This window comes from Macaca fascicularis, chromosome 6 (genome assembly GCF_037993035.2).
Source record: "Macaca fascicularis isolate 582-1 chromosome 6, T2T-MFA8v1.1".
In the NCBI taxonomy this organism is placed as follows: domain Eukaryota; kingdom Metazoa; phylum Chordata; class Mammalia; order Primates; family Cercopithecidae; genus Macaca; species Macaca fascicularis.
In genome coordinates, this window is record NC_088380.1 from 100,550,640 (window position 1) to 100,794,432 (window position 243,793).

The 243,793-nt window shown below is 39.3% G+C and overlaps 2 protein-coding genes and 3 long non-coding RNA genes across 25 annotated transcripts; 4 read left to right on the forward strand and 1 right to left on the reverse strand.

Moving 5' to 3' along the window:
• The first annotated feature begins 32,594 nt into the window (after nt 1–32,594).
• Nucleotides 32,595–37,195, forward strand: LOC135971125 (uncharacterized). The gene is made up of 3 exons (XR_010587204.2): nt 32,595–32,693; nt 34,298–34,420; nt 35,370–37,195. It is a non-coding gene; the product is annotated as an uncharacterized lncRNA (long non-coding RNA).
• Nucleotides 37,196–89,659: 52,464 nt separating this feature from the next.
• Nucleotides 89,660–201,934, forward strand: CAST (calpastatin). 16 transcript variants are annotated; one of them, XM_005557415.4, is made up of 33 exons: nt 89,660–89,770; nt 89,953–90,098; nt 103,298–103,360; nt 123,395–123,466; nt 149,760–149,819; nt 154,201–154,266; nt 154,891–154,932; nt 156,605–156,661; nt 157,059–157,172; nt 158,232–158,312; nt 162,208–162,276; nt 163,850–163,948; nt 166,050–166,130; nt 166,759–166,797; nt 167,310–167,402; nt 167,537–167,623; nt 168,707–168,808; nt 172,243–172,326; nt 173,246–173,293; nt 174,582–174,677; nt 176,632–176,727; nt 180,678–180,779; nt 181,273–181,356; nt 184,007–184,057; nt 184,146–184,217; nt 188,850–188,948; nt 191,817–191,921; nt 192,641–192,733; nt 194,017–194,061; nt 194,479–194,571; nt 197,095–197,166; nt 198,605–198,663; nt 199,900–201,934. In XM_005557415.4, the coding sequence occupies exons 2-32, from the start codon at nt 90,024–90,026 to the stop codon at nt 198,653–198,655; spliced, it is 2,391 nt and encodes a 796-aa protein (XP_005557472.3). In that variant the 5' UTR covers nt 89,660–89,770; nt 89,953–90,023; the 3' UTR covers nt 198,656–198,663; nt 199,900–201,934. The 16 variants fall into 16 exon arrangements, with proteins under 16 accessions (XP_005557472.3, XP_073849996.1, XP_045250793.2 ...); XM_073993895.1 differs by lacking the exon at nt 154,201–154,266; XM_045394858.2 differs by lacking the exon at nt 89,953–90,098.
• ERAP1 (endoplasmic reticulum aminopeptidase 1) lies at nt 201,736–235,434 on the reverse strand. Of its 5 annotated transcripts, none has more exons than XM_045394844.2 (19): nt 235,367–235,434; nt 230,434–230,974; nt 227,859–227,997; nt 224,360–224,494; nt 221,911–222,031; nt 220,649–220,803; nt 220,183–220,296; nt 218,840–218,971; nt 217,301–217,432; nt 217,085–217,156; nt 215,316–215,470; nt 213,345–213,424; nt 212,664–212,847; nt 210,774–210,930; nt 209,922–210,106; nt 208,865–209,026; nt 208,242–208,382; nt 207,612–207,693; nt 201,736–203,765 (listed from the first exon to the last, which is right to left on the reverse strand). In XM_045394844.2, the coding sequence occupies exons 2-19, from the start codon at nt 230,955–230,957 to the stop codon at nt 203,610–203,612; spliced, it is 2,826 nt and encodes a 941-aa protein (XP_045250779.2). In that variant the 5' UTR covers nt 230,958–230,974; nt 235,367–235,434; the 3' UTR covers nt 201,736–203,609. The 5 variants fall into 5 exon arrangements, with proteins under 5 accessions (XP_045250779.2, XP_005557484.3, XP_065402574.1 ...); XM_005557427.4 differs by having other exon boundaries at nt 235,343–235,434; XM_073993894.1 differs by lacking the exon at nt 201,736–203,765 and adding an exon at nt 204,556–205,228.
• On the forward strand, nt 204,084–213,979 carry LOC141407024 (uncharacterized). 2 transcript variants are annotated; one of them, XR_012413942.1, is made up of 4 exons: nt 204,084–204,168; nt 211,443–211,552; nt 211,876–211,938; nt 212,596–213,979. It is a non-coding gene; the product is annotated as an uncharacterized lncRNA (long non-coding RNA). The 2 variants fall into 2 exon arrangements; XR_012413943.1 differs by lacking the exon at nt 204,084–204,168 and adding an exon at nt 210,010–210,147.
• A 3,907-nt stretch (nt 235,435–239,341) lies between the features above and the next one.
• LOC141407025 (uncharacterized) lies at nt 239,342–243,453 on the forward strand. Its single transcript, XR_012413944.1, has 2 exons — nt 239,342–239,528; nt 242,119–243,453. It is a non-coding gene; the product is annotated as an uncharacterized lncRNA (long non-coding RNA).
• Nucleotides 243,454–243,793: the final 340 nt, after the last annotated feature.

Consider the following 243,793-nt stretch of genomic DNA (forward strand, 5'->3'; position numbering starts at 1 on the left):
GGATTTCCCAGCCTCTAGTACTGTGAGAAATAAATTCATGTTGTTTATAAGCTACCCAGTTTATATTTTTTACAGCAGCCTAAAGGGCTAAGACAGAAACTAAGTTTTAACGGTAACAGTAGAAAGGTCAACCCTTAATTAACTAAGAATTCTTTCAAATTTATAATATAACCATCCAAAGAAAAAGAGGCCAACAAGTTAACCAGAAAGAAAAAGAAATCACAGAAGACCAAACACAGATAACAAACGAACATATGAAGAGATGTTTGACCTCAGCAGTGATCATGGCATGCAAATTAAAATAATAAAGGGATATTTTTCCAGTCAGTGCATAGGCAAAAGTTTGATAAAATCCAGTGGAAAAATAGTCACCGTCATACATGGTTGGGATATGAATTGCCATAACCTTTTTGAAAAGTCATATAGCATTATCTATTTTTTAAAAATCTTAAATGCACACATATACTTTGGTTTGTCAATTCTACTTACAGGAGTCTTCTTTAATGAAATAAAGTTAGAATTACATATATACATACAAATATGTTTACTGCAAAGGCTTAAAAATAACGTGAATACTCATCAACTAATAATTGACTAAACTGTAGCACATGCAATACGAGAGAACTTCCTAATAAATTCCTGTCTTCCAAGGGTGGGATGAAGAATTAGGAAACTCTTTGCACTAGAATGTTCAATCTGAGGTCATAAGAAATACTGTTTGGGAAATTCTTGCAAGACACCAGCCTGCCTTATTTCTAAGTTTTCTTCTGACTCTAATGTGTAAGTCTACAAATTAGGCAGAGTGACCTTCTTATAGTAAAGAAAAAGAAAAAGAAGAGAGGCAAATTTTTCAGTTTATTTACATCTGCTCTCCTCATTTTAGAATTGAGACTTTGGGAGCAGGTTTAAGAGGTAGAATATTTTCATTAGTATGTATAGAGGCCACAGACTGAAGCTATTTCATTTAGTTACAGAATAAATTTGGAAAAATGGTTATTAGTTTCTCTATCTCTAATTGTTCAAACAAGATCCATATTTCAGAAAATGCCTCCTTCATATTCACAGTCACTAGTTGAAAGTGACTAATTTATGACTGGGCAGGGACACAGCGTCAAACACCCTGAGCATATGGATAAGTGACTCTCTGTGTGTCTAAGATCGATGGAGCCTGACGCCTGCTCCCTTGCCAGGAGCGTGGGCCAGCATAAATGTACTCAGGAAGGGGAGAATGGCATCTCATTATGTACTGGGATGGAGTGAGCAGTGAGCGGCTGGAAGCCTGCATTTCCCTTCATTAGCGGTTTCCAAACTGTAACACTCCCTCAGAGCTGTTTCTGGGGCTCAGCAAGATTTATGACAAGTGTTTGAAATATGTTTAAATAATTATTTTTAAAAAATGAATTAAAAACCAGAAAACACATTCAACGGAATATATGCCAAATTTTAACACACTAGAAACCATCAAAATATTAATATATATTCTTATTGATAGGCTGTTTAGAAAAGATTATGAATGTCAATGCATAACTTTGTATAGAAAATACTGTTTTACCTATTTTGTGACTCATGATTTCATAATTTGTGATTTCATTTGGAAAAAGAAAATTATGTTAGAATTTTTATAGACCCTTCCCAAAATCACAAGTTAGGGAAAGACAGAAAAGTAAGGGTGAAATGAACAGAGCCTGAGAAATCACTGTTAGAATGATTCATGCATATATTGCCCAAACCTTTAACGGTTTTTATGGCTGTCCTTCTGAATGCTCCACCTTAAAAAAGCTCTTTATTAAATTTACAGCATTTAAGTGTATTTTATTCTTTTCAGAATAGGATAATTTTCTTCTCTCATTGTTATCTTTTTACTGTATTTTTTTTGGCTGGGAGGGGGTTGATGCTAGGAGTTGTATTTGAATTGAATTTTTGGTGATACTTTTTAATATAATTACCTGCTTGATAATTTCTGTTCAAAGGAGGGGGCTCTTCTCAACACACTCAATTCTTTTTCTATTATAAACATATTTTGAGACATTAAATGAACTGGGAAACTTTCCAGGACAAGGTCTGGAGTTTAAGCACATAGGTTCAAATTCTAGGTCCACTGTCCTCAAAGTAAAGCTTAACATGGGCACAATTTCAAAGTTCTGGCTCAGTTTCCCTTTTTACACGATGGAGATAATAATAATATTGACACTATCAGGTTCTGGTAAGGACCAATGGACTCAATATATGTAAAATGTTTAGCATGGTGTCTAGCACATAAGCATTCCACAAATGTTAGTATCATTATTATTTTTACACAACTTTTTGCCCAAATTTACTATGAGAACTGTAAGTATCAAACAGAAAAATAAAGAGGGAGACTAAAAGAAAAAGGAGATACCGTGTGCATCCATTTATGTCATATACTCATCAAAAAGACATTTGTATTATTTGTTGATTTTTCAATAAATCCTGTGAGCTATGCACTAATAAGAACCAAGGCACTGAGAAGTTAAGACGCCAAACAGCAAGTGGTAGTGGTAGAGGGGTTAGACAGAAACAAGGGCTTTTGACTCCAAGTCCAGTACCCTTTCTTCCATGGTGTTCCTTCTGTCATACATGCCAAGATTTATTAATGTTAACCATGGGTGGCCAAATTTTTATTCTCTTCATTATTTTTGATAGGTATGTAATTCCGATGGCCCCTAGATCAGGAGTCTCCAACCTTTTTGGGATCAGGGACCAGTTTTGTGGAAGACAATTTAAGGGGAGGGAGGAGATGGTTTGGAGATGAAACTGTTCCGCCTTGGATGATCAGGCATTAGTTAAGTTCTCATAGTGAGTCCACAACCTAGATCCTTGGTATGCCCCATTCCCAATAGGACTGGTGCTCCTATGAGAAGCTAATGCCAATGCTGATCTGACAGGAGACAGAGCTCAGGTAGTAATGCTCCCTCCCCACTCACCTCGTGCTGCATGGCCCTGGTCCTAACAGGCCAGGGATCAGTATCTGTCCGTGGTCAGGGGGTGGGGACCACCGCCCTAGATGGTAACCACTCATTCATTCACTCCTCTAATATTTGTTTTGTGTAAATACATATGACAATGGGCAACACCTAAACTGGGTGGAACAAAGTAGGAAAGAATTTGGCAAAGATGTTGTATCAGGAGAACAAAACAAAATCACTCCCATTATTTTAACAGACAAAACGTCATATAGGAAATTGGTGTTAGAGGACTGAAAAGGCAAATAGGAACATGGACATAATATGGAGAGAGTGAGTGCAGGCTTCATCTCTAGGGATGGGAGAAACACAGGGAAGAAACTGGGGTCATTAGCATCCAGAAGTTTAGAGTAGGAGTCCTTTTAAGCTGAACTCAAACTTCCCAGGAGAAGGCGGCTGATTGGCTGGTGAGTGTATGAGGAGGAGGCTTCTGCAGGGAGAAAAACAACTGGAAACTGGAACAACGCAGGCTGCCAGGGCGAAAATGCACCGCGGGTGATGCTGCAGGAACAGGAAGCAAACAGGAAGGACTCGATCACTTCCCTTTTCTCGAGTTCCGCTCTCCCTCTAGCGCCCTTTGGCAGAGTCTAGCATGGCACCATCAGGCCAAGCTGAAATGTGGTTTGCAGAGAGCCAGCCCCAGCATCACAGGTGAGTTTGGAACTGAGACAACAGATTAACAACCAGCAGATATACGCACATACTGTTGTGATTAATTTATATTAATATGTAAGTTGTGCTACAGAGGAAGAAACTATTTTTTTTTTTTAACTAGGAAACTCCTAGATTCCATTATATCTAATTGGACTTTATGTCCTAATTTACTGTTTATCTTATATATTATCTCAACTTTTTCAGCCCTTCTCCATTCTCACTCATAATGCTCCAGACTAAACCCGTATCATGTCTTAGTGGGCTTATTCCAGTTGATTTCCCCACCTCCAGTTTTACTGCCTCCAGCCCATCCTACCTGCCAACAAAACAATTCCTATTACTCCACTCTTAAGGCCCTTAATTAACCTTCTGTAACCTACAGAATAATATCTAAACTTGTTCATAGAATACAGACTGCCTCTCCTTCCAACCTGCCCACCTCCTACCTCAGATCTCATCTGTACTAAAACTACTCAAAACCTTTGCTTTAATATTATACCATAGCAAAGTTGAGAGGTAGGCTGAGGAGCTAAGGAAAAGCAATATGTGTTTAGAATGAAAGAATTACCACAATCGAGCACATCTATGATTAACGGCACCCAGCATTTTTTTTTTGCTGGCAAAAGCATTAGAAGCTAACAGAAAGAAGGACATTGAGAGAGTTGCCCAGTCACCCAACGACTCATAAAAATCTGCCAAGGACTAGAAACCATATAAAAACAAACACACATACTTTAAAACTTTTGTATGTTTAATATTTCAAAAATATAAATAATAGCCAAGCAATGGTTTTTGAAAAAATATAGAGACGTGAAGGACAAATTTTCTCATCTTGCTGTCAGAGGATTGTGTTGTTAACAACTTTCTTAGACATGAGTTGGAGAAACAGGTGGCGTTTCTATTAACCAGTTTTAAAACTATTGTAATATCTTACCAATAATGAAATATCTTTTCAAAAGTAAAAACTAATAGCTAAGATATACTGAAAACTTTTATGTATCAGGCACTATTCTAGGTACTTACATATATTGTCTCATTTATTTTTCACCAGCTCATTTATTTTTCACCAGCTCCCTATAAAGTAGATACTTTTATTATCCCATTTTACAGATAAGGAAGCTGAGGCTCTATGAAGTTAATTATCTTGCCCAAGGTCACACTGCTACTAGGTGGTGGTACCACTAGCTCTTTGAGGGTCAATAAGGTGAAAAGTTAGTAACTACTTGTGAATTGCTTTTATTCCCCCTGTGGCTAGAAAAAAAATTTTGTATTTGGTTTAAAACTTCATTTTATTTAAATGGGGTTTTAAAGGTACAGGGAAATAATTTTTTCAATGGGCTATATCATATCATAATTTAACATTGGCAGATGACTTTTTAATTTAGTGGTTGATAGATACTATTATATAAATGATCTCAATTGTGCCTTGATTAAACAAGACTAGTTACAGTCACAAGACAGAAGAGAAGCCACATTTCCTATCCTGGGAGTTCAATGTAGGTTAGAATCCGGAGGCTTAGCTGAATCAGAGACAGATCTTGCTGAAGCAACAATATGATGAGAAAGTTAGCTCATCAAAATAAGTTGGAAATCTAGTAACTATTTGGCAGAAGACTGCAATTCATAAAAGCAACTATTTCCAAAGGTAGCCACATCGGTGATAGATTTGACCCTACGACCAACACCAAAGTAAAGAACTGCTGATACAAAGTAAAAGTTCCAGTATAAATTACATACCTACCATGAGTTAACCACAGATTAATTCAGAAAGAGTTGAGAAGACAACTCATAATCTTACTGTTTATCAGGCATATACTAGGTGTTAGCCAGTCATTCTGTTAAGCCCTCTATATATGTTATCCCATTCTAACCTCAGATAAACCACATGGAGCATTTTTATCTCCGTATTACAGATGAGGATATAGAAATAAATTAAAATAAGTAACATACTCAAGATAATCGAGGTAGGAAAACCACCTTCACACCTAGATTTATTCAAGTTTAAAGCCTCTGCTCTTTCTACTGCCTCACACTACCTCAGCTATTATTGAACACAGAGTCTTATTTATTTCTATAATAGCTCTGATTATTTAAGCAATAGAATTTTGTATTCAGAAAATAGAACCCCTCATTTTCAGTTCACCACATCAGCTAGAAAGATTTGTACAGCACTTTTTTTGTCATGAAAAGAGCAACCCATTACAGCCGCTCAGGCCGTTGTCCTTCTGGCTCAGAAGTTCTATAGCATGTGCCTAGAGTTTGCAAATCCTACACACCAATAGAATAATGCACTCCATCATTCAAGAGTAACACGCTAGGATTGAAGGTGGTTAGTTGGGAAGAATGGATGATTTCCTGACTAATTCAGGATAGTCATGCTGGTAAATATACAGAGAGGACTGGTATGGTGTTTTGGTTGGTTGCTACTTAAGTAGGCAAATGTTTTGAATATCATCTTTGTGATGAGAGGGTTGTTGGGACACAGAAGGTAAATGATTGTTTCTTTAATTTGTAAAAGCTATTTGTTTTGTAAGCAGAAAGACCAGTAGGAAACGGGCAACTAATAAGAATACTGAACATACTTAATCATGAAAAATGGTGAAGCTATTGTCAATTTCAGCTCTGTGGACACATTCTAGAAGGTTTTAACTGCAAGAAATGCTTAGTTATATTCAAATCAGGAGGAAATGCTGATTGAGAAACATTGAAGATCAACAAATTCCTCATACTATTTAGGCAATAGTATTCTTTATTTTTGTTCCAATTATGCATGATATTAAATAAGGAATATTCTGGAAGCTCTGCTTAACTGTTTCAGAGAACTTCTATTTTTATTAACTGTGGTCCTTCTTAAAAATAATTCTCTCTATGAGATCATATGTGCAAAGTGCCTATACTAGTGCCAGCTCGCTGAGACAGCTCATGTAGCTCAGCTTTCTTTTCCTTACTGGAACTCTAGCTGTACAGAGTTCTGTTCCATGATCCAGTCATCACCTGGATGTAATTAGCTCAACTGTAGTCACTTCAAAAGGAAAAATAGTTTCTAGGGTGTTATTTTTTTCATAAACAAAACCAATGCAATTAATGTGGATGTTATAAGCCATGTTAAATTCATATTTTATTTTATTTTTATTTATTTATTTATTTTGAGATAGAGTCTCACTCTGTTGCCAGGCTGGAATGCAATGGCACAATCTCAGCTCACTGCAACCTACGCCTCCCAGGTTCAAGCAATTCTTCTGCCTCAGCCTCCTTGAGTCGCTGGGACTACAGGCACGCGCCACCACGCCCAGCTAATTTTTGTATTTTTAGTAGAGATGGGGTTTCACCATGTTGGCCAGGATGGCCTTGATCTCTTGACCTCATGATCTGCCTGCTTCCGCCTCCCAAAGTGCTGGGATTACAGGTGTGAGCTACCACGCCCAGCCTAAATTCATATTTTCTCCATACAAACATAAGTTTACTGGGCTTTTTTATCTGATAACTATAGTGGTCTAAATCTAATTCTTCGAATACACTTTTTTTAAAGCTGCTTTTTACCAATTGGATGAAATTACAGTAAGATGGCCAGAAAAACGATTTATGAGCAGACCCCAAGAGAGTAATCAATTTACACTTTGAAGCATGAAATCTGACTGCCCTTTTCTCTAACGTAACACACCATATACTACAATTTATTGGCCATAAAACTACTCATTCATAGTCATTCACTTTGTCCCATGATTTCTCTATGCAATCTTCAAAGAAAGGATTGATATGAAATTGGTTAACTATTTATTTCATATAGAAAAAGCTCCACCTATGTTTTTTAGTTCTGCTTAGGAAGAAGGCTGCCATACATTGGTAATGGAATTCTGCAGTTAACGTTCACAATATATTTTATTCAATTGACTATTAATGTTTAGGCCTCAAGAATTATTATTATTATTATTTATTTTATTTTATTTTATTTATTTATTTTGAGACGGAGACTCGCTCTGTCACCCAGGCTGGAGTGCAGTGGCGCAATCTCGGCTCACTGCAAGCTCCGCCTCCCAGGTTCAAGCCATTCTCCTGCCTCAGCCTCCTGAGTAGCTGGGACTACAGGCGCCCACCACCACGCCTGGCTAATTTTTTTGTATTTTTAGTAGAAATGGGGTTTCACCATGTTAGCCAGGATGCTCTTGATATCCTGACCTCGTCATCTGCCCACCTCAGCCTCCCAAAGTGCTGGGATTACAGACGTGAGCTACCTCGCCCAGCAAGAATTATTCATTTGTCTTCCCACATACTTTTTTTCTTCCTCAGGTTATAAAGTTAGACAACATTTTCTTTTCCAGCTTTTCAAATTTACTACGGCAACTACCCTTCCTTCCCAAAACATTTCATTCAGAAAATAAAATGATTTAATTTACATTACTTTGAAGATAACAGATTTCTAAGTAATGTCAAACTCATTCCCCACTATTCAATTTATGTTCAAAGGTCCAACTGATGCTCATATTACAAAGATTGATAGAGTAAATTGTCAAATGTTCAGTAAACGTTTCAAGGACATTCAAGAAAGACGCTTGGATCTTTTGTAAACATGTATTTTGGCAAAAATTCCCAAAATTTCTAAAATTTGAATATGAATAGAGGTATATTTCATTTTCAATATCATATTATGTCAATCCTTTCTCTTCTTTAAAAACTGGTGTGTATTAAAAATGGAAAGTTTACATTTTTATTTTCAAAATGTTTTGAATCTTGGGAACTCTGTCCCTCTTTTAAAGACATTAAAATAACACTTTTCACTTATCTTAAAGTCATTTTTACGCTTGCTTTTAAATTTATTTCCATTTGGAGATGGAACATATCACCTATCGTCTCTGAATCTGCATTCATTGACAGAGAAACAATAATTCCTAGAGCAAAAAGTTTTAGTTACAATTTGAGGAGAAAGGATATTTTGTTAAAGTTGAGTGATTCCTTTAATAGTATAACTTCTCTATATCAAGGACTAGGAGAATATAATAACTTAATGTAATTATGTTTTTCTTTCAGTATGTTCAATCTAGCACAAAAGCCTTGCTAAATAATCAACTATCACCTCTCATTCATAAGGGTCTTTCTTTGATTATAAGAAAAAGAAATTTAGCAGGCATTCTCTGCCCTCCAGGCAACTGTTCCTTATACAAGGAACTGCCCATTAAAATCACTTTAAAATAGGCATTAGAGGGTAATCAAGAACACTTGTGAAGTTTCTCAGCTATTCGATATATGAAACTGAACCCAAGGCAGATTTAGTCAAATGAGAGTATTAGAGCACTTACAATTGAAACAGCCTATTTTATACTGTTTCTGATGCTCTGATAACTAATTTTAAAAGTGAGGAAATTTCTTATGACTTGAATTCTTCTATAATTTTTCCAGAGCAAGTTGTATTACTGAATCATCTAGTTCCTTATTACAAAAAGTGCAGTCTGTGAACCACACTGGCATCATCTGGGAACTTGTTAGAAATGCAGCATCTCAGACCTACTGAATCAGAATATGCATTTTTAGTGAGATACCCAGATGATACATAAGGATATAAAGATTTAAGAAACATTGATCTAGTTAACATTGATACTTGGAAGGGCTAAAGATTCTTTATTACAGAATTTTCCAATCTATGTGCTAGGACAGGCTGTTATGCTGCAAATGGTTTGCAGGTAAAGACGCACCTAAGGACTCCCTCAACACTTGGAGCAGATGGGTGGAACTGACTCAGCCAGAACCCCCAAGGGCATCTCCTGCCACCTGCAAGTGGCCTTGTCCCTTAACCCCAGTGTGCCATACAGACACCATGTCCTAAATGTGCCACTACATGGAAAACGTAGCAAAGCACTGCTCTGACAAATTATGTTTAATCAGGGAATAATTTGATGGGACGAACCAGAGGGGAAAAGTAAATAGAAGTGGGAAGTCAAAGTTCTTGGGCACAGACAAATCAACAGTGAGGAAGTCAGGATGAGACTGGAAATTGGTTCCTATTCTCCATCTCCTTGCAAAGTTAAATAAGTAAGATCTGCACAACAACTAAACTATGTTGGAAGAATAGTTCTTGGCTGGCAGAGTTAAGCTCTTGCTTTAAAAATGATTTGTCAATTAAAAATAATATTAATAAATATTAACTAGTTAATTAATTAAAAAGATAAAGCAGCATAGCCAGCAGCATGCATAGAATTGTTCGACAGTTAAACCTTTAGCAATGGCAACAGAAGAACTGCTTACAGTGTTACATGAATATTGCACAATCCCTGTTCTGCATAGTGAGAAAACTTCCAGTTTTCCCTCAGTATGGGCAGGTCCATTTCACAGAAAAACAGAAGCATAAAGTGCTCCTCTCTTCCCCTACTAAAAGTACTGGCGCATACATTGACACCAATCCCACAGTTCTCGGAGAACAGGAAAAGAGAAGAGAAGCAGAGCAAGTAGCACTTATGAAACAGATGTCAGCCTAAATAACCAAAAGAGTCAGAATCTAGTTTAAAGAGAGTTTTTTCCAGCACAAAGTTTGAAGATGGCTGCCTGAAAAATACAGATTACGATGAGTGGAAATCAGTGCTCTGAAGTGTAGAAGTTTGGGGTTATTTTAGATAAAGCTTAGGGAAGCTGAACAGAATTTCAACATCTTTCCATATAAGGCTTGATGTATAGTTACAATGAACTGATTGGTCGAGGTGGTCTTTTTCTTTCGAGAAGGCATGTTTAACATTCAACATTACAGATGTAACAGTCATGGGGTCTTTTTTGTCATCTGGTCTGAGTTAGGTACAGGACAATAAAGGAGGCAATTAATCTATAACAGAGATCAGTGACTGGAAGGCGAATAGGTCTGGCCTCTGGTTGTTTACAGAACAAGAACAATGAGGAAGAGAGCTAATTTATAATCTAAGAAGCAGAAGTTGCAAATATTCTACGTGACTTAGTCTCCAGGGCTTAAATTCTTCCTTGGTATAATAAATTTAGAGGGTCCTGCAATTTTATGTTCTTTTACACAGAAAAGCCTCGAAGTAATAAATAAGTCATTGGTGGAAGACATTTAGCAAAGCACATTGGAGAAAAGCAGTACTGTTTATAAGGATTCTGTGCTTACCAAAGACTGAACTTTGGAAAAATTATCTAACAAGACTGGGTGGTCACTTTAGTTTGTATTGTAGGTCATAATAAATAAGTCAATAGTTCAGTACAGGTGGGTGTATGAGAAAAACAGTAGAAAATTCAGAAGAGGATCAGCAAGCCCAAATATCAAGAGAATAATAGAATATAGAGCAAATTAGAATAGACATTTCTCTTAGCCATATTTGTCAAAGTGTTTGACCACTGCTTTGAAGGAATGGCTTAGAAGCTGATATAAGAACCCAGCTACGGCCGGGTGCAGTGGCTCACGCCTGTGGTCCCGGCACTTTGGGGGGCCGACGTGGGTGGATCATTTGGAGTCAGGGGTTCAAGACCAGCCTGATCTCTAGCAGAGTTCACCCTGTCTCTGCTAGAAATACAGAGGGATTGGCCAGGTGTGGTGGTCTGCGTCTTTGGTCCTAGCTGCCTGGGAGGCTGAGGCACAACGGTTTGAGCCTGGGAGGCAGAGGTTGCAGTGAGCCAAGATCACGCCACTGCACTCCAGCCTAGGTGACAGAGCTACACTTTGTCTCAAAAAAAAAAAAAAAAATGTGGGGGGTGGAGGGAGAACCCAGCTATAGCAATTGTCATTGCTGTATGTGGCATTATGCTTTAGTTAATTTTTCAGCTAAATTTTATTTCATTCAGTAATATGGTTCTTTCTCAATTAACTTTTTTTAAAGAGAAAAAAACTAAAGAATCTAGGTTTTAGCTTCTCTCTTATAGCATAGCAATGACTTTAAGTTGGTTTCTCTTACTATAGTTTTTTTTCCAAATCTTTCTTCCACATAATTATTAAAGAAACTCTTTGAGAACAAATTATTTTATGTCACCTTCCTGCTTCTGTTGTTCCAATGACATCTCATAGCTTCCTGGATTGTTTAAATTCTTTCATTTGGCACTTACATTTCTTGAGGATTTCTTAAATCTCAACTTCTTTTGCTGCCTCATACCCATCTGTATCCAATTCCATCAAACTGCTGTCATTCCCCAAACACACAATGCTTTAGTGTGCTTTGTGCCTTTGCACCTGCTGTCACCCTATGAACATGCTCTTCTCCTTTGTGCACTTGCAAAATCTTTCTCATCCTTGAAGCTTCAGCTCCAGTGTCACCTCCTGTAGAAAGTCCTTCTCTCTTCTCTCCATCTGGTGACGTGTTCTCTAACCCTAAGCATGTCTTGATCATGGAATTTTTTACAGGGTATTGCCATCAGGACCTGTTTCATGGCTGTGTGACCTATGCAGTATCATTGAGCCTTGCACTCTGAAGGGCCCCGCACTTTATTTAATGCTCTGTTGTCATCATCTTGAAATTCTTAATAATTTTAGCTTTGATATGTGTTTTGTAGGTGAAGTCCAATGGGACAATTAAGTATGCACATGAACAGAAGAGATATATGCAATATGTGTGCAATGGACTGAATGAGCAGAAGAGATACGTGTGATATGCATGTAAAATGTATATATGAAATCCTAGCCCTCAGTGTGATGATGTTAGGAGATGTTAGGAAATTAGTCATGAGAGTGAATGCTTCATGAATAGGATTAGTGCCTTATTAAAGGGACCTCAGAGAGAGCTCTCTTGCCCTCTTTCTGCCATGTGGGAATCCAGGAAGACAGCCGTTTGCCACCCAGGAGCAGGCCCGCATCAGAACCTGACCACACTGACACCCTGATCTTGGACTTCCAGCCTCCAGAAGTGTGAGAAATAGATTTCTGTTGTTTTTAAGCCACACTGTCTATGGCATTTTATTATAGCAGCTGAACTAAGCCAATGCATGTCACCCATTTCTTACTGCCCCATTCACATAAACCATTTGCAATGCCAAAGACCATAGAATTCCAGTGCACCCACAATGCATGAGAGTTCAGCAAGACTCAAAATTATAGTACAAGATAAGCATGTTACATGTACTATTGAGGAAGCAGTGGCACTTGCAATTCCAAGAGGTCATGCCTTACCTTCCAAATAGAACTTTCTTTGAATGCATTAAAGAAAACAATGATGTTGTAAGAAACATGAATGAGCACGGAACTCTATCATTTTTTCCACCTCTTATTACTTCCCTATATTAGCCAACCACTCCTGCAGAAAATAATATAGAAGAAAGGGAAAGATAGGGCAACCCATAGTTCCTTTGCTTGCAGTTCATTACTCATTAGCAAACTAAAAGTAGAGTGTTGATAGAATGCGTGAATGTCAAGATGTAAACAAAAAAACAGTCGAGTTAGCCTTGTGGAGCATTTCTACTGTTCTACCAAAAACAAAATGCTACAATTATGTAATTTCAATGATTCTTCATGAGTTTAATGTTGTCATATTTGAATTTAAAACCAGCATTGTACAATATAAAGATGGATGACAAAATTCATGCTAATAATTTAAATTTTAATTTTTTCTTTACTTAGAATGATATTAAATACCACATTAAAAAATACCATGCCAAGTCAAGATAACCTAGAGAAAAAAAAAGAATTTTCAAATTTTAGTACTGCTTATGTCACCTTTTATCTGCTTTTTCAACAAGAGGTTTCACATTTTTATTTTGCGGTAAATCCTACAAATTTTATCGCTGGCTATGATATGATAGTAAATTCAGTTTTTGTTTTCAATGTACCACAATAACTTAGGAGTTACTTAAAGATGGGAGGATTGTGGTAAGTTTTTATTTCCTCTTATTATTCCTGGTGTTTACATATAGCAAACTCTCAAAAAATGGATTTCAGATGGAAATTGCAGTTAAGTTTAATGTTTCAAGAAAGCCAAGACCAAGGAAGCAGTTCTTTTTCCAGATGCATCTCAAGTATATTTTGTCCTGAGTGTGTCAAATATGGAATCTACAGAGTAAAATCAATTCCCTGGTCAATTGGCCCTGGATTTGAACACTGGCTAGGTCTATGTTAGGCACTGTAGGAGATTCACATTGTATCTTGGAATCATTCATGAAGCCTGTCTGCTTACTCACAGAAACATGGGATAACAAGTGCAGAGGATCGGAGCTGGCAATGGACATGCACATGCAGGCATAAAATGGGCTGGGAAATTTGCCTCAGATACTAAACTGGATGTCTATCTAGGTAGATAGAAGCATGATTCCTCCATTGGCAACTCCAGTGGCTCAAGATGAGGTAAAAGGGCTCCAACATATGGACAAGGACCAGCAACAAGTGTGGTCAGTGGCCTGGGTCCCCAGATTGTTATCAAACAGGCATTATGTGGAGAATTTATGTGAAACAACTTGGGAGTTGGTCACTAGGAAAGCTGGGAATCAGCAGCAGAACTCCAGGCCTCAAGGAAGTACAACCGGAAGGGAAGACAGGGCCCCAGTCATGGAGGGCAGTGGAATCAGGAAAGGTTCCCAGAACAAGACCTTGAAAGGACCAGAGCAGGAGCCTGACCCATAACTAACGCCAAGGGTGGGATGGGGAGCAAAGAAGCAGAGACAGTGATGGGCTAAGGCACTCAGTTGGGTAATGACAAAGAACCTGAAATGGATAGGGAGAATAAAGGAGAAGGCCACCTAGAGGCCAAAGAAAGTATTTCAGGGGAACGAGGAAGAAGAACACAGAGCAAACATGCAGAACTTAGATAAAAAACATATAGCTTGGTTAGAGAAAAAAGACATATATATGTGAAACAAAATAGAGTTGAAATTCAGTATAACATATTAGACCCAAATAATGGAATTCTTATTTAAGTGCTATGAGAAGTCAAAATGAGTTGGAGAAGGGAGAGAAAGCTTCCTGGAGAAGGTGGCATAAGATCTGGTTTAAGGAAAAAATATTCAGTCCACTCAGGAGGGATATACTGAGCCTGCAGAGAGCTGCATATGGGGGTGGTCTCTATAAGGGGTTTGTGCTTAGGAGTGTGAGGTGTAGGGAAGAATAGTATGGTAGGCTGAATCATGCCTCTTCCAAAGAAGTCCATGTCCTCATCCCCCAGAGCCTGTGAATATTGCCTAATATGGCAAAAGGAACTGTGCAGATGAGATCAAGGGATTGAGATGAGTAGATTGTCCTGGATTAGCCAGGTAGGCCCAATACAATCACAGTGGTCCTTATGAGAGGGACACAAGAGGAGTCAGAGTTAGAGAAGAAGACTGATTCTTGATGATGGAACCAGAGACTGGAGTTATGTGCTTTGGAGAAGGAGGAAGTAACTACAAGCCAAAGAACACAGTCAGCCACTAAAACCTGAAAAAAGCAAGGAGGCAGATTCTCCCCTCAGAACCTCCAGAAGGAACAACCCCACCAACCTCTTGATATTTGCTCAAACTGATTTTTTGCTTTTGCCTCCAAAATGGTAAGAGAATATATTTGTGTTGTTTGAGCCACTAAGTGTGTTGTAATTTGTTTCAGCAACAATAGGAAACTAAAACGAGCAATAGGAAACATGGACTAAGCTATAGAGCTCTTTGTGGTCACTACAGCCATGCTTATGAAAAACAAATGTAGCCAAGCATATGAGAGAACTTGCTGTGAGATGCTTTCTTCTGTGTTCATGATGGATCACAGCAGCCCACCTCGAGATAAGCCCTGGACAGTGGAGGCTCCAGTGAACTCAACCTACAGCACCATGTTGAGAATCCTCAGCTGCCAACAGGTTTTTTTCTCACAGTCTGGAGGCTGGAAGTCTGAGACGAAGGTGCCAGCAGGTTAGTTTCTAATGAGGGCTCTCTTTCCAACTTGTAGATGGCCATTTTCTCACTGTGTCCTCACATGGCCTTTTCCCTGAGCATGTGAGGAGAGAGAGATCTCTGTTGTCTCTTCCTCTTTTTATATGGACACTAGGTCTATTGGATTAGGGTCCAACCTCTATGACCTCATTTAACCTTATTACCTCATTAAAGGCTCTATTTCCTAATACAGTCATATTGGGCATGAGGGCTTTAACATGTGAATTTTGTGGGGGAAACAATTTAGTCCATAACAGGTGATAATGATCAAGATGGCATCATCCTGTACTTTTAGGATCCACGACCTCATATATATCATTGTTGGGAAGACCATATCAGAAAGCAAAATGAAAAATACTTCCAGACCACCTTTTAATTTTCATGCATTCTCAAGGCTTTCCTAATGTCGCAGTCTGTCAAGGAATTCATCTATGTGCCCTAAAAAAGAAAAGGATACCAGGTGGGATACTGTGGCCTTTTCCCCCACTCACCTATGTGAAATACTAATTATAGAAAGTACAATGGAGAAAATATTTTGTGTAAAACCTTGCAGCTGGGACCCTGCTGTCTGGATGTAATTATACAAACTGGAATTGATTTCAGGCAGGACATGAAGGCTACCATTCCAGCTACATGAAGTGCCTAGGGAGCTCCTCTAATTACCACTAACTAGAGATTTAGTCTTATATCTCTTTCAAATAACGTCAGCAGCAGCAGAGACAGCCTGCACCTTCCAACATCACACTCTTTCATTAGTTTGCTCTGACTCACCCTCCTCTCATCCTACCCGTGATGAACTTTCCATTGAGTGATTTATTTTTCCATCTACTGAGCCACTGCCTTCTTTTCACCTTCTTTCTTTCCTACCAAATAATTATTGTGTCTCCTCTATGCAAGGACATTCATATATGCTATTTTATTCAGGCCTCATTATAACCCCGTTAAGTAAATATCATCCCTCTAGATGGGCAAAGTGGGGGTCAGGGTGGTTTTGTGGCTTGACAACAGCATTGAGTCACCCCAGTGAGGATCTGGAGGGATAGAAGGAGAAAAGAACAGGGAGAGAAAAATGGAAAAAGAAGGGGAGACGGGGAGAGGCCAACACTACCAGGGGGCTGGCAGTAGTGAAGTCTGCAAGGCTCTATCTCTACCTCCCTACAGGGTCAAGATGACTCTACACACTCCCGAAGGTCCTGTGCTCAGAGACTAATTTCATGAAAATTCATTGTAATCAGAGTTTGTACAACCTGCTTGATGAGAATTCACTGGACTTGCTGCCCATATATAAAAAAATGGTAGTGCTTCTCTATAAATAAGCTCTGGCTCTTCTGCCTAATGAGAGCTTACACTCAGCCTACAGGAAAACATGCTCTGTCTTTGCCATCAATTTCCTTTCATGCCCAGTGCATGAAAATAACTGTTTTTTTTTTTTTTTTTTTTTTTTTTGCCTTTCTTTCATAGATTTCTCTCCAGCCAAGTTAGAACATGACCCCCGAATCTGCCCAAAGGCCAGCTAGTTCCCTGGGTCGGCCTCAGATATGAGCAGAGCCAAGTAGAACCAGTCCTGTCATGTCCCACGCATCCAAGCACTGGGGAAAACTGGCTCCCCTCTCAGCTGCCCTGTCTCTAGGGCTACAGCTTTTATTTCTTTGGGAAGATTTGCAATGGCCTGGTTCTACTTTTGTTCTTTCTCTCTGTGGCCTCTGAGTTGGGTGACATGGGCTGGATCCCACAGGACAAATCAGTAAACATTGTCCTACCTCTGTTTTTCTATGAGGAAAATTGAAAATAATCACTGAGGTGGTTAATTTTATATGTCAATTTGACTGGGCCATGGGGTGCCCAGGTATTTGGTCACACATTATTCTGGGTGTGTTTGTGAGGGTGTTTCTGGGTGAGATTAACATTTGAATCAGTAGACTGAGTAAAGCACATTCCCGCCCCAGTGTGGGTGGCCCAATCAGATGTAGGCCTGAATAGAACAAAAACACTGACCCTCCCTCTAGTATGAGAGGACTCCTCCTGTCTGACTGCTTTGGCCTGGGACATTGTTTGTTGTTGTTTTGCCTGCCTTTGGACTCAAACTGAAACATTGGCTCTTCCTGGATCTTGACTCTGCCAGCTTTCAGCCTGACACTGCACCATGGGCTCTTCTGGTTCCTACATCTTCAGACCCAGACTGGAGGTCCCCAGCTTCTCACCACGGATCTCTCAGACTCCATAATCACGTGAACCAATTCCTTAGCATGGATATATACTCATTCTGTGTCGCTGAAGAACCCTGACTAATACAATCACTGATAGACAACTTTCGTGAGACTTTTGGAGTGTGGTTATGTTTACAAAAATGCACAATGTCAGACAAATGCACGATGTAAAAACCACAATTTGACCAAGGCCTATCTTAATTTAGGGGGTGGAAGAGAAGGGGAAACTGATGATTAGTGTTCCAATCTGCCCTCAGACTGATCTCATTCACTGTTGGTCCCCAGTGCTGAAATCAGTGTGGATGGTATAATTTCTAGTCTCTAAATTCAGGAATTAGAAAATATCCATTTCTTTATTTTCTCTAAATCAAATGGAATATAAATGTATCTATCTAAGCAAGCTGTAATGTTAGAAATTCATCTAATGTAATATTGGGCTGATTCCTATTCAAATCTAATAAGATCCTGGAAGTCTTTAATTGTGCTTAGAAAATACCACTATCCTTCAGTTGCTTTGGGGGTCTTCATTCTTCAGGCCATCATGAATGCTACTACGTCTACATTGCCTAAGTACCAGGTCCCTCACACTCTGGTAACTTTAAGTCAGGTCATCTTATGGCAGATATGAAAATGTTTGCAGAGAATGGAAATCCACCCCCTTCCATAGGCACCCTACTACCAACTCTGATGTGTTGCCAAACATTTGGGGCACAGAATTAAGCTGCAGCAAATTTGAAGATAAGTTATTTTCTTTCAATTAGTAATTGGGTCCAGGTATACCCACAGCCCATATACTCTTCTCCTCACAAGAGGGAAGTCTTTTTCCCTTCTCTCCTTTTCCTCAAAGAGTTTATTTAATTACCACATTTCCCCTTTTCATTTATCCAAAATATCCTGTATTATTGCTTCATTAGGCAAAAAATAAAAAATAAAACAAAAAACAAAAACAAAAAAACTCAAGCTCTGTTGATTTCAGACTGCAAGTTTGAGGTGTTTTATATCACTTCTTCTGAAGGTAGTGGCTAGACAACTTTCAGGAGGGAAGTGTACTGGTAGTGGTTTGCTTCGGTTGTATGGGCATTATTAAACCTTTGTGTCTAAGAAGAAAAGGTACAGTTTGCCTTTAATGGGCATGAGGTAGAGTATATTGTTCTTGCCAACCAAGACCAACCAAGATGCCTTTTAGTTTTATTCTCTCCCTTTCTAGATTCCTGGCAAACACACAGTCTAATATAGAAAGGTTTCATATATGCATTGCACCACATGGTCCTCCTTGTTTAATCAGATTTGTTTGAACTATGGTGGGCACCTAACCCAAGAGTAGCCAGTCTCTGACACAGCCTCAAGTAAGTGCTCTGCCCAGTAAGTGCACATTATATGGATGATGATGGACCAAGTATGGACCCTTCATATTAGGAAGTTTGAATTCAGAGACAAAAAATCATTGATAACAGGAGAAGTCACAGACACAGAGAAAGAGAAGTGATGGGAATGAAGAACCAAAGAAAGAAAAACAGTCCCCTGGTGCTAACCTAGTGACAAGACACCTAGTGATTAGAACTATGTTATCACCTAAGAGGTCCTCCAACTCCTCTTTTTCTGAAAAGCCCAGCTCTGTGTGTCCCTGTTGTCCTTCCTTACCTGCATATTCTTTCTGCGTATCCTAATCCTCTCCACGAACCTGAGCCTCTCTGTGTTTCTTGCAACCTGAAGGAAGCTCGCTCACATTTATTTCAAGAAAAGCTTATAAGGCTTAAGTGTTAGAGTAAAGAGCAATAAATAATTTACTGATTATTTAAGATTCAAATTACAGATTATTTTATTCTAAAGTTTGAAGATTAAGAAGTCCTAGAGAAATAGCCACCAATGAAAATGTCTCAAAACATACTAACCTCTGCCCCTGATCCTTCTCTGGATTTTGGTCTCCCTCTGTTCTCCTTCTGCTTTTCTTCTGGTTTACGAACCTACCTCCCAACTACCCCTCTACGATCTATCTTTCTCTGATGTGACTCCTTTTGTTTCCCTTTGGTCTCCTTGTTGTGTGACTGTCTCTCTCCCTGTCTCCTTCAACATCTCCTTCCCTTACTCTTCCTTTCACACTCTCTTCCTTTGCTAGGTGCCTCTACGACAATTTACCTCCTATTACTTTCCTTATTGCCACCCTTTAAAGACCACAAAATGGAAAGGAAATTTCTTTATTAGAATTTATTGTGTCTATCACATTTTGTGTCCTATTTTCTTTATTGAATAGCAGGTGACTTGAGCATTTAATTTTTCGCCTAACAGAAGGAAATACCTAAACAATCTGCTTTTGCATGTGCTGCCTGATTGACTATTTTACCCAGAATCTGTGACCTTGGCAGAAAATAAAGGCTCATCCAGGACTCTACATAGAGGGTTACTAGGGAAACAATGGATTCTTTGATCTGCTTATATTTGAAAGGATTTTTTAAATCCTTCTGGAGATTCAAGCTGAAAAGAGAAAGATGCAATAAATTATTTACTAAATTAGATTATTAATCCAAAAGGCACAAAGCCGTTATTGCAGTGAAAGTACCGATTTCAGTTTTATTATATAAAGATATCTCTCCTGGTGATACCCTGGAGCTGACATTAATCTTTCTACTAGATTGGTTTTTAATGTTCCCACTTTGTACATTTCCTTTGTGAATCTGAAAATAAAGTTTCAGAATACATCTTACCCTCCATAGACCAAAACTAAAGCTACCACCTTTATCATAATTCTTTTCATCCTGTCAAATGATTAAATTTTTTGTACATTTAATGTCAGCAGGGAAAGTTATCCGGCATTTGACAAGCACTGTAATGCTAATTACTCCTGGTGTATCCAAGAGCATAGTCACCTGCCACCTAGTGTCTTAACCAAAAACTGCAGCAAAGGATCCACTCAGCTAAGGTCTTCCGGCTCCCTCTGGCCCTCCTCTTTGGACTCTTGGGGTTTATCGTCAGACTCTCTTGAGTGGCAGGCAACTCTCTCTGTGAGAGGTGACTAGACCTGACTCACCCACTCTAAACAGCAGAATCCTGCCTGTCACAGTAGAGTAGGGTCCCTCTGGTCTATATATGAGAATACTCAAAGGAGTGCTCTGACTCAAGACGCCATGGGAGAGCAAAGGATGGTCGAGGATGGCTGAAACAGTAGTATGACATGACAAGTGTACATAGCTAATCTTATACTGCTATCTCAACAATAATTCCATGCAGTGATTGCAATGACATTTCAATTTAACATTTCACTAACTTTTCTGTTTCTACTATGTGCTGGTGACTGTCCCAGGCCCTGGAATGAAGCAGCATCAGATAAGAGTCCTGCCCTCGTAAAGCTTACATTCTATGGAGGAACACAGCAAATAAACATGAATCTGTATTAGGATAAATATTATAAAGGAACTAAACAGGGTCATGAGGCCAGGCACAGTGGTTCACACCTGTAATCCCAGTATTTTGGGATGCTGAGGCAGGCAGATCACCTGAGGTCAGGAGTTTGAGACCAACCTGGTCACATGGTGAAACCCGATCTCTACTAAAAGTACAAAATTATCTAGGTGTGGTGGCACATGCCTGTAATCCCAGCTACTCGGGAGGCTAAGGCAGGAGACTCGCTTGAACCTGGGAGGTGGAGGTTGTAGTGAGCCAAGATCACGCCATTGCACTCTAGCCTGGGCAACAAGAGTGAAACAGTGTCTCAAAAATAAATAAATAACAGGGTCATGATAAACTTATGGGAGAAGACGATTTTGTTTAAGGTGGTAAAGGAAAGCCTTTCTGAGAAAGAGGCATTTGGGTGAGACTCAAATATGGAGAATATTCCAAATATAAACATAGCTAGAACAAGTCATTCCAGGAGGAGGGATCAGCAAATGCAAAGACCTGGAAGGAGAAAGGGGCCTCTGTGTTCAAGGACCAGGAAGAAGGAAAATACAGCTGAAGTATGATAAGTGGCAGATAGAATGGTGTTTGTTTTCTAAGCATTGCTGATATAGGATGTGAAAAAAAGAATTGCCTTCCAAGGTTTAAATTTTGAAATCAATGCATAATGGATCATATATTTATTGAAACGCCTTTTGGTTTGTCAACCTAAGTAAGGAACAGAGGATCTCTAAAAGAAAATGAGGCCGGGCGCGGTGGCTCAAGCCTGTAATCCCAGCACTTTGGGAGGCCGAGGCGGTTGGATCACGAGGTCAGGAGATCGAGACTATCCTGGCTAACATGGTGAAACCCCGTCTCTACTAAAAATACAAAAAACTAGCCGGGCGTGGTGGCGGGCGCCTGTAGTCTCAGCTACTTGGGAGGCTGAGGCGGGAGAATGGCGTGAACCCGGGAGGCGGAGCTTGCAGTGAGCCGAGATCACGCCACTGCACTCCAGCCTGGGAGACACAGCGAGACTCCATCTCAAAAAAAAAAAAAAAAAAAAAAAAAGAAAATGATATTTATTTAAGAATAGGGTATTGGAATGGGAATATGGGAATATCCATGCCATAGTAAACTACGTGTGTATTCAGGGAGGTAAAAGAGGACTAAGGTTTCTAAAGGTTCTTTTGTGATAACACTTAGCTTAAAAAGCAAAAGGATTGTTCAGCTGTACAAAAATGTTTTCTTTCTTTATAATAGTATCATAAGTTTTTTTCTATTTTTAAATTTTAATTTTTTTTAACCTTTTAAAACCTTTATGTTAAAAACTAAGACACCAACACACACATTAGCCTAGGCCTACACAGGGCCAGGATCATCAATATCACTGTCTTCTACCACCACATCTTGTCCCACTGGAAGCTCTTCAGGGGCAATAACACCCATGGAGTTGTCATCTCCTGTGATAACAATGCCTTCTTCAGGAATACCTCTTGAAGGACCTGACTGGGGCTGTTTTACAGTTAACTTTTTTTTAATAACTAGAAAGGGTACACTCTAAAATAACAATTAAAACTATAATATAGCAAATACATAAACCTGTTACACAGTTCATTATCAAGTATTATGTACTGTACATAATGTGCTGTACTGTACGTACTGTATGTGCTGTACATTTTTTTTTTTTTGAGATGGGGGATTGCTCTGTCACCCAGACTGGAGTGCAGTGGCATGATCATGGCTCACTGCAGCTCAACTTCCAGGGCTCAAACAATCCTTCTGCCTTGGCGTCCAGAGTAGCTAGGACTACAGGTGTGTGCCACCATGCCAGGCTAATTTTATTTAGTTTTTGTAGAAACGTGTTCTCCCTACATTACCCAGTCTGGACTCGAACTCCTGTGCTCAAGCAGTCTTCCCTGCTCAGCTTCCCAAAGTGCTGGGATTACAGGCGTGAGCCACCCCACCCAGCCCCTTGTGCTATACATTTATACTACTGGTAAGGCAGCATGTACAGTAGCATCACCACATGAGTAGTGCACTGTGCTACATTGTTATCATGGCTACAATATGGCTAAGCATTAGGAATTTTTCAGCTCCATTATAATCTTATGAGCCCACCTTCCTATATGCAGTCCTTGGTTGACCAAAACATCGTTATGTAACACATGAACATACTCAGGATGGTCACTATCTACCATAATCAATTGACTTGATTGTCAATAATATCTGGGTTCCATCATGTCTGGAATAAGGGTGATGAATAAATTGGTTCCTATATTCAAGACCTTAGAAATTTGAGATTAGAGTAGATAATAAACATGTGAACACATAATCATGTCCAGCACTGTATGGCAATTTTTAAACAATATGGCAGAGGTATGTCAGGAGAAAGGAATTCATTCTTACTAGAAATATGTAGGAAGAGGTCAGTGAGAATATCATAATGGAACTGACTTTTGCAGGACTTGAGTAAATAAAGGAGGAAAAGTAATTGCAGGTACGGGGATAGGGCACATGAAAGGAGTGAACAAAATGCTAAAGGATTCATTAAAGGAATGTGGAATGATTTTGTAAGACTAAATTCTAGAATCCACTGGGATGATGGTACAACAGAAATTTGGGGCTGATGCAAAAATTAGGCCAAAAGTCATAGAAGCCAAAACGTAGACTGCTTAATGTCCAGGCATGAGATTTAGGTTTTGCTTTGTAGCAATGGCAGTTCATCAAAGGATGTGTGATGTGTAAAATTCCTTTGTCAGCAGCTCAGAAGAATGGGCTCAGTAGGCAAAAGGCAGAAAAGAATAGAGGTAGGAGTATCCCTTCAGTGCTGCCTTGCCACTTGTCCAGGCAAAAGAGATGAAAACTTGATTTATGTTGGTCTGTAGAGGCAGAGGGGAAGAGGTGGTTTTAAGAGACCCGGGACATAGAGAACCAACAACACCCTGTGATAGGGAGAGGGAAGGAGATGGGACATTGAGGTTGACTGCAAGGTCTCTCACTACCTAGGGGGTCAAATGGTGATGATGCCACATACTGAGATAGCAAACTGAGGAGAAGGACACATTTAGGTTTCCAACACATTGAGTATGAAACTCTAGGGGAACATTCATGTAGAGCTGTCCCACCTTTAATTGAAAGTCTAAGCCCCTTCTCCAACCCCATCACTTTATTTCATATACTTATAGCTGCTTTTCACAGACTGCATACTGTATACTGCCTGCTAAGCTTCATGACAAGTGATCTAGGCAGATGTCAACAGCCACACATTGCAAAGAAGAAAAATGAGCACTCAGAGATGTTAAACTTGTGCAAGATCACACAGCTGATAATGTGCAAAGCCAGATTTGAATCCAGTTTTGCCTAATTCTAAAGCCTTTATGTCTTCCAACATATTTTGCCTTCTCCTGATCTTGTAACATTTTCCCCTTTTACCCTACGAGACAATTCAGCCTACCTGTTTTAATTAGATGTATAAAATCATTCTTAGCCTGAAAAAAAATGGATTACTCACTTCATTCTTAGCCAGGGTAGAAGAAGAAATAATAAAAATACTTGCTCTGAGGCATATAGCTGAATTCTTCTGGAGTGTGGTAAGTCCAAACAAACAAATGAGAGTCTTGTGAGTTGAGCCCTAGAAACATAACTATCTTATTTCATAAGGTAAAATGTATATTTCATTAATAAGAAATCATTATTTATAAAACATTAATAAGTTACCATCACCAATTCTTTGTTAAACAGTGGACTATAGAGAGAGTTTGGGCTCTACTTTTGCTAAAGTAAATCTAGTTACTGTGTTGTGAAAATTCAGTATTTCAAGATTTCCCCACCTGTTAACATAGCTGTGACAACTGTATTTTCAAGAAGCTTTTAGAAGTCTCAGACAAAGCTACTGCTGGTGGTAAGATTTAAAATTTTCCCTCAAATATCAAACATGGAGTTCACTCTCCCATTCCTTTGGGTCAATCTCAGAGAGAAAGGGATAATCCTTCCTCTAGTCTTCTCTGCCTTTTGCCTACTGAGCCCATTCTTCTGAGCTGCTGACAAAGGAATTTTACACATCACACATCCTTTGATGGATTACCATTGCTACAAATTTTCTTAAATCTGTGATGGAGTCACACAGGTTACCCACAAAGTCGTGGCTCTCAACCCTGACAGCACATTTAAATCACCTGAAGAACAACAACAGCAACAAAAAGACTGCCCAAGGCAGGGTGGGGTCCAGGCATCAGCTAATGCCAGGCATCAGGGCAGGGTGGGGCCCAGGCATCAACCACTGCCCCAAGGTGGGCAGAACAGAGTAATGGGAAAGAGGTTTGGATTTCAGAATTACAGCTATGCAGTTAATCCTTAATACATATTAAGCATTAGTACACAAAATAAGAGAAGAGTATAATGAGGCTGGGCACGGTGGTGCACGCCTGTAATCCCAGCACTTTGGGAGGCCGAGGCGGGTGGATCACGAGGTCAGGAGACCGAGACCATCCTGGCTAACACGGTGAAATTCCATCTCTACTAAAAATAATACAAAAAAACTAGCCGGGCGTGGTGGCGGGCACCTGTAGTCCCAGCTACTCGGGAGGCTGAGGCAGGACAATGGCATGAACCCGGGAGGCGGAGCTTGCAGTGAGCCGATATTACACCACTGCACTGCAGTCTGGGGGACAGAGCGAGACTCCGTCTCAAAAAAAAAAAAAAAGAACCACTGTATTAGGGTGTTATAGTAAGTTCTCTCAGCAATAAAAATGGTTAGCAATAAGTAAAAGCCACAGCACTTTTCACTTCATTCACTGCTGTGTCATGTCAAATTCCTAATTCTTGTATTCTTGCCTCAATATATTTAATAAAGGAGGGAATATCAAAATAATTGAATTATTCTTCAGAAGGAAATCAAATATCATCCCTTAGACTTCACTTGATAAAGCTCCAAGACATTTAAAATTACCTTTTTACAGATTAATGTATCTACCTGTACATGAATGTATGTTCTTTCATATGTTTAAACGTGTATTTGTGCTTTTCGAGGGTGTCCTTTCATCATCACTTTTCCAGATGTCTCAGTTTACTCAGCTGCTCTTTACAATTAAGTTTGTTCTTTAAGTCAGTTGGTCTGGCCACGATGCTCTTCACAGCACAAGGAGAGACTGCCAGTACAGAAGGTAAGGGTCTGGTACCAGCCCAGCATAGGTGGGTCTTATTTCTTTTTTAATAAGTTTTATTTGTTTGTAATTGACAAATAATGATTGAACATGTGGGGTGCAATGTGATGGCTCAGTATACATTCTGTAATGATCAAACCAGAGTAATTATCATATTCATCACCTCAAACATTTATCATTTCTTTGTGGTGAGAACGTACAAAATCCTCTCTTCCAGCTATTTTGAAATATATAGTACATTGCTATTAACTGTAGTCCCTCTACTGTGTAATAGGACACCAGAACTTATTGCTCCTGTCTGTCTGAAATTGTGTACCCTTTGATCAACATCTCCCCTTTCCGTATCCACACACTTCCCCAGTCTAGTTTAGTCTCTAAATCTACAAGTTCAATTTTTTAGATTCCACATATGAGTGAGATCATACAATATTTGTCGCTCTGTGCCTGGTTTATTTCACTTAACATAATGTCCTCCAGGTTCATCAATGTTGTACCAAATGATAGAATGTCCTAGGCTTAATCTCATCCCTGCTACTAACTAGCTGTGTCCTTAGGCAAATGGCAAATGGCTTAATCTCTGAAAGCTTGTTTCCTTATCTATGGAAATGAGGTTAACAGTAGTACCACCCCACAAGGGGTGGTACTCACAAGGTTTTTGTGGACTACGTTTAGTATTCAGTAAATACTACCTGTTGATATTATGACTTTGTGAAAGTTGTCAAAATTAAAATTGAATTGCTTACATTAAAAAAAAAAAAAAAAAAAAAAAACCTTGACAAATCCAGCCAGGGAAGCCTATGAAGAGAAAGTTCTCATGCATGGATATATGATAACAAAAGCTGTCACAAAAGATTGCAAAAACGGCAATCTTATATAAAGACCATTAAAGGATATTAGTCCATTCTTGCACTGTTATAAAGAACTACCTGAGACTGGGTAATTAATAAAGAAAAGAGGTTTAATTGGCTCAGGATTCTCTAGGCTGTACAGGAAGCATGACTGGGGAGGCCTCAGGAAACTTACAATTATGGAGGAATGTGAAGAGAAAGGAGGCAAGTCTTCCAAGGCCAGAGCAGGCAGAAGAAAGAGCGGGAGGAGGTGCTACACATTTTAAACAACCAGATCTCATGAGAACTTACTATCACGAGAACAGGAAAGGGAAAATCCACCCCCATGATCTAATCACCTCCCACCAAGCCTCTCCTCCAACATTGGAGATTACAATTCAACATGAGATTTGAGCAGGGACACAAATCCAAACCATATTACACACCTTACACAAAAATACTTCTGCAAGGACATCTACCCAGAAACAGCCTGTCCAACCTCAGACAGACATCACCCTTTTTACTGATCCTTGTAAACAAAAATAATTATCTCAAAATAATTATGTAATCTTCATCATTTTTCCTTTAAAAGCCTTTACCTCCTTGAGTAGTCACGTAGTTTACTATGGTACATGTATTCCCATTGCAATACCCTATTCTGAATAAATATCATTTTCTTTTAGAGAGCCTCTCTCTGTTATATAGGTTGACAACTTCCAGAAGCATCTTTGCTTTTAATGAAGATATAAAATGCTTGCAAATTTTTGAAGAAGATATGAAGTAGAAACATAGAATTTTTGTGGACTTTGAGATAAACCATTTAAAGCAGTGCTTTCCAAACCTTAACATGTACACAAATCACTAATAATCTTGTTAAAATCCAAATATTGATCCAGTATGTCTGAGGTGGGGTCCAAGATTCTGCAGTTCCAACAGGCTCTGTCAGTGCCAATGCTGCTTGTCCTGGGTTGACATCACTGAGCTCATGTCCTGGAATATGTGAATTACCCAGTAAACATTAGCTATTGGTACTGTGACTTCCAGAAACCTCTTTGATTTTAAGTAAAATTTTAAATATTTTTAGGTTCTTGAAGTAGGTAACATTAAGTGGATCTTTCAAAACCAGAGGATGATTATAAGATGTAACTATTCTTAATTATTTTGTTTTGGTATAAAAAGGAGGAAGGAGTGTCTTTTATTTCTATCCTTTTAATAAGCTGCTTTTTCCTCTCTTACTCAGGGGGGTATTTTTTACATGCCTTAATTCAAAAGTCCAAGTCAATGCTGGAATGAGCTAAGACTTTGGGGGACTGTGGGGAAGGCACGATTGGTTTTGAAATGTGAGGACATGAGATTTGGGAGGGGCCAGAGGTGAAATGATATGGTTTAGCTGTGTCTCCACCCAAATCTCTTCTTGAATTCTGGCTCCTATACTCCCCACGTGTCCTGGGAGGGACACAGTGGGAGGTAATTTAATCATTGGGGGCAGATTTTCCCCATGTTTTTATCATGACAGTGAATAAGTCCAATGGTTTGAAAAAGGGCCATTCCCATGCACATGCTCTTGCCTGCCACCATGTAAGATGTGCCTTTGCTCTTCCTTTACCTTCTACCATGATTGTGAGTCCTCCACAGACTGCTGAACTGTGAGTCAATTAAACCTCTTTCCTTTATAAATTACCCAGTCTCAGGTATGTCTTTATTAGCAGCGTAAGAATGAACTAATACAGTCTAAATCTAAAGTTTATTTTGTTTTACACCTCCTGTTTTTGGAGTTTTACTTGCTTCCAACACAAGGAAGGCAACTTTTCCTGCTTCCGTGATGACAGAAGGCAGGTAACTCCTTTATGGAGTTTCAGCTTTTTCCCAACAAAGAAGATGAGTTTGAGTTTTTTCCTGCTTCGAAAATAGTAGAGAGCAGTCTTCAGCCTGAGACCTATCCCTAAGTAAGTAACTGAATTGGGGTTTGTATTGGCTAGATTAAAATTAACAACCAGCTGGTCTTAATTTCTCCTTACCATTAGAGTGCTAAGTAATTGTATAAGTTGTTCAATCATTTGTTTGTTTCACTTAATTGTTTTTTGTTGTTGTTTGTTAGTGTTTTTGTTATTGTTTCTGTCTTTTTCCCATTGGGTTTGACCAACTCTATCTGACTTGATCATATCCAAAGGAAAGTTCCAAACTGTGGGGAACAACGTCTTTGAAGTAACTAAATTCACACACACACATACACACACACACACACACACACACACACACACACACACACACGGTGTGTTGCGGGGGAAAAGTGGCCAGCAAAAGGGAAAAAAGGAAAGTTTTTTTATTTTCACTACTTAAGGGGCTTTATTTACATAACAATTCCACCTTTTTGCTAACCAGGCCAAACTGAAAGCAATGGCTGTTGCTCCACACTGCCATTCCATAGCTAAGGTTCTGCCTTCTGTTTTTCACCATGACAGCCTGGGTTTGGTTCCTAAATCAAGCCCTTTCTACTTTGATATGCAGTACTTCTGAAATAGCTGCAATTTTCCCTAGCTGAAATATGATAGAGATTTAAAATGATTTTTTAAAGGAGCTCAATAGTTAAAAGTCTTCTTAATTAAAAGCTAACATCCAAGATGTGTGTGTGAATGTATATGTGTGTTTGTATTTAAGAGGCTTTTACGTTTTTGGGGGTTTTTTTCTCTCCTAGGACTTTGTGTGTGTGTGTGTGTGTGTGTGTTCTTCTTTTTTTTTTTTTTTTTTTTGAGTGAAAGGTTTTTTTCTTGTCAGTTGACTGAATTCTGTTTTCTTCATTTACTTCTGCTGTCTCTCCTTTCTCTTGCACCCTCTGCTGCATGGGGGAGCTAAAATAGTTTATAATAGCCTGGGGTTCCTTAAAGAAAATGGAGAAGGCATCAGACTCCCTTTTGGGGAGAAACCTCTGTTTTTTGTTATAGAACCCTAAGAGTGTAAGCAGACAACTTCATCTCAGCTCTTAAACTGCTTGCTTTTGTATTGTGTTACCCGATTTTTAACTAAAATAGTTATCACAACGGAGGATACTCTAGGTTTTTAGGAAGAGTGTGGTTTAGACACTTAGAAATGTCTTTGTTTAAAGAAAAAAAATTAAGTGCACTGCAAAAGCATCATGTTGCTAGCCTCATAATAACTCTCCTTTTACGGAGACCCAGGATTCATTCAGTGTGGGCTCTGCCAAGAGCTCAGAGACCCAGTTAAAAAATAGGTAGTCCCTACCTAAATAAAACTGGTCTTCTTATACAATCCTATGCTAGATTGCTATAATTTTATGTTTGATTTGGCATCCATCTTTAGTCTTCCTCTAGCACCACCAGACTTTTTCTCTCTGTACCTTGAAAGGTAAATTTTGCTCTCTGAGTTTTCACCTAAGAGTTGTTTCCTTCAATATGCAGATTGTCTGACAACTGCCAGGGCAATGAAACAGGTTATCAAAAGTTTGCAAGTCTAAGACAGGGGAAAAAAAAGGAGGTCTTATGAGTCTATAAGATGTACTTCTATCAGGATGCCTAATACATCTATGTATTTATGTGTTCAATACTGAAAAATATATAAAAGAGCTCTAATTAATTGGCTTAAAGAAAAATAAAAGCATTTAAATCCTTTATCAGAAAAAAAAGACTAGTCAAATGTTTTTTCACCTTTATGTGACTTAAGTAAAATCTTTAATAAATAAGCTAGCTTTAAAATTATTGGTAAAGTAATACTAGAAATGTCTTAAGAATTGCCAGCATACATTTTTGTTTGCATTTATTAATCAAGCAATTTCATACAAATACTGCCAAGCCCTATAAGGTGTCAAAATTTGGCATAGGGGTCACAAAACTCTAAACCCAACCCCAAACAAAATGGTCTTGTTTCTGTAATTTTTAATAAATAAGTCATTGATATTGGTTTAATGAAAATAGCTACATCTTGAATTATTTAGTAAAATTACCATAACTTCTAACCTGTAGCAGTAAGCAGTCTAGTCCACAGACAGGAAAGAGGTTTGTTTTGGGAAAGGGCTGTTATCATCTGTTTCAAAGCTAAATCATAAACTAAGTTCCAAAAGTTAGTTAAGCCTACACCCAGGAATGAACAAGGACAACTTGGAGCTTAGAAGCAAGATGGAGTCAGTTAGGTCAGATCTTTTTCACTGTCTCAGTTATAGTTTTGCAATGGCAGTTTTATAACTTTAAATAATGATTATCATAGTTTTCATAACTAATCTAGGTAAGTGATTAAAATAAAACATTTAGGTAAATGTAATGAGATAAATACTTGTAGACAAACTTGGCATAATTTAGAATCTAAAGTTATATTAAATTAAATAATAAATATTACATTTCTTGAGTATCTTCCAATAAAACTATATTGTAGGAAAACATTCTTCAAAAAAAAAAAAAAAAAAGTATGTCCTTTTTAAAAGAAAGGTGAACAAGTTTTGTCTAATTCAAAGCTTTTTTTTTTTTTTTTTTTTGAGATGGAGTCTTGCTCTGTCACCCAGGCTGGAGTGCAGTGGCATGATCACAGCTCACTACAATCTCCGCCTCCTGGGTTCAAGCAATTCTCCTGCCTCAGCCTTCTGAGTAGCTGGGATTACAGGCACCCACTGCCATGCCTGGCTAATTTTTGTATTTTCAGTAGAGACAAGTTTCACCATGTTGGCCAGGCTGGTCTCAAACTCCTGACCTCAGGTGATCCACCTGCCTCAGCCTCCCAAAGTGCTGGGATTACAGGCGTGAGCCACCATGCCTGGCCCTAATTCAGAGCTTATTTAAAGGTTAGGAATATAATGAGGTAATATGGTTTGTCTGTGTCCCCACCCAAATCTCATCTTGAATTCCCAGGTGTTGTGGGAGGGACCTGATGGGAGGTAATTGAATTGTGGGGGCAGGTCTTTCCTGTGCTGTTCTTGTGATAGTAAGAAAGTCTCATAAGATCTGAAGGTTATTATAAGGGGGAGCTTTCCTGCACAAGCTCTCTCTTTGCCTGCTGCCATCCGTGTAAGATGTGACTTGCTCCTCCTTGCTTTCTGCCATGATTGTGAAGCTTCCCCAGACAGGTGGAGCTGTAAGTCCAATTAAACCTCTTTCTTTTGTAAATTGCCCAGTCTCTGCTATGTCTTTATCAGCAGTGTGAAAACAGACTAATATACAAGGTAAAAGGAACCAGGAAATAAGAGAGACATAAAGGAAGTTATAGAAATAAAGGAGTATTTTTTGGTAAGAAAGCTTAAACAGAAATAATTTTATATGAGAAAGAATCTTGTATGGTAAATTTAGTCCTAGAATAAAATGATTGGTTGTTTAAGAAAGAGGGATGTTCAGGGCAAACCAGAAAGTCCAAGCATGTGATGAATGGTCTGTGTAAGTCCCAATAATAGTATTTAAAAAACCAAAAACTTTTATATGATCAAGTTGCCTATAATTAAAGGGTAATTATAATGGTATTTCCAGAGATTGGGTTTGGTGGGGAAAAAACCACTTATACACTAAAGAATTGGTTAGAACAATGAAGTTTTCTTAAGGGATTGATTTACTCTTAATAAATTATAAGAGATTCTAATTTTTTAAATCCGAAGTTCAACTTTTATTGCATCTCACCTTTTTTTGGTTTTCTCTCCCCCTTTTAAAGGACGTGAAATATGTAACACTCTTCTTCAACTCATTTTCAGCTCATGTAAGTTTTTTTCCTCAGGTTCTGTTTGTTGTGGTCTGATGCTAACAATGTTTTCTTAAAGGTCTAAAGGAAATGTTTTCTTTCAACATAATATTCTGTGCACTGCAGAAGGCCTTTTCTTTTGCCTTTTGGCAACTGGCCTAACAGATTTTACATTTTATCAAAATAAGTCCTATGCCATTATTATTAAGTTTTGGTTTGCTTAGAAAAAAATTGAGATGAAAATATTTTTTAATTAAAGTTATTACATCTGTGTATCTTTCTGTATGTGCTTTTAAAGTCCTTGTGACATTGAGTTACAGGGCTTTAAATCCTGGGTCTAAAAAGGAGACCAAGTCCTGCTAAATCTTAAACGCTGACAGCAATTAAAGCGTCATCTTCAGGTCTAGTAGAATATGCCAATCAAAATAAACTGCGTTCCTGAGACACAGGGCTGAAATTAAAGCTATTCAACTCCTTAAGTCCTAGGGACAATGATGAAAGAGATGGGATTGTGAGATTGTAATGGCCAATTTTGAAAGATAAAATAAGTTCAGTTTCTCTATAAATTAACCATTAATGTCAAAGGCACACTGATGAAAGATCAGTATATGGGCTCCTATGTCAGATTAACAAGGTTTTCTTGAAACATTAACCAGCTCCTTAATACAGTTTTATTTAATAAAGGTTATATTAAATAAATAAAGGTTATAAAAGGCTTATGGAAGTTACATCCTATAATCAAGATTAAAATTCTATAGATTATTTATAAAATTTTGTAAAAAAAATTTAATTGGCTTCATGCTGTTTTCATTAGGGCTTATTGTTCAGAAAAATAAGTCACCTCTCTCAAAGAATGAAAGGTTTTGCCTTTTATTGAAATCCTTGAGTTATCATTTTGGTTAAATGAATTACATATTTGACAATGATCTGTGATTTTATTTTGTGATATCAAGTGTTTTAAACCTTTGATATTTGACAAACATTCAAAAATCAAATAATAAATTATGTCTTTTTCTAACCTAATTAATTGTTAAGATATTAAATTCCCTAAAGTCCAAAAATGACATATTTGGTTTATTTGGTATAAAAATTATACAGGAAGCATTGTCAAATATGAAATGGTGTCTGGCTTTCTTTGGGCTGTATTTGTATAAATACGTTACTGGTATGTGTTCCAAAATTATAGGAAACTCCTATAATTCTGATATGACTTAGTGTATGTTATCCTACACTAAGTGTATAATAGTGTATAATTATTATGTTAAATTATTGTGTGTCACATAGGTAACAAATTTTCTTGTCCATAGTGTCTTTGACTATGGCTGCTCTAAAACTTTTTGGCATCCATGGACAACTGTTGTCTTGTTTTGGTCCTCTTTAGAAGGTGGTTTTATAATCAGCTATAAAACTCTAACAAGTGCTCTTGAGGGCAGGTTTCTGATAACTCTGGAGATTGTCACATCAGAATTGAGGAAAAACTTTTAGGACTCATGGAGAGCCGAAATGTTCATGAATATCAAGCAGAACAGGAATTAACTGCATAGGCTGAACTGGAAGAAGACAGAAGTAATCTTTTTGATGCTTTGCTTAAAACAGTGCTGATCCTTTGTTTTGTTTTTCAGAGTCAAGGAAACTTTTCTTTTGGGCTATTGACAGCTTCTAACAATAAGTATTGTTTCTGGGAACAAAATCTGGAATATATTTGTTTCTCTCTACCTGATTTCTCCAGAATATGAAAACTATTTGTGAGTATTCTTAACTTATGGCTATATAGTTATTTGCATAAGTGCAATTAGAGTCTGTTTTTATTTGTAACAGGACACAATTGGAGAAACTGGTTATTTTACCAAAGCTTTGGAATGGTGTGCTTTCTTTTAAGAATCAAACTTGAATTTTAGAGCCAATAAAAGCCCCTTGGGAAAACTGGCCTCATACTTTGTCTACACAGTCCCTGTACAGGGTTTCTGACCTGTGGTAGGTAAAGAATGTCACTTTCTGAGAGGCCCAGGAACCCTAAGTAATCTTGGGACCTCAAGAGGAGAGTAACTCCCCCAACTCATAGGTATTTGATGGTACAAATCCATGGTTGGGCTGGGCTTTTAAAAAGTCTTATCTGAAATTCTGTCTCTGGAACAAAGTTCCATCAAAGCCAATTTTAAAACCTATGTGAAAAATAATTATTCTTGCTGTACTTTATACAAATAATCTGGGCAAGTATGATAAAGCAAATTGGTCCTACCATGATTTGTCTTTAGTAAAAATGGGAAACTGGAGAGAGTAAAATTATGTTTCAAAAACACCAGAACACCTGTTGTTAGATTCTAGTCTTGCCTAATATTTTTCAATTTTTATTATTTTCTACAGTTTGGACTGAATTTTAATTTTTCCTGGCTACATGTCTCCAAAATAAAGTTTTCAAATTTTTCTTCTTTCTTTTCCTTTTTCTCCCTCACTTTTCCTAATTTGAAATCACTGAAAACTAACCTATGCTTTCTTAAAACCCTGCAAACTGAAGCTAGACAATTTAAACTTCAGAAGAATATAATAGCAACCTATTTATATACATAATCTACTTTCATACGTGCTTAACGTATGTATAGACTTCAGAGTAATGTGGTCTATATCGATTTTCCAAGATTGTTCTTTCGTTTGTTATTGTTTTTCTCCCTTCATCCCGCTATTTTCTCTTCATAGGATATGAGACTTCACAACCTGCTAAAATGAGCTTTCCTAATAACTCAGGATCTACCTGTCTAGGAATAAACCATCCTAACCATGAGAGATCAGATGAAACCTGAGACCAGAGATTCATTTTCTTCTAAAATGCTTTCTCCAAAAGACTTTAAAAAAGAAAAGGTGGGAAATGTGAAAGGAAAATAAATATTGGTGCCCCAAAATTACTAAGCTAAAGGGAAGAATCAAGCTGGGAACCGCTTAGGGCAAACCTGCCTCCCATTCTATTCAAAGTTATCCTTCTGCTCACTGAGATAAATACATATCTGATTTTCTCCTTTGGAAAGGCTAATACTCAAAAGAATGCAATCATTTCTCTCTCACCTACCTGTGACCTGGAAGCCCCCTCCCTGCTCAAGTTGTCCCACCTTTTTGGATGGAACCAATGTACATCTTACATATATTGATTGATGTCTCATGTCTCCCTAAAATATATAAAACCAAGCTGTGCCCCAACCACCTTGGGAACATGCTGTCAGGACCCTCTGAGGCTGTGTCATGGGCGCACATCCTAACCTTGGAAAAATAAACTTTCTAAGTTAAGTGAGACCTATCTCAGATATTTGGAGTTCATAGACATTCCAAACTTTCCCTCATCTTCCTGTCTTCTTCTGAGCCCTCCACACTCTTCCAACCTCTACCCATTACCCAGTTCCAACATTGCTTCTGCATTTTCAGGTATCTTTATAGCAATGCCCTACTCGTCAGTACTAATTTTGAGTATTAGTCCATTATATCAGACTGCTATAAAGAACTACCTGAGACTGGGTAATTTATAAAGAAAAGAGGTTTAATTGACTCATGATTCTGCAGGCTATACAGGAAGCATAATGATTTTTTCTCAGCTTCTGTGGGGGTGCCTCAGGAAACTTACAGTCATGGCAGAAGTCAAAGGGGAAGCAGGCATGTCTTACATGGCCAGAGTAGGAGGAGAAGAGAGGTGGGGAGGTGCTATATACTTCTAAATGACCAGATCTCATGGAAACTCACTCACTCAGTATTACAAGAACAGCACCAGGAGATGGTGCTATACCATTTACGAAGGACCACCTCCATGATCCAATCATGTCTCACCTGGCACCACCTCCAATATTGGGAATTACAATTTTGACATGAGATTTTGGTGGGAACACAGATCCACACCATATTATCTTTAGTACTGTTTATATTTTTTTAATTTTTATGAGTGTACAGTAGGTGTATTTATTTATGGAGTATAGGAGATATTTTGATACAGGCATACAGTGCATAATCATCACATCAGGGTTAGTAGGGTATTCATCACCTCAAGCATTTATCATTTCTTTGTGTTAGAAAGATTCCAGTTATACTCTTTTAGTTATTTTTAAGTGTACACTAAATTATTGCTGACTGTGGTCATGCTATTGTGCTATCCAATACTCTTATTCTATCTAACTATATTTTTTTAACCAATAAGCATACCTACCTTTCCCTCACCTCCATACTACGCTTCCCAGCCTCTGGTAACCATCATTCTACTCTCTATCTTCATGACTTCAACTGTTTTAATTTTTAGCACCCATAAATGAGTAGGAACATGCAAAGTTCGTCTTTCTGTGCCTGGCTGGCTTATTTCACTTAACATAAAGTCTTCCCTTTCCATATATGTTGTTGCAAATGACAGGATCTCATTCTTTTCCATGGCTGAGTAGTACTCCATTGTATTTATGTACCATATTTTCTTTATCCATTTGTCTGTTGGTGGAAACATAGGTGACTTCCAAATCTTGACTACTGTAAATAGTGCTGCAATAAACATGGATGCAGATATTTCTTTGACACTCATTTTTCTTTTAGGTATATGCCTGGCAATGGGACTGCAGAATCATATGCTAGTTCTATTTTTAGGTTTTTAGAAACCTCCATACTGCTCTCCATAGTGGTTGTACTAATTTACACTCCTACCAACAGTGTGCATAGGTTTCCTTTTCTCCACTTTCTTTCCAGCATTACTATTGCCTGTCTTTGGATAAGAGCTGCATCAACTAATGGGCAAAATAACCAGCTACCATCATAATGATAGAATCAAATTCACACATAACAATATTAACCTTAAATGTAAATGGGCTAAATGCCTCAATTAAAAGACACAGACTGGTAAATTGGATAAAGAGTCAAGACCCATCGGTGTGCTGTATTCAGGAAACCCATCTCATGTGCAAAGACACGCATGGGCTTAAAATAAAGGGATGGAGGAACATTTACCAAGCAAATGGAAAGCAACAAAAAAGCAGGGGTTGCAATCCTAGTCTCTGATACAACATATTTTAAACCAACAAAGATTGAAAAAGACAAAAAAGAATATTACATAATGGTAAAGGGATCAATGCAACATGAAGAGCTAACTATCCTAAATGTATATGCACCTGATACAGGAGCACCCAGATTCATAAAGCAAGTTCTTAGAGACCTAGAAAGAGACTTAGACTCCCACACAATAATAGTGGGAGACTTTAACACCCCACTGTCAGTATTAGACAGATCAATGAGACAGAAAATGAACAAGGGTATTCAGGACTTGAACTCAGCTCTGGACCAAGTGGACCTAATAGACATCTACAGAACTCTCCACCCTAAATCAACAGAATATGTATTATTCTCAGCACCATATCACACTTCTTCTAAAACACTCCTCAGCAAATGCAAAAGAACTGAAATCATAACAAACAGTCTCTCAGACCACAGTGCAATCAAATTAGAACTCAGGATTAAGAAACTCACTCAAAACCGCACAGCCACATGGAAACTGAACAACCTGCTCCTGAATGACTACTCGGTAAATAACAAAATTAAGACAGAAATAAATAAGTTCTTTGAAACCAATAAGAACAAAGACACAATGTACCAGAATCTCTGGGACACAGCCAAAGCAGTGTTTAGAGGGAAATTTATAGCACTAAATGCCCACAGGAGAAAGCAGGAAAGATCTCTAAAAATTTTTATAAATTAGCCAGGTGTGGTGACACACATCTGTAGTCCCAGCTACTTGGGAGGCTGAGGTGAGAGAATTGCTTGGGCCAGGAGGTTCAAGGCTACAGTGAGCTGTGATCATACCACTGCACTCCAGCCTGGGTGAGAGAGAAATGATTGCATTCTTTTGAGTATTAGCCTTTTCAAAGGAGAAAATCAGATATGTATTTATCTCAGTGAGCAGAAGGATAACTTTGAATAGAATGGGAGGCAGGTTTGCCCTAAGCAGTTTCTAGCTTATTTTTCCCTTTAGCTTAGTGAGAGTGAGATTCTGTTTTAAAATAAAATAAAAGGAAAGGAAATATTATTGAATCAGTATTTTGAAACTTGCCAACCAAAAATAGCCCTGGATCAGATAATTCACAGCCAAATTCTACCAGACATACAAAGAAGAGCTGGTACAAATCCTACTGAAACTATCCCCAAAAAATCAAGGAATACCAATCCTACTGAAACTATCCCAAAAAATAAAAATTCCTAACTCATTCTATGAAAAAAGTATCATCCTGGTATGAAAATCTGGCAAGGATACACACACACACACACACACACACACACACGGATGCCAGTATCCTTGATGAACACAGATGCAAAAAATCCTCAACAAAATACTAGCAAATTAAATACAGCAATACATCAAAAAGATAATTCACCACAATCAATCAAGTGGGCTTGATTCCTGGGATTCAGGGATGGTTCAACATATGTAATATAATTTGGATCTGTGTCCCCACCCAAATTTCATGTGGAATTGTAATCCCCAGTATTGGAGGTGGGGCCTGGTGGGAGGTGATTGGATTATGGGGGCATGTTTCTCATGAACAGTTTAGTACCATCCGTTTGGTGCTGTTCCCATGATAGTGAGTGAGTTCTGACAAGATCTGGTTGTTAAAAAGTGTGTGGCACCTTCTCCCTCCCTCTCTTCCTCCTGATCCGGCCATGTAGGATGTGCCTGCTTCTTTTTCACCTTCTGCCATGACTGTAAGTTTCCTGAGGCCTCCCCAGAAGCCATCATGCTTCCTGTACAGCCAGTGGAATCGTAAGCCAATTAAACCTCTTTTCTTTATAAAGTATCCAATCTCAGGTATGTCTTCATAGCAGTGCAAGAACAGACTAATACAATATGCAAATCAATAAATGTGGTTCACCACACAAACAGAATTAAAAACAATAACCATATGATTAACTTAATTGATACGAAAAGGCATTCAATAAAATCCAACACGCTTTCATGGCAAAAATCCTCAAGAAAGTAGGCATCAAAGGAACATACCTCAAAATAACAACAGTCATTTTCAACAAACCCACAATGAACATCATACTGAATGAACCAAAGTTGAAAACATTTCCCTCAAGAGCTAGAACAAGATAAGGATATCCACTCTTACCACTCCTATTCAATACAGTACTGGAAGTCCTAGCCAGAGCAATCAGGCAAAAGAAAGAAAGAAAAGGCACCCAAACAGTAAAAGAGGAAGTCAAATTATTTATGTTAATTGACAATATGATTCTACACCTAGAAAACCCTAAAAATTCCTACAAAAGAATCCTAGACCTGGCAGAAAACTTCAGTAAAGTTTCAGGGAACCAAATCAATGTACAAAAATCAGTAGCATTTATATATTCCAGAATATTCAAGCTGAGAACCAAATTAAGAACATAATCCCATTTACAACAGCCACACACACACACACATACACACACACACACACACACACACACACACGGTTAGGAATGCATCTAACCATGGAGGGGAAAGATGTCTACAAAGAGCACTACAAAACAGTGACGAAAGAAATCATAGATGACACAAACATAGGAAAACATTCCATGCTGTAAATGTCCATACTGCCCAAAGCAATTAACAGATTTAACACAATTCTTATCAAATTACCAACATTATTTTTTATGGAATTAGGAAAAACAATCTTAAAATTCATATAGAACCAAAAAAGAGCCATAATAACCAAGGTAATCCTAAACAAATAGAACAAAGATGGAGCCATCAATTACCCAACTTCAAACAGTACTGCAAGACTACAGTAACCAAAACAGCATGGTACTGCTGCAAAACTAGACACATAGACCCACGTAACAGAATGGAGAACCCAGAAACAGAGCCACTCATCTACAAAAACTGATCTTTAACAAAGGTGACAAAAATAAACAATGGAGAAAGGACACCCTGTTCAACAAATGTTGCTGGGAAAAATGGTTAGCCATGTGCAGAAGAATAAAACTGAACCCCTACCTCTCACCATATACAAAAATTAACTCAAAATGGATTAAAGGCTTAAATGTAAGACCTCAAACTGTTAAAATAGTACAAGAACCCCTAGGAAAAAACTCTTCTGGACATTGGCCTAGGGAAAGAATTTATGCTTAAGACCTCAAAAGCAAATGTAATAAAATTAAAAATTGAAATCTAATTAAACCAAATACTTTCTGCACAGCAAAAGAAACTATCAACAGAGTAACAAGACAGCCTATGAAATGGGAGAAGATATTTACAAACTATACATCTGACAAAGGACTAATATTCAGGATCTATAATTAACTTAAATCAACAAGAACAAACCCATTAAAAATTGGGCGTGGGATATGAACAGATACTTCTCAAGAAAAGATATGCAAGCAGCCAACAAGCATATGGAAAAATACTTGACAACACTAATAATCAGGGAAATGCAAATCAATACCACATGAGATACCATCTCACACCAATCACATAGCTATTGTTAAAAAGTCAAAAAATAACATGTTGGTGAGGATGCGGAGAAAAGGGAACACCTATACACTGTGGATGGAAATGTAAATTTGTGCACCCACTGTGAAGAGCAGTTGAGTTTCCTCAAATAACTAAAAATAGCACTACAGTTTGACCCAGGAATTCCATTGCCATGTATCTATCCAAAGGAAAAGAAATAGTTCTACTAAAACTATACTTGTATGTTCATGGCAGCAGTATTCACAATAGCAAAGTCATGGTGCCCACTAAAGGTGGCTTAGATAAAGAATATGAGATACTTAGACACCATGGAATACCATTCAGCCTTAAAAAGGAGTGAAATCATGTCATTTACAGCAACATGGAAGCAGCAGGAGGACATTATCCCAAGTGAATTAACACAGAAACAGAAAGTAAGATATCATATATTCTCAATTATAAGTGACAGCTAAACATTGCATGCATGTGGGCATAAGATGGGAACAATAACACTTGGGACCCCAAAATGGGGAGGGAGGGAAGAGAGCAAGAGTTGAAAAACTACTTACTGGGTACTATGTTCACTATTTGGGTGATGGGTTCAAAGAAGCCCAAACCTCAGCATTTCACAATATATCCACATAGCAAACCTGCACACATACCCCCTGAATCTAAAATTTGAAAAAAAAAAAAAAAAAAAAAAAAAAAAAACAGAGAAATCTGCACTTGTACTCCTCAAATATTAAAAATACAGGTTTAAAGAAATAAGTAAGTTTTAATCTAATCAAATATATCAAAATATTTTACTTTATAATTTTGGTTTACTGGATTTTGTTAATAAGCTCTTCCTTACTCTGAGATTATGCAAAAATTCTTCTGCATTTTCCTCAAAATTCTTTTAGTTTTGCTTTAGACGTTTAGATCTGTTATCAACCTGGTAACAATTTATCTTTGTGTATGATATAAACAAGAGATCTAAATATATATGTGCACATATATACATACATGCACACATATATATGTATGTAAATACACAGTACATGTAATTTTTCTCTATGGGTAACCAATTAATGCTTATCAGTTAGCCCATGCATTTTCTATTGATTTGTAATGCCACTGCTTCATGTATCAAATTTCCAGATATGTATGGGTCTCTTTCTGAACTCTCCATTCTGTTCCACTGGTAAGTCATCCATCACTGTGCCAATAGCACACTGCCTGAACTACTATAGTTTTATAGTAAGTCTTGATATCTGGTAGAGTGACCCTCCCTATCTTCTTCTCTTTCAGAATTGTCTATTCTTAGCTCTTTTCTTCCATTCAAATTTTGAAATAAGCTTGTTAAGTTCAGCAGTAAAAACCTGGTTGAGGTTATAATTTGAATTGCATTAGAATAGATGGATTTGAAGATGATTGACAGTTTTCTTCCTATCCTTGAACATGGTTTCATCTCTCCTTTCATTTAGGTATTCTCAAATGTCTTTCAATGAAATTTCATACTTTTTTCGTATTTGCACATCCTTTGTTAGATTTAATACTAGGTACTTTAGATTTTGTAATACTACTATTTATTCTACCTATATTTTCTGTTTAAGTCTTCACAACCCTATGAGTTAGATATTTTTGTGTTCATTTTCTAGCTAAGGAAACTAAGGACCAGAAAGATTAAGTAACACCACATTATCAATAGTAAGTGATGGGGACAGGATGCAAAACAAGTTCTATCTGACCCCAAATTCTGTGTTCTTAACCTCCAATCCATACCCTGTCTTGTGATGATTGTCTTTAATAACACCATTTTTAAATGAAAAAACTTAAGGGTATTCAAAGTCACAAAAAAAAAAAAAAAAACAATAGTAACTACCTATCTCCCTGGAGAAAATGTTAAGTACTTCAAACTTTATTCTCTATACAAATAACCTGGGACTTCCATTACACTGTATATCTTAATCCTGTAGGTCTGGGGTGGAGCCTGCAAATATTTAGGTATTCCCAAATGTGTTGCAATGAAATTTTATACTTTTTAAAATAATTGCACGTCTTTTGTTAGATTTAATACTGGATGCCTATAACTGTTTTTTAAATTGTTGTTCATTTATCTACATTGTGAGGTTGGGTATCCTCACAGCCCTATGAGTTAGATATCTTATGTCTATTTTGCAATGAAGGAATCTAAGGTATAAAGTAACTAACAACATATCATCAGCAGTAAGTGACCAGATAATACCAATTCTGCCGGTCCAAGGACCTCCCTTTCAGAACCACCACTGCTCTACAGTATTTCCTGGCGAGCAACCCTTTAATTCACATGATTAAAGGTGAGAACTCCACCAGATGGCAGCAGAAGCTCATCATTTTGTCTCAAATGCGTCCGTTTCCCTCTGGAGTGTTAGCTGTTGGTAAATGCCTGACTTGTTAAGTTATTGAGGGAAAGTGAATCAGAATCAGGGCCTTTCACTCCTGCTGCTGTGTGCAATCTTACCCACTACAGCGCCTCAGTGTTGAGAAGGGATTTTCAGCAGAAGCGTCCAGCTGGGACATGCCCACGAGCTTCTCCCAAAAACCTTATGGCAGGTGACTTATAAATGAGAATGAAAACTGTTTTTCATGGGTTGCTTTTTCATCATAGTGAGTTCAATTTAGGCACTTAACCAAGAAAAGGAGACATGATTTGAAATGTTTGGCAGGGGATTAGAAGAGGAAGTGAATCATTCACTGTGGGGAACAGGAAGCTATTCAGGCAGATAAACCTGAAACAGAGTCCACAGATTCTGGGAAAATCCAACAATAATGCTGGGGATCCACTTCATCCAAAGCCTAGGCCCACCCTGTCCCCAGGGGTGCCAGATTACCCCTCTTCCTCAGTGCTTTTGTGTTTCTTTTTAAAAACTGAATATATATACATATTTCTTTTTGAATTATGAAAAGGAATCCATCATCTCTTACTGCTCCCACCCTAAGCTTGGTAAAGTGAGGGACCCGTCACTAAGAAGGCTAATGAGTTCGTTATATTCTCTTGCCTTTTAGTTACTTAAAAGCAATAACTTGGGCATTGGGGAGGCCTCAGCATTGCCTTCAGTGAGCTCTGAGTAGGCTAAAGTATAAGCAGCCCCCAACTGTCAATAGTTTGACTTAAGATTTTTGAACTTTACGATGGTGTAGAACTGATATGCATTCAGTAGAAGCTGTAGTTGGAGTACCCATACAGCAATTCAATTCTGTTTTTCAATTTCACTACAATATTCAGTAAATTACATGAGATATTCAGCCCTTTATTATAAAACAGGCTTTGTGTTAGATGATTTGCCCAGCCATAGGCTAATGTAACTGTTTGAGCATATTTAAGGTAGACTAGGCTAAACTATGATGTTCAGCAGCTTTGGTGTATTAAGTGCATTTATGATTTACAATATTTTCTATATCCAGTAAGTTTATCAGAATATAATCCTATTGTAAGTCAAAGAGCAGCTGTACAGGATGGCATTTGGCAGTCCCTGGGCAGGTCTCTCTTCCTCCTCTCCCCTTACTGTGCCATAACCATCTCTCCCATTGACTCAGTCAGCACTGTCTGTGCTGCTGCACAGGGCTGTCTCCCAGAGTGTGCTAACATAGTCCAGTCTATCAGATTGCTTTGCTAATGTACCAATGGCAACAGGGAGAATGACACAGACAAGGATCGTGTGGGCTGTTCATGGCTGAGACTCACAGTGATGGAGAATTTAACCTGCTCCACCACTCCAGGCCCCAGGCAAGCAGGCCAAGGAGACTAAGAAGGGTCAGGTGGAGGAGTGTGGTAGTAAGTAGGGAATCAGGAGATTATCAGCGGTTCTATTATTTAATGGTTCTTGCTTCAAGCATTTGCTGGGAAAGAGGGGGCCTGAGAACAGGTCCATGCCACTGAGACTCAGTGACTCCTACTAGGGCAAGTGTAAATGCTCTTGTATTAGGGTTCTCTTGAGAGCCAGAACTAATAGGATAAATATATATTAGAGTTTATTAAGGAGTATTAACTCATATGATCACAAGGTCCTACAATAGGCCGCCTGCAAGCTGAGGAGCAAGGAACCAGTCTGAGTCCCCAAACTGAAGAACTGGGAGTCCGATGTTCGAGGGCAAGAAGCATCCAGCACAGGAGAAAGATGTAGGCTGGGAGGCCAGGCCAGTCTAGTCTTTTAACGTTTTTCTACCTGTTTTATATTCTGGTCATGCTGGCAGCTGATTAGATGGTGTTCACCCAGATTAAGGGTGGGTCTGTTTTTCCCAGCCCACTGACTCAAATGTTAATCTTCTTTGGCAACACCCTCACAGATACACCCAGGATCAATGCTCTGCATCCTTCAATCCAATCAAGTTGACACTCAGTATTAACCATCACAGTTTACATCTCAGGCTCCAAATGTTAAATCCTCAACCACAGCTCTAGAAGATGTTCATCTAAGCATGGAAGTGATGCTCTGTAGGGCAGTGTCCTAAGGGAGCCCCTCCCTCAACCCTTCTCCAGCCTGTGAGGTCCTACTGAAGAGTCAGAGATGGAAAGCAACCAAGTAGGTTCCTCCTGACAGGAAGTTTCTAGAAGTCAGAAATTCCAGCCTCATGTATGGCCACCATCCACTTTAGTGCCTGGGACATTGATGCAGCACAGACTGTGTTGCTAATTAACTTGCATGTATCATCACATTCCATCCTCACCAAGATTCTCTGAGGTAGGCACTGGTACCACCTTCACGTTACAGGGAAGAGAACAGCAGCTTAGCAGGTCAAGCTACTTCTCCAAAATCATGTGGCTACAGGATGTGGAGTTGGGGCATGAACTTAAAACTGAGGTCCAGGGTCCAATGTGTGGGCTCTTAGACACCAAGCTATATATATACATACATACATACACACACACACACACACACACACATATATACACACACACACACGCACATACATATACATATACATATACACCAGAAATAAGAAACCAAGCACCTTTGCCACTGGCCAAAATTATCAGAAAAGTTTTTGGCAGTGGGTTTTGGACCCCAGAACTCTTAGTTCTCTGAGTCTGAAGCCTCTGGTTCTCTCATGGCAGGGCAGGGCATAGTGCCCTGGAGCTTTGAGCCGCACTTCCCTATTGCTGCCTTGACCACACCTTTCTTATGGCTCTGTCTGAATCCGTTGACACATCAAGGCCATGGCTTGAATCACAGGCTAACACACTGGGACAGGTTGCTACTGTGAATCACTTTATAAAACAAAGACACCTTTTATTAAAAAAAAATTCCTAAGTTGATTTTTTGTTAATTCTACACCAGTGATTTTCAAGTATCTCTAAATCACTGACTGCTCTGAGAATGTAGTAAAAGCTACAGACTCTTGCCCTATAAAAGAGCACACACATACACAACAGGGCACACAACTTTAGGCAGGGTTCATTTATCCCCCAGAGTGCTATCTAGAAACCTCAGTCTGGGAACTCCCAACAGAAATGGCGATTATTTGGGTATATTCAAATTGCAAAACACCTACAAAATGCCATTGTCATCATTTACTAAAGGACAAGCTAAAAAAAGAAAGGGACAGAGCTTGGACATTATTCATCTGAAGTTTATACCTTTTAATCTTTATGCAGGCATCAATAATACTGCTTTTAAAACTCTTAGGAGGCCAGGAGCGATGGCTCACGCCTGTAATCCCAGCACTTTGGGAGGCCGAGGAGGGCGGATCACGAGGTCAGGAGATAGAGACCATCCTGGCTAACACGGGTGAAACCCCGTCTCTACTAAAAATACAAAACAATTAGCCGGGCGACGTGGCGGGCGCCTGTAGTCCCAGCTACTCGGGAGACTGAGGCAGGAGAATGACGTGAACCCGGGAGGCGGAGCTTGCAGTGAGCAGAGATTGTGCCACTGCACTCCAGCCTGGGCGACAGAGCGAGACTCCGTCTCAAAAAAAAAAAAAAAAAAAAAATCTTAGGAAAAAGGATTTTACTAGGAACATGTAGAGGTTATTCTAATTGTTTAAGCAGTTCTATCTGGTGTCTTAAGGAGGGAGGAGGATTTGGAGATTACTTCAGCTGTAAGGAATAGCGTTTGCATAGCTGGACAGGAACCAGAGGTCTGCCCCACATAGGACAAGGCTCTCCTCCCCACACAGGACAAGGCTCTGCTCCCCACACAGGACAAGGCTCTCCTCCCCACACAGGACAAGGATCTTCTAGGTGTGTTAACTGAGGGGGTCCAGCGGCAGGAGCTTGGCTTAGAATGGGAAGACAGAGCAGAGACTTTAGCTCCATCCACGCAGTACTACAGGGCTAACTCCAGGGCCCACCTGTAGAGAGGAGAACAGATTTTCAGTCAGAAGGTAAATGTTGAGCATCTTAGGATAATCTTAAGAGTCCTTTGCCCTCCTGGGAGATCTATCTGAGTTCTGTGCTTCTTGGCTTAAAGATAATGTAACAGAGCTTTGCAGTCAGGCTAGGGTGAATAGTCATCCTGATTTGCCTGGTATTCTCCTGGTCTTAGCACTAGAAGTCCTGCATCTGAAGAAACCCCTCAGTCCTGGGCAAACCAGTACAGCGGGTTACCTGACTTGAACTGGGTTCTGTACCTCACTAACCATGTGACATTAGGCAAAATGTTAAATCTGTCAGAGCTTCGGTTTCCACTTCTGTAAAATAAAGACAATACCCATATGTTTCAGGGCTTCCAGGAAGATTACATTAGAGACAATGCATGTTAAATGACAATGCATGTTAATTTGACAGGCAGGCAGTAAGGAGAACTGCAATCTGTTACTGCTGTTCTTATGACTGGATGGCTGGCTCTGGCAGTTGTTCAGTGCTACTGAAATTCCGCAATTCTCTCCTCCCTTGTCCTCTAGAGCCTCTAGGGCAACAATCATATGCCCCAAATCCAAAATTAGTCATCAGGAATAGGAGGACAGTCTCATGGTAAAAAGGTGATGCAGGCAAAGCCGGTTTGTGTGTGTGTGTGTGTGTGTGTGTGTGTGTGTGTGTGTCTCAATTGACTTACAATTTATTGGCTTTGTGATGGTATAAAAGTGATACACATTCAGTCGAAACTGTAGTTAAAATTTTGAATTTTGATCTTTTCTGGGGCTAGCAGTATGCTTCAAGATCTTCTTTCTTGTGATGCTGGGCAGCAGCAGTGAGTTGCAGCTCCGAGTCAGCCATGATATCGCAAGGGTAAATAACCAGTACTCTACAGTGTACTCTGTGCCAGATGATTTTGTCCAACTGTAGGCTAATGTAAGTTCTGAACACCATTAAGTTATGCTAGGTTAAGCTAGGATGTTCGGTACTTTAGGTAAATACATTTTTGACTTATGATATTTATCAAGACATAACCCCATTGTAAGTTGAGCAGCATTAAAAAAAAGAAAAAAAAATTCACCATTTTACTATCTTGGACAGTGAACAAGAGAGCTACTACTTAGGAAAAATTTTAAGCCCAAATGCTTTAATGTATTGGCATAACTTTTGGGGGGATTGCGTTGCAATTATTTTAAATGCTCTTCTTTCTTCAAAGAAAAAGAAAAAACAGTGTTTATAAAGCATGTTGCCATTCAATAAAGCTCCTTCCTCAAAGAAATTAGGTGATTTCAGTCACCATATGTGGTTTGAGTCCATCTAAGTATAAACTTAACATTTCTAGTAAATTAGTACCCTTGTTTTGTAAAAAGTGCAAGGCAAAGCCGGTTCTTAACTCTCCTCTTTTGAATCTTTCTTCTTTCTCCTACCCCTCCTTCAACCTCCCCACAGATGCCTCAAGCTCCCAGTCTTCCACCTCAAAATTTGCCCTGAGGAAAGGGGTTAAGCGTCCTTTGTACTTGAAGTGATTTAAAAGAGACTCCTATAAGTGTCTGCGTTTTAAGTCTCTTGTCTTGTAGAAGAAAGGTTTTGTCTTTCATTAAAGGAAATTCACACACCACAGAGGTTGACCCTTTGATGGCTGTTTCACTTCAGCTAGGTTCAGCTGCCCATGTGAGAAAACATAAAATCCTAGCAATTTAATCAAGTTGGAGGTTTCTTTCTGTCTCATATAAGGGCAGGTATATTAGTCCATTCTCACACTGCTATAAAGAAATACTCGAGACTGGATAATTTATAAAGGAGAGAGGTTTAATTGACTCACAGTTCTGCATGGCTGAGGAGGCCTCAGGAAACTTACAATCATGGTGGAAGGGGAAGCAGGCACATCTTATATGGCGGCAGGAGAGAGAGTGTGTGTGAAGGCAAAACTGTCAAATACTTACAAAACCATCAGATTTTATAAGAACTCACTCAGTATCATGAGAAGAGTATGAAAGAAACTGCTCCCATGAGCCAACCACCTCCCACCTGATCTCTCCCTTCACACATGGGGATTATGAGGATTACAATTCAAGATGAGATTTGGGTGGGGACACAGAGCCAAACCATATCAGCAGGTGTGGCAGTTTCACAGCCATCACCGCTGATATGGACCATTGCATCTTTGGTCTCTCTCTCCTTCTATCTTACTGTTGGCATCCTTCTGGAAGGTCACTTCCTGTTCCGAGAAGACTGCTAAAGCTGCAATCATGATAGATCATTTAAGACCATAAGAAAGGGAAACTGAAAGGGGGCAGAGGAATACCTGCTGACTGGCTGACTGAGTTAGAGTTAGCATTCTTTTTTTTTTTTTTTTTTTTTTGAGATGGAGTCTCGCTCTTTTGCCCAGGCTGGAGTGCAGTGGTGCAATCTCAGCTCACTGTAACCTCTGCCTCCCGGGTTCTAGCAATTCTTCTGCCTCAGCCTCCTAAGTAGCTGGGATTATAGGTGTCCACCACCACACCTGGCTAATTTTTGTATTTTTAGTAGAGACAGGATTTCACCATGTTGGCCAGGATGGTCTCGAACTCCTGACCTTGTGATCCACCCACCTCGGCCTCCCAAAGTGCTGGGATTACAGGTGTGAACCACTGTGCCTGGCCTGAGTTAGCATTCTTTAAGCAGCCTTTCCCAAAGCCCATGAAACACTTAGGTTTGTGTGGCGTTGGCCAGAGCTTAATGACATGGTCACCACTAGCTGCCAATGCTTTTGAGAAATATGCTCTCCTCTGGGAGAATTTCAGTCTTACATAAAATCTGGCTCCAGACACTAAGGAAGAAAGACAGAATGCATGTAGAAAATACACCAAATGGTTAGCTGTCACTGGTGAAAGCTTCTGTTTCCTTGGATTTTGGTTGATAAGTGACATGAGGCCAGGATCACTATAGCTGAAGATCTTTCTGTCCCTCAATGCTGGTGAGCAGCCCCAAATTGAAGCACTCCTCAGGGACTAATAAATAATGAAGAGAGTTATGCTAATATTGGAGAAGTTTGGGTTCAATTATTAGCCAATGGGTCTGATGTCCAAAGGATGTTCTGTCTCAAGATTTAAAAACTTTATGTAGTCTTTTTACATATCAGAGGGTTTAAGAATTTGTATATTTTCTTAAGATTCTATTTACAGTTTCTTACGTGCTATTCAACTACATAATGAAATTAACTTCTTAAGAAGTTAAGGACTTATGGGACTCTTAAGAACAGAGGTTATTTCCGTTCCAACATTTATTGATCATGACTCACATGAGAAATATGAAATGACCAATAAACCTTCAGCTCATGATTTAGAATTAGTAATATAGTGGTGGCTGAATGCTGAGTGAAAAATAAACCTTATGGGACAATTTCTAGCATGTCCAACAAAGAGTAAATCATTTCAGCTTAGTTGCAAAGTACAAACAGGAGCTAGAATTTCTCAGCTAACTTTGCATGGTGTGGGTACAGTCCATACAATACTGAACCTGGTCCCAAATATGATCTTCTGATTCTTCTTCCATGGATACATGATTCTCTCTAACATCGAGGTTTCATCTAGAAGTACAGGCAGCAAACTAAAACATCCTTGCGGCTAAAAATAGCAATGAGAAGTAAGTGCCAGAGTTGGCTCCACAAGTACAACAACTCTGACCCATGATTAAAGCACCACTAGATATTTCAGTCTGATTGACCGGAAAGAGAGTAGGAAACCTTAAGTGCCCTCAAGAGCATCGACTTATTAAAGGAAAACACTGAAAACAAACCAAACCATTGGGTATGTTCATTTTAGACTGAAAAACAGGAATGGACAGGCCTTTTTCTCAAGGGAGAAAAGAGAATTTTGAAATATACAAGCAGTTGCCATTTCTTGGCCCATCCTTTGTGAAGTCCTCTAGAAAGAGACAGTATGTGGGCAGCAGCAACAATAGTGGTTACAATACATTATGTTGATGGAGAAGGAGTGCTTAGTGCTGGCTGCCTTCTGGCTCAAAGCAGTCTTGTCCACTTGTGTCTTTTAGCAGAATGCCTCATGATACAAGGAACAGAAATAATTTTCCCTCCTCAAATCGATTGTATGTCTTGCATTTCATAAATTACATTAGACTCAATGTACCTCAATAACTTTTTTTTTTTTTTTGAGACAGAGTCTTGCTCTGTCACCCAGGCTGGAGTACAATGGCACAATCTCGGCTCACTGCAACTTCCGCTTCCCGGGTTCAAGCTGTTCTTCTGCCTCAGCCTCCCAAGTAGCTGAGAAGGAATTATAGCAGAATTATAACAATGGTTACCACTGAATGATAGGAATATTTTTCTTTCTCCTTTTGACTTCCTTCTAAATGTGCTAAAATAAATGAGTACTGCTAATATAATGCCCCACAAAAATAATATTTTTAATGGGCATGAAAATTCTCAAAACAAAGAATGGGTGGCTGGAGGTAATGTTGTGTGTCATGAGGCTTCTTAGCATTGCACCCATCCCTTGTTTATGAATGTGGTCATCAATAATAAAGAGGTATCTCTTTGCCAATTTTTCATTAGCTGGAAAGATAAACTGGTCTCAATAAAATAATAAGGCCAACAGGTTTCCCATAGGGTATTACTATGAACCAGCACCGTTTAATAAGCAAATATTCTCATTCTCTTTGTGTAGCTTTGTGTTTGTGTTTCCTTTGTGCAAAGATTGTTACTAGAGATAAGAAATCATGGCATCATTTTGGTTATCTATTTCCATGGCAACACATGGATTCGAGCAAGTGTCCTTGGCATTGTTGCTACTTGTTGTGTGCAATTTTTACAGACATATGACTCTTCTAAGTAAGAAAGGTTAATTCCCTGTGATGATGCCTTACTTTGGTGTAAACATTTGAGGCAGAAGTGAGGTGCATTTTCGGCTCTTTGAACTCACATTAATATCCATAATTCTGTGGGCAGCAATAAAGAGTGACAGTACACTGCAAATATCATCTTTCTTCATGACAATTTTCTCTCAAAGGGTCACAAAACAAACATCTTTTTAGGACTACTAGTTAGTATAGAGTGTGACAATAATGATGTTTTTTGTTAAATGTTATTCTCTTTCTCCCTCTGTCTGTCTGTCTCTCTCTCTCTCTCATACGCACACTTAGAAAGTAGAATATGAATTTCCTCTTTATCTTTACTGAACTGGGATACACCAACATTGTGTCCAAAATGTTTTCTTATAATGTTTTCCAGATGAGTACTTGAAACTAGCAGTGAAATTGTATAGAAAGCTAGGAGGCAGAATTCTGTTCCCAATTTTGTCACCATATCTTGAGTCTTGGGCATTTCCCCTATCCTCTCTGTGCTTCCAATTTCTCATCAGTGAAATGACCTAAGGTAATAAAAGGGAAACCAATTTTAAAGAAGAGTGAAAAACTGTAACATTCCTCAGCAAAGGTCGCTATTGTATGCAAAATATACTAGAAATAAAAGTGACATAATCCAAAACTGCATTTTGTTTTTATTTCTTTTTAGTCCCTTTTGGGTGCATAATTGAGAATCTGTCTTGGGAAGGGCAGATGGCTGACAGTCTCAGCTGCAGCTTCTTTGGATGCACTGCAGTTTTCGTGCTGAGGTCATACTTGTCATACTTTTCCTGTCTGCTGCCTGTCACCGGCTGAGTATGGTGAAGGTAGCAGTGTAGGCCTATTCCTGCCACTTGCAAGACACTTCCAATGGAACTCATTCCTCCTGAACTCCCCATCAACCGAGCTGAGACGTCCAGAACTGCCTGTAGTCTGAGACCCCTGCCCAGTCTCCCTCCCATTTCCCTCAGGACTCACGCCTGCATTGTAGTCTGAAGGCCCTGTCCACTTCCTCCTCCCTCTTCCCCTTTATCCTCCACAGACACTTTCCCCTAATAAATCTCTGGCATATCTAATCCCATCCTGGCATCTGCTTCTCCAATAAGGATTGATGGACTGAGGAAGAGAACCTACATGAGAACCTGAGCTCACACTAGTGCGAGGGGCCTGTAGCCTCTGGAGGCCAGATCAGAGATCAAGCTGTCCTCCTTCCTGTGCTACCACCAATGGCCACGGCACCATCATTGTCCACCATGATGACCTGATTCCTCTGCTGCCTATCTTACTCCCTAGGGTGATTAAAACAAAGCATTAAATTAGGTAAGGTCCTCTCTCATCTACAGTTTCCCTTTACTCTTGAAACATAATATGAATGCACCATAACTGACACCATAACTGACAAGGCCTCTTGGTCTGGATGCTGCTCCACCCTCCATCCTCATTCCTCCTGCCCTCACTCTTCCTCACTTGGGCCTGCTTTGCCTTCAAATGCATGGATGCACTCCCTCCTGGCAGTGTCAGCATCCTGTTTTCTGATTTCTCTGATGAAGCCCCACCTCCTCCCATCTTCTCAGGACTCAGAGCCCAGATCCAACATCCCTGCCAGGGAGGGTCTCCCTAACCATTTTCTACAAAACCCCTTGCTTCCAGCCACTCTTACCATGTTACCATTTAATTTTCTTCATGACAGTTTTTCTCCAATGCTATCTAGATTGCTGTTCTCCACTAAAATTAAACAAAACAGAAGCTGTATGTTATCAGGAGCCCTGTCCTTCCATCACTGAGGCCTGGGACCGCACCCGTGCACAATGAGAACTCCATCAACATTTGTTAAATAAATGAGTGTCTGGCAGGGTTTGACAACAGGTTTATGATATAAGCTCTATCCTTTATCTTTGCTACATAATTTTCGGTAAATTCTACATTGCTTTCTAATACTTTTACCATGAATATTTTGTTTGGGAGAATACAAATAAGTATACAGACGTCATTCTAAAGTCAGCTCACAGGGAAATAAAGAATATGTGGGAACAGCTACAAATCAAGGTTAAACATGCATGAGAAACGGGGAAACAATTGAAATAGCATTCCAGGAGGCAGTACTGCAGAATGAGGAAGATAGGAGTCCAATGGCCCCATTCAAATTTGAGGTTCACCGCAACATAGTTGTGATTTTAAACTAGTTACTTTGTACCTCTTAGCACACATTTCTTAACAGGCAAGATGAGAACAATATATGCCTTGCCTACTCTAGAGGGTGATTATGAAAGTTTTTGAGGAAGTTTTTACAACTCTGCAGAAGGCGAAAATTTAGGACAGTAGAGTTTTCCGAGTCAATTTTGGGCTATTTAAAAGACCTTTTAGGTAAAATGACCCCCTTGACCATGATCATGACCTTTTTTTTTTTTCATAAATAATAGTGATGTTACATATAACTTTTTCTCTCTCAAATACCATTATTTGGCAGAATACAAAGTCAGACATTTTTTTGATAATTTTACCAGTCTGTGAAACCTAAAAATTTGCGATCCACCTTGTGAAAAATCTTAGAAAGCTACAAAAATGTAAAAAATTGCGTTGTTCCAATTTTCTTAAGAGGAGAATACTTCCTTAACAAACTCCTGTTTACGGGAAGAAAGGTTTGCTCAGTGCACAGAAATATAAATGTCTTTACACTCTCCTGGACTTGTGTGATTTATGAGGAGGAAGATGAGAGAAGGAGAGGGATCTAGGTAGGTAATTTATGCTTCATGTCCCTTGGAAACCACTGGAAGGCATTAGAAAATTTTCAAGTCCCATCCCTTAGAAGCCCGGAGTTTCATAGTCACGAAGTAAATCCTCCAGGTGAAACCTGCCTTTATTTGCCATGCTTTCATTTTCATTTCACTAGTCATGTGCCTTACCCTAGAAACTGAAGAGAGAATATTTGTTGCTCCATTGATTGACATTTATGATTCTGTTGTGGAAATAGAATGTTTGTTGAATGTGGAAATAAATGCCACCCTTTCTTATACAAACATTTAGAAAGGAAATACAGTAAATCCTTTTAAATATTGTTTTTTAAGCATCCTTTTAAAGTGCTGTTTCAGTGAAGGAAAACTTTACTTAATCATCTGCTTATCATTCACCACACAAAGGCCTCTTTTGTAATGGTATGCATGAAAAAGTTTGATAACTTATTAAAAATGTCCTATGGAGGAAAAAAGATTAATAAGTATATAACTTTAGCAGGTCAGACACTGCCCTATGGCTAAAATGTTTGGTATTCAAAAGAAAATGCCAGCATCTTGCTACTCAGACTTCTGAGCAAGAATGGCAATAATGAGTTCAACTCTTCTATAAATACACAGCATTCACATTATGTAGATGAACTGAGCAAAGTTTACTTTTATAATGAATACATGAAAATAAACCTAAGGTCCTTGAAACATGCCCTAATAACACACGCAACATTAAAAATCGGAGAAAATGTAAAAAATATCTAACCAACCTCCTTGTTTTAAGAATCTGAGAGACTGAGTGATGTAGTTAAAATATCTGGGCTTAGAGCCAGCCAGACAGATCTGCCCCAAGCTTGCCTCTGCCATTTGCCAGCTATAAGGTCCTTAAGTGACATTCATCACTTACCCACCCACCCCTACCTCCTCATCAGTGAAGCGAGGATAATAATAGTCTGAGACCATCTAAGTCACCGACATGTGGCTTTTGCAAAGTTACCCAAGTAGTTTAACCTTCAGAGCCCAAATTAGGAAGCAAGTATGGATGTTGTTTCCCTGCACGATTAGCACATAATCAATGAGCAAATATCTTGTGCATATGGCTACCGAATAGAGGGCATGAGGGTTGGGAGGTCATAAAGGCCCAGCCATTTTGCAGGATGTGTGGCAACTCTGATGCACATACTTGCTATGATTTGAAGGTATCCCCCAAAGGTTCATGTGATGGAAACAGCTCCCCTCTGGGTAGGTCAAGGCTTTGCCAAGCCTCCATTTTGGTTCAGTTTCTCCCACAGCTGAATCCTGCTTCCATTCACAAGTATTAATTCCTTGTAAATGCCTTAAACCCCAATACAACAGTGTTTGGAGGTGGAGCCTAATACAAGATAATCGGGTCACGAGGGCAGAGCTTGCATGAATGGATCAATGTTGCTATCCTGGGACTGGGTTGATATAAAGCGAGTCCAGCCTCTGGTACCTCTCTCTATTGTGAGTGTTCGCTTCTAGCTTCCACCTTTTAGCCATGAGATGGCTCACCAGGCGCTAGTGCCTTGCTCTTGGGCTTCCTATTCTCCAGAACCATGCGCTGAGTAAACTTCTCTTCCATATAAATTTCCCAGCCGGTGTTCTTCTGTTACAGCCACAGAAAATAGGCTAAGACAGTATTCTTCCCAGCGCTCCCCTCTGGGTGGGCCAAGACTTTGCCAAGCCTCCATTTCAGTTCAGTTTCTCCCACAGCTGAATCCTGCTTCCATTCACAGGTATTAATTCCTTATAAATATCTTGTACCACAAACTCTGTCTCAGCATCTTCTTGCTAAAAAGTGTGGGTTGGCACTTTGCCTCAGTTTCTCTCAGACAGTGAACATAGTGCTAAACAGGAGGGTCTTAGGCCAACCAACCTGAATTCAAACTGTAACTTATATCTCAATCTTTCCTTCCATTCTCATTCTTTAACCCTCCCTATCAACCACCTTTAATACCACTGCTCTGCTGTCTGGGAGAAATGTTCTCTTCATCACTCTCTGCCTAAACTTGATTAATCAGGCTAAGCATCATACCACAGCACTTATTTAGTGTTGGTTTTGGCAGAGACAAATTTCTTCTTCTATGAAGTACTATGAATTTGCAAACACAGATTTAAACCACAGCCAAGCCCTAAACCAGCTAAGCCTGGAGTACTGTGGACTAGACTCAACAGGATTACAGAACAAGACAATTTCAGGCCACTTCTGAACCTGCCTGTAACCTGAGAAGGCTTGAGATATCTGTCACAGCTTCCTGCCTTCTCAATTAGTCATTCATTCAAATAATATTTATGGAGCACTGTCCTAAGCACTAGGGATGTATCATTGAACAAAACAATCATGTTCTTTGTCCTCTGAGCTTACAGTCTATGATTAGAGACAAAAATCCAACAAAGAAGCAATTAACCATAATTGCCTATGCAGGACACTAACAGAATGCAGTGACGGAAAAATAAAGGTGATAAGTGGAAATCTATTAATACTTAGCTATCAGAGAAGGCTTCTCTAGAAAAAGACTGTTAGGCCTGAAAGATAAGAAGACATAAGCCATGGGAGAGTCAGGAAAGAGCATTCGAGGCAGAGAGACTACATAAAATCATCCTTTGTTTATTGAACAAATAAGTCACTTCTAAGCTAAGCATTAAAACACAGGAGGGAAGAAAACTAACTTCTAAACAAGAGAATAAAGTATCATACTCCCTTGAGGCCGGGTGCAGTGGCTCATACCTGTAATCCCAGTCTGAGGCGGGTGGATCACCTGAGGTCAGGAGTTCGAGACCAGCCAAGCCAATATGGTGAAACTTCGTCTCTACTATTCCCATGCCCTGGCAACCTCTAATCTACTTTCTATCTCTATAAATTTGGCTATTTTGGACATTTAATATAAATGTAATCATAAAATATGTGTCCTTTTTTGTCTGACTTCTTTAATTTAGTGTAATGTTTTCGAGTTTTATTCAGGTCGTAGCATGTATCAGTACTTCACTCCTTTTATAATTAAATAACATCCCATTGCATGGATTTCATTAGCTGATGGACATTTAGGTTACTTTCACTTTTGGCTATTGTGAATAATGCTGCTGTGAACATTTGTGTGAAAGTTTTTCTGTGAATGCTTGTTTTGTTTTTGCTTTTTGTTGTTGTTGTTGTTGTTGCTGTTGTTGTTTTTAACAAGGAGTCTTGCTCTGTCTCCCAGGCTGGAGTGCAGTGGCACAGGCTGGAGTGCAGTGGCGTGATATTGACTCCCTGAATAGCTGGACTACAGGCGCCAGCCACCGTGCCCAGCTAATTTTTTGTATTTTTAGCAGAGACGGGGTTTCACCCTGTTAGCCAGGATGGTCTCGATCTCCTGAGCTCGTGATCTGCCCACCTCTACCTCCCAAAGTGCTGGGATTACAGGCGTGAGCCACCGCGCCTGGCTGCTTGTTCTTAATTCTCTTGGGTATATATTTAGGAGTGGAATTGCCAGGTCATATGGTAATTATGTTTAACTTTTTGAGGAATTGCCAAGCTGTTTTTCACACAGGCTGTACCATTTTACAGTCCTACCTGCAATGTATGGATATTCCAATTTGTCCACATCCTCACCAACACTTGTTATTGTCCTTTTAAAAATAATTATTATTATTATTATAGCTATCCTAGTGGGTATGAACTGATGTAGCATCATGATTTTGATTTGCATTTCCCTAATGACTAATTATGTTGATCACCTTTCATGTACTTGTTGGCCATTTGTATAGTATATATTCTTTGGAGAAATGTCCATTTAAGTCCTTTGTTGATTTTAATTGGGTTGTCTTTGTTTTTGAGTTAGAAGAGTCGTTTATGTATTCTGGATACTATACTCTTATGAGATTTATAATTTGCAAATACTTTTTCCCATTATATGAGTTGTCTTCTCACTTTCTTGACAGTGTCCTTTGACACACAAAATTTTTTAATTTTGATGAAGCCCAATTTTTATACATAAAAATTTATATATAAAAATTAGGCTTTGTCAATTTTATACATAAATATACTAAAATAAATAAATATAAAGAAATATATTTTATACACACATATTTTTAATTGCTTGTGTGTTAGGTATCTTATCTAAAAAACCATATGCTAATCCCAGGTCTTAAAGATTTCCATTTATATATCTTCTAAGAGTTTTATAGCTTTTGCTCTTATGAGTCTTTGATCTTTTGAGTTTTATACACAGGGTGAGAAAGGAGTGCTAATTTATTTTTTTGCATGTGAATATTCAGTGGTCTCAGCGCTATTTGTCAAAAAGACTATTTCTTCCTCTTCATTAAATTGTTTCAGCATCCTTGTCAAAATCAATTGACCATAAACATGTGGTTTATGTGTGGACTCTCAATTCTATTCCATTGGTCTATATTTCTATCTGTATGACAGTAGCATGCTGTATTGATAGTAAGTTTTAAATTGGGAAGTGTGAGTTTTCCAACTTCGCTCTTATTTTCAAAATTGTTTTGCTATTTTGTGTCCCTTGCTGTTGGAAATTTGATAGGGATTGCACTTATTCCATTTTTGTTTATGTTTTTGTTTTGTTTTGTTCTGTTTTTGAGACAAAATTTTGCTCTTGTTGCCTAGGCTGGAGTGCAGTGGCCCAATCTCAGCTCACTGAAACCTCCGCCTCCTGGGTTCAAGCGATTCTCCTGCCTCAGCCTCCCAAGTAGCTGGGATTACAGGTGCCCGCCACCATGCCCAGCTAATTTTTTGTATTTTTAATAGAGATGGGATTTCATCATGTTGGTTGGGTTGGTCTCGAACTCCTGACTGACCTCAGGTGATCCACCTGCCTCAGCCTCCCAAAGTGCAGGGATTACAGGCATGAGCCACTGCTCTTGGCCATTCTATAGATCAATTTAAGTAGTATTGCCATGTTAACAATAGCAACCCAATCCATGAACACAGTATATTTTTCCGTTCATTTAGGTCTTCTTTAATTTCTTTCAATAATGTTTTGTAGTTTTCAGTGTATAAGCCTTGCAGTTCTTTGGTTAAATTTTTTTTCTAAGGTTATTTTTTAATTATTTTGATGCCATTTAAATTGAATGTTTTCTTAATTGGACTTTCAGATTAGTATCTTCTCTCAGGTAAAACTCCCTGACCTTTAGTTCCCCTAAGTGAGAATTGATAACTCCATTCAATGTCATGTTTGTACTTGGCATATACCTGTATTATAACCTATTACAATATTCCAAATGCCAATTTATTAAGGCCCAATTTATTTATGCCAATTTTCCTTTCTTGTGGGCAAAGACCATCATGTTCTGTTCCCTTTTTTCACCCAGGACAAAGTGTGAACAGAAATAGCAAAGCCTAGGAATGAAGCTAGCTAGAGGGAAAATACGAGTTTGATGGTTTCTTGATAATCCTAGTGAAAGGCTCAGCTTCACCCAGAAACACACTCTACATCAGTCATTCTGAGAGATGGTGTTTCAGGTCTTCCTTTGTTAAAAAATCTATCCTCTCCTTTTACTCACAGCCAGTGTATATCTCTTCTCTAATTTTCCAACCAATTAGAACTACTCATGACTCATCCTGACTCCCCAAAACTGTTTTGCAAATGGAGAGAAGTGATTTTTTTATTTCCTCAATATGTCTCTGGGTTCAGTCTAGCCTAGTATAAATTCTTTGAGGAAAATTGAATTTTATACTGTGTCTATTATGGCTGTGCTGACTGACAATATAACGCATTTACTAATCTTCTGTAAGTATACAAAACAGTGCTTTGATTTCAGAAGAATGTGTAGATTTCTTTTGCAGAGAGTGTATATTTCATTTTGTTTTCAGTATGTTTATCAGTTGGTTCAACCTTTATCATAGGGATCAACAAGAGTAAAAGGGCTTCAACTCCTTCTTCTACTCATTGATTGTGCACATCATCTAATCTTCATGACATTCAGGATTCTACAATGCAAGATTGTTGTAAGATTCTATGAAATTATGTATATAAAGCTCCTGGCAAATACATATTCACACATGTTAGTTTTTCTTCTCTTCCTTCTTTTTCAGTATACAACATTCTTTCTACACTTAAACTTCAGATAAACTGATTGCAGTAGAATGGACTCTTATCTTGACATAGGAGACCAGAGAATTGGAGCTTCAGAGGACAGGAGCAGCCTCATTTCCTGAATCTTTCCTGGATGCCTACATGAAAATGTCAAGGGCATCTGCATTCCAAATCCTTTCGGTAAAAAGCATCAGATAGTGTTCCCTCTGCAATGAGATAATGTTGTGCCCAACATAGTTTGCAGTTTGTCTAATTCCTAATATATTCTACAAGGACATAATAATCCCTGCCTAACCCCTGTGCATTTTTATCTTTTTTTTTTTTATTATTTTTAAGCTCATGAAAACTCAAGACTGAAAATAAGTTCTCAAAACTATTTGTGACTAAAAACAACAACCACAAAATCCTTACATTTTGACTGTGCAATTTGGGGGATTCAGAAGAGCATTGGGTAAGCTTTCTTAAAGAACTCACAATCTGGTTGGAAAGATGGATATTGTATAATGCCAAAGAATCACAAACAATGTAATTTGGCAATAAACTGTGATATAGACTTACAGTATCAGAGAAATTCTGAGAAGAGTATGACTAAAGGCTCTATGATTAGAGCGAGACCTTGAACACTGAGTAGAACATGACACAGTAGGTGGGTGGATTTCCTAAGAGAAAGAGTATCCCTGGCAAGGGAGAGCAATGTGAGCAGAGACATTGCACCTAGATAAGGGTTTTGATGTTCTACAGGATGAAGAGATTTGAAACGTCTTTACCTGAGAGAGGCATTTTTGCTGGGGCATTACAAGAAGATAGTAGGAAATGGGACCAAATTACATAGACTTTGCTATTCTCTTTGTTTCTAGAGTCAACCTCTCTCTTTCTAAGGGGAGAGGATAACAAAGCCTACAAAGAACAAGTGTTGTTATGCACACATTGAAGGAAAGTCTAGATACTCCTCTCCTAATTGATTGGGAATTCAGGATGTTTCAGGTTGGATGTTACAGGTTGGATGAGGATGTTACAGGATGTTACAGGTTGGATGAGATCTTGAATGGCTGGACTCCATCTCTCTGAGTTGAGGCAGGATAAGATGCAAGCCATCCAATACTGGTTTAAAGCTGTATTTTAAAGTTTCTAGATATATAGATGCAATCTCTCTGGTAACTTTTCAATTCCACAGCAACCTTCACATCAGAAAATCTTGCTACTAGTGTACTGAAGTATCTTTCACTGTGACCTACCTAAGCCCTGTGCATTTGTTCTGTCCTAGTGGAAATCAGAAACAGTCAATGTTCATAGTCAATTCCACTAGCTCCTCCAAAACTGAGCTATTGCCATTCAGTTGTCTTTTTGAAATATTAAATGACTCTCATCTGTACTTACTTAGAAAATTGCTTCTGCTTCAGGTTAAAGATTCTTCAATGTGGCTCACAATAGATAAATTTAGAAGGCTTCTTTCTATTTTTCCCTATCATCAATTCTTCTTGCCTACTGCTTCCTAGAACGCCGGCTTCTCTCAATAACTAGTGTTTAATCTTGGAAATGTCAATTTCCTTTTCATTTAGGTATACAGTCATGTGGAAGAAGCAAGAGTTGAGAGATAAACAAGCTTAGAATTCCAACTTGATCCCTCTATGACTCTACTTCCTTATCTGCAAAAATTAATAATAATAGTAACAACCTCATAAGTTTGCTGTGTGGGAATTACAAAAAGTACTCCCCACTGAGTTTGCTCCATAGTGAGCACTCTATAGAAGTTAGTGTTCACTTTTTAAAGCCTCATGCCATTAAATGCTAGCTGTGGCTTGACCTTTGTAAGCCGGTTTCCTCATCCGATAATGAGTATAATAAGATCTGTCTAATACATTGTTAAGCTCCTGACACACAGCAGCACTCAAGGGATGGACTCATTACTAGTGAGAAAAATTTGGTATTCACAATGGCATGTCCACCCTTACTTTATACTAAAGGAAATGACTCCAATTTTAGGGTTAAACATCTATTTAAATACAGGCATTTCCCATCTATGTCCAAAGCTTTCTCTGATTCCTTAAGATGTCCCATAAATGTTCTATAGCTATCGTAGTGGTGCTGATGGCTTAGGATTATGGACTACCATTTTATTTGCAAAAAATAAAAGATAAAATACTTCAGATACCCTAAGATTCGTGCTGCTGATCCCCTAATATTAAAATACTTTGTTGTATTTGGGAAAAATATAAACAACACAAAAAAGTAAAATAAAAATGTTGAAATGCTAAATGAATGAAAGGTTGAGTAGCATTTGGAATCACTTTCAAATGTACATTCAGAAGGAAAAGTGGTCAGTGGTGACTGTGGCTGGTCAGGGAAAGGGCTCAAATGTGGCTGCTGGAATTCCCTTAAGACATCTGCACAAGTGTGAGAGGGATGACAAGTTCTTCTGCTCCACTCTAGAGCTGCTGAACCTGAGTAGCCACATCTAATATCGTGTCACTCCTGGGGAGCAGAGGGATAAGAGTTGGGGGTTGAGATGTGGTGTAGGGGGAGGTGGAGGTGCAGCTTCAGCAGATCCTGGCAGGGAGTAAGAGCTGGAATAGATCACAGTCCGCCTCTGGGGTTTCCTAACTCTCTGCCTCTCCATGTGTTCAAGACCATTATTGTGACTATGAAAGAGTTGCAGGTCAGCATTAGGAGCAGCGTCAGGGCAGAATAGGGTGCTTTGAGGCTTGGCCAATTACGTCTTAGGTCAGCTCAATATTAGTTGTTCTGTTGCTAATGTAATTTTATTACTATATTTACTATGTGTCAGATGCAAGCCTAAACACTTTACATTTATTTTCTCAGCTAATTTTTGTAGCAACCATATAAGGGGTAGTTCCATTTCACAAACAAGAAACTAAAGCACAGGGAGGCCAGGTAGCTTGCTCAAGTTGACTCAGCTAGTATGTTCACAAGGCAACTCAGAGGTTTAGCCCCAGAGCACCCTATGTAACCACGGATTTATACTACCTTTCTGGCATGTGGCTTTCCAACATTCCAGTGTTCCATTTTCAATAATTTTAGTCTGTGAGTGGATAAATGAATTCAGCTTCTTAGGACACATTTTGCAAATAACTTCCCATGATGAACTGTTGTATGGCCAGTAATCAAGGAAATTCAAGCCCCCAGAAGTGACATTAAACAGATGTCCTTTCCTTTAGAAATTACATTGCTGCCATGTTACCAACTCTTGAGAGTTAGGGTAAAGATATCTTCCCAGAACAATAACATAAAACTAAAATCCATAAAAGCTAAATAGCTTATTTTTGCTTCTAAATACTGATTTTTCTTTTTTATTAATCACTAGTTGCATTTTTTGGACCAAACAATATCTTACCAAATAAGTAAATTTTACTATTTAAGAAAAATATGGTAATGTAAGAAACATACAATATTTTGTCTATCTAAATAAATTCAAAGATTTAAAGAGTGGCCTTAGATACAGTGTTTATAGTACGAGAAGAAGTGTGACTGGGCTTTGGAAAGAGATGGCTGGATCCCTGGGCTACCACTATCTTTTGGAAAGCCTGAGTACAAATTTTGAAGAAACTTCTCCCCTGAGTAGACTATCTGGGAAAAGTCACTTTCTCTGACTGAGTGAAGTCTTAGGCAGGGCATGCAGCTTGGCAAGTAGGAGGTTGTGCCCTTCATCCTGGTGTTTTTATGCACTAAACAAAATGCCCATTTGGGCCTGGTGTGGTGGCTCATGCCTGTAATCCCAGTACTTTGGGAGGCCGAGGCGGGCAGATCACTCAAGGTCAAGAGTTCAAGGCCAGCCTAGCCAACATGGTGAAACCCTGTCTCTATTTTAAAAAATTACTAATAATACAAAAATTAGCCAGCTATGGTGGTACATACCTGTAATCCTAGCTACTAGTGAGGCTGAGGCAGGAGAACCTCTTTAACCCGGGAGGTGGAGGTTGCAGTGAGCCAAGATCATACCACTGCACTCCAGCCTGGGCGACAGAGCAAGACTCCATCTCAAAGAAAACAAAACAAAATTAAAAAAACAAAATGCACATCTGTAAGCAATGGCCTTACTGGGCCCTTCATCCAAATTGCTTCTCTTCCATTGGAAAAGCCTTTGACATTCTTCTGAGGATCCTCTATACCTCCCCCAAACACCTTGGTGATTTTTGTGCCAGTGCATGCGAGATTAGGGTTACCAAGGCAGCTGAAGTTTTCTCCTTCCCTTATCTTCTGGTACATGGGCTTGAACGACTTTGTTCTGATACACCAGTAAGAACACCATAAGCAGTTCAACCCTCAAAGTCCCTCTCAGCGAACATATTCATGCCTGTTGTCAACACTAAGGAAACTTTCTCCTCCCGTGGGCCTCTTAAGTTTATGGGTCTCAATATTTTGTATCAGTTCCATCTAATTCCAAGGATTCCTTTCTGAATCAAGCATAAATAAGTTGCTGAACAATCTTTTACCACTGCAGAACTTCCCTATCCCTTCTGAGTGCCATCTCCTTTCCTCTACCACAGCATCTAGGGACATTGTTCTCAAAGAGGGACAGCCTGCCTCAGAGGACTTCATCCATTCTTTAGACACACTAGTCCTCAGAGGTGGCCTCCTATCTTCTTGGGATCTTTTCCATCTTTTGATATTCAGCCCATGTCTTGGCCTTTGGTCCTGTTTCTTATTCCTGTTGATCTACTGTATATGACAATAGATCATATACCAACATTGTATAACTCCTATTTCTAGACTTATTTATCCCGTTCATCCAAAAAAGATGAAAATCACCCTAATCCAGTGAGGTCATGCAAACAGAGAAGGATCTACCTTGAAGCCTGAACTACAGGGCCCCCCATACTGTGACCAACGTAGAGTGTATAATCACAGCCACGTGATCCTAGGAAGAGGGCAGAGGCAGGCAGAGGTATTTGGAGAGCGCTGAAGGATTCCAAGACAGGCTTCTCATTGAGCCTGACTGAGGGGTGGGCTGGCTGGAGAGATAGGAGAGCTTAGGGGCTCCTTCCTCCCATGTTTGGCCTGAGTGAGCTGACACCCCATCCTAAGTAATCTGCACGTTTTCTCTCCTCTTCTTCATCCCCACTGCTTCTGCACTTGTTCAGAAACTCATCACTTCTCCCCAGGAAATGTATAAAATGAGAAAAACAAAGGCAGAATTAAGTCCAGAGAGGGAGAAGCCAATGGCGCCTGAGCAGGATCTGCGGAGGCACAAGGGAGCTTGTAGACAAGTGGCACCGGGCCCCGGGAGGAGGGCGCTCTCAAAGGCAAGCATGGGCCATGCAGGGACTGTATCAACATAAAAAGTCACCCAAAGGTTGTCAGACAATTTGTAATGAGTATCCATTTGATCTGACAGCTGAGAGTTTTTTAGTAACTCAGTGGGTAAAACTGAGAAAGAGACAGAGTTTTGTTTTGTTTTGTTTTGTGTGAGGTGTGCACAGTTTGGGCAGTTCCCTCCACTTTGGATGGCATTTATTTCTACATCATTGCACACTCCTGGAAGAGAAGCCACTCCAGGAAGCCTGGACCTTCTAATTGACAACCAGTTGCCTACAATGCCACTAAATCTTACCTGTCCTATTTGCCATCTCCTCTCAATCAAGTTCATTCCATAATGATGTTTTCTTGGCTAAACCAGAAAAAAAAAGAATCCTTATAAATAGGCGAAGATTAATTAGTAAACCAGGCAAAGGCTCTCAGAGCCTTTTTTGCCATGTAACGTGCATGGATCTGAATAGGAACTTCTTGCTTCTGGCTGTTGAATTATCCAAAAGGATGGCTTTAGTGGTGAATTTTGTGCATAAAGGAAAAGAAGGCATGTTAGCCAGTGGAGAATACATTTAGGCCACAGGGACTTTGTGGTGCTTCTTGGATTACACTGGGATTTATGCATGGATAGCAGATGAGGCTAGGGGAGGAAACACTCTAGAGATGGAAGGATGGATGGACAAAGGAAGAAGAGAAGAAAGAGAGAATAAATAGCATGTGAAATATGTTGAATTTGCACTGCTAGCAAGCAAGAACTTAAGTCACACACATACCCAGAGCTAGGCCCTCAGGAGATATTTCTCAACGTTTCTGTTTTACTCTCCTCCAGACAGTAAAACACCTACAAAATACCTTCCGGCCTTGTTCTTCAGCATGACAAAATGTCCTGCTTCTTGCCTCTGTGAACAAGGGGGACTGAGATTGTATCTCCTTTCCACAAGAACCCTTGTGATAAACACCTATGGAAGGGAAGGGAGGAATGGACAAAAGGGGAGCTGAGCTGGGATGCAGATCTGCTAGATGCCTCAGACAACCCTGCAGGGAGTTATGGGATGGAATGCCCTTTAGAATTGTCCAGAGTTCAGGAGACAGGAGAGGCCTTTTTATGCCTGCATCACCTAGTCACTGGATATGCTTGATGGGGAAGAATCATGACTTTAGGAGAGGGAGGTGACTCTCTGAAGATGTAGCAATCCCCAAAGGGGGCAGACCTTTGCAGATGAGGGCTTTCTTCTGGCAGCACTCCCAGAAACTAAGGTAAAGTCTCCGTTATTCCTGAGGGGGACCCGGATGGCTTATCATGTTCAGTACACTCCACAATGCTGTATCATACTATAAAACTTTGTGAATAGAATGAAGGAGAAAATAAATATTGCAAAAGCGTACTGTCAAATTGCTACATAACAGAATATTAGATTTGAAAATATTACCCATTTAATTAAATTTCTCCTCCTTTTACAATGATGTTTGCCTTTAAAGGGGTCACCAAAGAATAATTTGTTTCACAGAGCAGCAATGCGATTAATACTACTGTTTAGAGATATAGAAACAACTTTGCAACTGTGAATTGCTGAGAATAAAGGGAAAATAAAATTTTCTTTTATAATTTTGTCTAGTGATAATAATAAAAATTACCTCTCTAGGTCTGGCACTAGGCAAGAAGGTATAAAATACCCCTGCTTGCTAGAAGGCTATGGAAACTTTCCAGCCATCTTCTGGTTCCTTGGTAATTTTCTTGAAGTTCGCAGCTTTCCATTCTTGAGGGTGGGATGTGGGGTCAGTATGGGGTAATGAAAAAAACTCACTCCACTCTCAAGAGTCAGGCTTTTTGCTGGGGCAACAACTAACTAGCACCACGTGAATCATCCCTTTTCGTTGTTTACAGTCCTTGATGGTTTCCCAATACCAAGAGGATGGAGTTTAGACCCTTACGACCTCGCAGCCTCATCTGCAACCTCATCTACAGCCTTCTGCCTTCTGGCTAATGTGTTTCAGGCATGCCCTCCTACTTTTGGATTCTGGAACATGCCTGGCTCTCCCCAGTTCCTGCCTCTGCTCATTTACCCTCTCCTGGAATATCTTTCCCCATTGCAACCCCTTCATCCTCCAAGTGCCAGTTTAGGTGTCTCTTGCTTCTTTTAGGATCTTCTAAGCTCAAGTCCACTTTTCTGCATGCTCACAAAGCTCCCTCTAACTTTCCCCAGCATTGTATGATACTGTAACAGGCTAGAACATATATAAAGCCCAGGATCCTCACAACTCCATCCTAAATGCAGTCTATATTTAAAGAAACAGTGGTCAAATGTTCACAAAGTAATTAAGTGTTTTAATATTTACTGAAGTCTCTTTACTGCAATTGAAAATGCTTGAGAGGGTGCACCATCTAAACTTTCAGCAAAACATCTCAGAAATGCTTCCTCTCTTTATCTTACTTCCATTATCTCCCCATGCACTGAAACTTCTATAAGCTCTCCAAAAACCAACTAGATGTTATCTTGCCTGATTGCTCTTTGTTTCCTTATGCAATGATACAATTCTTCTCTTTACTACATTCTTTGATCCCTGTCATAACTGTTTACCTGTTTCTACCACTAAACTCCATGATGAAAAGGATCATTTCAATCTTATTCACAGAACTTGAGATAATGCATGGTACATAATATGTCCTCAATAAATATTTGTTAAATGGATAAGGACACATTATTGGGTCTTTCCAGGCTAAACTTTCTTCTTCCAAGGATGAGAAGAATAGACTGGGGAATTTAGAAAGGCACTTCTAGTTGAAATGGTTTGCTACAGAATAGGACCAGGGGGTCATGAGGAGAACAATTTAAACACTTCGTGCCACTATTCACAATGAATGGCTCTCATAGTTGATAATGATAGCACATATAGTTCTTTTTTTTTTTTTTTTTTTTTGAGACAAGATTTCACTCCTGTTGCCCAGGCTGGAGTGCAGTAGGCTGATCTCTGCTCAGTGCAACCTCTGCCTCCTGGGCTCAAGCAATTCTCATGCTTCAGCCTCCCAGGTAGCTGGGATTACAGGCACACAGCACCCATCCGGCTAATTTTTGTATTTGTATTAGAGACAGGAGACAGGGTTTCACCATGTTGGCCAGGCTGGTCTCAAACTCCTAACTTCAAGTGATCCACCCACCTAGGCCTTCCAAAGTGCTGGGATTACAGGTGTGCGCCACCATGCCCAGCCAAGTACATATAGTTCTTAATATGTACTACGGACTGTTTCAAAGGCTTTGCATCTATTTGCTCATTTTATCCTTCTAACACCCTTATGAGGTAGGAACTATTATTTTCCCAATGTTTCAGGTAAGGAAATTAAGGACCGGAGACCAGAGAGGTTGAGTAATTTGCCCTAGGTTACACAGCTGCTAAGGGACAGCATTAGCATTTAAATCAAGTGGTCTGCCCCTCTTGGCTGTGCTCTTAACCACTACTTTATATTTATTCTTTTGCTACATACAAACCAAGGTTTATAATGGAATGTGGAGTGGCATGTTTGCATGCAGATGGGATGCAAGGCCCCTTGGGAGTAGGGCATTGAGATTATATTTCAAAATGATACAATATCTGTATCCCTAAAAGTGCATTTTTCTAAGTTACTTTTGCTATCTGTTCTTCAAAGTCTATCTGGAGAATACAAAATAATATTCAAACAAATCACAAAAGATCACTTATTATACAATTCCATTTATGAGATGCTCAGAATAGTTAAATCTATAAAGGCAGAAAAGTCAGTAGTTGTTTATGACTGGTGGGGGGATGGATGTGAGGATAGGAAGGTGATAGCTAAAGAGTTTGGAGTTTCTGGCCAGGCGCGGTGACTCACACCTGTAATCCCAACACTTTGGGAGGCCGAGGCAGGTGGATCATGAGGTCAGGAGATGGAGACCACCCTGGCCAACATGGTGAAGCACCATCTCTACTAAAAATATAAAGGTTAGCTGAGTGTGGTGGTGCACACCTGTAATCCCAGCTTCTCAGGAGGCTGAAGCAAGAGAATCGCTTGAACCTGGGAGGCGTAGATTCCAGTGAGCCGAGATCGTGCCACTGCACTCCAGCCTGGTGACAGAGTGATACTCCATCTAAAAATAATAATAATAACAATAATACAAAAAATTAGCTGGGTATGGTAGTGTGCACCTGTAATCCCAGCTACTCAGAAGACTGAGGCAGAATTGCTTGAACCCGGGCCACGAAGTTTGCAGTAAGCAAAGATCACGCCACTGCATTCCAGCCTGGGCGACAGAGTGAAGTTTTGTCTCAAAAGAAAAAAAAAATTGGGGGTTTCTTTTTGAGGTGATGAAAATGTTCTAAAATTGATTAATCATTCACATGTCTGTGAATATACTAAAAACCATGGAATTGTATACTTCACATGGGTGAATTGTATGGTATGGTGATTATATTTGAATAAAACCGTTATTTAAAAAGATACTTCACTACAAATTTGTCTTTAACTGATGACTTAGTTTCAAGAAAATGCTTTAAGATTCTTGAAGGGATGGCCTGCCCTTCTGCACCTGTGGGTATACCTCGTCGGGTGGGACGAGAGACTGAGAAAAGAAATGAGACACAAAGTATAGAGAAACAACAGTGGGCCCAGGAGACCGGCACTCAGCATACCAAGGACCCGCACCAGCACCGGTCTCTGAGTTCCCTCAGTTTTTATTGATTATTATTTTCATTATCTCAGCAAGAGGAATGCGGTAGGAGAGCAGGGTGATAATAGGGAGAAGGTCAGCAAGAAAACGTGAGCAAAAGCATCTATGCCATAATTAAGTTCAAGGGGAGGTACTATGCCTGGATGTGCACGTAGGCCAGATTTATGTTTCTCTCTGCCCAAACATCTCAGTGGAGTAAAGAATAACAAGGTAGCATTGCTGCCAACATGTCTCGCCTCCCGCCATGGGGCGGTTTTTCTCCTATCTCAGAATTGAACAAATGTACAATCAGGTTTTATACCGAGACATTCAGTTCCCAGGGGCAGGCAGGAGACAGTGGCCTTCCTCTATCTCAACTGCAAGAGGCTTTCCTCTTTTATTAATCCACCTCAGCACAGACCCCTTACGGGTATTGGGCTGGGGGACAGTCAGGTCTTTCTCATCCCACGAGGCCATATTTCAGACTGTCACATGGGGAGAAACCTTGGACAATACCTGGCTTTCCAAGTCAGAGGTCCCTGCGGCTTTTCGCAGTGCATTGTGCCCCCAGCTTACTGAGACTAGAGAATGGCGATGACTTTTACCAAGCATACTGCTTATATAAATACTGCTTATTAACAAGGCACTTCCTGCACAGCCCTAGATCCCTTCAACCTTGATTCCATACAACACATGTCTGTGTGAGCACAAGGATGGGGCAAAGTGGCTGGGGCAAAGTTACAAATTAACAGCATCTCAGCAAAGCAATTTTTCAAGGTACAGGTCAAAATGGAATTTCTTATGTCTTCCCTTTCTACATAGACACAGCAACTGTCAGATCTCTCTTTCTTTTTCCCACAATTCTTGTACAGTGAAAGTCTGTCACTTAAATTTCTCTTTACTGATTTTATATTTTCTGCTTCTCCAAGGATAAGGCATTCACAGCAGAAGCAGGTTAGTTACTTAGTGGCTTCATATGGTGTGTTGGTCAGCTACAGCCAGCAACTGCTGGAAAATTATCTTTAACCTTTAAAAATTAGTATTACAAATAAAAATTTACTACAAACATGTTGGGGTGTCTATTCCCAGAAAATTCTTGTTAAACATAAAATTGTTTTTCTCATAACATTTTATTTTGGAATAATCTTAGATTGACGTAAAAGTTGTGCAGGTAGTACGGAGAATCCACCTATACCCTTACTCAGTTTCAATTTCCCCTGATGTTAATATCTTCAATTATGGTGACACATTTGTCAAAATCAGGAAACCAACATCAGTATATTACTATTAACAAAACTCCAGGCCAGGTGCAGTGGCTCAGGCCTGTAATCCCAGCACTTTGGGAGGCTGAGGCAGGTGAATCATTTGAGGTCAGGAGTTGGAGACCACCCTGGCCAACATGGTGAAACCCCGTCTCTACTAAAACAAAAATTAACAAGGCAGTAGTGGCACATGCCTGTAATTCCAGCTACTCAGGTGGCTGAGGCAGGAGAATCGCTTGAGCCTGGGACACGGAGGTTGTGGTGAGCCGAGATCAGGCCACTGTACCCTAGCCTAGGCGACAGAGTGAGACCCTGTCTCAAAAACAAAACAAAACAAATAAAAAACAAAACTCCAGACTTCATTTGGATATATTATTCCACTAATTCCCTTTTATTGTTGGAGGTCCCAATCCAATATTACATACTCACTATATTTAGTCATCATGTCCCCTTTAACTCTGTGTAGTCTGTGACAGTTTTTAAGACTTTTCTTATTTTTCATGTCCTTGACAGTTTGAGTACATCTAGTATTTTGTAGAATATCTCTCCATTTGAGCTTATCTGATGTATTTCTCATGAGTAGGCTGGAGTTATGAGTTTGGGGAAGATTATCATAGTGCTAAAGCAGCCTTCTTGTCACGTTCTACCAGTCTGCATGAGATCCACATGACTCATCACTGGTGCCGTCAACATTCATCACTCGGTGAAGGTGGTGTCTTTCAGGTTTCTCCACTTCAATGTTATTATTTCACCCTTTCTATAATATTTGGAAGCAAGTCACTAAGTCCAGTCCATGCTCAAATAATTTTTAAATGTGAAAATTATTCCTATTTTGTTTCAAACATAACATCCATTTGTAAGATTTTCTAAGCTTATTAAAATTAATTGGGATTCTCTTTTCCTTTAGTCTGTAATACTGAAAACATTTGGATTCTAATGCTTTGGAAAAATATACATTTTAAATTATAAGATAATGTGACTGCTGCTTTTCAAGAGGTAAAATGTAAATTTAAACAATTACCTTTTTTATTTAAAAATATCAATTAGTGGGAAAATGCTGTGAAAGTATATCAAACTTTACTAATACCAAAGGAAAATAAAGGAGAGTATTTCTTATATTCTTGGAGTGGAAAGATCTCCAAAGGTCTAGACACAAAATATAGAAACTTGAAAGGTAAAGATGAATAAATTTGACTAAATAAAAATTTTAAAATTCTGCATAATATTTTAAAATAAAAATTTAAAAATCTATAAAGACAAAAAATAACTATAAGCCAATAATACAACCAACCATTCAATAGAAACATGGCAAAGGTCACAAATATAGAATTCACAGAAAAAGAAATATACTTTATGACCATGTGAAAAGATGCTCTAACCTGATTCAAAATAAGACAAATACATATCAAAACCACAGGGAGATAACGTTTTTGTCCTATTACATTACAAAGATTTAAAGAAGTTTGATAAAACACCCCACTGTCAATACTGAAGAGAAGGAGGTACTATCCCACATCGTTGAACTTGTGCAAAAATTTTGGTTGGTAATTTGGCAAATATCTGTCCAAAACATTGTAATTATGCATCTTTTGACTAGGGATTCCACTTTTAGAAATTTTTTAACAAATATATTTGCGTATGCACAGGCACAAAGATACCTGCAACACTGTTCATTACAGCATTGTTTTTAATAGTGAAAAACTGAAACCAGCTAAGTGACTACCACTAGGAAACAGTTAAATGTAGTATGAAGCAATTACATAAGATGTTATACAGTCGTTTAAAAGGTAGATTTCTATAAGGGGATGTGGACTGTCTTGCAAGATGTATTGTTAAATGGAAAAGGCAGTGTGAAAAACGGTGTAGATAGTATTCTAGTATGTCTGTAAAAACAGAAACACACTTTATATAAATTTTCTTCATAACCACATATAAATTGCTCTATTGACTGTTTCTGGAATTAAAATATTAAAAAATTATAAATAGTGGTTGCCTCTGGGGAGGTGTTGTGGGGTTGCACATGTAAACAGGGAATATTTGCCTTTCATCATCCACTGGTTTTTATTATTCAACTTGTTTGTTTTAAACCACACATAGCATTTCTTTGTCTATCATAAATTTAGATATCCAATAAAAAATAAATATTATAAATCAAATGCATGTATAATGTGTAGGTTAAAGCTTATCAGTTGTAATCTCCAGAATTTCCAACTCTGTTTGGCTGAAGTAACTTGTACTTCTAGAAATCACTTAGCCAAACGATAGGAGGTGAAGGTGAAACAGCAATGATGCCCAACCTCTCTGTTGCGGAGTCCCAAATGAAAAGTTGTAACGATCATACCATCTCCCATTTCACCATCTTCTTGAATCATTTTGAGACTTGGATTTTTTTATTGCTATAAGTGGCTAGACTTTTCCGCTGGGAACCACTGGCATGTTTGTGATGGAGTTGGGGGCACTGGCTTGTTGGGTGGTTTGTTGCTGCTTAGTGACATACACAGACTGCAGGAAAAAAAAACACCAACTCTCCCACAGCTCCATTTTCCACACCTGCAGTCTCAACAGGAGTCCTTAGGTTTCAGTATATTGTTTTTGTTAATTACATCCCATCCAGGCTCCAAAGGCATTGGTTGTACAAGATGATGTGCAAGATGAGGATGACTTTTTATTCAAATTAACACATAGTACAGTTCTGTGGTAAAAATAGCCTTCTTGCAAAGAAGTTTCTTTGCTTTGTAAAAGCAAAAAAAAAAAAAAGTTTTCGATTTAATAGGATTTTTACTTATACGAACCTTGGATTATACCACCTTGTGCTGTTCTAGCCAGTATCACTTTTTGTGATTAGATCGTTTTCCTTTTTCTAAGTGTTATGAGTTGAAATGTGTCCCCGCAAAATGAATAAGTTGAAGTCCTAACCCCATACGACCTTATTTGGAGACAGGGTTTTTATAAAGGTAATCAAGTTAAAATGAGGTCATTAAGGTGGGTCGTAATCCAATATGACAGATTTCCTTGTTAAAAATAAATAATAAGTAAATACATAAAATAAACTGGAGCACACACCGGGAGAACACCGTGTGAGAGTGGAATTATGCTGCCACAAGCCTGCAGGAAGCTAGGACAGATCCTTCCCGAGCCCCTTCAGAAAGAGCATGGCCCTGCGTGCACCCTCATTTTGGACTCGTAACCTCCAGAGCTGTGAGATAATATATTCCTGTTGTTCTAAGCCACCTAGTTTGCAGCTCTTTGTTATATCAGCCTAAGGACTCAGGATGGGAAATAACTGGACAAAAGTAAAATAGACCCCAGTTCAAAATGAGCTGTGACTTTCTCCAGTGCTTTACTAGCAAATACCCCTTGTGAATCTGAATTCTGTTTTTGGTAATTTAGTCTGGAAAGAATAACTGCTTTTTCGACTTAGGTTGTATTTCCCCAGTATTTCTAGGAAGAAACACTACAACATCACTTCTCTCTGTGTGAACTCATCTATCCTTTAGGTTATATTTTCCACTAGGTTTTGGATGTTTTTACTCAAGTTGTTTCTTCTGCCTAGAATGACTTACCACCCTCTTTTTGCTAAACTGTGTGCCTTCCCCTCTTTCAAAACTCGCTTTCAGAACTTGTCTGCAGATTCACTTCCTTATTGGTCTTTCTAGATTAAGTCTTTCAGTATACAGTCACTCAGCAAGACTGTGAATGCTTCATATTGCCAAGTTTACACTCCTCTCCTCATAAACTATTTATTTCTCTCTGTATATTTCATATTTAAGTTTATATTTAAGATTCAGCACTGGAATTAGTATATCTGTGTATTATTTTTCTTTAAGTGGCAACATCTTTGAAGGAAAAGCTTTTTCAACCAGCAAGTAATAATAAACATAATAGTTACAACTGCTGCATTTATGAGTACTTAGTACCTCAGCATTGTGAAACTGGGAGAAGTTTTACATATATATATATGCGCACGCACACACGCGTGTGTGTTGTAGTAAGACGCTTGTTCATAGTCACACAGCTAGGTAGTGGCAGAGCCAGGAATTCATTCCAGGCTGAATTGATTCTGAAGCCCTAGCTCTGAGATGCCTACTCAGTAAAGATGGGCCATTCACCTGACTCCAGCTAATAGGTCAAGAACTTCATCTTGCTCACTGACCTACCCCCAGGGCCTGGAATACTGTCTGGCACATGGTGGATACAGGATTCATGTTTTTGTTGCATAAACAGTCTGTAGCTCTGTAGACATATGGCTTTTTTAGAGGTACTCATAGGGCAAGACATGTCTATTTTAAAATGTTAGCTCAAGTCACATAAAATTGCCTATATTCAAAGTTTTAACCTACAGAGATGGCAGTTTCATGCTGTTCAGTCTTATACAATTGCCAAAAGAATTTAAAATTAATAAAAGGTTCAGTCTTTTGCTATTAGATTAGTTTTAAAAAAACTTTTTTCACATCAGTGAGCCTCAGACTCCCATTGCAGCCCTTGGTTTCTGACAGGGACAATAAGTTACTGTGTTTCTGTCATTATACAGTCAACACAAACATGTATTCCTGACCCTGGCATCTGTCTGACATTGCCGATGTTTTCTTTTAGTAAGCAGGGTTAAAGTTCTTCTCCCATGAAAGAATTTTGTTATTCACAGAAGTCGAATAATGAGAAAGCATTGGGAATGTAACCTCTCCCAGGATCCATTGTTTATCATCTTCCCGTAAATATTTGAAGTCAGCGGGCCCGATTTCTAACTCTCTTTCATTGATCTGCTCTCTGGCCCTCTGCCACCTTGGATCAAGCCACCTTTGCCACCTTGGTTTCCCCATTGATCAGTCATTCTGGGGCTAATGGATAAGTCTGTTGAAAGAGTAATAGAACTGGATTCTGGTTTTCCACCAGAACTAGGGATGTAACTTTGACCCAATTGAGCAGTCTCTGAACTGTTTCCTAAATAATAAAATGAAAATTATGTTCATCTTGCATCATCACAGGTTTATTGTCGGCATTCAAACTGTAAAATACCACTCAAATGTAACATGTTCCTCTTAGAACTGCATTTAAATTTCAAGTCACAGAGGCAGTAAAGATTAGTCAATCCTTGGTGCATATAGTGAGTTAGGTAATACTGTAATGATGGTAATACGACAGCTAACAGTCATAAAAGTTTCTCTCTGACAGACACTGTTCTAAAAGTTTTACTTGGATATTCTCACGTAATCCTTATAGCAACCTCATAAGTTAGATATTATTCTGTCTCTATTTTATGCAGTTGAAGAATCTGAGTCAGAGAGATTGAATAAATTACACAGTGAGGAAGTGGCAGAACCAGCCCTTTGCAGCCAAGCTTTCAACCTGTGGTAGAGATATTTAATGCTCCCCAAATACCCATGTGTTCCCTTTAATTTTCTGGACTCCCTTGTAATTAAACTGGGGCCTTGGAACTAGTTCTGACCAATGGACTGGAAGTACTGGGGATGAGGGCCACTTCCAGTTTGAAGCATAGAAGAATAATTAGGATTCTTCACACATTTTCCTTTTCCCTGTTAGAGGCCTCGGGTTGAAATGATGATGTTAACGATGAAAGCGTGGGTCACTTGGAAGCAAGCTGCTTTGGGGAGCTGCTGGGCCTGCAGCGGACCTTGCATGAAAAAGGAATGTGCTTTCACGTGACCAACCACTTAGGTTTCAGGTTTTTTGGTTATTGAAGTATAGCCTATCTTATCCTGATGATTATCCTACTTGTTGAAGTAAATATATTCATTTCTGAATCTAGAAATTATACATTGTAACTTGGAATTTGAAATCCAATATTAACAATCAGACAATTGTCCTCTAACGTGCTTCCTCCTAAAAATCTTCCTTTCAGAATTATTTTATGTAATTTGCAGCTCTCCCCTTCACTTTCTCTATCCATCAGCCTAAGATGTACTTTCCATATATGTAATTTGTCTCCCTACCTCTTACCCACTTAATTGTGTGTGTAGTATGTGTGTGCATTCGTGGGAGGATAGGTGGGAGAAAAGAAGAAAAGATTATTTAAAACAGTCTTTACTGCTTTCCAGATGTATACCATCCTTTTAAAGATGGAGATAGAGAAGGTTTAGGAAAGATTTTTTTCAACAGACTAGCGCAAAACAGATATTTAGAATTGTGTTTGGAAATTTGTTTTCCAATCTTGACACTGAAGCATTCATTGGCTGATGTATTGTGATCCGTCTTTCTGCTGTGCTGTCTCACAGTTGAACTTGGATAACAGTGTGGGTAGATATTTTCTTTCCAAGGACATTCTGGAGAAAAAATTGAACTAATAATACAATAGATCCAAGCAGTACTAGAAATGATGCTGCTGATGCCAGCCTCCCCATCTCAATTATCTAAATCAGACAAAAATCTACCGTGCCCTGGGCTCCTCAGCAACAAAGCACTGTCTAGTTAGGAAGCAGAACAGCAACTTGTACTGGGACAAGAACTTCGGTTTCTCCACAACACTGCAGAGGATGTCCCTTTAGCCTCTGAGACATTCTAATGTGGGACAGAGCACAAGTGATGTGCCTAGGGAAGTGTGTGTGTGTGTGTGTGTGTGTGTGTGTGTGTGTGTGTGTGTGTACTAATATCAGTCAATGCTGATTTTTAAAGACATCATTACTTGGTTGTATTTTCTCTGCTTTCTCTGCTGTCCTTTCAGAAATCCTACTGGATAGATGTTGTATGTCTTGAGTTGATATATAATTTTCTTATCCTGTCTCTACTGTTCTTTTCTTTGTAAGCTTCCCATCTCACCTGAGGTTGGGAAGGGGTAGTTGCCTTGAAGTGTGAAGTGGGAGAAAGAGACTAAGGTTCTAACTGCAATCTGTAAAGATTTTCACCCATCTCTCTCTTTTCAGCCCATGCCCCACCTCCAAACCCTGAGCTTTCAAACTGGCATTAGACCTTGCTCATTTCTGTCCGTATCTCCCCAGCAGACTCTCAGGCTGTAGCTTTCTCCATTCTGTAAAATTTGGTTTCTACTACACATTTTACAAAAATGTGTTGATATATCATGTTTGTAATTGTCTCCTGTTCTATGCCCTTTATCCTGTGGGTTTAGAGCTTTCCTATTTGTTTTAATTTCATTTACTCTCTATGAAGTTTCAGGGGAGAGAAGGAATAAAGACACACATATTTAATCTGTGTATTAAATCAGAATCTCCCTGTGACATGTTTTTAAAAGTAACAGCCCTGCAAGGTATATATTAGTAGGCTCATCTTACAAAGATACTGAGTCTCAGAGAGCTTCGGTAAACTTCCTAAGAGCTCACTGTTAAGGACCAGAGCTAGGATTCAAATCCATATGCAATTGAATCCAAAACCCCTGCTCTTCACCAGATGCAGCGGCCAGTGGCCACTAGGGCAGCGTCAGAGGACCTCCTGGGGATGGTTCTAAGAAGACAGTTCGTGGCAAACGAGGACCAGACCAACCCTTAAGTCTCCTCCAACCCAGGTTGTAATAATTGGCTTTGCTTTGTTTGATAATTACAAATGATTTCCTACTTGGAGTCTATAATTAGAATATTCATGGTGTAAAAATAACACACATTAGGGAAAAATGTAGAATTGATGGGTCACAGGGATTTTTTTAAAACAAAGATAATTGGTGTAATACCATTTTAGCCTAAGTACTAAATAGTGCTCAATTAAAACTCTAGAGGAGGGACATAAACAGAAAAACTAGCTGAGTAACCCACAGTACCTAATTATGCATTTAGCCACTCATCCAATCAGCTCATGGCACACCCACAAAGAGGAAACCCTATGTTTAGGTGACTCCTCTGTGAAACCTCCACTTAAATGCTCTGTGTCACAGAGCCTCCTGACACACAGCATGTGGCCTAACCCACTCAGGGAGTGAGGTATGTGCCATTTGTTCATTTTAAGATTTCCCTTGGATGTGTTATTTGCACATGAGATCATCTTGCCTATGTTAAAATGACACAATGCAAAATATAAGATGTGATATCTGATGTATCCCAGGAAAAACAGAGCTCGTGACAGAAATTGGTGGTCACAGGGACTCCAACAGTCAGAGGTTGACTACTGCATGCTTCAGAAGGGGCACAGACTGCATGGGAACCATAATCCCTTTCTGCAGGACAACAGATTTGGGAGAGGTAGCTAGGCACCAGCTGAGACCACACCCTCTTACCCACCTGCTGTGAGGAACTGGCTTGGTTTGAGCACAGTGCTTGAAGGATGTCTCCTAATCCTTGAGACCCATCAGGGTCCCTGTTGAGCCTGAGTTTCCCACAGCCATTATCTCCCAAATTAATGGCAGTGTTTCCACAGTTTAGTGATTGCCTTGATATATTCTCACAGGCTCCAGGGACATATCTACTCTGTGTCACAGTTATCCTATATCTCCAGGGTGGGGTCAGACCTCACAGGGAGTCTCTGGGTCTGAGTAGGCAAACCAGTCCAGATTCATTGCTTTGGGGTAGGGCTAGGCCCAACCTGGTATTGAAGTTATGCCAGACAGGTGTTTTTAATCACATTTTTTTCCTCAAAGTCAACCGCATACTAAATTCATAATAAACAAATGTTGTCTCATCTAGAGAGTTCTGGGAGACCTAGAAAAACAGATGATTAAAAAAGAACAATTGAGTTGTTGCTCCAGAAAGGGCAACAATTTGGAGAGGAACTGTAGTTAGCAGACCTGGCTTTGGAATCTGGCTCTGCCACCTCCCGGCTGTGGATGAAGTCTTACCTTTTTAAAACATCCATCTCCTTCTCTGTAAAATAAGGGTACAAATAAAACTTCATAACATTGCTGTGAGGTTTTACAAAATGCATATATAGTCCTAGATTAGATTAAGCAAAAAGTAAATCATAGATGAAATAAAAATTATTTAAAAGTTCTTTTCTCTTTCCTCTTTTCTCTCAGATCTTTATCTTGTATCTTAATCCGGTATTTAGAAAACTAAGGAATATTTCATTTTGACTTCTTTAGGAAGAAAAGAAAAAAGAATTTGGGGGCCAAAATAATTATCTTCAAATATTTGAAAGACTGAAAAGCAATAAACAAATAAATAAATAAACAAGTAAATAACTGTGAGTCTTATTTTGTATTTTTCTAGTGGTAGTTTTAGTCTAAGATTTGTTGTTTCCCCTTAAAAATACTGCTTCATATCCCCTTTTTCATTCCTGTTGCTTAATTATCGTTTTTTCCTTTTTCTTCTTCTTCCTGTCTCCCTTTTCTCTTCCCTTGTATCTCTCCTTTCTCTTTATCTTTTTTTTTTTCTTTCTTTTTTTTTTCGAGACAGAGTCTCACTCTGTTGCCGGGCTGGAGTTCAGTGGTGCGATCTCAGCTCACTGCAACCTGCGCCTCCCGGGTTCAAGTAGTTCTCCTGCCTCAGCCTCCCGAGTAGCTGGGATTACAGGCATGGGCCACCACGCTCGGCTAATTTTGTTGTACTTTTAGTAGAGACAGGATTTCACCATATTGGCCAGACTGGTCTCGAACTCCTGACCTTTTGATCTGCCTGCCTCGGCCTCCCAAAGTGCTGGGATTACAGATGTGAGCCACCGCACCTGGCCCATTTTCTTTTTTCGTTCTCTTTCTTATCTTTCTTTCGCTTTCACTGCTTTCCTCATTTTCCTTCCTATATCTTTTTCTTAAGAAAACCAAACTGTAGATTACATAATGTAAGCAAAAAAACCTCACATGTATAGTGTGCATAGCTACTGTATGTTATCAGTTTCAAAAATAAAGCACTCTCTTTTTCTCTGATGTTGTGTTTTAATCTGAGAAGCAATATTTGCAGAGTTTTCAGTGGTTTGAAGGAAGTAAAATATAACACAAATATCTTCTAGACATACACAGTATAAGCTTTTACTTGACTACACTCAGATGTTATCAAGAGTAAGTTCATTAATAACTTGCTGTTACATCAAAATTGGAAAATGAAAAGTAAGAAAAACCAAAAAAGGGGCATCTGGATTTTCAAGAATATTGCAATACATTTGGAAGTGGAAGCTGAGCACATGAGAAGAGAAAATAAAGACCATGTATATTTGTGTTAAATATGGGGAGGGCTCAAATGATAAAAGACCTTCATAGCTAGCTCAAAAGCTACGACTTCCCTTTTATTATTTTTATTGTATACTATGTGCTTATTGCAAGAACCATTAAGAAATATAAGAAACATTAAGAAAACATAAACTGGGAAAATAAAACCAAAATAGAATTACCCAAATGCTCACATCTAGTTAATTTCTTGATGTATAGTTCTATCTTTATCTTTAGCTCTACAATGTTCATGCTATTTTATAAATACATTGTTTTTCTAACAGGATAATGAATAGTTTTCTGTATCAATAAATATGGAATAGAAACCTTTCAAGATATATGAGTGATCAGAAAAGGACAAAAAAGATATGGAGCAGAGTGAGGAGCAAGATCTGATGGTGGGTAAACACATCCTGCTACTTGAAGGATGTGCAAGGTTTAGATAACCAGATAGGAGATGTCTCTCGGAAGAACAGCAACATGGAAAACTGCAGGAAAGGGAAAGTGCATGCATGGATCATGCATGGTCCAGTAGGGAGACCAGTGTGGCTGGGAAGCTGGCTTCCTGTGGATAAGCGGGGGAAGGCAAGGAGAAGGGTAGACCCAGGCAAAGAGAAGCTTTAGAGTACCTATTCTTTATCTTCTCTGAAAACTGGACAAGAAGAAATGGATTTGAATGGCAGTCCGCAGTCAAATACAAGTGACTCTCCACATAAAGAGAACTGTTACAAATGATCTGCAGTAGTGAATGAAAAACTGGGATTCCCCTCTAGAGAGCTTTAGAAAAGACAGCTGTCTGAGCTCAAGTAAGGATCTACTGTAGATACTTGCGATGCATTTGCCTTATCTTAGATCATCTTAGTAGCAGGCAATTTAACAATATATTCTGGCTTACTGTTTTTCAAACTGTGGGCACAAGGGTCGATTATGACATTTAGTGAGTCATCATCAACAGTTTAAAAAATAAATTTGAATAAAGTAGAACAGAAGTTAAATATCAGAATATGCTGCCACTGTTAACATTCTCAAGAGCCGATATGTGTAAATTGGGATTTTCCATCTTGAGCCAATTAAAACATCAACAACAAAAAAACCTGGCTCAACAGTGCACCAGAAATGCAGGTATCATTATCTTCATGTGTCCCAGACTGTAATAAACATGAACAGGCAAACATAGCTGCAGCATTAAATAAAATATTGCCTAATTTTTAATTTTTATTGTTTTTTTTGGATTTGTTTCCACTTTGTGTTTACAGATTAATAAAACATAGTTCACATTATTCTTTTGTTTTACCTGATCATAGGTAATAAAGATCAGAACTGTTTCATGAAACTTCATGTTCTAATTATGTGCATTTATATGTACTAGTTGCAACGTAAAATGTGTTTTTTACTGAGGACCATGGGGAAAAAAGTTTAGAAAAATTACTGAGAACTTTACTTAAAAACAATTTGTATGCTCCATGAATATTCTGCTTATTTTCTGAATTGGTTGAGACTCTCTTGGTTAATAAATAATAGAAAAAAACAACTTGTACTGTTAAAACAAAAATAAGGGGAGATTACTTTGAAGGCTATAGCTTACCTCCCAGAACCAAAGCCTTTGAATGCAACTGGGCCTCACTAGAGAGTGGAGCTCATAAGTGGAAGGTTGTAAGGAAGCTTAGCCCTTTTTTGTCTCCTCCCATCTCTGCTTTCCTGGCAGACTTGTTCTTTCTTCCTGTGCAGGCTGGCTTTCTGGGTCCTCAGTTTCCACAGTGAAGCCCAGGTCTACATGCTTCATGTTACGGTTTTTAGCACCCAGAAAGTTTTTTTCCTCTGTCTTCATCTTAATTTCATTACTCAGTCCCCATCTCCCAATGAGGAAAGAAAACCTGCCTGTTTGGGTCAGTTCAAGTCAGGTCTACCGCTGGTCCAGTCAACTGTGGGCTGTGGAGAAAAGGGATAGAGCAATGGGGAGCCCTGATGGGATCTGGAATTCTACTCCAAAGAAGGAGGAACAGGGGTGAGCTGGGCAGATATTCCAAATGGCCCCTGGTGCATGCTCTTAACTCTTCTTTCTAGAAACTAGTGAATTCTTATATATCGAGTCAAAGAAATCAATATTCTGCATGTGTCCCAAATGACTTTGAGTATTAAATCCAGAGACATTTTTTCTCAATTAAGAAAACATTGTGGCTTGCAGGCAATTGAAGAACCTCTTAGATATGGCACATTTCTTTATACAATAATCTGAGCTGGAAACAGAAATGCAGGGAAAGAAACAAAAGTGGAAACAAACCTGACACCAATAAATATGTAATGTGAAGTGATCTGCAACAAGAAGGATCAATACTATTTTACAATCAAACACCAGAGAGGTGACCTTAGGCATACCTTGGAACATAAAAATCTTGCTTTGCAGGAATGGCTTTATTTTCTGCATTAAATCTAACCAAAGAGTTTGCACTATTGTGTGGTTTGGGTGTGGTGGTAGAAGCCTGGGGTGAGTCACCATGATGACCAATTGTGGTTTCTTTTTCTCTATAGTAACGAAATGTGGCTTGCTCAGCATATCATCCCAGTCTACATGCCTTCTGGATAGACTACAAGAAATACCTATTAATGGACAAAAGACAGGCTGAGGGAGGAAATGAAGACTAGGCCTGGGAAAATTTAGGTGACAATTTTTTAAGTGGGAGTGAGTAGGTTAGGATATATAGAAAGGATAAGATAATTGATTCAAAATCTTCTCTATGACAGGAATATGAGAATTCTTATAATAAAAATTGATTCCTATGAGTAACTTTGTCTAGATACATTCCAGACAGAAATAGCACATTAAAAAATTAATCTAGCTTTGGTAAGTATTTGAAGCAAGCAGTTGGCTGTAGAGATATTTGGGCTGCTAAAATTTCTATATAGAAAATTAATTCCATAAGATGGTGTTTGTGAGTGGGAGGAAAATGAAAGTTAGTGGAAAGTGACAATATTTCAAAAATATAATTCGATTTCCAGAGATATACTTGCTAGTCTGAAAATGTAATTTTGTAGGCTGGGCGCGGTGGCTCGCACCTGTAATCCCAGCACTTTGGGAGGCCGAGGCGGGTGGATCACATGAGGTCAGGAGTTCACAATCAGCCTGGCCAACATGGCTAAACTTCATCTCTACTAAAAATACAAAATTAGCCAGGCATAGTGGTGTGCACCTGTAATCCCAGCTACTCAGGAGGCCGAGGCAGAAGAATCACTTGAACCCGGGAGGCGGAAGTTGTGGTGAGCCAAGATTGTGCCACTGCACTCCAGCCTGGACAACAGAGCGAGACTCCATCTCAAAAAAAAAAAAAAAAAATGTAATTCTGTGACTCTGTTTTCTGTGTTGCCTCCAGGTCTGAGGGGCCACGATTAACTTGCACCTATCCCAGGACAGGAGCACGGCAGTACTTTGGGTTCATTCCCATGCACACATCATCTCAAATTTGGTTTCTTGTGGCCTAACAAATGTTAAAGTTACTTCAAATAACCAGCCAGTCTATCAGCACATACACAAAAGAAGCAAACCAAAAAGAAAAAAAGAAAAAAAAAAGGAAATGGAAAAATGGAAAAAGCACCCATTATTGGGAATGAGCACATCACCGTGAATTCTGGCTGCCAGCTCAGGTATGTGGGTCTGGATTAGAGCTTTCCTAGGGTACTGCTCAGCTATGGCTCATTTTACGGTCTAGAGGATGTCTGGAATGTTGGTTGAATGGAAACAGATCTATGGTTGGAAATGGAAACAGATCTATAACATTCATTGATTGGACAGGAGGTTGCTTCTAACTGGGGATCCAACCAAAAATGCTTTGCCCCTCTCCAAAGAACATTCAGGGGTTTTGAAATTTTAACTATTAATAATAAATGCAATTTAATAACTGCAACCAGCATGTACTGCACAATTATCACACGAGGCACTGTGCCAAGGGCTTCAATACACTGCCTTATTGCATCATTAGAATAACCCTAGGATGTAGGTATTCAGCTTTATCATCCACAGGTAACAGATTAGGGAACTGACATTCAAAGCGATTAAGTAATTTGCTTGAGCTTTGCAGTCCATAAGAGGCAGAACTGGGATTTAAACATAGTTGTGTGGATCTAAAATTCTTACGCTTTACCCACTATGATGTATTGCCAAAATATGGCCATCTCCAGCAAATGGGATGTGATATCTACCTGGGTGTTTATTTGGCTCTGTTTTTTATTTCTTTATAGGAATACAGTTTCAAGTGTATATGTATATGCAAATCGATTCCTAGGTAGAACAGCCAATTGGTGAGGCAGTCAGAACACACACAACATTTATCGATTAAATTCTCTGTCTTCTACGGGTGCAGTATGTGGCGCCCCAAAATAATTACAGTAACAACATCAAAGATTTCTGATCAGAGATCACATAACAGATGTAATGAAAAAGGTTAAAGTGTTGCAAGAATCACCAAAATGTGGCACAGAGACATGAGGTGAACATATGCTGTTGGAAAAATGGTGCTGATAGACATGCTTATGGCTCGGTTGCCACAAGCCTTCATTTTGTAAAAAACACAGTATCTGTGAAGTGCAATAAAGCAAAGAGCAATAAAACGAGGTATGCCTGTATTTACTTGTCTGTCTCTTCTAATTGTAACGTCCTTTAGTGTAAGAGGTCTACAGTACCTCCCTTTATTTGCTCTGTTACTGAGCAAATAAAGGAATAAATGATTACCTATGTGCAGACAATAATGTAGCAAAAGCCAAGTATTTATTTATATTGAATTTTTTTTTTTTTCTTGAAACAGAGTCTCACTCTGTCACCCAGGCTGGAGTGCAGTGAGATGATCTTGGCTCACTGCAACCTCCGCCTCCCCCGTTCAGGCGATTCTCATGCCTCAGCCTCCTGAGTAGCTGGGATTACAGGCGCACGCCACCACACCCAACTAAGTTTTTTGTATTTTTAGTAGAGACAGAGTTTCATCATGTTGCCCAGGCTGGTTGCGAACTCTTGAACTCAGGCACTCTGCCCACCTCAGCTTCCCAAAGTGCTAGGATTACAGGCATGAGCCACCACGCCTGGCCCCAAAGCCATCTATATTTAAAAGGAGCTTCCCTAAATTAGTAAACGCTGGTCCACGATATCAAAGTTCCAATAATTTTTCATCTGGCTACAAGGGAAAGTGAAACATCAGGGTCTTCAACTTCTTTGAAATTCTTCTTTACTCATAGTCATGAATGCATTGTTTAGCAATTGTTCTGCTTATGTGAGTTCTGACTTTTAAGCTAAGCCTGAAGGTTAGGGTTCTTATCTCTTATAGATTTTGATATCTAATATATCCTGTATTACAGTGTAGCTACACATAAGCAGAACAATGAGCTGGTGAATAGATCGATTACTTACTCCTGAACATAGATCCTCAGCCCCAGCCAGGTGAGTGGGTTCCTCTTCATCTCCTCAGGTGCCCCCACCTGTTCTCCTTCTGTTCACACCTCACCAGCCAGCCGGCCTGCTCATGCCTCCTTCCTCCTTTCCCTCCTATTGTTGATACAACCCCTGTGGAACCCCAAACTCCCAAAACACCTTTGTACTTATTCACACACTGTTATGTCTTTCAATATCCCTAAAAAACCATGTGTTACAAATGCCATATGACTTCAGCTAAACTGTCAGTCCCTGGAGGGCAGGCAATGTATCTTTTTAATCTCTGTATCTCTCCTTCTACTAGTCCTTTCACAATGCTTTACATACAATACTCTCAAGAAATATATAACCGGGTTAAACTCAATTTTTAAATACTGTTGGAAAATAACCTCAAACTTTAATGCCACCAAGTCAGTGGAAACTATTCCAGAGTTTGAATAAAGTACTCCAGGGATCTAAAACCTTGAATCTGGGACATGTAGGCTCCCCAGTAAGAAAATCATTCTTGTTCCTGGGGTGGAGGCCAGGAAGGAGGAGCTGCCTGTCACCTCACCCCTACAGCTTTTGTGTTTTTTAAAATTACTGTAGTGGTGTGGTCACAATCATAAGAAGATCTTGTTTTCAGACTTATGGCATACTTTCCCTCCTTTCTGAATGTAACCGATGCCAACAAACATTTGTTTTTCCTGAGTGAACATAGTCCCAATATCTAAGTTGCTTCATTTTTATGTATAAATTCCTGCAGTGCTACCTGTTTGTTGAAATGCTAGATACACAGGCAGTAAGTAGAATCCTTTAAGAGGAAATGCATTTAAATCCTCTTCTCCCCCCATCCCCTCCCTCAAAATTAAGAATGCTGCTATCCTATCCTTTAAGGAAGAAGTCAGAATTTCTAAAATGAGGAGGTAGAAAGGAAACCAGAATTCTGTTCTGTCAGGCTCCACACAGCATGACAAATCTCTCCTTAAAATCTGCCTTCTGGCCGGGTGCAGTGACTCACGCCTGTAATTCCAGCACTTTGGGAGGCCACAGTGGGTGGATAACTTGAGGTCAGGTGTTCGAGACCACTCTGACCAACATGGTGAAACCTCGTCTCTACAAAATAAATAAATAAATAAATAAATAAATAATAAAAAATAAAAAATTAGCTGAGTGTGGCGACGCGCCTGTAGTCCCAACTACTTAGGAGACTGAGGCAGGAGAATCACTTGAACCCGGGAGGCAGAGATTGCAGTAAGCAGAGATCGCGCCACTGCACTCCAAACTGGGCGACAGAGCCAGGCTGGGTCTCAAAAAAAAAAAAAAAAAAAAAAAAAAAAAAAATCTGCCTTCTCTCTCTTCAACTGTCTAAATCCCAACACTGCAGACAGCGGTGACCCCAAGTCCCAAAATGACGATGCTATTGCAGGGTAACAAACAGGTTTTCTGTCAGGCCTGATGGTGAACCAGCAGCGACTGCAGGCTGACAGTCTCTCACATAAGCATGTCCTAGTAGGGCTTGTTAAATTTCACTTCTAGCCCCAAACCAGGAAGTGCTGTTTAAGATGAGCCCAAGACAAAAGCAATCTAGCTTCAGAAACAAAACTCGCCAGACTCTAGAAAGACCATAAGAGTTTAATAAGGGTTTAAATTTGGGACTGTTCTCCGCTTGGCATTGGAACCTATGGTCTCCTCCCCATAAAAGTTTATTAAAATTCGAAACTGCCAAAAAACAAAGTAAAATCATATACGACCTATACAGGCGCGTGCACGCACTTACACACACACACACACACGAACACACACACACACACACACACACACACACAGACTAATTTGTTTTTATGATCCGCTTCCTTATCTAGACTGTCCAGGCTTGGGCCAGATTTGAGTTGGTAAACTCTCACAGCTAAAGCAGAGAAGAATGTAGAAAGAGTATCTACTTCTCCGGATTATTGGGAGGAGGGTCGAAGCGTAGACTGGCCACGCCCGGGTCCCGCTCTCTCGTTGCACAACTGCTAGATAGATCTGGGCATCGAAGGAGGAACGATGTAACCTCCAACCCCTTCTTTCTGACCAACCGGAACCCGAGCAGTGCTGGGACCGGGGAGGGTCACCGGGTGAGGACCGGGGCGGTGGGTGTTAAGTTACAGGGCAGGAGCCCGGGTCCCTCCACGGGCAGGAAGGGGAGGGCCCATCGGGGCTAGGGGAACCCCGGCGCAGACCTGGGGTGGGGTCGGAAAAGCTGCCTCACCGCGCGCTCCCGGGCCCTCCGCTTCCTCCCTCCCTCCCTCCCTGGCAGGACTCCCCGCCCGGCCTCCCCGCCACTCTCCGCGGCGCATTCCCGGAGGCAGCGCCCGCAGCGGCCTCGCCATGTCCCAGCCCGGCCAGAAGCCCGCCGCCTCCCCGCGTCCCCGGCGCGCAGCCGCCGCCCGCCGCACCCAGGAGGTGAGTGGCGCTCCTGTCGGCGCCGCGGGGCTGGGCGACGGGGGACCGGGTCCCGGAGCTGTGGCCGCCCTCCCTGGGCGTTGCCAGCCTGGCCGGTCTGCCGCCCCCGGCGCCCCTGCGGGGCAGGGAGAGGGCTCGGGGCTCGGCCGCTGTGCGGCAGGTGGCTGGAGGTGTCTGCGGTTCCCCGGCCGGGTCCAGTGCGCTGGGCGTGGCGTTGGCCGGGTAGAGTGTAGTGGGGGCGCGTGGAGAAAAGTTGGCTGGTGAGACGTGGGTGAACGGGGAATGAGGTTCACTCAGGACCCCCGAGTGAGTGCCTTGGTTTCACTGGACAGCGGGATCTAGTTTTCCGCGCTAAGGCCGGGCCGCAGGGCGTGGCTGCCTGGAGACGCAGAGCCTCTTCCCTAACCAGGCAGGAGCCAAATCGGGCGGGCGGGGAGGGGCGGGGTCTGCGCCGGGCTCCACCCCCAGGGTTCTGCCCACCTGGCAGCCGCGGGATGTGCCGAGTTCAGTGCCAGCCAGGTCCCGGCCAGGCAGAGTGCGAGCCCGGCGCCTCCAACACAGCACCCCGCGCCCTCGCTGGGTCCCCCGCCGTGCGGATCGGAGTTAGCCGGTTGTTGCCATGGCATTCGCCAGCTGGTGGTACAAGACGGTAAATAGGAGCGGTTGTGCCTGGGCAAGACTGGGAAGGGAGTGTGTTGGAAGGGAATGTGTTTGCTTTGCCCTTCTGGGCGTGCGGATGAAGCGTTGTCCGGGGTTTGGCGTGGAAGGGGTGCGGCCCGGGTGCGAACCGGATGCGACCTCCTCACAGACCTTCAGGTTAGGCTCCGGGAGAGGCTGGGGACTCACCCTCTTGTGGTATGTGTGAGCGCGCTCGAGCGTGAGCAGCGCATGCACCTTTCTCGCCCCTGTGTCAAGCACTGTGCTCTGCTGGCGCTCACAAGTGGGATGGAACTGGAATTGTTGCTGGAGGAATTCTGTCTAGAAGGTGGATTCCTGAATGAACTCGGACGCAGCTCGCAAGAGCTTAGATCTAGGGTTCGTTTTTAACCCTTAAGCAAAGGAAAGGTAGATGCAATGTGAGGCAGGGAGAAAATCCCAAACACCAAGGGTTAGAAGCAACTGAGATCTAAGACCAAGACCCTTGGAGAGAGCGGTGGAGGGGTTGGGGAGAGAAAGCGAGAAAGAGAGAGGGAGGGAGGGAGAGAGAGCGCGCACAAATGCGAACTGCTCTGCACTTTATTACTTTGGATGAGGGACAAGAACGTTCCATTTGTTTGGTGCATTGAATGTCTGTCCTACCAATTAGGTGTGATATCCAGTCTAGCTGGCACTTCTAGTGTTTTGGAACCAGGAAGCATGATTTAACATTAGACTGCTTTCCAAAAACAACAAAAACCAAAAAACAAAACCACACACAGTTTTGTTGACAGTGAGAGCCAAAATGTTTATGTCTCATGGATTTATGGTGAGAATTAAAAAATTAGTTAGGTATGTCTTTTTCTTAGCATGTGGTATTGGAAAAAGCAAAGATGTTGGAAACAGACACACTTTAGAGCTAGAAACCCTGTATAAGAATCAAGAAAGAAACTGTTACTTATCAGACAATGGACATTTATTGATCATCTACTATGTGCCAGGCAGAATTATATCCCAAAAGTAGTGGTTTTTTTAGATTATTTTTTACTCTCCCTTTCTATATATATAGTATATATGTATAGTGTGTGTATGTGTGTATATTTATAGGATATATATATATATATATGCACACACACACACACACACTGTACAGGGTCTCTCTCACTATGTTGCCCAGGCTGGTCTAAAACTCCTGGTCTCAAGCAATCCTCCCACCTCAGCCTCCCAAAATGCTGGGATTACAGACATGAGCCACTGCACCAGGCCTACAATTTCTTTTTAAAGCCTCCATGTACACTGTGGAGAACAAAGAGTTTTTCTTAAATGAAAATAAGTCAACCTTTTCCATCTGCTTTCACATCTGTAAAATAGAAATCATATGCACTACATAAGTATTGGTGAGGACTAATTAGATTCAAAAATCAAGATACAATATACATATACTTTTAAGAATTGGGAATTCCAATTTCCCTTGAGATATTTCTTCTTGAGTGTTTTCCAGTACATTTTCTGGACTTTTACATGTAGCATTTTATTGATGTGGTAAGAGCAAACGTTTACTTTGAGTCATTATTGGCCTAAGGTTCTTATCAAAATGCACCATGTACATTATCTGCAAATATGGATAGGGATAGTTCAGAGTTGACATCAGACTTCTCCTTCCAGACTCATGATTCTCTAAAGGAAACTCTGCTGGATTACTTGGATGAAAGTAGTTTAAATCTATGTTTTTAACCCTGTTTTGTTTAGTCATGGTCTGATGTTTTTGCTAAAACCTCTCTTAGAATCCAATTTTGGTACTATCATGAAAACCTTTTGCTAGCCCTCCTAGAACCAGCTACATGCCTGTGATCAAGCTATAACTTTTCCCAAACCAGTGCTATTCAATGGAAATATAATATGAACCACATCTGCAATTTCAGATTTCCAAGGAGCCACTTTAACAACAACAACATCGCAACAAAAAGCAGGTGAAATTTGTGCTAATCGATATATTTTACTTAACCTATTATATCCCACATATTATTATTTCATCATGTAATCAATGTATAAGCCATTGAGATATGTTACATTCTTTTTTATGTTAATTCTTCAAAATCCAGTGTATATTTACACTAACATATCTCAATTCACACTTGCCACATTTCAAGAGTGTTCAGTAGCCACAAGTGGCCAGGGGCTATAGTAATGGACAGTATAGCGCTAGACCATGGACTCCTAAACTTTCTTTTTTTCCTTTGGTGATAGGTGGGTGGTCACAGACAATTTTGAGAATCAAATGGCATTTATGGACTGCTTTCCCTTGCAACAAAATACGTACAAACGTACACAAAATGCAGTTTCCAATATAGCTTCAGGGAGTTCAGAGATTTCCAAAAGACCACCCATAAATCCCCCAAAGGTCCATGGAGCCAGTTTATAACATATATTTATATATACACACACATATATGCATACACACATACACACAAGCATATGCAATCCAATGTACATATATGTGCATACTTATATATAATACACACATGCATGTATAATACATATATAGATAACTAGATTTATGTGTGTATATATCTACAGATATAAATACAGATATCTGTATATACACATGCATGTATAATACATATATAGACAGATTTATATGTGTATGTATCTACAGATATAAACACAAAAGTCTGTATATACACAGATATCTCATAATACTTCAGATAAATCCTATAATTAAAATATCTTTGTGGAATCCTTAAATACTGAAAAGGTTGTAAATGATCTAACTTTCAAGATTTTGGCAGAATAAAATGAAATAATTAAAAGAATGTCTAAGATGCATTTGTTTAACAGCATGCCACCTATAAAACTAGTCAGTGAAACATTACAATGTGTATTTCCACACTGAATGCCATCAATTCTATTGACTTTATCTTCTGAAGAATTATGTGGTTGTAGTAAACACACACACACACAACTTTGAAAAGCTAAATTTGAAGAACATCTTATGAGCCATGTAACGATCAAGCATGAACGAAGGTTAATTTGGCCCACACCAGTAATCACATTCCTGAATCATAAGTTGATTCTATTAGGCTATGTTAATTAAAGGTGTTTCTTAGCCTAATTAGATCCATAGACCTAGTGACAGCATGATCAAGGAGCCCAGTCATTTGGGAGGCCCCGTCATTGCAACCAGCCTGGGAAGGGTGTTGCAAGCCTCCCATGGCAGGACAGATCACTTGCTCACAGTGAATTTTAGAACTAAGGAAGGCAAATAACAGGGCCTGCAAAAAGGGCTCAGACTTTAGGGTAATGGAAGCACAGAGGTCAAATACAGCCTTTCTCTTTCAGCTGACAGTCTTTGAATTAGTTTGCTCCCCATTTTGTATACGCCTTTAAAACTAAGAGTAGCATCTGATAATATTTTTCTTTAAAATCAGTTTTGGCACTTCCCAGAAAGTTAATTATATTCTACAAGTGCCTTTTAAAGAATGCTATAGCCTTCTGGGGGTGGGAACAGTGGCTGGTCATGTGAGATTCCACATGGATAGGTGGGTAATTAGTTCTGACCAGATTGTCTCAGCAGATACAAGACTACTCTAAGTAGTCCATCATTTTTCCCCCTTGAGGTATTTTAAAGATGAAAATCATATTAACAGATACTAAAGTTCTGTTCTTTAAGTTGTCTCATTTTCCTTTCATGAAAACATACCCAGAAAGCTTTACAGCCGCCATAAAGGGGGAAAAAGTATATCAGATGTCTTCCAGTTAAGAAAAATGCAAGAACAGCTCCATCCAATAAACACTGTTTATGTAAGTTATCTCCTCAAATGGACAAGTCAGTTAACTCAGGAAGAAAAAGGTCTAAAGTTATAGTTTTCTAAAAATGTATGGAATTTGTTTTGATTGTAAAAAACTCATAGAACATAAGAATAAATTTGGTAAAGCTCAAAGATGTTCACAGTTGTTTATTGTCCACCTGCTGTGTGTCAGTTTTGTGCAGAGTGCAGTGGACACACAAAAAAATCGTGCAGTGCTCTGTGCCTGGCCTCCCCTTGCATGTCTCATAGATAAAACTACAAGTTCATTCTCATGACGACTGCTGTGGCAACAAAGTAACTATTTAAGTTCTCATGATACCCCCTTTGACTTAGGGAAAACTCATCAAGCCTTACTTCAGGTGAATCCCAGGAGCTAATCTATGACAGGCAGTAGATGCCACCTCTGAAAACTGGACACATAGGGCCTGTACCTTTATGGTGGCATCTTGTCATGTCCGCTAAAATCTTAAAATGTTAGGAAAAAAACGAACACTTGGGGTTCAATGAAACATAGGGATTTCAGAATTATAGCTATGCAGTTAATCCTTAATACATATTAAGCATTAGTACACAAAATAAGAGAAGAGTATAATGAGGCCAGGGGCGGTGGCTCACGCCTGTAATCCCAGCACTTTGGGAGGCTGAGGCGGGTGGATCGCAAGGCCAGTAGTTCAAGACCAGCCTGACCAAGATGATGAAACCCCATCCCTACTAAAAATATAAAAAATTAGCCGGGTGTGGTGGCAGGCACCTGTAATCCCAGCGACTTGGGAGGCTGAGGCAGAAGAATGGCGTGAACCTGGGAGGCGGAGTTTACAGTGAGCCCAGATCGCGCCACTGCACTCCAGCCTGGGTGACAGAGCAAGACTTCATCTCAAAAAATAAATAAATAAATAAATAAATAAATAAATAAATAAATAAATACAAGAGTATAATGACCTCTTCGTATACCAATCATTGGTGTCAATAATTGTCAACATTGTGCCAATCTTGTTTTATCTGTTAACTGTCACAGCTGCCAGCACAAGCACACACACACACACACTTTTTCAACATATTTTAAAGTATGGGAATTGCAAATACAAGTTTCATCCTTGTAACCAAATTGCTGTAGTTTGTTGGGAAAGTGAATTCTTTAACCCCCATGTAGTTTATCTCCTTGAGTGTAATATGAAGATGTGAGAATAATATATAATACACAGTCATGAGATAGACAAAGTACTAAACAAAAGCTTTATCAGATGAACCTGATAAGGTTCCTTTGTACTTTAGGGAAAGTAAAATACTAAATTCTTCTGTTCTAATGTTTACAGCCTTAGGAAATGAAATCCTCAAACCTTTAGTCACTGGCTTCTAATTCACCACAGTTAGATTGCTGCCAGGGAAAAAGAAGGGAGTGGAATAATTTTAACTGTATTCTTAAAATTAACAAGGCAATGAGCCAGGCTCCTCACTAATGTCAACTCTTTTCATAAATTTGCCAGCCCCTGGGATAGATACTATTAGCCCTATGTTACAAGAAGAAACTGAAAAATTAAATTATCTGCCCAAGGTCATGGTCACATAGCCTTACAAATCTGTGCTCTTTCTGCCCTATTAGAGTCTATTGCAGTCAACTAACAGAGGGCAATGACTCTGAGTATTTAAAACAAAGGGAATGAAACATAGGGGAATTGCTTACCTAGGCAACAAAAAAGGCTGGGAAGCCATCAAGGGAGGGTGAGGCAACCCAGAGATTAGAAATTGCAGGAAGCTGCTACCACCCCTAGTCTAGAGGGACACAGGGAGGACAAGGGTTACCTTGTGGAAGCTGGAACCACAGCTGACCCATCCTGCAGGAGGTGCTACCAGAGGAGGGGGTGGAGCAAAGGGAATACCACCCACCCACCACCTCTAGTCTCCTGGCAGTGCCTGCTGTTGGCTAAACCCAACTTGAGGCCATCCATCAGGAGAATTGCAGCCAGCAAAGTTCCACTGCAATTTGAACACAGCAGAAGTGGAACAAGGAATCCACCTGGGGGACACTCCTAGGATCTGCACCCAGGGAGACGGTTATGAAGCAAAACCAGCTTTACAGAAGCTTTGGTCCTTCTGCTTGTTTGCTGAATAATTTTGCTTTGGCAAGTAGAATACATATACAAATATATCGTAAGGTATTTTTGTGGGAAATACCAATTTGCACATCATCTCTTAATTTTTCAAGCTACCTTCTTGGCCTCTTTCTCTTTTGTCTAGTTTACTGATCTGAAAAGAGCAAAAGTACTTCTCAGGGAATGTTTATGGGCTTGTGGAAACATGGTCTTTCAATCAAGAATTATTTGTTATGGTCCTACCACACATCTAGGAACAAAAGGATGTAATTTACCCTGTGATTAGGAAGGCAAGATGTATGGGTTTATAAAGTAATCAGTAAGCAATAGAGTGTACAATAGAGTGCTAATTTGTTTGCTTTACTGAGAAAATAGAGATTAATATGCAAATATGAAAACACAATGCTCCATTAATAGGGCAAAGCTCAGAATTAGACAGGAAACACTGGTGTGAACATAGGGCACTGTGCAACTTCACTGAGCAATCCGAGTTTACCCAGGAGGAGCCCAGAGCCGCCCCAGTCTGCCTGACCCTAGGAACCTCCCCATGGGTGCCGACTCAGTGGGATGGTTTGAGGAGCAGAAACTTCCACTTCCTATCATGGTGCCCACAAATCTTCCCCTAAAACCAGTGGTTCTCAATCCTGATTGTATATTGGAATCAGCTGGGGAACTTTAGAAAAATGTACCCATGGCCAGGCCGCATTCTATTCAAACTAAATCTAAATCCCTATGCCCTGACACAAATGTTTCTAAAAGCTTCCCAGGTGCCTGTGACAGGCACTGAAGGATGGGACCTACTGCTAACCTGAAGGCTTTGTGATCCTCGGGAGCCCCTGGTACAAGCCTTTCTCCATGTGTGTGACGGTAGAGAGCTGAGTTCCATGAGCTTCGAGAGTCCAGAGGCACCAAGATAACCTTTTATTGCTCCATGAGTTTTCCACAGCTGTCCCTGGACATGCAAATACTATTGCAATGAAATTCTCACCAAATCGAAGAAGGAAAATTTTTAAGTTTTCAAATAAGTCACCCACCAAGGCATATGATACAATATGTTTTAGTATATTCACAGGGTGGTCACAACCATCAGCACAATTTTACTTCAGAATGTTTTCCTTTCCTCCTAAAAGAAGCCTCATACTTTTAAAAAAAACTAATAATAAAGCAAAGGCATTTCAGAAGCACACTAGCATTTCATAGTCTTTTCACAGCTGGACTTAATGCTGGCAAGGGCTGCTTTTCTGTCCTCTTGCTTCTTTTATATGTGAAGAAGTTTCTTTGATTTTTTTTTTTTCCTTTTTTTGTGATGGAGTTTTGCTCTTGTTACCCAGGCTGGAGTGCAATGGTGCGATCTCAGCTCACTGCAACCTCCACCTCCTGGGTTCAAGTAATTCTCCTGCCTCAGTCTCTCGAGTAGCTGGGACTACAGGTGCGCACCATCATGCCCCTTAATTTAATTTTTGTATTTTTAGTAGACATGGGATTTCACCATATTGGCCAGGCTGGTCTCGGACTCCTGATTTCCTGATCTGCCCACCTTGGCCTTCCAAAGTGTTGGGATTACAGGCGTGAGTCACTGCGCCTGGCCTACTTTCTTTGATTTTTATCTTATTTTGTGTGACATGTTCCCTCGGCTGTCTGTGTCTCTGTGTGTATCTGGGTAATAACAGGGCAGGTGCCTAAATGCGGCAGAGTTGAACCTCGCCCTGGCAGAAGCCCTTAGCTGGGTGAGAGCTCAGGCTCTGAGCCTTATTGCAGTTAGCTCTTATTGACTTTTTTCAGATTTATGGGTTTGCAATGGCAGATTTTAAATGTATAGAAGCTGTCACCTAGAATGAGGACAAACGACAGTTGTACTTGCCAACTACGTGATAAAAATGAGGATGAAAACAGTTTGAAAAATTATTCCTTCTTGAGTTAAGACAGCAAAGCCCTAGATCTGATTTTTTTTCCCTGGCTCTGAGCTTCTGGAGCACATACCCCCTTCATCTTAGCCCCCATCTAGTCTCCTGTCTTCTAGGGCCTTGTCCTTCCAATGAAATTCTTTTCTACGGCATCCTGTCCTGCTCCTCCTATCTTTGGCCTCCTCTCTAGCTGCCAATACAGGACAGAATTCATAAGTATTGTGTGTTCTGTTCATTTATAAAACAAATTTTAGAATAGGAAGGTTTTGTGTTTTGTTATTTTTCGCGCCTTTTGTTTTGTTCTCATTTCAGATCACTGGCATGCTCTAAAGACTTTTTTGATGAAAATCCTAAGATCCTAGTTAGCTTTCAACTAGATCCAAAGTAGCCTAGTCTCTGGCCCACGTAATCCTGAGTGGTATCACCATGGAGAACATTGCTGTTCAGATCTTCAGTTTCTTTATTCATGAACCAAGGCGACAGTGGCTACTCCCTAGAGCTGCTGTGGGGAGCAAAGGAGACCACATAGGAGATGCCTGGCACTGGGCCTAGCACAGAGTAGATGCTTAGGAGGTGTTAGTTTCTATTGTCTAATTAGTTTTGTGGTTCAGTTCTCTTTCCCCAGCTGTCACTCCTTCCCTGTTCCCTGCTCATCTCACTCTCCTCAACCCAGCAGTTACATGTAGTAGTGGTCAGCAGAGTTTTCTCTCTTCGCTGTTTAGACTCCTGCAGATTCCTGAGCCGGATCAAATTCGACATATGTCATTCCCAAATATTTCATTCCGTCTTCTCAGTTATGTGAAAAGTACTCAATTATTTCATGAATCTCTCTCAGAGAAAAGATACAATTGACTTTACATCATTAACAGACTGCTGAATATTGAATAATATTCAAGAAATGATCAGGGCAGTGGTTAATTGATAAACTTGTTATTTACTGGAAATTCTTGTTAATTGTCTTAGGGTGATAATAGTATTGGGTATATACCAATACCGTTTGGGAAAATGTTCTCAAATTTAAGGAGATGCGTGGTGAAAAGTTTAGGGTTAAAAGTTCAGGATCTCTGTAATTTACTTTCCAATACAGGTATATAAAAACATGTAGCGCCCTCTTGTTCCCTCTCTCTCTCTCTCTCTCTCTCTCTCTGTGTGTGTGTGTGTGTGTGTGTGTGTGTGTGTCTGTATGTATGCCTGTGTGTGTATGCAAACAGCAAAATGTGGCAACAATGTTAATCGTTGTTGAAATCTGAATGGGGGGAATATGTGCATTCATTGTATTATTCTTTCAACTTTTCTGTCTGTTGGAAATTTTTCATGATAAATAGCTGGGCTTAAAATAGGAACTGGGCCAGGAGCGGTGGCTCACACCTGTAATCCCAACACTTTGGGAGGCCGAGGCAGGTGAATCACCTGACGTCAGGAGTTCGAGACCAGCCTGACCAACAGAGATGGGCGAAACCCCATCTCTACTAAAAATATAAAAATTAGCCAGATATGGTGGTGCATGCCTGTAATCCCAGCTACTTGGGAGGTTGAGGCACGAGAATAGCTCGAGCTCAGAAGGTGGATGTTGCAGTGGGCCGAGATCGCACCACTGCTCTCCAGCCTGGGTAACAGAGTGAGACTCAGTCTCAAAAAAGAAAAGAAAAGAAAAGAAAAAAAAACTGGAAAAATATAATTCATGAAGTTCTAAAAAAATTGGCCTTTTATTATAAGTGATTTTTATTTATGTCATTATACTTTTGTGTATTTTAAAATAGCTTTCTATTGTGAGCAACTTTTTCTTTTGAAGTCAAAAAATAACAATGCTTATAGTACATAATTTTAAAGTTGTTATTTTAAGTTACTATTTTAAGGGAGAAAAGGCTGTACATGCATTTACTGTGGGGTAATAAATTATGATATATATTTGCCACATGAGCAGAAAGCAGAGTGAGATCCTGCGGAGAGCATGGAACCTTGTACCAGACAAGAGCAAGTCACCTTTTAAAGTTTTTTCGTTTGTAAAATCTCTTGACAAGTAAATGAGGCACTCAAAATAGTAAACACCCAATAAAACAGTGGCTATTATTGTTATTACTTATATTATGTAATCTGAAAAAATATGAATTACAGATTATGAATGTGGTATCATGGTTCTAAAATTGCCAGTTCTGGAGGGAGACAGATTTAGTAATCTCTGTCTTTGTAGAATGAGTTTTTTAGAGATGTTTAAAGAAAACTTTTAGGCAAATTTAACAGAGCTTATTTGAGCAAAGGATGATTTATGAATTGGGCAGTACTGAAAATGAAAAGTGGTTCAGAGAGCTCAGTACACTCCAGCAGCAAGAGCAGCAAGCTTTTATAGCTGCATGTGGAAGCAAAGCGAAGAAATTACTTGATTGGCTACAACTAGGCATTTGCCTTATTTAGGTATGGCCTGATGAGAGGTTTGTAGTTATACAACCAGTCAGCTGGTTGGCTGGTTATGATTGGCTGAGGCTCATTTTTGTTTTGTTTTAAGCCATTTACAAGAAATGCCTTCAAGTTAAGTTTCAGTGTGCTTAGTAAGGTATCTGAGGACAGAGACTACCTCAGGCTAATGGCCCCCTTATTTACTTTAACAGAGATAAGTAATATTTCCCCCTCAAGTCTGGCTTTTACAAATTTTTTCTCACCAATTATTCTAATATTTATCAATTGCCATATAGCCATGATATCTAAGTGGGCTTTAAAATGGTTCATTTTTAAAAGATTCATTTAATTATTCAAGACTGATTGCCCTCAGCTATGTATAAACAAACCCTTGACTAGGATGTATAGGAAAAAGAAGCCCTGTAGAGGGTTTCACCAAGCTATTGCACCCTGGCTGCTTTTCAGTGGGATTCCAATCACTAATCTATGAGAGTGTTTCTTCTGGGTAAGAATTGTACATTCATGAATGTGCCTTATGGCCAGTTGTTCATACAAAACACTATTAAGAAAGGAGTTCAGCCACAGGTTCTGGTATTCCTTGGCAATTTTTAGTAGCATATCTGTTGATATGATTAAAGAAAACATTATCTCACTCATAGGTGGCAACTGAACAATGAGATCACTTGGACTCGGGAAGGGGAACATCACACACCGGGGCCTATCATGGGGAGTGGGGAGGGGGGAGGGATTGCATTGGGAGTTATACCTGATGTAAATGACGAGTTGATGGGTGCTGACGAGTTGATGGGTGCAGCACACCAACATGGCACAAGTATACATATGTAACAAACTTGCACGTTGTGCACATGTACCCTAGAACTTAAAGTATAATAATAATAAATTAAAAAAAAAAAGAAAACATTATCTAATTCCATTTAGCATGTTCTAATGGCAAACAACAGATTTTAGTCAGAAAGGCTGTTTTGTGACCTTTTCCCATTTACCAGTTATGTTTCCATGTAAACACCATCAAATCACTATTATTCTTAGTTTTCTCATTTATAAAACAACATGAGCTTCTTTTTTTGTATCAAATAAGACTATATGGAAGTGCCTTGTATATAATAATATACATTGTTATTATTATCATTCTTCTTAATTCAAATAATTTCACTGACCTACATATCCAGGTTATTATTCTGCTTTAGGGAACATAATAGCATCTTATATTTTGATTCAATTGAGGGTGATTAGGATTGAATCCAATGGTAAGCTTTTGTTTTTTCATATTTGGCTCCCTTTTCCCACTTTCTTGAACATCCCACAGTGTGACAGAAATGAAATAATTGTTTGTAACCCCTATTCAGGAACATATAACTATTTTTTCATTTCTCAAACAATTTCAGTGAAGTTTGGCTTATTTTACCTTATCGCCAAAACAAATGAATATGTAAGCTACTTGAAGCTTTTATGCCCCACGTAAAAATATTTTCATTAGGGAGAGTTTGATCAATGGGTATAAAGACAGTTAGTTACGAGGAATAAGATCTGTTGTTCTATTGCACAGTAGGGTGACTATAGTTAACAGTAATGTATTATATGCTTCAAAATAACTAGGATTTTGAATGCCTCACCACAAAGAAATGATGAATATTTGAGGTGATAGATTTAGTAATTACCCTGATTTGATCATTACCCAATGTACATTCAAAACATCACCTTGTACCCCATAAATATGTACCATTGTTATGTGTTAATTAAAAATAAAATAACACTTTTAAAAATTGCATTTATCCTCGGTGTCCTAGTAAGAAAAATAATTCTGTTTATAGACATAACGAAATCTTAAAGCCATAATACATAGAAGAAGTTGCAGGTATGGTCTTTGTCCTTCAGGTTTTATCTTTCTGCATTGGTGAATATGCGGAAGAACTCTAGGGAATTCCCTTGGAGGACTCCTGAGTCCCTGCTGAACTGAGCCTTAAGTATGGCTTCAGATGAAACATGGTTCTTAGAGATCTCATCTCCTTGATGAATGAGATGTCTACCATGCTGAAAACTTGAGCTTAAAATTCGTGAGGCATTTTTTAGGAGATAAGATGCCGCCTTGGCATCATAATCAGCTCTGCATCTAGTTAATTACAGACTGACCTTCTGGATCCCAAATGAATGTCTGTAGCATCCCTTGATTTTTGAAAGCCACCTACATTGGTGTGAATTACCAGCATTCTCAGAGGAAGATTAAAGTGGTCTTTTTGTTAAAAAAAAAAAAAAAAAAAAGGGTATGCATTTAGCCTTTGGGGATTAAAGTTACTATCACCTGTGTCATCTTCCTTTATTAAGCATTATTTTTTACTTTTTTATAGCATGTCAGTGAAAAAACCAGTGAATCGCCTTCCAAACCAGGAGAAAAGAAAGGATCAGATGAGGTAATTTCCACAATACTGGGCTTTCATTTTCTCTTGCTTTTAAACTGTGAAATATGCCTTGAAATATTAAATAATGATGTAGTGAAGAGCTTCTGCTTTGCTTAATATTGGGAAATTTTGATTTAACCAAGTTTTGATTCAAGAATATAGAGAGAAATCACTAAAAATCAATTAAAAAAGTTGTTCCTGGGAATAGAGCTTGTATGAATACTTTCCTTTTAGTAATAGAACTATTACTAAAGGTACTATTGCTTAGGGTGTTTTCCCTATAGGAATTGGTGAATCCAAATTGTTTTGTTGATGAACATGTCAAGTGTAGAAGGGAAAACACATGCTGTAGTAGAAAGAAAAATCTTTTTTTTTTTTTTGTAACATAAGCCATGCAAGGAGGACAGGGAAAGCCAGATTAACCAGTCCTTCAGATTCATAAACAAAAGGAAGAGATAACTATTTAATTTGCATAGATTCTATGGAAAACTAGTAAAACCAAATCTCCCCACTTTGAGATGGGTTTTCTTTGAGGCTGTTTCCTCTTTCACTGAATGACATACCATTCTTTGCACTGTTAAGAATGACCTACTTCTCTACGGAAGAGTCATGTGAAATTTCTGCCCTTCCAAAGGGTACAAGATTTGCCTTCCTTTACCTGCTTTTTGTGTGTTAAATCTTAATATAACTGGATAATATATTCATCTTTATCGAGTAGAAATTGAGTCGTTTCTAACTTGTAAACGTCATATAGCCAGGTTCTAAAAGGTATATGGAAATCTAGAAAACATCAAGTGATCATTTGATTTTTCTCTATATTATCAACTTTAATCAGGTGTTTTTCTGAAATTTAGTTCTTCTTTCTGCTTATTTTCTGCAGTTTCAAAATAGTCAATATGTAAGGAGGCTGTTATGGCTAGAACCTGCTATGCATTCTGTACTAAAGTTTATGCCTACATTTTCTACCATTGTTTTCATTACCAGTACCCATGAAAATGTAATTTAGATTGTTTCTTACCAAACAAGTTTTTAGTGAATTTTTTATAGCCATGAAAGGCAAATGATTCTTTAAAAATAGAAAGTAGAAGTAAACATATTAAGATTTCATCCTGTTTCCTGGTTAAATTAATAAAAGATACATTTCCATTTAAAAAAAAAAAACATACAATTTTTTCCTTTTCCCAGCATGTAAATCTACCACCTAGTGTCAGACGGGTGGGGTGGCTCACACCTGTAATCCCAGCACTTTGGGAGGCCGAGGTGGGCAGATCATGAGGTCAGGAGTTCAAGACCAGTCTGGCCAACATAGTGAAACCCCGTCTTTACTAAAAATACGGAAAATTAGCCGGGCGTGGTGGTGTGCGCCTGTAATTCCAGCTACTCGGGAGGCTGAGGCAGGAGAATCGCGTGAACCTGGGAGGCAGAGGTTGCAGTGAGCCGAAATCGCGCCACTGCACTCCGGCTGGGTGATAGAACGAGACTCCGTCTAAAAAAAAAAAAAGAGGAAAAGAAAAGAAAAGAAAAGAAAATCTACCTAGTGTCATTTAACTCATTTATCAACCCTACCCTTTAAATATATTTTCTGATAGGTTATCTATCAAATTAATATTGAGCAAATATTGAACACTTCCTGATTGAAAACCATAGTGTTCCTTTATTCTCCAGACCAGTAAATAATGTTTTTGGATGTTACTCTCTATTAATGTTAATCAAGGTTATTTGCCCAAAAAGGAAGTTTTCTTTTCCAATATGGCCAAGTGGATACAAAGCCAATACTAATTTGGTCATTCTTGCCAATTGTAACTTGGAAACTTAATATTACAGCTTGGATATACAGGATGTACCGGCATTATTGGTATGTAACAAGTGATGGCACATAGTTAACTCTTTAATGTCTGGATTATACTGTCTGTCATCTCCATATTTATAAAAGGTTTAGAAAGGAAAACACTGTTAAGAAGCCCAGTTATAAGAGGTAGACTTGACTTTGATTTAAAACATTGAAAGGCTGAACTTCCACTTTAATGAAGGAACAGGGAATTTTTCTTCTCCTTATTGGCATAGCAATTCTGACATTGTTTTATTATACTTCTGGTAAATTCACATTCATGACTCCTGCCCTTGTGCCAGAGCCTGGACATAATCAGTGTTTTGACTCTGTCCCAACCAGCAGAAGCAAAAAGGGGATAGAGACTTTGCTCTGTCCCCATAGCTTAAATCATGACTTTAGACAAAATAAATTTAACAGAATTTGTTAGAGCAAAGAATGATTTGTGAATTGGGCAGCGCTCAAAACTGGAAGAGGTTCCTAGAGCTCTTCTCTCTCCTTAAATTCTGCCCGTATGTATTTGTTAAGGTGGCCAAGCATGAGGGTGGGTATACTTGGTAGTCAGGGTATGTTTCCAAAATGGTCTGCCTCAAAGGTCCTCATTCTTTATGTTATGCGCAAATAAGTCATTGATGAGATACTGTGTCCTGGAGACAGTTCGAGGAAACTGTCCCACTTTAGGCATTATGTTAGCCTTGATGTTCACAACTATAAAACCATGAGCAATCTGAATTTGTTATCTGTCCTGCCTACCATCCACAGTTTATTGCCATCCCCTTTTCTTCTCAAAATTACCAGAGAAAGACTTCCTGAAACTAATTATTTCTTCCAAATATTTTCTTACCTACTGCTCTGTTGACCAAAACGTGAGATTAAGAAGCTTAGTTTGGATTTTAGTAATCCATTTTCAAACTGGCATGTACCTGACATGTTAAATAACTTACCGTCCCCAAGCATATGCAAATATACTGCCTAGTCCTCTGAGGACAAATCAGGGTCTTTGAAACAAAATCAGTTTGAAAATTTGCTTTCTATGTTAGGGGTACTTCTTCACAGTTTTTTCTTCTCTTTTTATTATTCTGCTGCATTTCAATTAGAGATGCCAGAAAAGGGCACAGAGGAGGACTTTGGGAGGATATAACCAGAAGAAAAAATTGATGAGGGTTAGGTGAGAACCACCACTATATTGCAGTATGTAAAAATACATGGAGGGCCAGGTGCATTGGCTCGCGCCTGTAATCCCAGCACTTTGGGATGCTGAGGCGGGCGGATCACAAGGTCAGGGAATCGAGACCATCCTTGCTAACCTGGTAAAACCCTGTCTCTACTAAAAACACCAAAAAAAAAAAATTTTGCCAGGCATGGTGGCATGCACCCATAGTCCCCGCTACTTGGGAGGCTGAGGCAGGAGAATCGCTTGAACCTGGGAGGTTGAGGTTACAGTGAGCCGAGATTGTGTCACTACACTCCAGCCTGGGCGACAGAGCAAGACTGTCTCAAACAAACAAACAAACAAAACAAAACAGACATGGAGATGAATGTAGCCATGTGAATTTCAGAGCTCTTTCTCCCTTGCTATTTGTCAATAGTTGTTTTTCTTCGGAATATTACCCCAACACAACCTTTAAGTGATCCTAAGATACCTGCAGCAATTTTATTTTTATTTTTATTTTTTTGAGATGGGGTCTTACTCTGTCGCCCATGCTGGAGTGCAGTAGCGTGATCATGGCTCCCTGCAGCTTCGACCTCCCCGGGCTCAAGTAATCTTCCCACCTCCCAAAGTGCTAGGATTACAGGTGTGAGCCACCACGCCCAGCTACCTACAGCAATTTTAATAGAAGGTTGAAACTAGTATATCATTTGTCATGCTGCATTTGAAGTACAAATACTTGAGGACAGGGTAAGGTAAGTGTCTGAGAATTTATTTATGTTTGCTTGTTTATACCAATTGTTACGAAGTTTTCAATTTTTTCTCAGATGGAGATGAATTATAGGGCCAAAAGTTGAATGGACTAACAAACCAAAGATAAAGTAACCAGAGAGGAGGAAAAAGGAAAATGAAAACACTTACCATCAGCAACTTTAAATACAGTAGAACAAATAAGTCTTTCCAAACCTGCAATCAAATCTATTTAAAGGATGTAACTGACACATCTGGCCACACTGGGGGATTGTGAATCTTTTGGCAACATATTTCAGTAAAGTCCTGGGGAATGGAATTTAAAGTATAAAACGGGCATGATCTCAGAGAGCCAATTTTAAAAGCTTCAAATTTAACAATGGATTTATTTTTATGAGTAAAGGAAAGAAGACACGAAAGAGAATGCAAATTCTGCCTTGAAGGAAAAGATGTTTGTTACATTTTCCTTACTCTAATGGCATTGGTGGCCTGCTTTTCCTCAATATTTACCTTTCTTCCTTCTAAAATGCACGAATTCAATGTTGAATGACTCAAACATTTTTTAAACTTTTTTCTTTTAATAAAGTTAGACTTTTTTTCATCACAAAAGTAATACATACTTGTGAAAAACAATATTACCCTGAGTCTTACCACTTAGTTAACTAACTACTGCTCTAAAATTGTGTGTATATTCTTAAATTATCATGATGTCATGTATTTATAATTATTATATATGCCAATTTTAGTACTTTTTAATGATTGCGCAGCTAAAATATAATTATTGAAAAACATTTAGAAAGTACCAGAGAATTTAAAGAAAATAAACACCCTTGGCCAGGTGTGGTGGCTCACGCCTGTAATCCCAGCACTTTGGGAGGCTGAGGCAGGCAGATCAGCAGGTCAGGAGTTCGAAACCAGCCTGGCCAATATGGTGAAACCCTGACTCTACTAAAAATGCAAAAATTAGCCGCGCATGGTGGTGGGCACCTGTAGTCCCAGCTATTTGGGAGGCTAAGGCAGGAGAATTGCTTGAACCTGGGAGGCAGAGGTTGCAGTGAGCTGAGATTGCACCACTGCACTCCAGCCTGGGCAACAGAGCGAGACTCTGTGTCAAAAAAAAAGAAAAATAGAAAATAAACACCCTCATCTAGGATTCCAGCACCTAAAGAGATGGGCACGATATACATCTTGGTGTATTTTCCTGCATCTTTTTTCTGTGTATGCATATTTTGTTTAGTGAAATGCTGCATATCTTGATTTTTAAGCAGAAATAGCAAAGGAACATCATTATAGTCTGAAAATGGTAAATCATGTGCTTTGTGATGGATAAATCTTTTCCAATTAAAAAAAGACCCACCAGTGTGTGTGGCATTTAAGTATATAGAAAACCATTATTCAAGTACCTTGGCATTCAATATGGCATTTAATAGTAATTGTTTTGTGCTCTGTTTTTGAAAGGGGGAGAAATTTACTTCTTATTCAAGAAGTAATTTGTGACAGTGTTCCCACAAGTGATTTAGCTGTCATTAGCAAGTTCTAGAAGAGTACTGCAGCAAACATTATTTTAACATCATTTTATGTGTCATGACAAGAGAGTTCATATTAATTGCAGGGAGTTGATTGTGGCTGCACAAGCTCATGTCTTAGTGCCAAGAAAAGCTAAGCTGAAAAGCTTCACCGAGGCAGTCATGCCTGGCTCACCAGGAGATCCAGCCCCAAGTGGCCACCAGAGGCTCGCACTGGGTGTCTGACTTGGGAGGCTAAACTGACTCTGGGAAGTTACAAGTTTCTTTTCAACTGTGGTTTCCCCGTTTTTTCATTTGAAATTTTCATTTATTGTTTCATTGATTATTTTCTAAGATCATTTTTTCAGGGAGGGAGCACAATGATGATTTTCTGAGTGTGCGTGAATGTAAGCATGTTTTCTCGTTGGCGACACACAAGGAAGTCAATCAATACAAAATTGTACAACATTCTCGGGTCACAGTTTCGTTCCTCAAAATTCTGTATCTATTGCTTCATGGTTTTCTGGCTTTTTGTGCTACAGAGATGTCTGAGGCAGCCTACTTTTGACTTACTTTTTAGGAAGCTTATTTTTCTCACCTTGGTGCAAGATTTTTTTTCTTTTGTTTTTACAATTTAAAAATACTGCCAGGATGTGCCTGTATATTAATATGTGTTTTTCTATATGAATTTGTCTTGGAATGTCTGTTATTTAGTTATTTCTTTAATTATTGCTCTTATTTCAGTTTCCCTTGTTTCTTCTTAAACATACATATTCAATAGTTCCTCTTTATCAACTGTTTCACTTTTCATGATTTCAGTTATCCACGGTATAATACAATGAGATATTTTGAGAGAGAGAGAGAGAGACCCCATCTACATAACTTTTATTACAGTATATTGCTATAGTTGTTATATTTTAGTATTAGTTATTGTTATTAATCTCTTACTGTGCCTATTTTAGAAATTAAACTTTATTATAGGTATATATGTATAGGAAAAACCATAGTGAGTACAGGGCTCAGTACTATTTGCAGTCTCAGGCATCCACTGGGGAATCTTTGAATATATCCCCTGCAGATAAGAGAGACTACTGTAATTCTGACATTAACATTCACTGATCATCTGCCTCACAATTTTCTTTTGTTGACATCTACCTTTGCACTCTGGAAGAGTTTCTGAAGTTTGCCCGCCACATATTTTATTTCTAAATTCTGCTCTTTGAAACTTCTAATACAGATTTAAATTTTGGTTTTGGGTTTTGGTTTCTTTGTGCCCCCTTCTTATCCTCTTTTATCTCTTTGTCTCACTCCATTATCTTTCCATCTCAATCTGTAGCTCTTTACTCCATTTCATGAAGGTAATACCATCTTGTTTCCTATCAAGGATGCACACTTGTGTCTGAATTTTCTTCTTAACCTGTATCATCTTATGAGATCTGTCTTTTTCAGTCTTCAGGGTAATGGTGCCCTCTGCCTTTCTCTCTGATGGTTTTGAGAGGCAAAATTTATTTCTGGTGACTCATTTTTTTTTTTGACTTATTTTTAAGGAGAGCTTGACCTACTCCTAGAGTTTGTCCGCTGTGATGAGCACGTTGTTCTTAGCCCTGCTTTCTGTTCATGTCCATGCTAACTAAATCTCCTCAGGTCTATAGCTGTTGGGCAGGTGAATATGCACAATGCTGGTAAAATCCCCACTACCTAGTGGACTTTCATTCATTACAGAACATCCACTGTATGAAATGAGATGCAGGGAAGAACTCCATTCTCCATTAGCATGGACTGCTAATGGGGCTCTTTTTACCTCCATCCCCAAGAAGGCCACTTTGTACTTAGGACAACTACTCCCCCAGGTACAGCATTCCTACTGCCACACCCTGCGCACAACCCATCCTCCCACGCCCTGCCCACTCTACTGAACCCACCAGATTTCTAGTTAGTTGGTTTCCATAATTTGGAACCTTTGACTTGGGTTAGAAAGAGAGGCACTAATGGGGAATAAAGATAGGTTGCCTCATGAGGAGGACTCCTACCAAAGAGGTTTGACTGCTAGGTTTTCTAGATGTCTACATTTGTGTGAAGTCTGAGCATTCAGGAGAGAAGGGGGTCTTTCAGGGATGTAAGCTTGCTCGTTTCAGATGCATGACACAAGTGGTTCACCCATTGTGTTTTTCAATATAATTCCATTGGCTTGATTAGGATGGAGATTCTGCCTAGATTTTTGGCATTTGGTGGGCTTCCTTTAGTGTTTAGTTAAGTTCTGCTCTCTTCTATGAGAAAATGAAAAAACAGAAACTTCTAGAGAGAATATTTTATACTAGGAATTCTTGGAATTGGCTCATAATGACAGTGTTCAGCTTTTTGAATCAAGCTCCTCTATTCTAGTTTGCTTTGAGTGCAACCTGTGAAATGGCTTCTCACTTTAAACTCTGTTCTGCGTATCATTCAGCCCCTCAGGAGTTTTAACAGAGGGGCAGGAGGATTATTAGTAAGAGATGATTAATCATCACAGGGCATTTGCATCACCTCTTTTGTGGGATTTCTCTGTGTGGTCCTGGTACATTTGTCTTTCTCTGTAAGTCATCATGAAATAATGTTTGTCACTGCTTGTTTTCCTATGAGCAAAACTTACTTACATAGATATTAGAATTATTTTCCTATGTGGAATGTGTCAGATAGGTTTTCATGAGCACTGGGTGAATTTAAGTTCAAAGCTACAATTAAAACTCCAGGCATTATATAGACATTAAAGCAATCTGTTTATCCTAAGATACAAATTCAGTTTGAATTCTGAGAGAAATTTAGAAAATTTACAAAATTCAGGACAAAAACTCTGTGCCATTCTGAGACCACAGTGAGAGCATCTTCTTTCTCATCTGCTGTGAAAGCTTTGAAGAGCCACACTCACAGCTCAGTTAACCTGCTATTGATCTGTGGTTTCTGTGGAAGCAGCATATGATACTTTCTGAGTGTAGGGTTTAGAGTCCAGTGCCTGGATTTAATTCCCAGCTTTGCTAATTCCTAGCCCTGTGTCTTTAGGCAGGTTACTTTGCCTCACTAAGGGCACATTCCTTATCTATAAAATGAGGATAATAATAGTTTTTACATAAGAGTCAATGTGAAGAACAATGAGACCATCCATGTGTAGTGTCTAGAACAGTTCCTGGGACATAGGAGGTGCTCTTTAAATCTTAGCTCCTGTTATTGTTATTATTATTATTGGCATTACTTTATTATTATTATTATTATTAGGTCAGTAAAGAGAACTTGTTTGGCAATAAAGGTGAGTCTCGTCTTGATGTCTACCTAGGGGATGGGGCAGGGCTCAAATTCTTTGGTTGATTATATATCACAGCACCTTCCCATTGAAAAATGAGGGAAGTTTGATAGTTTATTAACTTCAGTAGCACTTTTGTTATAAAACCAACTACATGCAACAGGAAGAAACATATGCCAATAGCTAGAACTAAAGACCTCTGCATCACTATCTTTTTTTTTTTCAGATAGAGTCTCACTTTATAGCCCAGGCTGGAGTGCAGTGACGCAATCTTGGCTCACTGCAAACTCTGCCTCCTGGGTTCAAGCAATTCTCCTGCCTTACCCTCCCAAGTAGCTGGGACTATAGGTGCATGCCACCATGCCCAGCTAATTTTTTAAAAAATATTTTTAGTAGAGACAAGGTTTCGCCATGTTACCCAGGATAGTCCTGAACTCCTGACCTCAGGTGATCTGTCCGCCTCAGACTCCCAAAGTGCTGGGATTACAGGTGTAAGCCACCATGCGAGACCCTATGCATCACTATTCAATGAGCTGTTTTATCAGAACCTAAGGATGTATTTTTTAAAAAGAATATGAAAATAATGTGCCTTTAAATTAAGAATCTGTGATATATAAAATGTATCATTGGATAGTAAATGGTATTAAAAAAAAACTGAGCACTTTGCCTCTATGAGAGAATATATAAATATACCAACATTATAGCATACAACAATAATATACCCTTCATTATCTTATTTCAGATTTATGAGCTGAACCTATCTAAGATCTTAGGTCCCATCAAATTGTCTCTGAAAAGATTATACTTTATTGCATTTGGAATCAGAATAAAATACTAACAAAATATTGACGGAATTGAATGGATATTCAAGTTCACTTCAGCACATCATAAGCACTGGAAACCTCATGGACAGATGGATTAAATATTATTCCAGAAATATCATGTTTACAGTTAATTTTTTTATTCTTTAGACTTTCTTAGCTTCTCAAAAATATTGGGATGACTGGTTCAAAAGGGACAATAACCTGAAATTATACCCATAGCAAGATACCTGTCTTATCTAAGGACTGAATATGTATGATTCTTATTGTAATATCAATATTATTTTTCCATATGACACAATACATAATGGCTTGTGCATTAAAAAATAGTTCATTTGTGAAAGCAAAACCTCATGGCAAATTGACCTCACAAAGTCTTTTATTTTCAAGTATCATCATTACAGAATGCTTAGTAAATGTGTAGAACATTGTATTAGTACCAGAACAAATTTAAAACTCTCTGTTTCTCATTTTTCAGGATATGACATGAGATAATGCAGTGATTATCAACTTTTTATGTGCCTAAGAATCACCTGGGGATGGTATGAGAAATTCGGACTCCTAGGCTCCATCTCCAGAGACTGATATAGATCTAAGGTGTGACCAAGGAATCAGTATTTTTGCCAGTCACTCCACGTGATTCTTCTCTTATGCCAGTGGTGTTTTGAGCACATTTTGAGTAACACTGAAATAATTCTTGTGGAGTGCATAGCATGGTGCCTAGCACACATAAATATTTCTTTCTTTATTTCTTTTTTTTTTTCTTTTTTCTTTTTTTTTTCTTTTTAAAATGACCCCTCTTTTTCCCCCGACCAACTCACTCTGCCATGTTGTGGGAATACAGTAGAGCACACTAAGAGAGTTGCAGTCTCAGAGTTGGTGGACCGTGTGGGAGGCTTTGGTTGGAGGGACCAGTTATTGATCCTATTTCTTCCCACTTCTCCCAGGATCTTGTCCTTTAGAGCTTTTGATTGTTCTTTTTAATTTTTTACTGTTTATTTCACGGCTTCTCTTTAGACTACATATTAGCTCAGTCTTCATCATAAACTGTTTTAAAGCAATTCCCTTGAAATTGCTCAAGCTCCCATTCCATCTCTGTCTCTAAATTTCACTACCAAAATTCCTGGTTGAAATTATTGAAGAAAAGAGTGTAGAGAGAGAAGAGAGAGAAACTAAAATCAAGTGTTGATAAATGCCTACATGTAGGGAGTGGGAAGGATAACTCAAGTTGAAGCAGCGAGCAAAGGGGTAGAGGAAGCTGGGTGCTCCCTCTGTCAGTGTGGGGGGTGCAGGAAGAAGTGGAGGGTCAGCAGGGCTGAAATGCTGGTATTTCCAGAGGGACGGGGGCTGAGATAAGGTCCTGATTGGGGACTGGGATAATATCAGTTCTCTCCCAAGCTGTTTTTGTGGAGTAACAGAAGGTTTCCATTGTACTATGATTACGATTGAGAGGGTGCTGAGTATGTGGAGATTTTGCATAGAAGACTCTTCTTCCAGTGTATGTAGATTTATGTAAAGAACAGCAGATAAATAAATGAAAAATGAAGTTGAAGTCAGTGTTTACTTACACAAAAAGAGGTAAGTTTTGTAATATTCCTGATACTTGTTAAACAATAGTAAGGCAGACTTCATTCCAGACCATTGCTATAGGTGTAGGGACCACTGCAAGGGAATTTTGTATTAAGGAAGGAGAGATTATAGGAGTGGCTGGTTTTTCCAAGAGGGTTTTTGTAAACATTGACTCCATAGCCACCCTTAATTTTAAAAATCTAATTCTATGCACATCATTCTCAAATAGTGCATTCTATTATAGTTTTTCAAAGCTTTGGTAATATTTAACTCCAAATATAATGAAGAAAAGTAGGGATTTGTAGCCAGGAGTAGGGTCGGGGATTGGTGGATGGAAAATTAAGAGGAAACATCAGGGATAAGGCGGATTCTGGGAAAAGTGACCTATAGGATTCTTGCTTAAGGCAAGTGGGTGATCAGTGGTGGAGGGTGAGAGGACTTTATTGGATATCAAGAATGGAGGATTCTAACTAAAGTAACATAGCAGTATTCTTGGTAAGAGTGGATAGTGCAGAGATGAACATGGAAGTCCAACAATGAGGCCTAATTGAAAAAGAGCTCAGAGGAGCCTGATTAGAGTTTAGTCAAGGAGAGAATCTTTGTCAGTATGACTGAGACGCTTCACATGTTATAGATGTCTCAGATTGTTCAGTACTGTTCTCTGCCAGTTGTTTATTGGTAAATGAATTCATTTATTAATTAGGAAACATCAAATAAGAAAGATGTTGTTTGGAAAGAACTAACAAGTGAATTCTAAAAATTTATTTATCTTAATCATTACGATTCTAGACCTCGTACTTTGTTATTCACATTAAAGTTGGCATTTCTGGGCTCTCTCTTTTGCACATCAAGCCTCTCATTCCTAAAGGATCTAATTCGAGCTTAAGCACCAGAATTTTTGGACTTTAGTAACATTCTAGAAATATATCACTCTAAAATCTGAAATCTACAATTTTGAAGAAAACTATTTATAGGAAACTGAAAGCTAAAACAATCTTATAATCACATTCCATTTTTGGTTTCACTTAGTACTTGGGATAAAAATTGATTCTCTGAATATAATTTTGTCACTTTTTTTCCTGTTTACTTTCTTACTACAGCAAGTAGACTCAGTAAAGTCTGATACAATATACTTATTTCACTAGTGAAATTGAAAGCTGAATGACTAGTGAATTTAAAAGACGGTGAGGATTCTTACTACCAGCTGCCAGTAAGAAAGGTTAGACATTTGTTAAGATGTGGTACAGTGCTATCTGCCTGAGTGTTAACCTTATAGTTCAGGAGACACCCAGTGGTTAAAAGTAGGTAATTCCTTGCTGTGGTACAGTGTTAAAAAATTATTGAAAAATATATTTCTTGGCTCAGCAGTGATCACACATTGTTAACTTTTTCTTTCTCAGTGAGTATATGTTAGGGTGTTTGTGTGTTTTGATAAAATGTTTGGTCTTGACTTTATATATAAATTTTCTTTGAATAATAAAATACTTACCAATAATTTTGAAAATGTTAGAAATATGATTACACTTTTCCTTTAGTTAAAACAAATTATATTTAGAAATGTGGAACAAGTGACTGCATCATAAATAAAAGCCTTTTTGACCCAGAAATTCCAATTCTAGGAATGTATTCAAAGTATATAATCAGAGGTGTACATGATGACTTACTTACTTATATTCATGGATATTTATCATAGCTTTATTTATAATAACAAACTAAGAAGGAAACACCTGTACGGAAGTAAAGTAAAATCATGGCACTGATGTACTGACAATGGCATTTTTAATACTATGTTTTGAAAAACATTTAATGACAGGCGAAATGCTTACGTTAGGTAAAAATCTTTCTAAATGTAAGATTACAATTCCATTCATATACTTATAATATGTTATCTTGTGCATATTTTTGTATTTGTATAAAAATAGGAAAAAACTGAAGTTAGTTGTCTTAGATGACAGGATTTTAAGTAATTATTATTTCTTCTTCCTACTTTTTCTTTATCTTAAATGTATTTTTTAAACCAGAAGAAAAAGAACAGTAAGCAGCATAAGTAATAAAAGAGTAAGATAAGAGTGTTTTAGCAATGACCAGAAAAGTACCCATGCATGTGTCTGCTTAGACCTTAAAGAGAGAAGTGTTGTGTATTTGAGTTTTTTTACTTTGGGGCCCCTAAGAGATACTTTCAGAGCAAGGCTACTGCTGCTATATGTGTGTGTGTACATGTGTGTATGTTTTGTGTGCTTGTGTGTGAGGGTGGGGGCACAACACGTGTTTGAGTAGAAAAGCACCTCTTAAATATAGACAGAAAATAATGGCTTAAGAACAAAAACAACTTGAAGGGCAAGAATACTGAAATATTTTTAGTTCATGTTCTCTTTGGAATCTGATGAAACTGTGATCTTTTCTCTGAAAGCTACACACATATACAAATACAAAAAATATCCTCCAAAATGTTACATACAATTTAAAGAGTTTTATATGCACACGCCATCCCCACACTTGCAGGGACAATCTTATCAAGTAGGTATATTTAGGAGACACTATGTAATAGTATTTTCCTAGATGGCTTATTGATGTCTGAAATTCTACCATTAACAATTTCCTTAATCTTTCATTGCCTTTTTCTGCATCTTGTTTTAAACTGTAGGTATTTCTAGTTAATATATTCATTATTAATATCCTTGAGAGAACTAGTTTGGCAGGAAAGGAAGAGAATAATGTAAGCATTTTTTTCTGTAGATTTTCTGTAAAGGTAGTAGAGAACTAGAGATCATTTGATGAAAATAGCTAACACTTACATAGGCATTATATACACATGCAAATACCTGTGTGCACACATGGGCACACACATGCCCCTTATGGCAACCCCATTCTCCTGATAAGGAAACTGAGGCACAGCTTGATTAAATAACCCATCTAAGGCCACACAGTTTTTTAATAATAGAACTCAGAATTGAAATCACTTTCCAGAGTCTGTGCTTTTAACTAGTATCTGATACTCATAAAATTACCTATATTATGAAGTCTGCCTTATAAGATGGAGGCCAACTCCATAGACTTTCTTACTTCTGTTGTCATTTTTTTGTTGTTGTTATTCCTTTCTCTGCTTCTTCATTTCCCTCTTTCTTCCTTGTGTGATGCCCTCTTTTCATTCAAGAAGATTCTATAGCAAGTTCAGTCATTCCAATTCCCATGATGTAGGTATAGCTATTGGCCCTTTGTAGGTAGGAGATGAGGCTCTGAGGGAAGCAGAGGCAAGGCAGAGGCAGAGCCCTAGAAGAGTAGTGTTTTCCTGACTCCTGGTCAGTGCAGCAACCTCAGGACTAAAAAGACTTGAGCTGGACTACCTTGAGGGGTTGCACTTGAGATGACGCACGGAAACTGAGTAATCAGAAAACAACAACAACAACAACAACAACAACGAAAAACTCACTGGAGTGTGCTCACCAAAGTGGGTGTTATTATGGCCCTAGAACATGGGACATTTCATTCAGTATCTGAATGTATTTATTTATTTATTTGAGATGGAGTCTTGCTCCATCACCCAGGCTGGAATACAATGGCGCAATGTTGGCTCACTGCAACCTCCATCTCCCAGGTTCAAGCGATTCTCCTACCTCAGCCTCCCGAGTAGCTGGGATTACAGGCATGCACCACGCCCAGCTAATTTTTATTTTTAGTAGAGATGGGGTTTCACCATGTTGGCCAGGCTGGTCTCAAACTCCTGACCTCAGGTGATCCACCTGCCTCGGCCTCCCAAAGTGCTAGAATTACAGGCATAAGCCACTGCACCTGGCCTCAGTATGTGAGTTTCTATGTAATGTTAAGAGTTAATGATAAGGCTTATTCATTATGACTTAGTTAGTGTTTTTTTTGGAGCCAGCATATCATATTTACTGCTTTGCACTTGCAGTAGCACACATTTATACTTCTTTTGGTAATAAAAGCAATTTGTACTTATTTGGTCACCACTTAAGCTATGGTATTAAAAGAACATTTGTAAATAAGAGTCACAGTTTTATAGTTGCTAGTGTTGGAGAATCTGCCTACACTTTTGAAAGACAATCTTTTTCTAGACACTATTTTCAAGTAAAGCATGTCTTTTCATGTAGAAACACAATACTTCTTGCCATTTTATAGGAAAACTACTAAGTTATGGAGTAGATTCTTAACAAATATGTCAAAACTTACATATCTTAATGAGCGTTTTTATCCTGAAAAATACATTTCATGGAGTCTAAGAAATGTGTCATTATACAATTTTATCATTGTGGAAATGCCAGAGTGTACTTACACAAACCTAGATGGTAGATACAGCTTTATTTAGATATAGTTTTTCATATGGAAAACGAAATGTCTCAGCATCATGACAGAATATTAGTCATTTCCCCTACTTGACCTACAATGCCAATATCATGTGCCATATATCGAGTTTCTGTATATGCTCCATTATAATCTTATGGGACCACTGTTCCATATACAGAAAATGCAGTCTGTTGTTGAGTGAAATGCCCTTGTTCAGCACGTGACTATATATGTTTCTTATTATATCATAATATCGCATACTCTAAAGACTGATCTGGTCCAAGCTAACAAAGCTTAAAAGCAAATCTCAAAAAAATCAAACTGTTTCCAAGTAATATAACAGTATCCCATTATTAGAATCATGAACTAGTTCTAAGGAAAAAATTATATTTTTCTATCCCATAAGAAGTTATTATTTTTATAACTGAAAATATAGTAAAACTCATAGAAAATTTTCAGCAGCCACTAAGTCTTCTCATGCGTAAAAACCAGACCCACTGGAGTTGTCCTGCAGAGGTCAGTCTGTTCCATTGCTACCTGGGCAAGGACTTTGGGTCTCTTCCTTTAGAGCCAGGATTTTCAACCTGTGGGTCACAGACCTCAGGATATGTTGTAACTCATTTAACCCTCAAAATCATCTTCTGTGGTATGAGCAGAGTTATTCACCCTACTCAGAAAACTGTTGCTGAGAAATATTCAGAAACTTGCCTAAGATCTCATAGCTGGCATTTGGTAGAACAGGACTCTTGCTATATAAATCATAAGGTAGGACCATTGTCCTAGAGAATGTGATGCCTTTCTTCACAGAGTCATGAAGTCTCAAGGTAAAACATGTGGCTTCACTCAGGGAGCCCTTTCTGAGATTTTAGGTGACAATGACACAGCAACTCTTTGCCTGGCTCTTGGAACTTCATTGTTATTTTGAAAAATTTAAAGACTCGAGTTCTGATTGATTCAGTAAAATTGTTTTTTCTCTGAACTACAATAGATATACCAAAAAGTATGCAACTAATTCTTTTCATGCCTTCTTGCAGGAGATGATGCAATATCATGTATAAATGAGCTTGTTTTGAGAGTTTCTACTTACTGTGAGTAGATGAATTCTGTCCTGAGGGGTGGATCCAGCCCTATCACTAGTTAGTGAATATGCAGATCTAGCAAGCTGAGAGATCTGTCCAGGGCAGGGTAGAATTTCTAAGGACTGATGCTGATGTTAAGGAGTATGAGTGTGAAGAAAAACTTAGCACAAGGAAAGCGAAGCATAAGGTGACATGAAGCCAGAGGACGTGGAGAACCTTGCACCTGGAAGCAAGGGAGGACTCATGGGGGTCAGACGGTAACCTGAGAAGACCAGGAAACAAACCAGATCCTGGAAGAAACTGATGATCCCAAACTCATGTGACTATAGGGCTATTCCGAATCCACGTCACTTCAGAATAAATATCTTGATCCTGCATTTTGTTTCATCTCATACCATACATGCCTGTACTCAGCATGCTTTGGCTGCACTGGCTTCTTTCTGCTACTCCTGCTTACCAAGCCCATTCTTACCTCAGGGCCCTTGCACGTGCTGCCCTGTCTACCTAGAATGCCTCTCTCCCTCATCCCATACTTACATGGTTGGTTTCCACACAGCAGTCAGGTGTTAGTCAAATGTCACTTCTTCATCCATCCTGTCTGAAGCAATCCTGAGCCAATCACTCTCTGTTACCTCATCCTGTTTCACAGTCTGTTCAGGACTCACCACTCTCTGAAGTCATCTTGTTTTTTTGTTGACTTATTTAAAGACTGAGTCTTTCTACTGGAATGTAAGTGCCATGAGAGCAGGAGCTTTTTCTGTTTAATTGGTCATTATATCCCCATTGCCTAGAATAGGACCAGGCTCACAGTTTTCCCAATGAATAAATGAACAAATGAATATGTGAAGTCAGATGCAAATGAAGAAAGGGGGCCAGGTCTTGTACATCAGCCAAAACAACATGTAATTAAACTCCGATTACCATTCTGAAAGTAAAGAGTCTGCTCTGTATATGGGTGCATTTCTAGGCTTTTGCATTGTATTTTCAGTGCCAGATGTCAACAAAGGGCTTAATAAATACTTGTTAGATAAACATTTAATGAAAGATCATTTTACATATTCCACTCTCACTTCAGCTGAACTACATTGGTCCTTTGTGGACTAAGTAATCCAGGCAGCTGAGAGCAAGCCAGTCTTTAGGGGAACAGATCATACCCATAAGAAAGTTGAGGGACCCTCTGTTAAGTTAAAAAACATTTCATTTATTAGTAAGTCATTTTCAGCATGTATATTAAGTTTAAACAGTTATTATTTTTAACTTAATAGTTTCATCACAGCCAAAATATGAGTTTTTAAATTCTCATTGGCAGATCCTATTTGGCATATTGTAAGTAGTGGAATCAATTTATAGACTTTACAGGTGAGCTTTACTTTACTGAGGTCCAGTATGTGGGCTTTGATGTAGCGAATGGAATCTGTAATTAGCCCAGGATTGGAACATGGCCTTCCTCAATTGTAGTTAAGATCAAAAGCTAATAGCTGGAGTTTGGGACAGCTATGTCACATTGAAAACTGACCTAGCCTCCTTCAGTTTCCTCGTTGGAAAATGAGAGATTGAGATAGGTAATGAAGTTGAAATGGATAATGCTACTGCTGTATTCTTGTCTTTATTTCTTATGTCTGGTCTTTTACACAGAATCCATTTGTACATTAAGGTTGTCAGAAGCTATTTGTTATTATTTGTGATAATTTTAAAAAGACTTGCAATCTGGATAAAATGTAGGTTATCCCCTCCTTTTACCATCTCACATATCACACCTGCATCACTAGCTTCTTAGCAGCCTCTTGTGTTTTTATCCCACCTATCTATTTTTTTTCTTTCCTTGGTTGATGGCAGTAAGTGTATGCTTGGGAGAGACTATTTATTTATTCTACAGATGATGCCTGGGAGCCTGAACTCCTGCAAATGCCTGTGAGGCCCCTAGAGTGGCTGATGAGTGGACACATAGAGATGGTGCTTTGAGGACAGCAAGCTAAGTTTTGAGTTTGGGGCATGCTAAGGCAAAATTTACCCAGAAGGGAAAGAAGACTTCAGTTCAAACTTCCATGGCATGCATTTTCAATAAATCAGAAAATATAAATTTGGCTAAATATTTCTTCTAAATATTAAAGAATGAAACCAAATTATTCTCAATTATACATATAAAATATTTATTGCATAGATATAGAACACTTTAATGTGTTATATGCTGGCTAACTTATGTATTATCTTACCTTATGTATTCAATATTTACAGTACATTATTCACACTGTATAGACCTTGGAGCGTATCCCCATTTTACATTATAAAGCTTTATAGTTGGCCGGGCACAGGGCTCACGCCTGTAATCCCAGCACTTTGGGAGGCCAAGGCAGGCAGATCACAAGATCCGGAGATCGAGACCATTCTGGCTGACACGGTGAAACCCTGTTTGTACTAAATATACAAAAAATTAGGTGGGTGTGGTGGCACGTGCCTGTAATCCCAGCTACTCAGGAGGCTGAGGCAGGAGAATCGCTTGAACCCAGGAGGCAGAGGTTGCAGTGAGCCGAGATCGCACCACTGCACTCTAGCCTGGGCGGCAGAGCAAGACTCGGTCTCAAAAAAAAAAAAAAGAAAAAAAGAAACGAAAAACTTTATATGCTTGCTTCTTTAGAATATAGATATTCATAAGAAAGAGATACAGGATATGAAGGTCTTGTTGAGAAAGCAACTGTGTATTTTACTTTTCCTTTTTCCCCCATTTATTTTCTTTATCTCAATTAAAATAGTTACATAAGAAAACACAAAAAAGCCCAGGAAGGATTTTTTAAAAATTACTCTTCACACCATCAGAAAATAACCACATATGACCTTAAAGGATCATACGATACATACTATTTTATAATTTGACTTTTCTTTCTATAAAATATGAATAATTTGTTTTTAATGAAGTGTTCTTCTAAGACATGATTTTTAATAACCAGATGATATTTCATCCTATGGCTGTCCTATAACATAACCCTCTATTATGGGAGGCAGTATAGGTAGGTGAGAGATTAGAGTCTGGAGCAGATATCCTGCCTTTTACTAACTGTGACTATGGCCAAGTAATTTATTCCTTCTGTTCCTTAGTCCCCTCACCCATAAAATAGAGATAACAATAGTATTGGGTTTATATTGGTTTATGTTGTTATGCATGGTATTTAAAACACTGAGAGTACATAAATAATGTTCTAAGAGGCTTTATTCTTGGAGCATTTTATCCTATTATTATCTATTATTTTATTATTCTGATAGAATAATTACCTGGCAAACCATAGTACTCAATAAACATTATTATATTGTTTTCAGCTTTTTTAGGTTATAGTACTGTGACGAATATCTTTGAAGAAAAATACTTTTTCTCTTATTTCCCTAAGACACATTTTTGCAAGTAGAATAGCATCTTTGATACATATTTCTAAATCACCCTGCATAGACATTGTAACCTTGTATACTCTCTATGGCACTGTAAGGGTGAGTGATGTTTTTGGAAGTACATAAGAACTGCCTCAGTGACTTTTGCAGTTCTCCAAAATCACTGAATATTGAACAACTGAGACTTATTCAACTTACTCTTCATTTCGATATTTATATCATCTCCAGGCAAAGTTATGAAAAATTCAAAGCATATGTTTATTTTGGGTATGTTTCAAATATTAATCTGATTGTTACTTGAGAAAATATTTGTATTGATGTGTAAGTTTGCATTTGACTATGTTGGTAAGGTGTTTTCCCCCATTGAAACTAATATTTTCTATTTTCAAGAAAAAAGCAGCAAGTCTTGGCAGCAGTCAATCTTCCAGAACCTATGCTGGTGGAACAGCCTCAGCCACCAAGGTCAGTGATTTCCTGAACACGAAAAGTCCCCTACTGTGTTCTACAGGGATATTGTTAGTGGGTGTGGCCTGTAGGAATGGCAAACAGTGTCCGGGGATCACTGAAGGTTTTTGAACAAAGTATCATTTCTGTGCTGGAAGAGAGAATATAATTTCTTAATAATGATGTGAATGATTTAAAACCTAGTAAAACCATTTGTTGTATAAATCTTCTTGGCATATAATAATAAGCATTAAATAAATATTAATTATTATCATGACTATCTGTAGATAATATTAAACTTTTGCACATACTGTGAGTGAAAACATAGTCCTCCCACTTTAGAAAATAATCCAAATCCTTCTCATGGGCATTAACCACAGCAGGCGTGCTGCTAAGTGCTTTATGTAATTATATCATGTAATCCCCTCACAATCTTCTTCTTATTCCTCTATACCTGAGGAAACCAGAGCTCAACGAGGTTAAATAACCTTGACAAGCTCACAACACCAGTAAGATGGAGATAGGGCTTGAACCCAGGTTTCCTGTCAAGAGGTCTTTGACAATGCTGGGTCTTATAAGCTCCATCTAAGCAATTTTTGGTAACATAACCCTTCAAAGTTTTGCAACTTATAAAAATCACTGAAACCTCACCTTTCAACACAAGAAAATGGCCAGGCACAGTGGCTCATGCCTGTAATCCCAGCACTTTGGGAGGCTGAGGCAGGAGGATCACTTGAGCCCAGGAGTTCGTGACCAGCTTGAGCAGCATAGTAAGACCCTGTCTCTACAAAATAAAATAAAATAACATAAAATAAAATTAAATTAAATTAAAAATTAGCCAGGCGTGGTGGTGCGTGCCTGTAGTCCCAGCTACTCAGATGGCAGAGGTGGGAGGATCGCTTGAGTCTGGGAGGTCAAGGCTGCAGTGAACTATGACAGTGCCACTGCACTCCACCCTGGGCAACAGAACAAGACTTTGTCTCAAAAATAAAAAGAAAGTATAATTTTATAATATAAGCTAGTAGTTTTTGATAAATAAAATTATTTTGGGAGGCCAAGGAGGCCACGAGGTCAGAAGTTTAAGACCAGCCTGGCCAAGATGGTGAAACTCCATCTCTACTAAAAATACAAAAATTAGCTGGGTGTGGTGCGTGGTGGCATGCACCTTTAGTCCCAGCTACTTGGGAGGCTGAGGCAGGAGAATGGCTTGAACCCTGGAGGTGGAGGTTGCAGTGAGCTGAGATCATGCCACTGCACTCCAGCTTTGTAACAAAGCAAGACTCTGTCTCAAAAAAAAAGAAAAAAAAAGTTGTTATATTCAGCCCATTTCAACTTTGTGGTCTTTTAGTATGTCCAAGATTATCTAAAACCTCAACCTATGTTTCAGGATTATCTATACAACTATTTAACATAAGCTTTTTTTTTTCTTTAAAACTGGTGGCTATCTTAAGAAAGTCAGACTTTCTCATAGATGTCACTTGCTCAATGAAGAGATAGTATTTTAGTGTCACTCAGAGTTCTGACTGTTCTCCAAGCCCCTGATGGTGCCCAAACCAATAATGAGCTGAGAAGTGAGAAGAGGCCAGTCCCTCTAATGCTAAATACCATGCCACTTTAAGACCCCTGCCTTTTAAAGACCTTTTCAAAGCTCTGTTCTACCAGTCAATAAAAATATAAAAATCATTGAAAGACCATGAATTGTAAATACCGGGAGTTAGTTAACATTTGGAACCAACATAAATTCAAAACTGAGGTCTGCTCTCTTTTAGCCATTTTTTTTTTATACTTTAATTTCTAGGGTACATGTGCGCAACGTGCAGGTTTGTTACATATGTATACTTGTGCCATGTTGGTGTGCTGCACCCATCAACTCGTCAGCACCCATCAACTCGTCATTTACATCAGGTATAACTCCCAATGCCATCCCTCCCCCTTCCCCCGTCCCCATAATAGGTCCCGGTGTGTGATGTTCCCCTTCCAGAGTCCAAGTGATCTCGTTGTTCAATTCCCACCTATGAGTGGGAACATGCAGTGTTTGGTTTTCTGTTCTTGCGATAGTTTGCTGAGAATGATGGTTTCCAGCTGCATCCATGTCCCTACAAAGGACACAAACTCATCCTTTTTTATGGCTGCATAGTATTCCATGGTGTATATGTGCCACATTTTCTTAATCTAGTCTGTCACTGATGGACATTTGTGTTGATTCCAAGTCTTTGCTATTGTGAATAGTGCCGCAATAAACATACGTGTGCATGTGTCTTTATAGCAGCATGATTTATAATCCTTTGGGTATATACCCGGTAATGGGATGGCTGGGTCATATGGTATTTCTAGTTCTAGATCCTTGAGGAATCGCCATACTGTTTTCCACAATGGTTGAACCAGTTTACAATCCCACCAACAGTGTAAAAGTGTTCCTATTTCTCCACATCCTCTCCAGCACTTGTTGTTTCCTGACTTTTTAATGATCGCCATTCTAACTGGTGTGAGATGGTATCTCATTGTGGTTTTGATTTGCATTTCTCTGATGGCCAGTGATGACGAGCATTTTTTCACATGCCTGTTGGCTGTATGCATGTCTTCTTTTGAGAAATGTCTATTCATATCCGTTGCCCACTTTTTGATGAGGTTGTTTGTTTTTTTCTTGTAAATTTGTTTGAGTTCTTTGTAGGTTCTGGATATTATAGCCCTTTGTCAGATGAGTAGATTGCAAAAATTTTCTCCCATTCTGTAGGTTGCCTGTTCACTCTGATGGTAGTTTCTTTTGCTGTGCAGAAGCTCTTTAGTTTAATTGGATCCCATTTGTCAATTATGGCTTTTGTTGCCATTGTTTTTGGTGTTTTAGACATGAAGTCCTTGCCCATGCCTATGTCCTAAATGGTATTACCTAGGTTTTCTTCTAGGGTTTTTATGGTTTTAGGTCTAACATTTAAGTCTCTAATCCATTCAGCAAAGTCTCAGGATAAAAAATCAATGTGCAAAAATCACAAGCATTCTCATACACCAGTAACAAACAAACAGAGAGCCAAATCATGAATGAACTTCCATTCACAGTTGCTTCAAAGAGAATAAAATACCTAGGAATCTAACTTACAAGGGATGTAAAGGACCTCTTCAAGGAGAACTACAAACCACTGCTCAGTGAAATAAACAAGGACACAAACAAATGGAAGAACATTCCATGCTCATGGATAGGAAGAATCAATATCGTGAAAATGGCCATACTGCCCAAGGTAATCTATAGATTCAATGCCATCCCCATTAAGCTACCAATGACTTTCTTCACAGAATTGGAAAAAACTGCTTTAAAGTTCATATGGAACCAAAAAAGAGCCCGCATTGCCAAGACAATCCTAAGTCAAAAGAACAAAGCTGGAGGCATTACGCTACCTGACTTCAAACTGTACTACAAGGCTACAGTAACCAAAACAGCATGGTACTGGTACCAAAACAGATATATAGACCAATGGAACAGAACATAGCCCTCAGAAATAATACCACACATCTACAGCCATCTGATCTTTGACAAACCTGAGAAAAACAAGAAATGGGGAAAGGATTCCCTATTTAATAAATGGTGCTGGGAAAATTGGCTAGCCATAAGTAGAAAGCTGAAACTGGATCCTTTCCTTACTCCTTATATGAAAATTAATTAGCCATTCTTTACTGCTGCTGGAGACACCACTGCATTCATCGATGGTCACTGAGTGAGAGACAGTTGCTTACACAAACAAATACGAGTTTGGATTTCCTCTTTGCCACTATTATTTGTCCAGCCCCACTGAGCTTCAGTTTCTTCATCTGTAAAATGAGGGTTGGACTTCTCTTGTCAGAGCTGTTGAGAGGCTTAAATGAAAGAAAATAAATACTAACACTTAGGCCTGGCCCTGGCATTTAGTAGTTGCTGGGGGAATGGACCTCTCCTATGATTGATCTTGTTAGTCTTCATATTCTGTTGTTTCCAGGTCTCCAAATAAGAGATTCTCTAACTAAAAAAGATTAACTTTTACTGTTATTAGGACTTGTATTTTGCATTCACTTAATTATGCCTCCAAAAATGATACACCTCATTAGCAAAACACCCACCCAAAGAGATTTAGTGAGTTATTTGTAAATGTTCCCAGACTTGCTATTATCTAAACTTCTGAAGGTTTAGTACATTGTGGAAAACCACACCCAGTTTTTTCTTGAACATAATCATAAGAATCAGACCCTTTCTTTTTTCTTTTTTTTTTTAAGGTAGAAGTTAACGCTATTTTTCTGAGATGGGATAGTTATAAAGAATTTGAACATCTCCCCACAAACCCTGTTCTGTCTTAAGAGCTGGGAGGGGCAGAGCATAACTGGGAAGTAGAGATAATTTAGCCACATGTTTATTGCTTTAGTATTTAACAGCAAATTGAAATTCTTTGCTTTGCTTTAAAAACACCATCCTCTCCCATTTCCATTCTTATGTCTCCTGTTTCTCTTTCTCACGATGCTTTTCTGACTCACTTTCCTTTGCCAGTTTTCTGAATGTGAGTTCTCCAGGGTTTGATTCTTCACCCCTTTCATTCTCATATTTTTTGCTTTTATAAAGTTTTGAAGAAATGTAATTGCTTATTTCTTCTTTTGATGCCAGATTGGAATGGTTGTAACTCATAGCATTATCCCTTAAGAAATTACATACCCATGCATCATTTAGAAAAGCTGGGGGTAATAGCATAACTTGAAGCCTTTTATTACACAGTTATCATGGCACACACAGGCAGAATAATATTCTCCCAACACATTCTGAAAAGGCGTGACAGAATAGATAGAATTGGGAGTGAGAACTAGTGCTAGTTTTCTTCATTCTGGAAATAGTTAATTTGAAATTTAAAATAAGTGATAATTTTACAATTATTAATCAAACTTTAAAGTCTTAAAAAGTTAGTACTTAATTTGAAGCATATGTGTAAGCTATGCATTAGAGAATGGTTTCTGTATATTGTAGAACTGTTTTATGAGAATTCTTACAAAATGAGGATTTGTGCCCTCAAATAATATCCCTTGTGCTATGCAGTTTTGGGTTTCAAAGATCTAATGCTCTTAAGTGATGTAAATATTTCTAATTCAAAATAATTATTATAAAATATTTAGTTCATAAAATTTAGTTTTTGGTAAGTCAGTAGTGAAGATGAGGCTGCAGAAATTATACAGACCCTTACTAAAGCCTATATGAAAATAGTTGTGATCCATAAGCAGTCATGCAATTTTATTTCTGGAAGACTTGTCAGACAACTTCTGTTTCACCAACCTGACTGTGCAGGTGAGGAAACCGAGGTTCAAATTGCATTAGGAATGTTTCTGTAGAAGACCATGCTATTAAGCAGATGTACTGGTTAAAGTTGTTAGTTCCAATTAGAACCCACTCTGACTAAGCCAAAAAGGAATTTCTTAAGGAACAGGGGGTAGCTGGTAGAGAAATCCAGGAGAGTACAGCAGAAGAAATCTAAAGCTTTATAGTGGGAACAATGCACAGTAACAGTATCAGGCTTTCTCCTGCTGCCACCACAGCTCAGCTCCTGTCACATGGAGGACTGGGTGCCAGAACTCTGCCACTAACAATGCAGAAGACTCAAAATCCCTATTATAACATGGATTTCCTGGTGGGCAACAGCCTGCACACGTTGCTCACCTCCAAGCTCATTCTTGTTTGGCACATCTGATTGGCCAGTGTAAATCACATGCCTTCACCCTACTCCAAGGGAATCTAGGGGTGTGAGTTTTCTGGATCCTGCTTTGGGACGGCATGGACTGATGAGGTGGGAAATTATCAATATGTGGTGAGGGTTTTCAAATGTGTGGCCTCCTGCTGAATGACAGCTATCCATGACAGAAAGGAAAACAGGAGAATTACCTAATAGAATAGGAGGAAAACTATAGATGATAGGTTATTCAGCAACACTAGGCCTTTCAAACAGAAGAAAGTACAAACAACTTTCCTCCCAGCCTAGACAGGAGGAGATCTATGAAGGAATAAGCACCTATCAGAGAAATACTTTTGTGATTTGGGTCCTGGGTCTGCCATAAATAGCTGTGCTAACTTTGGCAACACAGCTCTCTTCCCAGGTTCTTACTTTCTCATCCATAATAGGAGTGAGGGTTTGGGTTAACTCTTCAGGTACTGTGGAGGGTATGCTGACATTCAGGGCCAGCATCAGCCCACAGTACTCTCTTACCATGTGTGGTTTGTGAGATGACTGTGTATTAGACAAGAAAGCATTTTTCTTTTAATAATTATGCTTATATTTTAATGTGCTATAAAAAGTAAACTAGCACATCAACTCCTAATCCCATGGCTATTTTCATTTATGGTGAGACTGAATTTAAGGTTAAAGTAAATCTATTTCTTTTAAATTAAGTAAACATTATATAACTATGGCAGGTTAAAAAATACTATCTAAGTAATGTGCAAATAATAACCAGGGCTTGAGAAATAAGATCCAGAGCAGTAATTTTCACCTTTTAATGTACATAATGAGTCAGTGTGGGTTTTATTAAAATGAAGATTCTCTGTGGTCCCAGCACTTTGGGAGGCCGGACGGGTGGATCACGAGGTCAGGACATCGAGACCATCCTGGCTAACACGGTGAAACCCCGTCTCTACTAAAAAAATACAGAAAACTAGCCGGGCGAGGTGGCGGGCGCCTGTAGTCCCAGCTACTCGGGAGGCTGAGGCAGGAGAATGGCCTGAGCCCGCTAGGCGGAGCTTGCAGTGAGCTGAGATCCGGCCACTGCACTCCAGTCTGGGCGACAGAGCGAGACTCCATCTCAAAAAAAATAAAAATAAAAATAAAAATAAAATGAAGATTCTGATTTAGGAAGTCCGGGATGAGGATGAGATTCTGCTTTTCTAACAAGCTTCCAGTTGATGTGCTGCCGCTGCTTTGGCAACCACATTTTGAGTAGCCAGGAGACTGAATAGTGCTGAATGTGGGTAGTTTAGGTTACCCATAACCTAAACATCAATTGGAGAATCTGGTTAAAATGCAGATTCTCAGGTTCCAAGCCAAGAAATTCTGATTCACCAGGGTGGGGAAGAGCCCAGGATTTCATATATTTAATAGGCATTCCCAGGAGTTTCAGATGCAGATGATTTGAGAACCACACTGGCAGGAAGGACACCCTCAGGGATTGTGATGGCCACAGCACAGCAGTGGAACAACATTGTTTCCCTTCACTCTAAGGAAAGGAGCCCCTTGCCACCTGACTTACAGCGGAAGAATGTTCCGAATTTCTTTCTTTCTTTCTTTCTTTCTTTCTTTTGAGACAGGGTCTCACTGTTGCCCAGGGAGGAGTGCAGTGGTGTGATCTCAGCTCACTGCAACCTCCACCTTCTGGGTTCAAGCGATAATCCTGCCTGAAGCCACCCGAGTAGCTGGAATTACAGGCACACACCATCACACACAGCTAATTTTAGTATTTTTAGTAGAGACAGGGTTTCACCATGTTGCCCAGGCTGGTCTCGAACTCCTGAGCTCAGTTGATCCACCCGCCTCGACCTCCCAAAGTGCTGGGATTACAGGAGTGAGCTACCATGCCCTGCCAGAAAATTTGTTTTATAACCATGTGATTACTCATCTGTACTCTTCAGGAGCACAGAAATACATTCAGAGATAGGCATCATTGAGCTGCCTAACTCTGAAAGCTGTGGGGCCCAGGGCCCATCCCTATGGGGTGTGGCCCAAATTAGTCACCCTGTGCTGTTTTTGTCACAGGAGAAATTAATGTCAGTGAAACCTAGATGAGCTGAGTTTTAGTTTATTTTTAAAAAGGAATAACAATACTAATGATCAACAACAACAACAAAAAGGGATATATAAGCTATACTTCCATCAAGAAGAATTCTAAGTCCGGGCGTGGTGGCTCATGCCTGTAATCCCAGCACTTTGGGAGGCTGAGGTGGGCAGATCACTTCAGGTCAGGAGTTCGAGACCAGCCTGGCCAACATGGTGAAACCCTGTCTCTACTAAAAATACAAAAATTAGCCAGGTGTGGTGGTGCGCCTCTGTAATCCCAGCTACTCAGGAGGCTGAGGCAGAAGTATTGCTTGAACCCAGGAGACGGAGTTTGCAGTGAGCTGAGATCACGTGACTGCACTCCAGTCTGGGCCACAGAGCAAGACTCCCATCTCAAAAAAAAAAAAAAAATTATAAGGATGGGGTGTTCTGCTCTGGAAATGTTAGAATCTTAAAGTTGGAAGGGCTGTTATTTCACTACATTTTTGACAGAAATAAAAGAAAAAAAATAAGGTGGCTGTGAGGAGTACCCTGAAGGGGACATCAGAGGGCCCTACTTGCCTTGGCTGCCTGGTGGGGTACAAAGCTGTGTGGATGAGTTCACCTTTTTCATGCCACTGGCCATCACTTGTCATGACTCAACACAGCACTGTCCAGCCTGTCCTGAGGTCTCTGTTCCTCAAACAGTGACCACCACCATCTCCTTCACTCACACCCCAAGTTTAGGGTTCAGAGCCTATAATGTGGTTGGTGTACGGCTTTTCATTTATTTTTTAAATTTTTATAATTATTTTCTCCGACTCTATCATTCATTCAATATTTATTAGTTGACCTTCTATATGAAAGAGTGGCTTAACTCCTCTATTTATTTATTCATTCATTTATTTACATCAGTATAGACTCATGAATTAATATTGTATTCAATGGCTTCAAATCTATTGTTATTAATTTTGAAGTTTGTAATATAATATAAAGTAATCCGGTAGAATTCGCACTGTTAAACTACTCTTTAAAGAAATCCATTACACAGTTTTAACTACATTTGCAAATCCCTGGTTGTAGTCATTATTAATCCACTTTATAGTTTCAAAAGAGGTCTTCGGGGGAGCGTATTTGCGAAGTGCACCCACCATCGTTCCCTTATTCTGGTAGTCACAGGGTGACAGCCGAGGGAGCGGTAACCTGTCATCAGCCGGCGGTGCGCAGCCCACACAGCACGTGGTCCGCATCACAGGCTGCGTTATTGAGTGAGCCAGTCCCCAGATGCCAGGCGCATGACGAGTCCACAGAACGGTACCTCCCTCCCCACGCATCCCGGGCTCCTGGGGCGGGGCCGCCGGGCAGGGGGGGCGGGGAGCATCCTGCGTCGCCTTCCCGGGACCGCCCCGCGCGGTCTCACTCAGAGAGCTGGGCTGGGGCTCCAAGCAGAAACCGCGGGAGCCGAGCCCAGCCAGGAATGCAGACCTCTTGAAAACCAAGCCGAGGTTTCCAGGGTCTTGAGTCCACGCAGAGTGAGTACTGTCTTCCGCCGCTTTGCTCCAGGCCGCGCGTACTCCCGGGTCGAGCGGTTTGTGTCCCCCAGCGTCCGGCCCTGCGTGTCTGGGGCCTGGACCCTGCCGCGGACTCCCCAGGCTCTGGACATGCGCTCTTCCTACTATCGCGACCCAGGCAATACTGTGCGTTCGGAGTTTAACTGTGTTTCTTGGCGGCTCCTCCTCTCTGTCGGTAACACTGTTACTGCCCCTTCCTCCGGGAATGTATCTGGTGACCGGACGCGTAGGGTTACAAAACGGGATTTGTGTGGCCTGGGACAAGTGCCGAAAGAAGGAAAGCAGTAGCTATGTCAATTTGGTTTGGCACCTTTATCTCTAGGGTTGGAGATAGCCCTCCTCCTCCCCAGCCCTGCCGCCACCCTGTGATGACCTCCGTTTTAGAGCGTGAGCTCACTCTGACCTTTCTGCGTACCTGATACATGCTGGGTGTGGCGTGGCAAGTGTTGTAACCTGTTTTGGTTCCATTTCCTTTACACAACCTGAGACTGTTGTAGTATAACATCACTGAGGGTTACTTTGTGTCTATGTTTTAAGAATACGAAGTGTTTTCACAGAGATTTAACTATCTCTTCTGTATGGTTAGGGACCCGGCATTCTCCACGCACACACAAACGGGGCAAGTTCTTTATTCCCATTGTACAGCTTCAGAAAACGAGGCAGAGAGTTTAGGCAGCTTTCCTAAGGATCGGGACTTTGGGGCCTCTTTAATTTTCTAGGAAACCACCTATGCATCAGAATGACAGAAATGCTTAATCAGCAGCTCTGGAAAGTTCCTGCTGTTTCACATGTTTTTCAGAGGTAAAAACCTCTGCATTGCAGGGAAGCTCAACAAGGAGTGGCATCTACTGTTCAAAAGGGGAAAGTCTATTTCCTAATCAGTAATAGAGTTTATATTAATATAGATTGCTTCTTTCTGATTAATGAATTCGACTTTTGCGCACTGGTTTTTCAGTATCTAAAAGGAATATCGAGTTGCTGGGAATATGGTGGGGAGGGTGTGCTGCTTGGGTTCTAGGAGGCAGCATAGGATTAAAATGAAGTAGTGAAATTTAGCAAAATCTTGCTGAACAAGGAAGGGCCACATCTGTAGACTGATGGAGAAGGAATAAGCCACCTATAGCAATGGGGCTGACTAGGGATCCCGTGTGTGTGTAGCAAGGACTCCTGGTGTCTATTACAAATCAGCATGCTTTGTAGACTGTGAAACAGTGTTTATGAAGTAGCACATTCAAGTATACATATTGGCTGTGGTTCAGTTCAGATGCTTTGAAAGAAGAGTCCCAGTGCATGAGAATAGTTGATTATATAGAATTAGTGGGGAGTTTTGGTTCCTTGATTATTCTCTGGTAGAATTGACTGAGTATAACATCTCTCCTGCAATGAAAACATAAAAGATAGTACGTAAAATAACAGTTTGAAAGAGTGAAACCAAAAAGAAAAAGAAAACATTTTCTTTTCATTTGGATAACTTCTTAAAATCAGCTGAGTATTTATGTTTTTATTCATTGTTTATAATCACAGTTGACTTTAAGTGATCACTGCTTCTTAGGTGGAAACATGTTACTTTTTCTCAAAATATGAACTATCTTAATCAGTCCTATTCAAATAAAAACTCCATAACCCAACCCATGTTCTCCTTTGTTCATATATATCTTTGTATCTCCTCTTTCATTATACTTTATAATTCCCTCAATTTGGAGATCATACGAATCTGAGATATCTGTTTTAGCACAGGTGTGTCTAACCTCATAAGAACATACTGCGTAGTGTTTCTGATACATTGAATTAGCAATCTGCATACTAGAAAATTACAGGAGGTTTTCACAAACATTGCATTTTATTTTTTCTCTGTGGATGCTCTTGACTTAAAAATGTCATCTTAATGTTTCTCAAAAAGCATACTGTTGGCATTTTGGGTGACAATTCTGAATTAGATAGAGCTCTTTGCTCCCACTGAATGTCAGAGTGTGACCGAAAGCACTTTCATGCATTTAAATTGGTTGGGTACTACCTCCAATTTTTTTTAATTGGGTAAAAGATATTAAAAATGGCTAGGCATGGTGGCTAATGCCTGTAATCCCAGCACTTTGGAAGGCCGAGGAGGGAGGATCACTTGAGGCCAGGAGTTTGAGACCAGCCTGAGCAACATAACAAGACCCTGTCTCTACAAAAAATTTAAAAATTAGACAGGCATGGTGGCATGCACCTATGTGGCCCCAGCTACTTGGAAGGCTAAGGTGGGAGGATCAATTGAGCCTGGGAGGTTGAAATTATAGTGAGCTGTGATTGTGCTGCTGCACTCCAGCCTGAAACAGCGATGAGACCCTGTGTCAAAAAAAAAAAAAAAAGAAAAGAAAAGAAAGAAAAGAATTGAGCCATACCATTTTGATGGAAAACCATAAAAATAATTACCCAGTCACATGATTTCCAATTTTTAAGGCCACTTTACATCTCCTAAGACTTGATGGCTTCTGAGTAAATCTGTTTATTTGAACATTGCGATGTGGGCAGAAACTGTGTGTAATCATACTATTAGCAAGGTGATATTGTTGGACCCATGTGCTATAGTACTCTATTGTCTACCCTAAGCAATAATAATAGATTATTAAAAGGCGACTGTAATAGGTTCTAGTAAAAGAATAGATTAGTATAATCTGTATTAGAAAAGAGTATTAATAGCTCTAATATTAATATTTGTATTAATAGTTCTAATGTGGCTGTAACACATTAATAGTAACAGCTACGTTTACTGAAAACACTATATTCTAAGCACATACGGAGCCCTTATGTGCTGTGATGATAATGTAACTATGAGGTAGATGCTCCTATTATGCTCATTTTACAGATTAAGAAAACAAGAACTACCACTCTGTATTGTTTTTCAGGACATATTGAACAGCTTGCCATGAACACTTTTCAAAGAATGAGCTTCAGTGCATGAAAAGTTATCACACACTAAATTCTCATTTTGCTACAGTGATTTCCTCTCTCAGAATGCAAACTTTTACTATACCATGAGCCCCTTAAAGACAGACTCCCCTATAACATCTACTTCGTGTCTTCCACATAGTAATTGCTCCATATTTATTGGATTGAAAAAAAGATTAGTTTTATCTTAATATGAATAGAGCCCTAAGATGCTGTTACATTAATATAGATTATTCCTGGTTATGTAGAAATGATAAAATAATACTCATTTTTATTCTCTAGGATCTACAAGTAGAGTGTTTGAAGTTTAATATCTATTTGTGCTTTGTCTAAAAATTATAGAGTGGATAATCAAAAAAAAATATGAGCAAGGAACCCTTTTTTCTTTCTTTCTTTTTTTTTTTTCTGGAGTTTCTGCAATCAGCTGTACATGATGCTAGGCATACAGAGGTATGGCACACATAACAAATATAAAGGGCAATGTGAAAAGTGTTAAATGGCCCTGCTATCACGATGCTGTAAAAGCGGAGTGAAAGGTTAAAGGAAGAGGGTTGAGGTTGTTTGGGAGCCTGTTTTTCTGGGAATATACAGTAGAAATATGATTTCCTTAAAGGAAACCTGCAACCAGGAGGCAAGGCTAAAGCAGAAAATGCCAACAGCTGCAGATCCTAGTGACTGAGATGTTATTCTGGTGGGGCACAGTCAGTTAAGGCAGGACTGCTCGTAAGTGTGAAATACTTCCAGCTCCCAGTCAGTCTCTTCTTCCTGTGCTTTCCCCTGAGACACTCCCATTTCTGTTGCACACCTTTGCATGTGCTTTTTTGTGGGATTGAGAGTTCTGGTTAATTCTAGGACATTCTGATGAGATGTTTTTGCTACTCTTCCCTTGTAAACAGACTGGATTTCCATCAGGTGTCAGTAACACCTGCGATTTTCATTTTGTCCTGGGGCTCTACACAGTTTAACTGGAGCTGCCACAACTGATTGGGTGTGTGTTGTCAGTCCTCCAGGCAAGCTCTGAGGGTTATGCGTTTCTGCTGCTCATATTTCTGTCTCTTTCTTCACCACTCACCCCGAGGTGCAAAAGTACAAAGACAGGTTCATCAACAATCAGAATAACCTGCCCCTGAATTCTTTCTAATGACTCATTTTTCTCAATCTAGTTTCCAATTTTCTATTTGGCAGCTGCCGCCTGGTAAATACATCTCCTTAGCTAGAGGAGAAAAACTTCACACACAGTTTACTCATCTTTTGTCATTTTCCCTGGTTCCTCTCACAGGAATGGTTAGCACACCTTGGTTTCAAAGTTGTTGTTTAGTCTGTTTTGTTGCCATTCGTTTTCCTACAGATGCCTTTACAACACTCTGTTTTTTTTAAAAAAAACTAACATTTAACTTTATTTGGGGAAGATATGTTATATGTTAGAAAAAAGGATTTTGAGTCTGCTTTTATTGAGTGTGTTAACTTTGGTTAACTTCTTTTTTTTTTTTTTTTTTTTGAGACAGTCTCACTGTGTCACCTGGGCTGGAGTGCAGTGGCACAATCTCGGCTCACTGCAGCCTCCACCTCCTGGGTTCAAGCAATTCTCCTGCCTGAGCTTCCTGAATAGCCAGGACTGCAGGCACGCACCACCACTTCTGGCTAAATATTGTGTTTTTAGCAGAGACGGGATTTCACCATGTTGGTCAGGATGGTCTCGATCTCTTGACCTCATGATCCAATAAATCTTCACAGAGAAGGTCTTTCATGAACTAAACCAACTGATGTTCATGGTCCACGTTTGGAGCCTGAGCAAGGTCATAGACCACTCACATTTCAATCAAAGTTGCCATAACAGATTGAAGCGCTCAGTATGCAAGCATACTCCCTGAACTCTGTAATGGGCTGAGGTTCCCCACACAAGTGACTTAAGAGTCAAAGACCGAGGCCACACCTCAGGGCCTCCAGAGTTGCCTAGGATAGAGTTGTTGGGGAAACTGTGAGCTGTGAGTGCTGTTCCCACCAAGAAATCGGGAGCTCAGCCTCCTGCACATACTGTTTCCTTATTAACTACACTAACAGAGTGGCCAGGGAAGGTAGCAGGGAATAGAATCACTTACACATTTTTCAGTTACGTATGCTTTTTCCTTATTGTGAATGTAGAAAATTCTGTTTGTATCCAGTAGGGAAAATGAAACCCTTTTACAGGACTCCATTACTATGGCTAATAATCATCAGAGTCCCTGAATGTAAGTATTCTCATGCTAACAATATGTTTAAAACAGTGCCTCCTGCTTGTAGACATGCATCATTTTATAGTGTTTTATTTTAAAAGATATGTCAGGTTTAGAGAGCTGAGTCTGCATCAGGGAACTGAAACTGGTAACCAGCATTTTTGTTTCTCAGGATTCTTATCTTTCATATGTCCCATCTCTTTATTTTTCTGTGCTATATTCTGAGTAAAGGCCTCAGATCTATCTTCCAGTCACTTAAGTTTCTATGCAGTTACGTGTAGTTTGTATTTTCACCTATTTTTGATTTGGGTTTTTTATTTTTTTTGTGTCTTTTATTTTTTAAATTTGTTAAAAGTCTCCTTCACATTTTTCTATTGTTTTAGTTATTTTTTTCTTTGAGACAGGATCTTGGCCTGTCACTCAGGCTGGAGTGCAGTGGCATGATCACAGCTCACTGAAGCCTTGATCTCCTGGGATCAGGTGATCTTCCTACCTCTCAGCCTCCCAAGTAGCTAGGACCACAGGTGAGAGCCACCATGCCTGGCTCATTTTTGTATTTTTGGTAGAGACCAGGTTTTATCATGTTTCCCAGGCTGGTCTTGAATTCCTGGGCTCAACTGATTCACCTGCCTCGGCCTCCTTCTTCACCTCTGTTTCTTTCTTCACTACTCAACCCAAGGTGCAAAAGAGGATAGACAAGTTCTGGGATTACAGGTGTGAACCGCTGCACCCAGCCTGTCTTTAATTCTTGAAGTAAAATTTCTCCCATATTTGTAACACTGACTCTCTCGCATGCTATTTTACTTCCTGATTAGGTTTTAAAAATGTGACTTGAAATTCATCTTCAATGAAGACTGTTTTCCATGAGGGTCCTTTTTCTCCTATGTTGTAGATCTGCCTCTACCAAGTGGTTTTTAGTATGTTGCTGCCTGCGGTCATTCAGATTTCAACGGCATTAATATCTTGGCTTGGTGCTTCTACTCTACAGGAATAAATTTGGTCCTTGAGTGCCCAATGTCACAGGTTTGAAATTTATTTTTCTCAGGCGTTGTACATTTTTACACTCATGGCTCCAGCCAGAAAGAAAACTTCCTTGCTATTGTTCTGGACAGGTGGGCAGTTGTCAAGGCTTATGTTTGTGGATGATCAGTTCTGAGTAGCTCCTGGCTTTAAGCTAGTAACTCAACACAGGGCCTGTAGCCAGGATTCCTTTCTCATTTAGAGAATTCAATTCCTAGTTCCCAGCTGTTATATCTGTTTCTGATATCCCCGTGAGTCATTCTCTCTCAGCCTTGCTCACCAGAGGACTTCGAGTTCCCTCCCCTTTAGGTTACTTGGGAATTTCTCTTCTTTAAAGCTTACCTATGTATTTTATTTTTTATGTTAAATTTTATTCAGTATTTTCATGTCTGGAACAAAAGGGGGTTCTTTTATTAGAACACAGACTAATTTTGTTAGACCTGAACTACGTGTTTAAAATGTTTGAAAGCCTTTAAGTTGGGGAGTACATGTACTAGCTTGTCACATGCTTATCTTATCGTCATACTGGCCTTATGATATTCATACTGGCCTGATCTTCATAATGGTCTGATAGTATTCACATCACCCTATACATGTTTTCATTTGCTTTTTAGACTCCTGATCTACAGAAATAGACATATATTATTTTCTGAATATTTAATTACTTGACCCTTTGAAAATGGCATCCTGTTTTTAAAAATACCCTAGCAGCCGGGCTGTATACTGGGTGTATAATGTGTGCAACATTAGGGGTTCCCCTAATATTAGTTCCAGAATATCTGCCTATAAAATGATAGCAATATTGGGATTGATAATGTCTACAACATATTACTATTTCCTTGTGGTGCAAGAAAGGACGCGGGCTACAGAGAAACAGAAAGTCACAAGTATCAGTGTTCCTGGGGTTTAGGGACATAAGACTAAAGAGGACAAGTATTCTTGAGGTGCTTCAGGACAAGCAGGTATGCTTTTGTCCCAGTCTTTTTAGGGAACATTTAGGTTCTTCAGTAACCTGGGATAGCAATATTAGCATCAAAAATCTTATTTTAAGCTGGCTGGAACGTAATTTTGAAGAGTCATTTTGCAAATTTATCCTAATATCTTATGCGATCCTTTCTTTTAACCAAATGTAAGTGTGAAGAGACAGAGATTGTCACCAGGAGTAAAGCACTAATGTACAACAATAGACTGTAGAAAATGGTGGTCCTTTCACAGAGCCACTACAAAAACTGCTCTCTGTTTGGTTTACACCTAAGGAATGAATATCCTATGGAAGGAAGTAGAAAGGCTTCTGGGATAATTGTTCAGCAGAGCTCAGAATTTCTCATTCTTTTTTTTTTTTTTGAGAAGGAGTCTCACTCTGTCACCCAGCTGGAGTGCAGTGGCGCGATCTTGACTCACTGCAACCTCTGCCTCCTGGGTTCAAGTGGTTCTCCTGCCTCAGCCTCCCGAGTAACTGGGACTACAGGTGCATTTTGTATTTTTAGTAGAGACGGGGTTTCACTGTGTTAGCCAGGAAGGTCACCATCTCCTGACCTGATGATCCACCCACCCGCCTCGGCCTCCCAGAGTGCTGGGATTACAGGTGTAAGCCACCGTGCCTGGCCAGAATTTCTCGTTCTTATACCATAATCATATCATCAATAACCATATATGCTTTAGATAAGCTCTTAATCTGTCAGGGTTGTTACAAGTATGTGCTCTTGCTGCCAAGATTCCTCTTTATTTGACTGGAACATGGACCTAAACCAACCATGCATTTGAATCCAAAGAAAATGCCACAATGTAAAATAATGTTGTGCAGGTTCTTTTTTTTGAGGAAGATAAGCAAGATTAATATGATATGTGTAACTTCTCAAACTAGTGCTCAGGCTGGGCATGGTGGCTCACACCTGTAAATCCCAGCACTTTGGGAGGCTGAGGCAGGTGGATCACCTGAGGTCGGGAGTTTGAGACCAGCCTGACCAATATGATAAAACCCCATCTCTACTAAAAATACAAAAATTAGCTGGGTGTGGTGGGGTGCACCTGTAGTCCCAGCTACTCGGGAGGCTGAGACAGGAGAATTGCGTGAACCCAGGTGGTGGAGGTTGCAGTGAGCCGAGATCATGCCACTGCACTCCAGCTGGATAACAGAGCAAGATTCTGTTCAAAACACACACACACACACACACACACACACACACACACACACACACACACACAGTGGTCAGCACAGAATTCAGAATTACTCTGTCATTCTGAGTCCAAGCAAAGATTCTTTCGAAGCTGTTGGCATTCATAAAATAATAAAAATCACTGCTGTCTGTTGATGTACCATGTGCCAGGCACCAAACCATGCACCTATACACATACCTTCATTTAATCCTCACTGCTATCTTACGAAGTTGTTATCATTTTTTTATAGCCATTAAATGAATCTAAAAATGTCACATTTTAGAAGGATTAAGCAGCCTGCCTGTAGTTGTGCAACCAGAATTAGGTCTCAGGTCTATGGGACTCCAGAGCCCATGCTCTTAAACCCTGTGTTTCCCAACTGAACATCTGTCCTTAAGCACATTATTTAATGCCCTTCACTAAAGAATAGCATATAATATTAGAATTGCAGAACTAAAGGATTCTCAAGGCCAACAGATTTTACAAATAAAGAAAAGGAGTGCAAGAAAGGTTAAGAGCTCCAAGTCACATGGCTAGTCAAGTACAGTCTTCCTCATGGCTCCTGTAGTGCCTGTTAACAGAAATTGCTTGATTCACAGGCTTATGTAAATCCTCACCTGTCAAACCTTCTCTAGGGGAGGGACAAGAAGCAGAAAGTAGGCTGCATTTTCTGGACCTGACTCCCCTGTTTTGCTTTATCTTGGGCAGCCAGAGATTAGACATAGATGGAATTATTTCATGTGTCAAAAGAAGCAACTGGAACCCCTAGAGACAGGAATACAACTTCAGGAAAAAAATCTGCTTTTCTATTCTTTGGTGACTGACCTAGGCTGTGTGGCTTGCTCTTCTCCTTACTTACAAAATTATTATCCCATAAAAAAGCACTGGAAAACTAGAGTTTAGAAAGCAATGAAAATGAAGCAGTTGCCTTGTAGAACTGGAAGCTCAACTTCATGCCTTATGTGGATTTTTTTCTAAGTTCTTGGGGTGGTCTGGTATCAGAGCTCATAATCAGACACTCAGAGAATATGGCTAGGTGTCCTTTTAGATTGGATTTAGATCACAGATCAGCTGTGACTATTGTCGCAATTGCTAGGGAACGTTTGTATGTTTATTTTGAGGTCTGCCCACTTGTTGCATTAGAGTGCTCTCCACTCCCCAGAACAAGTAGAGCTCTTTATTTTTAACTAAACTGTTTCCTTGTAATATGTTTTATGAATGTACAGCCTGCTTTGCCAAGCTATAGTTATCTTCAGTTTCTCCCTAATAGTCCAAAATCTCTAGTTTTTTGCATTCAACTTCATGTAACCGGTTGCATTCTAGACTGAATATCTCTGGTACTTTCCTACCCCTAAATCTTGCACAAGCTGTTTTGCTCACTTGGAATGCCTGCCTGATCCAGCCTCTATCTACACATTTTGTAAAATCAAAATATTTTGTTTTAATATTTGAAATGAGGGCAGTCAACTTGTTACAGCAAAAAGTTCATAGGCATTGTTGTCATATCTGTGTTCAAATTCGGGCTCTGCCCCTTCTTAACTGTGTAGTCTTAGATAAGTTATTTAACTTTTCTAAGCATTAGTTTTCTCATTGATAAAATGCAGATAATAATGTTTACCTATCAAGATTTTATGAAGATATATTGAAGTCAGATACGTAGAGCACCTGTCACAGTTCCTGGTATTTGGAAGATTCTGTAAGTCCCCGCCTCCCTGTAGATGACACTGCAATAAGCATCCAATAAATGGTCCCTGCCTTGTCTATGAAGCCTTTCCTAACCATCTTCCAAACCGGCACCTCAGAAATAGTCTCCCTCTTCTGACCGCCTGTAGCATTGTATTGTACCTAAGATCTTACCACAATCAAACTTGTCAAATACTATGTTCTGAGATATAAGTTGGCACTGTAACTAGATCTGCTAGCACAATGCCATATTCTCCCCAAAAGAGACAGCTGAACTTCATTCATAGATGATCCATTGTTTATCTCTCATCAGAATCACACTTTCTGTTATCATAAACACTGTACCTTGTTAGATGACTCTATTGCAGGTCTCTTTAAAAGCGCCATTATTATACTTCATAATTAAAGGGATTGTAAGAATGTATGTCATGGTGTGACAGCATGGCAAACAACAGACGTCTGAATATTCATTTCCTGAAGTGAATAATCCATCATTACAGAAAAATGGAAGCCTGTATTCAATAGACCTATAAAAGGTGTTTAAAGAATGTCCATGTCTTCCTTAGAAAACCCCTCATGAGTAGCCTTGTTTTGTTGCAGGTGTCTTACAGGAAGCAGCTCAGGAATTTGCGTATATGTGTTTTTTTTTTTAACTTGTACAACTCCTAGTTGATGACAATAATAATGTAAATGACCTAATGTTTAAATTGTGTTATTCTAATCAGTTTTCTGACCTGTGCTATCAACAGAATTTCTGATGATCAAATAATAAAACTCAGACAATGTTGCTTTTGTGCCATCAAGTAATACTTTTGTGTTTATTCATGCACAAATTCATACATTTATCTCAGATACTTGTTAAGCAACTACTATGTTGAGGCTCTGGGGATGGGGATGGGGATGGGTGGTAACTCAAACAGGCCTGGACTCTGCCCTCATGGAGTTCACATTTGGCTGTTTTATAAATGTTGTGAGGAAAGGATTTTTTTTCAGCCATGATTGTCTTTATTTCAATATTTGAGATGTGTTATTACATAAGAATCTGATCATGACTCGGGACAAATTATTTGTTTTTTTCTTGTACATCTAGCAGAGCTATTTGTAAAAGTTAAAAATTAGTTATTGATTTGTCAGATTTTTTAATTTAGAAAATGTTTTGTATTTGTTTTGTGGTTTGCCTAAATTGCTGTAACATTTGGTATCTAATTTGACTCTCACAATAACCCTGTAGGGTGCATGGTATTCCCATGATAAGAAACTAGATGCTCAGCAGGCCTAATTGACCTCCCATGGAGTCCTGGCTACTTAGCAGCCATCCGGATGGAAACTTAAGTCTTCTGATTTATTAAGTATGTTCTTGATTCCAGCTTAAAAAAAAAAAAACTTAAAATATTAAAACTGTATTTTATTCTCGTTTAAATTAGACTTTAATTGACAGCTGGAAAATGGAAACAAAAATGTGAATCAACGGTGATTTTTGAGCCCCTCTCTGCTACTGTATAGGCACTGTGAGGAGTAGAAATGACCTCTGCCTCTTGATGAATTTATAGCTTCGTTGATAAGACATAATGTACACTTAGAAAGGAACTCAGTAACCCTCCAACTCAGAATACATGGTTCAGTGTTAAAGTGAGAAATACCAACACAAGAGTTGAGAAGATAAGAAGAGCTAAAGCAGATGCAAATAGTGTATCTTGAGCTAAATCTTCAAGGGTAGGGAAGATAGGACTTGGGCAGGGAAGACGCTTCTAGGCAGGGGGAATGGCAAGTTGCAAGGCTCAGAAGTGGAAGGGAATATGATGGTGATGATGATAACAATAACTGCCATTTGCCCAGCACTTATCACTTGCCAAGCAGTTATTGGTTCACAGGCATTAACTTATCCATAAAACAGTTATCAAAACAATTGAACCAGATAAGAATTGTTACTATTTCAGTTTTACATATGAGGAAACTGAGGCACAGAGAGGTTAAGCAACTTGCTCAAGGCTGCATGTGCATTAAATGTCAGCTGGATTCCACCATGTTCTTGAGACTAGAATCCACTCTATCTCTTTTAACCTGTGTGTTATGCTGCCTGATGTGATGCTGGTGAAATGGTAAGGACACCTTCATGGCTAGAGGGGAGACTCGATGTGCAGCCATGGTGAGAGAGGTCAAATAATGGAGAATCTAAAAATCAGGCAGAAGGCATTAGACTTTGTCTGGACTTACTGATATTTCATCAGTGTGGAAACATGGCAGACATTTATTTTAGAAAGATTAGTCAGCCATAGAAAGAAAGGATTGAGAGACAAATAAGGGTACGAATGGCAACTATTAGATGGAAACTATTAGAAGGGGGTTTCTATCCAGGTATGGGTGATAGGTGATTAGACCTGGAGTAGGGTAGCAGTAGAAAGGATGTAATGGTGATAAGGACTGGAACTGCACTAAATTAATGGGTGAGTCAAGGCCAGGTGATTTCCTGAGAGCAGCTTCATGGTTTTACCCCCATTTTACAGATGAGGAAATACAGAGGCTCCAAGAAGTTAGTTAATTTGTGCTAATAAGCATTGGAGCGGGAATTTGGGCCTATATCTATCTTTCTTGGCTTCCTCTCTTTAAGGCAAAATAATGCAGTCTGGTCGTAAAGTGAAGTTGCTGATAAGGTTTGAAGAATTGCTCCCCAAATAAGAGATACTTAAAGTCATGGGGAGAAATCAACATTCAGGGGGAGCAACAATATCAGAGAAAAGGCAGAGACTGAATATTAAAGAACACTGGAGGGAGGGAGGAGGGTAAGGATTAAAAAACTGCCTATCAGGTACTGTGCTTATCTCCTGGGCAATGAAATCATCTGTCCACCAAACCCCCATGACACGTGGTTTACCTGTTTAACAAGCTTACACGTACACCCCTCAGCCTGAAAGTTAAAAAAAAAGAGTACAGAGAAGAATGGAGCACGTGGAAGAGGCTTCCAGAAGAAAACAAGTCAGAGGTATAGGGAGGGAACCTGGGGCCCCTGAGGCCACAGCAGCCAACAAGGAGAGAACAGTCAGTGACTCAAAGTGAAACTGCCAATGGATTGTCAAGTGGAGGAGGAGGGAACATGCACGCAGCATGATGTTCTTAGTAACCCTCAACAAACAAAGGCAGATTCAGGTGTGAAGGGCAAGTAGTGTTGCAGGTGGGAGGATATGGGAGTGCTGCCAGTGATGGGGTGGAGAAGGGAAGGAAGGTCTGGCATGAGGAGAAAGAATTCTGACGCATCCGATGCCCCACTCTGTGCAAGTTCTGAGCCAAGCCAGCTGGGGTCAAGGGGAGAGACCACGGGGAGGCTGAATGGCTGGAGGGGAGGCAGAGAGGATTCCTGTAATCCAGTGGGAGGTGCCTGGCAGGAGGCCAGGAAGACGTGAAGGGACTCTAATGTGTGGTAGACAAAGAAGTAAGGAGCTGAGGGAATGATTGTTCCATCAGCTACATGTAGTGGCACAATGGACAAGCCCGCATTCTAGGAGTCCCCCCTCCTCCAGCTTCTACAGAAGCCCTTACCCTCCATCCTGGCCCACTTGCCAGGACCTGCTGGGAAGCTCAAAACCCTCCCTACTCCCATCCAATCTCATAAGACAGTTAAGTGAGCCTCTCACCTTAGCCTCCCAAGTAGCTGGGACTACAGGCACATGCCACCACCCTCAGCTAATTTTTAATTTTTTTGTAGAGACACAGTCTCACAATATTGCCCAGGCTGGTCTCCAACTTCTGGACTCAAGCAGTCCTCCCATCTCAGCCTCCCAAAGTGTTGGGATTACAGGTGTGAGCGACTGCACCCATCTGTACATTGCTTTTTAAATAACAATTGTTGAATAGGTGGGTAAGTGGAGAGTGGTTTCTATTAAGGAACTTTTCTCTGCTTCTTGTCACTCTGATTTGTGCCTTAATTCAAGTTTATAAATGAGTACCAATATTCAGGATATTAAGATAGGTACATGGGTCATTTGGGAGGGGTAGTATTTTGATAGCAGCACCTTATACTCTGATTTACAGTGTTAATTCTTTAGAGCTATTTTGGTGTATATGAGCACTGATGGTTGTGCTTTAAAATTGGCAGCCCATTGATATTAGGAGGACCAGCCAAGAGGCAGGCACTGCAGTAGAGGGACCCTGGGTTAGAAGTCAGATGGCCAAGCTCCCAGGCCTGGCGTACACAGTTTGGAGGGTCCTCGTGCAGAGAGTGCTCCTTTCCAGCCTGAGCGATCCCTCCTTATCCTCCTGTCACCGCACAACTGGTCACGTTCTCAGAACTGCCTGTCTCAACTAACTCCTGAACTAGCTATGGTTCCCTCATCTATATTCTCATGGAACCCTGTGACTTTCCTTTGTAGCAAGTAATTATTGGAGTGATTATTTTACTAATGCCATCTTTGACTAGGCTATAGCTTTCCTAAGGGCAGGGACATGCCTACTGGTTTTACCTCTGTGTCCCCAGCACCTGACACAGCACCTGGCACAGACTATATTCTGGGTAAACACTTGGGGAGCCAATGACCTCTGGTAAAATCTTGGACATGAGATTCCATTTTTCTCATCTGTTTAAAGCCTGTATATTAAAGCTTGTATTAAACCTTGTCACTAAGGTGCTTTCTCTTTGAAGAGCTATGGATTAACCCTTCACAATTTTTATTTTAAACGTTATCCACATCAATGATATGAAATTCAAACAATGCAGAAGAATATACCATGAAAGTGTATTCAGTCCTTCACCAGAGATTACAAATATTGAAAGTTGCTTGTCTTTACAGAGAGAATAAAAATTGAACAAGCTGTAGCCAGAATCGAATGGGTTAATAATCGAAAGGGCATATTCCGTACTTCCAGCTCCCATGAAGCAGCTTTCATATTTCAGTTTTAAAATGGTTAGTGCCTTAGTGAGGGAAGAAAACTTTCATGCAGGAATCTGTGCTGCCAACAGGGGCCAAGGCCCTCAGCTGAATTCCCACTATACCCTGCGCCATTGCTGATTTTCAGCTATTCTGTATAGAGATTTTCTGTTCATGGGGGCCCTCTGAAAGTTTTCTCCTTTCTGGAATTTGAGGATCACTTTATTGTTTAATAAAGTAACAAGGCAGGCTGGACAATTCAGGGCAATGTGATTTTAGGAATGATTTAATACATTTGGATGTGTGGAAAATAAGTTTATGTCTACCTAAAGATTTTCAGCTTCAGAAGCACTTTCATGTAGAGTGTTTGGTTTCTGTGTTGGTGTTGCATGGTTGAGGGGAATCATTAAAGGAATGGAGTGCAGCTAAATGGAATTTCTTGAGTTTGAATAGAAGTTTGTACAACCAATTCCAATTGTGGAAGGATAGAATTATATAAACACAGGGACATTAATCCCCATAACATTTTAAAAATATTTTCAAGGAAAAATACAGATATTCATATATTTATCCATTAATTTGATAGAGGGAAAATCTACCTTGGTACATCTTCCAGTTTTCAACACCAAAAAGAATGTGAGAGGGGCCCTTCCATGCCCTGCTACAATGACTGGGGCTTGTGTGTGTGTGTGTGTGTGTGTGTGTGTATTTTGGTTGAAGGGGGTGTCCGGTTGGTGCCTAAGGGTTCTCAGGAATAGTTATGTTTATATGATTATTTTTGAAAAATAAGTATACTAAAGCTTTGTATTTCTATCTGTAAATTATCATAGTTTAACTACAAGCATCAGCGTGTTCTACATTAACTGAGGTTTGTGGGGAAGGTGATTTTATTCATGGGCCATAGGCTATAGTGGGTTTCATACAGTCACCTTCAATGGTAGTGTATTGGGGGTGGGGGAAGGTGAGGGAGAAGCAGGGATGGGGTCATGCTGCCCTGTGACTCAGCCTCTGAAGTGGCTTTGGGCCAGGCATCAGAGACAGAGTGAGGTTCATCCTATAGGCTTCCCTGGGTGGTGTTGGCAGTGTAGCAGCTGTTTACTGACAGTCAGTTACTTCAGAAGGCAGCTCATGCCAGATGGAATCCCTGGGTTCTAAAACCTAACGGGCTTAAATGTTAAGGAAGTTTAAATGAGTCTGGGTAGGAGTTTGCAAAGATGATAATTATCTGTTTAATATTAACCAGTATAATACAAGTTAAGTACTAGAATAGTACTCCAAGCCATACAAGTATCCACACGCACGTCCCAGTACTTAGGTGACTGGATCACAGAGGCCGATTGCACCACTGCAAGCATCTCGAGGAAGGGTGTTTCTTGAATAGTTACTATTCATCACCTCTTGCCTTCTAAGGAAGAGCCTAGATGAGACAGATAACGCAGCAGAATTCCTCCTGCAACCTTGTCTCCACCTTCTCTTTCTTACGTGACACTGAAAGGACAGTTCGCATCCCCCCAAGTCTATTTCTGGGAGTTTTGTCCTTCTATCTTACGTATTAGGAATAACACACTGGCAATTTAATGAGCACCTACAATTTGCCAGACGTTTTGCCACACTATTTCAAATACAACCCTGCAAATAGATGTTACTGGCCTTTATATGTAAGTGGACCTGGAAAACTAAAGCTCAGGAGTCACAGAGCTTATAATTGACAGAGCTGGGGCTTGAACAAAATTTTGTTTAGTTGCAAAGTCCATGTTTTTCCTGAAAATAACATAAACAGTAATTATAATAATATTTACTGAGCAGTCATTATGTGCCAGGGAGTCATTCTTATAATAAACTTACAAGGTAGTTGTTAACTACTAAAGAAAATTGAAGTTGGGAAACTGGAGATTATAAAATTTAAGTATTTTATCCGAGATTGTTTAGTAAATAGCAGATCCAAATTTTGAACCTATTTGATCTAGTTACAAAGGCTTTCACTACTGGACACCACCTCCTACTAGATTTTTGTGCTCTAAACTGGGTAAAACCAAGGTAAAGGGCCAAGGCAGTGTGGTTAAGAGGAGCTGAAGGACCATGTAGACTGTAGGTTAAATAGAATCAAACTTTCTCTTTCTTTCTTTCCTTTCTAGGTATCAGCTTCCTCTGGTGTGACCAGCAAGTCTTCCAGTATGAATCCCACAGAAACCAAGGTATGAAGAATGCTAATTGAGTGAGTGCTAATTTAAGTTGATTGTGCTGCAAAGCAAAACAAATGTAGACTAATTGTTGACGATGAGTTATATATGCTAAGAAGTTTTAATTATGGAAGTAAACATTTTCTTCCTAATTTATGGGGGTCTTTGAAAACTCAGCCTTCCTTCCAATATTTACCTTACACATCATCTACATGGTTTTAGATTATCTAGAAAAGTGGAGTCACCTAGAGTTGTTTTGTTTTGTTTTGCTTTGTTTTGAGACAGGATCTTGCTCTGTCACCCAGGCTGGAGTATAGTGGTGTGATTACGCTCACTGCAGCCTCAACCTCCTGGACTCAAGCGATGCTCCCATCTCGGCCTCTTGAGTAGCTGGGGCTACAGAGGCACACCACCATGCCCAGCTAATTGTTGTTTTGTTTTGATTTTGTAGAGACAGGGTCTCACTGTGTTGCCCAAGCTGGTCTCAAATTCCTGGGCTGAAGCAATCCTTCCACCTGGGCCTCCCAAAGTGCTGGGATTATAGGAATGTGCCACCATGCCCGTGGCCAGTTTTGTTTTTGTTTTTGATCCTATATTGATTGAGTTTTTTAATTGAAAATATTTCTCTAAGTACATTTCTCTACATTGAAATGAGAATATAAATTATTAATTTCTTGCTAAACTGGTCTTACTGTTCTGGTCATTTAAAAATAAATATAAAAATGAAAGATTATACTAAATGAACATAAAAACATACTGGTTATTTCGGATGCTTTCTCAAGTTTTTTTTGTGTGTGTGAAATTTGAGTCTTGTGGGGTACCATTTTATTGACAAACCTTTCTTGAGCTCTATTTGGGATTTATTCTTCAAATTATTTTTCTGAATTTCAGAATTAAAAATAAAATAATTTCCTCTAGTGGGATTGTCCAGTTTGTTCCGAAGAGCTGGCAGCAGCTGCCTTGTAAACCCTCTCCCTAAAGTTACTCTATCTCAAGCTCTGTCTCTTGAGAATATTTCAGGGGAGGGAATTAAAAAGGGAACATTTTCAAAATTCTCTCCACTAATGTTTGTGTGCCAATATTCTTTTTTTTTTTTTTCTTGAGACAGAGTCTCACTCTGTTGCCGAGGCTGGAGTACAGTGGCACAATCTCGGCTCACTGCAAGCTCCGCCTCCCAGGTTCACGCCATTCTCCTGCCTCAGCCTCCTGAGTAGCTGGGACTACAGGTGCCCGCCACCACACTCAGCTAATTTTTTGTATTTTTAGTAGAGATGGGGTTTCACCGTGTTAGCCAGGATGGTCTCAATCTCCTGACCTTGTGATCCACCCGCCTCGGCCTCCCAAAGTGCTGGGATTACAGGTGTGAGCCACTGCACCCAGCCATTAATATTCTTTAATACCTTGAAGAGCTACCCCAACTCCATTATTATTAAATTGCCCTTGTTTAAAATTACCAACCTACTTTTGTATTCTGTCTTTCGTATTACTGTGCTATCCCTGTAGTTTCCTATCCCAGGTGATGTGTCACTATAACTTAGTACTATCAAAGGATTATATGACCTCATCTTGAATCATCTTCAGAGAACATTACAAATATCTAGAAATACACTATCCACACCTAAGTTCTTACAAATGTCATTTAGCATTCATTTAAAATTTTAATCTAAAATTATCATTTTTAAAATTTAGTATTTAAATTTACATTGACTTATAAATTGCTTTCAAAATATACATTACATAATCTATAATTAATGTTAGCTGTCTCTATTATGTCAAGCTTAATCTTAAAAAATTAAAAATCTTTTATTTTTTTTTCTTTTGAGGCAGGGTCTCGCTCTGTCTTCCAGCCTGGAGTGTAGTGGCATGATCACAGCTTGCTGCAACCTTAACCTCCTGGGTGCAAGTGATCCTCCCACCTCAGTCTCCTGAGTAGCTGGAACTATAGGGGCACACCACCATGCCTGGCTATTATTTTTGTTTTTCTGTAGAGACATGATCTTGCTATGTTACCCAGGCTGGTCTCAAACTCCTGGCCTCAAGCAGTCCTCCCATCTCAGCCTCCCAAAGTTCTGGGATTACAGGCATGAGCCACTGTATGCAGCCTAAAATTAAAAAATCCTAATTTTAAAAAATATTCCAGAAGCATCTACAAAATAAAAGTTCTTATTAAGGCCAGGCTCAGTGGCTCACACCTATAATCCCAGCATTTTAAGAGGTCAAGGCAGGAGGATGGCTTGAGCCCAGGAGTTGGGGACCAGCCTGGCCAACATAGCAAGATCCCGTGTCTATAAAAAATTAGCCAGGTGTGGTGGTGTACTCCTGTAGTCTCAGCTACTCGGGAGGCTGAAGCAGGAGGATGGCTTGAGCCCAGGAGATCAAGGCTGCAGCAAGCTCTGATTGCACCACTGCACTCCAGCCCAGATGACAGAGCAAAAATAAATAAATAAATAATCTCATTGAATTTAGAGATCATGAAAACCATAGAAAAGTGATAGGAAGGAGAGCCAGAAATATAGGATTTCCTTTTTATTCTTTTGATTCTTTTTCATCCTGTTGCCTGATTCTAATCCCTTGTGCCTCAGCTCAATGATCAATGTTTATTTCAAGCGTGGCCTGTTACCTAGAACAAATGTCAGCAAACTCTTCACCCTTCTCTAAGCATTAATCATGAGGATTCTTGGCAGTCCTGTGAAACTGGAGGAAAGTAGGAGAGAGAAGAGAGGGAGAAACAAAAATAAGATGCACGTGATGAAGTGTCCCCAGTGGCTGAGTAGGGACCATTTTTGGCCTCAAGTCTCTTTCCCTGGAACTTGGTTCCACATCAGCTGTGATATTGGACAATCCCTTTTTGCTTTGGTTTCCTTATCTGTCCAGTTTGGAGGAAGGTGATAATAGTACCTGCCTCACAAGACTGTGTAAGGAAACATAATGTATATTGGACAATTCCTGTCCTAAGCAAGTGTCCAGATTGGATTGTCTGTTGGCCAGTACTGGGCAAAGAGTGCAGTGCAGTAACTAGAACATACACAACCTCAGGTCCACCATGGATGTCTTTAGGGAGTTATTTAACTGCTCTAAACTCAATTTCTCATCTGTGAAATGGATATAATATACTTATCTCATAGGATTATTATGAAGATAAAGTGAGTTGACACATGAGAGGTGATTGATACACATTTGTTATTACGGTCATCATTATTATATTCAGCACAACCACTACAAAAATAAATTTAGCAGTTACTGATTTAAATATACACTGCATTATAAGCTGCTTGTGTCTGTGAACATACATTCTTAATTGTAGTGTAGAGTTCTCCCATGCAAAATCTTGATTGCCAAATTGCAAGATATTAATAGATTCAAACCACTATACTACCAGCTGGCTTATTTTCTTTTTTAATCATTTAATAAGTGATATTTGCATAAACTGAAAGGATAGTACCATAAATAGAAACTCATTAATGAGAGTGTAGTGTGAAAGGATCCAAAATTTAAAATTTCTTTAAAAATATTTCAATCATAAGCTTTGTTTCCTTCCAAAAATAGTGTGTTGGCATAGGAAGGGGCCATTATTTGAGGAAAGTGTGTGTCTTCATTACTGAAGTAGAAGACATGACAAATTAAGAGGACATTTGACTTTAGCCTCTTCAAATTAAAAAATAAATAAATAAAAACCACTAGTTTGTGCTGATACCACCAAGCAGATAAAAAGGAAAGAAACGGCAGGAAGCACTGGACCCTAGTTTGTAATCTCTGACTGAAAAGTTCATGAAATGTTTAATCAAGTTTTAGTCATGATTTTATATCTTGCCTATATTGAGAATGCATGCATGTACTTGTTTTTACACAAATAATGTTTAGTTGGATAAAACTGTAAAATACCATACCAAAGATGCTAAATTACAACCAGTTCTTTAGAAGCATTTCTAGAACTTTAAATTAATCCTTACATACAGGACTATGATGTGCACAATAAAAATCCATGCACTAAATATTTACAATTTTGGGGGGATTATGTTGACAGAATTTCATAAAACTTTCAGTAATATCTATGACTATTTGATCATAACTAAACATTGGATACATAGGAAAAAATACTATTCATGTAGTCTCTACACAGGGAAGGGAAAGGAATGAGAAATTAATTTTATTAATGGAAACCTTCGCTAAAAAAACCTTCACTGAAAAAATGTAAACACAAACTGAAACATTTGCTTAGGACCTTAGAATGTAAGTGTGCCTACTACTTCTTGGAGTCATACATACATGCATCGAGTAGATGCAATAGATGAATAGAATGAATCTTGATATAATCATTTTAACCCTTTTTGTACATGTTACTTATTTGACTGACAGATAAAATAAAATTATACCTGGGGCTGTGCTCTTATATTAGGCCATTCCAGTCAGCCAACAGATGGAAGGACCACATCTTCCTAACAAGAAAAAACACAAAAAACAGGTGATGTTGTTCATTGTACTAGGGCATCTCTGTTTACTAATGGTTACATCACCCGCTCAGCATGTGCTAATAGCTGCAATTCACAGTCTTCTGTTAACAGAGATCCCATCATGGATTTTCTGTAGGCTTAGCTGCCCATCAGCCACATTCTGGCACTAAAAATAATTTTCACTGCTTTCTGTGCCCTCAATTCTGTCACCAACCCATTGTTTTACACTGTCAGCCAAAACCCGTGATGAGTATTTCACTGATAAAAACACCTTGTTAGTGGCATGGAAACACAGTGCCCTTGGCTTTGTGATGAGGGTTTTTATTTTCTGTACCACATGTATTTGTTACAATGTAAATAGTAATAAATCTTTATGTATCTTTGATATACCTAGCAAGAAGATATAAATTGCTCCCTGAATAGTAAGAGCAGAATATTAACTAGTATACATAATTGTTTATCTAAAGAGTTGCAATTTCAAGCAAAGTGTGACAAACTTAACTGATACTGTTTATAATTACATTAAAAATCATCTCTTTTGAGTTTCCTCAGTTGAAGAAAATCTATGATAATCTTTGTAAACTATGTCTATCTTTCTTTTCTTTCTTCCTTTTTGTTTCTTTTTCTGAATTTAGGCTGTAAAAACAGAACCTGAGAAGAAGTCACAATCAACCAAGGTAAACAGTTTAAGTCTGCTAGTGAGATATTTGGATTCTTTTTAATAATAATGAATAATCAACTTCCTACCTTGGCACTGCTGTGAATGGTAAAGGGGGTTGCTGGCTAATTTAATTAATTTTTGGACTACCCTTTTGAATGACTGTGTACATGTAGGATATATAAAATATTCATAACATTAAGTCCATATATTGTTAAAAAGAATATACAATAATTTATAGATGAAAACTCTATTTCAGAAGTATTTTGTTCAAATCTGGTTTTTTGTTATATGTATAGTGATTGTTTTAAAAAAGAAAAAAGCAAGAGGAACAAAGGAAAAAAGGCAAAGAGTAGTGAATATCCAATTCCAATTCCAGTGAGACATCAAGAATAAGGCGTCTGCTGAACTCAGCACCTAGATGACTTACAGATGAGAACCTTTCCTAAGAGGCTGGCTGGGTTTATCGTGACAGTCTTATCTCAGTTGGTGGAACTGGTTAACAGTTACACAGAAGGCTAGCTTCTGTTGCTTTCCTGACCCATGACTGTCCAGAATGAATGCCATTCTGCCTGTGTGTGGAGGTGAACACCAGGGTGTGTACGGCAACACAAATGTTTCTCTTCAATAAGGTGCTGCGTTTTATTTTGTCAAGCACTTAAAGCAAGTACTAAGATAAGACCACAAGATTTCCTGTGGAAAAGCATAGATATTTGAGCTCAGGTACTTCAAGCACAGGTGAGGGTGAAAGGTGAGGCTTGTCTGATTTTGTAGAAGGCCTCCTGGTGGCCCTGGCGATGGTAGAACATAGGGTACTCCAGAGTGAAGAATTTGCAGCTAAGTAGAAGTTGTCTTCTATTCCACTTTAAATACTTTTGATTATCTACTGAATCTCAAGAAAATTGGGTTTCTGGTGATGAGATCTTCTCTACTAACAAAGAAAAAAAAAACTCTGTAAATCCTATGAAGGGAGATTTAAAAAGAGATATATATATATATTTGTTGTTGTTGTTGTTTGTTTGTTTTGTTTTGTTTCGGTCTTTTTCTTTTTTGAGATGGAATCTTGCTCTGTCGCCCAGGCTGGAGTGCAGTGGCGCGATCTCGGCTCACTGCAAGCTCCACCTCCCGGGTTTACGCCATTCTCCTGCCTCAGCCTCCTGAGTAGCTGGGACTACAGGCGCCCGCCACCACATCCGGCTCATTTTTTTTTTGCATTTTTAGTAGAGACGGGGTTTCACCATGTTAGCCAGGATGGTCTCGATCTCCTGACCTCATGATCCGCCTGCCTTGGCCTCCCAACAGGTGTGAGCCACCTTGCCCGGCCTAAAATATATTTTCTAGAGTGGGATCAGCTCTCAACAAACTCAGTAGTCACATGGCTCATGTGTTATCTGTGTATGTTTGTGAAAAACAACCAGTAATTTAGAGATATACATGTATTTGAAAATATTATTCAGATGAAATACTAAATTTTTCATTATTCTGATAATCACCATTCTCAGAGACTGCTGACAGGGTTACTATTAACCTGATAACACATGTCTACTTCTGCGACCTTAAAGAGTGGGCCTAAGTGTTCTTTTCCTGAAAAAAGGCAGAATGTTTTAGTTGGAATTTTGTTCTTGTTCTTGTCTGAAAGTATTACAAGTTGGATTGCAATGTAATCAAGTTTAATCTTTTGAAATTGACAGCTGTCTGTGGTTCATGAGAAAAAATCCCAAGAAGGAAAGCCAAAAGAACACACAGAGGTAAATGATTATCATCAGGGCTTAATTATAAGGCAAGATCTTTTGGTGGGATATAATTAAAATCTTTCATCAATTCAAAACTAATCCCTACAATGAATAGTTGGATATTAGTTTCTTCAGCTAAAATGGTGCCATCATGTGGCAATAGCAGTGTTTACAATTTGTGTGATTCTTGCTGAATTTTGGGGGAAGGATTTGCACTATTTCAGATTTTGTACCTAAAGTGAAATTGTCACATGTACATCACACTAATTCAAATTCACATACTTTAGAACCACAGACAGCACAACTGTTATGAACAATTTTTATTCTATAAAGTATCAGTATTATGTTTAAGACTACCATCTTGTTAACGATGTCTTTATATGTGTGTGGGCACCTGTGTATGTACTTTCAGCAAAAAAGCCTACCCAAGCAGGCATCAGATACAGGAAGTAAGGATGCTCACAATAAAAAAGCAGTTTCCAGATCAGCTGAACAGCAGCCATCAGAGAAATCAACAGAACCAAAGGTAAATGAAGCAGATTGATAGGAAAACCTTAACATCAACTGGGTAATAAGATGCGGTTCCCCTGTTAACACTGAGGTGTGTAGTTAAATCTGTGGGGCTGTGCTGAATATATTTTGTATTGTAGTGATTTGGTATTATTATTTTGTTGGTTTTTCAAATAGACTTATAGAAACTTGGATGTATGGATGGCCTGAGAAGGGCATCAGATTGGCCTGAGGGATGCTCTCTCCATCCTTCTCCCACTGCCCAGCAATAACCAGCTGTGACTGCAGGGCAGCAGGCTCTGCTGTCTCCCAGACAGGCAGCTTTGGATTGAGGCTGCCTCCCGGACCCCCCCACACCTGGACTGGGGAACATATGTGCCCTGAATTATCTGGTTCTTTAAATGGAAATCCTAAAGCATTTTTAGGGTCGTGTTGTAGAAGAGTTGAACTTACAGAGCCAAAAATTAGAAATTGCTTCCATAATTATGTGGTTAATAGCAGCCAGCTTTTAGAAGAATTAACATCTACAAGAAATACTTTTTCATGGAGAGCACTTGGAAGATAATAACGGGGCTTGCTTCACAATATATTTTATATCAGAGATCACAGATTTGTGATCTACCACTTAAAAGGCACATATGTATTTTGTTTGGCTTACAATGTTGTTAAAAAATTATTTTTAATTAATTGCCAGCAATCAAAGTCAGGGTATTTCACATAACATCCCAAATTGTAACTTCTCTTGAAAAATCGGACTGTCTAGCAACAGTGAGCTCACATTGGCAACGATTGACTACAGCCATTACACCAGGTATGTGTACTCCAGTTTACCACAGTCACTACCTAGCCTGATTGACCTACTCATGTTACCTGCATGAACGTTTTAGGCTCTTGAGTTCAGCTTTACGTGGTGCCTAGCACTGCACCATGTACAATAGAAGTGAGTAAACATTGCCTTATCATGGTGTCCATGTGGGTGAACTGGCAGATGTTAGTGACATTTGAAACTCATAATCTTGATAATAACCATACAGAGATACTTAGCTCTGTCAACCTTTTATCCTCACTGTCTTAGACTAAACCACAAGACACGGTTTCTGCTGGTGGAGAGAGTGTTGCTGGTGTCGCTGCAACATCTGGCAAGCCGGGTGACAAGGTGAGCACACACAAGCAGATGGCAACGTGGGCCTCTGTGCTTCTCAAGTTTCTAAGAAACGTATGCTCAAATAACCTATCATTTGGGAAAATGAACATTGTTTATATATAAAATTTTATGAAGAGCATGCATTTAAGGGATAGAGAGTGAACAAGATACCAAGAATAATTTTTAAATTTATATATTCAATAAATGCTTACTGAGTACATGCCATATATAAGGTACTGATATCAATACCAAGTACATTAAAATGTGAGTTGACTCAGACTCTGCATTCCAAATTTATAGGTATGAAATAAAGCAAATAAAATTTCCATGAGCATTTGAATAGACTTTTTCAGCTTTCAATGTTGATGTCAGCTGTCTTGATGCTAGTGTATCACAACCATGACATCAACATGAATGGATATGAGAAGTTTCCAAAGGAAATATTTCAAGCCCTCTCTGGATGAAGTAGATGTGTTGAGCTGGGTGATTGTGGGCATAGCTTTCTTAGATTTTTTGAAGAGCTGCTTCCGATCCCTGCCCAGGAATATAAGATGAGAAGTTATCTACGTTTTCTACCCATAGCAATATAGAATTAGTAATCAGTTTGGAGAGCATGTAATCAATCTGAAGCCACAAGTAATCAAGTGAAGGAAGAATGAGAAGATGGGAATGAAAAATTTAAAACTAATATAGATTTATCTATACTTTTGCTTCTGTAAATGGGACAGATATCCTGCTACAGGTTAAATGGTAAAGAAAGTCATAGGGTAAATGATTTTTAGGGTAAAAATATGGCACATCTCCCTGAAACATCATTTTTTTCCCCTGGGATTTTGGGAGAAAAGGCACATTATTTTATCCAAATTAATACAGGTCTCCTATGGAGCAAAGGCAACATTTACAAAAACTTTTAAATGAAAATATCAAACTTAAAATTGTTTTTTTCTTGCAATAGATCACTTGTATACTACCTTGAGACTCATAGCCTCACCCCAGGCAGACACAGCACGCTCTTGTGCCAATGAGGAATGCTTAGATGAAATCATTTGAAAATGGATACATTTCAGGCAGAAGATTAGATACGTTAAAATAGATTTTTAAATGTTATCAATGTTTTCAGTTTGAAAATGGATAGATTTAAGGCAGAGCGTTAGGCCCGCTAAAATAGATTTTTAAATGTAATCAAAATTTTCAGTTTTGAGCTAGATATAAATTAACCAGTGTTATAAGTGAAAACTAAACAATAAAATTAAGAGAGGCTTATGTGGAATTCTGTGCATTGACTTGTGCTGGAACTTGAGGCAATTCATTTTACTTTACGTTGCCTCTGATTCTTCTCCCATTAAATAGAATTTAATGACTTGCCTTCTTATTTTAGTACATAGCATGTTTAAAGTACCATAAGGCAGGTGGATCACCTGAGGTTGGGAGCTCAAGACCAGCCTGACCAACATGGAGAAACCCCGTCTCTACTAAAAATACAAAATTAGCCAGGTGTGGTGGCGCAGGCCTGTAATCCCAGCTACTTGGGAAGCTGAGGCAGGAGAATTGCTTGAACCCGGGAAGCAGAGGTTGTGGTGAGCCAAGATTGCACTATTGCACTCCAGCCTAGCCAACAAGAGCAAAACACTGTCTCAAAAAAATAAAATAACTAAATAAAGTACCATAGTTGGTTCTGCAGGATGCATTAGCTGTAGGCTGGCCTGTCTTAAGGGTTGGGGAAAAGACAATATACCTGGGACTGTATTTCAATCAGATTAAGAAAGGCCCCCACAGGGTGTTATTTGGTGGGGAATGAAGGGATTCTATCTAATTCAGGGAATCCACAAGGGCTTTGAGAGAGTAGATCCAAGTTCAGTTAGGCATGGAAGGATAGCTGGGATTGCAGGCTTGCAAATGCATCAAGGTGTTGAAAAGTGTAAGATGTGTTCTGGTCACAAAGTACATTCCAACGTGGGTGAAGCACAGAGGAAGTGAGTGGTGGGGCTGTAAGACCAGAAAGACAGGTTGAGCACTGCAGTGGAGAATGCTAAGGTGAGTTTGTACATGTAGTGATTCAGCTGACAGCAGGTAGCCATTGAGAACCCGAGAGAACAGATGGGGTTATGCAATTGAATCCGAGCTGCAGAAGGATTAAGGGACTGCAGTAGGTGGATAGCATAGAGATAGGAAGATGGAAGGTTGGTCAGGGATATTTTAGCCTAAATTACAGCTGTGATAGAATAAGAAAGTGGGGAGTTATCCAAGACGAATTGCAGAGCAAAAATCTTCAGGTTTTAGGAAATGATTGACTAAAGTGGGCAAAGACAAAGTAAAATCTAAGATAACCTGGTGCTTCTGAGTCTGATTGCACGAGGTTGGTAGCCACACGGTAAGGGAAAGGAGGCCCCTAGGAGCTCTTTGTCAGGTTTGTGCAAGTGCAGAGTTGGCACCTGAGAATGAGTGCCTTTGTGAGCTGGGCACGTTGCAGTCCAGTCCCTAAGTTCCCTGGGTACCATTGACAAGAGTACAGATGTCAGAGGAATTGAGGAGGAAAGGGATGTATCTGATTTTGGACGGGCTGAATTTAAGTGTTTGAAATGTCCAAAGAAATATGTGTAGCAAGACAATTAAAATACTGTTTTCTAATAGAAAAGAATGAAATAAGAGGAAAGGGAGAGGAAGAGAAAGAGTGGATGGAATAGACAGATAGTGGGGAGAGAAGGAGGGGAAGAGAGACATTGAGAAGGAAGAGGAAGGTGCGGGAGAGAACATGAGTGAATATCTGCATGAGGTAGTGGCTGAATCATGGAAGTGGTTTCAATTATCCAGACTCAGGCTCACACCCTAGTGGCCCCCACAGTGTTTCTAGCATTGCAATCGTAACCGTCACTTATTTAGCACTTACAATTACATAGCAAGTACTTACATAGTGGCGAGCATGTGCCAAACAATAGTTTTCATACTTCGTATAGATTCACTTATCCAACATCTCCAAGGAGAAGTGACTTGCTAAAGCCTCAGGCAGCCATGCGTGTCTCAACTGTCATGCAAACCTTGGCAATCAGAGCCTGTGCTCTTCCTGTGCTTTGTTGCCTGAATTTGGATACCTTCAAATGGGATATGGTCCCCTTTTTCCTTAACCCAACAACTTCACCCATTTAGTTTCTGCCAGTCTCTGAAAGCATTTGCCCTTGACCATAGAGAATGATTTTGGATAAGACCACCAGCACAGGGCAGAAATGTGCAGTGTATACAGTGGGGACCAAAGTAAAAGAGATGCCAGAGGTAATGGAGAACAAAGGGCATAGATGCCACAATAGGATCAGAATGGTGCTGAAAGATGGCAGCTGGGAGGGAGAGATGCTCCAAGGGTCACATTTCAGAGATTGTATCTGGATAAAAGCATGGAAACTGCAGATGGAAAAGTTATTTGCAATCTTTGATAGAGCATTGGAAGCAATGATGAGTGATAAACTCGTTTTAAGGAAAGAGAAGGTAATGAGATGCCAAAGTGAGAAATATGGAGGTCTTGATGTGTGGGGGCGAAGACCCAGAGAGGAAAGCCAAAAGTGGCAGCCTACAGCAAGAATTCATGGATGTTGCAAAGACTGGCTGTGGGTCCTGGAGAAGAACAGCGAAGAAAGAAACAGTCTTAGATTCAAATCTGCATTCTGTCCCTTACTGTGTAACCTGAGGAAAGTGTCCTAATCTGAGCTTTGCTTTGCCCATCACTAAATGAGACTAATAGAATTGAAGCCCTTCTGAAAAAGGATATAAAACATACAAGCACAGTGTCTGCTGTAGAGCAGATGTTCGGTGTATGATCAATGCTATTAATATAATGAATTTATTTTAAAATTTGTAATAGTATTGAGTTTTATTAAGGTATGTAAGAATGAGTTTTTAATTTCTCAATTCTCACCAGAAAAAAGAAAAGAAATCATTAGCCCCAGCTCTGCCAGTTGAATCTAAACCGGATAAACCATCGGGAAAGGTACGAAGACAGCAGTGTCCTTCTACATGAGATAGTTACTCATATGCTCTCTATTTAACAAATCTGATTTCTTGTGGGCAAATAATATGAGGGGGTAATTTAAAGGACCATTTTAATGAATTATTGTTTCAAGCTAATATTGAAAGTGTGGGTTGGAAGTACGATTTTCACACTCATATTTGTAATACTTGATATTATAATCCTTAAAAAAAAACAAACAAAACTCCAGTTTCATCTCATGCAGTTTACATTCCAGTTTCTCTCCTGCAAATACACTTTATTTAACCAGAGGTATTACTAAAGAAGTCAGGTACTTCTTTATTCTGAAATTCCTAAAAGAATCAGTCTAAACCTTCAAATCGTATTCCACATATCCATGATCAGGAGAGTCCTAAAATTGTCAGGGGAATATGGTAGTTGCAAAAAAAAAAAAGACAATTTAAATAATTATTTTTCATCTAAATCAAATAATACAAGGTACTTTCCTAGACTGTTGTTTTCTCCTTTTCAATGCAGGTTATTGTTCATAACGAATCATCCTTAACATAAAAAATAGAGGCACTCTTATTTATTATTGTATTAGTCCGTTTTGACACTATTATAAATAACTGGGTAATTATAAAGAAAAGAGGTTTAATTGACTCATAGTTCTGTGTGGCTGCGGAGGCCTCAGGAAGCTTACAGTCATGCTGGAAGGGGAAGCAGGCACCTTCTTCACAAGGCAGCAGGAGAGAGAGCGTGTGAAGGAGGAACTGTCAAACACTTATAAAAGCATCAGATCTCATGAGAACTCACTCACTATCATCAGAACAGCATGAAAATCACCCCATGATCCAGTCACCACCTTTCCTCGACACATGGAGATTATAGGTTCCTCCCTCGACACATGGGGATTACAATTCGAGATGAGACTTGGGTGGAGACACGAGTTAAACCACATCAATTATACTGACTTAAGCCCATATTGACAGAGTAAACTTGTGAGTTCTTGTAAGTTTAATGTCTCAGGTAATTTCTGTTTTGTAAACCTCTTCAGGCAAGCAAGTGAACAACAACAACAACAAAAACGTGAATGAAATAATACAGAGTGATTTCACTCATGAAATAGATTATATTTGGAAGAGGTACCATATAGAGATTTTTAGGGGCTCTTTCTTTGAAACTCTGTAAAAGTAATGATAAGCAATAAATACCAAGCGTTTCCCTTACCACTTAGAGCAACATGGTTATAATTCCCTGTATTTTGTTTTGCTTTTCCTTTTTTAACTATCAGTGCATTGGACTGGCAGCTTTAATGAACTTATACATTTGTTCATGTATGTAATGCCCGTAGACTTGTTGAAACTGTGCTTATTGCCTGAATGTGGCTTTTTATCTTTCCCACCCAGAATTTGTACTTTGAGACTTAAATAGTAAAGTCTGTTAGAGACCAGATTTTAACTATTTTGGGGAACTAGTTGAAAAACTTTTGGTGTTTGGTGGTTTTTCTACACAGAATGGCTTTTTTGTAGTTAAACTAAAAGTGAAATATGTGTAACAAATAACATTTAAATATCTGTTCTTCCTTTTCCAGTCAGGCATGGATGCTGCTTTGGATGACTTAATAGATACTTTAGGAGGACCTGAAGAAACTGAAGAAGAAAATACAACGTATACTGGACCAGAAGTTTCAGTATGTGATCTTGATATCTGTAAAAATTCATACTTAGTAGGTAGGAGAGCAAAGAAGGCCATGGTCATGAAATACAAAAGAATACCTAGTGAGGCCGGCGCGGTGGCTCACACCTGTAATCCCAGCACTTTGGGAGACTGAGGCAGGCAGATTACTTGAGGTCAGGCATTCAAGACCAACTTGGCCAACATGGTGAAACCCTGTCCCTACTAAAAATACAAAAATTAGCTGGGCATGGTAGTACACGCCTGTAATCCCAGCTATTTGGGAAGCTGAGGCAGGAGAGAATCACTTGAACCCAGGAGGCAGAGGTTGCAGCGAGCTGAATTCGCACCACTGTACTCCAGTTTGGGTGACAGAGAGAGACTCCATCTCAAAAAAAAAAAAAAAAAGAATGTCTAGTGTTCTGTCATTTGCATAGAAACAGGATGATGTCAGTATCAAGACAGCAACTAGAAATTAGTGTTGGGGATGGAAATGGTTTGTCTTTTAGCAGCTGCATTATAACATTGAGTTAGCAAACATTTGTTGTTGTGCTAAGATTGACACTGGGACATGGTCCACTGGGTCACACACTTATTTTCCATCCTCAAGATTTAAGTATAATGGACTAGAACTTGTTTTGATTTCTCAATATTTTCCACCCTCAGTTTATCCCTATTCCTAATTCCTAAAATTGTATTTTCCTTGGTATGATAAAAAAGATATGCTGGCCCGGCATGGTGGCTCACACCTGTAATCCCAGCACTTTGGGAGGCCAAGGTGGGCAGATCACCTGAAGTCAGGAGTTCGAGACCAGCCTGACCAACATGGTGAAACCCCGTATCTACTAAAAATACAAAAAAAAATTAGCTAGGCATGTTGGTGCATGGCTGTAATCCCAGCTACTCAGGAGGCTGAGGCAGGAGAACTGCTTGAACCCGGGAGGTGGGGGTTGCAGTGAGCTGGGATCGTGCCATTGCACTCCAGCCTAGGCAACAAGAAGGAGACTCCATCTCAAAAAAAAAAAAAAAAAAAAAAAAGCCATAGACTAGACAAAAATATTTGCAACAGACATAACAAAGGATTTGTTTCTAGAATTTGTAAAGAATAAAAACAGAAAAAGACAACCCAATAGAAAATTGAGAGAAAACTTGACTGACGAATAAGCAAGTAAAATGAAACTCTCCTTAGTAATTAGGAGAATGATATTAAAACACAGAAGAAACACTGCCTTGCATTTATCTGATCAGCAAAAGCGTGCAAGTCTGACAATTCCTATAGTCTTCCTATAGTTGGTGGGTGTTCATGATGAACATTCCCTTCAACCAGGAAGTCCACCTCTAGAGAGATTCCCAGGAGGGGGCCTTGCCCATGTGTGCAAGGAGTTATAAGAACTGGTGAAATGTTTGGAAACAATTTTGTTCAATAGAGGACAGGATAATAAAATTCAGTGCTTTATAGTGGTTAAAATGGCTTATTCATGTATCAGCATGGATACATTACAAAAACATAATTTTGAATAAAAAATGCAGAATGATATGTAGAATATGATACCATTTATGTAACATTGGAAAATAAGCAAAGTAATGCTGGACATTGTTTATGGATACCTACATATGTAAAAAATGTTCTAAAATAACTTTAAATTGATATGCTAAAGTTAGGAATGGTGGCTGTTTCTGATTAACAGGGAAAGGGAATTCGGTTTGAGAATGCTAAACAGGAGACATCCACTCTATGATTTTGTTTTCTTAGAAATGACAAAGCTAATAGAGTTGGGTATTGGGTTATACAGAAACTCATTATCTTATTAACTGTTCTTTTATATTGGTTATAAACCTTAGATAATGAAAACATTTGAAAACAAAATGTATTTAGAAGTCAACTTTAGTATTTTGAATATTTTCTAGCATTACATATGAGTTAAGCCAATTAAATATGGGTATTTGTGTAAACTTAGAAATGTAGTTGTATAAATTGTTGGCTTCTTAATGATTTATCATTCATCTCAGTACTTCCATAAATTAATAATGGAATCATGCTTTAGTTTCAGAATATGCATATAGCATTCTCAGCTAATTAATTATATAATATCCCTATGTGTATGATTTTGTTCCAGGATCCAATGAGTTCCACCTACATAGAGGAATTGGGTAAAAGAGAAGTCACAATTCCTCCAAAATACAGGGAACTATTGGCTGTAAGTTAAATAATCATTTACTTTTATTTCACTGTTTCCTCTTTAGAATATAATTTCATGTCATTATTTTTACAATGTTTAAAAGTTAGAAAACATAATGTGCATGTGAAATTGTCATTACTCTGAAGCTCACTGCATTGGTTGGATGGTGCTGCTGTAAGAAAGTACCACAGATCAGGGGCATAAACAAGAGATTGATTGTCTCACAGTTCTGGAGGCTGGAAGTCTAGAATCAAGGTGTCAGCAGGGCTGGTTCCTGCTGAGGCTGTGAGGGAAAGGTATCTTTGAAGCCTATTCTTGGCTTATAGATGGCCGTCTTCTCCCCACGTCTCTTCACACCATCTTCCTTCTGTGCTTCTATGCATATCTCTGGGTCCAAATTTCCCCGTTTTGTAAGGACACGCATCATATTGGAGTAGGGCCCACCCTAATGACCTCACCTTTACTTGATTACTTCTATAAGGAACCTATCTCAAAATCAGGTCTCGTTTTGAGGTACTGGGGTTAAGACTTCAACATATAGATCTGGGGTGGGAGGCACAATTCAACCCACAATGGGCCATACATTTTGCCCATCTTAAGGATTAATTCTGCCTTCTCAACATCATCAAATTAATATTTGTTTCAGAAAACGGAAGGGATCACAGGGCCTCCTCCAGACTCTTTGGTGAGTTTACATACATGTCTTCTGATCTAAATTAATATGTTTTATATTTTTGGTTGGGGGAACAGGGCTATCAATTCTATATTTGAGGATTATGATTTAACTCATCTCCAAATCAAATGGAGTTTCTGTGTGTTCAGAGAAAGGGCTTGGTGTGAGGGTTGTTTCAGTGCTCCTGAGTCCCATAAGTAGGGTTTCTGAGGGGAAGGAGAATGAAGGCAAGAAAGTATTAGGATAAACTGCATGTTCATAATAATAGAATGAGAATATTCTAACATGTAACTCCTTTAGAAACGGGGAAGTGGAAAATAATACTTAGTGAGTATTCACTAAACCTACTTAGTGAGTAGCCGCTCGCTTCAAAACATACAGTTTGATCTAAGTTGTTTTATTAACACATCTCATTTGGTTGCAAAGGAATTAGAAAAATGCATTCTTCATTTGCTAGCTTTATTACCCATTCTTCCACTTCAGCGGTTCCCATAAGTTACCCATCACTGTGCCTGTTTCTTTAGAAACCCATGGGGCCAGATGATGCTATAGATGCCTTGTCATCTGACTTCACCTGTGGGTCGCCTACAGCTGCTGGAAAGAAAACTGAAAAAGAGGTATTGTTTTTAGTGTTGTTAAGGGAAACTTGTTAGGAACTATTTTGAACTTTAAAAGAATAACTTTTTAGTTCAGGCTATTCCAGTTAAAGTTTCCTCATCCGTAAATCTCATCTTTAGTATTTTATTTTCAGGAATCTACAGAAGTTTTAAAAGCTCAATCAGCAGGGACAGTCAGAAGTGCTGCTCCACCCCAAGAGAAGAAAAGAAAGGTGGAGAAGGTATAATCACAGTCTACCTGACAGCAGTTGCTTTCCAGAGCCTGATCTAGCTCATTCAGGAAGCTGCCAGTAGCGCATTACCCATGAGGAGAAGCCATGATTTTTTCCCTCTCAGGTCTATCCGGAATAGGGAAGCCAATGAGGGTTATATTAATCATCTCCAGGCAAGCCTTGTGTGTTTCTGTAACTGCCTGGGAATGATTTTAGCACAGTTGTCTTGGTTGTCACCTAAGACCATCTCACCATTATGATACACAGAAGGGCAGAAACCAGAGAAATTGCACTCTTGGAACATAAAACCTTCAAGTTTGATTTTCTAAAGGACTTTGAGCACTGAGGATCACTAGAGGGACACCATGTCGCTGGTACTGCCCCCCACTCTCAGCTGTATTTCACTATGACATAATTCTCACAAATCGCAAAGGCAATCCTGCAGCTCTGTGCTGGCTGGGAACACATGTCTCCTCTGCAAACAGTCAAGATAATGCCCAGGAACAGTTTCTATCGGAGCTGCTTGTGCCTCTCCCCTCCTGGAGTGGACAGTTTATTTTTATCTGGCAGGCTGGGGAACAGTGGTGAGCACCACACCCCTGAGAGTGGGAGTTCCTCCAGCGATCAGCCATTGTGCCTTCAGAGAAGAAGGCAGCGGGGGCCACTTCAAGCTTCCCTGCTTTCAGCTTAGCAGGTTTGCTAAAGGTTATCGGAAGCCTTTTTAGAGACACAGTTTTAGAAAAAGAAAAACAGGGTGGTAACAGTTTACTACTTGCTTCTTTTTTGTGGTTGTTAAGAGTATTTTATAATAATATTACTATAGCTTTATGTCTAGCTTACCAAATAAGGGGTGAAGTGTGCCCCAGAGAACGCTGTTACTATAGAAACGTGTCTTAGCCCCAATTTCCACTCATTGGTAAGTTCTTTTTCCTTTCTCTCTTTTGCAAGGTTTCAAATAAACTTGCCTTTCTAGAGCACTTCCCCAATCCACATTCAGTTTATAATCTAAAATGTATTTCACAAAGAAGTAAATGGATTGTTCAGGCTCCAGAGATGTCTTTTTTCATGCACAGAATTTTTTACTTTTAACAGGATACAATGAGCGATCAAGCACTGGAGGCTCTGTCGGCTTCACTGGGCACCCGGCAAGCAGAACCTGAGCTCGACCTCAGCTCGATTAAGGAAGTCGATGAGGTACTGACCTTAGAGTTGATTTACAAAGCGTGTTAGTCTGCACATTACAAAACTGGATGCATTCTGCATGTTTAGAATTCTTGCACAACTTTTGCTGGAGAGTAAAAGTGAACATTCTTCATTGTGCCTTATTTATTGCTGAGTCGTTAGCAACTAAGAGGGATAGTTAAGTGATTGCTTGTGAAACAGCTAGAATTTTAACATTTGAAATGAGCGTGAATCTTCCTTGCTAGAGCTTCAATGACACCTGACTAAACAAGGTAACAAGGAGGCAGTGCCTGGCGGGAAATAGTGAAGTTTGGCAATTGGAAATTTGTATTTTCAGAAGGGTTCTGGGTGCTTCTCTTTATAAGAGAGGGAGATGTCTATACAAGGAGTGGGAAGATCCTTCATTTATCACTATGGGGAAAGATGTTGAAAATTTTGTCTCAAATTAAAATCAAGCAACGATTACTCCGTAACTAGAGCTCCTGCATATTTAGAGAATAATGCTGATAAGTGTTTATCCCACCACACTCCAAGATCTTAACAAGCCTCTGAACCAAAACAAGCTTATATCTGGTATAGGAAAGTTTTAATATTAAATTATAATTTTTGTAGAATTTTTCAACTTGGTCCTTTTGGGGGAAAGAGGAAGGAAAAGAGAGAGTTGCCCGTTCCTGACAAGGTGGTGTTGTGGGGAGATGGAAAGGCAGCCTGGGATCCACAGGAGCTCACCCTGCCTCCATCAGCTCAGGCTGGGGGAGCTGGTAGGCACTGCTGTCACAATGCCCCATCTCTGCTGTCACTTCCTGTTCTGAGTCATCAGGGAAGGGGAGTCTCCCTGACTACCAGCAACTATCCTTGAGTCTAGGACTACCCTGGCCTAAGATGGGCCAGTTTCTATCTTCGACTTTCTTGGAGGGCTCACCGGCCACAGTGTGGCATGATAAGCTTTGTGATGGTGAACGCAGGGGAGCAAGAGAAGCAGTTCCTATCTTCCAGGACCAAGTAATGTACTGGGAAGAAGGGAAACTTAATTACAACACAATGTGAGATATACATTACTTAGAGCAGCCGACAGAAGCAGTGTCATCTTGAGGAAAGGGTGGTGTTGGCAGAACCCTGGGGGGAGTCAGGAGGCCAAGCTGAGTTGTGGCTTTACCACCTGAGGGTGACGGGGCCACAAGTATATTGCACTTTTGTCTCAGGCTTTTTGCAGACCCTTAAGGAGAGATAATAAATGTGGGAAGGGAGGGTATAAACATGTTATAAACCCCAGGATCAAAGGAGTCTTAAGAGTGACTAAAAGCAGATAAGCAGATGTTTAAAAAAAAGTGACATAAAATAAGCATGTGGGTAACTAGTTTGGGAATGCGTATGAATGTATTAAGTTTCCTCTAGAAAATTTCAGAGTAGCAGCAAACTAATATTCCAGCAAAAAGAACTCTTCTTTTCCATTCTTATGACATAATAGTTGTATTATTCTGTTCTCATGCTGCTAATAAAGACATACCGGAGACTGGGTAATGTATAAAGGAAAGAAGTTTAATTGACTCACAGTTCCACATGGCTGGGAAGTCCTCATAATTATGGTGGAAAGTGAATGAGGAGCAAAGTCACGTCTTACATGGTGGAAGGGGGAACTCCCCTTTATAAAACCGTCAGACCTAGTGAGAATTATTCACTATCATGAGAACAGCACAGGAGAGCTCTGCCCCCATGATTCAATTACCTCCCACCGGGTCCCTCCCATGACACGTGGGAATTATGGGAGCTACAATTCAAGATGAGATTTGGGTGGGGACACAGCCAAACCATATCACTAGTTTTCCTTTTTAATCATATACAAAGTACAAATGTTTCTAAAGAGAATCTGTCAGTCCTCCAGATTCTTAACCTGAATTCTTAGTACCAGACTTAGTGGGTCCTTTACATCCTAGATAGTCTGATGTGATGAGAAGGCTCAGGAAGGTCGCTATCAGCCTGTAGGAGTGTCCATTGCCACCCCAGCACACCCCAGCACACCCCAGAATAGAGAGCTGTCTGTGGAAAACCACACAGTACTCCAGAGAGGAAACCCATGCCTACTTAGTATTCCTGTCATCTACCATAACATAAAATAAAAGTTTTTTATTCTATAATGATACCCCATTATAAGTCTCCCACATTTTTAGGTGTGGCTGCCTAGTCTAGTGCCATTTCAATTCAGTAGACTCTTTTTTTTCGATGCCTACTGTATGCAAACCACAGAGTAGGCATTTCAAGAATATAAAGATCAAAGAGGAAAATAAAAGCTCTGGCTGCATGTGTCATTCTCACTGTCCACAGCCTGAGATTAGTGGGGAGGACCATCTTAATACAGGTGACCCTGGATGTTCCTGAAGGCTGCTGTACCCTGACCTGGGGAGTGCTGCTGCATGATAGGATTTCTCCAGATGCCCAAATAGAGCATGACTGGAAATGTTTAAAAGGAAACCATGACTTCATCCTTTAATGAGAGTTTCTGTAAAACAGTAAAACTAAACGCAAGCATAGAACAGTGCCTGTTCCATTAAAAGTGCTCAATAAGTAGTAATTAATCAACTAACCAATCAGTAAAGAACCACACTCTTAGGCTAAGATGCAGATGGAGGCCGTGGGTTGGGTTGGAATATGCCAAGTGAACCTCCTACCTTGATTTGTAAATTAAATCCACGCCTTGATACAGGTACTCCTTACATATTATGGGACTCACATTACCCACCAGCAGGTTAAATTGCAAGTGTTGTGTCGTAGCAGTCAGTGATCTACTATAGAACTACACTTTTATTGGTAATGCAGCTAGTTGTTCATGGTTTAGTAAGCTAGAGACGTCCTGGCATTATTGAAGGGAGCCCTTTTAAAAGAGGTAAAACAAGTTATACATGGATCAGCCAAGATTTGTGATGGGCTGCTTCTGCCATTTCTGAACTGGGTTTAATGTGAAAATTAGTCGTATTTCCTCTCCCTTCCTTAGACAGCTGCCTCGTTGAGTAAGACAGATGAAAGCCATTAAAATAATTGCAACTAACTGCTGCACTGTGCTTACTGTCTTCAAAGAATCTTTTTATTTACTTTTCTCTGGTGATCTTCACAAGTTAGTGAGCTAGATAAGGGTTATTAGTAGCCACATTTTACAGCTGAAGAGACTGGACCAAAGAAAGGCTAAGTGGCTTCTCAAGGTCACAGCAGCTGGAAGCAGAACAGGGTAGCTCCCCGGGATCCCTGGCTGGGCTGCTTTTGCTCAGTCACCCACTGCTACCTTTCTCACAGCTGCCCACCATGGTCTTGTGCTTTGTAGTTTACAAAGTTCTTCCAGATGCGTTTACCAGATTTGGTCTTCTCTATAACACTCAGGAAGTACACAGAGGAAGTGATATCATCTCATTATGTGCATTATCCAACTACTTTTTTTTCCCCTCCATTTTCATCAGGCAAAAGCTAAAGAAGAAAAACTAGAGAAGTGTGGTGAGGATGATGAAACAATCCCATCTGAGTACAGATTAAAACCAGCCACGGTAAATTTTTAGCCACAGTGCATGACAACAGCATCTTGCCTTTGCATCTTGTTTTATTGCATCTGTACCCTTGACACTGTCAAAGGACATACCTGTCCCCCATTCAGATATTAACTCTGAAAACCCTGAACCTTTTTTTCTCTGCTCCCTACAGTTAGACCCCTTGAGGGATGGTTTGTCCCTGCCTGGCTTCCTAAGTAGTGACCCTGTGGTCATTAAAATTCCCACAAATTTAAATGTTTTATTTATTAACAATTCTTACAAAAGATCCTTAAACTCAGAAGGAACAATCTGGGGATAGTTTTTTTTTCTTAATGCTATATGGATAAAAGCACCATAGGTCTTCTGAGGGGTAGATATGAATGTACGAGGCTTTACCAATATGCTAAGTTAAGGTGGTTTTGTTGCTATTGTTTTTGATTATGGTGAGGATGGTAGACTAACTCCTGTCATTACATTTTTGTCATTTACTTTTGAAATCATGCATATAAACACATGTTGGAAAATGGTTACAATTCTAAATTATGAAACCTCATATCCAAAAAAACTAAATAGTGTTATAGGAATGATATCCACCTCTTCACTCTAGGTTGGAGAACTGGGATTTTTTAAAAGCTTTCATAAACATACATCTTTATTGCCAAAGAATTTTTTTTCCTATTACTCTATCCAACAGATGAAAAACATTTTTTAATAACTTAAAGTAAATGTGCGTTCTATTTGGTAACATCTTGATTTTTACAGCTCAGCTGCTTTTTAAATACTTTATAAAAAGTAAATTTGAAACACAAACTCATGTGAATCTAAGAAAAAAAATTAGTTGACATCTCTTATCCTGGAATTCCCAGAAACAAACTTGATGGGACATGAAAGCAAAATTTTCTATTTCATTTCCAATGAGTTTTAATTTTATTTACAGGATAAAGATGGAAAACCACTATTGCCAGAGCCTGAAGAAAAACCCAAGGTTAGGAAATACATTTTTTTCTGATACTTAAAGAACAATAGACATGTAAAGTATGAATTAAGATAATTTTGACAGTCCGGAGTTCACTGTGCAGACTTGCATGCTAACCGAGTGCAGAGGAGATGGTAACACTTGGCTGATACCTGTGGCTCCTTTCCTTATATTTTAAAGATGATCTTATTTTATTGTATTTTTTCATTATATACTTTCTTTTTTTTAATAAAATAAAATAAATTTGCTAAAAAAAGATGATCTTCCTCAAAAATCATTACTGGACTATAAATTTCTAGTAAAATTTATTACACACTAGAAACTGATGTCAAGAGGGCCCTTAAGTCAGATTAAGCTAGCACTTTTTTTTGATGCCTACTGTATACAAACCACAGTGCAGGCATTTCAAGAATATAAAGATCAAAAAGGAAAAGAAAAGCTCTGGCTGTGTGTGTAACTCTCACTGTCCATCCTGATCAAATTCTCTGATGATTCTGTTTTGCCTTAAGTTGGTAGTGACCTGTCACATATAATCAGCAACATTTATTAATCACTTGCTATGTACCTGGCACTGCACCAAATGCTTTTTGGATATTATCTTTGTGAGCCCTCAGTGAATGAGGACGGTACTGTTGTTATTCCCATTTTACAGTGAGGAAATTGAGACACAGAGGGCCTATGTAAATAGCCCAAGGTCAAGGTGCTAGAAAATAGCAAGCCAAGCCCAGGACTTAGAATTCAGGCTGTCCAGTCTGAGTCCCAGCGTCTGAGTCACATGCCCTTCTATCATGTTACTGTTGTTAGTGACAGTCTCCACATGCCCTAAACTAATACCACTCCCCTGAAAGAACAAGGGGTAGCAGAACTTTCCTGCCAAAATCCCACATAATCATATGAACAGAGTATATGATCCATGTTTTCACTTATTCAGAAGAGAAGTCATGAGGAAATAGGAAAATAATCACATTTTAAAAAATTATACAGATCTTCATTGCAGAGAACAGGCAATTTTATTTGAACAAAATTCTTCTGAAACTAAAATATCAAGGAAACATTTGACCAAATAAACCATTAATATTTTTGCGGTACTGAAGTGTTTTGTAAGTATTTCTTATTTGTTTCATGAAAATTTTATCTTAACGTTGATAAATGAAAAAATACGCCCTTTATAAATTAGCTTTGGGTGTTAAGTATGGCCTCATTGTGTTAATCAGGGAAAATAATTGTTCCATGAAAACTTTTTTTTGCAAAATAAAAAAGAGTCCCCTTGTAATATACAGAACTTCTTATATTACAGGCTCGGAGTGAATCAGAGCTCATTGATGAACTTTCAGAAGATTTTGACCCGTCTAAATATAAAGAAAAACCATCTAAGCCAACTGAAAAGACAGAAGTACGTTTCTAAACATATTAATCTCTAGTTTTGAGGTTTGTGATCTTAAAAAAAAAAAAAAGTGAGACAAACTGTTTTAGCATGAAGCAGTCTATTAGAAAGCCTAATATGCCATCGTTTTTCCATGTCATTTTTGTCTTCCTTTTTGGATGTGCTTTCTGCCCCAACCTAACCCTGATATTCTTGCAACTGAAGTCCTGCAATGACTCCTTCAGGAAAGCTCTGGAAGCCATGCCTTCCTTCTTGTCCCAGCTTCTGTAACTGACCTGGTTGAGCTGTCATCACCCCTCCCCTCTGGGTTGCAGTGGCCTTTCTGCAGTCTCCTTCATGTCCATTGGACTCATTCTTTCTCAAGTATGTCTGTCGTCATGTCTTTCCCATCCCTACAAAAAAAAGTGCCCATTGCCATATTCTTGACCCTGTTTTCTTTCCTACCAAACTGTGTCCCTGTGTCAATAAACTGAACAATAAGTATGTGTGCGTCCCTGGCTTTTCTCACTTGGCTTCTCTGTCTTGATTGACCTTTCTTTCTAATTCTAGATCAGCTAAAGTCTTACTCATCCTTTCAAGCCTCTGCTAAGATATGGCTTTCTTTATCTCCTGCTTTTCCCTCCCTAAACTGGATCCATCCAACCTTTATTAAGCAGAACACAACATGGCAGAGGATCTGTAGTTCTTTTTTTATATATCACTATTCAAGCCTTTGTTACAAAGAAGAGTTTAGCTGTTTTAGTCCCTCTTTAACGCTAACATTTATGCCAAGTTTAAATGGGTAGTAAGCTCCTTGAACGAAGAGATCATATCCTATTGATGACCATCTGCTGAGCACCTTGCCTATAGGATAGGCTTCCATAAATGTCTAGATTTAAAACAATTTGTTTAAAGGTTTGCTTCTGTTTTTTGTTTGTTTTGTTTTGTTTTTTTTCTTGAGACAGGGTCTCACTCTGTCTCCCAGCTGGGAGTGTAGTGGCACAGTCTTGGCTCACTCCAGCCTCAATCTCCAGGCCCAAGCAATTCTCCAACCTCAGCCTCCTGAGTAGCTGAGACTACAGGTGCATGTCACCATGCCTGGCTAATTTTTGTATTTTCTGCACAGCTGGGCTTTGGCCATGTTGCCCAGCCTGATTCAAACTCCTGGACTCAAGTGATCCACCCTCCTCGGCCTCCCAAAGGGAGGATTACAGGCATTACAGGCATGAGCCACCACACCCAGCCTTGAAACTTCATTCTTGTGATAAAATAAGATGGGACAGTGGTTCTCAAACCTTAGCATGCATCAGGATCATCTGGAGAGTTTTTTTAAGCACAGACTGCTAGACTCTACCCCCAAAGTTTCTGACTTAGTACATGGGGTGGGGGTCTAAGAATCTGCATTTCTAGGTGCTCTTATGGTGCTGAGGCTGTTCAGGGATTACACTTCGAGAACTTGTGGTTTATTATTACTACCTTCCATTCCTACATAGCGGTATATAAAGTGCTCTTAGATTTATATAAATACAGTATTTTACATAATGCTATGTTACATAATAGGCATATTTGTTATACATAATGACAACTAACTAATAGAAATAATAGCAATAATTGCTCAAATGTATTGAGCTTACTGTGTTCCCAGGTACTATGCATAGCACTTTGCCTGCATTGTCTCATATAGGCCCCTTACGAACCCTTCAGCTGTGGATACTTTCATTGTTCTCTTTTTACGTATGTGGAAACTCAGTTTCGCGAGTTTCAGTAACCTGCCTAAGGTGAGAAGTAAAACCAAGTTGGAAAAAATGGCAACTGAAGAGTCTTAGCATGCTTTGACTTATTTACTATTCAGCAATCCTTAGGTATTCAAGAGAATCATGTTCACACCATATAATATAGCAGAGTGTCTTGTTGGTCTACCATTGCTCAGTCTTATTAACCAAATGTTTCTAAAGTTGTTGAGAGTACTTGCATCTTTCCTCAGGAATCTAAGGCCGCTGCTCCAGCTCCCGTGGCGGAGGCTGTGTCTCGGACCTCCATGTGTAGTATACAGTCAGCACCACCTGAGCCAGCTACCTTGGTGAGTGACTCCCTGGGCATTTGAGCAGTGGCTTGAGAAGGTGCTCTTCCTCCTCCCATCGCTCTCTACCATCATTTTATCTATTCTGACAAATTAAAAATAAAATCTGATATAATTATAGTATCTGTTGTTTCTTTGGGCTTCAGAGATGTTGTAGAAATTCAGACTAAGATTTAAATTTTTAATTAAATTACTCCCAACTGTATTTTTCTCTACTCTTCTGAAATTCTAGTTCCTCAGCTATTGTGGATAATCCTGCTTTTTCACTTTTCTGCATCTTTTAAGCCTATTTGGATTTCCACCGAAAGCCCAAAGTTACTTTTTACTGACTTTCCTGGTAGAATAACATGCACTAAAATCATTATGATTCCTCCCCACTCTCCCAACTACAGAAGGTGAGACTGACTCAATTTCTTTCTCTTTCCTTCTTCTTTTCGTGCGTCTCTCTCACTTTCTAATTTTCATATGAAGTATAATATATAACAAGCTGAATCTTTGTTTTCTTTTGATTTTAGAGTTCCCCCGCCCCCAATTAGTTAATGATATAATTTGACTCAGGGAATAACATCTGAGGGAATTATATTTCATTACTGCAGAATTAGTACCTCTTCCCTCTGAACATCTAACTTTCATCATCTACTGTGCCATTGTTCTAAATGCTTTGCAGTGTCTTCCCATTAAATTTTCACAAGGACACTATGAAGTCTGTCCTGATCATCCTCCTATAATAGATGAGAGAAATGAGGCTTTGAGTTGACCTTGATCCACTTGATGTTTCAGAGCCTCAGCTGAGATGAAAGATATGGCCCCTGCTCTCAGCTGTCTTCAAGCCTAGTGTGGATATGAGACCTCCCCAATTTTGGGGGGTTTCCGGGTACTCTTCAGGTACTTTTTACAACATGGGTGCCCGGCCACAGTGGTAAAGAACAGGAGAGGAGGGGGGACTCTAGAAGGACTCTGGTAAAGAAAGCAGGCACAGAGGCCGTGATTGGAGTCAAAACAACAGTAGCCAGCATTCCCCAGGATAACTCTTGTAACCAAAACCTGCACCTGCACCACCTACCTCATCTGCCAAGTGTGACTGCCAGGGCCTTAGAGGGCTCAATTCCTTCTCAACTTTACCCTGACTGTAGAGCTGAGCATTGGATTGTTCGACAGCAAACAAAACAAAACAAAAAAAGCTCTTGTTTTCCCCTTCCTCATCCTCCTTTCCAGGGCCTCAACTCCACCAACTCTGGCCATGGTTGCCAAGGTTACTGTCACTGAGGCAGTTGGCATTTCTGGGATTGTGACACCCTCGAAAGCCAGAAAGAATAGCTGTAGAGTGTAATAAAGGTCAGAGGACTCAAGAAAGGCATGCAGATTAGAGAGCTGAAGGAAGACAGACCAGAGGAAGGAGATGAATGCGTTCCCTGGGTGGTTCTTGTGTGTATAAAAAGAAAATTTGTTAAGGAAACCCAGAGACCTGAGTTGTAGTTGTTGAATTTGATAATGTCAAATATTACAGAAATAGAAATTTTAGTCCTTACTCCTGTTTCCAGATTCCTTCGTTCTTAAGTCTGCTTCTTCTCCTAGGTTTTCTTTAACTGTTTCAGTAATTTATTAAGCAAGAGGTTGGCAAAGGGCACAGGTCTGGGGAAGCAGTGGTTTCCAAGGATTTTGTAGCATAGAGTATGAGAAAACAGAATTGTAGTGTGAGCAGGTGTCTTAAATCATGTAGCAACTCACATTGCTTGGATAAGACTTGGGTACCAGTGCAACTCTTGATGTCCTTGATTAGAGTATTGCAGCTGTTACTACTTAATGCTTAATTTAGGTATAATCCCAAACAGGTTCGAAGCCTCAGGGATTTTTTTTTTTTTTTTTTTTTTTTTTTTTTTGTAGCTCTTGGGAATAAAACGCATACAGTGTTCAGCCACTAGGTGGTGCTAAATCACTTTCCTAGGCTCCCTCTCTTTGGTCCTCTTTCCTTTTGCAGCGCAGTTTATCAGAAAAAAAGCTTTACTTGGCCGGGCGCGGTGGCTCAAGCCTGTAATCCCAGCACTTTGGGAGGCCGAGACGGGCGGATCACGAGGTCGGGAGATCGAGACCATCCTGGCTAACACGGTGAAACCCCGTCTCTACTAAAAAAATACAAAAAACTAGCTGGGCGAGGTGGTGGGCGCCTGTAGTCCCAGCTACTCGGGAGGCTGAGGCAGGAGAATGGCGTGAACCCGGGAGGCGGAGCTTGCAGTGAGCTGAGATCCGGCCACTGCACTCCAGCCTGGGCGACAGAGCGAGACTCCGTCTCAAAAAAAAAAAAAAAAAGAAATATAAAACAGAAACATACTTTTTTACCCTAAAATTTTAATAGGTGCTCATTGTGAGGTCAGAGATTTTAATAACAAGATTAAACTCTGAGATTGTTTAACCCAAGGACTTTTACACTTTTGTTTGACCAAGAAAACAGTGGGAAATTCATTGATATTGCATTCCCATCCCTATACACTGGAAGCAGCAGTTTAAAGAATAGTACTGGCTGGGCGCGGTGGCTCAAGCCTGTAATCCCAGCACTTTGGGAGGCCGAGGCGGGTGGATCACGAGGTCAGGAGATCGAGACCATCCTGGCTAACACGGTGAAACCCCGTCTCTACTAAAAATACAAAAAAAACTAGCCGGGCGTGGTGGCGGGCGCCTGTAGTCCCAGCTACTCGGAGGCTGAGGCAGTAGAATGGCGTGAACCCGGGAGGCGGAGCTTGCAGTGAGCCGAGATCGCGCCACTGCACTCCAGCCTGGGCGACACAGCGAGACGCCGTCTCAAAAAAAAAAAAAGTATTTATCCCTTCTGTGCATGATGCATTATAAATACACACACACACACACACACATATACACACTGTTACACTTTTTTTTTTTTTTTTTTTTTGAGGCAGAGTCTCATTCTGCCATCCAGGTTGGACTGCAATGGCATGTTCTCGGCTCACTGCAGCCTCAGCCTCCTGGGGTCAAATCTATCCTCCCACCTCAGCCTCTTGAGGAGATGAGACTACAGACATGCACCGTCATGCCTGGCTAATTTTTAAAAACTTTTTGTAGAGGTGGGATCTCACTGTGTTGCCCTGAATGGTCTCAAACTCCTGGGCTCAAGCAATCTTCCCTCCTTGGCCTCCCAAAATGCTGTGATTGATTACAGGTGTGAGCCACTGTGCCTGGTCCTGTTCTCTTCATTAAAAAAGAAAAGTCCTGGTCATGAATCATTAAGTTGATTTTTATGAGCCACTAATGTACAGATCATTCGCTTTATTTTCCCTTTACACTATTTATCCTCTGTGTTCATCCAATGTCATTTTAAATACCAGCATGGCCAGAGTTCATTACATTTTGAGGGAGCACATTTCATTTTGAACAATCGGACCAAAAGTAGACAGTTCTCACTGTGCCATGCAGGTTAGTTGGTCACAGGCAGAGTCACCAGAACCAGCCCTGAATCCCCTTTGGTCAGTAGAAGCCCCTTGGAGAAAACAGGCATCCGAGCCTCCCCTTCTGAGACGAGCCAGGCTGTCCCACAGGAAATGGAGAGGAATGGCCTCTTGTGGGCTCTGAAAGTCTTTCCTGTGCCATCTATGGAATGATCTCCATAAAGACCACGTCTTTCTTCTTTCCTGGTATTCAGCTTCTCTGTGGTACACCTCAATCCATGGTCTTTCTTATTTCTAAACCAACTGTGGGTCTGGTCTTGTAAGTTTCACAGTATCAACATATAATTTGTACACAATGTTTAATATAACAAATTTGCTCAAATGTTAAACATTTTGTTTTTTAAACATGGATTCTAATTCAGTTGATAAGTTATTAAAAGATAACGTGCCTTTTGTCTGAAATAATGATATGCCTTTCTGAATTGTTTGATAGCATATGTTTTAAAGGGAGTGATTAACCACCTACTTAATATATCCACTAATGCACTTCAGAAGGGCACGGTGCCAGACGATGCTGTAGAAGCCTTGGCTGATAGCCTGGGGAAAAAGGAAGCAGATCCAGAAGATGGAAAACCTGTGATGGATAAAGTCAAGGTAATGGCAACTGAGATGCTTCTGGAAAATAACTATCATTGATCACTTCCTCCCCCTGCAAATAAGTTAGTCATTTGTTTTGTTTTTTATATTTCCCGTAAAACATGACCAGCTGGCTTTTTCTATTATTGCACATATCCTGTTTAATAAGCTAAACCTGAATAAGCCACATTGTTGAACCCCCACCATGGATGGACGACATGCACAGACCAGAGGCCTGAGTCTCATCTTTGCCCACCTGCATTGACATTGCTGGGACTTGGGAAGGAAGCAGCAGATGCCTGCTGCTCCTCACAGCTGCCTTGCAGCCCAGCAGGCTTTCTGCTGGTGCCTGAACCTGCCAGATTAAGTTGCTGTAGGAACACTAAGCATATGGCCATATGTACTTCCTAACCTAATGACAAATTTGTTTACCTCAAATCTAGTCACACAGCATTAATTTTATGGGGAGAAAAAACATACTAACAATGAAAATGGTATAATTTTTATTCAGGAGAAGGCCAAAGAAGAAGACCGTGAAAAACTTGGTGAAAAAGAAGAAACAATTCCCCCTGACTATAGATTAGAAGAAGTCAAGGTAAACAGGCTGGAGTCTTTCTCTATTTTATTTTAATTCATACTGAATTCATACACGGAACACAGAGACTTGGGAACAGACCTGGAATATAAAGATGTTATTTCTTTGTATTTCAAACACCAAATAGTATTAGTCTACTCCTAATAGTGTTAGAACACCAGATACAAAGCTAAAATATTCCTAATGAGACTTGATCCTCAAGTGAAAGAAATCTAATGTCTAGGTTGCCTAATGTTTTCCTTTCTAACCCACAGCTTGTTATAATACCAGAAATATTAAAAAACCTTATGTAGATAGGAGAACTAAAATGAGGAATAGGCCGGGCATGGTGGCTCATGCCTATAATCCCAGCACTTTGGGAGGCCAAGGCAGGAGCCTCTCTTGAGCCCGGGAGTTCAAGACTAGCCTGGGCAACATAATGAGACCCAGTCTGTACAAAAAAATCAAAAAAATTAGTCAGACATCGTGGCAAGTGCCTGTAGTCCCAGGTACTTGGGAGGCTAAAGTGGGAGGATCACTTGAGCCCAGGAGGTAGAGGCTGCAGTGAGCCATAATCGTACCACTACACTCCAGCCAGGATGACAGAGTGAGACCCTGACTCAAAAGAAGAAATGAAAAAAACTAAAATAAGGAACTATTATCTTATATAAAAAAAAATTAGCAACTTTCAGATGTAAGTTGGAAAAATAAGAGAACCTATCTAACATTGAGTATAGTGTTAAGTTGCCCCATTTCCTCTATTTTGAAAGTACAGATTATAGAGAACAAAGGAGGAGACCCCATTATGAGTCTTGTGGTTTAAGTGCAGTCACTTAAATGAGGCAGATTCACGGACAGTTTAAGAAATGTCAGTCATCTTCGTAGCAGGCCAAGATTTAAAAGAGTATTCAAGTAAACTTCATTAACAATTCTAGAATATCAAATTCTTGCTTCTCACTCATCCTTGTGCACTAGCCCATTTATTTAGCAGACACAGGAACTAGACTGAGCTCTCCATGATTGAAAGTTTATTATTCTGGATACCTTTATATTTGCTTCTTGTGTTTTACAATTCACTTGCAGCCACAGCGTTTCTGTTAATTTGGGCTCATTTGTACGTTGCTTTGCAAAGTTCCTAGAGAGCGTGCTAAGGGCCACACGTTCTGTCTCCACTGAGTGCCCATTCAGTAGCGGCTGGTCAAGTGCAGGTAAACTCTCTTCATGATAGGTGATTGGTTGGTGATTTGCTGTCTCCCCTTACTGAATTTAGTAGTAGTGTTTAAGGAAGCAGTTGATTCACTGTCCCTGATCACTTTATTCTGTAGTCATTTCATCTTCTTCTGACTTACCTCACACAGTAGTAATTACCTATTAATATTTTCAGGCAATAGCTTCATCTCATTTAAATCCTATGTTGGTATTCACCAGCTATGCTCCCATCAGGTCTCTTCAGTGAGATTCAGCTCCCCAAGGGCAGGACACAACCTCCCCTTCCAGACACAGAATGATGCAGTGATGGAAAATCGATTTAAGTTTGAGTAGGGAGCAAAAGTGCCCCCAGAGTCCCAGGCATCACTTAGGAAATTTTCTGCCTTTACAGCTAAGAGATGGTGGAGAACAAGCACAGGTTCAGCTTTCCCCTGTACCTGAAGAATGGTCAGAAGGCGCAAGTCAGTCATGAGGGAAGCAGGTGATACAAGTTGAATATCCCTCATCTGACATGCCTGGGGACAGAACTGTTTCAGATTTCAGACATTTCTGGATTTTTGAATATTTGCCTTATATCTGTTGAGGAGCCCTAATCTGAAAATCCAAAATGCCCCCGTGAGCATTTCCTTTGAGTTGTCAGGTCAGCACTCCAAAAGTTTCAAATTTTGGAGCATTTAAATTGTTACTCAGCTTGTACCTCTAAACCATTGCACTTCACATTTTCAATGAAACAAAAACCAACCTTAACCAGTTTCTCAGGTGAAATATATATGTATATCTTTGTATTTACTTATTTTTGTGTAGGTGGATAAATGGAATTTCCTATTAGTATATAGATCTTCTTTTACTAAAGAGCCCACATGCTTTCTTCATTTTGTCCTATTATTCAAGTGTGGCACCTGGAGTCGTTTACAGCTTGACATAATCTGAACCATAAGTTGCAGAGCGTTTCACCGACAGGTTAAACTCCCTGAGGGCAAGACCTTTGTCTTTGCGATTTTCTGTTGTATTGCCAATGCTTAGGTCAGGCCTTGGCATGTAGTCCTTGCCGATGAGTTAGATGTGTGGCTTACAAGGTTAACCAGCCCACCCCCATGTAGGTAAAGGACTTGTCCCGCACTGTCCTGCAAACCCCAATCACAGCACCACATACCACACTATGCTGACTTGCACCTTTTCCTCCTGTGATAGTCTCTGGGCTTCTGAGGTCACAAGCCATACCTCGTCCACTGTGCAGCCCCCGTGACTCGGGAATGCCTGGTGCTTGTGAGCTGTTTGTTGACATGAACTAATTAGAGCTTAGTCTCTGGTGAGGGAATCTATTTCCTGACATGATGGATCTAATTTAAAATGTACGACAGCAAGTATAGCCTGTAGGCAGGCCTTTTGTAATTTTTGCAAGGTTTCATAACTTGGATAAAATGTAAAATGATTTCATGCCATGTTTTTTCCCCCCGGATAGGATAAAGATGGAAAGCCACTCCTGCCGAAAGAGTCTAAGGAACAGCTTCCAGTAAGCAAACCAGTTTTCTCTAAGGATATCTTTTCCTTTTGGCCCTGATTGCAATGGTGTTTGTTGATACATTTCCTGGTCCTTGCAGCCCATGAGTGAAGACTTCCTTCTGGATGCTTTGTCTGAGGACTTCTCTGGTCCACAAAATGCTTCATCTCTTGTAAGTCCAAAAGTCTTGGTTTTATTTCTTTAGTTTTTATTTTTTCTTTGAGACAGAGTTTTGCTCTGTCATCCAGGCTGGAGTGTGCAGTGGCGCAATCTCCGGTCACTGCAACCTCCACCTCCCAGGTTCAAGCGATTGTCCTGCCTCAGCCTCCTGAGTAGCTAGGACTACAGGCATGTGCCACCATGCCCAGCTAATTTTTCTGTTTTTAGTAGAGATGGAGTTTCACCATGTTGGCCAGGCTGGTCTCGATCTCCTAACCTCATGATCCACCCACCTTGGCCCCCCAAAGTGCTTGGATTACAGGCATGAGCCACTGCGCCTGGCCTATTTCTTTAGTTTTAGAGTGGCAGAAATAAATGGAAACTGGTGACTTAGAATCTGACTGGGGGACTGAGGAACAATCATAAAATTAGTGGCCCTCAACCCACTGTAGCCATTCAAAATGTGTTGCACCATGAAATATTGTCCCAACACAGTGGATGCTTTTAGTAGTGTAACTAATATCAAGTACCAGTACCCCTATGAAAAGAGAATTTAAATGTAAGTTTATCCAAAATTACTCCTCAGACAACTTTACCAATTGATATTTCTACAATTTACCATTTCCCAAATTGCCTCCTAAGGGAACTTGGCTCTGTGTGGAATATAGAGTCCCTTAAAGGGAACTCTGTTACTCGAAAAGTTTGGACAATATTGGGTAATGTTAAGCAGGTTTCTCTACTGTAGGATTTTCATGGCTTTTTATATGCAAATATATAGTGAGTCTGTTAGAGTTCCCAAACTTAATAACTGCAGAACCTTTTCTTATGGAGTCTAGTTTACCTATTTATTGGGAACTCAGTTTTTAAACCACTGAATGTATTATTAGCAGTCAGTTAGAAAAGGGATTATAACAGTTTCTATGACAGTGGCATGGAAAATATATTTATATCAGTTGGAGAATAGACAGAATGACAACTAGAAGAAATAATGATTCTTTGGAATTGCCTGAAGTTGTTGCTTTTGCTGAATGAAGCAATAAAGCCCCTCAAAGAAGAGCTTGCTAACCAGAGCTTGTTCTTCTCCGTACCCCTGTAAAAGCATCATGCTGCTCAGTCACCTCATCCTGTGACCTTCCTCTCATCCTCTTCCATACAGACCACATCACAGCAAAGCACTCCAGCCTTGATTTAGAAACTGTAAGACATGGTGAAGAATACAATGTGAGGAGTACCCCAGGAATGTGAAGTCATAGCATTACAGTGATGCAGAACAGATGAACAAATAGTGGGGAACAAGATCTCAATTCCCTTCCTCCTCCTATGTATTATTATTATTATTATTACAATAGTTAGGGGTGTTTTTTCTTTTAGAAATTCAAAGATTTGGAAAAAGTAACAATGAATTTATATGCCCCCCTCAAAGATATATGGCAGTGAAATGGTGAGATGAAACAACCATGAAAAAAAAAAAATCTTAGAAAATTAGCAAAGGAAACATTAGTGTCAACAATATAGTTAATAAAGTGGAAATAACTAATCATCATGAGAACCAAATAATCAAAATAGAAAGTTATTTAAGGGAAAGTTTCAAGAACTTTGGGGGAAAAGTATCACATATGGCTCATAATTAATGTTCATCTATAAAAAAGTAGCTCCATGCTCTTTGAGAATAATAAAACAGAACAGAAATGCTATGTAAAAAGAAACACTTAAAACTATTCCCCTAATAATACTGAGATCACATTGATAATAGACTATTTTAAAACATCAAAGATATTACAAGTAAAAATCTTTGAGAAGCAGTCAAAGCAGTTTTCCTGTGACACATTGTCATAAAATACCTTCATCAATAATAGAGATAGAGAAAAAGAGAAACCTGATAAACCAAATGCTTATTGAATTTTCAACTGAAATTTCTAAAAGTTTTAATAAGGTAACCACCCAAAACAAAGTAGCAATAAGCATACCAGGAAATGAAACTAGCAGCATGAAAGTTAACTGGCCAATAGTTGTTTCTTTTGAAATAACAAATACTTTATAAAATACTAGCAAATGCAAAAGGAAAAAAAACCTTATGAAAAATACAGTTAAATTTTAACAGAGTAATATAATAATGTATGAGATCAACTAAATTATTGCTAGTTTAATGCCAATAGTCAGTTGGTTTTTATGAATTTTTAAGATTTTACAAAACACTGGTAAATATAATAGAGAAAATAATCTTACTAATAAAATGTAACATAAATGTGAGAAAATACAATAATCAGTACAAGAGTACAACTAAATTATTAGGAAACACTATGTACAACAATTTTCTAAGATTAAACAAAAATATAAAACTGCATAATTCACAAAACCTAAAAAAAAAGACTGAAGAAAATATTGCATTGGTTTTCAAACTCTCCTTCTACTGAAGGTTTAAAGATGACTCCTGCAGCTGTTGAACACTCAGTTCTTATGTGGATAAATATGTCATGAAAAAGATGGGGTCACCTAATTGCTTCTATGAGTAATTATGGTGCTAATCTTAAAATGTGACGAATATAACTGTATCAGCTAAAGTTACTTAAACATGTAGATGTAAAAATTACATACAACATACATAGAATATAACAAACAGTTAAGAAATTATTTGCCATTATAAGTATTGATTGATTATTGGAAAAATTGTCAATATATTGTAGTGGTATATCAAATAGAAACAATTATTTATGTCCATGTAAAAGATCTATTTAAAATTTTACATATACTCATATTATAAATAAAAACGTTTTAAAAAGTAGGCAATCCCCTAACGTGTTAAAGAGTCTTTAGTTTTCAGAATCAAATATTCAATATCATGGAGGCATTTTCCTTAAAAGCAGAAACTATGAAAAGTTTATTGTCATTTCTGCTTATTATCGCATGGAAGAATCATTAACAACACAAGAAAAAGAAATGACAAACATTAAAAGGGAACATTTGAATATATTTGTGGATAGCACTACTTGTAGATAATACATTTGTAAGTAACATTATGCCATGTTTATTAGTAACAACAGATGAGAAAATGTAATTAATATGAGATCAGACTTACGTAAACTACAAAAGGAGAAATGATCAGAAAAATAAGGACACAAAAAAATTGTAGGCCATACATTGTCAGTTTAACTAAATATCTTAAAAAGAATGATGACAATTCAAGTCATTTTTTATGTTAATTTTTTATTAAATAGCAATAAGATACTTTTTATAACTCAATAAAATTATTCAATGATATATTTGAAAAATAAATTATAAAATTTGAAAAAAATACTGAAAAGCGTTTTTCAATACTTTTAGGTAAGATTAATCCAACTAAACACTAGCATATGTTATACAGTAATAATAAATAGAAAATACAATAATGTTGATCAAAGCATAATCATTGGAAAAATTGAGAAATGGACATATATGATTTAGTATTTTTAAAAAGAGTGAAAAATCATCTTATGCTTTTGTGTAGTGTTAGATGAACTAAATAACATGTACATATAGCTTTGCAAAACAAATTTCCAGACCATAGGTTGTTTCATACTTAGTATTAAAAGGCTTAAATAATAAGTCAATCAGATAGATTAAGAAGAGACAATACAAATGTTTCAATATGTCATTCTTTTCATTTGACAACTTGTTATTCTTTTCATTTGTCATATAAGCAAAGATTTCTCATAACTGAAAATGAATTTAGTACATTTTAGATTACCTAAAATATTACATTCTAAAACTGCTTTACAGGGTATAAATGGACAATAAGTATCTTATAGTTATCTAAATTAGTTGAAATGATCTCCAATAATAACATGCTGCAATAAATTTCTGAATGTTGGTATCGTTGTAATGTGCTTTTCTCCATCTTTCGGTAAAATTTACAATTCTCTTTTTTCAAAATAAGCTATCCATAGTTGGAGTCACCAAAGAGTTCTGGACTTTTTTCTGGTTTTTCATCAACAGTTATACCTAAGGTTTCTGTCAAAAGGGAGTATTTGAAATGAAGCAAATATTCAATATTTTTTAAACAAAAATTATTTCAGAAAGTTGCTAGAATAATATTTAACATTGAAAAAAAAACCCTGAAACCTGACACCATATACCACAATATACAAACAATAGTAGTATATCATTTTACACTGATTATCAGAAATAAAAATACGTCATAAAAGTCAAATTCTGGCAAGCAAGGCCATAGGAAAGCAGGCATGCGTATTCATCGCTTTTCGCAGTATGAATTCCTAGCAACATCTGAGAGGGCAGTTTGGCAAAATATAGCCAGCACCATAACTTACTCACTAGAACTTACTCAGAGCAATTTTAAAAGAGCTAAAAACTTTGAATAACCTAAATGTACAACAGGAGATGTGTAAACAAACCATGGAACTCTAAGTTATTATATTATTGCATAGTATTTAGAATAATCAATATGAGAAGGAAATAGAAATAGGAAATTGTATAAAATAATACAATAGAGAAGAGTTTAAATTTCTTCTAAAATTATATGTTATGAGTCTATTTGTATCAAGAGAATAAACAGTCATTAAGCTATCTTTAAGAGTTATAGTTAAGTGATGGCATTGTGGTCATAATTTTATATACAACATGTCACTCATAAAATTTTTTTCCATAAAAGAAATTTGAAGATGCTAAACTTGCTGCTGCCATCTCTGAAGTGGTTTCCCAAACCCCAGCTTCAACCACCCACACTGGAGCCCCACCCCGTGATACTTCGGTAAGCAGCACATCTTGTTTGGGAGATAAATATTTCTTTTTGTGCAGCCACAACTAGAAAGAAAATAGGGCACCTGTTTAAAGCAAATGAAAATAGGCAGAATTATTAGGAAGATCAGGCACCTTCTAGTTCAGAAGAGCCGAGACTGATGATTTAGGGAGATGGCAGAGATTAACTTTGATATTATTAAATGAAACAATATATGTGAAAACATTGTACACATAGTCAAGGACCTTAATATCGTCGCTTTATAAGAATTGAAAGTACAATAAAGTGCATTGTGTCTATATTCGAATTACTAGATTTGAAAAGTTCTTTAGCTTTCCTGATAATTGATTTTCTCCTATTTTTTCTTATACATTCTATAATTTACTACCCATTATTTAACCTCAAGTGTATTTTATGGAATTATTTTGTTTGAGCTTCTACAAACATTTTACCAACATTTTACAACATGTCATAGAATAGCATTGTTTTCTTCCCAATTCACACCAGTAAAAATTTGTCAGTTTCATACCAGCTGTAGAAGAACCTCAGCATCAATATTGTTTTAATTATTTACATGCTGTGAGGCAAGGCTGTGGGACCAAAGCTTTTCCAGACTTCCTTGACTAATCACCTGTGCAATACCAAATTATACATTACCGAGGAGACCACAGAACATCAAATTATAAAGGGATTGCCCTAAACCAGATCCCCATCTCCTTTGCTTGAGAACAGTGCCTCATTTGCTAGATGGAGATGAAGTAACTTTAGTGAAGTCAGCTATGCTTCCATTCCTTTTGATGTAGCATCAAAGCATATTTAGTGCTGCAGTCTGAGATTCTGATGGATTTTCATCCTGTTGGGTCAGCTTCAGGATCATCTGAAAATATCCAGAGGCACAAATGACAAAGCCCAGACCTGGCCCCAGGCAGCTCTACCATTAGCAGCTATAATCCTGGATTATAATAAAGCACTTAAAACCAGTAAAATGCCCTGTGTGTGTGTATGTGTGTGTGTGTGCATGTGTGTGTAAACACACCCACAATGAAAAAAGTCCCCATGCAACAGAAAGGAAGAACCATTAATAGCCTAGGCTGCCATTTACACTTCAGTTCTTAATATTCAGGCCAGAGATTCTGCCCTGATGGAGGCTATCAGTAAACATTTGCAATCAGAAACTTTTTTGCCTTTAAGAAGTAGGTTTTCCAGTGACACTTCTCTGATCACATTTCCCATCAGAGAGTCTTGTTTTTAGTTAACATTTTATTTGAAGATGTCACTAAAACAAGGTATAAAGCTTTATTTAGATAAAAAATTGGGAAATCAAAGAGTCAAGCCATGATGATTCACGGGAGCTTTCTTTGCTGAGATTATTAGATTGTTATTAGCAGTGTTAGATACACTGAAAGCATCTGAAGACATGCTTTCAAAGATCTGTGTAATAAAATCACTCCAACAGGAAAAACTGCTTCAAAGAAAATAGAAGATCATGGATGTGACTAAGCCATGACAGGGAAAACCTTTATCAGTCCCAAGACCTGGGTTCTATTCACTTTTTAACAATTTGTTTTCAAACAACTGACTTAGCTTCCCTGAGCTTTTTACCTCCAAAAAGCCTGCTTAGTTCACTAAGAACCATTGTGGGCATCAAATAAAACTGGATAGTGTATGTGAAAACACTTTGAAAATCAACTGGAAAGTTCTATACAGTATTGGACAGAGTTCAGCATGGTATCTTATACAATGTAGATATTAAACACATTTTAATTGAATTCATTTAGAGGTGGAATTTTGAATGCAATGTGTTGAAAAATATTTTGAAACAAAACTTAGGATTTTGCTATAATAATACTAATAATAATTTACCATTTGTTGGGTCCTAACATACAACTAGTACTGTTTTAAATGCCTTTTCAATCATTTACTTTTCTCAGCAACTTAGGAGTATAGGTACTACTGTTATTCACATTTTATGGCCAAGGAAGCTGAGGCCGAAAGAGGTTAAATAAGCTGCCTGAATCATACAGTAAATAAATGTTAGAGGAATTCAGCTATCTTAGTTACAGTGACATTGTTGTTCCATAATTTTTTTCGTGTAGAATACCAGCTCCCATTTCTGCAATTTAGCTTCCATGAGCTTCCTAAAGATGAAAAGAGAGGTATCCCCACCAGTTCAGAAATTCTCTGAAGTCTTTCAGGCCACTCATACCAGTGTGGCAGAGAAGCCCCTTCCACTCTCCTGACCCCAGATTGTCTCTGGGGTTTTGCGTCCTAGGAGGTATTAGGATGGCAGTGCCGAGCTCCATGGCTTCCCACAAACTGCGGGTCATGCTGCACTTTATGAAATGCACCCCTCAAGATCTTAGAGTCTTAGAGAGGACCCACGGAACCAAAGAAACGCTCACCCTCTATAGTTGCAGAATCCTGCTTCCTAACCATCTGACAACATTAGTGGATATTTGTTTTCATATCGTTTTCTAATGGTGTTTAATTTCTAAATGAAAGACACACATGGTTGGTTCATTTGCTTTTGGACCCTTTATGTGACCTCCAGGTCACCCACTGGATATGGATCCTGAGGCTTCCACTAAGACCTTCTTAACCTGGGGATCTTCACCAAGACATGGGCGGGGTGGGTGGAAGGCGCTGGCCCTCCAACCCCAGAGGTTGACAGATGCTGCCGCTCTTCTCCTGATCTTCCATTCCTAGCCTTCTCTTCTCTGACCCTGTCTACTCCCCTGCCCCAGCCCCAGCCCCAGCCCCAGATGTCTTTTTCTTCCAAGGAAACAGGTTCCCTCCTGAAAAGATGGAGTTCCTGGGCTAATTTGCCTCTGATACAGTTTGGCTAATGAGTGACTAATTCGGCATTATTTACTTTTTTAGCAGAGTGACAAAGACCTCGATGATGCCTTGGATAAACTCTCCGATAGTCTAGGACAAAGGCAGCCTGACCCAGATGAGAACAAACCAATGGAGGATAAAGTAAAGGTAAAAAAAAAAAAAAATTCACTAATAAGTGAAATTTTAATCCTTGGGTCTTGACTCTGTCATTGTCGTAGGAATATTGATGTGAATTTAACCTATATTTTAAACATGAAATTATAAGGAAGTAGAAAAATCAATCTGTACTCCACTGGAGGGGAAGGTCACTGAATCTGTGACAAAGATACCAGCGGAGCCTCCCTGAGGAGATTCTGGGAGGTAGGTGTGGCGTATGCATGGCTTCCTCCCATGCAACACAAGCAGTCAGCACATCCATTCAAATTAGCTGTCGTCCTTCAAAGTCGCTTATAAATAGGCAAAGTTGTAAATATGACCTCTCTAAATGGCAGGGTATAGTGGCCTGATTTTTTTTATTAGAAAAGTGAAACCATACAGAAAAAAAGAAAAAGATATTTTATACCTTTGGGTTCTAATCTCCTAACATGGTTTCTGAGGATAATTATTTAATCATTTATTTCCATTTAAAATATAGCTAGAAAATTCACAGATATGAATTGACATACAGAAGCATATGGGATTATATATTTTAGCCAACTAGCAGTCTGTTGAAGTCATCTGTGTTGTTCTGTTGCTTAAATAATAAAAACAGACCATATGTTTTGCCTCATAAAAGTACAACAAATGCTGAATGCTACATTTGACAATGTATTTTCTAAGTGAAAGAGGAAATGAATATTAATTCTATCTGCTCACTGTTTATATAGGAAAAAGCAAAAGCTGAACATAGAGACAAGCTTGGAGAAAGAGATGACACTATCCCACCTGAATACAGACATCTCCTGGATGATAAGGGACAGGTAAACTGAGGCAAATTGCTAGATCGGATTTATGCTACAAAGATCTTTAAATTCAAACCTCCTTGAAATAAATAGTAGCTGTACTCTTTTACAATAGCATAAAGACATATCATGACTGACTGCTTTTAATGTGTCACCAAAGCTGACCAGCAGGTAAATATTTATTTGAGCCAATATCATTGTATATGCATATGCTAGGCTCTGTGGTATAAACAGGGTTGAATACTGTTCAGTCAGTCACTGATGCTTAAGAGTAATCCAAGAAATGTGATTCTCTCTTTCAAGAAAAGGCTATAAAAATCACTAAGGTGATAGGATTTCAAAGGAAGCAATCTCTGTTTAAGGACAGTAGAAAAGGAGCTGGTGTTGGGATAATTAATAGGGCAAATTAATAAGGCAGCTCCAAGACCTGGGGTCTCCCTATCTTCTTCTACATCACCATCAGCACTATTGCAAGTGAAGACAGGCAAAGCAATATTCCCAATCACAAATCCTGTTTCTCTGCCAAAAAGTCCCTGACCTTTTGTCTCCCACATGATAGAAACCAGTCTTTTGTAGGTCAACCAGGCCTGTCCCCCACCTCTTTCCTATTTGGTTTCTAACTTTTGAGTCCATTAGATGATAAATAACCCTTTCCATGCCTGTTCATCAAACAGAAAACAAGGAAGTCCAAATTACACCCTTCTCTTTCTGTACTGATTCATTTTGGTGAGATGATTCCTGGTTTAAATAGCACTGTCAGCTTCAGGGTCTCCTATTACAGGAACCAATTCTCCTTGCTTGCATTCAGTATTCCACAAGATAGCAATGCCACATCCTGCGAGAGCCCTTCCCACTTTGATAGTACCAACTCACCCTGCTTCCATTCTTTGGGAAATTTCTTATTTAAGGTCCTTGCCTTTGAAACTGGGAAAAATCCCTGATGACTTTCTAAGTGTAATAAACTATAGTAAATAAGATATAAAAACACAAGTAACTTTTTATAACACTTTAAGTAGAATTATAAGTGACAATACATGATGGCAGAAGGTTCACAAATAGTGTTTCTTTCACTTCCAGGACTCTTTCATATGTTTTCCCCAAGTCTATAGATATGATTATAAAGAATAGTAATTAAGCAAAGCTGCTAAAGAAATTATGGGGACCCAGGTTTATTAGTTATTGCAAGTCTACACTCCATTTTATCCAAGTCAAGTCATTGGATAATAGATTCTCTACTGCCTAAACCTAAGTAAACCTTTACAAATATCTATGCTTAACCAATAGTCTGCCTTCTTTTTAAGGACAAACCAGTGAAGCCACCTACAAAGAAATCAGAGGAATCAAAGGTAAAGACCATAGGAATATATTTCCATTAAATTTTGTTTTATTCTAGCCATAGGGTTATTTGGCATTTTAGAAAACTAAAACATTGAATGCCTACTCTGTGCCTGGTACTTCGCCAGAGCATGCATATAAATGTGTGTGACCATTGTTTATCTCTCATTTAGTCTTCACAAAAGCCCTTTAGGATAGAAAACTGAGGCTCAGAGAATACTAAGCAACATTTATTAAAAAGTAGAGGGAAAAAAAGCCATCAAGATTTTCTTGTTTTTCTATCTCCTTTACATTATTATTAGTATAGAATGTCAGTAAGTGTTTTTCTTATAGAAACATCTTTTATTTGTAAGTGAGGTGGGAAAATACCCCATATTGCATTTTGCCTTCTGCTTCTTCACTGATGGTTATTTCTACTCATATCTCAGAAATCTGCAGATGACCAAGACCCCATTGATGCTCTCTCAGGAGATCTGGATAGCTGTCCCTCCACTACAGAAACCTCACAGAACACAGCAAAGGTACTGTGCTTTTTCACATAGACTTTCTTTGAAATGTGTGTGTGTTTATGTGTACATACACACAAGTTTTATTGATTGATCTATCTATCTGTCTATCTATCTTGTAATAGGGTCTCACTCTGTAGCCCAGGCTGGAGTGCAGTGGTGTGATCTCAGTTCACTGCAATCTCTGCTTCCAATCAAGCAATCCTCCTACCTTAGCTTCCTGAGTAGCGGGGACTACAGGAGTGCACCACCACACCCGGCTAATTTTTGTACTTTTTTGTAGAGATGGGGTTTCGCTATGTTGCCAGGCTGGTCTTGAGCTCTTGGGCTCAAGTTATCTGCCAACTTCTGCCCCTCAAAGTGCTGGGGTTACAGGCTTGAAGCACTGTGCCTGGCCCTTATAATTTTTAAACTGTAGAATGAATCAAATGATGACATAGAGAACCTGAAAATGAAGAAAAGAAAACATACCTATAATTCCACTGCCCCCAAAACAGTATTATTTTGTGGATTTCCTTTTTTTCTATATGTATGTTTTACATAATTTTACTTACAGTGCACTTATAAAACACTGCTTATTTCCTAACTGCTACTTTGTTATTTCCATAGACATCATTTTTATATCTCCACACTATATGGTTGTGCCACAATAATGCTATGTCTGTGTTCATTTAAAGTGAGAGCAGGGCCTAACTACAGCAGGCGCTCTCATGCTCGTTTGCTCTCTGGAGCTTCCTCCCCTTTTCTGTCTGCTTAGCCCAACTGGTTGACTCTTCATTCCTCAGGGCACAGCTCAAGCGTCAGCTCCTTAGGGAAGACTTTCTTGTCTGTCTTCTTCTCCCTTCCCAGGCCAAAGTTAGAGGCCTCTCTTCCATGCCCTCCTTGCTCTCTGGTTACCTGTCTGTGCTTGTGTATCACACCTGTCTGTGCTTGTGTATCACACACACATACAGTAGTGATGTGTCTTTTACCTTTGTGCTCCTCATTAGCAAAATGCCTGGTACTTAGCAGGTGCTCAAAACGTGATTAACAGTGAATGAGAAACGACTGTGTAATTCAACAAGTGTGAGGCATTTTCCCTTAAGCTACACCCTCTTGTAAATCAAACAGAAGGAAAAGTGAAATGAGTACCTCCTTATTTTCAGAAGAGTTAATTCTGCAGATCTCAGGTTGCTATTGTTTTGGCTGTTGTAAGGCACTGCTCTGGATCACTGAATTGTCAGTGCTTCCATATTGGGTAGTTTAATTTTTAGACCACCTCAGCATTCTGTCTCTCACCCCTGGTAACTCGTAAGTAATGCCTTTTTTGGTGAATGGACTTTATTTTTATATGTAACCTGCTCCAGCTTTCCTTGATTGCTTCCATTGTTCATTTCTCCTCCATAACACTGAAAACAGGGTTTTGTTTTTGCTCTTTTGGCACACAAAAGCCAGTCCTGATAGAGACAAGCTCTATTTTTTTTTTAAATAAATTTTATTGTGTATATTTGAGGTTTACAACATGGTATTTTGGGATGCATAGAAATAATAAAATGGTTACTGTAGGGAAGCAGATTTACATATATGTCATCTCACACAATTACTTTTTTGTGACAAAGGCAGCTAAAATCTACTTATTTAACAAAAATCCCTAATACAATTTTATTAACCTTAGTCCTCGTGTTATACATTAACTCTCTACATTTGTTCATTCTGCTTATCTGCTATTTTGTATCCTTTGACCTATATCTCTATTTCCTCCTCTCGTTCCCTACCATGGTTGCCATGTTTTATTTTCTGTATTTTTGAGCTTTTTATTTTATCTATATTCTACGTATAAGCAAAATCACTTTTCTTTCTGTGTCTGGCTTATATCATCTAGTATAAGGTCTTCCAAGTCCATCCATGTTGTGGCAAATGGCAGGATATCATTTTTTAAGGCTGAATAATATTCCATTATGTATATATACATGACATTTTCTTTATCCATTCATCAACAACTAGGTTGTTCCATATCTTGGCTATTGTGAGTAATGCTGCAATGAATATGGGAGTGCAGATATCTTTATAAGGGGGTAATTTCATCTCCTTTGGGTATATACCCAGAAGAGGGATTGCTGGGTCGTATAGTAGTTCTACTTTTAATTTCTTTAGGAACCTCCATACCGTTTTCCATCATAGCCATACCAATCTACATCCCCACCAGCGGTGTACTAGGGTTCCCTTTTCTCCACACCCTTGCCAACATTTAACATCTCATTGACGAGCTCTGTTTTGATTAGCAAAATAAGGTCTGGGTGAGTCATGCATCACGGGAATTGGCAGAGCATCGACGTCACCCACATTTCCCTCCTTATTTCTATCCTCTTTTCCCTCCTGCTTTAAACAATTCTCTGACAATCACCATTGTTCAAAAAATCATGAAAAAACACCCAAAGTCTTCCATTATTTAATTAAATTGGAGATCTCAGAATAGTCTGGATTAATTTAACTGCAGCCTAGTTAATTGCTAGATGGATTGATGATAGCCATAGACTCATTACATTTCCTTTGCTTTAGGATAAGCGCAAGAAGACCGCTTCCAGCTCCAAGGCACCTAAGAATGGAGGTAAAGCAAAGGATTCAGCAAAGGTAAATGGAGCAGTAAATACACTACAAATTAGTTTAGCAGTTACATAGAGTGGGGTTTATCACTTCAGTCATTTAGTTTCTTACTGGAATCTATTTAGAATAAAAGATTTCTTAAAGTACTATCTATTCCAGAGTATGCCTTGGTAAAGTAACTGAATTTTTGTGTGTATATATGTATTATACATTTATATTATATATAATATATTATTTATAATAACAAAGTAATATTAAAGTATATATTAATAATAATATTTAATATTAATATTAAAGTTAATAAAAAGTAATATTAAAATATTAAAATATTATTATTTAAAATTATTTAAAATAATTTAAATATTATTAAAATATTAAAATAAAATAAAAATTTTGTTTTTTAAATAAATTTTTTAAAATAAATTTTTTAAATAAATTTAAAAAATAAAATAAATAAAAATTAAAAATAAAATAATATATAAATATAAAAAATGATATATAAATATAAATAATAATATATAAATATAAGATAAATGTAAATATAAATATATATTATATATTATATATATTATAAATACATATATTTTTTTAAGTAACTGGTGCTTTAAAATTCTAAATGAAGGTTCTTGACACAACTCAATTTGCCTGTGTTTTGCCTGTGTTTCTTGCCTTAATTAAAATACCACCATAGTATGTGGTTTATATAGATTTTAGAACATGGAAGTTGGAAACTTCCTATGATTAAAACTACTCAAGCTGTGATCAGAAATAAAAATTGGATTAGACAACTTCTAGGTCCCTTCCAATTCCAAGAACATATGATTTAAATGATTATTACTATGATCCCCTGGCTATAAGGAGTTAAAGGGCTAGCTTTAAAGACAATAGTCCAGTTACACCAAGCTTTTAAAAAATATATTAAAATCTTCCTGTAGTAGATTCCCTTAAGGGATATAGGAAACAGCATTGATAATTGACAATTATGCCATTATATCTCAGATTAAATACTTATTTGCCTATTATTTAATTTCAGTTATATGAAGTACTTAATCAGCCCTTTAACAAATAATAGAAACAAATAATAGAAAGCATAATAACCCTATATGATGAGTGGATTTGCTGGACAACCGTGACCCTATGTACAGGAAAAGGAAGGATCACCATAGAATGAAACATTGCCATTTAAGAACATCTATGCATATTTTGTAACCTACCCTAGCCTTAAAACAATAAAGCTGAGAGTGATACATTGAGGATCAGGATCACTTAAGGTTATTTTTAGCTAATAAACTTGAGGAGGAAGAACTCACAATGTTTTGGCCAAATGAAGAAGAGAAACTGAAAGGACCATCTTATTTTTCCCCACTGACTGCCACCTTTTGTCCCCTAATTCTGAGAAGGCTGTCTCCTCATACTTAATACAGAAAAGAAAGAGCTCATGGATGGTTTTTGCTTTCCCTTTTAGACAACAGAGGAAACTTCCAAGCCAAAAGATGATGAAAGAAATACAAGTTAAAGTATCTGGTAAGTTGGGTGTTTATTTGTAAATGAAGACAACTGTACCTCCTGCCAGTTCATGTGTTACAGAGGAGAGAAGTGAAGTCCACCTCGAGTAATTCATGCTCACTTTACACTGTTGGCATGAAATGCATACTGCAAGCTCTACAGAGTAATCGGTCAATCTTCGAAAGCACTAAATGGGATGACTGTGCTATTGAAATGTTTAAAAACCTTAATCTTGTAATTAAAAGCTTTTTAAAATATTAGGCCAGGCACTTAAAATGACCATCTGAGGCTAGCTGAATCTTTGAAATCCAAATGCTCATTACTGCAGGTTATTGTGGCAAAGCAAATTTAGCATGTTACAACTTAGCAAAATGTCATGAAGATATTGGTATTCCCCAAAATACCAGTACGTGGTGGGGTGGGGAGAAGTACCCTTTAGAGTCGGGTGGAAATTACAGGGTTTTGGGAACAAGGGCAAAGGAAAAAATTGGCCATTTTTATTTGTCATTATTTTGGAAAGTAAAGTACTGTGTCTGACTCTAATTTATGGTTACTGAAGAAATTGGACAGATGAAGGAATTTCTGAGATCTTCAGAGCTAGGCCCTTATCTTAATCTTCAGAAAGGAGAAGGCTTAATGTAAGCCTTAAAAGCATACAAGCACTTACTGACCAAAGCGTAAAAGAAATCAAGTATAGGTTAAATCGAGTTCAGCTCTCTCACCATGATCTATCTGTATTTCCTATAAAAAAAGGAGCTTTGGCCGGGCGCGGTGGCTCAAGCCTGTAATCCCAGCACTTTGGGAGGCCGAGACGGGCGGATCACGAGGTCAGGAGATCGAGACCATCCTGGCGAACACGGTGAAACCCCGTCTCTACTAAAAAAATACAAAAAACTAGCCGGGCGAGGTGGCGGGCGCCTGTAGTCCCAGCTACACAGGAGGCTGAGGCAGGAGAATGGCGTGAACCCGGGAGGCGGAGCTTGCAGTGAGCTGAGATCCGGCCACTGCGCTCCAGCCTGGGCGACAGAGCGAGACTCCGTCTCAAAAAAAAAAAAAAGGAGCTTTATTAGTTAGAACTGTTCTAACATTTTTCCCAAAATTAAAAAAATTCTATTAATCCACTTTCATGTTTACTTATAGGAAATTCCTTCTTGTCTGTTATACAATGCTTTTGCTAAGTGGTATTTACTATGCCTGTAACAAGAAAATTACATATTAAATGATTCACTGCATTTTTTATTTGAATTTTTCAAGGTATCTGCATATAAAATCTTCAGCTGGTGGATGGTGACTTTTGAAGAACAAAAGCCTTTGGCAACAAAACAATTGTTCTGGGTGATTTCTAGACTGGTTTTTGTTGAGCCTTTGAACATCCTAAATATTGGTTTGTTTTTCTTTTCCAGAAAGAAAATGAATTTGACTGGTTCACCTGTGTTATTGTATTGGGTATTGATAAACTTTGAATTTTTTTAATTGCCTTCAATTGGGAGAGAAAGAAAGCTTTATATTTGTAATAAATATATTTGATAAAGTTTCTTAAAGCAACACCAAAAAAACAAAAGAAAATCTAAGCGAATTTTTGCACATTCTACACACAGTGCCTGTAAATCTCATTTGTATTTTTAGTTTGCACTTAATTTTTTTGTTAGTGTTTGGAAAACAATGCTTTAAACATTTTTCAATGTTCTGATTTCTTATTACCCCCTTTCCTCTTGGGCTTTTGAACTGTATTTGATGTTGCTTTGGGATAATGTTTATAAGTCAAACATAAGATATTGTACATTGGGCACATATCTCCTCTTGGGCTGCTAATAATAAATTAATAACAGGTAACCTGGACAAACCAGGAAGCACCAAACCCCTTTTCAGCTTGAACTCTTCTTTGCCAGGTGTGAGGACTTGTGCATCTTACAGTCAGCACAGAACACACTGAGACTTGAATCAGGTCAGCAACAGAGCAAAATATAGGTTAGATAAGTCCTTGTGTAGCAAATTTCAAGCATAACAAATAAAATCTAATCCTTAGGGTATTAATCTGACTTGAACTCTGTTGGTTTACCATGTTAGTAAACTGTGCTTTCTGTTATCTATACATAAAACCTGAGCAGCAACTTGTCCTTAGAACTATTGCCACATTAGTCCTTGCACTGTATAGCATCTGGCTTTATGGAACCTACGTTTACCAAATACAAAAAGAAACTTCTGCTTTAAAAATATATATATATATATATAATTTTAAATCTGCATTTCCCCCACAGCAGTGTAAGTAGGTTCTGATGTCCCACCATTTTGAATGGTTTCTCAGATCTTTCTGAATGAATATTTCCTGAACATTGCACTGATATCATCGATTAGAATTTTGATATTTAATTTCATCCTTATTTCCTGGTAGTGAATGCAGGAAAAGATGTCAGGAACATAACATAAAACAGATTGGGAATTTCTTGTTTCCAAAGGGCATGGCCTTCCTTAGCATCAGTTTGAAGCTTTTGTTATGACTTAGCTGACTTGTGGCAGCGGGGCAAGCAAAAACAGTAAAACACTGCTTGTAAATGGCACCACATCTTGTTAACCTCCCCGCCAAATAACTCTCTGAAAGTCATGCACATACCTGTGGGATTTCACACTCCACCAGCTTAAAATGCTATGTCTCTGTCCATCAGAAATAGTCATTATTCTATTTTTAAGGCAGCAACAAGAAAAGAAAAAACACTTTTCCTGAGGGATTTCTAACTGTATCTAATCCTCCCATTTGGGCAGTAGAGGTGTTTGCTTTTTTGTTTTCTTTTTTTAAGAAAAATCTTGAAGCCTTTGACACTGACAGATGTGTCTGCAAGGATATGGCTGCAGTATTACTAATTTCCATGCGTATCTAGAAGTATTTTTAAATGGCATACCAAAATCCAGAAGTTTAAAGACGCCTATAAAAGTAAACATTTATTTAAGGTACTCTGAATATGCCTTCTTTTTTAATTAGAAATATCTTCAAAACTTGGGTGTTTGTTAATAACTAATAACTGGAGTAAGCTACAGGATCTAAAGCAGCCCTTTTTACAATCTAGTTAGGAGAAAATAATTGCAAATACCCACTTAGAGGCAAAGAACAATTTTTATTACCAAAAAGCTTTCTGCACATTGTTGTGGCAACATTGTATCTGTTTAGAAAATGGGCTTTTCCAAAAGCAAATGAAGGTAGGTTCCTCAGGTGACCAAAACTGAAAATCAGTATTTCCATGTTTCACTAATCAAGGCATAAAATAAAATTAAAGCAAAATATTTTACATTAAAATCTTGGTTGTGTATTTTTTTTTAAAGGGAAATCGTTAAAAGGGTGGAAATTACCAGTGATTTCTATTTTTATTAAACCATTCACTACAACAAACAAGTATAAAAATTCCAATTCCACTTTTATACCTATTTGTTGTGGTGAATGGTTTAATAAATTGGAGATTTATGTCCAGAAGTCACTCTATTCTGTCGTGTATTAGAGGACCACATTTTGACATTTTTCATATCAATCATATTCCCGTATCTTGAAATTTCTGCCTTATATTCAAAAAGTTCAGTTTGAATTCTTTGCCAGGTGTGAGGATTTCCGCACCTTATAGTCGGCACAAAACACGCTGCAACTTTAATCAAGTCAGCAACACAGCACACTGTGGGTTAGATAAGTCCCTGTGTAGCAAGTTTTCAGAATAAGAAATAAAATCTAATTCTTAGGGTATTATCTGACTTGAACTCTGTTGGTTTACCATGTTAGTAAACTGTGCTTTCTATTACCTATACATAAAACCTGAGCAGCAACTGTGTGCTGAAGCAACTGTGTGTGAAGTCTTCACAAAAGACTTCACAGCCAAAGAATGTCCTATTTGCTAATATGAGCAAATATTTTGTTTCACAATGTACTATCATTTATTGGTGACCCTGCAATAATTTACTGTCAGTAAATGCCAATAACTAGTTATTTAGAAATTGTAAACTAGGCCAAATAAGAAGCAGAGAGAGAAAAGAATCACCTCCCTAAGAAAAGGGTTTTCCTACAGACTTGAATGCACTCTGCTTTTTCAGAAGAGATACTGTATCAGTCAGGGAAATAGATGACACTCAGAATTATCTGAGGGGGGTTCTATAAAAAGACTTTTTGCAAAAGTACAAGCACATTATGTGGAAACCACAAGTCCCGCCAGGACTAGTAAAAGCCAGGCTCCCACTGAGGCCCCTAATCCTGAAGGGATGAGGAGGGAGCAGTTACCAAAATCCAGAGGTGGAGAAGGCTGTGTGGAAAAGAGGGTCCCCTCTCAGGAGCTAAGACCCTCAGGGGATGCCAGCCCGAGGCATCCAGTAAGGGAATCAGGGAAGAACACCTACTACCTCCTCTGACCCCAGCTCCAGCTCTCTGGCTCCCCACTGACCAACATCCAAAGGGCAAGGAAGCTTGAGGACTTGGCCTTTACAAGTCAGCCCCTGGGCATGGAGCAAGGAAAAGAGGGGTGGGCAGCGGGTCTGGAGGGGTCAGCGGGGAGAGCCAGAGCTTTAACCCAGCCATCATCTGGCTTAGTCTCGGATCCAGGTATTCATTGTTCAGTAGTCGACTATTCAGTCTTTCGAGGAAATTGATGAAACAGTTTATGAAGACAAATGTGGGCCACAGGGTTTTGGACACTGGGGGGCTTAACCGTAAAATATAAAATGAGAAGAATAAGGCACTTTATTCCTCTGTGGCAGGGAACCCAACACTTGGGTTTACATTGCAGGGCAACACCTGTGATGAATGAAACACATGGTAGCGATAGCCCACTCATGAAAAACTAACAGCCAATCTTTTCACCGGGACAGTCAAAAAATGAGTTGAAGGGGAAAAAAGTATCTTCAGCTGGAGCCAAAACAGCCATCTCTAGTTTGAAAATACACTCAACAAAATGTTGGTGATTAGAGATAACAGGAACCTGGCAAGGGAGGAATTTTTACAGAAGTTCAAACTTTTCACTTTGCAGCCACACTCTGATTTTATCAAAATTCTTATCCATCCAACGGATGTTTTCTTCAATGGTTTCAATTGTCTGTTGGACACAACGGAGCTGAGAACCATTTTCTTTCAAAGAGCTGAAGAATCCTTTTACCTTGTGAGGAAAAAGTGAGTTTTAAAAAATTAATTTTATTACATTAACCAGATGTAACTTTAGTTAAAACTGAAGCCAAAATTCCAGCATTTGTCAAAATTCTATATAGAAGGCAGTCCCAGCTGTCTGAATAGGATTATGTACACATAAGCTGTATGAAATGAGCTCATGCCTCATGATGTCAAGTTCTGTGTTTTTTCTCTGCAGTTCTTTTGTTTATTCCCAGCTGCCAGACTTTAAAAGACTTCACTGTTTACCATTTTATAATTAAGGTTTAATTGTGTCTATTTAATGTGTTATTCTGTTCTATACTCACAGATGCAAACTTCATTTTTTAAAAACATGATATCTAAAAAGCAGAATGTGCCATCTCTTCTTTGCCAAGCAAAACAGTTTCCACCATGTAAGTGCCGTCTTCCTCCATGGGCCTGGCCTTGTATGTTATTATAGAAACACTGTGGGGAATGGGATTCTTAGCAAGTTACGGTGGTAAAACCCAAACCTTGCCAAATTTTTTTAACCTAATCTACAATTAATGTATTGTTGTCTCAAAGTTCCCCATGATTTTAAAGAGATAAGAAACTCTTGTCTATCTCCTGAAAAATATCTTTGTTCTTGTTTCATTTCTGGGTATCTTAACCTCTTGAGCTCACATGACAGATAGGCTGGCTTTGCCACAGGATTGGCCATTGTGCGATTCTGTTTCACCTTAAAGGGTTATGACCCTTTTCCCATAAATTTTCACAGCATTAATCCATCAATTTTTGATTTGGTATCCAGGAAGCAAATGTAGGCCAAGATGTATTATTTATTCAGCATAGATTCCAGATAGTCAATTCCTTAGAAATCCATGTCATAATACCATATTATTAGTTTGGGAATAAAGAGGGGAGTAGGAATGGGTTTTAGAAAGATAAGATTTCAATTTTAAATGATGCAGAGTTGTTTTAAAATTATATGTCAATACGGTACAACTTTTCAATGAGCAGAAGGCATGGCCTCCTGCTGTAGCAACCTGGAAAATACTTCTCCACTGTCTACCTTAAGTTGTAGCTCAACCTACTGCTTCATACACGCTCAGAACACAAGATTAATTCACAGTCAATTAAAAATCACTTTGAGCACTATTCAACAGTCAAAGCACATCAATAATCTTACTAATTGCTCAAATCATTACTCCTGAAGGAGCTCATTATGATAGCTCCACTAAAAACAGACCTTCTACAACAGTGAAGCCAGCTGCTAACCATTACTCTTACCCTTGTCCTGACCCAAAAATCATCTCTTCTGTCTTCACCTGTCTTGGAAATGCAACATCTCAACTGAATATTTGATTCAGACTTGGCTCTTCAAGAACAATTTCTGTGCAATAAGTGGCACAATACAGGGATAGGAAAACAGGTTTATCCTACTAACTTGATTTGAGCAAATGATTTAACTTTCATGGAACCCAGTCTCCTCATCTGTAAAATGAAGAGCAGTGGTGAAGGATGTAGTTATATAATGCAGGTAAAGTGCAAAACCCCAAACCCAGCATGTATCAGGGACTTAACCTCATCCATTTGTTCACCAATATTTACTCTGATATTTATTCATCTGTCTGCTGTAATTACCATGCTAGACACTGAGGATGCAGCAGTGAATCAGGCAAGCATCCTCCCCTCATGGAGTTTACAGTCTTTTGGGGGATACACGCAGTAAATATGATTACTGTAAATAAACTGCTATGAAGAAAATATGCCAGGGGTACGCTAGTAACTGGGGAGATGTGGCCTGCATTGAACTGCATGGTTTTGGGGAAGGTGATTTGAGCCGAGACCTCTCAAAGATAAAATGCCCCTTTCTAGTGAAAAGTTGGTGAATACTTTCTAGTGAAAAGCCAGGCAGAGAGAAGAAAAAGTGCAGAGGCTTAAAGACAGGAGAACCAAGTGGTAGCCTAGGAACAGAAGGAGACTGAGTGGCTGCAGTGTTGTGAGAGAGTAAACCAGGAGAGCCTGTGGGAATTGGCACCAGAGAGGTCCTCAGAAGCCAGGTCATCAAGGTCGTGGACACATGGGAAGGAGGGATTTGGAATTTACTGCAAGAACAATAGGCAGGGTTCAAGAAGCCAGGGTCAGTTATGGGCTGACTTGCAGTCTTAAATGTGGAAAATGTTTTGCTATTGGCAAAGTGGCAAGGGGGAGGCCAGTTAGGACACTATTGCAATAGGCAAGGCAAGAGATGAGAAAGGACTGGATGAGGGTAAGAGCAGAGAGATGTGCGCAAGATCCAGTGCATGTGCTGAGAGAGGACCAGCAGGACTTGCGTAATTAGATGTGTGGGGAAGGAAGGACTCAGGATGACTCCTATATTTTATATGTCCATAGTTTGCTCTCCATTATGATAACATCTCAGGCTCTTTAATTTTCATGCCCTGCTTCAGGGTCTTTGCACCTGATGTTTCCTCTGCACACAATACTCCTCTAGATATCAGCGTTTCCTTCAATATCTCCTCAAATGTCTCCTAATCATCCTATAAAACGGCACCAACCCTCTACCCCAATCCCTCTCCTTGCCTTATTCATCTTCAGAGCATGTAACTACTTGACATCAGTTGATTTGTCTATAATTGTCTGATTCCCACAGCAGAAATTTCAGCTCCATGACAGCAAAGGTTTTGTCTGTCTGTTCACTGTTACAGCCACATAACCTAAAACCATGTGTGGCATATATGTCTTGAATGAATACAAATGAATGAATGAAATGCTTTGTTGCTATAGATCTTGTCTATGGATGACTACCTTTCTGGTCAAGTCTTTGGACAGCTCTTCAGTCACCACACAGAATATCTCTGCTCTAGACCTCGCTGGAGTTCAAGGTTGAATTATTATATGCAAGTTAATTTGACAAGCCTGGATGAGGCTACTGAAAACTGGAAAAAGCTACGAGACTGTAACAACCCTTCATTCTTTTCCATTTCCAAAGCTCTCTCCCCATCTCAAGCTAGAAAATAGTATAACCAGACTACACAATGGAACCACTCCTAAAAAAGTTAATATTAGCCTCTCAGCTTTTATCTAAACGTACCATAGTTTAAGAGCCATGTAAAATTTGTTCTACAACTTTACTATATGAAACCTTATTATAGAAGGGACACCACAGAACTCAATGGCCCACACATCAAAGTCCTTGAGTTTAGGACTGAAGAAAAGTCTGCTTTTGTAGAAAACGTGTATGCTTCATGTTCTCTTTTACCAGACAATGAGAATAACTCGTACTGATTCCTCATTTTTCCTTGACTTCTAGGAATCTCTGTGATAAATTCAGGGGACAATTGCGAGAATTATCCTCAGCCATAAGTCCCTCACATGGTTATCACCTGTCCATTATGTATCTTTTTGTCCTTCATTTTAACATTTCTTTTATACATGGATCTTAAAGCTGCCTGAAATTCTGTCTGAAGGTAGATGGTTATATAATAAGTGACAGGGAACCATGAACTTGGATGGTTTATAAAGAACCTAGATTCCAGATCTGCCTCTTTAACAGTAGCTGGATGACCACTTCAGTCATTTATACCTCAATGCCCACTTTTAACATCCTTAAACAGGGACTAATTGTCTCAAGTAATTTTTCTTCAAGTCCTAAGGTTTTAAATGGCAGAGCTAAGACCTCTTAACATGTCTTAAGAGGCAGTTTTCACTAGTTTAATTGCCACTGATTTATGCTGCCGTCAGTACCATACCATCCAAAAATAACTTCTAAATGACAAAATCCATATCTAACTCACCACACTCTCAAAGTATTTTGTCTACCCCATATTAATTAGCTAATTTTCATTTATGATTAAAAAGATATATATATTACCTCTTCAAGCCATGTTCTTGTGGAGAATTGATTTGTTGTACCCATTACCATGTGGGCTATGGATTGTGAGCCAAGTTCAAACCTAGAGAGGGAAATATTCAAAAATGGGTTGTGAAATATTCATTTAACATATATTTTAAGGGCCTCCTATATATAATACCTTTTAACTAAAAACTGATGGGTGTGAAAGTATAAAATATGATGTCTATCCAATGTGTAAAGATCTAGCTCTAAAGAATAATACACATCAACAGCTTAATAAAAAGTTAAGTATCCAACAGAACATGACACAGGCAGGAAGTGCTATAAGAGTTAGACAATGACAGATGCAAACAAGCAAATGTGTTCGTGGAAGGCCTGGGCTGAACTCTGAGGAGAAAGGCTTCATAAGTCCATGGGCTCAGGAAGGGGTTATGCCAGATGGAATGGAAAATACCCCTGTACATATTCACAAATTAGCACTGAATTCCAGTTTTATATTTTCTACAAATACTTCAAGTACTTCTACTGCCTATCTTCAATTAAAAAAAGTACCTTTAGACTGTTATTGTTCTTCTACAAACAACAAGGCTGAAACACAGTAAGGTTATGAACTTATCCAGTCACAGCACAATTTTTGGCACCACTTACTTCTGTACAAGTTTGTTCCAGTTTTTCCTCAGAAATTTCCAGGCCAGTGGGTATCCTACTGGGTTCCTACCAATGAGTACAAGAATTCCTGGAAACTCCTGAGTTTTTATTTTATCTCCCTTAAAGCTTTCATCTAGTAGCCTGAAAGGATTAAGAAAAGAAATGTTAGCAATGAATAGGTGGTGAAACAGTTATGAATCACGGCAATAAAATTACTTGTAAAAGAAAAAAAAAGTCTGCCAATAACAAAGGTTAAAAAGATAAATGGGTAACCAGAATCCTGATAAACCCACTATAGCTATATAATAAAAACTAACATTTATATAGTATTCTCATATACCCTCTCATTTGCTCAAAAGAATAGTTAAGGAAGAGTAGCTCTAGTAAATATTTTAAATATGTTGTCTTTTTAAAGATACACAAATGTATATGCCTTTAAATATTTTTCCTGACACCTGGTTCTCCCTAATTATTTGCCTTTCTCATTAGATGTATGCTGACTTGCAGTATGTTCCCAGCAGAATAGACAATTCCTGGCCAAGAAAACAAAAATAGATGCCAGAATGATCTAATTTAATCTAATTTCCCTTGGCCACATGAACATGAATGAATGACTGACTCACCATTGAAGCTTTTCCTTATTTTGGGTTGTGCAGAGGGCAAATTCAATTTGTTCTTTCTCAATACTGGACAAAGAAGACTGATATTTACTATAAAGAAAATCCCAGCCTTCTGTGCTCTGGGCGCCCACAGCAAACACTGCCAAGGTCACATCGATAGGCAGGCTATAGAAAGCAACACACGATGAGAATCTGAGATGCAGTAAGTATGTTTATAGGCATAATGGTGACCAATTATGAACTGCTAAACTGTCCCCATGATCAGAGAAGCATAACTGAAAATATAAACAAAAGCTACCGATTTCCTTCAGTTACACTTTGTAAAAAAAAAAGGCAAGAGAAAACTATCTAAAATTAGGTTTTAAGTAGCCTTCTCAAAAATGTAATGTGAAATGCCATTTTTATAAATACCTACATATTTAAATACTTTAATGATGCTGGGTGATTCCATAGGGGATCACCTTTCAAGCCAAAAGAAAGAAATTCAAACTATATTCAAAATGTACACCATGATCACAAGTCAGGACTGCAGTAGGACCACTGTTTGGATTTCTCTAAGCTGAAGCATGTAGATTGTTGGCATAAATGTTTCCTGGGTGGGGTTTAAGCTCCAAATGTAAAAGGACTGAAATGTAGCTGAATAGGGATTTCCAGATATGGTAAAATCCTACCTTGCTTAGACAGCATCAGCAATTACTATGCATCCCTGTCAGGGACTTTAGAAGCCCAAAGAAGCTTCTATAAAATACAATGCCTGTGTTTCTCTATGGCATGGCTGTCACAGTTTAAAACGATTTTGCATTGCCTATACAAAAATGGGAATTATTCCAATACCATCCTAACTCCCCAGATATTTGACTTTTATGCACAGAAGTTCCCTCCTAGCATTTCTTAAAGTTGAGAGATGCATAGATAAATCTTAAAAAGTAATTTATTTTTCAAAACAGGGCAGCAGGGGAGACACTTATACTTTTTGTTTTCCCTAATGTTTAGTACCGATGATGGAAAACAGAAAAGATACCCTTCACATCAACAAAGTGGTTATTCAGTAAGGACTGACCTCAAGTTTCCATTGGATTCCTTCCACTTCCTGAAATAGCCTTCTGCCCTCTGTACACACGGCTGATACTTGCGCACACAGGCGAGGAGGAGTAGCTGACTCCGCAGCATTCGCTCTGAGACCGAGCCTTCATCTGTCCACGTCTGCTTATCAATGAGGTCCCTTAGCAGCCTGATGAGGAAGGCCTGACGGCATTGCAGAGGAACAGGGACTAGTATTGTCACAGGTCATTTCATGTTAATATAATCCATTATGGTCTCAGATGATAGGGGCTAATTTTTAAAGCATAATCTAACTTTTACTGTATAAATCATGCAGCACTGTTTATATTTAATTATAAAAGGGTCAAAACCAATAAATAATGATGAATGACTTTCATATTTTCATAACAAACTTTTATAAGATATCCTATCTACTTAAAGTCAGGATGAATTGCCACTTTTAAAACAAACTTAGAGTTTATATGACTAAATTTTGAGAGCAAATTATGCAACAAGACTTCATGACATTTTGCCAAGAATAACAATTTTGTGCCTCTTCCTCAAGTACCATGAAGAGTCCCAGAAAATCTGAATGTCAGCCATCATAGTAGGAAAGGAAAATGAAATAAAAGGTTTGTGAAAGGAAGGAAAAAACAAATCCATGCAAATTAAGCAGAGTCTGAGAATGCCATTTCTATTTTTGGTGCCAAATAAAACCAAAATTTTTGCTAATCCATCTAAATACTGAATTAATATTTATTTGCTTTTCCTTAATATGTATATAAAGATACACACAAACATACACACACACGATTTCTTTTTAACACAAAAGAAATAGTAATTACATAACTATTTTATTTCAGGCTTTTACCTTGAATTGAGTTTCCACTTCATTCATATCTCTTTTCTCCATTAACTTATACATAGGAATCAGCTCATTCAAACCTTGAAATACGGGCATAATTTCAGTTTCATGTTTCAAGTACAGGGATAAATCCAAGGCCTTTTCAATGGACAGCTTCCCAATGCTGAACAAGAGACACTGTGGTTAGTAGTTTAAAAGTAAATCCAGGAAGTCAACATTTTGCTTCAAAATATATTTTAGTCTTCTAGCAAAACAAGCAATCAGATATAAATGGATAACTACTTATAAATAGATAACTACGGCCAGGCACGGTGGCTCATGCCTATAATCCCAGCACTTTAGGAGGCCAAGGCGGGTGAATCACCTGAGGTTGGGAGTTCGAGACCAGCCTGGCCAACATGGTGAAACCGTGTCTCTACTAGAAATACATAAAACAGTCAGGCATGGTGGCACGTGCCTGTAATCTCAGGTACTTGGTACTTGGGAAGCTGAGGCAGAAGAATTGCTTGAACCTGGGAGGCAGAGGCAGTGAATTGAGATGGTACCACTGCACTCCAGCCTGGGCGACACAGTGAGACTCCATTTCCAATAAATAAGTAAATAAATAAATAGATAACTACTATATAAGTCTCTTTTCTATCACATGTAACACAACATCTGGCATGTTTACACTAGGGAGGAAGTTTCTCAAACAGTAACATCCAGGGCTAACGTGGATAAGCCGGAATGGAAGCACATCAGCATCTGTCCCTGTGAAACACTGGATTGTGTGCTGAACTTCTAGGGTAAGCAAGGGATTTCCATCAAAGACCCTTTAGGAAGTCTGGTCAGACTATCATCTGGTAAAAACTATGAGTCCCTGGAGGAAACACATTTTCTTCTCCATTTCAAAAGACACTGCATATCCTTAGAAACCCTTCATTACAAAGGGTTAGTGTTAAAAACCTCAGTGGTAGGGTATATATTATATAAGCTAAAAAAAAGAAAAAAGAAAGAGCCCTCTACGGCTCAAGCAGAAATATTCTACAGAGGGGAATTTTTTAGGCAGAAAGAAACAGCTAGGTAAGCAACCCTTAACTTTCTCCCCCATTGCTTTTTCTCACTTCAGGAGGCCCAGTATGGTGGTGAGAAGAACCAGAAGGCACTCAAAATTTAGGCCAGAAGGATATAGGTATGAGGAGAAACAGAGAGAATCCTTCCCACCTGCATGCTTCCTCTTAGGACTTGAGATCTGCCTACATGTTGAAGAAGTTTGAGTTTTAGGCTTTGGGAGCATTTCCTTAAAAACCGTTGTCATGGGGGTTAAAAAAAAGAGGGGGTAGTGTTAATTCTGTCCTCACACACTCAGAGATCATTTGGTTGGGCTACATTTTATGGGCTATATTCCATAAAGATACTGCAAAGTTCAAGTATCTGGTTTAGGAAAGAAAACAAAAATCCCTTCTTTAATCCAAGAAATATAATGCAAACAACTTGGGCCTGTGTCACTTAGTCTTCTAAAAAGCCTTCAAGGCTGTTAAAGACCCAGTGATGGGAGAAACCTGATCCGGTATAGCAGGGCCAGAGGAAGCTGAGGGACCACGCCACCGCAGGGACAAGGCAAGGAGTTTCGCCAGGATGTTGATCTCCTGGTTATCTACACTTCTGCCTCAGTATGATCTAAACTGTTAATGAGAAAGATTAAGATACAGATTCCTTCCTTCAAGTGCCTTAGTAGTCACAGACAGGAGATTAATCATAAGGCTAAAAGCAATCTTGGGTTGTTAGAAGAACTTGGAGGAAAACACCTTTCAACTTCTTGTTGTCAATCAATCATTTTTGTCTTTAGAAATCAAGAATTTGAACAATAACATCTGCTTTCAGAAATAAACCGAGACTTTGTGCAGCGTGTATTACCTGACGAGCTGAAATGCATTGTTAATGAGACTCGCCCGATCGTTACTGCTGACTGCTGTGTGTGTTCCTTTTAAAAGGCCAGTCAAAGAGTCCCATCCATCATCCTCGTAATGCACAATGTAATAGCCATTCATGCCCACATTAAATTTGATCCATTCCACCTCTTCTGGGAGGATGAGCACATCTAGAGTAAATAAAATAAATCAAAGCTCCATTTGCTCCCTTGCCTGATGAAAGCTTTTCTCATCAGAGACTGGGCAAGGAATTAGAGAAGAGTTTAATACTGAACAATCTGAAATCATCACTTATTTCTTTCAGAAACCAGAAAACAGCAACTCAATAGACAAAAGCTAACACTAGCTTTAGACATCAATTTTGTGAGATTTCTAGATCTATGAAAAGAATGCAACTACGTATCTGGCCATACATATGATATAAAACAGTAATGTTAACAAAGTAATAGGGAATGTTCACTGGTAATCCCTCCTTTTTAGCATTATATAATTCAACTATAATCTCTATCTGGCAAGATACTGGCCATTCTTCTTTGAAACCAGAAAGTATTTCCAATCTGATCCCTTTTGCTTTAACCGAGATAAACAGCAAAAGAAACAGCATTTTAACCCTACACATTTTCACATTCCTCCTTGAATTAAACTGGTTGTTTCCAAAATAAATTACCTGTTTTTGTTTTTAGCAAAAATCGATGGACCATGTCTGATTTGCTGGTGATGAACGTCAATGGAACATGCCACAGGTACCTAAAAGAAAGGAGAGATGGATTGTTCATTTGTTGATTCAATTCAACAAGCAGTTATTAAATCACCTATCATGTGCCAAGCACTGGTTAGTTAGAACAAGACAGTACCAAAACTGCTACAGCCAAGCTCTCAAAACATCCCCAGTCTGTTTTCCAACTTTGCAGGGAGTGTCAGCTCAGGCACTATTTCTTTTTCTTGGACTCCGTGAGTAGAGCTAAGAATTTGGACTCAAGTGAACCCTGAAAGCCTTTTTACAGTGATTGGCTGATTGCATCTCAGAGGCCTAACTTCAGGAGTCATGTGCCTCCTGAATCGTATACTAGGAAGGACAAAACATCACCTCTTTGGGATTCCTGTCAATGATACATCAACTGAATCTGATCATGGAGAAACAGCAGAAAATCCAAACTGAACGACATTCTATAAAATAACTGACCTGTACTCTTTAAAAATGTCAGTATCAAGAAGCCCAAAAAAGACTAAAAAGTTGTTTCAGAAAAACATGGAAACCAAAAGGATGCAACAACTAAATAAAATATGTGATCCTGTATTAAATCTTAAGTCAGAATTTATTTTCTATTTTGCTCTAAAGATATTTTTAGGACAACTGAAAAAAGTTGAATGGGATTTATAGATAACAGTATTGTATCAAGTTTATTTCCCAATTTGGATAATTGTACTGTGGCTATGGTTATATAAGTGAATGTTCTTGTTTTTGTTTGTCTGTTTGTTTGTTTGGAGATGGAGTTTCGCTCTGTCGCCCAGGCTGGAGTGCAGTGGTGGGATCTCGGCTCACTGCAACCTCCACCTCCTGGGTTCAAGCAATTCTCCTGCCTCATCCTCCTGAGTAGCTGGGCCTACAGGAACCCACCACCACGCCGACTAATTTTTGTATTTTTAGTAGAGATGGCATTTCACCATGTTGGCCAGGCTGGTCTCGAACTCCTGACCTCACATGATCCTCCTGCCTCGGCTTCCCAAAGTGCTGGGATTACAAGCGTGAGCCACCGTGACCGGCCATAAGTGTTCTTGTTTTTTTAGAAAATACTATGCTGAAGCATTTAGGTTTGAAGGGGAATCATGTCACCAACTTACTGTCAAACAGTTCAGAAAAACACATGCCAAGTATATACATACAGAGATATGTATATAGGTGTCTATGTAGATAGATGGATATCGATTAATCAAGATTTAAAGCCTCCTTAATCCTTTTGGGAAGATGGGGGAGGGAAGTGTATACACACACACACACACACATATATATATCCTTTACTATAGAAGAAAGTAAAGGAATAAAGGGTTAACATGTATCTAGGTAAAGGATATATAGGAATTTGTTGTGCTATTCTTGTAACTTCTCCATACGTCTGAAATTGTTTCAAGATAAAATAATTTTTTAATGGTATCCATCCAGGGTCAATCAAGTTGCAGCATCTTGTTTCTAATAATATTCTTCTATAGCATTAAGCTGATGAACAAATCTAACTCAGAAGAAGACAACTGAGTCTCTCATAATTCTCAGAAATCACCTAAATTTTTTTGTCCTCAGCTCCAACCAAATGCTAGGCGCTATTGTAATCTAGTAGCAGTTGCTTAGGTTGGAGCTGATTTCAAGTCAGTAACCAGAAATTACCATCATATCAAATTACAAAATATGAGAATGTTAAAGTAATTATATCATCAACTTTACTGAGAAAAACCAAGGTTTAAAGCCTCTTTAATCCTTTTGGGAAGATGGGGGCAGGGAGTATAAGTCAACTTCATAGGATACACAGATGCAGTTGAAATATTTTAGCAATAGCGGTAAGGGCATTATTTCAAAAACAAGGTTCCATCCTACAAGGCAGATGTTATCTAGACAACAAAACAAATTTTACTCTATGAGCATTACCCAGTGTCCGGGGCGCCTTCAGAGCCCTTCATGTAGTGCTCTTGCTTCATGTGTACATTCCTTCCCCTCACTGTGATGGTTATCAGGGGAAAACCCTTCTGCAGTGTCCAAGTGTTCATCATGGTTTTCACATCCAGCCCTTCCTGATGCCAATGCTGGTGTGTACACAAAAAAGCAGACACATCACCCACTTAACCCAGCTCTAAGAAAAGACAGAACACCAGCTTGTGCTCAGTCACTACCAGTTGCCAACCTCCCCTCTTTGGAGTGTTTTCTGATCCCTTTCTCAGTGTGATGTTCCCAGCCATCACACTTCCATTAAAGCACCAACTGTTTGCGTGCCATTTTCCTCCGCTACACATACGTGTCTAAAGGACAGGGAGCATACCTAGTTCTGCCGGGCACACTTTGGGGCTGGCAATAACACTGGGCACAAAGCAGGCATGTGAATGAATGAAGGAGGAGAAGGGAGAGAAAGTGCCAGGTTTTCAATACCTACATAACTATGCTGGTTTCAGACAAGCAAGGTGGAAACAATGTTCAGTCAAGAGCCTGTGTTTCCAAAGTGAGGATACGGAGATGACCCACACTCAACAAATAGTGGGAACTCAAAAGGAGCTGTTTTTTAATACTAAAAAAGCTTTTAAGAAATTATTTAAAAAGTAGTAAAGACTGGGTGTGGTGGCTCATGCCTGTAATCCTAGCACTTTGGGAGTCTGAGGTGGGTGGGTCACCAGAGGTCAGGAGACCATGACCAGTCTGGCGAACAAGGCGAAACCCAGTCTCTACTAAGAATACAAAAATTAACTAGGCGTAGTGGCACATGCCTATAATCCCAGCTACCTGGGAAGCTGAGGCAAGAGAATCGCTGGAACTGGGGAGGCAGAGGCTACAGTGAGCTGAGATCACACCACTGCACTCCAGCCTGGGCGACAGACTGAGACTCTGTCTCAAAAAAAAAAAAAAAGAGTATCACTAAAAAGATAACATGCGCCACAGGACAAATCTAGAAACTACTGAATAAAGCAATCTCTAGGAACAAAAAAGGCCAAGAAAGTAAAAAATATAAAAAGAAAAAAGAAAGACAAAATTCTGTCGAATCTCCAGACTCACCCTCAGCTTCCTCTGAAAACATCCCACAAATCCAGATGAACAGAGACTCAGGCTGTTTTGTGACTAGATGTTATGAATACTTTATAGCTTAGCAGTTAAAAACATGAGTTAGATCTAAATTCAAATATCTGCTCTGCAATTTACCAATCAAATGTCTTTGTATTTCATGTTCTCAACTTTAAAAATAGGGATAGTAATAGTACCCGGCTCACAGGTTTATTACGAAGAGTAAAGGAGATAATACATATAAGTGCTTAACATGTGCCTGATTCATGGCAAGTGTTCAAGAATGCTCAGTGCCATTGTCTTTGTACAAATGCAGAGCTCTGGAAATGACTGACATATCCTTTTGACTGCTACAATGCAGCCATAATCTGCTATAGAAATGTCATAAATTCACTGCTTTACAAAGTGAAGCTGAAGAAATTAGTATCAGTGAGAAGCATTACCAAGGAAAGCTCTGCAACCCTCGTGTATAGACACATTTTAAGAAAAATTGAAAAAGATTATGAGTCTTGTATAGTTTAAATGCAGTCTTATCTGGAATGAGGGTGATATAATCAAGGACCTCAGAAAGTTTGGCACAGAGCAATCTTTCAAAGAATATGTAGTAAAAGAATGTGCTTGGGGGAACATGTACAGATACAGAAACTTACTGAGAATGAAGATGAATGTTGACTTCTAGAGCAAAAGCCATCCATCCCTTTTACACCGTCTGTAGGGCAAATCTAAAAACCAAAACTAAACACATCACTCTTATTTCTATAGAAAACAATTATTCTCCTCAGAGGGATTAAGATGATTCTGGGGAAACAAAACAAGATGATGAGCCTGTCAATCCCAAATGCAGAGATATTCAAAAACATACTCACACTTGCCATACTATCCCACAGGTCCTCGTTTTTTGTATTTTTATAGCTATGCTTCTGGAGATACTGTACAATACCACTTTTAAATGCATCAGCACTAAGATACTCCCTTAGCATATTCAGAATACAAGCTCCCTGAAAAGATAATAGAAATAATTGTTATCTATAGTTTGGTTGCAATCTCATCTGAAATCACATATTCTTTTGCAATAAAACACATTTCTTTGAAAATGCAACTGCAGTAACATTGTTAATGTCTGGCAATTTGTGAAACAGCATAAGCAGGTTAAACCTGGACCTGTTTAGGCAGGGGATTTGTCTAATGTGATTGTTTATGCTCTGAGCCCACTGGGGCCCTTATTTTCTATCAGTAGCCAGACCTCCTCATGGGGCAAATTGGCATCATCTGCCAACTCCTTTTGTTCACATGTGAGTGGATAATGGTACAGATTAAACATTGGACCTTCAGCTACTACCTGGCTCTCCCACTGCCACTCCAGGGCAGGACTAGGGAGAGGCCGGTACAACAAGGGGTGAAGCATTAGAGATGGAAGCAGAGGTAGACGCCAGGGAAGGAAAAGTGGGTATGTCCAGGGAGCCCAGGCAGCCTTGAGCATGGAGGGCTGATGGAGCTGGAGAAAGGGAACAAGAGTCTTCCCAGACACCCTGTATTCCTGGGTAAAGGGCTCTTTTCCCCTCCACTCCCATTACCACGGATGGCGAGTCACAAACTCAAATGCCTCCAGTGGCATATGACAGGGCATATAAATAAAGGAAATAGTCCAAGGATAAGAAGAACGCTCTTTTACATTCTTTTTCCCCTGTACTTTCAATGGAAACATGCAAGCAGAAAGACTTTTCTGTTTGCTACCAGTAAAACAACAGCCAAGCACAATGGTAACTGGCAACACATTCTCAGCCTCGGTGAGAAGACAACAGAACAGTTGGGAATGGTAGGGGAAGTGGAAAAGCAGAGCCTTGATCTTACAAAGAGAGAACAACAACTTAGCTCCAGCTTATGCTGCAAAGGAAATACCATGGACAAATCCTCCTTTTTCTTCCCCAAGAGAAACTAGAAATCTGGATTTTACATAAAATCTCCCAATCAATCATTAAACTGTTGGCAACAATTCCCAACTCTATTACTAAACACACTGTGCAAGACAATTATTTGCATCAAAACAATATTAACCATTGCTGAAGGGCTTGAAAAGTAAGCTACACGAGGGCAGGAATTTTTGTCTAGTACAAAGTTGATGCTCAATCAATACCTATTTGTTGAATGATAAATAAAAGCAGAGTTTCTGTAAGCCATGAATTTTCAACCCAAGAAAGAATATATGAAGAATTTCCCATAAAATAGGCTTTAGGGTTATGAGCCAAACTGCAAGTTAGGCCTAAAAGAGTTAACTCCAGCCAGCCATGTCAAGAGAGAAGGCATTCAATGTGGGTTTAACCCCACAACCTTCCCTATAACTTCTCCACCCCAGTATGTATAACTTTAGTATCCAAATTGTATGCTTTTACTCAATCTACATGTACCTTATCATAAGAAACATCATCAAACATCTCCCGGATCTGAGCAGGATTCTCCACAGGTGTAGACACAGGGTGTGAGGAATTTAAAGCATCTACCTCCATTGCATCAAAACATTTGCCAAAGAAATAATCTTCCTATTGAGACAGAAAAAAGAAAACAGCACCTATGATTTACATTTAGATAAAAAATGTCAAAGGTGGGACGTTTTATCTGAGGCAAGAAGTCCATACTTCACATTTTGGGGGCAACTTATTCCATATTTCCTAATATTTATGAAACAAAATAGAATTAATATAGTCTAAAAACCACCCAAGAAACAATGATTTTAGGTAAACATTATAGATTTTGTTCATCTTAAATACTTTAGAATAAAGAAAAATTCATATTAATCTAAAAACGAAACGATTATGCCTATAGCCAAACAGCAACAAAACAAGAAACTAAACTGCATAGTAATTTCAACATTTCCAATCATCGTCTGTACTGTTTTAGAGCAAAGATATTTACCTTTAAAAACATGTAACAAAAAGAAATGGAGAACCTTAACCAGCTTTATTAGAGCACATTAGCTCAATAGGATAATACGTATCCATAATCATTTTTATTACTATAGATAATGTAGAAACATAAGAAAATATTTATGATCCATTATAATGCAATATTGATATGTACTTTCTAATTATGTACACAGGCAGATGAAAATAGGCAGTAATAAATATTCACAAATGTATATTTTAAATAATGTATGTGGCAGATGAAAATAGGAATAAATATTTACAAATAATAGCATCATTGGAGTAGGATAAAAAAATTTTATATAAGTTTAATTTTGCTATATGTGATTTTCTCAAGTTAAACATGGTGATTTAAAAATTAAACCCTATAGCAGTTCCAAAGCAATAAATTTGTGACCCAGAAGCCTAGGTTGTTATACAATCAAATGTGCAGTTACCTTAAGTATAACTCATTTGATCTGGCAAGTAGGGTCCTATTGAGGTATCAGCAATCTATACCTAATAATTCTGCAATGAGCAACCTGAAGGTTGGGAAAACGAAATGGAACATTTAGGTTGCCATTATTTCTATTTCTTTGATATTAAGAAAGATAAAATTGGACAATTCACAAACAATCATAGATTCACAACTGAGTTTGTAAATAAGTCTTTGTGATATATCTTGAAAGTTCACTAGCATTTCTGCAACACGATTCATATCTAAACTGTCAAGGAAGTTATCAATGAAATCTTTTTATAAGTTCTATAATCAAAGATTAGTAAATATTTTCCAGCAATATTGAACAAAACAACAAATTAACCTAAAATGTAAAGGATAAATAATTACTTACAACTTTCAGTTCAGGATGGGTCACACTGACAGACACAAACTCCATAAATTTGGCAAATCCCTCATTTAGCCAAAGATCATTCCACCATTCCATAGTGACCAGGTTCCCAAACCACTAAAAACACAACATGTCTCAGTTTATTCACACATTTCCATGGAGACTGGATACCTATTATCTAGACTGGCAGCCATAAACAAAGACATTCAGAAAGAAGTATATTTTAGATGTCTAATATAAGTTTATGAATGTTAACGTATATTTACAGGACCAATATTTAATCAAGGTAAAAATAAAAAAACTGTCAACATGTATTATAAGACATAAAAACTAATGCTTTGGAGAAACAGTTTTTCTTATGAAAAAAAAAGACAGAGTAAAAATTATAATATATAAATAGCCTTATATATCCCATAAAAGCATTATAATCATAATTCATACTTTTTTAAAAGTGTGAGCGAGCTTATACCTGGTGGGCCAGTTCATGGGCCACAATCATTGTGATGCCAAGCTTACTTGATGCAGAAGACTTTTCCGCATCAAACAATAGAGCAGATTCTCTGTATGTTGTTAGTCCCCAGTTTTCCATAGCACCAGATTGAAAGTCGGGAATAGCAGCAAGATCTTGGGAAGGAAGTAATAGAATACATTACCAGTCTCAAAGCTACACATTCCCCCAAACACACTAATCTTCAGAACGGATAGGTATTTGAACCAGTTAACCGTGCATAATCATGGAACTCTAGACTGAAGAATCTTTCACGATGGAGAAAAAGAAGCTTAGTGACTCAGTGTCACTTTGCTATAAATGTGGCAAAGTCAGACTTGCAGCCCAGGCCTTTTTTTTTTTTTTTGGAAACAGGCTCTCACTCTATCACCCATACTGGAGTGCATTTGCGGTGACATAATTACACCTCACTGCAGCCTCAACCTCCCAAGCTCAGGTGATCCTCCCACTCAGCCTCCCAAGTAGCTGAGACTACAGGAGTGCACCTCCACACTCAGCTAATATTTTTATATTTCTTGTGGAAACAGGGTTTTACCATGTTGCCCAGGCTGGTCTCAAACTCCTGGGCTCAAGTAATCCACCTGCCCGGCCTCCCCAGGTGCTGACATTACAAGACATGAGCCAAAGTGCTGAGATTACAAGACATGAGCCACCGTGCCCGGCCTCTTCAGGCCTCTTGACTCCATTTCTAACCTTCTGATGAGGATATTGGAAATTGAAAAACTTAACAATTAAAATAATCCACTCTATTTTGAACGCCCAAGACCCACATATACCTAAAAAATCAAACATACAATAGTTTTAAGGGCTCATGGAAGAAAGAAAATGCAGATTGTCTTACACTATATACATTTATTCATTCAAAACAGTTTGTTGAGCATCCTCTGTGTTCCTGCCAAGCAGATGCCAGTAAGGAAAAATGTAGCCTCTTCCCTGTGCTGTCTGCCCACTAATAAAATCAGAAGGCAAAAGAGTCCCCATGCCATGTGCCTCAGGAACTCTATGAAGATCTGCCTTCTTCACTATCACTAGAAGTTACTGTACACATCAAGGGTGAGAAGATGCTCAGAAAGATCAACTGCAGGTTTGTCACTTGCTGGGGTTTTTGTGGCTTGAGGGGCTGCTGAGGTAACCACAGGGATACGCCAATTAAAATGACAAATCTATGACTGTGTTCATCAAACGTCATAACGTCATGTGTAGTATCTGTACAAAATCTCTACCTTGTTTGGGTAGGGGATACGGTATGTTGAAATAATCCTCATAAAAATCTAGAAGAGTCACCGCAGCATCCAGTGCATAATCTGCTTGATTTATCTTGTCTGGCACAGCGTATACAGAAACCTAAAGTGGAAGGCACAAGAAAGGAATTCAAATATCTTAAGTGGCTTCTCTCCACATTGTGTAGAAGACTGACATTAATGTCCTCATATTGTGGGATATGGTTGCCAATATTAAGGAAAATAAGTGGGAATTCCATTTCTTGCATTAATACTGACTATTCCTGATTAATCCCCCTTCTGAAAACAACAACAAATGCTAGATAACATATATAAAGTCTTCTTAAATGTGTTTATAAGATGGCAAATGAGAAAGCAAGATTTAGAGGCAAAAGTAAAATGACAGCTGGACCCTCTAATGTCAGGAGAGCACTGCAGCCAGCTTTAGCCCTGATGGCAGTAGCCCAACACAGCTGGACTTGAGCTTTGGTTCTTATGGCATTGAAGGACTCAGGAGTTAAAAGACCAAGTCCAGGGCCTGCCCAAAGTAGAAAGTCTACAGGACATACAACCCCTACGTAAAGCTAGTACCCAAAGGCCAGGCCTTTAATGTAAAGGTAAACTAGAAATAACTACCCTTTGTCAAGGAAACTACAAGTAAAGTGATCCCTGGACCAGTAAGTACTTCCAGACACTCTGCAAGAGCAAACACAATTTCTCTCTGGAATAATCCACTTTAGACTCAGGTAACATAAGCTCACAAACATAATTCATAATACAAGCAAGGAAACAAGATACCATAAGCAAGAGCCAGCAGAAAAAACAAACCACAAAATCAAATACACAAAGATTTCAGATAAAACAATTACCAGACACAGATATATAATATGTATGCTTAATGTGTTTACAGAAATGAAAGAAAAATAATAGTATAGATTAGACATTATTAAAATAATCATTTCTAAGAGATTCAGATAAGTGGCAAAACAAGGGGCAGGTGTTTTTGCTGATTAGTTTCACTGCTGAATTAAGAATGTTCCCTTCATCCGAGTCTCAAGCGTCACCTTCAAATCCCCAGGTAAGTAAAGATACCTCCACAAGAATAAGAAATCTCAGCACTAGAGGAACCCAAAGCAATTCAGCAGGGAATCCCCATCTACTCAGACCTCAGTAAAATCCAGCACAAATACATAAGGTATCTTCAAACAAAGCATCCCTTCCTCCCCTCAGAAAAACCAGCTTGCATTCCTAGCTATGGCACATGGTTGTATTGGTTGACCACTATGCAATGGTACCCAAATGAGGAACAAGTGTGCCTTGAAACAAGATTTTTCTCTCCAGCATTCCAGTGTTACCTGGCCCAAAACCTCTGGCCATTCCAAGCAGGTTGCTCTATCTTCCTTACTATAGCCAGAAATCCCCTGCCAGATAGTAACATTTACTTCCAAACTGCAGAAAGCCATAACCAGAAACAACCTTATAGGCCATTGCAGGATCTAATCCAAGTTATACCTTCCAAAGAAGTAAATACTAAGTTCCAGAGAGAATAGGGCCAAGGTCAGAGAGTCAGTGAAGTGACTGCGGTAAAGCCAGGATCACGACTCAGGCCAGGCCACACTCTCTCCACGTTGTTGTTATTAGAACCTCACTATACAAACGAGCATCCATGACAACAGGCTAGCCAAACATCCCGGTTTGCCTGAGATTGAGGAGGTTCCCAGGATGCAGGACTTCCAGGATTTCGTTATTTGGTTTTGTCTTTGTTTGTTTGTTTAGAGACATGGTTTTGCTCTGTTGCCCAGGCTGGAGTGCACAATCATACCTCATTGAAGCCTCAAACTCCTGGGCTCAAGGGATCCTCCCACCTCAGCCTCCCTAGTAGCTAAGACTAGTAGCAGGCACAAGGAACCATGCTTGGCCAATTATTTTATTTTTACAGAGACAGGTTCTCACTGTGTTGTCTGGGCTGGTCTCAAACCTCTGGCCTCAAGTGATTCTTCCATGTCAGCCTCCCAAATTGTTGGGTTTATGTTGGGTTTACAGGCACAAACCACTGTGCTCAGCCAGACTTCCAGTTTTAAAACCAGTTCCAGGCCGGGCGCGGTGGCTCAAGCCTGTAATCCCAGCACTTTGGGAGGCCGAGACGGGTGGATCACGAGGTCAGGAGATCAAGACCATCCTGGCTAACATGGTGAAACCCCGTCTCTACTAAAAAACAAAAAACTAGCTGGGCGTGGTGGCGGGCGCCTGTATTCCCAGCTACTCGGGAGGCTGAGGCAGGAGAATGGCATAAACCCAGGAGGCAGAGCTTGCAGTGAGCTGAGATCCAGCCACTGTACTCCAGCCTGGGCCACAGAGTAAGACTCTGTCTCAAAAAAAAAAAAAAAAAAAAAAACCAGTTCCAGGCAAACCAGAACAAGTTGGTCACCATATGTGACAATCACAGACTCACCTTGACTCCACTCTTGGTTATCTTGCTGACAGACTCAAAATCTGAAATAATGAAGGCCACCAGATAGGTGCTCATCTTCACAGTGACATCAAAATGGTCTTCTATGAGTCCTTCAGCAACAGTCACAGATTTCACCTAAAATCAGAATAATTCAAATTATCAAGTAATCCAATTATGTAATACACTGAACTTGAGAAATTTCCTAATTATCAGACATAATATTAAAAGTATATCAATCCCAGCACTTGGGGAGTCCGAGGTAGGCAGATTGCTTGAGCTCAGGAGTTTGCCACCAGCCTGGGCAAGATGATGAAATCTTATCTCTACAAAAAAAAAAAATACAAAAATTAGCCCTGCTGGTGGTGCGTGCCTGTAGTCACAGCTACTGGGGAGGCTGAGGTGGGAGGATGCCTTAAGCCTGGGAGGTGGAGGTTGCAGTGAGCCAAGATTGAGCCACTGTACTCCTGCCTGGGTGACAGAGGCAGACCTTGTCTAATGACGCTTCTATAATTACTTTAAAAGTTATCTTTCTGATACCTAATTATAATTTAGATATTAAGGTCCAACAGTTCTACTCAATTTCTTTTTTATTGAGATATAATTCATATACCACAAAACTTACCATTTTGAAGTTTACAATTCAGTGGCTCTTAATGTAATCATAAAGTTGTGCAACTATCAATATTCAGTTTCTTTTAATAATTCAGATGGTTGCAAACAGACTAATATTTGGCATATGTGGATTGATAACCCGGATGAGACGAAGCAAAACCGAGATTGTGAGTTTTGCGAAGATATGGCTGATCTATTTGTCCTTAAATACAGGTTTGAGAATTATCTGGCAATGCAATGTCAAGCTGTTGAGCATATACGCAACGGGGAAAATATATAACCCTGTAGTACTTAAAAGAGCTTCTGTTCTTCTGTATAATTGAAAGTAACCTATTCCTGGGCATGCTCTTGCAAAGCTTCTTCCAAACTTAGATTTGCTTCATTGGAATCACCTTTTTAAGTGCAATCAGAGAGTAAAGGTGGGGTATGGTTGATGGAGGTACAGTCTTAGAGGTCTGCACCTAAAGAAGAAAGTCTAACACCTCAGCAATAAAAAGCACGGAGATGAGACCTTGGAAAAAGAACCAGCCAGAATTAGCCAGGTGAAACCACAGTCACGGGCATTTTTCCTGTAATCCTATACTCACCTCTATTGCTCTGCCCTCATCTTTTTTTGTTTGTTTGTTTTGAGAGATAGGGTCTTGCTATGTTGCCCCAGCTGGTCTTGGACTCCTGACCTCAAGAAATCCTCTTCTGCCTCCCAAAGTGTTGTAATGTATGGTTGTAATCCTTTACAACCATAAGCCACCTCACCTGGCCCTCATCCTTCTTAACACCCATCAGCCACCAACTTCTGGTCACCATTTGATCATTCAAACCAACTCTGTTAGCCAGCCTAGGATTACTCATAAAGGATCCCAAATCATCTTTTCTTTTTAAATGCATTCTGCTTGTGCCTACCCACAACAAAAATTTCCTTTTTTTTTTAATTTTTTTTTTTTTTGAGATGGGGTCTCACTCTATCACCCAGGCTGGAGTGCAATGGTGTTATCTCGGTTCACTGCAACCTCCACCTCCCGAGTTCAAGCAACTCTCCTGCCTCAGCTTCCTGAGTAGCTAAGATTACAGACATGTGCCACCAAGCCCAACTAATTTTGTATTTTTAGTAGAGACAGGGTTTTACCATGTTGGCCAGGCTGACCTCAGGTGATCCACCTGCCTTAGCCTCCCAAAGTGCTGGATTACAGTCATGAGCCACCACACCTGGCCAAAAATTTCCATTCTCGAGTTGTGTTAATTAGTAGGAAAATAACCTGATTAAATTAATTCAAATTTAAACGTGATTAATTTCTGCCCCATGCCCAAAAGCTGCAATGTCCCAATGGTATATATTTTGTTTTTCTGGTCTCCAAAAAGATGTTTTGAGACCCCATTGTTTTCCCCTGAGCTCAATATCTGCAGCCTGAGGTCAGGCTACTCATATTAGATTTCTGTTAGTGAGAGACGTTTCTGTCCAAAGGGACAACATTGCATTAGAGGTTTTCCTATCCTCAAAAAAAAAAAGAAGTTTTCCTATCTTCAATAAGTGGATCCTGGATATCCATGGATTTAGACTGTAGCATCTTCCTGGAGCCTGGAGCTTTCTGAAAGCCTACAAATTTCTCCACTAATCCTGTTTGGTCCTTCAGTCTCTCTCCTGTCTCCTTCCCATCCCTGATCCTTTATTCTCCTAGAATTTTGATTCACCAATTAAAGAACTCACTTCTGTCCCAGGGAGTCATGCCACAATACTGGGGGAGAGGACTATATTCTGAAAAAGCACATCCTGTATCTTAAATTTATATTAGGAAAATAGCATAATTGTTTATTGTCTTTTCATACACAAGAGTGGGAGTGAGGACAAAAGTTCTTGGCTGGTAGGAAAATTTGCAGAAGAGTGGTTTGCACAGAGGATAGCCCTCTGGCGGGGGGTGGGAAATCCGAATCTTGTTTGAGGAAGGCATCCTTATGGTATGAAGGCAGGTAGGTATAGAGTTTTAAGGTTGAGAAGCACCATACTAGAGGTCAGTCTGTGGCTCTTGGTATCTCTCCATGCTACGATACTGCTTCCCCAGTCAGCACAGGGACAAAGTTGTTCATCCCTCAACTCTAGGCAAAGCCTACTCTACCCTGAGTCTCATCTCCAGTGAGTTTCTCTGAACAAAGGATGTGCTTCCAGGAGGTGTTATATACCAGCTGCAGAATGACAGCCCAGCTGATGCTTTTCTAAACTACCAGAATCAAAGGATAATGGCACTTACTGAACAGTTTTATTCATTTGGCATGGTCATCTTCTAGCCACTTTTAAAAATCAGAGGGAATGCTGTCCACATCTGCATTGAGATTGGAGAATAATGATTTCTCTTGGGAAGCTAAGCTATCTATCATGACTTACCTTCAGCACCATAACATTCGGAAAAGATTACTTTTATTCTCTTTTTCTGTCCGCCCAATTTTGTACATTCAGTTACAAATTATATAGTGAATATTACTATATAGTATATGTAAATTATAGAAAATAACTATATGCTAAAAATATGGCCTGACAAAGCATTACCTTTAAAATCATTTTAAAAGATCATATGAGCAAATGAGGGTGAAAGTGCTTTTTGAAGGGCACTACTATTTAAACCTGACCTGAATTTCTTATACCACTTCCCTCCTGTCAGCATGTATAACATGGAATGGCACTGTTACTGAAATCTTGCATTTTTAGGGGCAATTTTTACTTTGATTACATATAACTGTGGCTTGAAACAAAAGCACAGGTTGTAAATGAAAAGTTAGTAATGATCTGCCAGGCAATAAAACAAAACAAGTGACCCAATGTGGACTGTCACTGGGGTAATGCAAGTCACAGAGAATCAGTAGATTTTCCGGTAGAAAATACACAGGAGTGCAGACTCACCAGTGGCATATTGGAGATGGCTAGGTGCCTTGGCTCTCTTCTAATTTTGATTGAGAAACTTGCTTTGAAGGCAGGTTCATCAAAGCAGGGAAAGGCCATTCTAGCTGCAGTGGGTTCAAATTGTGTTGATGCAAGTATCCTAAAATTAAGGCAAGTGAAATAAAAATTGAGCATGAAGCACCAGGAACTCTAAAACAGGTGTTGGCTTTATAATTCCTAAAGTTACTATAAGATTGATGGATTTTACTACTAAAAAATATTTTACATCACAAAAGCTATCATAAACTAAGTTAAAAGACAAGTTAGACTGGGCATGGTCATGGTGGCTCACGCCTGTAGTCCTAACACATTTTTGGGAGGCTGAGGTGGGAGGATTACTTGAGCCCAGGAGTGTGAGACCAACCTGGGCAACACAGTAAAACCCCATCTCTACCAAAACTACAAAAATTAGCCAGGCATGGTGGTGCACACCTGTAGTCCCAGCTACTCGGGAGGCAGAGGTGAGAGGATGGTTGGAGCCCATGAGGCAGAAGTTTCAGTGACCTGAGATTGCGTCGTTGCACTCCAGCCTGGGCAACAGAACCAGACCCTGTCTCCAAAAAAAAGTTTCTAAAAAAAGTAAAAAACTGGGAAAATTCATTTAAGAAGTATGCGACGAAGACTTAATAGCCTTAACAGATAGTGAGATCCTAAAAATGTGTAAAAGAATACCCAATGGTGGCTCATACCTGTAACCTCAGCACTTTGAGAGGCCAAGGTGGGCGGATCACGAGGACAGGAGTTCGAGACCACCCTGGCCAACATGGTGAAACCCCATCTCTACTAAAAATACAAAAATTAGCCAGGCATGGTAGTGCGCATCTGTAATCTCAGCTACTCAGGAGGCTGAGGCAGGAGAATCGCTTGAAACCGGGAGGCGGAGGTTGCAGTGAGCCAAGTTCGTGCCATTGCACTCCAGCCTGGGTGACAGAGCAAGACTCCACCTCAAAAAATAAAATAAAGTAAAATAAAACAAAATAAAAAAGAATCCCCAACAACCAAGGAAATGAAATAAAAAAGAATCGCCAACAACCAAGGGAATCTCGGGCAAAGTCAAAGATCATAAACAGGCAACTCATAAAAGAACCTTCAAATCATTAACAAACATATCAAAAGCTGCTCAACTTCCTTAATCAAAGTTATGTAAATTAAAAAGAGATATCATTTGGGGGCCTTTTTTGCTCTAAAAAGACTGCCAATATACAGTATTGATGAGAGGTAAGAAAAAATGACAATGTTTATAAAAAAATTATAGGTTCTTTGGCTTACCAATTTTACTTCTAGGCAATTATCCTAAAGAAATAACTTACAAAGATATTCATCGAAGTGTTGTTGATACTGAAAAACTGGAAATAATTTCATTGCCATTCCCAAGGGATTAAAGATATTAACGTACAACTATGTATTTTAATAAAATCATTAAAATGATACCTAGTAATAGTCATTTATATAAAGCATCTTCCCAACATACTAATTTAAAAAATTTCCTTATAAAAGAGAAAATATAAGAATTCCATTTATATAAAATAACATATATGCATATCCAGAAAGAAGTCTGGGAGAATATTCCACTGAAATAGAAGTAGTAGTTAGTTCAGGAGGCTATGAGTGAAACAAATTTTACTTTTTTACCTTGATAGAATAAGATGGAATTTGAAAAATAAATTAGTATAATCTACTAACAAATAAAATTCCATTTTTAAACTTAGCATAAAATCTCTCTCAAATAAGTCTCCTCCTTAAAAACAGAACCAAAGCAAGGTGAGTAGAGATCTCTTAAAAAGTTTTAACTGAGCTAGAAGTATTTCCTCTAATAGGATGCTAATAGGATATGCTGAAGTCCTAACCTGCAGTATCTGTGCACAAGACCTTATTTAGACATAGGGTCTTTACAGGTATCATGGGGTGAAGAAGAGGCCACCAGGCTGGGTCCTACTCCGGTATGACCGGTTTCCTTATAAGACGATGGAGACTGGGACATAGGGAAACGGAATGGCCATGCCACTAACAGAGGGAGAGACTAGAACAATGCAGGTGCTAGGCATGGAGTGCCAGGGATCCACGGCCACCACTAGATGCTAGGAAGACACAAGGAAGGATTCTACCAGAGTCTGGAGGGAGCACGGGCCTGCTGACACCTTGATTTCAGACTTCTAGCCTGCAGACCTGACAGAGAATACATTTTGTTGTTTATAGCCACCCAGACTGTGGTACTTTGTTACAACAGCCCTAGGAAACTAATGCATAGGTCAGGAAAATTAAACATGTTTATTATGTCTCAGAAATCAGACTAAATAAACAAATAGATATTTGCTCTGATAAAGCTGGGGGAAAGAAAATTGGTTAAAATAGAATTTTAAAATGAGATTCAAAAAGCAAGGGAAAAAGCCATTTTTAACACTATAAAGAAGATGCAAAAGCAAAACTGAAGAAAAAGTTCAACAACAAAGGTAATTTTAAAAGACAATCAATCTGAAATAATGAATTTAGCATGGGCAGCACTTGCAGTTTAAAAGAAAAAGAGAAAAAAAAATACCTCAGTTCCCCTTCCTTGGTTCTGTAAGTGCTTTTGTAAAATCCGTGGAAAGTCTCCGAAAGATTGCCAGCATAGTGAATGACAACTGTGTACAGGAGCCCGACAAGGAGGGGCTCAGGAGCCAGCAGCGCGATTTGCTCCTGAGGAGGGTGTTCCAGGACCTGAAGCGGTTCTTCTGATAGCCTCTCTCCAGCTCCTTTCCTGAGGGTGGCCCTAGATATCTGCAGGTGGTGACTATGCAGGATGATGGTGCTGGTGGGCTGACTGGCTGTTATTTCTACTTCCGTGGTTCCCCAGAAGGTCAGCGTGGTAAGGTTTGCATGGATCAGGAGATCATAATGAACTGGGATGACATACTCAGGAAGTCGTATTTTATTCCAAGGAAATGGCATCCCATTACTACCTTTTGGAGATGCTTCACTGATCTGACACCATGAAGGAGTGGACACAGTTAAGAGAGCCAACAGTGAGGAAAGTAGAAATGACATGGTTGCAAGGGACCGTTTGAGGGACGGAAACACCATCTTCTTGCTCTAACTACCTAGTGGCACAAATGTACAAAAGCAAAAATATATGTCATTAAAATGTTATTGACATAGCAAAATTTCAGAATGTATCCACCCAGCATTCACAGAAATAGACATAAAATTCCAAAAGCACTAGTTCTTTTCCTCAAAGTAAAAGGACCTTCCCTATGTTATGGTTGCATATAAGAAAGATGTTTATCGTTAGCAACAATCATTAACACCTACTAGAGAGCATCATTTGATGTTCAAAGTTTAAATTAATTCAACCTGTCAGGGTTCTTGGTTGAAAGCAACTGAACAAGCTCTGGCTGATGTAGGCAGAAAAGGAATCATTAGGGGATCGTGAGTGGCTCACTAAATGGGTCACAGAGTTGCAGGACATTTGGGAAGCCAGGTTCATGAAACAAGCAAAACTGGAACCATATTAGAGGAACATCTGATCAAGCTACCACTCCCCATTGACACTGGACATTGGAGAAAGCCACCGTAATGCCCTGGAAATCAAATGGTGACACTGCGGCAGCCAACACTAAAACAAGGTCTCCACTGCCCCTGCGAGTACATGTAGCAGTAACCTTTAATAACTTCAGTGTCTTCCTCAAATTGTCATGCCAAAAGTTAATTACATATTTATTTAGCCAGGAAGAGCTTAAAGAGTTTAATTTTCCCAGTAGTTTGTGGCAAACGTTATCAATCACCTAGAATCTCTCTTACAATCATCCAAGTATGTGTTGAATGCCTGCTACACACAAGCAGTGTGCTGAGTCCTGAGTGGGACGAAACAATACACAAGACACCGGCCCCACCCTCAAGGATTTCAAAATATGGAAGGAGAGAAAACACGCACAGATAATAAAACACAATGTGGAAAGTGTGAGATATTTTTTAAATAATAATAAAAGGTGTTGGAAAGAATGAAATTAAATTTCCAAAGAGAGAGACTCTGGCTGCAGTGACTCCTTGGGATGCCTTCACACAAAAGCAGCATTTGACTGTGAAAGGATAGGTCAGATTTTGAAATGAAGGAGAGCATTAACAGCACCACAGGTAGAGCAAACCAGGGCAGGAGAGCTAAGGCACAAAGGGAGGACATATAGGCAGGTCAGGCAATCGATGTGGACAGAAGGGAACTCCCAGAGGACTTGATGGAGAATGGTTATATAAAGGCGGGGAGAGGAGTAATTCCAAGATTCTGCCAAGAACACGTGGAAGTCATGCTGCAGACCCTATTTTGCACTTAATTTTAAAGGCCATCAGACATATAAGCAATGTGAATATTAGGCTGGGCGTGGTGGCTCACGCCTGTAATCCCAACACTTTGGAAGGACAAGGTGGGCAGATCACAAAGTCAAGAGATCGAGACCATCCTGGCCAACATGGTGAAATCCCATCTCTACTAAAAATACAAAAATTAGCTAGGTGTGGTGGCGTGCACCTGTAGTCCCAGCTACTTGGGAGGCTGAGGCAGGAGAATCACTTGAACCCAGGAGGCAGACTTGCAGTGAGCCGAGATTGTGCCACTGCACTCCAGCCTGGCAACAGAGCAAGACTCTGTCTAAAAAAAAAAAAAAAGGCAATGTGAATTTTAAGGGAGTTGGCAATCCATACCCCAAGAATCAAACATAAGTTTTTATTTCTCTTACACAAACACACCTTTCTAATGAGTGTTTGCCAAGAGGGGCCCATACCAGCTGAATGCAAGTGATTGGCCCAAACTCCTCTTGCTCCAGTTGGGAAAAGTAGCAACCTTACAATGTGGATCCCTCAGAGTGTTCACAGTACACGGAATTCTCCCTCTCTGAGATGTCAAGTTTCTCAACTCTGGCTGTATATTAATGTAACCTAGGAAGCTTTTAAAGTTTTCAATGCCTGGGTCCTTACTGACAACAATTAAACTGGAATCTATGGTGATAGGATCAGGGTATGGTTTTATGGATTGTTTGATTACTCGTTTTGGGTTTTTGTTTTTTTTTTTTTAACTGTCCAGAGATTTTACTGAGAAGCCAAGATTGAAAAGCTCATCCCTGCCAAACCCTGGCTTTTCCCCTTCAACTCTATGTGATGGGATACTCATTCAAGGCAATGACTGAAGTGCCTCCCCTAACCCCTCACTTCCTTGCACCCTTTCCAAATGCACAGCTCAAGGGAATTCCCTTCTCCTCACCTCTGGAGCAATCTGGAGGCTAAACAGAGAGGATACCTACACAGTAGAGAGAGTCTTGGAAATCTCATAATCCCAGTTCAAAAGGCACCACCCAGGTGAGACAGGAAGTGTGAACAGGGAGAACATTTTTTTTTTTCCCTAGAAGTTGAGGAACTAGACAGTAAATGGAACTTGTGTTCTGCTTTCCATACGGCTGGCAGCAACAGCTTAATGAGCACTGCCCTTGCCCCAAGATGGGATCCAGAGGGCTCTGTGAAGGTGGCAGGTTCAAGCATGTAACGACTCTGGAAGTCCCGGAGACCTCTCCAACAGCCCCAGAGGAGATCTAGAAATTCCAGCTGGTTATGAGCTGACAGAAAGGCTGATGGGCTGCGGAAGAGGTTGGTACTGGGACCTTGTATCAGAGGCTTTGCAGGGTTGGGTCCATGAGGGGGCCAAAGAGAAACAGTTATGTCTCAAGGAGGATGCAGTGCATGAGTGGGGCTTGGTAAAAACTCCATGTAGTGAATAAAGGGCTTCACTGATAAATTATCTTATTAATCCCAAACAGTAGACGACACCCAAGATTCTGTGATCATGTTCCTGTGTTTGGCTCTTCCCCTGAAAAATTAGCTCTTGTTTGGCTTTGCTTCCAATAGTAAGTGTTCCAATTTGAAACATGGCATTTCATGGTTCTGGCTGGTCTCCTAGGGTCTGGTTTTACTAACAACTTTCTGAAAGGGATGCAGTTAAAAAAAAGAAAGCTCTCAAAAACAGTAGTCTACTCAATATAAGCAGCACTTCCCAAGAGAAGTACAATTCTCTTTGAAGTTACACCCCACTAACACTTAAAGGAATAGAAGCCAAAGAGGAAAAAGAACTAGTATTTACTAAGCTCTTCCAAAGCGCCAGGCACTTTACACATGCTTACTCTCTCTAATAGCCTATTATTCTCATTCAAGGTGGGGTAACTGAAGCAAAGACATTCATATAACTTTGCTAAGTTCACACAACTTGTTGGAATGCAGTCCAACAAGTTGGAATGTTGGAATGCAGTAAGTATAAACTCCCTGCTGTTTTAGCTTTACCAAGATCCTTTTTTTTTTTTTTGAGACGGAGTCTCGCTCTGTCTCCCAGGCTGGAGTGCAGTGGCGCGATCTTGACTCACTGCAACCTCTGCCTCCCCTCCTTTTATTGGGGCACTATACTATATGAAATAGATCATCAAGAAGTAATTGAGATTCTTCCAGAATTTCCTGAACAATGAAATTAACAAGCACTGTAGGTAAATAATAAAATGCTGAATTTGAAAAAAAAAAAAAAAAAGTACTAGAATGTTTCTCTTCAGGTACCACCTGAAAATGTGCTACTTATACTAATTCCAAATCCTCAGGGAAGAGACAACTGTGCCCAATTTTCAAGTTTTTTTGTTTTGTTTTGTTAATTGTTGACCATGTCAAGCGCATACTCTGGGTGTTTAATAGGAAACAGATAATTTCTTCCCGAACCTAGCTTACACAAAGAAATCCAAAAGCGTGAGGAAGTGTGTGCTCTTCCCCTTCCCCTCACGGAATTAACTTTGTAGGCCCACCTGGCCAGTGACGCACCCAGATAGGAAACTTTTAATTTGCGTCAACAGAGGTGCTTTATCTGAATAAAACCCAGTCAGAGCCAAAGGGAGAGAGAGAATTGCCGACCAGAAGAACGGGAGAAGCAGGGAGGGAAGTGACCTTATGGACACACACGGCCCGCGCTTCCCACCCCACCAGAGTCGTTAACCCAAAGCCTCTGGGTTTCTCTGGCAGCTATGGACAGGTGCCCTCCTCAGCCTGAGCCAGCCGCCCGCCCCACCCCGCCTTTTGGCCTCGCGCGGGCGTCGGTGGCCTGGAGGACTGGCAGGCAACCAGGCGCTACGCGGACCGCGGAGGGAGGCTCCCGCCGGCGGAATAGCGGAGAGACCCGCGGAGCAGGCGCGCCGGCCACGCGCCCGGAGGGACAGGGACCGGCAGGGGTGGGCCCGCCGCCGACCTGCCGGGTACTCCGCGGACTCGGGCCTAACCAGCGACTCCCCCGCCCTTCCCGCGCCCTGTCTCGCGCCCCGTCTCCCTCCTCCCGCGCCCAGTCTCTCTCAACCCGTGCCCCAAGCCCTCAGGCCCTCCCAGCTGGCTCAGGGAAGGGACGGGTGCCGCGCTCTCCTCCCGGCCCGCAGTCCCCTCCCCGCGGCTCGGGCGCGTTGTACCTGGGGGTCTGGGGCCGCCCTCACCCTTGCGCCGCCGCCGCCACCACCACCGCCGCCGCCGGCCTAGCAGCCCCGGGACCGAAAGTGAAAGTGGAGCCCGGGGAGCGGCAGGCGGGCTCGGAGAGGCGCTTTGGCCCGAACTCTAGCTGCAGGCGGGGAAGCCCCTGGCTAAGGCGGGAGCTGGGGAAAGGGTAAAACGGAGTGGAGCCGAGCGAGGGAGTCTGCAGCTCCCAGGAAGGGAATTTTGTAAATGAGCGCTGCACGGTATCAGGCGTGCGAAGTGCACGCCTTTCTTAACGCGGATCCGTGTGTGTGTGTGTGTGTGTGTGTGTGTGTGTGTGTGTGTGTGTGTGTGTGTGTGTGTGTGTGTGTGTGTGTGTGTGTGTGTGTGTGTGTGTGTGTGTGTGTGTGTGTGTGGTGTGTTTTAAGATGTTTTTTGGTTTTGCCTTTGTTTTTTGTTTTTTGGTTTTTTTTGCTTTGTTTTTTTGTTTTTCGTTGTTCAGCGTTGCCAGGTTTAGGCGAATGCAGGAAAGACCCAGTGCTCAAGCTGCGGATTTAGGGCAGGCAGGCGCTGACAAGTCCACTAAGCCTAGACGCGCTCGACGCCCATTGGACTCGCTGGGTGGCCGTCATCTCGCCCCTGCCAATGGGCTGAGAGCTCTTGGCCCGCCTCAGAAAGAAACACAAACCCAGAAGTACTCTGTTGTGGCAAAGTGCTGCACCCTCTGGGGCTTCGGTGGAGAATGACTACAGTGGGAGATGCTGTAGAGGAGAAGGGTGGGTTATAGGTGGCCCCCAGGACTTTCCTGCACTACCAAGGGCCACTGTACCCCAAGGATTAGCTGCTTCCCTCATCAACACGTTCCCTCTGATTTTTCAAAGTAAATGACCATTTCTTCACTCCCCTTAGAACAATTAAAGCTGAATAAAGTGGCCAAAAAGACCATCTTTAAACAGTTGAGGCTAAATGACGTAACAATCAAGAAAACACAAACATTAAAACACCAAATGCTACAAGTTTATTACTGAAAGGGGGTCCTGATCCAGACCCCAAGAGTGGGTTCTTGGATTTTGCGCAATAAAGAATTTGAGGGGAGTCCATGGAGTAAAGTGAAAGCAAGTAATTAAGAAACTAAAGGAATAAAAGAATGGCTACTCATAGGAAGAGCACCCCCAAGGGCTGTTGGTTGTCCGTTTTTAGGGTTATTTCTTGGATTGTATGCTGAACGGGGGGAATTATTCATGCCTCCCCTTTTTAGACCATAGAGGGTTACAATGGCATTTGTAAACTGTTATGGAGCTCGTGAGAGTGTAGCAGTGAGGACCAGAGGTCACTCTCATTGCCATCCTGGTTTTGGTGGGTTTTGGCCGGCTTCCTTATTGCAGCCTGTTTTATCAGCAAGGTCTTTATGACCTGTGCCTTGTGTCTACCTTCTATCTCATTCTGTGACTTAGAATGTCTAACTTCCTAGGAGTGTAGCCCAGTAGGTCTCAGCCTTATTTTACCCAGCTCCTATTCAAGATGGAGTTGCTCTGGTTCAAACGTCTCTGACAATTTGGTGAGTGGACCATGGCCCCAGTGGTAACAGGACCCTTTTCATGCGGTTCTCAGACTTTCTCCTCCCACTTCTTTATTGGCCTTCCCTTTGAGAACTTGGGATTCCAAGTCACTGGAACAGTATTTCTCTTTATTTTTTTCGATATTATGTTTCCGTTTGAAAAATATAATGTTTCGTACTGCCTATTCTCTCTAGTCAAGCACATTTTATAATATAAAGATTAACACCCTGTTCCAAGACTCAACTACGGTGGGATCCAGGGAAGGTTTTTCACTAAAATTCAACAAGAAATGAGGACTTTGAGATCTGGTAATTTCTGCATGTTCAGAATTTGACAGGAGGTATTAATGGATAGCATGTAGCCTCCAAGACCTCCAGACATCTCTGAGTGCTACCAGTTTACTCAAGATGAGACCTCTTTGTCCAGTAAATGTGTACATTTATTTGCTTTTGTATTTATATTTTTGAATATGATGGTTTTCCTTTTGCTTCTAGTAAAGTTTTTTGTTTGTTTGTGTGTCTTTTTAAATACATATTGAAAGTCCAGCTGGCAGAAGTGAATGCACCCAACAGGCTGGAGGTTAATACAGAAGACAGCTGAGGAGACAAACAGGACAATGCCCTGAATGGATGTGGGCAGAAAGCAGTTAAAGTGTGGGCAAGAAGAGAGCTGAGACCGCCACCCGCTCCACGCTGTTTCCCCAAAAGCTCACCCTGACTCAGACTTTAGCCTGTCATTCTGGCCATGATTGTGTCTTCAGAGTTGAAGTGCACTACAAAGAGCGATGAGCCAGAGGATTTGGCAGCATTCACTTCTAGTTTCAAAGCCCTAGCAGGGATGTAGAGGAGGCAGACCTTGGAGTAAGGACTTTAAGGAGTCCTAGTTCTAGAGCCTGTGAGATCAAAACAGCAAATTACCAAACTTAGAAATAGTTAGAAGGAGGGAAACAGAGAGAAAGATTACCTAGGTTTATTGATTCCCTACCAACTGTTAGATACTGCTAAATGCTAGCTGTACGTGCATGTGTGTGTTTATAATTTGATCTTTTCAGCAACCTTGTAATGTAGGTATTATGCTTTATAGATGAGAAAAATGAGACAGGTAGGCAATTTGCTCAGAGTCAAAGAGAAAATACACACTACTTCTACTCACATTGCATTGGCCAGAACAAGGAGGGGTTGGTAAACAGTAATAATATTGTGTACCATATAGTGTATGAGGGCTGGTTGGCCGGTTGAGCCCATCCATTGCAGAGGCTTCTCAGTGTCCTTAGTCTCAGAGGTGAGCCAGAGGAATGATAGAGGTCCTCCTCAGGCCTAGACCAATGACATACGTACCACTTTGAGCTATTACTGATCTACTTAAAAAATATTGAATTCTAGATATTGTCAAGTGATGTTCAATTTTGCTGTAATTGATTGATTCAGTTCTGCTTTCATTAGCTTTTAGTCAATTAATGTCAGCATTTGGCTCATTTCTTCTGTTTTGCTGCCAAAGGTGCTCCTATTTTAATCGTATTACCACTCTCCTTTTTGATGTAAAATCTCATCCAGAATCATGGTGTAGAAAACAGACAAAAGCAGGCCTGCTCTTATTAAACAGGGCAGCTCCACCCAGTCAGCCTTGCCCACTGCTACCCAGCCCCTCCACACACAGTGTGGTCCTTGAGACTCTTCCGTAGGCTCCCAGGGCCTTAGAACTGAATTTTTTTAAATGCCAATTTAAAAAAGAATAATAATGCCGCTCATTCTTGATATTCTTGATAAAGAGGATGACTTTTTCCCCCCCTGTGCCAAGTTGCAGAGCAGGCCTGCTTAACAACAGCAATACCATCTCATTAATAATCAGAAACAGGGAAGATGGTGTAGATGCCATGTTAAAGACTGTTCCGAAGCAGGCCACTGAGCTCATATCAAATAATAAAGTCCTCTGAAATGTGGCAGCTTGAAAGCATTTACATATCATCTATCTCATGGAATCCTCACATTGTACTTATGCAGGTGGCTAGTAGCTCCATTTTTCTAGAATGAGGAAACAGGATTAGAGATGTGAAGTGACCTACCAGGGGCCATATGGAAAAAGCCTGGCTTAAAGTGAAGCCAGTTCAAAGGACAGCAGGGCTGATGGAAACAGAGAATACCTCCACTAAAGCCCTCAGCTCCAGCTGTCCTGAGCAAACCCTGTCCTTAGACTTTCCATTCAAGAGGACCAATGCTCTCCTTTTTTATTTAGCCAGTTGGAGACAGTCTTCAGAGAGAGTCCTGTATTATCATATGACAGATGACTATGGGAGGGAGAAATGTATGCCAGACTCTGTAGGAACAACTCAAGCAAGTTGAGTGACCGTAGCTGCCCTTGAACTTCTAGAACTGTGGATCCTGAAGAACATTCTAGGTGCCACGAGGACTGATCACATGTTTCCAATTTTCCCTCCCTCAGGCATTTGTTTCACAAGATACTGCTGCCTAAGGTAACCTGAGCATGTTTCCAGTTCTTGTAGCCTTACAGAACCCAGGGAATCCACCGTCTCCGTCTTTCCTCAGTAGGTGACAGGGCCCATCTCACTGCTCTCTAGCCAGTCTTCTCTATTCCTGTTGCTTTTTCCTTTGCTCGTGTCAACAAGGAGGTAAGTCACCATGACATATTTCTTAAATTTGTATTTCTTTCATCACTAATGAGACTGAACACATGCACTGAACATATATTAATTCGCTGTTTTTGCTTTGTGTTTTCTCTTTTGAGAATTATATGTTTATGTTTCTTGTCCATTTACTGGAGAATCACGATTCAGTTATATAAAAATTATCTATAACACAAGAGAAAGCAATGAAATTTCTTTAAAATGCAAAATGTCACAATCAGTAAAGCTCTACTATTTCAAAGAAAACCCACAGATGTGTCTATAAATCATGTCAATTTTTTAAAAATCCAGATCTATACCTGTTATGGTGAGTCATTTGAAATGTCAGAATTTACTAGATAGAATTTACTAGATGTGTCAATCTGAACACACTAAAGCAAACCTTCGTTTAGGAGGCTTTATTTTATTTATGGCTCCCTCTGCCACAGCTATTTCACGAAGAAAGAATGAAATATCCAGCCAGGAGTGAACATGATCTTTGCATATGCCTAAAGGAACGATAAAAATATTGGGATGAAAAATAGGTAGATTTCTTTATGGTTATTTTTTGAAGGACCATGGCGTTATGCTACTAAATAGTGGTCTTGCCTTAGCTATGATCAATATCCGTTGCAATAACTAAACATGGGAAAAATAACTTTTTTAAACCTTAGTTTCTAGAGGGTTAGTGGATTTTATTATATTGAAATTAAATGAGCTATGATACAAAGGAGAAAAGGAAAGAAACGAATAACTTTCTCGATGAAGTTCTGTAAAGTATACACAATTGGGGCCTGAAAAGAGAAACTCATTTATGCTCATCCATACATGGCAGTGTGAAATTGACAGAGTTTGGCTTAAGTGAAGTCTGTGGTTCTAGGAATGCTTGCAATTTATTGGAAAATTAGATTGTAATTACGGAAGAAATGACTCAAATGGTCTTCAGGTCACCACAGCTTTTCTTTTTTTTTCCTTTCCCAACTCTTCCTAAGAGACACTTCTCCTTATCTCAATTAAAATTATGGGTTTGAACTAAGTGGTGGGAAGTGGAAGAAAGAGACAATATCTTACCCCTATAAATCTACAACACTCCCTTGGCTACCCTGGTGCTTAGAAATGCTGACTTTATCTGTCCTTAAGAAGCTGTCTAGACCATAGGAGGAACCCTTGGTTTTATTTACAAAGCTATCTAAAGGATGAACAAATCAAGTGTTTAGAGGTCCTTTGAGATAAAGAAATACTAGTTATCAAATTGAAGAGAAGGGCAACAGTTTAGGCATAAACATTTTAAAATGCAAGATAATCTAAGCCTTTGTAAAATTTTAAGAGTAGTCTTATAGGCAGGTTTAGGGAAATAATTAAAAAGACCTCTAGGCCAGGAACAGTGGCTCACACCTGTAATCCCAGCACTTTGGGAGGCCAAGGCAGACAGATCATGAGGTCAGGAGATCGAGACCATCCTGGCCAACATGGTGAAACCTCATCTCTACTAAAATACAGAAAATTAGCCTGGCGTGGTGGTGCATGCCTGTAGTCCCAGCTGCTTGGGAGGCTGAAGCAGGGGAATTGCTTGAACCCAGGAGGCGGACGTTGCAGTGAACCAAGATTGTGCCACTGCACTCCAGCCTGGCGACAGAGCAAGACTCCATCTCAAAAAAAAAAAAAAAAAAAAAAAAAAATATATATATATATATATATATATGACCTCTATGCTAAAAACAAGTTTTGATCACTCATCTGGACTTGTTTGGCTCCAAGGGTTATTCTGTAAGTTTTGTTTTTCCAAGCAGAGACTCTCATTTAACTACATGACTGTGGTGGCAGACACTCCTAGTAGCCCACCCAAAATCCTCTCACCTTTTCTTCTTTACTAACAGATGCTGATTTGTTTATGCATACCTCAGCAAAATACCTAGATAAAATACCCAGCCTCCCCTACATACTCCATTTCAGGTGACTGTGTTATTATTTTGTCTTATCCATTCAGATGTAGGTAGAAGTTTCTTCATAGAAATATCCAGAAAAGCCTTTTTTTAAAAGTAGAGAATCAGCTGAAATCCACCTTTGTTCTTCACTCACTGTCCTGTAACACAGATACCTGGAGATGGAGCAGGCATCTTACAACCATGAGGATGAAATCCACTCACTAAGAATGCTAGAATAGGAAGACAGAAGGAACCCCATCCCCACTGACATCTTGGCACTGCCTCGCAAGCCCTGGACTGCCTGCATAAGGCATCTTCATACATGAGGAAAATAAACACCTTACCTTACTTGTTTAACAAACTGTAGTCAGCCTTCTGTTATCTCCAGCTAAAAGAAATTCTAAAAGATAGCATTACAGATCAAGCCATAAAGAGATAATTCATTTCAAATATGTGTTCTCATGTGATAATTTTTTTTAGTGAATCCAACTGTTATGGTATTTGTTTACAAAGTTTTCCTCATCACCTTTTACTATCTTGTCTAAGAAAATGGCCCATTTCCTTCCCTTGGAGGAAACAGTGTCTCTTATTGTTAATTGTATTAGTTATCTATTATTGTATATCAATAATATGACATATCAACTTAAAACAACACATTTATTAACTCACAGTTTCTGTCGGTTGGGAGTTTCTGTGGGCTGCAATCAAGGTGATGACTGGAGCTGCGGTCTCATCTGAGGCCCAGCAGAAGGGAAGGATCTACTTCTAAGCTCACATAATTGTTCCAGCATTCAGTTCCTTATTGACCGTCGGATTGAGAACCTCAGTGTTTTGCTGATTATTGTCTGGAGGCTTCTCTAAGATATGACTAGTTCCTTGCCATATCCTATGGGTTAGAAGCAAGTCACAGGTTTCTCTCACACTCAAAGAAAGGAAATTATGCAAGAGAATGAATACCAGGAGGCAAGGATCATGGAGGCAACTTAGATTACATCTGCCACATTAATGTTACTGCACATTGAGGGTATTTCTATTATTATAATCTTAGGATTTGCATAGTCTGTGTTCTTGAGGCAGGGAAGGAGACATATATCAAGAAAATAACTGGTGGCTGGATAATTGGGAAGAAATTACAGAAGTGACTAGATTCTAGAGATTAGAAAGATTTCGTTCTTCATTGAGCTGAAAATAGGAATATCTCCCAAATAAGGAGATATTCATGAGAAATTAATGATGGCTGAAACTTTCCCTGATGGAAAAATGAATTAGCTTCTGCTCACCAGAAGAAGTGATGCCAAATTCAGGAGAAAGAAGGCAGCCAACATCCTGACCAACAAAGAGACCAAGGCCCGATAACTGGATTTGAATATCGGTGAAGAACATGATTAAAGGTAGAAAGAGCCTTTACAGTCTGGAGAAAATAGTATAGGCCCAATGGAAGCCCAAAGTCGAAGAGACTTTTAACAGAAAGACAAAGGAAAAGGCGTCCTTGGGACTAGGGGTCTGAGCAAGAGCTGAGAAGGCCTGAGAGCCACAGAGAAGCACTACAGATATAGCTGAGTTATCCGGGCCTAGCACCAAATATTCTAGAAAGACCCAAAGTACTAACCAGCTCTGACAGCAAGACCAGCCCATCTCTACCTCTGCAGAAGTTTGAGAATCTTTGGCTCATTTTTATTACCTAACTCCCAATCCAGCAGGACTAAGAGAAGGGAACGAGACCAAGACTGAGTGGTTGGATCAGCCAAAGATGTCAAAATTCAACTTCAGTTAAATTAGCAAGAATTCTGGGCTTTTTTGTTTCTGTAGCATTGTGTTAGATTTGGTTTTTTCCTTGGTTTTCCAATCCTGGTGGTAGATCGCTAAACTTTTATAAAATCTGTGTGAGTTTAGCATTCTGACTGTTCCCATTCTAAAAGATGAAAATAGAAAACTCAAAGTAAAAGTTTATATCACTCATTTGATCTTTGTAAATGCACTGCTAAATAAAACACCCAAACTATTAAGGTGGTGGGTTTGTTTGTTTGCTTGCTTGTTTGTTTGAGATAGGGTTTCGCTCTTGTTGCCCAGGCTAGAGTGCAATGGTGTGATCTCGGCTCACTGCAACCTCTGCCTCCCATGTTCAAGCGATTCTCCTGCCTCAGCCTCCGGAGTAGCTGGGAATACAGGCATGTGCCACCATGCCTGGTTAATTTTGTATTTTTAGTAGAGATGGGACTTCTTCATGTTGGTCAGGCTGGTCTTGAGCTCCTGACCTCAAATTATCCGCCTGCCTCAGCCTCCCAAAGTGCTGGGATTACAGGCACGCCCAGTCATTAAGGTGTTTTTAATTCTTTTTTTTTTCTT

Excerpts from the sequence above, each read along its gene's own strand:
- CAST (XM_005557415.4), top strand. The coding sequence starts at position 90,024 with ATGTCCCAGCCCGGCCAGAAGCCCGCCGCCTCCCCGCGTCCCCGGCGC. Across the intron at positions 156,662-157,058 it reads AGCCAAAAGAACACACAGAG|CAAAAAAGCCTACCCAAGCA; the intron begins GTAAATGATTAT and ends ATGTACTTTCAG. Across the intron at positions 168,809-172,242 it reads CGATTAAGGAAGTCGATGAG|GCAAAAGCTAAAGAAGAAAA; the intron begins GTACTGACCTTA and ends CATTTTCATCAG.
- ERAP1 (XM_045394844.2), bottom strand. The coding sequence starts at position 230,957 with ATGGTGTTTCCGTCCCTCAAACGGTCCCTTGCAACCATGTCATTTCTA. Across the intron at positions 224,495-227,858 it reads CCATCTCCAATATGCCACTG|GTGAAATCTGTGACTGTTGC; the intron begins GTGAGTCTGCAC and ends TTCTGATTTTAG. Across the intron at positions 222,032-224,359 it reads TAACCAAGAGTGGAGTCAAG|GTTTCTGTATACGCTGTGCC; the intron begins GTGAGTCTGTGA and ends CTTCCACTTTAG.